Genomic DNA, 261,370 nt, shown 5'->3' on the forward strand with positions numbered 1-261,370 from the left:
ACAGCTGATCATATTGTCCACATGTGTGCCTGAAACCCAGAAGACAAACAGGCAAGGTCGAGCATGTGGGGCAACTTGGCTTTGCGTGCCACTTTGGGCATTTCGCCATCATAGCTATATAAGGGGGGGGAAAGAACAGGATATTTCCTAAGCAACGTTTTCAGCCGACACTCTGCCGCCAGAGAGGGGAATACTGGCTTTTTTATGTGTATATATTTGTATGTTTACATTTCTATCAAACATTTAACACAAAAGAAATAACCCAGCTGGGATTCATCAATGCAAGCTTTTTAATATAACAAGGAATGTTAGGTAAGACAAACAGCATCAAAATGGTTTCAGCTGGCACCAGAAAAAGGCCACCACCCTACTCGGCAGGTAGGCTGGGTCAATAACACAGTTCTTTTTCAACCATCTTAGAACAAAAAGGTGTCTTTCATACTCATAAACTTACATTAGTTTACTTACCAAGCAAATCCGTTTTCTATATGTTTTCCCCCTCTCCCCCTACCCTGGCAGCTGCTTTGAAGGCTAAAAAGGCACCAAGAAAAATCAGCACAGAGCACATTCCTCAAGAGACAGCAAAATCCTGGAAAATAAAATGTGTTTGTGTCTGAGTGTGTTTGGAAGAGAAATAAAAAACAATCTTGAAAATCCATTTGCAAACTGTTGAGAATGAACTAAGGAGACTAGCTAGTGGAAACCCATTAGCAGCCATATCAGGAGATGCTTGCAATGTTTGTTCTGTGTTTTTCGTAACCCCTTTCAGCCTTGGAAGGCTCTCAAGTGAGGAGGGGGAAATGAACTAACATTCCACATAGTACATGCAATATTGATCCTAAAAAGGGCATTCCTAGACATCTTTTAACCAAAGAAGGAAGTCTATAGGACCCACCACAGAGACACAGAGAGAGAGAAATCCAAGAAGGGGGAATCTTAATGCTTCTGCAGATGTAAAATGTCCTTCTCATGAAACCTGCGATTGGATTGTGGTTTAGGATGAGATGGAACCCAGAATGGGACGGAGTCTATCAAGTGGCTCATTTGATTGTGTGTTGTTGCTGGGAGGGGGAAAGATACTGTTTTTTAATCTTTTATATTGGGGTTTTTTATTCTTTATAAGTAGCTGAAGTGAGTCACTAAAAGTGAGTGGGTGACCATATACTTATAAATAAATAGTCAGAAGATCTGGAGAAATTACACCTGACTGGGTGAAGAAAAAAGTGAAAAGAAATGGAAGGACCCCCTTGGCTAAATTTTGCTAATTTAACTGCAGCTATTTATAACCTGTGCACATAACATAAATGTGTCAGATCCATTCCTCTCGGCTTTTGTAAGCATGGCTGCTGGGCATGTTGACTGCAATTACAGGGGTCATAGTCAAAGATCTCTTGAGAATATTCTCAGGCAAGAAACTCTCAATGTACTTAACAAAGCTATGTAACCCCTTCATTTCTCAGACCTGAATAAAGTAACCTGAGTGTTTGCTTCACTTTGCACTGCTCTGGGGCTTTCTCCAGCTATGACAAGTGGCAGAGGAGATGGGAAGTTCTGTGAAATACCTTTTCAAAAATAATCAAAGCTGCTTCATGAAAGCATATCTCAAAGGTGTTCAACCTGGTGACCCCTTAGATGTTAGAATGGCAGCTCCAATTTTTCTCATTCTAGGAAAGACTAAAAGATATTTAACCTAACCTACTAGCAAAATAAAATAAGGGAAATAGGAAGGTATAAAGGCTGGAATCTGTCCTACAAATTTCTCTGATGTCCTTAGAAATTTCCTTTAATTTGTAGGTAGGATCTGTCATTTCCAAACAAGTGAGAATTCTATAATTTAGTTTTCTTCAGTATTTCTCTAGTCCTCCATAAATTGCAGTATTCTATGTCACTTGCCAATGCCAGAGCAGAACTTTTCAAACATTGAGAAATGTCTGTTATACTATAATAATAATAATAATAATAATAATAATAATAATAATAATAACAACAACAACAACAACAACAACAACAACAACAACAACAATAATAATAATACTTAAAGTCCCTAGTCATGTATTAGTTACTCCATGATAACTTCACTAATGGTAATCAAATAGCCAGATGGATAATTCTATAATCACACAGTCCAAGTCACTAATTTCATAGTCATCCCTCAAACTCAAATTTACATGTAAAAAAGAAATCCCAACAGTAATCTTAAACAGGTGTATCTGCAGTGTGCCATTGCAGCTTGCTTCCGAGCAAACATCCTGAAAATTGCACTTAGAGAATCAATGCAAATGATTTTTTAAAATTAATGTTTATTGAAAAGATTTTTTACAGAATAAAAACAATTCAAATTCAAACAAAATAGAAGAAAACAAAGAAAAGTAAGTGAATAAGTAACAAATAAAAGAATAAAGAGGCAAGAAAAAGAAGAGAGATATAAAAGGGAGTTTTCAATCATTACAGTAGCTGTAAATTTATTTATATTTTATCCTCTCTTGATCTGTGTAAATGACATTCACACAATTTAGTTCCAGGATTTTTAATCTTGCCTAGAAGTACAAGTCTCTCTCCCATGCTTGCTTTAAATAATAGCAAGGAGTAAACTTTCTTTTATTCCCCACACATTCACAAATATTACATTATCTTCTTTTTGTTCACACATCAGCATAGAAAGAGCTTAATTTAAGATAATTCTCAGCCCCTGTAAGTATTGATGCTAGCAACATGAATATGACATCATCTACAGTCACTGAGAAAGCTCCAAAGTTCTCATGCAAAAGTTTTAACAGTTTAGTAATAGGATACAGATCAAGCTCATGGACTTATTAAAATGCAATAAATACAATTTTAACAGTCATCTGGTACTTATTTTATATGCTGTTTTCCTGCCTTTAAAAAGAAGTTAATATTGAGTCAAAATATTTAATGACATCAGCTATCTCTTTTTGGATTTGGCTCTCTTGTGTAATAATAAAAAATAATAACTTCAATAATTAAAAGACAGTAGCTTGCTGAGTAGTGGTTCAGCAGTGTTATGGCAATTGAATTAGCTTTTGGATATAGGCTTTATTGGACTATAATAAAATCTGCAAGCAGATAAAAAAAGATCCTTATTGCTAACTTCCAAGAGAACCTTTTATGCATCTAGCTCTCTTCATATAACTGAAAATCTAACAGAGCTGAGAGTTAATTATAACAAAGCTAATCACTACTTGCTGCCTATTCTTCAAGTCTAAATTTGACAACAGGATGCTTCTCATTTACAGTATAATACTGTACAGTATTGTATTAGCACAAACTTTTCAAAAGATATTTATGGGCTTGTTTATAGTATCTTCTGGAGGTTTGAATTCTTCCAGAGGAAACAAAAAATAAATGATTCCACCACCCTCTGTGGGCTAGATTGAGAATTACAACATCTCCCCATCTAGTCTTTTGTTTTTACAGGCTTTTGCTGTAAAATGTGCTGGCCATTTATTTAATTACTACAATGGGTGGTAAGATTTAATTTTTACAAGCAAAATGCTTAGGTTTTTTTTAATCATTGCTTGGAAAATATTTATTTATTTAGAATCTGAGAATCGGAATGAATTTCAATCCATCAAATCCAACCATAAATTGCTTGAGAGCCATGCTAAATTCTATCTGGATAGGCTACTTTAAAATGTAGGGTTTTCCCTGTTTATCAATATAAGATTTGAATATTTAAAAGCTATACAAAACTGCATTTTTTCTAATAGCACCAGTGGTGTCCAAAGACGCAAGTCAAAATGTTAATATGGCAGGCATAGCCTTGTGATCCAAGCTCCACCCCTTTGTTCATGCCCAGGTAGAAAGCCAATTATGAAAGATGTATCATTAGATTAAGCAGAGAAATTATTCTGTATTTCAGTAATTCTTCTCACACACACACATACCCACACATTACTGAAGAAATTTTTCCACACATTAAAAATAATACAAATTTTGAGTTTAAGATAAATGAAAAAAATAGAAAGGTGAAAAGGAAATATAAAAAAAGCAGAAAAGGAAAAAGAAAAAATAATAATGAAGTAATGGATTCCAGTCCTCTTTACAGCAGTCATACATTTATATTTTGATGCATTTATAGGTAGTTATACTTTGTCCTCTAAAGTTCAGAACTAAGTTTCCCTCTTTCCATAATCTCCTCTTTTTAGTTTTTTATTTATTTATTTAATTTTGTCACAACAGTATACATAAACATTGTCATAGTAAAAAAAGAAATTATATATATATATATATATATATATATATATATATATATATATATATATATATATATATATATATATATATATATATAATTTTGGATATAGGCAGGAACGGTAGGCACTTTTGTGCTCTTATGCACGCCCCTTATAGTCCTCTTAGGAATGGGGTGAGGTCAATAGTAGACAGTTTTTGGTTGAAGATTTTGGGGTTTTTTGTAGAGACTATGGAGTCAGGTAATGAGTTCCAAGCATTAACAACTCTGTTGCAGAAGTCATATTTTCTGCAATCAAGTTTGAAGCGGTTGACATTAAGCTTGAATCTATTTTTTGCTCTTGTAATATTGCGATTGAAGCTGAAGTAGTCATTTACAGGAAGATATTGCAATAGATGATTTTGTGTGTTAAACACAGAGTCGACGTAGTTGTAAGTTTTCTAATCCCAGGATTTCAAGCCTGGTGGCATAAGGTATTTTGTTGTTTTCGGAGGAGTGAAGAACTCTTCTAGTAAAATATTTCTGGACGCGTTCTATTGTATTTATGTCAGAGATGTGGTGTGGGTTCCAGTTTATTTTATTTATTTATTTATTTATTTATTTATTTATTTATTTATTTATTTATTTATTTATTTATTTATTTATTTATTTATTTATTTATTTTAGTTTATTTATGAGTTGTCAAACTCATAAATCGTGTCCATTTTTTCTTTCTTTTTTCCCAGCAAAAAGTCCTTATGGGGTTAACAGTTTTCATTCATCACCATAAAAGAGATTTTGCTTTAAAAAATCTTTCCATGGGGAAAGAGAATTTCAGTTAAATTTTGTCTGAAGTGGTGTAGGGTTTCCTGCCTAAGCAGGAGGTTGGACTAGAAGACCTCCAAGGTCCCTTCCAACTCTGTTATTCTAAATCCTCACAGATGGGATGCAAAATTGCTCCATTTGTTTAGCTACGAGGTCTCTAAGTGATGTGTCTAAATATTCTGTATATCTCTTTAGCTATGAGGTCTCTAAGTGACGTGTGTGAATATTTTGTGTTGCCCTGTAATAATCCCTCCCCGACAGCCTGCGACTTCCCAACCTAGCCAAAAACTTCCTTGGTACGGATTTAGAATTGGACCGACCCACCCCCACTCCATTCCACAGCAGGCTTGTTTGAATGTGCCTCCTTCGATATAAACGATTCGACTGCCAGCCATTCAGCGGACGCCACATACTTTCTGAAGCTCCGCCCAGTACCAAAGCCACCGTGTTGGAACGTACCATTCGTGCTGACCAGGGGGAAATGAGCAGCGGAGCCGACGTTCCCATTCTTTAAACTGCGTTCCACTCCCACAGGTTGAAAAGAGCAAATCGATCTGCCTTGTCCAAATATCAGTCCTGCTGTTTAAGAGCAAGTGTTAGGTCGGACTAAATGGTATATTCCACAGCTCCGGGCGGAAGTGGGGTCTTCCCTTGGTGTGCAGGCGAGGGGGAAAATGGCGGTCCCGGGTAAGGAGTGCGGTGAGGTGGTGACGGCGTGGAAAGGGATTGTTGCTTTTGCAGCCCTGCTTAGGGAGGGCGGGTGGAGGAGCCCTTTCTGCAGTCTGGGGTGTGAGTTCCCCTTCAGGGAATCTGGGAAAAGATCAGGGAATCTCCTTGCCACGATCAGAATGAACCTTACCTAGCGTGTCAAGGCTGATAGAAAAAGCTTCACCTGCTGAATACCTGCCTGTCAAGCAGTTGAGGAACACAAAGGAGCCTTGTTTGGAGCGAAATGCCTTAGTTGTCATTTAAAGCAAGAGGCAATTGTATGCGTTCCTTAAACTTACTCTAAATAGAACTGAGCCTGTTCGCTACTGTAGCATTAACTGAACAGGCTTGATCCTGTAAAGGCTTTATTTCCCTACGCCTTTATCCTGTACATTTGTATTTTATGTGCATTGATGCCCATTACTGTCAGGTAATTGTGCTTAGGTAATTATGTTCTTTAATCTCCATGTCAGTTTGCAGATGTAAATTTAATCTGGTTCAGAAAACACATTCTTGAATATAAAATTGCATTAGAAGATTGTAATAATTTCAGCCTTAAGTAAGCCTGGTTTGATACTACCTCTGGGTTCTGCCACTTTCTCTTGCACACAGTCCATCTCTGTACAGTTATAGAAGGACAAAATTGGGATTAAGTAGCTTGAAAGGTTGTTTGTATGGATTAATTTCTGTGTTGTAATGGTGTGAATGTGCAATTGGAAGGCGATTGATTCCGATGGTCATTCTAAATTAACGGGAAGCTACTTGTGTTTGAGGCAGAATAGTATTGCCTTTCTTCAAGTCCTATGACAAACTTTTTTTAATGTCAGTATCACTTCTGAATGGCTAGTTCCACCTCTTGTGTTCTACAAGCTTCTTTGCACTATAGGTGGCAGGAAATTGGTTGCAAGTGAGATAAAACAATTCGCCATCTGTCCCCTTTCAGCCAATTATTTCCATTTTGATCTGGCTAATAAAAACATTGTCTTTTCATTCCAAGATATCTAGAAGAATACAAATTTTTTTTAAACAAATCAACTTTAATATTTGCAAATATATTCCTTGTTATGTTGGAAAGGTAACCTGTTTTAATAAAACTTGTTAACAGTATGTTGTGCATGAGCATCAAATTGATTTCTTTAATTATTTGTTTTTGATTCTATAATACTTTTTCTCCTTAGGCTAAGGATATCTAAATAGTGTAATGATCCAACTAGATAAAAAAGAATTATTCAAAAACTAACATACACTCAGCAATGATATTCACAGGCATTTATCTTTTCTCCCTTTTTTTTCAGGGTATCTTACATTTTTCATTTTGGTCTTAATATCTGTGGACAAGATAGCAGCCTTGACGCCTAGTCATTATCTCACACTGCATGATGTTCAGAGGTTACAAAACTCTTTGGATCGTCCGCTTACTGATTTAGAAGGAAGTTATTATACCATCGTAGGATTGAATCAATTAGGTGGGAAAGTGGCTGATGAAAAGGTGAGGATATATCTTTGGGACATTCAAAATATTGATGAGTTTATGATGAATGAACTGATTATCTGCACATAAATTACTGTAGGTATACATTTTGCCATTTGCTCTGGGCAAGTAATATTTCTTTCAGGTATACAAATATCATGTACTTCAGGGGTATCCAACCTGTGGGCCATGGGCATGCACAACCCCACCCACGCTAGTGTCACCATGAGCATCATGGATGCTTGCAGCCTTACTCATGCGAGCAATAGGTGTTTGCGTGCATGTGCACACATATGCCTGCACCTCCCACAAAATCGTCTCTTTCCCCTGAAGCTGAAAATATTGTAAAACAATATTGTACAACAAAAAGACAAACTAAGAAACAATCAGTTCTCATAATGCATTCAGGAGACTACTTTTACAGTTTTTATTTCTTAAAACCTAAGAATTCTTACCTGAAGTTATTTATGCTTTAGCCTTATTCTGCTTATTATTTTATATAAATCTCAATAAGTTACTGAATTTTATTGCAAGTATTTTTAACAAACATACATGGAATAGCATTAATAAGCTGTACATTAATGTCTCTACTTCTGGGAGAGGATCATGGGAGAGACATTAAAAGTAAGAGAAGCAATGAAACCTAAACAAAAGTTTATTCTTTTGTATCGGGCAATTGCTTAATTTGAATTCCTCTTAAAATCATTGGCTAATGTATACCTGAACCCTTTCTATTAACATTTTAGGAAATAGAGAAGAAATTATGTATATTCCATAAAAATAGATTAAATATATAAATAAAGAATTAAAGAACTGTATCACATTTTAACATGATAGTGTAATTTATTATTTACCCGTAAAATATATTTGTTTCACTTTTATTCTTCTCTAGCTTCTTTGAGTTGAATTGCCCATATTTTTATTCATCAGTTTCATTCTCAGTCATCTTACACAACAGCCTGGAGATCTTCCTATAAGTGTGGAGTACAGAAATTTAACAATGTAACTTTGTTCAAACATCTTCTTAATTTTTATAAGGCAAAAGCAAGAAAATCTAGAAGTAGCCATTGTGTATATATAAAAGAACTGTGTTGTAATTAACAATATGTTTGATTAGGGAGATCAAGGTTCAAAGCTTAGCTCGGCCATAATACTCAACAGATGAAATTGAATGACAGGATTATTGAATATCATGGTAGTAAAAACTCAGATGCGCTGGTGTCCTTGCTGGTTTTGGAAACACATAACCTGTTATATACTATTTTGTACCATCCTGATTTAGGTCAATTAGGAATTGGATATGTATTATTTATTTTTAAGATGGTATGAATCTGCCTTACATTGAGTCAGAGTAGTGTTCAGTTTATCAGTGTTGTCTGTATTAGTTATGGTCCTTCATAGTTTCATACATTATTTTTCTGGAAGTAATAGAAATTAAGAGACTCTGTGGTCTCTTCTCAAAATCCCCAAAGCTTTAACCAAAAACTGTCTACTATTGACCTCATCCCATTCCTAAGAGGTTCGTAAGGGGCGTGCATAAGAGCACAAACGTGCCTACCGATCCTGTCCTATTGTTTTCTTTCATTATATCCAATTAATATAGTTATTGCATACTTATGCTTATATATATACGCTTATATATATTATATAGTTACTTTCATGCTTATGCTTATATATACTGTTGTGACTAAATAAATAAATAAATAAACCTAATATTCGTTGTGCAGAGTATATTCTTCTCTGCGGGGCTAATGCCTGTGTCTGATGATTATATCTTCTTCAAAGTATTTTAATCCAGCTATATGTATTCTATTATTTCAGACAGATACTTTCTGTATGAGTTCAAACATTTACAATTCTTTCTGGATTTAACAATAAAGTTCCTCCAATAGATGGTGCTAACACTTCAGTTGCTGCCTATTTTTGTATTATCTACCAAGGGCAATTTGCATCCTGTATCACTTATTTTAATTAAATCTATAAAAAAGTCTCAGCCTGCTTAACTATCTCTGGGTTGAAAGCTACATAGGGACACTGTTATTTAGTATTTGGATGAAAGACCTCCAAGGAAAACCAGATTATAGATTAGATGAGAAACTTTCGAAAAGTTTGTAATGTGGCTGCCCAGGGAGCAATATGGACAACATAAGTCACCAGGAATTGAACTCAAATTGAAAGAGGGTGTTTTTTTTTACTTTAATTGCCTTGAGGCTCCACTTGTAGGAATTAGAAGAAGCTTGCCTGCCTTCCTTACATCCAGTATTATTTTATGTTACCTTCCTATATCAGGTACTCTATGTTTCACTAAGCATTTGGCTGTTACGTACTGAAAATATTCTATAGATGACTCTGTTTGCTTCCAGGGATAAAAAACTCATGTCTTTGAGAATGAAGGAGCAAAGCAGCCTGGGAATAGAACAGGAACTTGCCCTTTCTTTTTTTGTTATTGTTGCGGAGGGAAATAAATGAATTATGAGCTATCTTATACCAGATATCATTGCGTATGTCTAGCCTGGTATTAGTCTTTTTTACAAAACCTACATTGGTAAGATTTTCCCTGGTAAATAACTGGGAACATTACATTTAGCATGCATGTTCTAATTGCCTTAATTATTTAAGTCCACTTTTTTTTTCTTAATAGGCTGCTTGCAATTTTATAAAATCTAAATTGGACCCTGATAGTATTGACTCCCTCTTCTATGCTGCACAGGGAAGTCAGGCGCTAGCTGGATGTGAGGTAAATTCAGTTTTTACAGGAAAAATATGTTCTCTTGTACAAATGTTTCATCTGTTTGTCTTATGATTAATTTGACAACAGCTGTTTCCAAGACATCTGTTTGTAGACTAAAATAAGCAGTTATTGGGGTTATATTAAATAACACTATAGCAGAAGGCAGATTATTTAACCTGTCTTAAGCAATATGACAGTGCAAATTAAACAACCAGGGCTTCAAAATAAAGTTAAGCATAATTTTGTTCAATGTTTTATTGTATACAGTTTCTATTTATTTAGTTAATATTATAATTGATTTTATTTCTGTATAGCTGAAAATGACATGTGATTCTGGATGATTTTCAACTAAGCTTTTTATGAGCAGAAATGTATAGTATGCATTCAATTTATGGGAGGGCAGTTTACTGGTTTTTGATTTTTTGCAGAACCAGTGCTGTCTTTAAGTGATCAGTTTGTGATTTCCAGATTTTCTTCCATTCTGCTCATTGAAACATTGATTAAGCTTAAATTCTAGCCTTTAAGCAGAATTTGCAGTGACTTTAGATTGCAAATATAACCTGGAGTGCACCATAGTTGGAATATGTCTTTTGTTCAAGATATTTCATTTAATCAGCTATATGAACATCAGTCTCAATTCTTTCTGTACATCCAAAATAGTACTGTTTATTTATAGGACAGTATCATTAGGTTTTGAGGAACCTAAAGTTTATGCATGATGTAAGCAGTAGTATAAATAGAAGTTCCTGGATTCAATCCCTTGTCCTCCAGTTAAAGAGGTCACATAAAGTTAATGGGAAAGACCTCTGCCTGAAATTCAGGTGTTCTACATCAGAATGGACACTACTGTGCCTAGTAATCTGATTTGGCATGTCAGGTTTTTGTTTCTGAATTTGAAGGAGTTTGAAGACTTGACTTCCATCAGGAAGTAATTATTAGCTATAATGCTAAACACTTGTGGCAATGATTTATGTGTACTACATTTAGTGTATTATTCCTAGATTGCTATTTCAAATGAAACCAGGGAATTGCTACTTGAAGCTATCAGTGAAGATTCTTCAATTACTCAAATTTATCATGCTGTTGGAGCCCTGAATGGTTTTGGGCTTCCTCTTGCTTCCCAAGAAGCTCTGACTGCACTCACTTCTCGTCTTAGCAAAGAAGAAAACATCTTAGCGTAAGTGTTTATCTTGAGGATCACTCAGAGAAACATTTGGAATGCAAAGGCTAGACTGCTGTGTTGTTATTTATTTCTGCATTATAGTTATTTCCTCTTAAGATGAACTGGGTTATTTAACAAGGTCTAGTTTACTGACACTTATGTAACTTATGTCACATGGTTTACGAGCCATAAACATGGAACAGAATTGGGAATATAATTGGATTACTGTATGTTATAAAGCTTTTTAGATTGATGAATTTCTGGCTTAGCTATTCATAGAAATATTAATGATCATACTTGGATGTTAGAATTTGGACACCGCTACAGTTTCTAGTCTAGGAAAATAAAATTGACTTTAATCAAATCATATGACTTTTTAGTAACATCTTATTTTATGCAAATCTTTTTACCAATGAATCCCAATTTGTTAGTGCTGTTTTTAATAGATATTCCTATGTCATACTTTTGAGATCAATCTGCTTGTAGTTGGTAGAATCATATATTATGGTTTATGTTGTTTCAGAACAATTCAGGCTTTGCAGACTGCATCCTATTTATCCCAACAGGCAGATTTAAGAAGTATTGTGGAAGAAATAGAGGTTTGTTTTAGATTTATTTGTTATAATGTGCCTTTCTGTTTTATTCTCATCTAACCAACCATATAAAATATATTAAACCAATTTTTAAAACAATATACAGGTAGTCCTTGATTTACAACAATTCATTAGTGACCGTTAAAAGTTATAGCAGTACTGAAAAAAGTAACTTATGACCATTTTTCACATAACCGTTATGGCATCTTCCTGACCATGTACCGTATATACTCGAGTATAAGCCGAGTTTTTCAGCATGTTTTTTGTGCTGAAAAACGTCCCCTCGGCTTATACTCGGGTCTATACGGCTTATACTCGAGTTTTGTTTTTTTTTAAGCCCCTCGGCTTATACTCGAGTATATACGGCTTATACTCGAGTTGTTTTTTTTTTTCTTTTTTTCACATTTTACCGGACGGCGCGGGGAAGCCCTGCCGGTGCAGTGAGAGGGCGGGGCGGGGGAGCCGCCAGCCTTCTCAGCTGAGGGAGGGAGGGGTTCCCCAACCGGTAGGTGCCTCATTTCCCACCCTCGGCTTATACTCGAGTCCCCAGTTTACCCCAGTTTTTGGGGTAAAATTGGGGACCTCGGCTTATACTCGGATCGGCTTATATTCGAGTATATACGGTAATCAGAATTCAGATGCTTGGCAACTGACTCATATTTATGATGGTTGCAATGTCCCAGGGTCATGTGATCCCTTTTTGCAATCATCTGATGAACAAAGTCAATGGGGAAGCCAGGTTCACTTAAGAACTGTTACTAACTTAACAGCTGTGGTTTTTTACTTGACAACTGTGACAAGAAAGGTTGTAAAATGGGGCAAAACTCACTTAACAAATGTCTCACTTAGCCCCAGAAATATTGGCTCAGTTGTGGTTGTAAGTCAAGGACTACCTGTAACTATATTTTAAATACCAACAATATTCTAAAAGCAGTAAAAGAGTAACTGGCACTCAAACCTCAAATACTTATTTTTTTCATGAATCCATGCTATATTTCAAGGAAATAAGTAAGTATTTCAAGGATACTTACGAGTAGCATCTAGTGTCAGAAAGAGGCTAAAAGAGTCAAATTTTCCTTTTCTCTGTCTTTTTCATTATCCACATTTTAACTACTTTTGCCCTCTCACAAAGTCCATCTGTTACAGAGTTAGGGTGCTTGAGGCTATTGCTGGCCTGCCCTCCTATTCCCAGTTCCCACTGTGCAAATTTTCTTGCTGTGTTTGTATTTAATATTCATGTTCTTTTCTGCGCTGAATTCTGTTCGTTCATTAGAATCAGAATACCCTTTTCTTCACTAGATATGAAAAGAATATCCCAAGATTAATAAGTGGAAGCAAAACACTCCTGGGTACAGGACGACATGCTGTATATTAGATGGAGGAGATAGGTGTAAAATTGTTTGCTGTCATCTTTTTCTAGGATCTTGTTGCACGCTTGGATGATCTAGGAGGAGTATATCTACAATTTGAAGAAGGGCTTGAAGCAACTGCATTATTTGTAGCTGCCACTTACAGACTCTCAGATCATGTTGGCACTGAGCCGGCAATAAAAGAAGTAGGTAATTTTTGGAACCTGCTATTGTAATGGTTTAGAATAAAGAACTATAAATTCAAAGCTGAATTTGGACTGTTGAATATGAATGGGTTCATAAATTAGTAATAATCTATTTTTTTCTGAGTTTTGCTTATGTGACCATGAAATGTCAGTTTTTAATGCCAGTATCAAAGCAGAATGGTATTTTAACCATGCAGAGCTTATCTGCACTTTTTTGTGTGTGTGTGTGCCCAATACCATTACTAGCACTATGGTATTGAAATACTGGTTAACTTAAGGTCCAGTTGCTTAGCTCAAAGTTACAACTTACTTCCCCAGAGCTACTTACCGATTTTAAAGTTACAACAGACACAACATGCACATACCCTTGTGGTCATGTGATCATTTGAGTGCTTGTCAACTGGTTCACATTTATGACCATTTGCCACATCCCATGCTCCTGTGGCCTTAATTTTGAACATTTGCTTTCCATTCCGGCAAAAAACACTTACTGGGGGAAACAGGTTCACTTAACAGATGTAGCATTTACTTAAATGCTGCTGCAAAAAAGGTCATAAAATCAGATATAGTCACATCACTTAATGACTGCCATAACTAATTATTCTGGGCTCAATTATGGTTGTAAATTGAACAGCAATTATAAGACAAATGTGCATTATCCCCATATTGAATATACATTCTCAACCAAAAAAGTAGGGTTTAAAAATAATAATAATAATAATAAATGAGTACTGTGTCCAGAAAATAGTGAAACCCCCTCCCCTGAATTCTGTAACAAATAGACACACCACTCACTATAATAGAATAGAATAGAATAGAATAGAATTTTATTGGCCAAGTGTGATTGGACACACAAGGAATTTGTCTTGGTGCATATGCTCTCAGTGTACATAAAAGAAAAGATACGTTCATCAAGGTACAACATTTACAACACAATTGATGATCAATATATCAATATAAATCATAAGGATTGCCAGCAACAAGTTATAGTCATACAGTCATAAGTGGAAAGAGATTGGTGATGGGAACTATGAAACGATTAATAGTAGTGCAGATTCAGTAAATAGTCTGACAGTGTTGAGGGAATTATTTGTTTAGCAGAGTGATGGCCTTCGGGAAAAAACTGTTCTTGTGTCTAGTTGTTCTGGTGTGCAGTGCTCTATAGCGTCGTTTTGAGGGTAGGAGTTGAAACAGTTTATGTCCAGGATGCGAGGGATCTGCAAATATTTTCACGGCCCTCTTCTTGATTCATGCAGTATACAGGTCCTCAATGGAAGGCAGGTTGGTAGCAATTATTTTTTCTGCAGTTCTAATTATCCTCTGAAGTCTGTGTTTTTCTTGTTGGGTTGCAGAACCGAACCAGACAGTTATAGAGGTGCAAATGACAGACTCAATAATTCCTCTGTAGAATTGGATCAGCAGCTCCTTGGGCAGTTTGAGCTTACTGAGTTGGCGCAGAAAGAACATTCTTTGTTGTCCTTTTTTAATGATGTTTTTGATGTTAGCTGTCCATTTGAGATCTTGCGATATGATAGAACCCAGAAATTTGAAGGTTTCTACTGTTGATACTGTGTTGTCAAGTATTGTGAGAGGTGGAAGTATGGAAGGGTTTTTCCTAAAGTCTACCACCATTTCTACGGTTTTGAGTGTGTTCAGTTCCAGATTGTTTTGGTTGCACCACAAGGCTAGTCGTTCGACCTCTCGTCTATATGCGGATTCGTCATTGTCTCGAATGAGACCAATCACTGTTGTGTCATCTGCGAACTTCAGTAGCTTAACAAATGGATCATTGGAGATGCAGTCATTGGTATACAGAGAGAAGAAAAGTGGGGAGAGCACACAGCCTTGGGGGGCCCCTGTGCTAATTGTACAGGTATTTGATGTGATCTTGCTTAGCTTCACCTGCTGCTTCCTGTTTGTTAGGAAGCTTGTGATCCACTTACAATATAAGATGTTAAGATGGCAATATAAGATGTTAAGATGGCAATGTAAATACATAATAGCCTTAGGCATTGGCCTCATGGTGTATGGTACTACCTGCATTTTAAATCCATCCTCTTGTTCTTGCTTCTTGAGTGAAAAAAGGAGAAAAATAACTGTTAAGCTCTGCTCTGGATTTCACTTAATACAAATAGTTTATTTCTATGCTTAATTCTGAAGTTAAATGATTTCAGCATCATATAGGAAAAAACTGCTACAGTCGCTGGGAGTTATGGCACCTGGGTTTCTCTTCTTTTTGGTTGGAAACAGTGAAATGTTTCAAACCACGAAAAGAAACCAAACCAATTGCCATGATTCAAGTTCCAGATAACTCTATCTGGATGACTGAAAATTTTCATCAATCTTCAATCACCGTTTAGGGTCCTCCTGCATAAAGCAATCATAAAAACTGTACACAGGCAAAAGGTTTCAAAAAAAGATATCAAATGTTTATTATCTAGTGTGCATTGAAAAGTTATGCAGTTTGTAAAACTGACATTAAGATACAAATTTATTTTTTTTGGAAAAGTCAACAATTACAGGAAAACTAGAAAGTGCTTGTAATCTGTAGGAATACTGAGTTATTTTGACTCAGGTGTCAGGTGTGATTAAGCTATTCACAATGACAGAATGGAAACAGTGAGTTTAACAAACTGAAAGAAAAGAAATTTAATAAATTTCAGGTAAAAGCCTTAATTAATGGACTACATCAGATGACCTCATAATGTAGAGAAAGACTCAAGTTACTTATGAAACTTTTTAAATGTCATCTTCTAAAAAATACCTCTTATCTTGACAGTTAAGGGCTAGTCATAAAATTGTGTTTTGCTGAACTGAAAATATAATTAGTGCCTATTATTTCCAATTAGTATTGGGAATGTGTAATGGACTAGAAAGGTCTCAAGTCTCTTTTTAAGAATTGCTGCAAAACCAACACTTTCTAAATCACATGATTTAAACATTTCTCAGGTGAATCTAAAGTGATGTGTTATAGACTGCTTGTCATAAAGTGTTTTTAAAAATACCAAAGTCACAAATTGGTCCAATTAAAAGTAATTATTTAATGTGAGTTATGTGTTGTGTTGTCAGGATCTTTGAGATTTTTTTATATATAGCAATTGTGTTAATAAAGTCTATTTTATTGAAGAAACTAAAACTGCTTGAGGTTTTTGTAATTTAATAACGCTATGCCTATTTATATGGGCATGCTTTTATATGATTCCACATAAAGAATTAAGTTTGACAAATTTTCAAACAACCTGCAATACTTCTAATGAGATGTGATGCTTTGATTAGGTACCTAAAATGGAGGTAAAAGTAATCGCTCTAGCTTTCCTTTATAACAAGAATAACAATAACTAAAATATCTTTGTTTGAAGAATATGGACAAATAGGCTTCAAAATTAATAACACCCTCTTCCCAAAAGGTTCAGAAATCTTTTCTTTCTTTCTTTTTACAGTCTTTTTTTTAATATCTCAGAAATCATGATTACTATGCTCTATACAAACATCTCCTTCAGCTGTTTTCAGACATGCTAGATCATTGGTCCTCTAAATGATAGCACTTTCCTTTTCTGAGTACAGAAATGTAGTTTCCCATTTAGATTGACACGATAACCTCTGTCCTTTTGGGCAGAACTTGTAGCACTCCAAGAAGAAATAGGTACCATTAATTTATAAAAACAGGATAAACTACTAATCTGAATGTTTATCCTATTGAGGGTTTAAAATATGTATTGAGTTAATTGCCCCAGTACTATTAGAAGTCTATTATTAGGAGTCTAGTTGTCTGCAATCTATTATCAAATTTTCTGGTTAACCATATATGTAAAAATATTGACTGTGACCCTGGCCGTATGTAACAGTTTTATCTTTGATTATCAATTCTACACAATCATGTTTTTTTAAAAGGTAACCAAACACCTGATAACATTACAGTATATGTCTGCTAAAGCAGAGGTCCCCCATCCCTGGACTGCAGCCCACTACCAGGTCTCAGCTTGTTCAGAACTGGGTTGTGGAAGTGGCAGACAAGCATGTACCCAGCTCCACTTGGGTGTGCAGTGGTTGGGCAAGCACGCACATGCAGCTCCATTTATCCAAGGAGAGGGTATGGGCGCTCACTGCTTGTGCAAATGGAGCTGCATGTGTATGTTCGCCCACCACTCACTAGAACCATCCCCTCTCCCTCTCCTGCCAGTCCGTAAAGCCGGAAAGATTGGAGACCCTCGTGCTAAAGTTAAGCCTCATATATTTCCTATATGCTCCACTGTTTTTATAAATATTAGTAATAATTTTAATTTCAGCTATTGCTTAAATTCTTTTAAGTATCTAGAAATAGTTATTGCAAGGAAAATTCATTTGTAGATATCATTAATCTCAGATAAAAATAGAAAAAATAGATGATTAAAATCCACTGAATTATAAAAATGGATATTACTTTTAGATTAATTTACTAAGAAGTACTCCAACAATAATTACCTTACATTATTTTCAGTAGATTGATAAAACATTAAGACATTCATTTTTTAACAGAACAATTTCCTAAATTTTCTAAATTAAATGTATTATTAAGATGAAGTTTTAATTTTCCTGGTTTTCAGCTCTATCATTGGCTTTTTCTTTAGAACACCCCAGTCTTACTGTTTCAGATTATTCTTTTTTGCGTATGTGCTTTCAAGACAGTCTCCATTTCTGGACACTTCCTGGATTTCTCTCTGCATTTTCCTTAGGAAGATTTTTTTGAAGTGATTTGCCAGGACCACCTTCCTGGGGATGAGGGAGAATAACTGGTCCAAGGTCACCCAGTTGGTTTCATGGCTGAAGTGGGACTAGAATTCACAGTCTCCTGGCTTCTAGCCTGGTATCTTAACCATTACACCAAACTGGCTCTCCAGTTTTGTGTCATTCTAAGTCTACAATATTTTTAAATATACAATTAAAAGAGTATTGCTAAGGTAGGCATTAAATGTCTGGAATAAAGAATTGGAATATGCCATATTATCAATAACTATAAATCTTCTCATCATCCCTATCACCCATCTCCTCCCACTTATGACTCTATGACTGTAACCTTGTTGCTGGTATACTTAAGATTTATATTGACTGTTTCCCTATGACTATCATTAAGGGTTGTACCTTATGATTCTTGATGAATTTATCTTTTCTTTTATGTACTCCGAGAGTTTATGCACCAAGACAAATTCCTTGTGTGTCCAATCACACTTGGCCAATAAAGAATTCTATTCTATTTTATTCTAAATGTTAAGTATGTTTCTTATGGTTTTAATATAAAACTAATTCAACAAAATATTTTTTCATAGTTTATAAACAAGCCAGAGAAACTTTAGAGAGATTGGCTGTCAGCCTCGTTTTATGAACAACAAAGCTCTTACACATATGGCGTGGACTTGGTTTCTAATTTTGGTTTAAATGGGGTTTAAAAATATGAACACAGAAATGAATTCCTGAGCATGCCAAAAACTTTGAACTTACTACTGTATGAAGAATTATAGATTTTTTTGAACGTAAGGGACAACACATCCAAAAAATTATTTTTCAGTGTATTCCTAGACTGATACTAGATCACCAGTATATGCTTGTTTTCTGTTTATGAACTAGCTCTCTTATCAAGGTAACGGAAAGCCTGAGCAATAATAAATACTTCATGTAATCAAGATTTAATGATCCGCTTAGAAATTTGGCTGAATGATTTGCTATATATAATATAGCTTTTTAATTTTTCCTCTTTTTCCATTGTTCCTTTCTTTTTGTCTCTTAAAACAATAAAATGCTGAAACCAATTTTTGCTTATTATTTTTTATTTTCAGGATCAGCTCATCCAGCTGATGAATGCAGTTTTCAGCAAGAAAAACTTTGAGATTCTTTCCGAAGCATTCAGTGTGGCTTGTGCTGCAGCCTCCCTTTCCCAGAATCGTTACCATCTGCCGGTCATTGCTGTGACTGAGGGACCTGCTGCAGTTTCTCACCATCAGCCAATACTCACGGTCGGTGGCTGCACCGAGAGTGTCTTAATGCCTGAAGTAGAAAGTGAAAATATTTGCATTGGGAAGATAGAACTAAAACTGGTTATTAAAGCAGAAATGACTGACATTTTCTGGAACCAGTCTATCCTCTGATAATGAACTGGGAACCAAAAATTAATTTCAGAGTATTTTATAGAATGCATATTATAAAATGCCAAGTCATATCTGGGGAATTGCATTAGAAAAACCAACGAGAGACTTAAAAATATAGTTGCATGGGAAAGACATACTATTATTTTCTCCCTTTGGAGTTAAACCGAGCAGAATCTTATAGTACAGCTTGAACTGAATTTAGGAAAGCTACCCAGAAGCAAGTAAAATTTATCTGTGCTGTACCCTGCTAATAGATCACTGCCTGGTTATCAGTAAAAAAGATAGATCATAGTACGATTAATGGTTCCAAGTATAAACTCAGAAGCCTGTTAATGGATAGTTAATTAATAGATGCCAATGACCCTTTAGAATTCCTCTTTAAATAGGATAAGAATAGACGGCAATAGCTTTCCCACTCCTTTTAAACTTGAATTCCCAGTAGCCCAGATAGAATGACCAATGCTAGGAGTTATATATCCTACCGTTGAAGAAATACATCTTATCTATTTTTAATATTTTAGGCTTGCTGCTCTAAAACAACTCTTGCATATTAATTTTAAGTGCTTTCCTAAATGAGAGGAGGTTATAGGGTATAGGCTAATCAAACCACCTGGGTCAAGACGTCCCACAATAGGATGGCTATTACTGAGAAGTTCCAAAAGTGCTTTTTCAAGAGCCAACTGGACTTTCTGGTTTTTTCTTTGAAGGTGTTTTGTTTCTCATCTAAAAAGCTTCTTCAGCTCTGAAGCTTCTTGGATGAGAAGCAAAATGTCTTCTAAGAAAAGGAAAAAAATAGAAAGTCCAGTTGTCTCTTGAAAGAGCACCTTTGGGACAACCATGATCTGGATGACTGATCTCTGAGAAGGTCTGCTTTCTAGTCAATTCCTTAAATTCCTAGGGTAGTTTTAGGTGTTCTATTTTTGTAATGATTTTTTGTTTTTATATTTTGGGCTATTCTAGATTCTTTTGGTTTGCCCATGTCCATTCTTTAATATTGATTTAGATTGGTGCAGTTTATAAAGCTTGTAAAATAAATATTTATTGCTTATTAAAAACACTATTGTAAATTTTAAAAGCTTCTCTCAATCCAAATTTCCCCAAAGCAATTTGGATAAAAATACCAAACCAGTAAATTTAAGAAGGAATGCTATCTTCTTTGAATAAACCAGGGTTGGTGCTATCAGCTGCACCTGAAGTGATCTACAGTGTTAATAATGCATTGTTTTACAACAGTGGACCGTGGACCAAAATAGAGCATTAAGAAAACAGCTGGCAGCCTCATCATCCATTTTGTAGGTTATTATCTAAGCTGTTGGAGATATATTGTTAAATGATAGGAGCATCACAGCTGTCTGGGCCTTTGCCCATTATAATGTCATTCCTGGCTGTTTGAAGTAGAGGCATGGACTGCATTAAGGGGCAGGCAGGTAGATCAGAAAGCTGTTGATCATCTAAACCAGGGGTGTCAAACTCATGTCATGGCAGCATCATGTGATGTATTGGGACTTTTTTCCTCTTCACGAAACCGGGCCTGGGCGTGGCCAGCGTGTGATGCATCTGGCCCACAGGCCAGGAGCTTGACAGCCCTGCTCTAAATGTTTCTGCATGTTCTACATTGACAGAAAAAACTGCAAAGTGGAGCTGCACTGTTTTATTACTATCAGACATTTCACCAAGATCTGAGTTTCTTGGTAGCTGGTAATTTCTTAAAGATGTGATACATGAAGAGCCAGTTTGGTCTAGTGGTTAAGGCACTAGGCTTTAAGCCAGAAGACTAAATTCTAATCCTTCCTTAAACATGAAGGCCAGCTGGGTGACTTTGGATCAGTCACACTCTGCCAGCCCAACTCGCCTCACAGGGTTGTTGTAGGAAAAATAGGAGGAGGAAGAGTGTTAATGTTTGCTGCCTTGAATTATTTACAAAAAAATAATAAAGGTGGGATAGAAAAGTAAAAAAAATGTCATGTAGAAGCTAGCTTTTTTTCCCCATTTCATCACAGAAAACTTTGAAGTACACAAAATGTATGTTTGGAACTATAGGGGTGAGAGAATGAAGCTCAGCTGTTTCAAAAAAATAAAAATACATGGAAAATTGAATTATGTGTCCCACCTGTATAAACTGTGTTTACAGTCTTGAGGTACAACATATCCTCTTAGTTGATGGCTAAGTAGAAAAGGAATATTTTTAAAGATAAGCTATACTTAGGTTATACTATAAGATGCAGTATAAATTTAAATAACAAGAATTAAAGCTATAACAAAGCATTAATTAGATGTAGTTTTTGGAAGATGGCCGGAAATGATATCTGAAGTAAAACAAACAGAAGATTATCAGGACTTCCCCATAGCTATGTCTTTTCCTGGAATTTGTTATTTCACTGATAGTCTTCATATATGAGGAGGAAAAATAATTTCACAAATCTTTTACATTCTTTAGCTTAAAGTGACAAATGTGATGTCACAGCCACTAACTCAAGCAACTGTAACCTTGGATCACGTAAAGTCTGTTGCAACTAAAGCCACAGTCCTTCAGCAGTCTACTTTTTCTCTGTCTGGGTAAGCAGAATATTGTTTTTCAAAACCTTTGTTCTTCATTTTCAGCTTGGAAGATCCCCATTGTTCCCAAGAATGTGGAAAGCATGCGGAGATTAAAAATAGATATGGATCCAGTAATGCTCATGAATAGCTCAGTCTTTTTGACATTTGGAATTCATAGTTTTTGTTTCCAAATAGTATCTTGTGACTTTTCATTCTGTTCCCTTGCTGTTCGAGGTTTTGTGAGCCACTGTTACAAGCAAGTGCATCCTGCTTCTGGCATTTTTAATAATTGTTATGTATTTGGGCATCAATTTTCTGCAATTTACAGCTATGCTTTTATTAACAGAGACGTCTTTGAGCTGAATTTCATGAGTGTCAAGCCTGCTAGCGGCTATTATGATTTTACAATCAGCATTAATGGAGATAGTCGGTTTATAGCAAACAAAGTTGAGGTAGGTATATATTCTAAGCCCCTTTTTATTCTGGGAAGAAATTTGTTCATTAAAACTATTTCGGTTCTTGTTAGTTGAAAAATACTTATTTTTGTCAACATATAATTTGTCAGAGAATCCAATCTGGGTTGATCACTGGTACTAGAGGTTTTGTCTGCTGAGCTTTTGTGCTGAAGCCGATCTTCAGGGAAGTTCTCTCTAGTCACTAGAAGCTAGAGAGAAGTTCCCTGAAGATGGGTTGGTTCTAGCATGAGTCCAAAAGTTTGGAAAACAAAACCTCTGGTCCCAGTGACCTACCTAGTTTGGGTCCTGCAACATTATCCTGGGACACGTATATTCAACCCTTCATTCATTTAATTTTTTTTCCATGGTGTTTTGTTTTTTTTAATTTACGTAGCTGTCTTGCATGGAATATGTCCTTTCTCCCGTCCCAAATAACTGTTACCAAAATGCTAGGCCAGAGGCTTTGTGTCAGAATGTGTGATGGTCAGATTTTGAAAACTTATGGTCAGAAAAAAAATTCCTAGGAGAAAAAAGTATGTTGCATTGAATGGATGGGGAGGACAATAAGAAACGTGGTTTTAATTAAATGAGTGTAACTAATATACTATATTTTTATAAATATTTTAAATTATTTGATTTTTTGTAACGGCAGACATCTACCCTGGACTTGGCAAACAAAGATTCATACCAAACATACCCTAATTTTCTCACATTCACTATATCTCACATTTACCACTTTTGAAAAGACATTCAGTATTTTGTCCTATTAAGAGATAGCCTCATATTACTTTGCTTTGCTCTTGTAAAAAGACCAAGCTAGGGAATCCTGCTCATCTTCTTTTTTTATTATTATTTAGTCTGTATTTGGGGAATGCGCAACTGTTACCCCGTTTCTTCTATTCAGCATCACTATGATTGCATCTCATATTTACTAGAATTTGTCTAATTAAAAATTAGTTTGACAAAACAACTAGCCAGGTGCAAACTGCATGCTAGCCATCTGCAGGATACTGCTTCAGAATGGCAGAGCGGGGCTTGTAGCTGCTCCTTCTTGAGGGTCTGCAAATTTGACTTGTTCATCTGGAACTCCTGCAGACATGGTTCATGTTGTGGGAGAGGGGCTCAATTGTAACCAGCTTAGCAGGTCATTCTATCCCCTCCCTTGTGTGTGTGTGTGTGTGTGTGTGTAAGTAAGTCTTGGCGTATTCGGGTCTTTTCCCATGTAAGGTTGAGAGTATCTTGGTGTCGTTTCGACGAGGTCTCACTTGTCATCTTCAGGCAGGTGCTTGCGGCTTCGTGCTTGTGCGAGCAAAGTGTGGTCGGAGCTGCCGTCTCTATAAATTCTGGTGGGGAGGTGTGGAGTGCTGGCTTTGTTGCTGTAAGCAGGTTGGTTGGCTGTGTTACATCTTGATTGGTTGATGGAGTTGATGTTTGCAGATTAGTCGGCTGTTTCATAGCATCCTGTGTGGGTGTGATCCTAGTTGTGTGCCGATTAGTCTTCTGTGTTGTAACAACCTAGCTAATGGGCAGTGTGGTAACATCCTGAGCTCTAGTATTGTGACATCCTGAGTCTTGTGCTGAAACATCCTGGATGGTTGGTTGTGTTGTAACATCCTGAGCTTTAGTGTTGTAATGTAATGTCCTGAGAAGATGGCTGTGATGCAACATCCCTGGTTTTGGTCTGGCTCCGAGTTTGAGGTCTTGTCATGTGTTCATGGCGTGTGTCAGTTTGCTTTGTGTGGAGATCAGAGGGGGGTGCAGCAGCTGGTGGTGCCACTGTGGTCTGGCTTCTGGGTGGTGGTTGTATTTTGTCTGTGGGATGGGTTTGGGTTTGAATGTGGTGAGGATGATTGGTGGTGGCGTCATGTGTTATCCAACGTCAGTTTTCATGGCTGGGACTCATTTGTTGACTAGGGCTAGTTTCCAGATGTCTGGTAGGCGGGAGGTATCATCACGTTTGTTCATTTTGTGGGGGTGTTTCTCTATATCAATGGCTTCCATAATTATTCTCTTGTTGTATTGTTCAGTTTTGGAGATTAATTTGGTTCCTTCAAAATCAATTTCATGTCCAGTAGTTTTAAGGTGCTGGAAAAGGGAGGAAGTTTTTTCTTCTTTTCTGACTGCGTTCTTGTGTTCTGTGATGCGTGCATTTATTCTCCTATTAGTTTGTCCAATGTATGTGGCTGGTCAGATTTCGCATGGTATTTCATAGACGTCTTGGTTTTCTAGCTGGATCTTGTCTTTGGGGTTTCTTAAGATGTTGGTTATTTTTTGGTCAGTGCATAAGGCTGTCTTGATGTTGTGTTTGTGGAGAATTTTGCTGATTTTACCTGTGGTGCCTTTGATGTACAGGAGGAGGGTGATGCCATTGTCTTGTTCTGTGTCTCGGTTCTTGGGGGGGGGTGTCCCTTTGGATTAGGTTAGTAATTGTGTTTCTTTGGAATCCACTACAAAAGAATATATATATATATATGTACACAGAGTAAAAAAAACCTTGGATGTTAATCTCCTTCTCATTGTTGAGGGTTTAATATAGGGTGGAGAGATACTTTCTCTGACAAGGTTAACTTTTTACTTAAGGAGTTCAGTGGATGAAGGTATGTGCAAAATGGAATAGGTCACAATTTTTCTAAATTTTCAAGATGACCCTTGAAGGATTATTTTAATGCATTAAATATATTGTGAGACATCCAATGGGAAACTACCATAAATTTTGCGATGAAATTTCAGCAATGCAGTTGGAAGATGTTTCAGCACCTGAAAAAAGGGTGGTTTTAAGACCAAGGGACAAGTTGCCCAATTGAATTTGGGGCCAAAAAAAACTTTTATTCAGTAACAGTGAAACATGAAACGTATTTCTTTTGAAGTAGCAAATAGAAATTTATTCCGTAGCTTACTTGCATATTTTGACAGATCTTAACAAAGCAATTTCCAAATTGCACATTGTGTTTTCCTTGCAGTCAAATCTTTTCATTCCTATTGAGTTTTTTTTAAGTCATTCCCAAAGTGGCAGGGATGGCAGTTGGAAACAATTTGTATGTATGTTTTTTTTCTCAAGACCTGTTTACCATATTTGATATTTTCTTCACCCCCTCAATTGCTTATTTAATTGAAAAATTAACATTTAAGACTTGTTGCTCACTCAGCATGCATCAGCTAGAAGTCACTTGTTTGCAGATGCCAAGCTCTGCCATACATATCAAAATCAATGTGGTAATTGGAGTAATAATCTCTCTTAAAGCATCGGAGAGGGATTTATGGAGCTGCTTAAGCACTCTGGCTACATAAGTGAGCACTAGTGGCCATGCATTAATGGTGATGGCTTAGTAAGAATACAGCTTTAATAATAAAACACTTTATTACTGGAGAAAGCTGTCAAGTGGGCTGCTTATTAGAGGTTGTCATTTGATTACTTAGTGCTCTAGCAGTTTCAACAATTATGATCTAAACTTTAATAAGTTAAGTAAAAATACCATATTCTCCAGCATTCATTAATATGAGTGCATGAATAATGTTCCAAACACAGTAGACAAACCTGAGCAAAACAAAAGATAAATCCTTATTTTAAATATTCCCAAATGTCATCATCTTTAAAGTGTTGTGTATGAAAAGTTTTTCATAATTGCCTCCCTGATTTACTGTGGAAATTTTAATCAAAGTAAAATGTGCTGTTGATCAAATAGGAAACAATATTCAGACTGCTGTTCGCATATTTTTATATCTCTGGAAAGAAGAAGAAACTTTTGTTCCAAGTTCCCATTGATCCCTGTGGCTGAGTACTATGCTTAAATTAAGCTCATGAATAAACTCTTGGTGTTCTGGTCTGACCTTGGAATACTCAAAAACAGTTTTTTTGAGCTTGGAATGTTTTGCATAAGCTCAAATTGCTTTTTATTGTACATCCTATTTTATTGTATTCTTTTGAGGATCCTGGCTGCTATCAGTAGGGAATTAATTTCATGATATCCAGCTGAGCATCTTCCAAACATGGTACTGCTCATTCCCTCACCTTTGGCTTACAATACATAATCCCCAAGTGCTCAAATTTGTCTTATATGCCTTTCAGTATATGTATTTTAAAAGTGCATGAATCCAAGAAACGAATTAGATATCCAAATACTGTAAAATGAGATACAATTCTATTCTTATTATTGCAGAAAAGGGATGAACAAACTTTTTTTAATTAAAACCTACACTTTAAAATTGAAATGGCCCCAAATGTGGAAGAGATTGAAATGAAGCAGGAGCAAAAGATAACATCATTTGTGTAACAAAGCTCCAATAACTAACAAATAACAACAATAAATTAAATTGAACTTTAAGGACAGACATTCCCTTTGTTGTTTAAAATGCATAATGCTGATTGATCTCAACCACTATAATTTAAGCAAAGATAAAAAAAACTCATAATCCTGCAGAGTGCCTCATAGAGAACCATAGTAAGTATTCCCTGTGTTTGGAAATGGAGCTGTCAGCCACTAATTTAGTCTTATTCTTGCTTCCTTAAATTTCCCTCATACAATCAAACATTGGTTTGCCTCCTATACTATCTTTTCAATCATCTCAATGAATAAAGTATGCTATCTCTTTTCTGGAGACTCCATCATTAATAAAGTGTTACAAAGTATCTTTTAGAAGAAAGGGTTGATTGATAATTGATTAATACATGGAAGTGAATGTAATTCTATCCAAAATCAAAAGCTGATTCTTGGGCTCCTTTTTAATACATTCTCAAAAAAAGAAAGAAAAGAAACAAGTGTGAAAGTAGTCTAATTTCCAAAAATGAAGGACAAATAAAATATTACTCACCATCTGTTTAAAATGCATATTTTGTCTATGTAAATATATGTGTGTATGTGTTATAAATAAATTATTTATTTATTTCTTGTTTGCAGTTGAAAGTCAAAGTCTCAACTGAAGTTGGTATTACAAATGTGGATCTCTTTACTGTGGATAAAGACCAGAGCATTGCACCCAAAACTACCAGGTAAAATACCAGTACATACAACTTAGTACTGATCGTCAACACTCTAAATCCAGGCTTTGCCAATATGTTATCAAGGAAATAAATTATATAAATTGATCTGTATTTTGAGATTTAAAATGTTAGGTTTTATACTACACCCAAAATGTTGGGTGTTTGTACTCTTAGCAGCAACTAGTCCTTTAAAAATTTCAAGTATCAGATTATTAATTCCTTAACTACACAGTCAGCCAGAGCAAACAGAACACTGAACAGAATTTGTTATTTTAATTTCTTTACTGAACCTCTTGTATCCTTGCCTGCTTCTCTTTGAAAATGAAAGTGTAAAGGAAGGTTACACTTCTTGAAATTCTAGAAAGCGATATTGTTCTTTCTGCTTTTACTGGGTTGGTTTTTTTTACAATTTCATTTTGTGATCAACCTACCTATCATCTTTCTCTTTTTTGTGATTCAACTATGCAATTGCTAATTTTTACTTTGCACTGAATATCTTTTAAGACATTTGTCTGATGCCTTTAATGATGCTTTGTAATCTGGCTAGAAAGGGCCATAAGGCCTCCAAAGCAGATTATATTAGGGAATAAAGAGGAACATAAAGAATTCTCCTCCTTGCTTTCTGTAGCATTTTTTCCCCTTTCACATCTCCCAAATTAGTTATGATCCCATTCCCTTATTGACCCATGTATTCTAGGGTTCAAGCGTGACTGGAAATCTGGTCATTTGGTGTATAAGCTTTAGTTCCTAATCTTAAATATGTAATATAAAGTGGCAGACAATGTGCTCTGAGATGACAACCACCTCTCTTCATGCTAAAAAGGCCCTCAGTAATTATACATATAATAAAAGTAAACTTTAGGGCTAGACCCCAATAAATCATAGTTGAGATTCAGCAATGACTTTGATTTAGCAATAATTTTATTCAACAAATGGGATTGAATTTGAAGCATAACCAGCCTTCTTGTAATTTGTCTTTATAAGGGTAGAAAAACTACCTGCAAATTTCCATAGTTTTCTCCTTTATTCAAGGATGAACAGATTTTAGACTTGCAAATTAATTTGCCTAAAAGAATAGGCCCAATTAATTATAGCCAATAAAATAAGTACATGCATACTAAGAATTAAAAATTCAAGTGTTTCTAAGTATTGGTTTGCCAGAAATTTTGGGTCAGTGCTTGACACAAATTTAATTCTTCTATAAAAAGATCTTGAGTTTTCACAATACTTTTAGCAATCTAATTTGGGAATACGAAGCTTTCTAATTGTTTCTCTATTACATTATATAACATAATAAGGAATCGGAAGCCCTTGTTGATTAACTGCAAAGGTTTCTGAGTAGATCCCAATCCACTTTGCATCTAATTTCCTCTGCACAGATTCACTTTTTCTTTCTTAGCAACAGTTCACTTCTGTTTTCAGGGTCACTTACCCAGCCAAAGCCAAAGGATCATTCACAGCTGACAGCCATCAAAATTTTGCCTTGTCCTTTCAATTGGTTGATGTGAACACTGGAGCAGAATTAATCCCTCACCAGGTTAGTTAATGCATGCCTACACTAATCCAGAGTGACATTTTAGCAAAAAGGCTTGTGAGAAGAGATTCAGATTGCTTTTTGTTTTTTGTTTATAAAAACTTAGAAATATTAAGCAAATGTGACAGTTGTGCATAACAGACTTGAAGGCAAGGAGCAAGTTATTGCCTTTGTGATTTGCTAGCTCTCTTGTCTAAATTAATGGATAAAATAACATACAGACCTACATATATACTTATGAAAGTACCTTAAGTTGTATATTCAGCTGATTGATTGCTATTTAGTCTTCTGCACCAGAGCTCTTTAAAACGTCAAAGAAAGTTGAAATCTTGTCAGAATCAGGCATGTTTCATTGAAAGAGCAAAAGTTTGGCTTGTATCATCTCCATTGTCTCAGATTGGAGCTTGTTTGATGGATTGGTTAAACCACCAGGCTAGGAAATAGGAGATTGTGAGTTCTAGTCCTATTTTAGCATGAAAACCAGCTGGTGACTTTGGGCCAGTCACTTTCTTTCAGCCAAATCCATCTGGGTGTTGTTATGGGGGAAATAGGAGGAGGAAGAAAAATTAGGTATGTTTACCACCTTGACTTATTTATTAAAAAAATAAAGGTGGGGTATAAATAAATAAAATATTGGCTAAGTTTTGTATGATGCTGTCAAAATGGACAATCCTGCCAAGTTTAACAAAATCAGTACAGCATTCAAAGAAGCTATATCAATCCATTTTTCCCCAGCTATGTTGCCCATATTTCATATGGAAGCAATGAAGACTGAATGTGCAAATCACATGCTTACTGATATGTATGCTTTATGAAAAGACATAAAACATATAAAAACATAGTTCCATTCTGGATGAAAATTTTGCAATACGCAGTAAGCCTCTAATAGCTTATCTTTATAGTTCTAGATATATTCTAGCTTAATTTCAGAAGCATGATAGGAAGAAGGAAAGAATATTATACCATTTTTAAAAAAAATTCTACATGGGAGCAGCATGTCTGACATGTTTTTTTTTAATATTCTTTTTGAAATAAACCCGTGTTAAAATTTTCCAGTTTCTTGCCAGGATCTGGAAAATAATTCTTATCTTGCAAAGTGTGTGTTATAGGTAGCATAGTGACAGTCTGCATGTGAATCATATATAAAACAGAATATGACATTTTCAAATTTTCTCGCTTTATCCTTGCATTATTTCTGTAATTATTGGAGGTAAGAGCGTAATAATTTGTAAAATGATTGGCCCTTGGAATTTTTTCCAAGGAATTTTTTCCATTTCTTAAAAGGAGTATATTCTCCTTCAATCTTGGTGAAATAACAATACTATTAAAGCTTTTGCGCTTTTATGATATTGGATGCTAACATAACTTTCATTGTCTTCTCAAACTAGACTTTTGTACGGCTTCACAATCAAAAAACTGGGCAGGAGGTAGTGTTTGTTGCAGAGCCAGACAGCAAAAACATCTACAAATTTGAACTGGACACTTCTGAGAGAAAAACTGAGTTTGATTCTGCCTCTGGAATATACACTCTTTATTTGATCATTGGTGACGCCACCCTGGAAAACCCAATCCTCTGGAATGTGGTATGTTAGTCCAATTGTGGAATGCTTTACCTGCTAGATTGGTGTCAATTAGAGAGATTGAGGTGCTAGATATTGTGTAGGCTCAAGGAATTAACTTGATCAAGATCTAAATAAAAGAGACATCCTGGATCAATTTTTGCCCATTCTTTTACCCATTGGCCAGCTTTTGAATCTCACTTATACCCCCACACTAGAGGGCAGTGTCTATCTTTCATGATAGCAGCAACTAGCATTTAAGGTGTGTTACTGCCAAGAGGTAGGAGTCAGTCCTTAATATTAGTAGGCTTTGGTCACCTGATCCATCATGAACCTGTCAAATTTCCAAAATCATCCAACTTAGCTATTAAAATCACAGATGCTCACGGCAAATTCCAAAACATATGTACCTTGTGGAAAAATACTTCCCTCTGCCTTTCCTGAATCTTTTTCCATTTAATTTTAATGGATGGTTTTGAGTTTTGATACTCTTGAGAGAGGGAGAAAAAACTTCTATCAATATTTTCTATATAAGGCTATTCTGAAAATCAGTGATATCATGGTGATTCCAGTTGTAAGGCAGAAAGGGGATAGTAAACCTTATTAAGATAAATTATTCCTATTGACGTATCCTTTCTATTTTTTAAATCCTTTCAGACAAGGTATACAGATACAAAACCTATTACCAGTAATAGCCATGTTAACCAATAATCAAAGGCTTTCCAAAACAGCCAGATTTTTACAAGCTTTTGGAAGGCGATGAGATTGGATCTGTCTTGCCTAGTAAAGCAAGCAGTTCCAGAGGAGGGAGTATCTTCTGATAAGAAGGAACTTTTAGCTGTGAATCTCTGCCCAACTGTATCGAGTAGGCAATTTCTATCAAGGAAATACAGTCTCATGAATATAGCTAGGACCCAAATCATATAAAGGTAGCAACTATCAAACTATCTGAGGTCTTAATTTTAAGGTTGGGTTAAGTGAATTGATATTTTTTAATCAGAAAGGTAAAACAATCAAATATAAATAACCTTCAATCAGCATCTTTTTTTAATTCTTTCCAGGCTGATGTTGTCATCAAATTTCCAGAAGAAGATGCTCCATCTACAGTCCAGTCAAAAAGCCTTTTCACTCCTAAACCTGAGATACAGGTACACTTCTCGTTAGGGCACTCTTTTTCACTGCATTCTCCATTTGGAAGACCACTGCTTTTGATTTATCTAACTTAACTTTGTTATCAAGCTTGGGGTAGTTGTAGAGCAAGAGTACCAGTTCCATCTCTTCTGTCCATGAATGCTTTTGCTTTTGCTTCCTTTGCTCTTTTTGTACTTGGATTAGAATGCTAAAATTAATATTATCTGCCATTACAAAAAAAACCATATGTTTGAGACTATAATTAATTCTTTTGTCAGTAGAGCTGTATTTTTTTGGTAATTCTTAACCTGAGTGTGCAGGTGTCCATAGATGGTTGCAAAACTCAAGAATAAGATACTGAGTTTTCTACTGTTGTTTCAAGAATCGCTTTTTAGCTAAAGTAAGTTGAAAAATAATGCTCTTGCTCCTAGAAGTGTCTTAAGGCACACCTATTCTTTTCTGCACAGTTAAATTAGCATTGATTACATATGGGAAAGAGCCTTGAATATGACAACAAAGGAAAAAAGGAAAAGTTGGTCATTTCCCCACGAGAGATTTATAATGTCTTCAAGAATCCCGCTTCTAGTTCTTGCATAGGCATGGAAATCAGCTGGGTAACCTTGAGCCAGTCACTCTTTTCCCAGCCCAGATCAATGCCTGACTTGCATATGTCAGCTGATAAATAAAACCCTTTGTTGTATCATTCACTGTTAATTTTGCTATAAGAACTAGGTGAGTACAATAAAAAAACAAGCAGAGCTTGCAATCAGGCAGTGCAGATACTAGGAAAGCAACACTAATAACTCAGTAGAATCTAGGTTATATATATATGTACAGTGATATCTTGGATATCTTGATCCAGAATTTGCTGTCTGCTGAGAGACACTGCTCTTCTGATTTTTTTTCCCCTGGAATTCCTCTTCACTAGCATTTATTCAGAGAACCTGAGAAGAGGCCTCCCACGGTTGTTTCAAACACATTCACAGCGATGATACTCTCCCCACTGCTTTTGCTCTTTATACTGGTAAGTGTTTCATATACACTTTCTAATCAGTACTGAATTTCTTGCCATTATTCAGCTGCTGGGTTTTTCAGGCAACTGAAGAGCAATATTAAATACAGTACAACATTGCTAATTTTTCATAAAATAGGTTTGTGAAAGATTTCCTAGGGTGAAAGTTTAAAATTTTCTTAATTGGTATCTACCCCTCCTCCAAATTCCTGCCTCGATTCATGAGGCTTGTTTTAAAAGATGGTCAATAAAAATTTTCAAGGCTCATTTGCACATCTGAAGGAGTCAGATATTTTGAAAGGACTTAAAGCAATCTGGGATGTTCTTAAAGTTGATTGGCAGATGTTATCCTCCCTTAATGCATATTTTTGCCATTTTTCAGTGGATAAAGATTGGGGCCAATATTTCTAACTTCAGTTTTGCTCCAAGTACCATTATCTTCCATCTGGGTCATGCAGGTAAGTGCCAGAGAAATTCCTCTCCATTATCCTTTTTTTCTGTTGGCTTTATAGGTAAGAGCCTGATGACAGATGAGCTCACAGCTTAATAACTATAATGGACATAATGACATTACATCCCTCCCTTTTGTCCATTTTTCCCCTAGCCCACCTTTCAGAATAATTCCGGTATAGCTAAATGCATGTTTGCCATCCGTTTTAAAAGCTATCATTAGTTTCAATGTCTTTTTTTTTGTATGTAGATACATTTGTTAGTACCAAATGTTCTGAGTTTGTATTTTGGACATCAGTCCTTTGGTATTTATGACCTTGTGATGCTTTGATTTTTGTACTCTTCTTCATGTACCTTGATCAGTGTCTAGATTTCTGCTCAGTCAGTGTGTGTTAATTTGATCAGAAACAGCTATTTATTTATTATTTATTTATTTATTTATTATTTAAACTTATATACCGCCCTATCTCCCAAAGGACTCAGGGCAGTTTACAGGCATATAAAAACATCAATATACAAATTAAAATAATCATTAAAAGACTTATTCTAATGCCAATAATTAATAATACCAATTATTAAAAATAGAAATATAAATATTAAAATCAATTTAAAACCCCTCTAAATTTAAAAATCTAAGCCAGTCCTATTGACTTGCTATTGACGTCTTGCATTCCTTGAGATATGCTACTTGGCTCTAACATACTAAATTGTCTAAAATTATAAAAAGTTGTAGGCCCTCATATCTTGAATTGTTTCTTTGTTGTCCTTTAATCTTAGAAAGGTTCTTTCCTTTCATCTTCTTCATAACTTCATATTTTCCCTATGAGAAACCAACATTATTTTTAAAAAAAACTTTAGCCAATTACCGTGTTCCCCCGAAAATAAGACCCTGTCTTATATTTTTTTGAACCCTGAAATAAGTGCTTGGCCTTATTGCCATATGCTCAAAAGCCCGACTGGGCTTTTTATCAGTGGGTGTCTTATTTTGGGGAAAACAGGGTAGATATTTATATTTTTCATTTGACTCTTTCATCAATGGTTCTCACTTTATTATATGTGTACCACTGGTTGAATGCAGGCAACCCTGTTAATTATTCAGGACATCCTGGTTTTCAGCAGCCACCATAAAAGATATTTCTACCCTAACTCACCAATTTAGCAAAAAGAGGAGAGAAAATGGGGCATTCCATATGATGCTATCCTCTCTTCTAACCTCCATATGTTCAGTTGGGAGGCTTGAACAGTAGCTGTCTTTCTGTTTGCTTGCGTACAGCTGTCCACATGGTCTAGGACTGTTTTTATTTGGGTTCATAATCATAGGAAACTTGTACTCATGGTCAAAAGTACATCTCCTACTTGAATGTGTATGCTTTGGAAACAGTCTACAAGCCTGTTTGCCTGAACTTGCTTTCTTGGCCTTCTGTGATGTTCAGACACGGCACACACTTGCAGTCTGTGTAATTTTCTAGATTGGGTAGCATGGAATATTAGATGAACATAGCAGCGGCATGTGTCAACACAGCATGAAGTGTTCTCAGTGTGACACCTAGACAGTATATGTCTGCATGTTCCATCTGGGACTGAAATGGGATTCCTATGGTATTCATTCAGAGAAAAGTGGTTGATTGGATTCTCTGCAACTTGCAAAGCCATACATAATATAAATGCATTGGTGCCCAGGTTTTTGTTGAGAAATTGGTCAAATGATGGGGTCAGGGCTGCAAATGAAAGGAGAGGGGGGCCAGAAAAATGCAGGGGTTCACACCCAAAAACATACTGGCTACCACAGAATCATACTTTTTCAAGAATCATTTGGTTGGGGAAGGTTTCCACTAGGAATATATAGGTGGGACACCTGTCTCATATGGAAAAGCATAAACACATACAGTTTTACATATGTACAGTATGTAGAGAATATTTAGAATTGCCTGTAAATGTATATATTTCTTTTTTTAATAGAGAATAAGTAAGACATAAGCTAATGACATATGACCATCTTTTCTTATGAACTGTCTCTCTATAGATCTAACAGACTAGCCAATAAAAAAAATACATAAAACTTTTTCCTTTTTGTTGGTCTTGTTTTAATATCTGCTTTCTTCTTACATGTTATATAATGAACCAAAAATAAAACAAGCACAGAAATTTGAATTCCACTGCAGTAATGAGTACTTTTTGAAGATAGTTGTAAATGTAAGCTTTAGATTCCAAGTTAAGTTATTTATACTTTGATCCCTTTGAAATTTTCTCAGCATTCAGCATGACTCATTTAATTGCATTCTGTCTATAAATGTCAGCATATTGTGTTAGAAGGTTGATTTTATTTCATTTGAGAATTATTTTTGTTCCAATTGCCTTATTTATGCCTACCCTGTTTCCTTGAAAATAAGACATCCCCTATAATAAGCCCAATCGGGCTTTTGAGCACATGCATTAAAATAAGCCTCTCTCCGAAAATAAGCTCTCCCTGAAAATATTTAAACGCAGAGCTGGAAATCAAGTAAGATGGCAAGAGGAGCCCCATCTTGCTCCATGTGCACAAAAATAATAAGACCTCCCCGAAAATAAGGCCAAGTGCTTATTTCAGGGTTCAAAAAATATAAGACAGTGTCTTATTTTGGGGAAAACACGGTATGTGTGTGGCTAGGATTGCTTTTCATATTGGAAGAATCATGAATCCATCCCTCCACCTAAAAGATTTAGTATTTGCATCTGGTAAATGAAATCCTCATATTCCCTTTTGCCAGCTTCCTTCTCTGCCAGTCAGTTTTCTTATGGTACATAATTAAATGTTTGCATTTGATGAGGATTGTGTTTTTCAGAGATTCTCAAGCCTTGGTTGTTACCTACACCTTAGTAGTTTAGTACACCTTGCAGTTTAGTAGATAGTGCAGGGAACTGACAGACTGGCATTACTGTGAAATGTTTTTAAGGAAATCAAATCTTACAATGTATTATTTGGCCATTTTTTTCCTAGCAATGTTGGGGCTCATGTACGTTTACTGGACTCAGCTCAACATGTTTCAAACCCTGAAGTACCTGGCTCTCCTTGGTAGCCTCACCTTCCTAGCAGGCAATAGAATGTTGGCTCAAAAAGCAGTGAAAAGGTAAGAGTCAAAAATTGGATTTTCTTTTCTTTTTTCTTTTTACAAAAAAACAACAACCCTAGTAGTGATAGTAAAGGAAAACTTAAGGATGTGCTATTAGCAATAAATCCGTTGTTAAATTCCTAGCTGTTCTTTCCTGATTCATCGGTATATCTCACCTTACGTAATAGTTGAAACATTCTAGGTTTTAATTCCATGTTCTGACTTTTGAAGTCAGTCATTTAAGGGAGACATTCTAACTGTTCAAGTAATGAGATAATGTTTGGAATATTTTTTTTTAGTATAAGTAGTCCTTGGGTTATGACCACTCATTCAGCGACTGTTCAAAGTTATAATAACACTGAACTAATGGTACTTATAACTGGTCCTTGAAGATCCAGCAATTGCAATACTTCCACAGTCACATAATCATGAATTGTGTGCTTGGCAACTGGCTTGCAGTTACAGTGTCACAATATCTTGCAGTTACGTGATTACCATTTACAACTTTCTCTGCCTGTGTTACACAAGCAAAGTCATTAGGGAAGCTGGCAGAAGGGTCACAAGTCATCCCATGTAATTTGTTCCTGCCTTTTTTGTAGTGTGCACATAGCCTGTGGCCCCACCTGCGCTCATTGCTTGCTTGTCACCCTGAGCACTCCCAACTCCCTTGCGCTCCTTGCCTGAGACTTCTGCCTCTTCCCATTTAACAACCCACATGGTCCTGGGATTGCAGTGGTAACCAGAACTGCTGGGATTGCCATCACTAAACAATGGATTCACATTACATCATATATTAACACCACATTGCTTAGTCACAGAAATTCCATCCCCAGTTGCTGTTGTAACCCAAGGACTACCTATGTTGTTATCATTTATGGCAAAGAAAGAATTTATGGTCCTTTGTACGTATCTACATTCTAGTTTTCAGCTTCCTTCACTATTAGCCATGCTACCTGGGGCTTCATGCATTTATAAACTGAGAGACATCTAGAAAACCATCTATGGTTTCCATCGGTAACATAAGGAATATCTTTTCTGGATTTCTTCTTTTTAAAAGATTAGACGCTCAGTGTCATTTCTCACAAAGCTTCCAATGTAGTAACTCAGATCATTTTCAGGACCTACAACCTCACTTTGCTGTCTAAATGCTTGCCTTTTTTTAACTCTGGAAAAAAATGTATAGGTTTGCCTTCAGAAAATCTTGATGGTCATTAGGCATTCTCAGGGTTGAGGCAACCATGAGGTTAGTAGCAAGTTAGTATATCTACCTTATATAGGTAAAATTTCTTGCTGCATGGAAAAGTCATCATAGAGAAGTAATTGTCTTGTGGATTTTCTGTAGTAGTGAGTATTAATTGAGGAAGCAAAGTTTCTAAGTTATACCAGGGCTTCTAGTGGCATGAACCAATACAGGTAGTCCTCAACTTACAACCACAATGAGCCCAAAATTTCTGTTGTTAAACAAGGCAGTTGTTAAGTGAGATTTGCTCTATTTTATGACTTTTCTTGCTGCAGTTGTTAAGTGAATCTAGCTTCCCTATTGACTTCGATTGTCAGAAGATCACAACCATCATAAATATGAAGCAGTTGCAAGAGTCCGAATTTTGATCACTGACCATGGGGATACTGAAATGGTTTAAGTGTGTGTGAAAAATGGCCTTAAATCATTTTTTTGAGTGCTGTTTTAACTTTGAACGGTCACTAAACAAATGGTTGTAAGTTGAGGACTGCCTGTAATAAAAATGCTTCTTGCTAATATCTGTTATGCATCAGGGCTAACTTTATAATTGTGCTCTTTGTCTCTTTTACCTGATTTATTCTCTGATGACTATTTGGTGAAATTAGCACAACCATGTTTTTACCTACATTCATGGCTGGCTTAAAATTCAGCCATATGGCAGCATAAGTTCTTTTATGAAAAAATGGCAATTTTCTTGATGCTTACTCAATCTCTGTAGAATTTCTGGAAGCCTGGTTTGCATGCTTCTTTTGAATGTGTTGTCAGATCCTAAAGTAATACTTCTTTACACTTCACTGTCTGCTCTGAACTTTAATTCCTTTCTCCTTTTGGCAGGATCGCTGCAGAACAGAGCAGTAGGTTGGCAAAGTATAGAACGCTACGGTAAAAAGGGGGTATACTAGTGACCAGCCCTTCCTAGAAGTAAGGGTCTTTGGCTGTTGCTTTTCCTAAGCATGGTGGCTGCTTCATTTTATGCTTATCACTGTTTGGGGTTGTGGGTGGGGGAGCTTTAGCAGAAGCCACTGCCCCTCTGCCTATTGTGCTTGCAAAAGGAACATTTGCATGATTTAGCTATCTAATTTGAATTTATTGTTTAACTCCATTATTGTTTAGCTCCGTTACAGTTCCACATTATTAAAAACAGTCAATTGGTAGAGAAATTGCTAGCAATGCTAGACTTCTACATTTCTCTAGACTTCTCATTTTTATGTCTTCCACAACACTTGCTTGGTCCATCTACCCATATGCTGCTTTTGCTTTTGTTCCCAGTCCAACAAAAATACTTTTTCTGGAAGCAAAGAATCAATATTTATATAATTTAAAAAGTTGAGAATTTTGGGAACATCTTGGGATTTTGGAATAACATGGCTGAGCTAGTCAGGATTAAATTGACGCAAATTGTTGGACATGCCTGTTTCAGTTTGTTTCATAAAGTTGGGTAGCCTGTCACGGTATCTGAATCTATGTTATCTATTGCCCTGCATGTAATATTTTGAATTTTCTCTTTCTGCCTACGCATTTATTCTTATTTGAAAAAAGGAACCTGATGGGCCGGGTGGATTTTTGTCTGTTTGTTGCAGTTGCTTTTATACTGCATATTTTGTTTGTTTGTTTGTTACATTTTTATGCCTCAGAGTCAAAGCGGATTATAGCATTTGGGGAAGCAGAAATTCATCATAAACAATATAACATATGTCTAAAAATCCACCGAAGCAACAAACAGACATCCAGCCATCCTATTACCAATTAAAAGCATGTTTAAATGAAATAGTTACCATGACTTTCTTCCAGGCCAATTTCACATTAGTGGATAAAATGTTCCATAATAACTAACAAAAAAGATACAACATTAGTTTCTAGACTATTCTACCTCTCAAAAGATCATCTGCCTCAGAGACTTCATTAGACAGGGGAAAAAAATCAGTTGGAGGAGCTGGTCCCAAAGGTGTCTAGTAACTGAGCCATTAAGAACTTTATAGGCCCATGATGGCAAACCTATAGCATGCATGCCACAGGTGGCACGTGGAGCCATATCAATGGGAACGTGAGTGTTGCCCTAGCTTAGCTCCGGCACATGTGTGCGCACCGACCAGCTAATTTTCAGGCCTTCCAGGCCTACTGGAAGTCAGGAAACAGGCTGTTTTCGGCCTCCGGGGGGTGGGAAAGGCCTGTTTTTTGCTTTCCCCAGGCTCCAGAGCCTTTCTAGGAGCCTGAGAGGATGAAAATGGCCTTCCCCAACCCACCCCCCCCACCCCCCCGAAGGCTGGAAACATCCAGAAAGGGCCTCCGTGGGGGCAGTCTGTTTTCGCCCTCCCCAGGCTTCAAGAAAGCCTCTGGAGTCTAGGGAGGGTGAAAAATGGGCCTACCAGGCCCACCGTGCCATCACGTGCCAAAAGTGGGGGGAGCACGGGGCAGGTGTCACGTGCATGGGGGGGGGCAGGGTGCATTGAATTATGGGTGTGGGGATGCCCGCACGACCCCCTGTGCTCCCTTCATTTTTGGCATATGACGGCCAAAAGATTAGCCATCACTGATATAGGCTAAAACAAATGCAGGTAATCCTTGCGTAATGATGGTAGTCGGAATTATGAATTCCGCACTAAGCAATGCAGTCAAAAAGTGCAATGTTACATGACTATACTGACTTAGATGGCAATTGCACACTTCTTGTTTTGATCATTAACTGAATCCCATGAGGTTGTTTAGCACAACACCATAGGATTGCTATTTGTAATCTCTTGCTGAGTTCCCCATTGACTTGCTTGTCAGAAGTGGGCAGCTAAAGTCAAAAACGATGTAACCATGGGACAAACTGTGAGCTTATTGCCAAGCACCTGAATTACATAATGAGATGGCAGAGATGGTGTGACAACCTGAACTGTGAAGATCGGTCATAAATCTCAATGATCACCATCATAACTTTGAATGGTTGCTGAACCAGTGGTCATTAACCAAGAACTACCTGTATTTTGAATTGGATTTTGAAACCAATTGGCAACTAATGCAGTGACTAGAACACTGTTGTTACATTACTAAAACAATTCATACTTATTAGCACCTGATTGCAATAATTAGGACCAAGCATAGTTTCTTTTTTTTATGTTTTATTAGTTTTTTTATTTTTAAATATACATCAGTATCAATACATGGAACAATGTGGGCCTGAGCATAATTCATCTTAATGATAATCATAATAATTGTTATATTAATCAAACTTATATAATCCTAGTATTAATGTACATGGTTTTTAAGCAGTTATTCAATATTTCAATATTCCATTTTAATGCCAATAATGTTGTAAGCATATATGGTAATACCATCTTTCCCTCTAATCTTTTCCATCAAATTATTACTAATATCCTATTATATAAAAAATGGAAAAAATTATATCTGCTAATATTCCCCCTATTTCTTATTTCTGCCTTTATTCTAACTTTTAATCAACTCACTATTGCTAATCCTAATATTAATATACATGTTTATATGAGGCATAGCTCTTCATTATTTAGTTGTTCAAAGTCGCAATACACCATTCAAGTACCAGTCTTCCCATTATCTAAACATACTTATAGTACCCTTTTTCAACCTCCAATCTTTCCATTTAACTATTGCTTCATATAAAGTTGTGTGTATTCTTATTTCTACCTCTATTCAAATTTCTAATCAGACCATCATTATATTAGAAAAAAAGAACTGTATCAACATCTGTATCTTCATCATTCAGACTGAATATTTCTCCCATCTCTATCCTCCTAAGCTGCCAGGTCTCCAGAATATCCACCCAAGCCCCTACCTCCCTTTCAAAGGTATCTTCCTGTTATCCGATTCCATTTTTAAATCTTTTAAAATCCCTCGGTTTATTTCATCAGTCATTATTATCTTTATCATCTTCTTCCCATCTTCTTGCTTTGCTTGCTGGTTTGTCCATTCTGTCTTTTCTTCCATTCTTTCTGCTATCTTCGATCTTTCCTGGGCTCTTTGATCTTCATTGATCATCAGTTGCAGTATATTATCTATTTTCCCATATATGCCTTGCATTAAGTACTTTATCTCTCTCTGATTCTTTTCCATAGAACCTCTAATGCTTTGAAACAGCAACACCATTTCTCTTGAAATCTCACTCCTTTCCTCCTGATGGGGCATCTTGTCTTAATTTAATAAGTCCTGCTCTTACTCAAATCCAAAAGCAATATATTCCAGTCCAATGTTACTCCTCAGAAAGTTCAGTAATCATAGTCCTTTACATCTCAAAATTATTAATCAATTCCATTTAAGTAGACTAGGAAGCTTCCACAAGTGAAAAGTCACTTTGCTTTACTTAAAAGTCTTCCTTTTTCTCATAATAGAGTCTCCAGTAATCATAAAGTAACTAGTTATAGAACAGTATGTGTCACCACGCTCCTCCAGATGAATGTTATTTCTCTTATCAAAAAGTTTTTCTAAAACTTTTCTGGTATATTCCATTCACCAGATGGTGGGTAGATGGTACCCCCAGCTTAGGTTTCAGCGTTGTTTCAAGTCTTATAGATTTTAATTAATCCAAATTTAATTCAGGTTATGGAGGCAAAGTCAACTATTCAAGTAAATTCAAATAGATAGTCCAGTATTTTTTAATGCCTTTCCAAAACAATGCCTGTCCAATTTAAAAATCCAATTTTCTATGTTTTAAAAGGTCTTTAGCTTTTCACCCCTTAGTTCCTTTTTTTGGGTCTAGGATTTTTCTCTCTATAGTAGTTCGCCGCTTTAAAAAATAATTCTAAGAGTCTCTTTTCCTGGATTTTCCTCTTTCTTTTTTTTCTTTAAAGTTGGTAGTTTGGTAGATGGGTTTAAGGCAGGGGTGCCAAACACACATTGTCATCACATGACGTATCACAACCTTTTTCCCCTTTACTGAACCAGGGGTGGGTGTGGCCAGCGCCTGATGCATCCAGCCCATGGGCCGTGATTTTGACTCCCCTGGTTTAAAGGCATCTGGATAGAAATCAGGAAACCATGAGTTCCAGTCCCATCTTAAGCAGAAAGCCAGCTGGGCATCAGAGAGCGAGAAAATAAACACACTCAAAAATAGAGAGATAGGATATTACAGGGGATTAAAGTTGGGGAATAAATTAATATACCCACATAAAAGATATGTAACTCCCTTGATTGTTCATCTACTTTTTATTGAAGAAAAATAATTAAGCACTTTAATACATGAGAAATTTAAAACTAGGCTAATATATAGTCTTCTCTAAACACTTCAAAGATGATGATCTATTGCTACATACCGTAGTAGAAATCATCAGGTATTGATATCCAAAGATGGCTAAATATTGGGCTTAATCTTCTCGTAAAACACTGTTTTGTTCCCCACTTGACCCACACAAATGTTATAAAAACTCTCCAATCTTTGCTTCTCAGCTTGTCTGCACAAGCCTGGGCTGCTTTAAATAAATGATACAATTTCCCTCTTAAGTGATTGTAATAGTTTATGGGTGTCAAACATACCAGGTGTGGGCGTGGTCAGCATATGACGCATTTGGCTAGTAGGCCGTGAGTTTCATAGCCCTGTAATAGTTAAAAACAGGATATATTTTAAAGCAACAGGATATAATTTGGCAAAGAAAACATGAACCTATTAGGTGAGAAACAGTGTGGTGAGAGAAATACTGATTTTGTGGTATTTGTTTTAACCAGTATTTATTAGTGGGACTTAGTTGAAACTCTTATCATACTGGGGATTATGGATAATTTGTAAAAGTGTTCTTTCATCATTATATTCCAAAGAAAAATACCTAAGAATGATGTTATTTCCACTATCTCTTTATTAAAAGTAAGTAGTTATTTGGATATACAATCTCAGTGCAGTTTTACAGATGAAAATAAGCATCTAACTATATTGCTTTATATATCATTTATGCAATGGAATTGAGTTTATGAATGTCATAATTTAAGATCTTAGATACTGTTGTCATAGCCATCTCCTCATTTCCTTCTGTTTCTAGTTTTTATACATTTAAAGTATTACAAAAAGAATTATTTTAGAATCAGGAGATATTTCTAAGATTTCTCTTTTTAATCTTATTTTAATTCAATTTTAATGTAATCATTTGAACTTGATAGACTGTGTGAGTTGCAATCTCGCTTTAGGCACAAAAGACAGGTGAGTGACTTTGGGCCAGTCACTCTGTCAGCCCAATCCACTTTACAGGGGTATTGTGGGGAAAGTGGGAGGAGAAAAGAGTATTAAGTATGTTCGTTGCCTTATTTGTAAAAATGATAAAGACAGGATATAAATGAAATAGATCAATAGATGAATATGTTATTAAATTCAAATTGTAGCATTATGTACACATATTAAGAGATACTCCAAATATAGTATGACTTGTAAATTCAAGTTTGCATGATAAATAACTGTATTTTGCATTAAATTCTAGTTTACTATGTATTATTTGCATTCTTCAGGTTTTAAATTTGGCATTTAAAACATTAAATTTCACTCTTCTATTCCAAAAAGAGATAACTGCTCTTGAAGAACTCTTCAACATCAAGAATTTTAACTTTAAGGGGATTTCTTTGTGTCCTTCCAGAACACGCTAATGTCAGAAGAACAGAGGAACAGAAAAAAAAAACTTAAGTAAAAAAGGAAAGGAGCCAAAGAACAGTTTGAAGGCCAGAAACTGAAGTGTGGAAAATAATTGCCTGTAATATTAAAAAGTGTTTTTTAAGAAGAAAAATACCCCCACATGTTGTGTTTGCTTGAATGTGTAAGTACTTTGATTTGTGGTACAACCGCCTTGTCAATCAGTAAGAACTTTAGAAACAGATGGGCTCCCAAATTGTCATTTTTTTAAAATCTTTTTTCTACCGCCTCCTTCATGAAATAAAGAGAATAAGACAAAAGGTCTAGCCAACTGCAATTTCTTTTATTATATTGTGATTCTCTAAAGCAAACATTATCAGGTTTATGCTTCAAGTAGTTATAGAAGAGCATTTCCATATTTTGGGTGAAAATGCAAGAATATTGTGGATGATAAAAAGCAGTTAAAATACACTTTGAAGAATCAGAAAACCTCTGACAAATTCTTTACACACTATCAAGACTGCATAGCAATTAAAAACTGTCCATGGTGCTGAAACCAGAAGTCAATGAATGCTTTCCATTCAGCACTTCTCAGTTTAAACTCAGTACAATCCCCATGTTTTCACTATGTCAGACAATTCAATGACATTGTTGATTATGGAGTCTTAGTAGAATAAAAGAATTTGGATATAGCATTTTGCTACAGCGGCTATTTATTTTTCAAACTGAAATGAGGCTAGTCTACGTTAAGCATTCTTATCTGGCATAAATTAAACAGGAAACAATTCCACATATAAACATTTGCTTTCAATTTTTGTCCTATGTTTATAGAAGGAGATGAGATTTCAGTAATATTGGTTATGAGTGAGGTTTTCTGTTCATTTCTTTCCACAGTTTTACAGACACACACACACAGAGAGAGAGAGAGAGAGAATCAATTCCTGCAGTTTATGCCAATCCTGAGAATGGCAGTGACCAAAATGAGAAAAGGAAGGGATGAAGTCAGTCTACAGTTCCATCACTTTGATCAGAACACTGGGAAAGAAAAGAAGAGATCTTAGTGTGACAAAAGTGTGGCTTCTTTCAGTGGAACACAGTTGCTTTCACGATAAGCTATCAGGCTCAGGCAACAGAGCACTTGTTCTGATCAAGATAAAAAACTGTTCTTTATTTGTCCCTTTCTTGAACAGTAATGAGTATTCTCCTTCTAAATATTTTGAACTTAAGCCACCTGACTAGATTGTCTAGGTAGAGATGTTTTCCATTGACTAATGACACCAGGAATGTATGCAAATTGTGTTTTTTGTGTCAAAACTACTTAGAAGCAGTTCAAACACAAGCAGAATTTAATTGACTAATCACCTTAATATATGCAAGTTTACTCAGGGTTACTATACAGAGTAAACTTTTGAATGTGCATTGAAGAACTGTGAACAGAGTTAAGTACAAATTACAACTCATTAGAATGCGTTTTTGTTGCAGTCATTACTATATAAGCTATACAAGTTACTAAAGTAGCAGTTGCACATTCAAAATGAACTGTATGTTACAGAATGTGATTGTTATATATTTATAAAACTACTTACCCTTGATTCTGTAACATTGCTCCCAAGAAATTCCTGAGTACCATCTGTTGGTGATAGTGACTATCCACCATAATGCTATCAGACTGGCGCCTAGTCAAGATTTCATGTTGCTCATCTCCCAGGCTTTCTTCCCTACAAAACAACCAAAATGATTGCTACAGAGAAACACACTATAGAGGAAGGCATTAGTCAAGGGTCATAGGCAAGAGCTATTCCTGCTTGACTATCAGCCTCATAAATTGGCCTTGAAAAAATTATTATTTAATATAGCTATTTTAAAGGCAATTAATTAAGCTAAAATAAAATTCTTCTAATGCAAATTCCACAATCTAATTACTGTTTTCCTTCTAGCTTCATAGATGACATTGCAGTCTACCACATCTGAGCACAGTTTGCTATCTTGAGATATTTGGAGTTTTTAATCTGTTAATGAAAAGTCTAATCCTGTAGAAATAGTTCTAGGTAATAAATATTTATTTGGATTAGAAAGATGAATATTTTTGTATTATAGATCAGATATAGCCCCAGATTTTCCAAGGATATATGGAGTGAAATGAGAGCTCCCCTTAAGTTACTACATAAATTCAAATTTCCTCTGGTGAATAATTAAGGCCCTCTGCAATATAGCACACCTTATAATAACTCTTTATTGCTAACTGAGCTATATTTTTGGCCGTGTCTGATCAGAAAAATATCTATTGCGGCTGTAATTATTTGTCACCACCACTAGAATTATCCCGTCTCTGCATTTGACAGTCAAGTGGAGGCTTAACTGCTACAAACTGATGGTAAATAATGTATATTCATTACACTTACTTAAATCTTTTCCCAATTATGCCCTGTAATAACTTCCGCGTTGATACCTTTCCTCGGACCTTCCGGTAACTGTCAGTGAATATGGCATCTGCATGACGCTGGAGTCTAAAGAAATAAAAATGCACTGTCATTCTGATGCAGTGCCCACTTGCAAAGGACCATTTTAAGAACAGTTCCTGTTGATGGAAAAGGCAGTTCTATATACCTTCAAAGCTACATTATCCGAAAGGAAAAATTCTATGCATTTCCAATTTCTATCCCTTTTGGACAACTGCATTTTGGACAACTGCAACAATGAGTTCACTGCATTCATTCTTTCTTATATTATATATAAATTGTTCTTGGAACTTAATGAAGTCAAAATATGGAACACCAATGTGTGCCCTTTTTATATGCTGTAGCACCTAAAGTGGTTAAATGGCAAAACAGTACCTTTTCCACAGGAGTATTGTGTCTGGAAATTTCTCCCAAGGCAAGCCAAATAGATTCTGCCAAGTTTTAGGCAGGTAGTAAAAAGCACATTTTTCAGTGTCTTACCTTGTTTTGAATCATGTATTTTGATCTTTTGTGAATTCATATATTTCTAATTGCTAAATTTTAAGGGCAGAAAAAAAGTATAAACATATCTGTAAATATTTTTAACTGAAATTCTTAAAAAAAATTGATATAATGTAATACCTTAGTGGCTCTCAGTTTCACAAATATAAATACTATTTACTGCATTCTTTCATGGAATCAGTCCTCATAATGTGTTGAAGTTCTGACCACTGGACTAAACAAAGGTACCTAAGTAGATGGACCTTAACTCTGAGCAGAGCTAAGGTCGTGTTACTTATTTTGACATTAATATACCCACCTTTTTTCAACAGGGCTCAGAAAGTTCTCTACTTGTTCTTCTACCGAAAGATTGTGGCTATGCACAGGACTAATTTCTTGTAGTTGAAAGCTCCCTGCTTTGCCAGAAATGGATATTGGATTATATCTAAAGCAACAAACAACAACATTAAAAACAATCAGATTGAGGCAAAATATTTCTCATTCAATGGCACGTTGAAGTAAGAATTAGACACTCCTGGAAGGAGGAAGGAAAATATTGCTACATATGCTCATTTTGGGACTTATTGACTTTGAGGTTAATCGTCTTTTTCAGTCTACCCAATCCATTGCATAAGATTGTGGATATTGGGATAAAATAAAGGGAAACACATCCATTTACATATTGAGATCTGAGAGAAAAGGTTATATTATACATTAATCATTAGCTAATATTTCATACATTATAAAACATGGTAATCTACAGGTCAATAAACTAATACTGACAAGTACAAACTTTTAATTTGTAAAATCAAATGGATAAACAAGCATTTTAACTTAGTTCTAAAAAAACTTATAGTGTTTAGCGCATTGCCATGTTACTACAGAGATGACCCTTCTGTTAGAGATGGACTAGTTTCCTCCTGCAGCAAGGCGTCTACTACCCAAGACAGACTTTTCTAATGGAGAAAAGAAACCAATAGGCTCAACTCTTACATTTTCACTAGCAGAAAATAGAGATGATCAATTACCTGAATGATGAATAGAGAGGAGAAGAAAGAGAACACACGACAAAGTGGAAGAAAAGGAAAGCAATAGCTCTGTCCAACATCTTAATGTCTTCTAGGGCAGGCTATATAAAATAATATAAATATAAAATAAGAATTTGGGATTAATTGTGGCACTTGAAAATAATCACAGGGATAACAATTCTGTGTGTTTTTCAAATCTATTGTAAGTCAACTGAGCCTTCTTTCCTTGGTAATCTAAATTCAATATCTTAAATTCCAGTAAAATCCAATATCTTGTGGAGCATTAATATTCTTTCTGTACTTCAGCCAAGCATGTGTGTGGAGAGAAAAGAAAGGATATTGATTCCTACTGGGGTCTCTTGTTGACAAATACAGCTACTGAAAGGTGATCTCCAGAGATTCAAAAAATGCAAATGGGATCATCAACAATGTTCTAGTACACAGAATTGTTGTTATGAGAGTACTATAAATGCACTGCATAAACTGAGATGGAATCCAAAGAACATACATTCAGTTCTGCAGTCACTGAACATCCTTAGCTATATTGTGTTGCTTTGTGAATTCCTTTTTTAATTATTTTCATTATTTTTCCAGCCTTTATAACTTCCACTATGTGAGGTTCTAGCTGTTTTGGCAACACAGGAAACTGCTGTCACACCAGAAATAAAAGGGGGGAGGAATTGAACAATGCTGTGAAGCCTCAAAAATATTCATCTGTCTTTTTTTGCTTTTTTAAAGTGTATTTTTAGCCAAATACACTTCAAGCCAGATATCTGCTAGTTCAGATATTGGAAGAAAAAGGTCATTTCTCAGGCAACTCATTGCTTCTTGTAGCCCAAAATTCCAGGCAGCCTGTCCTAAGTTCATGAGTATTTTTGATGCTTTCAGTATAGGGATTTGAGAAATGCAAATTAATGAAATCATTTTAACAATTTAAAGCTTGGGTTTTCAAGCTCCTGTGTTTTAACTGCTTAATCTATTGCACTCTTTCCACCATCAATTCTTGTCTTCATTCTTATTTTATATTAAGGCTATAGAAATATAAATCATTCTATGATCAGTTTGAGAAAATCTAGGTAGCAGCATACAGCTGACCTAAGTTGGGCCTGGTTAGTATTTGGATGCAACACCATCTGAGAAGTTGAGGGCTATTGACTTGACTGGGGAGAAAAACCTTGTCTCAGAAAAAGGCAACAGCTAGTCTAATCAGGCTTCTTCTGATTGCTGCTATAGACAAACACAGTTCTGCTACAAAGCAAACCATTTTTGTAACTCTTAACAAGAAAACTGCATGGATGCAGTCACCAGGAAGGACATTTTTCTGTTTTTTAATTCTTTCACCAAGAATGTAGGCAAGACTGGGATGTTGAAAAGGTATCCCAGAAGAAAGTCATAAAAAATCTCTTTTGTAGTTTAGCCAAGAAAACTACATAGAGGTCTTCATAAACTCACTAGGATTCACACTATAGACTTTTAATGTCTTTTCATTTGTGCAGTTCAAGAGATAGACACAGCTATGTCTGAAGCTCCCCCCTGCCCATCCCACTCCTACAAACAGTGTTGAGTTTTCCAAAAAGCAGTTAAATGACTTCTATTAGGAGGGAGGTTTGAGCCAATCATTCTGCAATTTCAGAAAATAAAAAGAGGAGTTTAAATACTTCCCTTCCTATGATAACCTAACAAGAGTTTATTGCCTTTCAGAACTAAAGATGCTATAGTATTATTTCCATTTTGAGAATTTAAAGTAACAGAAAATGTAAGACAATGGACAAACACATGGTGGCCAAAATCACAAGGAGTTTGGAACCTTTTCTAGCTAATTGTATTAAAAGGCATAAGTTTTCATAAGCTTCAGGTCCTTTCATCAGAGGTATAATCATCATCCCAAAAAATTAATGTGTTAGTTGGAAAAGATGCTACCAAATTCCTTAAGCAGCAGAGAATACTGTGGTATGAAGAGGTGATAAACAAGAAAATCCTCTTTTAAAATAGATATCCCAAAAGATAAATCTAACCCTGTTAGTTGATTTAGTTGACTTCTGACATCGGTCTAAGGACTTGCATAAATGTAGGGAAAATAATAATCTGATTGGAAGAAAACATGAGACAAGTCATTAAATTACTGTGTCACTGACATTATACAATATTTCTGTACTTTTTACAAAGCACTTCTGTAACTAAAGGTAACCCCTGCTGAATCAATGCGAATTGTTCCCCATGAAGAGTGTAATATATTAGGACTGCACTGTGAATAAATGCATGTCATAAGAAATGTAGTACCAAGTGTAGCGTCTCTTTTGATTTAAATTGAGATTGCTTTTTTAAAATGTGGGCTAGGAGAGGTCTACGATGCTTTGCCTATGCTTGGTAAGTTTTTATGGACCAGATGACATTTCCATTCACTTAAATGTCAGTTTCATACTTTGCTTTCTAAATAACACATTTATAACTTCCTTTTCTTTTTGCCCATTGGCATTTTCTTCTATGTAATATAAAAGCATAAATATTTACTTATTATCTGGGGACATTTTTTTAAAAAATGATATCTCTTTCTAACTATTTTAAGTAAGTCTAAATTAGATAAGATTATTCTGGGAAATACTATCCGAGACTTTACATTAGATTTATCAGAATCCAATTATTAATATTCATGTCTCTAATTTACTTCCCAGTGTTTACAATTTTTACAAAATTTGGTTGAAGTTAATTTTCAAGTCAGTATACCTACAGTTGTAATCTTACTCAGTCTACAAAATCTCTTACATTTTCATACAATTTTTACACCATGAAACTGGTACTGTATCTACGAAGAAATAACAACATTAATTGTATCAACTTACAGTTTTCTTTGGGAATGATGTACTTTCAGGTCTATAAATTGTTGTCCTTTCTTGTAAATTTGTCTGTTGTTTGTGATATTTGATGAAATGGAGAGAACTCAGTCCAGCTCTTTTGAACATAGGAGTCTCCTGGTCTTTTATACTTTCATGTTTTCATCCAACCTGCAAATTCCTGAACGTCAGAGGATCAATTACTTTCCAACCATTCCAATAAGCCGTATTTAGCATCTCTTATCTTACAAAAAAAATTACAAACAAGCATCGGTGGAAGGGCTGAGGTGTCTGACATGCAAATTATCATCACTACCAGTAGATAGAAAAAAAAACTTTCTACTGAAAAACACTCATTTTTATCATGAAAGCCAACCATGATGGAAAATTAACCATTAGTATCACCTCCTCCCCTTTTTTAAAAAAGAGATTTGTTTCTATATTATATTGTATTGCTCTAAATCATCAGAATTACCTTCCTTTGCCTTGGTGCTGTTGTTATATGAACATGCATTAGTGTTTTGCAAATATCAACAGCATATGAGCAAGGAAAAATCCAGTAGGATTAAAACAGGCTTTAGAGATTATCCGGTCCAACTTTCTAGAAAAGTGGGCATTTAACCTGTATTTAAAAAAAAAAAAACCTTTTCAAGACAGTCTGTTCCTTTATTGTAATACTTCCTACAGTCAACAATTTCTTCGTGGCATTTAGCTGCAATTCTGTCTTTGTACAATTTTGGACCTATTAATTTTCATCCTGTGTTTTAAGCAACAGCAGTATCAACAAAAATCTGTATCAAAATCTGGCAGTCCACCTATCTGAACACAACAACTCTCACATTTTACTCATTTTCTCAACTTTCTACTTAATCATTAACCCTTAACCATTTTTGTAACCTCCCAAATGTTGTCATTTGGGGGCATTTTTCTTAAACTCTGAGTCACATTACTCCACATATTCCATAAGAAAGGCATAAGCAAAATTAATTAGCATAACTATTTTGTTTAATTTGGATAGACTTATGTTGATGCATCTTAAAATTTCATTAGCCTTTTAATTGTCAAGGCTATTGACCCCAAAATGTGAAAGGCAGTCTCTAGCTTGAGGAACCTCCCCTGGACAAAATACCATCTGAAGAGTTTCTTCAGACATACCTGGAATGCTTCCTCCATATCTTCTATTTGAGTGTGGTAATTTCTGAGCTTCCTTCCTCTCATTCAAAAATAGAATAACAGAGTTGGAAGGTATCTTGGAGGTCTTCTACTCCAACCCCCTGTTTAGGCAGGAAACCCTACACAACTTCAGAGAAATGGTTATCCAACATCTTCAAAACTTCCAGTGTTGGAGCATTCACAACTTCTGGAGGCAAGTTCCATTGATTAATTGTTCTAACTGTCAGGAAATTTCTCCTTAGTTCTAAGTTGCTTCTCTCCTTGATTAGTTTCCACCCATTGCTTCTTGTGCTGCCTTCTGATGCTTTGGAGAATAGTTTGATCCCTCTTCTTTGTGGCAGCCCCTGAGATATTGGAAGACTGCTATCATGTCTCCCCTAGTCCTTCTTTTCATTAAATGAGACATACCCAGCTCCTGCAACTTTTCTTCATATGTTTTAGCCTTCAGTCCCCTAATCATCTTTGTTGCTCTTCTCTGCACTCTTTCTAGAGTCTCCGCATTTTTTTTACATCATGGCGACCAAAACTGAACGTAGTATTCCAAGTATGGCCTTACCAAGGCATTATGAAGTGGTATTAACATTTCACGTGATCTTAATTCTATCCCTCTGTTAATGCTGCCTAGAACTGTGTTGGCTTTTTTGGCAGCTGCTGCACACTGCTGGCTCATATTTAAATGGTTGTCCATTAGGACTCCAAGATCCCTTTCATAGTTACTACTATTGAGCAAGGTATCACATATATGGTACCTGTGCATTTTTTCTTTTTCTTGCCTAAATGTAGAACCTTACTTTTTTCACCACTGAATTTCATTTTGTTAGATAGCGCCCAATGTTCAAGTCTGTCAAGATCCTTCTGTATCTTAAGCTTATCTTTTGGAGTGTTGGCTATTCCTGCCAGCTTGATGTCATCTGAAAATTTGATGAGTTCCCCATCTATCCCCTTGTCCACTTAAGTCATTGATGAAGATGTTGAAGAGTACTGGGCCTAAAACAGAGCCTTGGGGTACCCACTGCATACTTCCCTCCATGTAGATTCTATAGGTTTTTGGAGCAATATTGGAGGCATATACAGGTAGTCCTTGACTTACAACCTCAGTTGAGCCCAATATTTCTGTTGCTAAGTGAGACATTTGTTAAGTGAATTTTGATCAATTTTATGACCTTTCTTGCCACAGTTGTTAAATGAATCACTGCAGTTGTAAAGTTAATAAGACAGTTTGTTGAGTGAATCTAACTTCACCATTGACCTGACTTGTCAGAAAATCACAAAAGGTGATCCCATGACATCAGGACACTGCCATCATCACAAATATGAGTCAATTGCCAAGAATCTGATCACATGACTAGAGGGATGCTGCAATGGTCATAAGAGTGATCAGTGCCTTTGTAACTTTGAGAGGTCACTAAATGAACTGTTGTAAGTCAAGTACTACTTATATATTGATTTTTGTTGTCACTGTAGAACATGGTTACTTGAGGAATCACCTGTTGCCTATTGGATCTGGCCAGTTTGCTCTGACAAATTCTGTTAAGCAATGACATCTGTTTGGACTCCAGGGGTGTAACTTCTCTGTGGCACTGCCCAATTGGTGTTTTTGAGGCCTTGTAGACCTGGCTTTTTGCCTAGCCTTTGACTATGGTAGTTAAAGCCCATTCTGAGTAGTGTCTGTGTGATTCTCATTGTCTGGTTTTGCTATCTTTTTGTTCGTTTGTCTTTATTGTTATACCGTTTTATTGTTATTTCCTATGTTTTTACTTTGTGAATCACCCAGAATTGCTGGTACTGTAATGGTGTACAAATTGAAGAAATAAATTAATTGTCCCTCTAATCTTCTGATTTCTATTTAATATGCAAGCTATCCAAATGGGAACATTTAATAACAGAGATATAGACAGGGCTGTGCAACTCTTTTAAAAGTTAAACACAAGAATGACAAAAAGAATAAGTTCATCATACCTATAGTTTTGAGGTATAGAGGAAGTGGAACTCTAACAAACCTGGAAAGTTAAAGATTATTCTGTATATCTCTGTTTTAGTTAAACCATTAATGTAACAATTACTGAACCACATTCCTAGATTCTCCTGCCTTTCTGAGGTCTTGAATGCACAGAGTTTATCTTTAAACAATTCTCTGAAGGATTTTTCTCTTTTTAATACAACACAAATCTGTTACATGTTAAAAGAGGCAAAGAAAAGTTAATTTAGGATGGGACAGCTTTCATAAAAATCAGTAGTATATCTCGTCATATAAGAATTGCTTGATATGCTGGAAGAGACCTGATATTTTGAATACCTGAAGCCATAGAGTCAACAAAGATTCTCCTCTTCACCCTTTATCATCTATTACTTAATAGTTATGTCTGTTTGTCAGATAATGATGAAGAAGTAATCTGTGATAACACAATCTTCTCATTTCTGTAATAAAATAGTGTTGGATCAAACTTTTTTTATTGATGTGCGTATTCATGCTTCCATTAGCAATGTAAATATCATACAATATGAAATATCTATGTAACTTATTATTTAACAAGTTTTCTATCATTTTGCAGAGACTTGCCTTTTTAGAACCAATATACTGTATATTTCTTTTATGTACACTGAGACCATATGCACCAAGACAAATTCCTTGTGTGTCCAATCACACTTGGCCAATAAAATTCTATTCTATTCTATATGATGTTTAATGCACCTCATGCTATAATCCTTCTTAAATTCCACAGATACAGTTTGCTCAAGAATTGAGATCGAAGTTAGGCTATGGAATGTAAGTTGTGTTTCCCAAATTACCTTGTCTTTTCCAAAAATCTTTTTTGTTTCCTGGCCATTTTTTTCTTAAATATTTTCTTAAATATTCTCCATTGTAAATGGCCAGCATCTTTTTTTAATACCAGAGTGTTTCATTTTTTTTAAATTTTGATTATTGTTTTCTGATACAAGTTTTCATGAAGTCATCATAACCATAATTAAGTAAAGCAAGAAATGTTTAATTATTTAGAAAAAAAACAGCAAACAATATTAAGAATTAAATTTGTGTCATATAGAGAAGTTATTGCTGTTCTACAGCAGATGTCACTGTTTAATAATTATTTAACCATTCCAGCAGTAACACTTTGTTTAAGCTAAGTTGTATTAGCTGAGCTGAGTGCATCTTTGTATTTTTGGTTTTAGTTATTATTGAAATGATTGTATCATCTACCCAGGATTTTGCATCAGTCACAACATCTCAACCACAGCTGTCAGCAAAATCATATCAACCTCTCATTTTGGTATCCTGTTTTTAACAGACGCTTTGAAGATATTTAAAGATATAATTTGTCAAATTCAGGACTGGCCTGATAAAATAAGATTTTTTTAAAAAGGAATTCCTTCACATGCCATAAAAGTATCTATTGCAACTTATAGCCACTTGATAGTCAGCTACAAAATACCTTGGGTCATGTGTATGTATTTGTTTTCATTTATAGCTTTTTATCTCTTATGGATAAATCTTGGAACTTTGTGATGTCTAGATATAACATAATATTTGAATAAACATAAAAAGAAAAATAAGTAATTCTTGACTGATTTCACAATTTGCCTAAATATGTCTAAGTCTGCCCCATGTATAATTCCGGAAAAAGTGAATTCTACTTCCAAATCTCATCAAAAGGACTTTAATCTGCCATCTTTCTCTCTGATAATTCTGGAAGGGGAAGGGGTGCAGAATAAGGAAAGCAGGATAACACTCCACCTTCTTTGCAAGCTCCTACTTCTCTAGTGTTTCCTGCATTATTATTATTTTTTGTAACCATATCTGTCAAGGAATAACAGAGAATCATTGCCAAGAGTTCTGGCTTGGTAGCCTCCATCTATTCTAGATTTGCACTCTCTTCTTCGCCGTTTCATTTCGTAGGATCTGAGTTTGGGTTGGTTCTTTCCCTTAACCCCTTTCCCCTAGTTCAAGTGTCCTCAAACTTGGCACCTTTAAGACTTGTGGACTTCAACTCCCAGAAATCTCCAGCCAGCATAGCATAGTTTAGCATAGCATAGTATAGCATAACTGGCTGGAGAATTCTGGAATTTGAAGTCCACAAGTCTTAAAGCTGCCAAGTTTTAAGATGTCTGCCCTAGTTGGTGATGCTCCGAATGCATCGGGTCTGAGAAGTAAATCGGGGGTGGGGGGAGACTTCGCAACGCCAGCGAGCGAGGGGACACTGGAATAAGGGGCGGGGCTATCTGAGCAATGCGTTGCTACCGGCCGTTGCTAAGGGAGGAAGTACTTCCTGGGGGATCGGAAGCGCTTCCGGGAACGAGGTTGGACTTGAGTGGGAGGTAAGTGGGGAGCTGGGAAAGGTTAATAAGATTCCTGGAAGTCATGGGGGGGGAGGGGGCGAGAGAGACTGTAGACCCTAGTTTGAAAGGGAGAAAAATGATGGCTTTTCTATAATTTCTCTCTACTCTAGCTGTAGTCCAGCCAGTCTTTGTTGATCTGTGTGAGAACCATCTTTTCTCATTTCTAATGGTTTTCTTCTTTTTTCCCGCTTAACCGCCTTTAAGAAATCTTGAATTTCGCCTAGCAAATCGGTCTAATGCATTTTAAAAAAAATAAATTTAAATTTATTTATTTGTCATAACATCATACATAAGCATAAGCATGAAGCAACAGTAGGACAGGAACGGTAGGCACGTTTGTGCTCTTATGCACGCCCCTTACAGAGCTCTTAGGAAAGGGGTGAGGTCAATAGTAGACAGTTTTTGGAAAAAAGCTCAACGGCTGTGATTTTTTTAGACATGTTTTTTTAAGTATAGATAGAATAGAATAGAGTTTTTTATTGGCCAAGTGTGATTGGACACACAGAAGGAATTTGTCTTGGTGCATATGCTCTCAGTGTACATAAAAGAAAAGATAACTTCATCAAGAATTCTAAGGTACAACACTTAATGATAGTCATAAGTAACCTCTAGCAATGGAGGGATTTAAAGTAAGATAGGAGAAAATATATCCCTTCATAAATAAATGTCTCCCAGAGATTTATTTATTTTTAAATGCATGTGCATTTGGGCAGATGACTTTTTAAACTTAATTTTTGGTCGTATACAGTTGGCTCTGCTCTTCTTGTTTTAAGGTCGCTGTAGCTAAAACTATTTAAATGGCTTCCATTGAAGGTGATATAATGGTTTATTTTTAAAAATAATAATGAGGTGTTTTTTTATGTATAATACTTGGGTGGCCAAACACTACAAAACCAAATGCTTTAGTGCCTTTGGTGAGCCTAGAAAGATGCTATCCTGCCTCCAGAACAGGAAAATATAATAAGAGTCAGCAAGGAAGGATCAAGTGTTAAATGAAGCTTTTGTTGCTACTTCTACTGCTATCAAATTCCTATTTGATACTGTTTAGTTATTTTTTGTACTTCTGTAGTGTATTAATAGGGACGCGGTGGCTCAGGGGCTAGGACGTTGAGCTTGTCGATCAAAAGGTCGGCAGCTCAGCGGTTCGAATCCTTGGTGCTGCCGTGTAACGGGGTGAACTCCCGTTACTTGTCCCAGCTTCTGCCAACCTAGCAATTTCGAAAGCATGTAAAAATGCAAGTAGAAAAAATAGCAACCACCTTTGGTGGGAAGGTAACAGCGTTCCGTGCGCCTTTGGCGTTTAGTTATGCCGGCCACGTGACCACGGAGATGTCTTTGGACAGCACTGGCTCTTCGGCTTTGAAACGGAGATGAGCACTCCCCCTAGAGTCGGCAACGACTAGCACATATGTGCGAGGGGAACCTTTACCTTTACCTAGTGTATTACTGTTGTGCTTGATAATTCTGCCTTACACATCATCATGGCTTTATTCACCCTCTAAATGTTTGGATTAAAATTCCCAGATCTACTTTTAAGCAGGTATTCCAGAGAAGCTTGCTTTTTGTATGAAAATAGACACAGATATCATCCCTCTGTATTTTTTTAATATGTTCATTGAAATGGTTTCCTCAAAGTTTGAATTTTGATAATAGGAGTTGTATTGACAAAAAGCAGGCCATTATACAATTTACCAAATGGAACCTATCTACGCAGGAATTTAAATACAATATAGAATTAAAAATCAGTTAAAACAGGCATCATTAGAGTTCCAACAGTCAGTGAATTCAGGTAGTGATCAGATCAAAAATTCACTGCAATGGCAAAACTTTTAGCTTGGTAAAGAGTGAAAAAAAACAAATCTCTTAGGGCAAATGTACTATAAGAGGAAAAGCTAATTTACTGTTCCCACTAATTAAAACCTCCCAAAGGGTGGGAAATGCAGCAAGGCGAATTCTAATACTAGTATAAGGGCAAATCTGTATTAGGATGACTGGAGTAATACCCTGTAAGTATTCTGATCCTGAACCACTGAAGAATTTGAAGGCTAAAGCTGATATTTTTGATCACTCCCAGAAATGGACCGGTAGTAGCAAAGGAGGAACAGAATAGCCTTTGTCAACTTGACTTGTTCCACATGTATGTTGGACTCCTGTGGAACTAAACTTCAAAGTCCATGCTATGTGAGATTTGTAAGACCTGGAGTCCAAAACATCTGTAAGGTAGCCAGTTTATTTATTTATTTATTTATTTATCAAATTTTTATACCGCCCTTCTCCCAAAGGACTCAGGGCGGTGTACAGCCAACGATAAGAAACAAGATATATATAATTAAAACTCCAGTTAGTGGAGGCTCAGTATCACATTCAAATAACCAACACCATTCTGACCATTTGCCTTAGCGTTTTGTGCCTTACGGAGTTCCTGAATGAGGATTATGACTTTATGGGGAAAAAATTCATATTTCAACGGAACTTCTTTTCTTTGCAGAAACAAGCCAGTCCAATTTTGTTGGAAGTGTACTTAAGGATTTCACTATGGCTGCGGAGTTGGATTTTTCACCCCCTGAAATCCCAGAGCCCACCTTTATGGAGAACATCTTGCACTATGGCCTTTTCTTTGGTGCCATTTTCCAGCTTATTTGTGTTCTGGCGATAATCCTCCCTGTTCCAAAGACATATAAAATGGTAAGCATGTCTTATCTATTTTTTCCCCTCAAATACGCTTTTTTTTTCTTTCATTCTTTAGCGGACTAAGAGACATCAGTTGAGCAATATTTTGTCTATTAGGGGCTTTCTGTGCATGATAGGAAGCCCATGGCATCCCGACAATTGCAGCTATTTCCTTAGAATAGAAATGTGGAACCTTTTTTCACTGAAGGTGACCACACTTTTTTCCAGAGAAAGCACATGGCAGAATTGGGTACAACCAAAGTCAATACAGGCTGTAACTTATACTGAAACTGAGAGTAGCACAAGCCAGCATTTCCATTTCTTCTTGCTTCCTTTCCTTCTCCCCACCCCATTCTCTCTCTTTTATCTTTTCTTATTTCATTAATCATCTGTTTCCATTTTTACTCCACGAAGCTTATTGCTATTTTTACACTTCTGAAAGCAGATACTTTTATTTCCTGCAATATTTTTATAAGGTTTCTCATCCACACTCTGACTTCTTTCGTTCTTCTCCACATCTCTGTTCTTTTTTCTGGGAAGAGAAGAGGGGAACAAAATAAAGAGATTTAATCCATTCAGTGACAATCACTGTAGAAAATTAACATAAGGAAAGAGATGGCAGGCTGGATATGGATATCTGACAAACTTGAGAGGATTGTTCTTAATTAGGAATTTCATCTCTTTTCCAGGATGTGATACAGTAAAGGATTCTAGATTAGGGGGACACAGGGTTCTAGCTTGGCAAAAATCCCGGTTCTAACCACTTGTGGACACATGAGTATTAAGCAAGACTGTGGTCATTGTTATGTTTTCTTATATATTTCTTGTACAAAAAGTAGTTGCATATCATGGATTATTTGTTATGGAGATTATAGTTCATTTCCCAAAATACCACTGACAATATCACTATTCTGTAATTGTCACTTTTATATGGTTTCAAAGTATAACAACTAGCCAATCTCTGAGCATCCTCTTCAAAATTAAAGCAGGATTTTCAGAATTCAAATTTTGCATAAGACTAATCTTGTGCACTTGGTGGCACAATTGTGTTTTTGTAACTTGGTAATTTTAGAAAATAGCTTCCCTCCTTCCCTCCTCCTGTTTCAAATTTATTCTACGTATCCATCTTTTTGGCAGGACTGTTTTTTTTTCCTTTGCACCTGTCTTCAGTAAGCATAAATTGTTTTAATTTAGCCCCAAATGCTGAGTATTATGCCAACTAGTTGAGTTTGCAATTATGAATTATTTAGTAGCAAAGAAAACATTTTTATTATTTGAATGCAAACTAAGTCAACTTTCCAGCAAATAATAAACACATCAGATTTCTTCAGTGAAAAGCAAATGCCAGAATATAATGCAGCTATAACATTTTTAAAATAACAGGAATTTATTCCATAAGCTACACATTTTCACATAGGAATTAACCCTGTAATTAAGTAGTATAGCGTTGCTTGAGATTGTAAGAATCAATGAGCTGCAGAAAAAAAGTTAGGCAAACAGAATTCCCATAGCATCTGATTGGGGCTTAAGCTATCCTGGGAATCTCGTGGTGACAAACAATCATCCTTGCCGTGCACTATTTCCAATTTAAAATTCATTCTGATTATTAAAAGGAAGCATGGCTATTCTTTACTTAGCATAGTAATTTTATCTGTTTACATGTTTTCTTTTCTTTATTCAGGAACATTTAAACTATGCACTTTAAGTCTCTGAATGATAAATGCGTTTGCTTCTGTTTGTCCAAAGGGTTGGAGTTTCCTGTGGGTGAATCACATACCTTGGTATGCGAGTCCATTATCCTTTCTTGGAAGGACACATAAGCAAATTATAGCCCTATAACTTAGGAGTGATTTCAGCTAGGTTCATTGATGATAAAGATACTAGCAGGCCTTCTTCCCGTTCCAGCAGAGCAAAATTTGCATTGCTTTTTAAGAGGCTTAAAATCAGCACAGAACCCTGTGCCAGTTTTAGTGCTTTTTTCCCCCCAGTTGTCATACATTAATTGTGGACATCTTTAGAATCCAAAAAATATTTATATCAAAACTTGTTTAATGAGGGAAAGCAATCTTGAATTTGGCTTCATCTAAAAATATCATAAATACGTCTTTCTTTCTTTCTTTCTTTCTTTCTTTCTTTCTTTCTTTCTTTCTTTCTTTCTTTCTTTCTTTCTTTTTCTTCCTCCTTTCCTTACCTTTCCTTTTTTCTTTCTTTCTTTCTCAAGATGATACTTCGATTCCAATTAAAACTTTTCTCCATATGTTTCCAAAAATTTCCCACCAGTTTTTTGTAAACTTGTCAGGCATTATGTACCAAAGTAGGCTAGACAGGGTGGAAGAAATATTTAAAATTAAAGCTGATACTGAAGTCATAAACTTTGCATGGATAGAGCCTAAAAATATCAGTCTCAAATGAATAGTCTGTATTCAGAGTTCTGCTAATTTTGGACACATATTAATATTTGTTAACACAAAATAAATAATGCAGCATGAATTACTAGTTTATAGTATATTAACATTTTTAAAAGACTCACAGAAAACCAACATGGTCAGGATTATCCAATTCTCAGGTGATAACGCTGTTCCAAAGGGCAGATGCTATGACAGAGAAGGCATGCTTCTTTGGTCTCACTAGGTGGCAGTGTTTCATAGCGGGGATCCAAAGCATGTCCACCCTTCAGTTCCCATGGGTCAGTCAGGATCGCTCAGAGATAGGTGGCCCCACAAGTAACAGAGCCTCTGTCATGAATAGAATAGAATAGAATAGAATAGAATAGAATAGAATAGAATAGAATAGAATAGAATAGAATAGAATAGAATAGAATTTTATTGGCCAAGTGTGATTGGACACACAAGGAATTTGTCTTGGTGCATATGCTCTCAGTGTACATAAAAGAAAAGATACGTTCATCAAGGTACAACATTTACAACACAATTGATGGTCAATATATCAATATAAATCATAAGGATTGCCAGCAACAAGTTATAGTCATACAGTCATAAGTGGAAAGAGATTGGTGATGGGAACTATGAGAAGATTAATAGTAGTGCAGATTCAGTAAATAGTTTGACAGTGTTGATGGAATTATTTGTTTAGCAGAGTGATGGCCTTCGGGAAAAAACTGTTCTTGTGTCTAGTTGTTCTGGTGTGCAGTGCTCCATAGCGTCGTTTTGAGGGTAGGAGTTGAAACAGTTTATGTCCAGGATGCGAGGGGTCTGTAAATATTTTCACGGCCCTCTTTTTGACTCGTGCAGTATACAGGTCCTCAATGGAAGGCAGGTTGGTAGCAATTTTTTTTCTGCAGTTCTAATTATCCTCTGAAGTCTGTGTTTTTCTTGTTGGGTTGCAGAACCGAACCAGACAGTTATAGAGGTGCAAATGACAGACTCAATAATTCCTCTGTAGAACTGAATCAGCAGCTCCTTGGGCAGTTTGAGCTTACTGAGTTGTTGCAGAAAGAACATTCTTTGTTGTCCTTTTTTAATGATGGTTTTGATGTGAGCTGTCCATTTTAGATCTTGCGATATGATAGAATCTAGAAATTTGAAGGTTTCTACTGTTGATACTGTGTTGTCTAGTATTGTGAGAGGTGGAAGTATGGAAGGGTTTCTCCTAAAGTCTACCACCATTTCTACGGTTTTGAGTGTGTTCAGTTCCAGATTGTTTTGGTTGCACCACAAGGCTAGTCGTTCGACCTCTCATCTATATGCGGATTCGTCATTGTCTCGAATGAGACCAATCACTGTTGTGTCATCTGCGAACTTCAGTAGCTTAACAGATGGATCATTGGAGATGCAGTCATTGGTATACAGAGAGAAGAGAAGTGGGGAGAGCACACAGCCTTGGGGGGCCCCTGTGCTAATTGTACAGGTATTTGATGTGATCTTGCTTAGCTTCACCTGCTGCTTCCTGTTTGTTAGGAAGCTTGTGATCCACTTACAAGTCTGTTCCGGTACCTGTAGCTGGTTTAGCTTAGTTAGAAGAATGTCTGAATGATGAACGGCTTTATGAGTGAGATCCAGCACCATGAAGTGCACCTGGGAACTTGTAGATGCCTAATGCAGCTGTGTAATACTGACATTGTATAGAGTACCCTGATGGATCCATAAATGTACACACCATTGCATTTTGGACCAGTTGTACCTTCTTGATGGTGTTTAAGGGCAGCGTCATATGGCATGATTTGCAGCAGTCCAGTCAGGAAGTGACTAAGGCATGACTCGACTGGCCATGAGTAGGGCTTCCTGATCGAGAAACAGGTGCACAAGGTGGATTTGTTCAAAGGCCTTCTTGGTCATGACTGCCAACTTTTCTTCAAGTAGGGATGGAAAATCCAAGTGGACACCCAAATTGCCCACAAGTTTTGTGTGGCAAGTTTAATCCTATCCAAAAAGATGGACCGTCTCTAGATTTAGGGAGCCCTAGAATCCACAACCTTTCAGTCTTGTTTGGGTAAAGCTATTTACCACTATCATCTATTAGTTCTTCCCCCCACCTTCACTTTGTTCTCAACATCTTTGCTACTTTTCCTTCTCTTTGATATAATTCTGACTTATGTTCTTTGAGGCATTTCTTTCTCCCTTCCCCTATTCAAGATCAATGGCTTTAGCACATTATTGCTATTTTCTGAACAATCTGCTAATTATTCGTTGTTAGATTTTAACTCTTCTATGTTTTTTCATATATTTTTTTGCCCAACTTGGCTACAAAGCTGTGCTGATAGGCACACATGACCTCAAAATACAGGCAGTAATGTCCAATGTTAAGACTGTAGATTTGTTGCTGTTTTTTTAAAAAAATGGCATTCATATAAACTTCTTCCAAATAAAAATACCTAGGGTCAGCCTGAATAAACTTTTTAATTAAATTTTCTATGTAAAAGATATAAATATAAAACATGCAGTACTTAGTACAGTGCCTTTGATTATGTAAATGATTCATGAGCACGTTTATCCAGCATTCTTGTGTACCAGCAAATAATAAAAAAGATTTACAACCTATCCACAAAATCATTAATGTTCCGTTTTTCTTAATGAATTTAACAGGATACTGAAAGCTTTGAAACGAAAAGTGCTGAAGTAGTCAAGAAACCCAAAATTGCTGCTATCTCAGTGAACAAGAAGCTCAAAAAAGAAACAAAGAAGAAACGATAAAATGATATCATGATGACATTTTCACAGCAACCATATGGCAACAAGTCAAATTGCAGTGACACTGCAAATATATTTGATGAAGCTGTCTTTATTCTGAGTTTCAGGAAGTAGATAACACTTTCTAAAATGGCTCCAGGTTTATTGTTTTACCTGATCTGTAATAAATAACCTGTAAGGTTAGTGAGAAATATCTTACAGTTTGGTTCAGTAACTGGAAAACAATCTTTTTGGGGGGGGCAATGTTTGAGGGACAACTGGATCATAGACATGTCCCACCACATCACTCTTTTTAATTTTTTAAACAGAGGGATTGAACACTCTACTACTCTTGTATGTTATTAATATAATTGGTTATATTATTATCCTTTCATTTTCTTTTATTAAAAAAACAGTCCTAATAACTGTGTCTGAATTTAGCTTTCTTTGAATTTGAGAATTCTTTGACGTTTTACTGTTTCCCTATTCTTGGGTATAATAAACCAAGTTGTTCAAATTCTCTTTACACATATTGGACTGAATAAATGAAAACTGTGATTCCCAATCAATAAAAGATGAACATTTCCGTGCCAATAAAAAATGTTTGCGAGCCAGTGTGGTGGTGTGGTTAAGGCGTTAAGCTACAGACTGGAAGACTGGGAGTTCTAGTCTTACTTTAGGCACAAAGCCAGCAGGGTGACCTTAGGCCAGTCACTCAATCTCAGCTTTAGTAGGGGGCAATGGCAAACCACTTCTGAAAAACCTTGCCGAGAAAACTGCAGGAACTTGTTCAAGCAGTCTCTGACAATCAGACACAAACAGAAGGGTGGGGGACTTTGTAGAGATATCAGCAGGTTAGTTGTGGATCTTCTAGTAAACAAAATGTACTTTTTAGCGAGATAGCCTTTGTTATGCTGTTGATAGCAAATTGAAGACAGAATTGTGGTGGCTATGTAGCCAAAACAGAGCTATTGAGAAACTAGAAGCATCTGTTCACATTCCTGGGAAAATTCCCAATTCTGCAGATGGGGAAAAAATTAACTAGATAAAAACTAACCCTGAACAAAAATATTCCATGCTGCCAAATATTTATGTTAATATACAATGCTAGGTGTCTTCCCCTGCCATCTTACGATGTTCCACAGGCAAGCAGACTTTATTATGCAATGGGTCAAATGTGTCATGTCTGCCATGGGATCCATGAAGCTGGATCAAACCAATCCAGTGGAAAGTAATGCCTTCCATGGGATAAAAGAACAAACCCTTCTATGCAAACATTTTGACGTATCAGGAGGAGGAGCCCGAGAGTTCAATCCTAGGAAGTGGATTGAATTTTTTTCTCTTAGGGTGCAAAGAAAAAAAATCTGCTTTAAATTCAACATAGGCATCAGGAAGGGCATCTGACCAGTAAACGCTTAGCTCCACTTAGTCACCCCAATTCTACCCCAAATTAAGGGACTACAGGGTCATAAAAGGAAAAAAAAATGTAGGAGCCAGAGAAAATTGGGTGACCTGCACATTCATCCCTTCAGCATCACCCATGGGGCTTTGTCAGTAGTGAAATCTGAACTGGTTTACTACTGATTCACTGGTTGCGCATGTACGCTGCGAGTAAAGTAAAAAAGTAAAAAAAAGGCTCTGACAATCGCACAGCTCAGCTGTGATCGTCGGAGCCTTTTTTTTTTTTTACCCTTTAAAAGCGTATTTTAAAAGAACTAGCAACTGGGCGATTGGGTGGGCATGGGCGGGGGGGGGGGAGGTCAGGGATTTTTGTTACCGGTTCTTTGAACCACCCGCTTCCATCGCTAGCGGATTGACCGATCTGGTCCGAACTGGGAGCATTTCACCCCTGGCCTTTGTCCTTCCATGGCCATTTCCATTTCAGGTTCCAGAAAGATCTTCACCTAATCACTCTTTTTAACCCCTGCGTAGAAATTTAAACTTCATGAAACACATTTCCCGAAGTCACTATTCCTAGTGATCTCAGATCTAACAAAAGCTCTGCTCTCCAATGCCATTTGCATCAGGAGAGCAGACAGAGACTTTCCTCACCTTACATCCCCTTTAAATTCAAAGTTCAGAATGTAAATACTGAGTTTAAAATAGTGTTTCTCAATCTTAGCAACTTTCAGACGTGTATACTTCAGCTCCCAGAATTCATCAGTCTTACTGCAAAAACACAGTAAATAGTCCTTTGCCGGGGTAGCAGCATAAAGCAAAGTGCCAGGAATGCTTGAGGAACAATAATTGCCAGGGAAGTAGGGAAGAGCCTGTAGAAATGCACAAATTAAGCTCCTGTTCTTTCCAAGGAAAGCACATAAATACCCCATGAAATCACCAGGATTCAAATTTAACAAGGATATTTTACTTAAACACAATGGAACCAGGAGCAAACTGAGTTTCAGTGAAAAATACATTTTTGTTTAGCTTCTTTGTCTACTTATAAGGTGAGCCTCAAAGCCCCTGAAATCCTGCCATTCATAAATAATTGAAATAGACAAAATCATGAATATCAGCTCCACTCCAAAGGCTGAGAAGATTTTATGTACTTATTACTACTTTCCAGCTTCTGGTCTTTTAGCAATTATTATTTTAACTGAGGATGTTTTTGCCCTCTTTGGGTAAAATAGTCACAGCAGCTAATAAAATCATCCAGATTCCATCGCAAAAGTCAACTTCCAATCATCTACTTTGTGGACTGCAGATTTTAGAGGCATTTGCAAATCTTTCAAGGGACATCACTCCCAGCCAATATTCTCAATAATAGCAAGACTAGATTAACTTTTCTTTCTCCATGGATAATTGTATTCTAAGGTGAGATGAGAGCAGTAATTAAATGCTCCTCAAGGAGTGCTCTCTTCTATTAAATCCCTCCCCCCTCCTTTTGGAGGACCTATTTTGGAAGCTCCCAGTGGACAATGCCCATATTTCTGCACTGGATTCTGGCAGACTTGACTTTTTTCGCTCTCAGCAATAACAACTAGGATGATGGCGTCTTAATTTTTCATTAAAAGAAAAATATATTTATGTGTTGAGGATTCTTCCCTTCGCACTCTTTTCCTTTTATTATGTTTCATTATGTTGCTTTCTGTTGACTGAAATTGATTATGTTTACACAGCATGTCTTTATGCAGCTCTTGTTCTGGCGATAAGGTCCCTCAGGAGACTCTAAGAAGTAGCTCATGACCAATAATCCTAGGGGCACAGTTCATTTAAATTCTGATTAATCCTTTTCAGACCTCCTTTACTTTTGTTTTGGTGCACTGACTCCCTGCCTTGCGTGCACCCAGGCAGAAAGTTGTTCCTGGAAGAGAGATAAAGAGAAGCTGGGGGCTGTTTTAAGGCAGGCAGGTACCTGCCCTGGCTTCTTCAAGACTCAGAAATAGATGGTTTAGAGCTGTTTCGTGGCTGCTTGATTGGCTTCTTCTGAAGCAAGAACCTGAAGCTGTAAACAATTTATGACAATAAGAATATTCTCCTGACACAGATGTGTGGTTCTAAATTAGTTTGATTTCATTCATTTATTTTATAACCTACTTCTGATTCCCAGAAGTATTAAAAAATTTGTCTGAACAAGAATAAAGGGACTTCCCATGTGAGAGAGCTACTGGCAAACCTCAGCCATAACTGTAATATTGGGGAGCGGTTTCACTAAGGAGATCCATACTCTAGTCCCATGATGGCGAACCTATGGCACGTGTGCCCAACGTGGCATGTGAAGCAATGTTGCCCGGCATGCACAGCCTTGCATGTTTGTCTTCTGGGTTTCTGGCTCACATGTAGGCGCAATGATCAGTTGGTTTTCGGCATGCAGCAGTGCCGAAAACCGGTATGCACATGTGCACTGGCCAGCTGATTATCCGCTGCATATGCTCGGCAGAACCCGGAAGTTTAGCTTTTCCAGAGCATGATCCTTTTGGGTGCATGGCAGTGCCGAAAACTGACCTGCACATGCACACAGGCTAGCTGATCGTTGGGCATGCATGCGTGCTAGAACCTGGATGTTCGGCTTTTCCGGAGTATGGCCCCGAGGAGTGCGCACATACACGTACAATGTTTCCGCATGACTTTTTCGACACTTGGTGCCGAAAAGGTTCGCCATCACTGCTCTAGTCCAGGGGTCTCCAACCTTGGCAACTTTAAGCCTGGAGGACTTCAACTCCCAGAATTCCCCAGCCAGCTGGCTGGGGAATTCTGGGAGTTGAAGTCCTCCAGGCTTAAAGTTGCCAAGGTTGGAGACCCCTGCTCTAGTCCAAAATAAATATGAGTTTTCTTGGGTAAATCCAATACTATATAGCAAACCATTATATGTTTAGATAAGATAGCACCAATCAAAATAGGCCACCTTTATTAATGGCTGTATTCACCGTACCTATTTTTCTGAGTTGCTGTTGCTTCGGTATCATTTCATCTTGCCATTATGCGATATTGGTAAGGATGGCTCTTACAAAAGCCAATTTTAAGTTTTATAGGAAAGTTCCAAATAAGCCATCATATCTCTTATCAAATACATATATTATCCTTTGTTCTTCATGAAAGCAGTCATACCAAAGGCCCAGACTAGAAAATGAGATATCTGTAAAATTAAAATCTCTGTTAATTTACATAAACAGACTAGGCACTCCCTCAATATGGAAGCTTCCTATTTATCGGGTGAAATTGTATGTTCTCTTGTTATATGCAATTATAGTGCTTAACATCACTGTCTAGTCCTCCTTTGCATTAAAAGCAAACACACACAATTTGCTTAATAATTTCTAGTTTTAAATGCTGTTCTCTAACCTGTAATGTCCAGGGTTCTCAAGACATAACTTGGTTGGTGTTTGATATGTAAACTAAATCCTGAACTGAATCACTGAATTAGTGATACTTGTCTTCAGTTGGAATCTTTTCTGGCTTTAGTACTTGAAATCATTAGCCAGTCCACCTGGAATCCTTTGGGCTAAAAACATATACAGCACCGTAAGAGTTAATATCATGCTGCATCTAATAATTAAGGGCACAATGACCTCATTCACATAGGTATGGTAGGACAGGGATTCTTAAATAATGGTTTATTGTGGGGGGGGGGGAAACCACTATTGGGTAGTTTTAGGCATCACACTAAGGAGAGGTTATGAATTTCAAACCACATTAAAACTTAATGAAAAGCTGAGCAACACTCATTTTGTAGTTCCCATCGCACTACTATATTCAGGTTTTCAATGACACAATTATTTCAGCACAATTATATTTTGGAGAGAAATTATGTAAAGAATCTCAGGATACTTTCCATTTATCTGTCTTCCAGCAGAATAACTGGCCACAAAAGAAGAGGATCAAATTTGATGAGGTAACAGAAGCCATCAAAGGAACAAATTTGAAAATGGGGCAAATCAGACTGGGAATTCTGAAGGGAAATGCTCTCCCCTCCCCCAATGCATCTCTATAGGAAAAGCACCTGAGCAGCCTCTTGTGGTCTTGGTGATTTCATTCCAGGTCACCAAGAATTGACACTAACTTAATGGTACATATTGTAATCAATAAAAACAATGTCATGGGATATGGATGCTAAATTCCTTGAAAAGCAACATGATGAAGATGAGGTTGATCATTATAATATATATGATTTCTCCCCCCCCTGAAAATAACAAAATGCAGCCCATGGCTAGCAAAAATGGCCAATATATGATTTAGCAAGAAATATGACTCAATCAGTTTCTAATGTTTAATATGTTCCGCAGTAGTGAAAGAAAAGGACCATGCTGCTTATAAGAAAAGCCTTTTTAATGCAATTCAATAATTCTGAGATGGACTTCCAAGATTTTAAAAACTGTTTAAAAAGAAGGAACCTTTAATTCTGACTAGTCCTGGACTTAACTAGTTTCAAACTTGATAGTGGCTGCCCAGCAGATTTCTCCTCAAGGAAACTTGGAATTACTGTCCCAAAATATCACCTATTTGAACCTTTCATGAGGTCATCATTGGATTTACAAACTATCCTAGATACATTTTCCAACAGTGGGATTTGTTCTTCAAGAAGCCAGTTTCCAAAGTTGGTCAGCTATGTTGAATCACTCTCTTTTACATCAATTTCCTATCTGCAACATGAATATTACAATAAAGTACGTAGCCATCTTGGAATGTTATTATAGAGAATGACAGAGAATGTTTAGTTGAAGTTCTCTGAATCCTTTTAATATCCAAAATAATAAACTTCTTTGTTGTGTGAACCAGCCACTGTAATTGATAAAGCATGGTTTAAAGTTTTGACAACTGTGTGAGTTCAGCCAAAATGGTTTATGTAAAAAATGTTTTTTTTATTTTATTTTGATTTTTTTACATTTATATCCCTCCCTTCTCCGAAGACTCAGGGCGGCTTACAGTGTATAAGGCAATAGTCTCATTCTATTTATATATTTACAAAGTCAACTTATTACCCCCCCAACAATCTGGGTCCTCATTTTACCTACCTTATAAAGGATGGAAAGCTGAGTCAACCTTGGGCCGGGCTTGAACCTGCAGTAATTACAGGCTACTGTGTTCTAATAACAGGCTCCTTACAGCCTGAGCTATTCCGGCCCATTAAATGCATATAGGTCCGTAATGGCGAACCTATGGCATGCGTGCCACAGGTGGCACATGGAGCCATATCTGTGGACATGCGAGCGTTGCCCTAGCTCAGCTCCAGTGCACATGTGCGCACCGGCCAGCTGATTTTCAGGTCTTCCGGGCCCACCAGAAGACGGGAAACAGGCAGTTCGGAGGGCCTCCAGAGAGGTGGGGAAGGCTGTTTTCACCCTCCCCAGGTTCCAAGAAAGCCTCTGGAGTCTGGGGAGAGCAAAAAATGGGACCACTGTGCCATCGCATGTCAAAAGTGGGGCAAGCACAGGGGGGCATGCACGCATGCGCAGGGGAGAGGGGCTCATTGAATTATGGGTGTGGGCACACGCGCAAATGACCCCCCATGCTCCCCATGCTTTTGGCACACGACAGCAAAAAGTTTAGCCATCACTGATATAGGTCATATACGGTACATCAAGCATAGAACAAATACCTCAAATACAGATACACCAAGTAAGCCATAATTTGTATAATGATTGTTTAATACAACAGAAACTGAAGTAATAGTAAAAGAAACTAAAGTAAAAATAAAAGCCTTCTTCCCAAATCAGATTGGCTGGATTTAAACAATATTAATGAGCCAAAATGAAACAAACCACCTTGTGGAATATACCGTACACCTCTTTCCATGAAGATAATCATCTGTTCTACTGATTTCCAAGTTCTACTCATTTCCAAGTTGGAGCAGTGTTTCAACCTACTGCAATGCTCTCTACATGGGGCTCCCCTTGAAGGGCATCCGGAGGCTGCAGTTGGTCCAGAATGCAGCTGCGCGGGTGATAGAGGGAGCCCCTCGTGGCTCCCGAGTGACACCTATCCTGCGCAGGCTGCACTGGCTACCTGTGGCCTTCCGGGTGCGCTTCAAGGTGTTGGTGAACGTCTTTAAAGCGCTCCATGGCATAGGGCCGGGTTACTTACGGGACCGCCTGCTGCTACCGAATACCTCTCACCGACCCGTGCGCTCTCACAGAGAGGGACTCCTCAGGGTGCCGTCGGCGCGACAGTGTCGTCTGGCGACACCCAGGGGAAGGGCCTTCTCTGTGGGGGCTCCCGCCCTCTGGAACGAACTCCCCCCAGGACTTCATCAACTTCCGGACCTCCGAACCTTTCGCCGCGAGCTCAAAACTTACTTATTTATCTGCGCTGGACTGGGTTAGTTTTTTAAGTTATGGGTTTTTAATGGGTTTTATCTCCAAATTTTAATTGTGGCCAATTTAAATAAGTTTTTTACTAGTATTTTAATTGTATTTATAATGTATTGTGCATTTTTTACTTGGCTGTGAACCGCCCTGAGTCCTTCGGGAGAAGGGCGGTATACAAATTTAAATAATAAATAAATAAATAAATAAACCTTGACCACTTTAAGCTGTGTGGATTTCAACTCCCTGATTGGGGAATTCTGGGAGTTGAAGTCCACTCAGCTTCAAATGGCCACGATTGAGAAACACTGCCTTGGAGGAACTCAGAGAATGGATCAAGGCAGACTCACAAGAGAACAACCTACAGGTTACAATTGACAGATGGAAAACTATGATTAAATGCCAACCCTGACATTTTCCTTTTCTGCCCATTGCGCATTTACCGGAGCAGGTCCAGGCTAAGCTGATGAGTCATGACTGCTACAGCCAATGACAGAACAAGCTTCCTGTTCTCACTGAGCCTTCTTTTTAGTCACCTTGGCTGTTTCTTGAGTCATAGTTACCAAGGCATGTTGGTACATCTGCTGTTTGATGGTAACCTCTTTGACTCCACAATTACATTTCTGTACTTCTTAAACCTTTAGGATGTTCAATGTTCAGAGGGGCACGTGGCATACTACAGCATGCAACAAAATCACCACTGAATTTGTTCATTGGAAGCACCCTACATTACACTAACTCTGTTGTGGGAAAGCTCTGACCTTTTCCTGAAGAGGTCAATGTTATGTGGTAGCCAAACATCAGCAGAGGTAGCATCTTTTCTGACCAATAAATTTGATTTAAAACAGCATACATTCCTGTAAGCTACAGCTTACTTCATCAGATAATTGATGAACTGCATGAACTGCAAGATGAACTGCATTTGATGAAGCGAGCTTAACACACAAAGGCTGGTGCCTTTTAATAAAATGCGTTAGTCTGAAAAAGTCTTCCCTGAAGGACTGACTTGATGACACACAATCCTTAGTTTGAAGAGCTATTTAGTCCTGTGAAGAAGGACAAGAAGGGAGAGTAAGGAACCTGACATTTGCTCAACAGGAGATGAAAAATCATTTGATTAAGTGTTTTTCTTAAATCATTTGATTAAGATGTATTTCTTCCATAGTTAAATTACAGTATTCATTTACAAACATGCACTTCTGCATATAAATGGGTATGCGCAGGTTTTATGCAAAACTGCCTCTTGGCATTTTTGCCTCTTTGTTGATATTATTGTATCGACTGCTGCATGAATTATGAAATATCCCAAATCTCCAATAATGCACATTGCTATTAAAATACAGAAAGGAGCATATGAATCCCACACAGCAAGATGCACTTGTCTGTTTTATCTTGATCAAGTCAGCATGAACACAATTTTTGTTTTACACACATTTCAAGACAAAGTGTTGGTTAAACTTGCCAGTTTTTTGTTAGCTTTCTCAAAAATCATTGCCATGTTCATGCGGCACAAACCTGTAAGTAACTATTGTTTCTCTGTCCAACTCTCTGGGCTCATACAACACACTCACCAGTAAATGCACTGCATAGGCAGAGTTTGCACTCCTCACTGGTGAGAAGCTTTTGGTTCACTACATATATCTTGCCAATGCAACCCCTCTTTCTTTAAAAATTGTTCAGGAGCAGGGGTGAAATGTAAAATTTATTACTACCGGTTCTGTAGGCGTGGCTTGGTGTGTGTGTGTGGGTAATGTGAATGGGTGGGCATGGCCAACTTTTTTTTTTTTACTTTTAAAAGCATTCTTTCAATAACCTCTTCAGCTGAAGAGGTTTTAAAAGCCTCTGACGATCCCAGCTGAGGCGCGTGATCATCAGAGACTTTTTTTTTAACTTTTAAAAGCATTTTTTCGGCTGAAGAAAACATGCTTTTAAAAGTAAAAAAAAAACCCTCTGATGATCGTGCGACTCAGCTGGGCATGGGGTGGCAGGGATTTTTGCTACCGGTTCTCACCCACCGCCATCGCTACTGGATCGGGCGATCCGGTCTGATCCTGGAGCATTTCACCCCTGTTTAGGAGGTACAGCTTATGTGAAATACTGTTGGCCAGTTATTCAAATGAAGATGGGCTGCAGACAGCACCTACCTTTTACTGTAAAGCACATAAGTTGATTGTTTATTCCTGAGCCCAATATTTAGCGATTAGTTTAATAAATACCAAAGAGTTTGAAAGTACATAAGCAGCCATCCACAAACTGCTTCTCTCCAGATGTATTGGACTAGAACACTCATCATTGTCAGTCTAACTGACATGGCACTTTACTGGACAGTGTATCAACATTAGAAGCCCTGCTTAAACTCCCATACCCTAGGGCTGTGATGGCGAACCTATGGCATATCTGTGGGCACACGAGCATTGCCCTAGCTCAGTTCCAGCACACATGCATGTGCTGGCAGCTGATTTTTAGGTCTTCTGGGCTCACCAGAAGTTGGGAAACGGGCCTTTTCTGGCCTCCTGAGGGCCTCCAGGGAGGGTGGAGAAGGCCGTTTTCACGCTCCCCAGGCTCCTAAAAAGCCTCTGGAGCCTGGAGAGGGTGAAAAATGGGTCTTCCGGTCCCACTGTGTCATCACATGCCAAAAGTGGGGGGAGCACGGAGGATTGCGCGCACATGCACGGGGGGGCACATTGAATTATGGGTGTGGGCTCGTGTGCGACACCCCCTCCCGCGCTCCCCCCACTTTTGGCATGCAATGGCAAAAAGGTTAGCCATCACTGCCCTGGGGAGATATAAGCCATGGTGGCACAATGGTTAGAATGCGGTACTGCAGGCTACTTCTGCTGACTGCCGGCTGACTGCAATTTGGCAGCTTAAGTCTCACCAGGCTCAAAGTTGACTCAGCCTTCCATCCTTCCAAGGTCGGGTAAAATGAGGATCCAGATTGTTGGGGCAATATGCTGACTGCTGATTGTTGGGGAAATTGCCTGGGTGTGTTTCAAAGCAAGGTGATCTAACTGTTTAACAAACTGTTGAATTCCTTTTCGGTTTTGTTGATGTTGTGGGGTTTTCACTTTATGCCAGCATTTTAATTTACTAGGCTTTTTTTTTTCCTGCCTAAAATGTTTCAGAGAAGCCATTTCTACTGTTTTCTGCAAGCTGCTTCAGGGCTTCTGTCTCACAGGGAACGTAGAATAAAAACATCAAAGGGAAAAGCAGAAGGAGAGAAGAAAACTATAATCAGAATAAAAGTTTACCTGCTGATTTATACAGATCAGAATGTAGAAAACTCAGGAGCAGGTCAAAGGCCATTCAGATGGCCATTCTAGCTTACAGAAAATCAAAACTCAGGTCAAGGGTAGTTCATGGTGTAATACCAACCAGGCAACTACAGGTAGTCCTTGATTCACAACAGTTCCTTTAGTGGCCGTTCAAAGTTACAATGGCATTGAAAAAAATGGACTTATGACTGTCTTTCACATTTATGACGGTTGCAGCATCCCCATGGTCACGTGATCAAAATTCAGATGCTTGGTGACTGGTTATGATGGTTGCAGTGTCTCTGGATCATGTGATTGTGAACTTCTGACCAGCAAAGTCAATGGAGAAGCCAGATTCACTTAACAACCTTGTTACTAATTTAATAACTAGAATAGAATAACAGAGTTGGAAGGGAACTTGGAGGTCTTCTAGTTCAACCCACTACTTAGGCAGGAAACTCTATACCATTTCAGACAAATGGTTGTCCAATCTCTTCTTAAAAACCTCCAGTGTTGGAACATTCATAACTTCTGGAGGCAAGTTGTTCCACAGATGCATTGTTTTACTGATTCGCTTAACAACTGTGGCAAAATAAATCGTAAAATGGTACAAAATTCACGTAACAAAAGTCTCACTTAGCAACATAAATTCTGGGCTCAATTGTGGTTGTAAGTCGAGGAGGAGTACCTGTATATTGAGCCATAGACCACCATAGAATCATATCTTTGCAAGGAGTCATATATGCTATTGACTTCTATCTGGGGTGAAGTTCAGCAGGTTCTCACAGATTTTGGAGAACCAGTAGCGGAAATTTTGAGCAGTTTGGAGAACCAGCAAATACCACCGATGGCTGGCCCCAGAGTGGGGTGAGAATGGAGATTTTGCAATATCCTTCCCCTGCCACGCCCACTAAGCCACGTCCACAGAACCGGTAGCAAAAAAAATTGATTTCACCACTGCTTCTACCCCCTGGTAAGTATAGGAAATCAGGTAAATGCCTCCCAGACCGATGTCTGTCCAGCCTCTACTTACCAAGAGGAGCCCACCAGGACTCTGAGCAATTGGTCATACTGTCAAACTTCCCTCATAGTTAAGAATTTATCTCTAATGAATTAGAGTCCTAATTTATTAATGAAGGGGTCCTTGAGTGGCTCAGACTGCTAAGACAGTCTGTTATTAACAGCAGCTGCTTGCAATTACTGCAGGTTCAAGTCCCACCAGGCCCAAGGTTGACTCAGCCTTCCATCCTTTATAAGGTAGGTAAAATGAGGACCCAGATTGTTGGGGGCAATAAGTTGACTTTGTATATAATATACAAATGGATGAAGACTATTGCTTGACATAGTGTAAGCCGCCCTGAGTCTTCGGAGAAGGGCGGGATATAAATGCAAATAAAATAAAATAAAAATAAAAATAAATAATAATAAATTGGAAACAGCATTCCTGAAACTTATACCCACGATTCCATCTCCAGCACCATGGAATGAGAGAGCTCACATGAGAGAACTCCCTAGTATCTCCTTTGGATGACACGTTTCAGATATTTGAAGGGTGTTGTATTATCATATTCTCCCAGCTGTCTTTTCTCAAGACTACACGTAGGCCTTGACTTAACAACCATTTGTTTAATGGCTGTTCAAAGGTACAATGGACTTGAAAAAAAGTTAGTCAAAGTTTGTAACTACCACCCCACCCCTGCAGTCTCACAATCACATTCTGGGCACTGAGCAACCAATTCACATTTACAACAGGTTGCAGTGTCCTGTGGTCACGTGATCACACTTCGTTTTTTAATATTTTTTTGCCGCTTTCTGGCAAAAAAAGAAAAGTTCATTGAATAAGCTGGCTTCGGAGTTATGACCGTGTGCTTTGCTTAGCAACCATGGTAAACCAAAATTCTGAGTTCAGTTGTGGTTGTAAGTCAAGGACTACTTGTAAACCTACCCAGCTTCTTCAGTCTTTCTTCCCAGGGCTTACTTTGGTCCCCTGTTATCTGCAATGCCCTACTCTGGAACTATTCTATGGTAGTCACTCTAACTTTTCTTAAAGAGCAGTGGACAGAAATAGATATTGTATCAGTCCACAATAGAATAAAGTGATACAATTGCTTCCCTTTGAAAATTATACTTCTGCTAACAAAAGGGCTTATTTACAATTAATATCAAGTTGAGTTCAAAGCCTGGTGACTTCGTGGACACAACCAGACAGTTTTCTTGACAGAACAAAGCCGTACTGCCATTGCCTTATCCGGGTGTGTGTATTTGACTTCCCAATCTAGCCCACAGCTTTTGAATTCCCTGGTGGTCTACCATCTATGTACTAATTAGGCCTGACCTGCTTAGCTATGCTAAAGAAGTCAGCAATACTTGCAATCAGGGCAAAAGGTAATGATGCTTTATTTTAAATTCCAGAATTGGAAAAAACGTAGCACATCTCTTCCTCTCTCTCTCTCTCCCTCCCTCCCTCCTACAAAGTGCTACGAAGTTTTGATACAGTATAAACTTTTAATACATGTCCTTCTACAGTGAATTCAACAGGGCAATACAAATGAAATTATAGAAACTATGGTAGGAGGAATATCTTGATGAAGTGTAGTGGGGAAGCTGGCAGGGAAAATCACAAGTTGTGGTCATGTCATGCTTAACAACCACAAGGAAAAAATGTAAAATTGGGTGTGGTCATGTGACACTTCATTTAACAACCGCACTATTTACAAACGATTTTTACACTTATAATTGTGGAATTTGTCAAGGACTACCTGTATTAAAATGATTGTTTGCAGATGGAGAGGGCAGTTAAGGAATATGAAATATAAATAACTAAAAATAAACAGCTTGTCAGGGTTCCAAGTAACACCCCCAACAAAAGAAGACTCCGAGGCTAGAAGTTCTTCAAAGTTCCATTTTATTAGAGATGTCATATTGGCACATCTGGGGAAAACCCGAATCTGAAAGCTTCCAGGTTTTCCCTACCCAAAAGAAAGTCCAAATCCCTTCCTCTGCACTCACATGTCCATTACATGGTCCAATCATTGCACCGTCCCAACTGGAGATGCCTCCCAGTCATGCCACCCCAGGTGCAGGCAGAACGTCCTTGACTCTCAAAGAAAGGAATGTTATTATGGCTATCTCTTCTACTCCAGGCAATACCCCCTCCCCTTTTCCAATAAGTGTGGCAGCCCTGAAGACCCAAAGAAAAAGATGGCCTCCAGGGTTGACACAGCTATTAAAAATAATGCAAAGCTCATAGTGCTTGCTATGATATAGATGCTTAACAAGTCTTGAATAGTGTACTTAGGAAATTGTTAAAACAAAATATGCTTGAGGTCAGGTAACAGTCAATCCCACTTAAGTGATGGAGGAAAATTCCAGATGAAATCAAATCAAACAAAGCAAGTCTTTCTTCCGGTCATAGACAGGCATCGGAAAACTCCAGTAATGAAGAAGATTTATTGGAATGACCATGGGAAAGCAGGGAGAGAAATTCAAAGGTAACAGAATAAGAGGGTAGAAAATAGGGAAGCAGCCTCGTCTTTTTCTAAAATATCAGCTAGTCATTAATAAAAGAAGAGGAAAGGGGAAAAGGCTTTCTTCTTAAAGTCAGAGTCACATGAAATATAATAAAAGGCAAACACAGGAATATAAATATTTCATTAACAGTTTCCAAGCCCAGACAAGTCAGGTAGGTGCTGCCCCTATTGCAATATGTATATAACTAAAACATTTTAACCTGTAATGTCACACTTGAGAATACTGCAAGAGAAAAAGCAGCTACAGATGATCTCAACCTCAAACACTTATCTATTCCATGTAGCCTTTTTCAACTGGTCTAGGAAATATTGTGATCACTTCAGTTACTGTTCCTATTGCAATCCAAACATGGAAATGCAAGTTGAATGGAATACTATTTTTTAAAACGGGGATTAGAAAAAGAGGTGATTTGATAATGAGACTCTAGCACAATCTGCCTGCTAAAACCTGCTGCGGCTTTCTAGACTTTCAAGCAGAGGCAGAGACTTTCCATTCATCACCTCCTACCTATTAACGTGGAAACTCAGGGGTTAAATCCTAGACCATCCATCAATAGGCACATGCTCTGCCACTGTGATGCAGCTCTTCCAGCTGCAGGATAGTACTGGAGGACAGGCAGTCTGCTGCAGCAGCCAATGCACAAGGAAGTTACCAAGAGAGTGTCTAGGATGAATAGCTTCAGTGAGTAGCATGCTGGACTCTAATAATGGGAATAAAACTTAATTTTTCTATGATTGCCTCCTTCCTGATGATTCACTGACACATTGGTTTTTGGCACTGTCAGGAACAATAAATAAAGGGGAATACCAGTAGGTGGTGAAAAAGAGGAAGCAATGTTTGTTTTTCATTTTCCAGGGATGGGGTCAGGGATGGGATTCTACCGGTTCTGACGGGTTCACGTGAACCGGTAGCTCCGATGATCAACTGAGAGTGAACCAGTTTGCCCCCACAATGAGATGGGCCCGCCCATCCACCTTATTTTCCTACCTTTATCTTCTCAGCTGATTCGCATGACCGAGCAGATTGCCACGCCTCAGCTGTGTTTCTCCTCTGAAGAAATGTGGAAGTGAAGGTTTCTTCAAACTGCACACATGTGTGTAGCGTGTGTCAGGCATGCACATGATCACCAAACCGGTTGTTAAACTGGGAGGTTACCATCACTGGATGGGATGGGATGGGGTGGAATAGGAATAGGAATAGAATCCCAAGTGTGATTAGATACGCAAGAAATTTGTCTTTGGTGCAGAAGCTCTCAGTGTACATGCACAACAACTGAGTAATAATGTTTTTTTACTTATTTCCTGTCTGTGTCCTGCTCTCTGTTTCTTCCAGAAATTTCCCGTAGCATACTGGGATTTGTATTACTGGGCGCATACTGTAGAATAACAAATCTATGTATCAAGGATCTAATTAGAGGTTGGTTCTCCCAGTTTGTTCTTTTTAATAGACGGGAAGATAAAAAAAGGAAAATATAGGATTGAGGCTAAATTGGGGAGCAGATTATTCCAGAGATTCCCAAATGGTGGATTGGACTCCATTTCTGTTCTTTTGATAATATGGTAGACGTCCAAAGCTACCTTTCCTTAATTTGTGTGGGGATTACAAAGTCCAGAGTTTCTTCATTCCCCAGGCTGACATCTATGATTACATATTTTTTCTCAGCTGCAATAAATATTGAATTCTGCAGTATATTGTAATTATTTTCAGTTGGTATCATCCCTTGTTCTTTAGAACCAAATGGGGGGGGGTCTCACCATCTGACCTTAATGTAGAAACACAGAACAGCCTTGTTTCAATTAAAAAAAAACTTTCCTGGTGTGGTGTCCTCTAGATGTCTCCATGTGCGATCACTGCCACCCAATGGGGCCATGCTGGGATCAGTTATAGAACCCATTTCATCAATTCAATGAAGATCATGAAATCGTATCATAATGCTTCTGTACGGTACCACATGCCTCTTGTCGCTGAAATTTATACGGCTGCCCCTCTGGGAATATCTCTTACTGAAGAGTTAACAGCTAACAATAGATACTAGAAAAACATCTATTGGGAGCATGAAGAGAGGGTATTTCCTTAAGGCGAACAGCACACATACAATCCTATTCTATGTATGCTGAGTTCAAAGAGATTTGCAGCTACATAATTATGCATAGGATTCTAGCCTTAAAATGAGAAGGAAAGGCATTTTTGTTAAGGCAATTTTGAGAATCACAAGGCACTGCAATAAACTACACAGCATGTCCGTAACATTCTGAATCAGAAACCATTCACTGAATTTAAATCTGTAAAACCACTGATAAAGACATATAGCACAGTTCCAATTATGATAGCTATTTCATACAGCATTTCTAACAATTATAACTGTTTCAGGCACTGATTTTTAAGCTCTGTCATGCGGATTCTTGTGGTATTTCAAAAGCAGGAGTCAGAAGGTGGAGAGACATATGGGATTCCTGCAATTGTGGCTTAATAAATAATACTAAAACTGTGGGGAGGGAACATATGCATTTAATAAAATTTGATACTTGGTTGTTGTGATGGCTTCAGTTTTGTTCTGCAACATTCAAGAGCAGTTGAATATTTATGTTTTAATTCTACTTTAGCATGGAGGTTTGGGGCAAGTTATATTTGAGATCTAAAATAAACCAATAAAATAATCCTGGATGGTTTTCACTCATACAAAATGCCTTCCTATTTTTTATTCTTTGAGATATCCTTGATGCTCTCTGAGTTTGGTTGTTTTCTTGCAGACATTGCATTACTCAAACTAGATAACATCACCAGTGCTAGTAACGTTACCTCGTTTGGGTATTGAAACATCTGCAAGAAAACTATCAAGCTCAAAGAGCACCCAGGACCCTTCATTTCAATCATGAGCTACAAATGTTCTCCTTTATTGTTTGTCATTCTTTGCCATTCAGAACATTCACCACAATTCATAACTCCCATTAAAAGAATTGGGATGCCAGAGTCTGGATTAAGACATAGAATAGATACACGCAGCTGCAATGGTGCCCATCCTTTCTCAATAAATTCAATAATAGTGAGATATATAAGAACGTGACAATGTTTTACAGATGGCATTTACCACCTGCTAGGTTAGCTAAAATGTTTAAAAATATGTCTAGCAAATGTTGGAAATGTAATCAAAAGACAGGCACATTTTATCATATGTGGTGGACTTGTGATAAAACAAAAAAAATTGGGCAAAAATACATAGATGGCTAGAAAAGATAATAGGGAAACATGTAGATTTTAAACCTGAACTTATTGGAAACACCACAAGAGGAGGAAATAATTAAGAAGATACTAGACTATGGAGAAATGGACAGACTTACATTGAAAATTGAGCTGAAAGAAGACACCGAATATTATCAAGCTTGGAACTTATTTTACCAGTGGTCGGAAAAAAGGGGTGGAGTATAAGAATGGCATTTGTATTGTTAAGCAAATTAAATATCCAGACAACACAATGTTTATTAAGCACTAAGAAATGTAATTAATAGAAAATTAATAAAACTTATTTTTTAAAAAAGAATGTGACAATATTATTTGACCTAATCCTTTGAATATGAAAGCAAATACTTAGATGGAACATAAGAGCAGATGCTATTCTAAGAACAGTTAGCCTTACCCTACTAAACTTAGTAGACATGCATAGAAAAACACTGTCTTTTGTTCATCTATGAATAATAGTATTTATGTATCCATGAATAACAGAGAATTTCTCATATGTTATTGCAGAACTCACACGTATAACCACAAGGTTATAATACAGGAATTGTTATTGCTATGTCACAGATGAGCTACAAATGTTCTCCTTTATTGTTTGAGAAACAATAAGAAAAAAATGAACTGCCTAAAGCTATCTAGCAAGTCTGTTATTCATTCTGATAACATGCTGTTTGTAATTCAGCCTCTGTCTGAACTAATATATTAGGTCAGTTCTCAAAAAAGCTTTTCACTTAACCCAGTCACATTGGCCGCTAAATACAGTTAAGTTTTTAGAAGAGAATTTCATTAAATTCTCTTCTAAAAACTCATTTCATCTTACAGATGGTGTGTGGAGGTCTTATACTTATTCAATCATAAGGAGTGTGTGGGAAAATGACTGTCTTGTCTTTCACTCTATAATAACCTAGTATTTTGCAGCCTTCCTGGTTTCCCAGGCTTGTTGAAATCCAAAGGGAAGTCAAACCCTTTGAGAGAATTCCCATCGGGGCTACTCAGACTGGAAACTGTAGGCAGGAGCATTATAGAAAAATGTGCAGCCAGAAAACATCACCAACAGCTGCAGACTCTGCATCTCCAACCATCAAGACAGTTCAAAATTTTAGCACAGAGAATTTTGAAATGCACTATCAAACAACTTCCTCGAAGGTAGGAAAACGGAAGCCCTGTTTGGGGAAAGAACATTTTCAGATATCACTAGGCAGATTCAGCACAATGCAAGCACTATTGTCCTTGTTTAGCAGATGAGATCAGCAACGTAGTTGTTAAGCAAAGCAGTTGCTAAGTGAAACATGATGATGTTATGACCTTACTTCAGTTTGTAGATCTGTGAAAGTCATAAATGGAAGGACGGGTCACAAAATTACTTTTTCATTACTAACTGCCAGCAGCTGGTAAAAGAGACAGCCATTAAATGAGTACTACAGGTATTAGGGCATAATCTGTTTTAAATTGAGGCTTAATTCCTCTTAAAGTTTTCCGGGAAATGTTTTATGCAAATTACCTTGCAAGGCCAGGGGCTAAACAAGAGACTTTCTGCATGTAAAGCAAATACCTTATGATTGACCTATAGCTCCTCCTATGCCATTTAACCTGGTAAGAAGAATCTGAAAGTGCCTGAATTACAGGTAAAGGGTAGTTTCTTTACTTTTTCAGTAATTGCTCCCTCAACAATTCTTTTCAAAAGCTCAGGAGTGGAAGATTTAGTGACCTTGGAACAATTCAGCCAGCAGAAGTTGTAGAGTTTATTCATTGACAAATTATAATTAGATCCGTTGCCTTCTAGATGCTGCTGAACCACACTCCCAGAAGCCCCAATCAACAGAGTTAGTGGTTGAGGAATTCTGGGAATTGTCATTCATCATCTGGGCAGACTAAGGTTCCCATCCCTAGGAAGTTGTATGTAATTGTATGGGATGGAGGAGATTTCTGCACAGAATCCTCACCTCAGGACAATCTATTGGCATCATCTCTGTTCTGCAGCTCAACCATTCTTCCTGGTTCAGCCATGGTGCATCCAGAAAGTACACCAGGTGATTTCTCACTAGGAATACTGCATGTCTATGAGGCTCAGGACAGGGTCATTTCCCTAATGATTTGAGACTTACCTGTCTGTTTCATTCTCAGCCTCTCCCATCTTTCCATAGCAGGTCAGTCACAGTGTTTTTCAGATCTGTAAATGCAGCTAAGAGGAAGTATCTTGGTGGCTTTGTATCTCCTCTTCTGTACTTGGGGGGGAATCACCAGCAAAATGGACAGAGACAGGACTAAAAATGTGGGGAGTGATTGAATAGTGTTCTTTATGCTTCCCTATTGCTCAGCTGGAGTAGCAATGAAGATGTTATCAACACCATGATAATACCACGATCAACACAAAACCATAAGGTAGCTATTTCCTATCTTCTATCGAGCTTGACTGTATGTCAGCCTTAGAAGGTAGACCAGGCTACAAAATAGACACAGTGCATATTTAAAATTATATTTATTAGAAGCAGTTACTGTAACTAAATGTTGCAAGTCTGAATATGCTTCCCTTCCCCCTCTTTCAGGTTCATGAGAATTAAGAGAGGAGTAGGGCTGTCTGAGACAGTCCCATAAACCGCTTTCCCAGCCTGGGCTCAATTTTCCTTTATACCAAGATTGTTGCCTTGGTAGTAGATCTCCCCTCCATCCTTTAGGGCCATCCTTCTTCACCCACTCCAGGCCATGAGACAAGACGCTCAAGGCACCAAATGGCTGCCCATATTTACCTGGAGCATAAAGATAAATGCAAACGGAGTGGACCCTCCTGTTCTGTGGTCAGACAGGTCGACTTGGAAGTCAAGGCCAGATGGGAAGCGAAATGGCCCAACTTCTTGAAGAAGTGACTCTGAGGACGCAGATAAACCTCCAAGGGCTTCAACAACCCTCTTTAAAAAACATGCAAATGACCAGCTCTCTGCAAGGAGTATAAATGCTTCTATTCCCCCACCATCCAGCCAGAGCTGAAGAAGCTTCTTGGATGAGAAGCGAAACGTCTTCGAAGCCAAACGAGAAAGTCCAAGTTGCTTCCTGAAAAAAGCACCTTTGGGACTTCCTGAAGGAGTAACGATGGGTCTAGGATTCCAAGGAGAAGGCCGTCCCGCCAGCCTCAAGGGGTGGGGGATATGGGGGGGGTCATCCAAGTGCAACATCCACGCGCGTCCCAGACCGCGTTGACAAAGGCGGCTTCGAAGCCGGCTTCCTTCGCCGCTTTCCGGCAGCCGCCTACCCACAGACACGCCGCCCCACGTCTGTATTTGCGGACGTCTCGGCTTGGGTCACAGCTACGTCATACATTCACTCCAACTCAACTCTCCCAGCCACCTCCAGCCGGAGGTGGAGAAGAGGAGGAGGAGGAGGCGGCGGCGAAGGATAACGGAGGAAGGAGGGAGAGGTTCCTCTCGCTCCCCTCCTCCCTTTTCTTAAAAAGCTGCTTCCGGTTCTGCTGCTGCCATCTTCTCTCTCTCTCTCCTTTTTTTCTTTTTGAAAGCGGGAGGGAAGCTGTTGAGGACTTACAAATGAAATAAAGGCGGGCAGCCGAGGGAGGCGGGGGCAAGGAAGAGGAGGGGAGCAGGAGAAGCCTTCGCTGACGCGCCTAGCGCTGGGTGCCGCGGGGCCGGCCGTCGGGAGGAAGCAGCACTCGGGCTTTCGTTCTGGAGCGCCTGATCCTCCTTATGTCTGAGAGGCGTTGAGGGGACTGCGGGACGCGAGTCAGAAAACGGGGAGGACGGCGTCTGGGCCACGGGCGGGCGTGGACCTGGCGGGTTGAGCTCACTTCTCGCAACCCCTCCAAGTTACAAGCCTTCCCTCAAGCCGCCCTGCCCGTTTCTGGGCTGCGGGTCGGGAAGAGGCTGGGGCGGCAGCGGCGGCGTTAGGAAGATATCTCCAACACCCGCCCCCCGCCCCCCAGCCGTATCCTCGCCTACAACGTTTTTTTCTGGAGGCGTTTCCCTCGCTTTTCCTTCCTTCCTTCCTTCCCGGGCTCGCTTCGCACAAAGCCAGCGTCTGGGTTCCGCTCTCCCGGCTGCCCCCGCCCCACCGCCTCCCCTCCCCTCCTCTGCTGCCTTCCTTCTTCTTCTTCTTCTTTTGGCTTCTTTTCACGCGATGGGCCAGAGAAGCTCCCGGAACGACCCGCGGGCCGGCGCCTAGAACTCCGGCCGCATTGCCTCTCCTGCTGGCGACTGTGTCTTTCCTGCCTTTAGCCGAGTCTCCCCGCCACTCCACGATTCATTCTTGCCCGGCTCTGAAGCCTGGTTTGCACCGGACTCGGCAGGAAGAAAGGAGAGAGGCGAAAGGCGGCGGGTAAGGCGAAGCCGCCCCTCCATCTGGGCACTTGTGTTTCTGCTTCCAGGAGCCGGGAAAGAAGGAAAGGTGAGCCGGGGTGTGTGGGGGATGCCGCGGACGCCGTTTTATCCGGAGGGAGGAAGCGGGGCCGCCGCCTTTCGCGGGTCGGTCTGCTTGGTTGTGGAATGCGCTCGGACGAAGCCGGGCTGCGCCTGACTGAGCGATCTTTGTTAATGGAGCGTTTGGAGAGAAAGGGAGAGGAGAAGGAAAAGGAGACCGGGAGGCGAAACTCGAACCGCCAAAGGGTTGGTTTTTTGTGGGGGAGGGCTGCTGGGTGGGTGACCGTCTCCAGTGTTGAAACGTCTCGTTTCTTTTAGGGTAAGCGAGTGAATCTCTCCCCCCACCCCCGCGAGGCATCGACCGCTTAAACCTCAAAAGGCTTTTTTGAAAAGGCGGCCGAGAGAGGGGGAGACTATCGTTTTAACCCCTTTTGACTGTTGTTGTCATTGTTGCTCAGCGCCCGGCTTTTGTCTGGAGGGGTTCCGTCTGAAAGAATGCAGCCCATCCAGGAGAATTGCCGGCGGCCGCTCGAGCTCTCAAGTCGGCGGTGACTTGATTCCGGTCCACTTTCTTTTGTTATGATACCGCGGCGGACTTCAGTGCGGGATGCCGCGTGTAGCGCGGTCCCCGCGATATATATCAGCTCGCTTGGGTAAAGCAACCGGGAGCGATTTTGTCTTGGGGAGGGGGGTTGATAGCGGCGTCTAAAATAGGAAACGGGCATCAAATTCGTCTTGCTCGGGTTTTTTTTTTTTTGAAAAGACTTTCCCCGTGGGATTTTGGATTCAAACATTCGTTTTCGCTGGGACTTTGGAGGAGGGAAGCTGTATTGCTCTGTATATCGATGCAGTCCTAGGATCACCTGGGAGCACGCCTCCCTCCCCTCCCACGCGATTTCCTTGTCTCTTAACCTGGTCACTCCTTAAACCGGTAGGTAAGATTAAATCTGGTGGGAAATGGGGAAAGATTGCTTTCCATAAAGCCATAAACTGGGCGAGCGCAGCCTTTGAACTTCTGCTGCTTTGTGTCTGAAACTCGCCGGTGTCTCGTTAATTCCGTGCGACACCGAGACGGTTTCCCTCCGTCTTGAGCCACGCAGGTTGGCCGATGCTCCTCCAAAGACTTGCGGGGTGGTGGAGAGAGGAAAGCGAACGGAGTGCGGATAGAAATTGCAAGAAATGTAAGGTGGGAGCTCCACTGTTTCTTTGGCAGCTTCCAGAGAGGAGGAGAAGCTGGCGGGTCCAGCTGAGCTGGGAACAGTGCCTACGTTGGATCGCTCTGAATCGCTTGTCAGATCCTGAGATTTGATTTTCCTGGAGCTTTCTTTGAGGCTTGCATGTTGGCTCCTCTTCTCTCCCTCCCACTTTGTTTAGTAGACCTGCAGGGTTTATTCCTTCGAAGCTTCCTGCTCTAAAGTGTGGCTTCTCTTTATTAAGGATATGCAACTTGAGGCACTCCGAATCTCTTGCCAGACGCTGTTTGGGAGTGGTGTGGTTGCCTGTAAATCCTTATCAGTACAGAGATGAAACCACATGCAGCACTTGGGTGTGTGTGGGTGTCCTTGCACTATTTTATAAGGCTGTTGTAAATATCACTGACATTATATATATATATAATGGAATAGGCACTTATTTATAAGATTTTTTTTAAATCTCACATTTAACACTTTTGTAAGTAATTTAAAGTGGTGAACATACCCAATACTCCTTCCTTCTCCTGTTTTTCTCAAATCTTTGCAATGTATTGGATAAACTAAAAGCTTTAGTTACATGAGTGGCTGGTTATTCTTTTTCTCAAGTTAACTTTTACTGCTCTCCAGAAAAGTTACCTCGGAGAGTTAGGAATGCCCTAGGATGACATGATAGGTGAGCTGCAATTGTAGGGAGAACTGCTCAAAAGTTGAAAAGAGGCCTATAGTAGAAGCCCTCCATTCATAAGTCTGGATCGAAACAAATAGTTTCTGTAATAGAGGCATCCTTATCTGCTCACATGTACATGTTTTAGTTTCAAAAGAAGGCATTTCTTGATGCGCCTTTGGTCTGATCAAGCTGTGGCTTACAAAATAATACTTCTTATAAAACTGGAGGATTCTGTTTAGATAAATGACATGTATCTATGTAAATTTGTGTGCCTTCGAGTCTGTATTGACTCCTGGTCACCATCTGGACTAGTTCCTTCAGTTTTCTTTGCAAGATTTCAAAAGTGGTTTGCCATTGTGTTCTTTCCAGGGCTGAGAGAAAGTGACTGGCTTAAATCTCTGGTTGTCTTCATACCTAAAGCCTAGTAGAACTCAGCTTCCAGCTTCTAGCCTGGTGCCTTAACCATTACAATAAACTGATTCTCACTGGTTTATCTATTGTCCATGAAGTTATTTGTTTCTTTCTTTGTTTGTTTCATCCATTACCAAAGGTGTTACTCCACAATGTACCTCTTATCTTATATTACAGCCTCCTATCACTAGCCATTGTTTAACTGCTGGAGTTTATGAAAATTATTGTCAATAGGATCTGGAAAGCACCAAATTTGATATTGCATAGTAAATTGGCTGAAGTTGGGCATTAGCCTGACTTGAACGTATGGGTCTTCTACTTCTGATACAAAATCACCTGTCCCATCCAACATTTGAAAAATGATAATGAAGATGGTCTGAGTTCATATACTATAAATGTCATGTGTTTGATTAAAGAGCAGCACATATTGGAAAGAGGAAGTTAAATGACAGGGCAATGGTCCTTAACCAGAGTTTTAGCTTTTTAACTACAGACATTTAATTTAATCTGTGAACTTGGGTTTGCTTTTATAAAACTAGTTAGAATAAGACCATTGTAAAAATTTTGGTCTGTAAACTGGACAGGGAATAGAAAAAATATCTCCAAAGACTGCAGTGGCAAACCATTTTCATATTATTGCTAATAAAATTAATTGGCAATGGTCATGAAAACACAGGTCAAGGTTTTTATGTAAGAGGGACCATCAGACTAATTAAGTGCCACAAATCTCTGTAAAGAATATTAGCGATATTTTATCACAGGCTCTTTGAAATAAAAGTTTTTCTTTCAGTAGGCTGACCCAGTTGTGCCATCAACTAATAGAAGCTGATTTACACATATCTTTTACTGTCTGATCAGAGCATTGCTTAGCTGTCTATTTCTCCTAATCATTAAGCCAATTGGTTTATTGCGAGATATTATATTTGAGGTATTTCTAGAACTGACCTAGCTCCAGACAATAGGACAATCCAGTAATAGGACTTGAGAGTCCATACTTGAATAGAATAATACGATGCTAGCTATGAAAAATTCCCCATTTACATGTCACCTCCTCCAGGTTAGAGGAGTTCACTGAGAGTACATAGCACTCTAGAATTGACACTGGATATTTATTAGTTGAAATAACATACATCATGAATATTGTTGGCCATCTTTATATAAAGAATTGTATAAACCTCTTTGAAATGTAGCCACCCATAGTCATTGATTGAGATGTGCAGTATGTGCAGTAATTGAATGAATGAATGAAATAATAGCTTGATTGCCATTACATTATTTTCAGATAGATAGATAGACAGACAGATAGACAGATAGATGATAGAGATATTCCCTTTAGAAATAATTCTGCAATAGTATTACGGTAGTTAGCTCTGGTTTTCCAAGATTCTTGAGAAGAACAAGGGATTGAGAATAATTCATGATTTTTCTAGTTATATTGTAACTAGTTGTAAAGTTAACCAATAGCTGAAGCTTTTTTCTTGGCTTTAAATCAAGAGTGAAGAAAAGTGTGTCTTGTTCATAATAATTATATATCCAACTATATGTCTAAGTTACAACGCAGATTGAAAATTCTCTATTCATAATTGTCCCAAAGGCGCTTTTTCAAAAGGCAACTGGACTTCCTTTGTTTTGCTTGAAGATGTTACACTTCTCATCCAAGAAGCTACTTCAGAACTAAAGCTTCTTGGATGAGAACAAAAAGTCTTCAAGCAAAACAAAGAAAGTCCAGTTGCCTTTTGAAAAAGCACCTTTGGGACTATCATGACCTGGATGGCTGAGAATCTCAATAGACATTTATTCACAATAGTAGTAGTTAAAAATAGAGTGATGCTAATATTTACTTTGGACTATCAAGATTGATTTCAAGCATTGGGTTTAATTGGATGCCTCAATTTAGAGACACATGAAGAAATGACGTTCTCTAAAAAATTGATTTGCTTGTCTATTTGATTTGAACATTTGAATTGAATTCCTGCACCAACCTCAGAATTTCTTCCCCAAAAATCCACGGTAATATGTCAATGAAGATTCTTAGTCTTCCAGGTAAGTGGAGTCTTGGCAACTGGATTTCTTTTCTTCTTGGTTCAAAATATTTTGCTGCTTATCTAAGTAGCTTCTTCAATATAAGCATTTTAATTGTTGTTTATCCACCTATACTCCATTACTATACTTGACTCATTTGTATTATCATCTTTTAAAGTATAAATAGCAATAAGATGGAAAATATTAAAAACATGCCAATGAGAAATTTGCACACACATTGAGTGAAATAATAGATTTTTTCTGCTGGTTTTTCCCCAGCAGTGGTAATAAGGAATAACATTATCCTCAATTATTCATTATTTGACATTCAGCCAGTGGTATCTTGAGATTCCCATATTAAGATATGGGGAGAAGAGAACATCACTAATTGTTGTAGTTTTAAGGATTGGTAGGATTCTAAAAACAGACAAAATTATTACCAATATTAAACCAACAATGCAGCTGTTAATTTTCCAGATACTTTCTTGGAACAGTCCATGGAAGAGCTCACTTTCAACTCTGGGGAAGAGATTGGTATTGCATAAGTGGTCTGAATACAAAAGTTTATCTAGATCAATTTTCACAAATTCTTGCCATCTTCTAAGTATGTAACTCCCAGAAATTCCAACCTGCATTCCTTTAGACCAGATTAGCAGGAAATTCTAAGGCAGGGGTCTCGCCATATCTAAAAAATGCCAGATTAGAAAAGTTTGATTTAGAACAGATCCCAAACTGGCTGGAGTTACTTGTTTTTAATTGTTCCTCTGTTTCAAATGCTTTTGAAGAAATTTAAGCATCATCTTCAGAGATCAGGCCAATCTGTTGTTCAATTGATAAGGTAAAAGTAAAGGTTCCCTAGCACATGTGTGCTAGTCATTTCTAGCTCTAGGTGGCTGTGCTCGTCTCTGTTTCTAAGCTGAAGAGCCAGCACTGTCTGAAGACATCTCCATGGTCATGTGGCCGGCATGACTAAATACTGAAGGTGCATGGAGTGCTGTTACCTTCCCACCAAAGTGGTCCCTATTTTTCTACTTGCATTTTTTACCTGCTTTCAAACTGCTAGGTTGGCAGAAGCTGAGACAAGTAACATGAGCTCAGTCCATTACACAGCACTAGGGATTCGAACTGCTGAATTGCTGACCTTCTGATCGACAAGCTCAGCGCCTTAGCCACTGAGCCACTGCATCTCTTTAGACACCCTAATTTACTGCTCGGATTAAGCCATAGCACTATCTGGCCTCTTTCTGTATAATTTAAAGATCTATTCCTCTAGTAAGGGGAAGTAATGGAAGATGAATATTTGCAATGTGATTTATCTGCAGTAAAATGATTAACCTTTTCTGCTTTTAATACTTCAATGATAAATACATTGACTATTGTTTGGAATTCTTTCTGTATTTGCCTAAGTTGACAAGTGAAAAAAACAGTTCGATCAGTAGAGGTACCCAGAATAAGGTTATAACTTTTGGTCTAGAATTCCAGACATTTATTGTTCTTTACGTTTCTCATGTGAATGCTCTTTGAAAACACTACAGTAATACAGTATACTGCAAACTATTTGCTTTTGGTGCCATTGTTGAAAAGCAAATGCTGCATTATTCTGACTCAGAAACTACTGAAAATCAGATGACCACTGGAAAATGCATTCATAGATGAATTCTGGAATTCCCCTCATCAAGAGAGAGTTTTATATGATCTAGAAGTGTTCATTTACAGCAATCAATTATATGCTTTAATTGTGCTATTCACCTGTATGTATCATTCAGCTCTGGGTGGATTTCATCCATGAATCCATAATCTTGTGGGTATAGAGGAAAAGATACAGAGAAAGATGCAAACATTTACTGTATCTGAATTAGAAACATTGGAAGCTAGTATTAACTTGGTTTAAGTATAGCTGCAGTATAGAGGCTGTTTTTACACAATATATTTAGCAGAGTTAAAGGCCTATTAATTATTATTCTCCAAGAATGGGCATGATGGAACAGAAGGGAAAAAAGTGACATTGACATAATATGGTAAATTGGGTTAGTTTTTAGCTTGCTTAGGTTTTTCTGCGGCTCCTCTTGTTAGTTCAAGATATAATGTATTGTGTAAATACAAATAATGGGTTAATTAGTTTAACCTGTTATGTAAAGGTAAAGGTTCCCCTCACACATATTTCCTAGACGTTCCTAACTCTAGGGGAAGATACTCATCTCCATTTCAAAACTGAAGAGCCAGCGCTGTCCAAAGACATCTCCATGGTCATGTGGCCGGCATGACTAAATAACAAAGGCACATGGAACGCTGTTAGCTTCCCACCAAAGGTGGTCCCTATTTTGCTACTTGCATTTTCTACATGCTTTCGAACTGCTAGGTTGGCAGAAGCTGGGACAAGTAACAGTAGCTCACCCCATTATGTGGCACTAAGGATTCAAGCCGCTGAACTGCCAACCTTTCGATCGACAAGCTCAGAGTCTTAGCCACTTAGCCACTGTGTCCCTATTATACATACCTGTTATGTAGATACAGCTGTGGTCGTGAGCCGAGGACTACCTGTAGTTTCTGCTCTTTGAAGGAATTTTTACCTTCATCTCCAGTTTGATACCATTGATGGTAGAATACATTTGACTGAGTCAACATACAAGTTGTTTTGCATTGCTCTAACAGAATTCTGATAATATTTAACCAAAAGGTGATTTACTGACCAATTCTTTTGCCTTTCGTGCATTCTTCTTTATTCTAACTTTACCTTGTTACTTGAGATACCTGAGCCAGAACAGCCTTCTGAGGCATGTGACGTGTTCTTTGTTAGCTTCTATGCTGATTCCTGGGCTTCCACATTAGCGGAAATCTCATTGTTGAAACTCTTACTGTGCAGCTTCTGTTCACTTCAGTGAAGCTGGTGTTTAAGAGTTTCCTACTTTTGTATATCTTCATAAACTTCAGTTTAACCAATAAACTTAAGTTTTTCTTCTGCTCTAATTAATGACCACAAAATTATAAGAAGAACCTTTTTTTTAACCATGTATTTGGGTATGGGATGGTGGTGGAGAGTAGTGCTTGATTTAAGCTGCTTGAAATTAATTGTAGTAAATTGAATTTCTGTGGGTATTTTTTTTAATATTCTTAACTTCTGCCTCAGCCTCTCTTTTAAAACTATTCTTATTAATGGCTGCAATGTTTTTTATAGGCATCACTTGAGGAAACTTAAAAAGCTATCTAAAGATCTATTGTTTCCTCTTCCCTCTCCATTGCAGCCCAGTTTTCAAGCTTGTGCCTTATCTCAGAATTAATTCCCAGTAGACATTACTTCCGCACTTCAGTTCTTCCGGACTTGTTTTACAAAGCGTGGCAAAAATGCTTTCTTAGTGCTCCTTGATTGAGCTGATGTTAAAAACTACTCAAGAATGTTATTCAAACCATCTCGTCTTAAGTTAAAGCAAAATGAAACCTTTGCTTTAACTTAATGAATGAATGAAACAGTAGTAAACATTCCCATTTTCTGGGAATGGACCACAATTCTGGGGAAAGAGTTAGAAAAATGTTTGAACTCTCATTCTATCAAAAAACCCACCCTTCTTGGCAATAATGTAATTTTTATCTAAACAGAAAGTTTTGACTTTGCAGGCATCCAAACATGCAACTCTGGACTTATTGATAAAGGAGCAGTATGAAATATTCCCTCGGCTAAAGTCATCTTTATTAGCAATAACACTTAGACTTATATACCACTTCACGGTGTCTTTACAGCCCTCTCTAAGTGGCTTACAGAGCCAGCATATTACCCCCAACAATCTGAGTCCTCTGAAGGATGGAAGGCTGAGTCAACCTTGAGCTGCTCAGAATCGAACTCTTAGAGTGAGCAGTGAGTTAGCCTGTGGTACTGCATTCTAACCATTGCATCACCACAGCTCTATTAGGAACAAAACATCATAAAAACTGAAACCTATATGGCTTTTTTATATTTTTGATGGTGTCACCCATTCTGTGCCATTAAGACCTTGATTGCCGTGACTGCTGTATTTTTTTTTAATAAAAAAGTTTTATTTCCATTTTTCAACAACATATTCAATGTACAGTCTCTTATTCAGCATTAATCATTAACTTTCCTTTGTTACTTATTCGGGCCTGCTCAGCTACCACTTCCTTCCTTAACACAACCTTTCCTCTTCCCTTCTCTACCTTCTTCTACTTTCTCCATCCTTCCTCATGACTGCTGTATTATGGTCCAAGTAAAACTTTGCCTGTGTGCGATACGATGCAATCTGGTGATATATTGTAGATAGAGAATATGCTAATGAGATATGTTTCTTTCTATGATGGTTGCTTTCAAAATAATGTTGCTTGTTATTTATACATCTTTTTTGTATTTTTTTTATTTTTAAAGACAAACATACAATGCATTTTTTCTGAATAGAGTATTGACCGAGTCAAAATTCATACAGCTTGCTTTCCCCAAATTTAATTTATATAATTCAATTTCTGCCATTATAATCCTTTTCTACTTTCCCCTTTTCATCTCTATTTTATATATACATAATCAGTATTATGTATGCCCTAACCCCTAATCTTAATCTTCTTTTATGTACACTGAGAACATATGCACCAAGACAAATTCCTTGTGTGTCCAATCACACTTGGCCAATAAAAAAATATATTCTATTCTATTCTTCCATTTCATTTTTTATTTCTCCCTTTCACATATATTTTTTTAATATTTCTTTATTCAATTGAAACCCTTTAATTTACACATAATCATTTTGCTATTTCACACTTATTTCTGAATATCCATTGTTTTCTAAAAGTGTACCAGATTATCATATCTTATTTCCTTATTAATCATTTTATTTAGTTATACATCTTAAAGTGGTTGCTATTGGCTAGTATTTCTGGTGTTTTTATTCAGTCAATTAGATTTGTCCCATCACCAAAAATTGTGGCATCTGAAATTATGCTCAAAAACAATTAGGCCTTACAGAAATGTTCTCTATTCATTTGCAGAATCTAAAGCAATGTTTTTTTTAAACTTGTCAAGTTTAAGATGTAGTGACTTCAATTCCCTGAATTTCTCAGCCAGGTTTCTTTCATAGTATTCTGGATTGCTTTTAAAAAGTAAACCTGGGAGACTGGGAATGCAAAGAAGTAAGTAAGACCATGTTCCTACTTCCTGGTGTTTTGTTTTCAGTTCTCTAGAATGTGTGTTGACTGCATAGCAGATTACTGTAGTACTTCAGTGATCATGCTGATAGGTGGCCAGATGAGTTTCCAAGTTTGCTGTGTTTCTAAGGTTGTTGTGTTTCCAAGTTTGCTTGAATTGTAGGGGAGGAGGAAGGAATATGGGAGGAATATCTGCTATTTTCAGTGTACTACTGTTGCTGAGCAGTGAAGGAGTAACTGGTAAATCACTAATCAGTAATCACTGATTTACCAAACAGTTAAGAAACTGAACTATGAATCATAAATCCTGAGCCCAAATTTTGCTTCTGCCTTGAATGTAGGTCATCTTGGATAATGCTTGCTTGCAGAGAGACTGGCCTGAAGACGCCTTTTATTAATGACTTCCTTAGTCTACCATTTATACAAACGTGATTCCTTTCTAGCACCCCAGATGTATTCATTTGAAGGATTGTCTATGATCTTCCATCCTGGTTCCCACAACTATGTTTTCGGGAGCAGATTGAAGGTCTCTTCTCTAGATTTATCGTGATGGCAAAATTGTCTGTTAGTATTTAATTCCTTATTTGCAGGACAATTCAAAAGAGAGACCAGTCAATTACCGTAACTTAATAAAACACTGCCTTGAAATCACATATGTGAAATTATCTGAATGTGTTCTAAGTGCTGTTTAAATGTGAAGTGAATGTTTACTGCTGGTTTAGAAGCTACTTAAGTTAAGACGGGCCAAGAATATTCCTAACAGAAAGACAAAACATTAAAAAAACCCTAAAAGATTGTTTGCATTTTGAGTCTGTAGACCATCTGGTCAGGATGATAGAACAAGGATGGAAGGTTTTGTTCTGCTGAAAGTGATTTAGATTTTTCAGCTTGCTTAGATTATTTTGTCTGGATGCTGGTTAATGGTTTTTAGACTTAGTTATTTCCATACTCTTTTCACATATGCACTGTGTAAGAAATCTTTTTGGCCTTCAATTTTATGTTTTTCATATTCTGCCCCACATTTGATCTCCTGAAACTAATCTGTGACTTTGCTGCTGTAGTAGCAATCTTAGTGTTCTGCATGATGCTTTGAAGAAGGAAAAGTTAAGACTGCCTGGATATTCCTACTTATTTTGTTCTTGTTATTGCTTTAACAATAATAATAACCTTGTTAATTATTGGAAATGAAACAGTTGCGCCTTCTATAAATATATAGTGTTGACTTACCTAATTAAAAACTATCAGTTCATTGTATTTCCTTTTAATAATGATATTATTCAAGATATTTTTACATAGAGGTGTTTAAAATACAGCTACCACAGATCCTAAAACTAGAAAATGTCAGGGATTGAACTGGGATTTTTACATCCAAACAGTGCAAGGCCTGGTGTTTAGTTCTTGTTTTTCTGGATTTTACATAATGGCATTTCTTTATTACCTGAATTTGACATTGTCTTAAATGAGAATTCATTCAGAAATCAGAAACCATTCAGAGCAGGTTCTAACATCCATACAACCACATAACTCCATATCAACAAGTTTGAAATGCCAAATAATGGAAGAGACAAGAGACTCTGTTAGAAAGTAAATGTTGGTCTGTAATTTGAACTTTTTCATGCTGTGAACAAATGACACATAGGTATTAATATGAATTTCTCCAAGAGTTCTGAGTGGGATAATTGGGCAGAACTGGCTGTGCTGTAGCCAGTGAGGGATTGAACTGACTCTCTTCAGATTCAAACTATTTATCTTTCGTTGGTGAGACTAAACATTCTGGACTATGTGAGGCACAGAAATTCTTTGCTTTACAAGGATTCTGACTTGATTGTAGAATAGGAGACAAATCATAGAAAGGGAAAGAAAAAACAAATTAAAGGATCCAGAATGGAGGGCTATCTCGGTTCTGCTAGAACACATCCAATAAATGAGAAATATCTGGGCAATTTGTTCTTTTATTGAACTATTCTTAATATTAAAAATTATTTTTCCAGGGTTCAATCAGAATTTGTCTTCCTGTAATTTAGGATTGTTATTCTCATGCCATGAGTAAGGCATGTTACTCATGCCATGAGTAAGGGCAGAAGTCTTGACCTGCTTCAGACAAATTGTCAGGTACATGAAGTGATATATATCACCCCTTAATCTTGTGTTCTCAAGGCTAAATATACTAAGATTATTCAGTCTTCATAGAATTTAGTTTCTGGTCCTCTGATCATTGTCATTCCATTTTTCTGACCCTTTTCCCAATTTCTCAATAATCTGCTTAAAATAGGGCTCAGAACTGAATCTAACTGTAACTCATCAAGTGGAACAATTACTTTTCATGGATCTAGAGATTATACTTCAATTGAGGCAGCATAAGACTGGGACATTGTGGCAGACACATCCCCGTTCAGCTTTCTTTCAGTTTTCAGTTAACTGCTCTTCCAAGTTCTTTTTCATCCTCATTATTTTCAGGCAAGTTTTTCCCATCCTATATTTGTGCGTTCAATTTTTTTTTTTGGTTTCCTAACTGAATAACCGTTGTACATGTTTCTGCTGAATTTCATTCTGTTATTTGCAGCCCATTTCTCTAATCTTTTACAACTACTATGAAAGTTCTGACTGCCTTCTAAGGTGTGTGTTCTGCTTTTCCATTGTAACTTGGAAACATGTGACTTCACTAAACAACTGGTAGACTGCTTCTTTTCTCTTTGTTTTTGTCTGTCCATTTGTAAAGGGTATTTCTTAACATCCTTTCCAAAACTTAGCTCATTCTGAACTTTTGCTTTCCTGACACCAGATTCACAGTTCTACTGTTGTGCTCTTACTTTGTGAACTGGTCCTTTTTTGATTTTCCTCTCTGCTTTTTTGTTTCAGTTCTTTTCTAAGTTTTTTGTGTAGCCACATTATTTCTTCTGATGGACTCATTTTTCCTATTGTAATTGTTTCCAATTTTTCCTTTATCCCATCCTTTAAGAACTCCCATCCATCTTGAATTCTTGGTGAAGGATGTTTTTTTTAAATAGTAAAGTTAGAATTAATCATTTTGCATTGTTGGCCTTCCCTAGAGAGGTATGTTTTCTTCTTTGAATCATTTAGAAATATGGATCAAATGTATCCCTTGGCAACACAAGGAGTTTAGAGGGAATTTGGAGTACTTTCCATGGAGTCCCAAGAAGTGAAGAACTGAAGAAGCTTGTTGGATGAAAAGCAAAACATTTCAAGGAAAAAAACCAAGAAAGCCCAGTTGCCTTTTGAAAAAGCATTTTTGGGACAACCATGACCTGGATATTGAGAATCTCCATAGACATTTTCATGGAGTCCTATCTGCCTGCAGATTCAGAAGCCCCATTATGTTTAGTGAAGTTTGTTGGCTGAGCCATCTTTTACCCTAGCAAGAGCACAAGAGACTATAGAAGCTCTCCAGATCCCTCACTTGACTCTGGAGTTCACCAAATGGCAAACCTTGCATAGCATATTAGGCTAAAGTGTAGATAGTTAGTCAGAAATGCTAATTTTTCTCATTGTTATTCCTTACTGTAGTTAATACAATCAAAAATAGGGTATGGGTATTCCTTAGATTGCTAGTATTTACCAAATCCACAAAGTAAATCAACGAGGTGAAAGTATAATGGTAATTTGAATTATGCCATAATTTGCACAACCACCAGGAACCCCCATGTGTGCCATGGGCATAAATCATATACCGGTATGTAAAAATAAATAGCTGCCACATACTTCCCTGGTACATATCTTCCTTATGATGTCATTTGGAGAACAGTCCTGAAGGGCTTTCTTGCTACACCCACATATGTATATCCCAAATCCCAAAAGAGGCACTAGGACTTGTGACTTTCCCTCTTCAGCCCAAATTAATTGCTTAAATTGCATGCTTCTCCGCTTTTCCTGCCAAGAATCTTTTAATCCCTCTATCACTCAGCACACACACACACACACACACACACACAGATACTACTCTTGTGCGTGCACGCTCACATAATTGTCAAGAGCTAAGCTGAAGGGATGCTCTTTTCTTCCTGATATTTCCTACGCTCAGCAGGAAGGGCAAAAGGGGAAAAAAAGATGTCAAGGAATTTTGGAATGAAAGTGCTTCCTTATGTTAGCAGCACATCACATTCACTCTCAATCCCAGAGCTTCCTTATGGTCAACCTTGAGAGAAGAAGAAAAACAGAGATTCAAGGGAAGGAATATTAATGAACACCCTTCCTTCCTTCCTTCCTTCCTTCCTTCCTGCCTGCCTGCCTGCCTGCCTGCCTGCCTGCCTGCCTGCCTGCCTGCCTGCCTTCCTCTTTCTTTCTTTCTTTCTTTCTTTCTTTCTTTCTTTCTTTCTTTCTTTCTTTCTTTCTTTCTTTTTCTCTTTTCTAGAATATGTGTTGTATACAGTTGTATTTTAGCATACTTTAATAAGTGCAAGATTATTTTATATTGGATTATCAAGAGATTGTTTTGTTGTTCAATTTAGCCTACGCCACACCTTTAGGTTTTGTGAAGCTCCATATGGAAATAACTAATGAGAATTGTTCTCCAGCTCTGTTAATTCAAGATAGTCTGAGATAGATGATGATATCAGTGTTTTAATAAAAAGCTAAAACATTGTGAATTATGGGGTCATCCATGTTTAATATTCCTGATCTATAATACTGATCGTTTGATATTATTGATTTAACATAGCTGTTTTCTTTTCTTTATCCAAGAGTTCAGGACCTTAGTGTCTTATTATTCTCCCACTAGAAGCATTGCTATCTTCAAAACAGCCCATGCAGAAATTATCTGCTGCAGTGAGACCCAACCTGGATTGAAAAAAATCCAGAAAACATTTCTAGAAGATGATGTACAAGTACAAAAATCTTTTCCTGTCGTCTAGGGGTAATTCAGATTTTCACTGCCCAGACAAAGGTCAATATTCCAGGAAATAAGTAGATTAGCCTGTTGCATTTTCCATTGTTTACAGTGTGTATTAGAACAGGGCTTCCCAACCTTTGGGCTATGGCCCACTACTGGGCCTTGAGCCATTTGGAACCGGGCCCTGGAAGTGATGGGTGAGCATGCGTGCGTGTGTGCATCCCCATTTGCACAAACAATGAGTGAGCACGTACTCACGCAGCTCCATTTGCACGAGCAATGGGCAAGTGTGTGCCTGCCCCTTGCGCAAATGCAACTGCACACGTGTGCTTGGTCCACAAAACAAGAAAGGTTGGCGAATTCTGCATTAGAACACAAAACATGTAGGCTGTCCACTTACCCCAAATCCAAATGAAGATACTTGACACTTGACGAAGGATGAGAGGAGAAATAAGTACCCTCAAGAAGAAACATAGTTCAAATTTAAACAAACTCACCTTAAATAGAAACTGTAGGTTTACTTGTCAGGAACATTTGAAACTGTCTATTAAAAAAATAATAGCAGAGGTCACAGGGAAGGAAGGGTATGCTCATGTAGTCTCAAATATAGAAAAATTTCAGAATAAGGATATATAAGAAAAGCTTTCCAAGTAAAAGCCTGAGGCTTAGAAAAGATTTTCAGCTTATTAGATAGAACATCAAAAGGGTGATTTTGACTCATTATGTTTCCAAAAATCTCATTGCTTACAACGTTTTAGAAAATGAACCATGCCGGTAGAAAATCCTTGTGATCCTGTAAGATGATACTGCATTTATTGGAAATTTACATTATGAAGAATCCTTAATATGGCTGCTTAGAAACTGCTTTTTAGCAGTCAGTAATTTTACATAGTTGGTTGAACCATATGGTGGGAAAGTCTGAACTGGCACTAATGATCAGATGTATGAATTGCTGCAGAGATGAAGCTGGCATTAAAATTAGAAGGCTCCAAGCCCCATCAACAACATATGGCTGTGTGTTAAAAGTTTGGCATTCATTGAATCAGTATTGTGGTTTAGGATGATCATAAAAGCCTAAATATGTGTTGTATAAAATTGTATTTTAACATACTTTGTTTAATAAAAATTTTCAAGGGTTTTACTGCCACATAACAGTCTTCACTAAGCTGATTTCCTCCAAGTTCAACTCCCATAATTCTCAGCTGATGAGGTCTTTGGGAGAGCTGAAACCCTGGGCATGGCATAAACTCAATTGAAAATTGTTGAATATATATGAGAATCATAGGAAGTTGCCTTGTATTGTGTCAGATTTTTGTTTTATTTAATTTTGTTGTTAAACCTAAACTTGACTGCCATAGAAATCCAAGGTTTAATAAAGGAGCAACCTTAATCTTACCGTGAACTATAAATAATATATTTTTCTTCTTTTGTTTGCAAAACATACGTCCTAAGCCACTTCCTCATAAATATATTTAGGAGAAGTCTAAACATCAGAAGCTGTTTTTAAGATACTTTGGTTATTGAAAACATCACATGCCTTTATATTCCATGATAGTCAGAACAGAAGAGATCCATTATCTTAAAACATAGGTGTGAATCTAATTGGTCTTTCTAGAAAACAGGATATTGACCTTGAAGTATCCTTAATCCAGTAGAGTTATTTTATTAAATAATCCCATACAGACTACCTTTTTAACTGCAGAGTAGCAGTAGTAGACAAAACTATGTTGTCTTATGATTCTACTCCAGCTTGATATTTAATCCAGCAAGAGTTTCAGAAAGCCACTAAGACAGCAATCCCCAACCTTTCTGGCTCTGCAGACTGATGGCGGTGGTGGCGGGGGGAGGAGAGGGGATGATTTTGCACATGCACATACGTCTTGCACAAATGCAGCTTTGTGCACTCACATGCCACTTGTGCAGCCCAGTTCCCAATGGGCCGAGGTCCAGCACCAGGCTGTGGTCCAGGGATTGGAGATCCCTGCACTAAGGTTAAAATTTTATAGTAGCAAAAGAAAAGTGTATATGCAATGCAATAGGATATGGCAACATTGTTCTTCCAGCTATTTAGTCTATTGAGTGCAATAGATCCCGGGTAGTTTTTCTTACTGCTTACACACATTGTGAAACAAAATGTCAAGCAAGTGAATTTGATTTGTGTGCAGTTTATAAATCTAAGAATTCTGATTCTGGGTGAAGAGAAGGGTGTTATTTTAGCATGAAATCCTAAAGTTAAGACAATTAAGTGCCCTCAAATGTAATGATACTCTTGATTTGTGGAATGGCCTGGTGTTTTGAGAAAGAAGGTTGAGATCAGACATTCCCAGGTTATTTTTTGGCACATGTAACTCAGGATGATCTGCCATTAGTCTCCCTGCCTTGTTGAATGTGCTTCTCTCTGCAGTTCTTTCTCCAATAGCAGTGTTGCTTGCCTTGCTGGCGATTGCACTAGGAACATCATTCTGAAAGGCTATTCAGGCCAGGACACTTTAAATGGCCCTACTAGCTGCTACAGCAATCATTTTATCATGTATCACTCTTGAAGATCTCTCTTTGTGGATAAGGTATGTCCAATGTGTCAAGTACTTTAAAGCAGGGCTCTCCAACCTTGGCAACTTTAAGACTTGTAAACTTCAACTCCCAGAACTTTCAGAGTTCTGGGAGTTGAAGTCCACAAGTCTTAAAGTTGCCAAGGTTGGAGACCCCTGCTATAAAGGGCCACGTTAGGCATGTTAGACACAGCAAAGTGCCTGTTCAGGCATCAGGCAGAACTGTGCCTCAACTGACTGCCTACTTGAGATGGCTTCCTAATGTAGCAGTTGATGATAGGACTGAGAAAGTCTCTCATCTTAAACTCTGGGGAGCTTTTGCCTGTCATTCCAGACACTTAAGGAGCGAGATAAATCCTCTATCCTGGCTCAAAATTAGGAGCTGCGGTGGCTTTGTGTGAAATATTGTCAGAGCAAACCTCTCCATGTTTTAAACAAAGGAAGCTGTGCCGTGTTCATTGACGCTTGAACAGGACAGTACCCTATGCACCTTGGTAGTTAGGTGTTTTTGAAGGATTATTCTTAATGTGGCTAATACAACAGATGATTGAGTTTTAAAGCCCACAGCATGTAGGAAGTCAGCATGTGCAAGAGCAAGCAACTATCGAGGCTGTTCTATTTTGATAGATGTTTGTGGGTGGCATATGAAAGAAATGAGCACATGTGGGGCAGTTGTCATGTAAGACAACTGCATCCCACCTAGCTCTGGGTATTTGTGTACTGCAGCCATCTGTCTATCTCTGAATCAGACTAGTTGCCTGCTGTTAGTGAGTAGACTTGCGGGACCTCTCCGAGTGCTTGAAGCTTAGGATACCCAGTGGTAGTCCTTGTCAGGCAATAATCCAAGGTCAGGGAGAAGAATTAGATAACATAGTGCTGTACAAGCCTATCAATAACTATCAGTGTCATACAAATAGCTAGTGTGCATTTTCATATTTGTCCTTGTTTATATTTGAGAACTGTTGTTTTTGCCTGAGGAGTTTCAATCTGCTGCAATAACTGAACATTTTGCAGCTATCATCTGCTCCTTTTCCTTTTTAAAAAAAATAATAATGGCATAATGCTGAAGAAAACAATGGAAATGATCTGCCAGGGCTGTGAACAATCACCTGCCCTTTTCTGCCCAGTAGTCTTTTGATCTCCAAACTGCCGAGGTGAAATTCAACCTCATTTTTAAGTCATGAGGCCTACAGCAAGGAAGACTAGAGTGATGTGCTTGAAAGTAAATACATGTTGCCTTGGAACATGAAGGCAACACATTCTTAGCTTAAATAAATATGTATTTATGTAAAAGTCAAGCACAGTAACCTTTATATAGAAAACAAAGCATAAAAAAATGTTCCTATGTACTTGTAAGTGCCTTTATCCAATAACTTCAGTACGATTGTTTGAAGGGCCCCAATTCCCATTGCAGATTATAAAAATGTTGCTATAATCAAATAAAATGTTCATCTATTTATACCATGTTCACCCAGAATTGAGATCGTTAACTTCCTGTTAGAACATCTCCCTCAATTTGGTAGCTTCTAGTTGTATAGAATAGCATCCTTTACTGACATTAGATAGAATCTCTGGGAATTGTAGTCCCAACACATTAAGGAGGACTGTAATGGATCAAAGGCAGATTCTGGTATAATAATGAGGAATCAGCTGGGTTACTGCCAAGATTTCCATTTACAATAGAAATATCAAAAAAGGTGAAAGATTTCTGAATGCTGCAAAGGGGCTAACAAGGAATGATACTGTGACAAGAGTGGATTTCTTTACTAATACTGATAAATTAGATCACATATCTGAGAAATTGGGAGTTAGATCTTCCTAAATTAAGAACATGAAAAAGTAAGAATGTAATTCTGTCAGGGATTAAGTGTACAACAGAACCAGAGTCTGTTGTTAGGCAAAGATGCTGTATTTATTCTACCATTGCATACTGTTTCCTATAGAAGGATACAACATTAGTAGCTCAACTCATGGCAGTTTTTGTTTAAAGCAGATCCCATCTTCCACTGGATTCAATTTGTATCCCTGTCAGAAAGAACAAAGATGTGTGGCAGCTTAAATTTACTGTGGTTGTTATTATTCTCACACAAGTGAACAGACAAAAATGGTAAGGATAAAGAAAAAAACCACAACAACCTGGTGTGTTATGATCTGGTTGTCAGTTGTGTTCCTTTAGCAGATGCCAGCATATTCTCAGTCCTGGCAGCAGCTTTACAGAAATACGTTCTGCAGTCATTGGTTTGCTTTCTGAGAAGATTATAATACTTTGTTATAAAATAAAGTTGTATGTTCTTTTGATTCCAAAACATTTCTAACCAATAATAGCAATCCAGAAAAAGATCTTGTTTTGCTTCACTATTTGGCTGTTATTCCAGGTCAAGTGGCCTTTTCTACAGTATATGAAAAACAGGGTTAACATATGCACAAAATTGGAAACAGGAAAAGATACCAACAGATGAAGAAGTGATAGGGAAAGTTTTAGAGTGTGCCGAAATGGACAAGTTAACAAAAGAAATTAAAGAGAAAGAAGAGACAGATTATTACATAATCTGGAATAAATGGTAGGAATGGCTTGAGTCTAGAAATAAAGGGGAAAAAATAAAGGGAAGAAATTAGAATGTACAGAATGTATTAGAAATGTACAATATGTAAATAATATATATATATAGGAATCTAGAAAAGTAAAGCTATTAGTATTAGATAATTTAATGTAAATAAAGAAAAGGGACAAGAAATAAAATAAAGTAACAAGTATGATATGGGGGGGAAAGATATAAAAGCGAAAGAAGACCACTAAGAAACGCTGTTTAGAAATAGGAAATATTTGTATGTTATATGTTGTGTGTTTGTCAGATTGTGTATCAATATATATATATATATATATATATATATATATATATATATATATATATATATATATATATATATATATATAATTTTTTTATAAACCTCAGAAAACATATGTATACATATACATATACATATACATATACATATACATATACATACACATACATATATATATATATGTTTTCTGAGGTTTTCACGGGTGTTTGTATGTAGGTCTTTGGTTGTTCGGGTTTTCTTCCGTGTAAAATTGGAAATGTCTTGGCAACGTTTCGACGAAGTCTCATTCGTCATCTTCAGGCTTCAGCTTCGTGCTTCTGGGAGCAATGGGAGCAATGGGAGCAATATATATAAACAGCAATATATATAAACAGGATTGACATCCTGGTGTTTCAAGTGCTGAAACACCCACCCACCCACCCACCAAATCTCCATACAGACGTGACTGGTGTGTGACTGATATCGAGGGGGACACAAAGGGAGAAAGCAATAGGGTGCACAAATTTATGCTGCCTTCTCCAGGGGAGCACTTATACCTTCCAGATGTATTGGATATTCTCTGGAAGAAACAATCCCAACTCATATGGAGGGTGCTCAGCTGTGGGAATGTGGATTAAACGTTATAGACAGTGTAGATCTAATGAATGAGGAGGAATATGCTCATCCTGTCTTCCTCTCATTCAGAAAAAGCTGTACTTATGGGTTGGGATGGGGGGGTTGGTGGAATGCAGGAAACAGAGGGAATGAATGGGGGGGATGAAAATAATGTCTTGTAATTTTAATTGGGGAAAAAGCACTCTTGTCCTTTTCTTTCTGTTAGGACGTGTGTTCTGGGCCTTTATGCTTGGCTATGGCATGGGAAGAACTCATTGCACATCTTCATTGTTGTCATTTTAATGCATCTCTCTGTAGCCGGAGTAACAAAGGTGGGTGTGCCTCTGTCTGAGTGCCTTAGCTGACATTTTGCACATGCTGTCTCTTTTCTGTGTTGCTTCCAGTGACTTAAAGTGGATGCTGTAATAAGGATTAACCTCTTCCTTTTAAGGAAAAGAGAGAGAGAGAAAAAAAAAATCTGTCAGGCATTTCTGAGTATTAATTCAGTTAGGAGCCTAGCCAGAGAGGGTTAAACCATCCGATAGGAATCCTAATGAAGATAACTGCTTTGTTGGAATGTTTGCAGCATTATCTTTGCATTCAGTGATTGTACACAGAAGTGTTAATGGTATTATCTGCCCTCTGTGCACTTTTTAATTTGAAAATAATGATCAGGTCAGTGAACATTCGGTTGTCTAAGTCTCCCATTACACTAGCATTGAGTGCTTTTTCCCTTATTTATTTATTATTCACACTTTTATACCGCCCTATCTCCCTAGGGACTCAGGGCGGTTTACAGCCATATAGGGTAAAACATTAATTTAAAAAACTTATTACATAGGCTGAATATTTAAAATAGAGATATAAATAATAAAACCCATTTAAAACCAAATTTAAACATTTAAAAATTTAAAATTCTAGTCCAGTCCTGTGCAGATAAATAGATGTGTCTTAAGCTTGCGGCGGAAGGTTCGAAGGTCAAGAAGTTGTTGAAGACCTGGGGGAAGCTCGTTCCAGAGGGTGGGGGCCCCCACAGAAAAGGCCCTTCCCCTGGGTATCGCCAGTCGGCACTGCCTGGCCGACAGCACCCTGAGGAGTCCCTCTCTGTGAGAGCGCACGGGTCGGTGAGAGGCATTCGGTGGCAGCAGACGGTCCCGTAAGTAGCCCGGCCCTATGCCATGGAGCGCTTTGAAGATCATTACCAAAACCTTGAAGCGCACCCAGAAGGCCACAGGCAGGCAGTGCAGTCTGCGCAGGAGAGGTGTTACGTGGGAGCCACGAGGGGCTCCCTCTATCACTCGCGCAGCTGCATTCTGAACTACCTGGAGTCTCCGGGTGCTCCTCAAGGGGAGCCCCATGTAGAGAGCATTGCAGCCATCTATGAGACACTGTTAAGGTTTGCTGGATCTGGAATTTAGAGTATTAATCAAATGAGGGAGGTGGATATATTAATGCAAATATTGGGTTGTGATATCTGTCTTTGATCTTGGCAGTTTTTAATATAGGTGTCCAATGCAACCTTAAGGCTTACCTTTATTAGACCTGCTGTCGGTTGGCGATGCTTGATTTTGAAACATCATTGGAATTGGAATTTTGGCTTTAATTCTGCAAAGGAGCATGTTAGAAAAGGCAGAATGCTTTCCATGCTAATATTTGAAGAGAGCTAAATTTAATAAGATGGATTGGAATATGAAATAAAATAGGGAGTGGCTGTTAGGGCAGAAAACAGTACATTGGCTTGAGCTGGGATGTGTATCTGTGTTGCCTACCTCATAATCATCAAGACCATGAAATATACAACTGATACCCAGATACATAAACTTTGGCAACCATATTGTTATCTATGAAAAAAAGAGGCAAACTGTTAAGTTCGGGAAGTAACGAGGCTGGAGACCAGGGTAGTGACAACAGCTCTTTAATATAGGGTGAACCCAGCAACCTGGCTGGGGAAAAACCTCTCCTTTTATACTGTTTAACCGGCGGCTTCAACCAATCGGCAACGTGCTTGTTTCCTGCCAAAATATTTAAAGATACATAACACTCCTCCCCTCCCAGAAAACACTTTACCTCTATCGGTGGTTCTCCTCCTATCTCTCCGACCGGTCGCAGTCGGTGTTGACAGGGGGGCAGAGGTCGGCCCCGAGGCGCCTCACTTGTGGGGTGCCGCAGGGGTCGATTCTCTCGCCCCTTCTGTTTAACATCTACATGAAGCCGCTGGGTGAGATCATCAGTGGTTTCGGTGTGAAGTACCAGCTGTATGCGGATGACACCCAGCTGTACTTTTCTACACCGGACCACCCCAACGAAGCTATCGAAGTGCTGTCCCGGTGTCTGGAGGCCGTACGGGTCTGGATGGGGAGAAACAGGCTCAAGCTCAATCCCTCCAAGACGGAGTGGCTGTGGATGCCGGCATCCCGGTACAGTCAGCTAAATCATGGCTGACCATCGGTGGCGAGTCACTGGCCCCGATGGAGAGGGTGCGCAACTTAGCGCCCTCCTGGATGAACGGCTGTCTCTAGAAGATCATTTGACGGCCGCCCAGGAGAGCGTTTCACCAGGTTCGCCTGGTGCGCCAGTTGCGCCTTTCTGGACCGGGAGGCCCTATGCACGGTCACTCACGCCCGTGACGCCTCGCCTGGATTACTGCAACGCCTCTACATGGGGCTCCTTGAAGGGCATCCGGAGGCTACAGTTAGTCCAGAATGCGGCTGCGCTGGTGATAGATGGAGCCCTCGTGGCTCCCGTGATAACACCATCCTGCAGGCTGCACTGGCTACCTGTGGCCTTCCGGTGCGCTTCAAGGTTTTGGTGACCACCTTTAAAGCGCCCATGGCATAGGGCCGGTTATCTACGGGACCGCCTACTGCGACCAGATACCTCTCACCGACCCGCGCCTCACAGGAGGGACTCCTCAGGGTGCCGTCAGCTAGGCAGTGTTGCCTGGCGACGCCCAGGAAGGGCCTTCTGTGGGGCTCGCTCTGGAACGAGCTCCCCAGGACTCCGCCAACTTCCGGACCTGACCTTCCGTCATGAGCTCAAGACACATTTATTCATCTGTGCAGGACTGGCTTAGATTTTAAATTCTATAGGGGTTTTAATTGATTTTAATATTTATATTTCTATTTTTAATGATAGGGCATTGGAATAAGTTTTTTAAAGATTATTTTAATTTTATGTATCGATGTTTTATATGCCTGTGAACCGCCCTGAGTCCTTTGGGAGATAGGGCGGTATATAAATTTAAATAATAAATAAATAAATAAATAAATTTACATATTATTTACATGTTATTTTTCGACGTAGTCACGCAAATAACCTGGGCGTCTCCTGATTCTTTCAGACCTGCGCGGTTCAGTCCTTGGGAGTGGGTTGAGCTGGTCGGAGGGGCTGTTTGCTCCTCCCAGCTCTTTCTCTAGGCCATCCGGCCCTGGATTACTTGCAGACTCTTTTTCTAGGCCCTCCGGCCTTGGATTACTTGCAGAGTTTTCCCTGCTGTTTCCATCAGGAACCTGATGGCGTCGCTGGACCTCCGGGAACTCAGCTAAGTCTTGCGCCTCCCCCGGGTTATGGTCAGCTGTGGGTTCAAATAATGATTGGTCATGATCTGTCTCATTTAGCTCGGGTTGTTCGGCTATTCGTTTCCTTATCTGATCTATGTGGCGCCTCCATACTCGGTTGTCTTTTAACTCAACTAAGTATGATTTTGGGCCGGTTGCTTTTATGATTTGCCCTGCTAGCCAACTTGGGCCGTCCCCATAGTTGCGGGCCCACACTCGGTCGCCTATGCCCATTTCTCTAGTTTTCTCTAGTTCCCCCTTGTAACCCTCTGGTGTGTAATGGGGATTCAAACGGTCAAGTGGACACCGGAGCTTCCGTCCCATCAATAATTCGGCTGGGCTTCTGCCTGTAGCAGTGCTGGGGGTTCTATGCTGAACGGCCAGAAAGAAATCTATCTTTGTTTGCCAGTCGCCTGGCTTGAGTCTGGACAATGCCTCCTTAGCGCCCGGACGGAACGCCTGCAAGGCCATTCGACGCAGGGTGGAAAGGCGCAGAGGGCATGTCGGATGCCCTCATCTGCCAAGTATTCCTCAAACTGGGTTGCCGTGGAATTGCGGGCGTTGTCGGATACTAGCATGTCAGGCAACCCGTGGGTTGCGAATAGGTGGCGCAGGCTGCGATTACTGCCTCGGCTGTCATGGATTTCATGAGAATGATCTCCAACCATTTAGAGAAAGCGTCGACAACCACTAGGAAGGTTTGGCCGTGGAAAGGGCCAGCAAAATCAATGTGGATTCTCGACCAGGGCCCTTGGGGTTTTCCCATTCCTGACTGGGGCCGTTGGGGTAGAGGTCTGGACTCTTGGCAAGCCTGGCATTTCCTACCCTCTCAGCAATTTCTGAGTCCATGAGTGGCCACCAAACATAGCTTCTTGCTAGCCCCTTCATCCTTACGATCCCTGGGTGACCCTCGTGGAGGAGGTCCAATACCCTTTCCTCAATTTCTCCGAATCACCACTCGATCGCCCCATAGCAGGCACCCCTTGAGCCGAGAGTTCCCACGTTTTTACAAATTCCTTAAACGCCGCCCGGCGCGGCCACCCTCTTGTACCCAACCGAGTACAGTCCTCAAAGTAATGTCCGGTATGATGCCGAGCCACTTCCTTAGATGTGACTGGGCCAGAGTCCAAAGAGTCAATTAGCAGGATGGGCGTCCCGGAGTGGGGTCTTGATCGCCCCTGGTAGTGGGCATCTGCTTAGCGTCCGCATGCCCCACTTCTTTTCCCGGTCGATGCTGCAGCTTGTAGGAATAGCGGCTAAGAAGATAGTCCATCGGGTCAATCGTGGCGAAAGTGCCACAGGCGTTGGGTCGCCAGCCAGTATCCCTAACAGCGGTCTATGGTCAGTAACAATTTCAAAGTCTCTACCAAAACATATTCGTGAAACTTTTACCCTGACACAATTGCTAGCGCTTCCTTATCCAACTGGCTATAGTTCCTCTCTGAGGAGGACATCGTTCTGGAGTAGAAGGCTATAGGGGCTTCTGTGCCGTTTGAAGTCTGTGGCTGAGCACAGCCCCACCCGTAAGGGAGGCATCGCAAACCAGTAATAATGGCAATGAGCTATGATACTGGATCAGTAGGCTATCGCCGAGAGTAGGTTTTTACTGCTTGAAAGCCCTAGCTTCCGACTTTCCCCAAGACCAAACAGTATTCTTTCCCAGAAGCTTATGCAGCGGCTCAGCAACGGTCGCTTTGTTTTTAAAAGACCGCGTAAAATTCACTAGCCCCAGGAATGCCTGTAGCTCTGTTTTGTTTTGGGTGCTGGAGCCTTTCTGATTGCCTTGACCTTGCTCTCAGTGGGGTGAATTCCTTTCTTGTCTATTCGGTAGCCCAAGAACTCGACGGATTCTACCCCTATCTGGCATTTGTTCACTTTAACCTTTAGTCCGCTGACCGAAAATGCCCAGAACTTTTCTCAAACGCCCCCAATTCATCTAAATTTTCGCTGATATCAATACATCATCAGTAGGGACTACCCTGGGAGCCCTTGCAGAAGTCGCTCCATTAAATTTTGGAACAGCCCGGTGCCACACTCACCCCAAATTGTAATCGGGTACACTTGAAAGCACCTCTGTGAGTTACAATCGTTTGGGCTTCGCTGTGTTGGCGTCTACGGGCAGTTGTTGATAGGCTTGAGCCAAGTCTAACTTTGCAAAGACTTGCCCTTGCCCCAACGAGTGCAGCAAGTGTTGCACCACGGGAACCGGGTAAGCGCTTTTCTGTAAGGCTTTGTTTAACGTCGCCTTGTAGTCAGCGCAGATTCTAATTGACCCATCTGGTTTTACTGGGGTGACGATTGGTGTCTCCCACTTTGCGTGATCGACTGGCACCAGAATCCCCTGATTTATGAGCTTATCTATCTCCTTGTCAATCTTAGGTTTAAGGGCAAAAGGGACTCTCCTTGCCTTTAACCTAATGGGGGCTACCTGGGGGTCTAAGTTGAAGGAAATAGGGTCCCCTTGTACTTGCCCAGGCAGTCCTTGAAGACATCTTGAACTCGTTCATGAGTATGTCTTTGAGGTTACAGTCACTTCTGTAGATGCCAGTCACTCCCATGCCCAGTGCACGAAACCAGTCTAGTCCCAACAAACTAGGCAGGGTCCCTTCGACGATCGTGATGGGCAGGGTCTTCTTGTGTGGTCCGTACTCGACTCGGACAGAGGTGGTCCCTCGAACAGGGATGCGATTCCCTTGGTAGTCGTGGACTCGTAGCCGTTGAGTTTGCAGGTGGCGCTTCGCGACTGATGGCAACGCCTTTGCCAAAGTGTCCCAGGACATGATGGTGATCGCTGACCCGGTGTCCACTTCGAGTCGGCACCGTACTCCTTCTATTTTGGGCTTGGTGAAGATTTTCTTCTCCACCCGGGTTGTGGCGCGGCCTATGATCACAGTCGTTTGATTCGAGTTCGCGCCATTTTTGTTTGAGCCAATCACGGGTCGCCTTGCCGATCCCGCGCTCTGATTGGCCGATTTGAATTTCCGGCGGGAAGGTTGGGGAGCTCGACAGACTTGAACTAGGTGCCCCTTCTTCTCGCACCGCCGACATGTAGCGTCCTTGAACTTGCAGTGTTGGCGCTGGTGTTGACCTCCGCAACTTCCGCATTCGTCCCGGTCTTCTTTGCCGCGTTTCTCGGTTCGACAAACCCCTTCCTCATCCTCACCGTCGGATTCGGTTTGGATCTCTTCTTGGTGCACCGGGGTTGACTTTGTGCTCGCCTTCAGTGTGAGTGGCTTTTGCAGGGTCTCCGCCACTTGGGTGGACATTTCATGCGCTCTGGCTTCGTCCAGGGCGTTTGCCAGCGTTAGATTGCTTTTTGATAGCAGCCGCCTCCGCAAACGCATGTCTCTGACCCCACGGATAAGTTGCTCTAGCAGCGCCTCGTCCAGATCTCGGTACCCACAGTCTTTGGAGGCTTTCCGCAGGGCGGCCATGTAGTCGCTGATGGATTCGCCCTCCAGCTGCCTGCGCTCACCAAATTCAAAACGCCGCACGTATTTGGACGGCGTTGGCGCAAAATGGTTTTTAAGCAGGGTTTGCAGAGTTTGCCACGATACCGATTGTACCGCCGTTGGCTCTGCCAGGGCTTCCGCGATGTCGATGACCTCGGGACCGCAGTGGCTCAAGAAGTATGCCCTTTTGCGGTTGTCTGGAACTCCTTGCAGTTCGTTGGCTTCTAGGAAGCTCTCGAAACGGGTCATGTACGTTCCCATTTCTCTCTGGCTGGGTCAAACGGCGGGCGGAGTGTAACTGGCCATCTCGCTTTCTGCCCTAGGTTTGCTGGGTTCGGTTCTTCCGTGCTTCAGCTCGGTTCTGGTGCTCCTTAACCTCGAAATCCCACCTTCGTCGCCAGTGTTAAGTTCGGGAAGTAACGAGGCTGGAGACCAGGGTAGTGACAACAGCTCTTTAATATAGGGTGAACCCAGCAACCTGGCTGGGGAAAAACCTCTCCTTTTATACTGTTTAACCGGCGGCTTCAACCAATCGGCAACGTGCTTGTTTCCCGCCAAAATATTTAAAGATACATAACACAAACTGTTTCTAGTGGTATGTTCTCTGGTATGTCCTGTAGCCCCACAGGATGGTCCTTCTGAACTCAACTTCCTTTTCTCATTTTTCTGGGAAGGTGAGTTCATTTCCAGTTGAAGCACTAAGCTGTTACTTCCAATTGATGAGAGTGAATACAGTGACACAGTGTAAGGACTGAAGACAGTGAATGCAATGTGAAATAAAACTGGAGGATAAAACTTGGTGCAGAGTTTGTTTGACATCAACTGGGAAACAAACTCTGCACCAAGTGGAAGATCCAACAGGTTCCTAACAAACCTAGCAGACAACTTTGTTTCCCAAAAAATAGAGAAGGCGACAAGGGGATCAGCCATATTGGACTTAATTCTCACTAACAGAGATGAAATGATAGAAGGTGTTGAAGCTACAGGAACCTTGGGGGCAAGTGACCACGCAATATTGGAATTCAACATTAAGCAAATACAAGTAGTAGAACAAAGTCAAACTAGAGTCTTGGACTTTAAGAGAGCTAATTTCAATAAACTTAGAGAGATCTTGAGAAGGATTCAATGGATGAGAATCCTCAGGGGAAAACAACTCAAGAAGCTTGGGAAATTTTGAAAAGTGAGATTATAAAAACACAGTCTAACACAATACCAATGAAGAAGAAAAATAGTAGATCACAAAAGAAACCAGCATGGATGCATAAAGAACTATCTGACAAATTGAAAGACAAAAGGACAAATATAAAAAGTGGAAAGAGGGCAAATAACTAAGGCAGAATATCAGCAACAGCCCGAGCCTGTAAAGATGAAGTGAGGAAAGCTAAGGCTCACAATGAACAAAGGCTAGCGACAAAAGTAAAAATAATAAAAAGCTTCTTCCAACATGTTAAAAACAAGAAAAAGTCAAGGAAACAATTGGCCCATTGCTGGGAGAAAGTGGCAAGAAGATGACAAGCAACAGGAGAAAGCAGATCTACTTAACTCATATTTTGCATCTGTCTTTACACAAAAGGAAAAACAATCCAACCTATCAAAACAGCACTACAAAAACAGATTAGAAACACAAGTTAAAATAGGGAAGAAAATGGTAAGTGAACACCTGTCTACCCTAGACGAGTTCAAATCACCAGGACCGGATGGATTACACCCCAAGGTTCTGAAGGAACTGGCAGACGTGATCTCAGAACCACTGAACTATATCTTTCAAAGATCCTGGAGCACAGGGAGCTGCCAGAGGACTGGAAAAGAGCTGATGTAGTTCCCATCTTCAAAAAGGAAAAACAGATCCAGGAAACTACAGACCTATCAGTCTGACCTCAATACCGGGAAGATTCTGGAAAAGATAATCAAGCAACGAATCACCGAACACCTAGAAGCAAACAAAGTAATAACCAAAAGCCAACATGGGTTTGTCAAAACAGATCATGCCAGACTAATCTTACCCCATTCTTTGACAAAATGACAAAATTAGTAGACCAGAGGAATGCTGTTGATATAATTTACTTGGACTTCAGTAAAGCATTTGATAAAGTAGACCATAACCTACTACTAGATAAAGTAGAAAAATGTGGGTTAGACAGCACCACCACCAGATGGATTCGTAACTGGCTGACCACCGCACTCAACGTGTAGTCCTCAACGGAACTACATCCACATGGAGGAAGTATGCAGTGGAGTACCCCAAGGCTCTGTTTTAGGCCCAGTACTCTTCAACATCTTCATCAATGACTTGGACGAGGGATAGATGGGGAACTCATCAAATTTGCAGATGACACCAAGCTGGCAGGAATAGCCAACACTCCAGAAGATAGGCTCAAGTTACAGAAAAGATCTTGACAGACTTGAACATTGGGCGCTATCTAACAAAATGAAATTCAACAGTGAAAAAGTAAGGTTCTACATTTAGGCCAAAAACAAAATGCACCAGTACCGTATATGTGGTACCTTGCTCAATAGTAGTACCTGTGAGAGGGATCTTGGAGTCCTAGTGGATAACCATCTAGATATGAGCCAGCAGTGTGCAGCAGCTGTTAAAAAGCCAACACAGTTCTGGGCTGCATAAACAGGGATAGAATCAAGATCACGTGAAGTGCTAGTACCACTTTATAATGCCTTGGTAAGGCCACACTTGGAATATTGCATCCAGTTTTGGTCGCCACGATGTAAAAAAGATGTTGAGACTCTAGAAAGAGTGCAGAGAAGAGCAACAAAGATGATTAGGGACTGGAGGATAAAACATATGAAGAACGGTTGCAGGAACTGGGTATGTCTAGTTTAACAAAAAGAAGGACTAGGGGAGACATGATAGCAGTGTTCCAATATCTCAGGGGCTGCCACAGAGAAGTGGGAGTTGGGCTGTTCTCCAGAGCACCTGAGGGTAGAACAAGAAGCAATGGGTGGAAACTGATCAAGGAAAGAAGCAACTTAGAACTAAGGAGAAATTTCCTGACAGTTAGAACAATTAATAAGTGGAACGACTTGCCTTCAGAAGTTGTGAATGCTCCAACACTGGAAATTTTTAAGAAAATGTTGGATAACCATCTGACTGAGATGGTGTAGGGTTTCCTGCCTGGGCAGGGGGTTGGACTAGAAGGCCTCCAAGGTCCCTTCCAACTCTGATGTTATGTTATGTTATGTTAAATAGGAACCTACAGTAAGGATTGCAACTGCCACTATATAGCATAGCATGTCCATGAATGCCAACTAGCAATCAGAAGACACAATGAGAACACATTAATCTCACATGGACAGATTCAGTCACAGTTTTGACTGTGAGCCTCTTAGACAAAGCTAGGGAATTTGGAAGCTTGGCATCCAAATAAACCAGTCATCAATAGAGACATAGAAATAAACCATATTTGTATACTTTTTAAAAGAAATGACAAAAAGCTAAGAAGGTACCAATAAAAATGAAAAATTAGAACACATCCTCCAGCAGACAATACTCAGAGATAAGCAGGGATTAACACCAGACAAACAATAAAGCAGAAAACAATACCCTAACCGAGGAACAACCAAGGAAAAAAACCCCACCCCCACCAATTCTTGCAGGGCAAGTTACTGCATGTAAACAGGGAACGAACCTCATACTCACAAGCACTGATGGGGCCACAAAACAATCAGCACTATTCTTGGGAATAAATATAATAGTGTCTGGATCTCTTGCTTTTAAGCATGCCAACTTTTTCACATAATTGTGTTAAAAAATAAAAAATATAACAAAGCAGGGAAAGGAACCAGGCAGCTGCCATGGGGAATTTCCTTGAGTTTACTGTTACAGACAGAAACTATTAAGTTTCTTTAAATGTGTACACATGTGGCTAGTAATTCCCATTGCTTGCTGTTAGTAGCTGCATAGCCATTTTCTCTGCAGGACTTCAGAATATATTCTTGCATCGTCTTTCCTTTCTTTTTTTGTCAGCTTTCCATCCTAATCTCAAGAATCTTGTTTTGGATTTGTTCTGTTTCTTTTCTCCTTTGACATTAACCAGCAAAGGGTTTGGAGCCTGTGCTCATGTCCTAAAAAGCATATTTCCTCCCACCAGGCTCAGTGTCAGTGGGTGGTAGGAAGCGTTAGGAAGAAATAGGAACTTGTAGCACAGTACTATAAAAAGGAACAATCCATACTTCATTAGGGGTATATGTGGCTTACTTAGCTTTGTGTTATGTCTAATAGCCTTTTTTTAGAGCTTAATGCTGTTAAGAGTAGTATGAAATTGATGTTTACAATTTTATTTTAAGAACTGGCTTGTGGCAAAACAAGCCTCAGGAATATTTTTTTTTTGCTCCTTAAAACTGTGGTCTCAATACGACATTAGGATTTTGTAAATTATTTTACTGTGTAATCAGTATTTTTGTTTTAAGTACTACAAGCTTTTAGAAACTCTTAATCAGGCATAGAATCTACATTTACAGGTTATCTGATAAAAATAAATTTAAGAGAATGTGCAAGAAGCCTTCATCATATCTTACTCTACTCTACTCTACCCTACCCTACCCTACCCTACCCTACCCTACCCTACCCTACCCTACCCTACTCTACTCTACCTTTCCCCTCCCTCTCCCCAAATTTTCCCATGTATATACTGGTTCAAAGGGAAAGTAATGTAGTGGCAATGTAGTGACCTGCAGATACTTCTCTTGGCACCTGTCAACCAATTGATGCTTTAAAACAAACAACATTTAAACAGGAAGTTAGTATACTGCACAGCAGATAGCAGCCTTTAAATAAGTTAATTCCTCTTTCAATATGAGTTCACTTTTATGAGACATTCATGTCATTTTATTGGCAGGGGTGTGGAAATGGTCTGTCCTGCCTTCTTTGCAGATATTTTTTCTACTTGCCATTGAAGTATGTAGCCTTCAGATTCCCTAATGGTCTCCCATCCATGAACTAATCAAACCCCAACTCCACTTAGCTTCAGAATCCAGAGAAAGTTGATCAGGTGCTACTCTGTTTAGCATAATGTTTATTTTTAAGAGTGCCCCAGAGAGGCTGCATCAACAATCTTAGAAAATAACAATGATTGGCATCCTCCCCTTGGAAGTTTAATACATAATTTAGAAACTGATAAAAGATTTAGGCCAAAGTAGATTGTCAGAATCTAATCATAAAGATGGAATCCTATCACATATAGGTTCTTGTAAGTCATAGGATAAATGAATGAACTCCTGACTAGCTTCATAATTGCTGGAGTTTACACAATATATTAAGCCAGAAGTCATGGCTGACAAACCACAATAGTTGGTTCACAAAAAACACTACGACCAAACTAAAGCAACCGCATGATGACTTACTATAAACTAAGGCACTCTGTAAAGTGACTGAACCACTCCAAGTCAGTTTCAATCAGAGGCCAATAAATGAATAAATAACAAAAAAACACCCCACACCTCCAATTGCAACCAATCTTAATGTTAATAAATTTAGCTGGTGGAGCCTCTTTTCAGCTGGAGATCAATGTATCTCTGTTCTGAGAAGATGGGGGCAGATTGAAGGCCAGGAGGGAGAAGATACGAAGGCTGTATCAACCTCTTCTTTTCAGCTGTAGGAATAAACCAGGGCCCAAAGAGCTTCATTCTCCAACCCTTCAGCTACAGGAGCAGCTTTGATTTCCCACAGCAGGAATTCTTGGCTGAGTGAGGGTCTCCGAGTGTAGCTATGGAAGGAGTTCCTCCCTACCCTTACATTAGTTCAGAGCACGTTCTACTGACAAATCCTTTACTTTCTACTAAAATAGCCATTGGGGGATACAAAAAGAGGCTTTAATAATTGAATTGGAGGCACCCAGTGTCAGGGAAATGAATCTGCGCATTGCCAAATAGTGCAAATAAAGCCAGGGTACTGGCAAGTAACTGGCTTGTCTTTCAGGGCTCATAAACAAACTGTCTTGGCACAGATCTTTCATCCCCTTAATGTGCTGCTTGAACTATCCTTTTGTACTACCAATCAAGGCAAGTTACATTTGCACAGGCATGCAAGTGCAGATTCTGTCTCCAGTGGCCCTTTTTAACCAAAGGCAGGTCCAATTATCTAATACCTATTTTGTCTCTCCACTATCTTTGGGGAAATGCCTTTAAAACCTATTTTTCAATAGAGCATGCTGGCATTTATGTCCTTTCAGCACACACACACACACACCCTTTGTCTGGAAGTTGAAATTTCCAAGCAAATGGGACAGGTCATATTTTATATGCATTGTTACTCTCATAGGAATGGGAGATTTACACAATGAAGGGGTTAGCTAATGATATGCATTCTTTTAGCTATGATGACTGGTTTTATTTTTTTAATATTGTTCACTGATTTTATTGAATGCCGGCCTTACAACATAAACTGAACAGGACTGACCATGGAAGAACAACCTTGGGCTGCATCAGTTATTTAGGTTTTGAATTATGGGAAAGAATTATTCCACTTTATTCTGCCATGAATCTAGCTGAACTTTAGAATATGGAGATAGCCATGTTGGATGTAATTGCTTTTCAGCAGCCTGTTGTCAATCATAAATTCCAGGATACACCTGGGTTTACTGAGGAGCTCTGGGAAACGAAGTGAGTGAAGAGAAGGCTAGAGTGATTGTGGTGAAAGACAAAAACTTAATATGATCGGTCTCACGAACAAGCCTGTGCTGAGCCTAGATTGCTTGCATGTCTACGCTTCTGCAGATCTTATCCATCTGCCTTTTTAGGATAACTCATTGCTTTGTTGGGGAGGAGTATTATTCTAAACCACCAGAAATGATTTGACTTGGGTACTAGAGAAAATACCTGTAAATCAAAAAATAAATTTCTGGACTAAGACAGATATAAAGGAGAACAACAAAGAAGATGATTAGAATAAATGCTAATGCTTATGATGAGAAATTGAAAGGGAGTTGGGTATATTTAATCCGGAGAAGAGAATAATGATACGATAGCTCTTTTCAAGTATTTCAAAGGATACTACACAGAAGTGAAAACCTGTGGTATTTTTTTTTTATACAAATCTTGTACAATGCACAAATAGCAGATTTAGATTATAGGAAAGCAGTTTCCGGTTGAAAGATTAGGAAAACATCCTAATTAAATGAGCAGTCTGACAGTGGAACCAATTATCTAAAAAGGCAGTGCTTCTCTCTTTGCAGGATGCTTTAAGACAACCTGGACAGCCATCTGTCAGAAATGCTTTAATCTGGATTCCAGAGTTAAGAAATGAGACCTACTGACCTAAATGTCCCCTTCCAGCTCTATAGTTTTTGCTGTTTCTTTTTGCACAGTATTCTTTATGATGCTTAATATTCTTTCTTTTTCACGTGAGTTGCCTTAACCTCTAGAAGAAAAGATCTGAAGTAAGTGTGCTTAATAAATAAAATAATTTCCCTCCCAACTTCCATTTGGATTCTAGCTTTTGTACAGTGTTTGATCGTTTTCCAAATAGGTAATTACTCTATACACGAGCTTGCAGGAAAGACGTAAGATCTTTTCATTCAGAAATTGGCCTCTGCATTTGTAAATGCACGCACATCAGGCTGTGGCTAAATGAAAAAGCCATCTTTAATAATGTATTAATAAAGCAGTGTTTCAGAGAGTGATTTGAAAATATGGGGATGTTGCTCTAAAGAAATGACCCTGTGTCAACTGTTAAATGTCAAAGGATATGTATTGGATCCATGTTATTGATTGCTGTCCTGGCCATTGGGAAGTCTCATTTCCACATATCAATCTAATGTTCAGATTGGCTGGGAGACCCATGCTTGGGTAGATTGTCCTGTCCAAAAACACCCTTAAAGAAACCCCCCATTTCTGCAACAAGGACTCAGCAGTTTGTCACATACCTCCAGGTTAAAACATCAGTAGCTCCATAGGAATCCATCCTACTGTAGCAGCAGCAGTGAAAGTGGCCCTGGCCAATCAGGATCCGGATAGGGAGGAGAACATGAGCATGCCTGTAGCAAAGTCCTCCCAGGAAGTATATGCATCAGTCAAACGTTTATTACAGTTGTAGAGCAGCATAGTAGACTATAGAGTCAGGTGGACCGGAGAGAGTGAAATGTGCCATTCGCATGGTTGCATCCGTGCATGGGTTTATGAGAAGACTGCTCCCCATTTATTGGATCTGTTTCTTTCTAGCTTGAGAGGCAAATGAATGCAAAAATAGAAATAAAATGTTTTATCTCCCTGACTGTTTCTGAGCCTGGGCAGAAATGCACATAGCTCAAGTGTAAAAGATGTTAAGGTATACAAAAAGAGAGGTGTGTCTATAAGGATAATTGATGCCTCCAGACGCAACTGAGTGCTCCTATAAGTAAACAATATAGGGATAGGCTGGTATTGGGCAGTTTCCTATGATTAAGTGGAAAAACAATGTTTATAGGAGTGGGGTAAGTTTCATCTGACTAATTCTTACTCACTTCTTCCACACAGTGGATATAAACTTTGATTTTCTCCCTGTGTTCTCTTTGGTTTGATCAATTTTTCTTTTGCTCTTCTGCTGCATCTGGACAGGTTGGAAGCACCCTGGGGCATAAACTGGCAAATAATGGGTTCTATAGGCAGAAACCATATGTGAGCTGTGTATGATTTTTGCTCTGAAGTGTCAGGGGACTCTTCTTGCCCAGATGGTGGAGCACTCAGGGGATGAAGATAGAACTGACAGTTGCTCTCGCTGGCAGATGATTTAAGTCTCCTGTAATTGGTTCTTCTCCAAATGTCAGGCTACTGTGCTATGTGCAGAGAGTCAAAATGGGTTGGTGGGTACTTGAGATAATTACTGAAAAACAGCTTCCCATGTTGAAAGCCGTTAATGAACACTTTTGGAAGGACTTTGCTGTCTACAGCTGACCTCAGCTGTTGATGACAGTATAGAATTAAAAGGGGAAATGCTCATGTCTAGACAGAGCTTGTTTAAAAGCAAAGAGTTGGGCTTCTGAGACAAGGATGGGATACTCCAAATTACTCCATGGAGGAGGTGACTATGAATGAACATAGAGACCTTTTAAGGTAGCTGGTGATCCCAAGTATAAGATAAAATAGAACAGAATAACAGAGTTTGAAGAGACCTTGTAGGTCATCTAGTCCAACCCCCTGCTCAAACAGTTGACACTATACAATTTCTGACAGATGGCAGTCCAGTCTCTTCTTGAAAGCTTCCAGTGATGAAGCTCCCACAACTTCTGAAGGCAAGTTGTTCCATTGGTGGATTGTTCTCACTGTCAGAAAACTTCTCCTTACGTATTTCTAGGTTGAATCTCTCTTTGATCAGTTTCCATCCATTATTCCTTGTCTGGCCTTCAGGTGCTTTGAAAAATAGCTTGACCCCTTCCTCTCTGTGGCAGCCCTCAAATATTGGAACACTTCTATTGTCTTTCCTGGTCCTTTTCTTTGCTAGACTAGCCATGCCCAGTTCCTGCAACCGTTCTTCATATGTTTTTACTGTTTTGCTGCAATGTCCATTGCTTAATTAAATAGAGGTAAAAGGTTTGCCCAAGTTTGCAAGTTTAGAAGACAAAATCTGAACTTCAAATTTGCTCTCTGACTCCTAAAATAATGTTACTTTGCAGAAATGTCCTGGTTTTGCATTTTTTTAGAAAATGAAAGTGGGGGGGGATTATGGCAACTTTGTGAAACAAAAGAACATATTTTACTTGTCGTGAAATATATTTTATCCTAGGAACAAATTGCCGGGAGGTGTAGTCATGCTGTGAGCTTAGCATGGCTTTTAAAGGCATTAAGCAAATTCCTGGTGGGTTAAATCTTCAACAGTTTTTTTATCCCAGTTTTCTATTCACATGGCCATTCAAGATGCTAACATGTTTTTTTTTAAAAAATGCAAAAGCTAAGAATATTAAATTCATGTTAAAATTGGTAAATAAAAGCCTGTTTAAAATAGAGACACCTGTAGATTTTCTAAATGCTGAGAAAGGAATGAGGAAGTGCATTCCATTGTCAAGAAGCTGTACAGGGAAGGCCTTCTCTAGCATGATCAAAAAGGCTTCCCTGCATATTGTAACAGGTTCAGACCAGGAAAAGCCACATTCACATACAGGGCCATTTGGAATTTTAAAGGTGGGCTCCTTATGTGAAGATTTTTCCCCCCTCTCTACCAGGATAGTTATCTTCTTCCTTCGTTGCTGTTATTTGGTGGTGTTCCATTGCTTTGGTTTTAAATTCATATATCACCCAAATTTATGAGGAAGTTGAGATGACTTTAGAAATGTGCACAGCAAATGAAAACATACTATGACCAACCTCTTAAACTGTGGCCTTTAAGCAACTAACAACCAGTGCAGGTTTTCCTTAAAGGCATCATTAACAGCCAAGCTGCCACATTTTGCACCAATTGCAACTTTCGTGCATTTTTCAAAGATGTTGTATAGTTGTTATGTAGAGCTGTGTTCAAAGGCTGGAAATGGCTCTCATTTTTTATGACCCCCTCAAGTGCTTCCCAGGCATTTTTCTCTATCTGACCCAGATTCCCTCAACTAATTTCATTCCCTGCAGATTCCCTAATTAATTAGCCCCGTCGTCTCTATCTGTTCTTCATCATGACAGACATTTTGTAAATGGGATTTTGTGAGTCCCATTCTCCCTGGTAGGCATAATGCCAATAGGCAAGCTCTGAAAATTCCAGATGTGTCATTAGGCTAAAAAGGTTAGCAAACGTTGAATTTTTCTTTCTGCTTCTTCCTCTATCTACTTACCTCCCCTTCTTTAGTATATGTATGTATATGTGTGTGTGCATGCACACTCACCGCACATGCCCAATAGTCCAACACATAATGGCAGGGTGTAAATTGCAGGCAGTAGCGGTGTACACTGAGTGGCACAACCACTCAGGGACACCTTGTGTGCAGGGACATCTGCACAGTGTATGGGCTACTAGACCTTCCTAAGTCCAGATAGCAATAGCAATAGCACTTAGACAGTGCTTTACAGCCCTCTCTAAGCAGTTTACAAAGTCAGCATATTTCCCCCAACAACCTGGGTCATCATTTTATTCACCTCAGAAGAGAGGAAGGGAGGGAGGGAGGAAGGAAGGAAGGAAAGAAAGACCTTGAGCCAGTGAGTCCTGAACTGCCAAACTGCTGGCAGCCGGTGATCAACAGAAGTAACCTGCCTTACTGCATTCTAACCACTGCGCCACTGCAGTGGTAAAAGCTGTAGCAGTGCCAAGTGTCAGTAACATCAGAAAGAAGGGATGCAAGAAGGGCCTGAAGGAGGAACTAGAGAGGAAACAGAAAGCAAATACCAAACTGGTCCCAGTAGTGGTAGGAACACAGGGGCTGTAACTCCGAAGCTGGGAGAGAAGCTCAACAGATCCCATGAACAACATCAGCTCTCTGCCCAGAAGAGTGCAGTGCTAGCAGCTAATATAACCAAATAGATCCTGTGCATAATCTAGGGGTTTTCCTGGATTCACGACTCCTGCTCAAAGAGCAGGTGGTGGTTGTGGCCAGGAGACCCTTTGCACAACTGTGGGTTGTGCACCAGTTACGCCCTTTCTTCGACCAACAGTCCAAGAGGCTGCCCTTGAACAGCATCCGGAAGCTCCAGTTGGTGCAAAATGCACTGACCTGCATGGTTTTGTGCAGACCCCAGTGTGCACATGTATCACCTCTCCTGCAGGAGCTGCAATGGTTGCTGATTTGCTTCCGGATGCAATTCAAGGTTGTCACCTTTAAAGCCCTTCATGGCTTGGGACCAGGTTACCTGAGAGACTGTCTCTTGCCAGTCACATCTACCCGAACCATCAGATGGGGAGGCAGGGAATGTTGCGGGCCTCAGAAGAAGGGCCTTCTCCGTGGTAGGTCCCTCTCTCTGGAACATCATTTCCCCAGAGATTAGAAAGGCCCCCACTCTAATTCTCTTCCAGAAGGCACCGAAGACCTGATTCTGTCAGTGGGCCTGGGGAACTCAGAGTGGGATTGACTCTGGGTTCATGGCTCGTGTGATCTGCTATTGCCAGGGCGGGGTGGGATATGGGGGGTGATTTTGTTACATTGTACTGTTTTAATTTATTTGATTCTTTTCGTTAGTTTTTATTGTTTTAAATGTAATTTTATATTCTGTAAGCTGCCATGGGCGAATAGGCGGCAATATAAATTCAATAAAGCAATAATAAATAAATAAATAAATTAAATAATATACTATGCGGAACCTTCAAATTCATATATTTACTTTCTTCCCATTCAGGTAGTCTGGTTTAAATGTGTCTTTGGGAGATGGAGGGTGGGAAGTGGCAGCATTATGATCAATAGATCAAGATAAACCCAGATGGAAGGTAGGTCAGATCCAATGACTTGAGTTCCTGAAGAAAAGAAAGAATACTGTATTTTTCAGAGTATAAGATGCACTGAAGTATAAGACTCACTAAGATATCGAAGTGGTAAACAAGAAAAAAAAGTCCCCCCCCCGGCCCCCAGGAGCACTCTGCAGGCCTCCCAAACCCTTTGCGCGTCCCATTTTTGTGAAAAATGGACCCATTTTTTGCAAAAACTGGGCACGCAGAGGGTTTGGGAGGCCTGCAGAGTGCTCCTGGGGGCTGGGGAGGGCAAAAACGGGATGAGTGGGGTGGGGTTTCAGGAGGCCAACAATGGCTGTATTCGGTGTATAAGATGCATCAACATTTCCACCCTCTTAGTGTGGGAGGGAAAAGTGCATCTTATACTCCAAAAAGTACAGTACCTTACAGAACTGAACTTACTGAACAGAACAGAACTTACTGAAGCAGTGTTGCAAACAAGTCTTATTGGAAGGAGAGGTGGAAGTCCTCTAAAGAGGGCAGTGTACATACAAAGTTTCTAAAGTGATAAACAGAAAAAGATCCCCTTGGTGCTCTCTGAGCTTGCTTGTTTTATTGCAGACGTTTTATTACCCAAACTAAGTAACACCATCAGTGTTAGTAAGGAGTGTGGTTTGCTGTCAGTTTTATATTCTAGTGGCTTGCCTGTCAATGTGGGCTGGGGTGGCCTTAGAGATTCTTTGATTGGGTTGTTTGCTGTTGGCTTCTTTGGCAGTTTCCTGATTGGGCCATTGTTTACTTGATTGTTGGTCTGATGTTAACCTTGGAGTTAATCTATGCAGATCTGGGCGTTGATTGCTGGTAGAGAGGCACTTGGCTCTTTTTGTTTCTTTTGTCTTTTTTGCACAGTCTATAGATGCTGTTAATGTCTGTGTGTCTATTGATTGCTGATGTGTCAGAGTGCCAGCCTTCTAGAAATTCCCTGGCATTTTTGGACTTGCCTTGGTCTACTGTAGAAAAAGATCCCCTTATAGGTAATCTTTGATTTTGAGCATTTGCTTAATAATAGTTCGAAGTTACGACGGTTATGGAAAAAGTGACTTATGAACTATCAAAGTTATATCTGTGGCATCATCTCCACAGACATGGACTCACAGTTCCAGCACTTGGCAACCGGTTTGCATTTGTGATGTTTGCAGAGTCCTGTGATCCTCCAATCATGATTTGTAATGTTTTCCAGCAAGCTTCCCACAAGCAAAGTCAATTTGGGAAGCCAGATTTGCTTAACGACGTTGGTGATTCACCACTTAGCCATTGCAGTAAAAAATAGTCTTAACATTGGATCTGGTCATGTGATGGCTTGCTTTCTGGCCACACTAACTTATGGTGGAAATAGAACTGTGGTGACACAGTAGTTAGAATGCAGTATTGCAGGCTAATCTGCTGACAGCTGACTGCCAGCAGTTTGATAGTTTGAGTCTCACCGGCTCAAGGTTGACTCAGCCTTTCCTCCTTCCAAGGTCAGTAAAATGAGGACCCAAATTGTTGGGGGCAATATGCTGACTTAGAGGGAGCTGTAAAGCACCATAAGTGGTATATAAGTGCTATTACTATAGAAATTGAAGTTTCTACTGAGGTTGTAATTTGAAGACTAGCTGAACAAGAAATGGAAAGAAAAGTGTATAATCAAGGAAGGATTCAATGCTTTACATAAATTATAAATATTATGTTAGGCTTTAGCAGAGACTGAATTGAGAGTTGCAGGAAATACCAAAAACAACAACAACAAAAAGCTTTTTTTGTATGGATCTGAAGCAAAAGAAAAGGCAGAGAGGATGGAAATTTGTTGAATTCATAACAGATGATGAAAGGAAGGCAAAATATCCTACCTTGGGTTCTACAGCCAGGGCAGCATAGATTGTCATAAACAAATCAAGCTAGAAATATTTTTTGTGAGAGTTATCATTCAACAACTGTTCAAGATATCTTCATTAATAAAAAGGTAAATATGGGCTGCTGGTTTATAATTTATTGAATTACTGCACCGAAAAATATTCATAATTGGTTCCACATCAGTTTAGAAAATGGTATTGGATAACCTTAATGAAGGGATTATGGAGATGATTATCAAATTTGCAGATCGCACAAGCGACTAAATACTTTTGTAAAGTGACTAATACTTTCAAAGAGAAAGAGGAAATTCAAAATGACTTAGGCTTGAAAATTGGTCCAGTGTGAATGAATGTACGCCTCGCCTTGGGAAACGAGAGGGGAACAATGACCGTTAAGGTGGAAAAAGGATTATTCAGTCCTGAAAAAGAGGAAAGCAAGAAAAAGAAACTCAAAAGAATCCCATGTTGATTTTGTTTGGTATAAATTGTAGAAAGAGTAACTTTGACAGGCTTTTCAAGATTCTGTTACTTTACCCTTCAACAACGTACAGTCCTAAAATCCCTACAGTTTACTTAAAATCCCTTGCCTATCTTGAAGGATTGATAGTTGAAATGAACAGGGTGAAAAAAAGAAAAACACCCCTGTGACATGATAGCAGTATTCCAATATTTGAGGGGCTGCCACAAAGAAGAAGCGGTCAACCTATTTTTCAAAGCACCAGAAAGAAAGACAAGACAATGAATGGAGACTAAACAAGGAGAAATTTCCTGACAGTGAGAACAATTGACCAATGGAACAACTTGCCTCCAGAAGTTGTGGGTGCTCCAACAGTGGAGGATTTTAAGAAGAACCTGGACAGCCACTTGTCTGGAATGGTATAGGACAGTATTGGCGAACCTTTTCGGCACCGAGTACAGAAATGGGAGCGCATGCACACACATGCCCGGAAACCAGAAGAGCAGTCGCCCAGTGTGCATGCATGTGCTGGGAAGGTGATCTTCCGGTTTCTGGCGGCCGCATGTGCACCGGCCACCTGGTCTTCTGGTTTTTAGCACACATGCGCACATGAAGACCAGCTGGCTGGTGCGCATCTGGGCGCTGGAAACCAGAAGGTCATTTTCCCAATGCGTGCATGTGCACCAGGCGGTTGCTATTCCAGTTTCCAGTGCTCTTGCATGTGTAAAGACCAGCTGGCCGGCGTGCTGTAACCTGGAAGAGCAATGGGCAATGGCTCGCAGGCCCAGAGAGATGGCTCTGCGTGCCATTTCCAGCAAATATGCCATAGGTTCCAGTGATGAAATCCAATATTTTTTACTACTGGTTCTGTGGGCGTGGCTTGGTGGGCATGGCAAGAGAAGAATACTGCAAAATCATCATTCCCACCCCACTCCAGGGGAAGGATATTGCAAAATCTCCATTCCCTCCCCACTCTGGGGCCAGCCAGAGGTGGCATTTGTTGGTTCTCCAAACTATTCAAAATTTCTGCTATCGGTTCTCCAGAACCTGTCAGAACCTGCTGGATTTCATCCCTGATAGGTTCGCCATCACTGGTATAGGGTCTACTGCTTGTGCAGGGAATTGGACTAGAAGACCTCCAAGATCCTTTCCAACTCTGTTTCTGTGTTAAAATTTTCTTTGTATAAAGTCTTGGATATAAGGACCCATGGTGGCACAGTGCTTAGAATGCCATACTCCAGGCTACCTCACTGCTCACTCCAGGAGTTTGATTCTGAAAGGCTCAAGGTTGACTTATTTATTTATTTATTTATTTATTTATTTATTTATTTATTTATTTATTTATTTATTTATTTATTTATTAGATTTTTATACCGCCCTTCTCCCGAAGGACTCAGGGCGGTGTACAGCCAATATAAAACAATAACAATGTACAATTAAAACAGAGAGTTAAAAAACTTATTCAATAATTGGCCAAAAAATTTAAAATGTTTAGACTTAAAAACCCTAAAAATTCATAAAATTACAACCCCAATTAAAATTAATATTTAAAGATTAAAAAATTAAAAATTTAAAAGTTTAAAATTTAGACCAGTCCCGCTTGAATGAATAAATGCGTTTTCAGTTCGCGGCGGAAGGTCCGAAGGTCAGGCAATTGATGCAAACTAGGGGAGAGTTCATTCCAAAGGGTAGGAGCCCCCACAGAGAAGGATCTTTCCCTGGGGGCCGCCAGCCGACATTGCTTGGCGGACGGCACCCTGAGAAGTCCCTCTCTGTGAGAGCGTACGGGTCGGTGGGAGGCATGAGGTAACAGCAGGCGGTCCCATAAGTACCCAGGCCCTAAGCCATGGAGCACTTTAAAGGTAGTAACCAGGACCTTAAACTGCACCCGAAAGATCACAGGCAGCCAGTGCAGTCTGCGCAGGAGCGGTGTTACATGGGAGCCACGTGTGGCTCCCTCTATCACCCGCGCAGCTGCATTCTGAACTAACTGGAGCCTCCGAGTGCACTTCAAGGAGCTGCTGATCCAATTCTACAGAGGAATTATTGAGTCTGTCATTTGCACCTCTATAACTGTCTGGTTCGGTTCTGCAACCCAACAAGAAAAACACAGACTTCAGAGGATAATTAGAACTGCAGAAAAAATAATTGCTACCAACCTGCCTTCCATTGAGGACCTGTATACTGCACAAATCAAGAAGAGGGCAGTGAAAATATTTGCAGATCACTCGTATCCTGGACATAAATTGTTTCAACTCCTACCCTCAAAACAACGCTATAGAGCACTGCACACCAGAACAACTAGACACAAGAACAGTTTTTTCCTGAAGGCCATCACTCTGCTAAACAAATAATTCCATCAACACTGTCAGACTATTTACTGAATCTGCACTACTATTAATCGTTTCATAGTTCCCATCACCAATCTCTTTCCACTTATGACTGTATGACTATAACTTGTTGCTGGCAATCCTTATGATTTATATTGATATATTGACCATCAATTGTGTTGTAAATGTTGTACCTTGATGAACGTATCTTTTCTTTTATGTACACTGAGAGCATATGCACCAAGACAAATTCCTTGTGTGTCCAATCACACTTGGCCAATAAAAATTCTATTCTATTCTATTCTATTCAAGGGGAGCCCCATGTAGAGAGCATTGCAATAATCCAAGCGAGAGGTGACAACTGGCGCATAAGGCATCCCGGTCAAGGAAGGGGCGCAACTGGCGAACCAAGCGAACTTGGTAGAAAGCTCTCCTGGAGATGGCTGTCAAATGGTCTTCAAACAACAGCTGTCCATCCAGGAGAACACCCAAGTTGTGCACCCTTTCCATTGGGGCCAATGACTCGCCCCCAACAGTCAGCTGTGGTTGCAGCTGGCTGTACCGGGGTGCCGGCATCCACAGCCACTTCGTCTTGGAGGGATTGAGCTTGAGCCTGTTTCTCCCCATCCAGACCTGTACGGCTTCCAAGCACCGGGACAGCACTTCGACAGCTTCGTTGGGGTGGCCCGGGGTGGAAAAGTACAGCTGCGTGTCGTCAGCGTACAGTTGTTATCTCACCCCAAAGCCACTGATGACCTTGCCCAGCAGCTTCATATAGATGTTGAACAGGAGAGGCGAGAGAATCGACCCCTGTGGCACCCCACAAGTAAGGCGCCTCGCAGTCAATCTCTGCCCTCCTGTCAACACCGTCTGCGACCGGTCAGAGAGATAGGAGGAGAACCACCGATAAACGGTGCCTCCCACTCCCAAACTCTCCAACCGGTGCAGAAGATACCATGGTCGATGGTATCAAAAGCCGCTGAGAGATCTAATAGGACCAGGGCAGAGGAACAACCCCTGTCCCTGGCCCTCCAGAGGTCATCCACCAATGCGACCAAAGCTGTCTCCGTACTATATCTGGACCGGAAGCCGGACTGGAACGGGTCTAGATAGACAGCTTCATCCAGGTACTGGGGTAGCTGCCATGCCACCACACTCTCTACAACCTTCGCAACAAAGCGAAGGTTGGAGACTGGACGATAATTTCCCAAAATAGCTGGGTCCAGGGAAGGCTTCTTGAGGAGGGGTCTCACCACCGCCTCTTTCAAGGCGGCGGGGAAAACCCCTTCCAACAAGGAAGCGTTAATGATTCCCCGGAGCCAGCCTCGTGTCACGTCCTATGTGGCCAGTACCAACCAGGAGGGTCCAGTAAACATGTGGTGGCATGTAACTTCCTCAATAACCTGTCCACGTCCTCGAGAGCCACAGGGTCAAACTCATCCCAAACAACCTCAACAAGACGCGTCCCCGTCCTCTCACTTGGATCATCACAATTTTGGTCCAAACTATCCTGAAGCTGAACGATTTTATCGTATAGATAACCACTAAACTCCTCGGCACGTCCCTGCAAGGGGTCATCCTGCCCCTCCTGATGAAGGAGAGAGTGGGTCACCCGAAACAGGGCGGCCGGGTGGTTATCTGCCGACGCAATGAGGGTGGAAACGCTTCACCTCCCTCAATGCCACTAGGTAGGTCTTAGAATAAGACCTAACTAGTGTCCGGTCAGCTTTGGAACGGCTGGACCTCCAGGTACTCTCTAGGTGTCTTCTCTGGCGTTTCATCTCCCTCAGCCCCTCAGAGAACCAAGGGGCCGGTTGAGATCTACACCGGGTCAGAGGCCGCAAAGGCACGACACGATCCAAAGCCCCAGCTGCGACCTGTTCCCAGGCCACAACTAGTTCTTCAGCCGTGCCGTGGGCCAGATCCTCAGGGAACGGCCCAAGCTCCGTCAGGAACCTCTCAGGGTCCATCAGGCGCCTGGGACGGAACCAACGCATTGGTTCCGTCTCCCTGCGGTGGTGGATAGCGGTCTGAAAGTCCAGGCGAAGGAGAAAATGATCTGACCATGACACAGGTTCTATTACTAAATCTCCTAATTCCAGATCATTTAACCACTGTCCAGAGATATAAATCAGGTCCAGTGCGCCTCCCCCACTGTGCGTAGGGCCATCAATTACTTGAATCAGGTCCAAGGCTGTCATGGAAGCCTGAAACTCCCGAGCTGCCGTTGATGACAAGCCGGTTGATGGCAAGTTGAAATCTCCCATGACCATAAGTCTGGGGGTCTCAACCACCACTCCAGCAAGCACCTCCAACAACTCGGGTAGGGCTGTAGTCACGCAGCAAGGAGCCAGGTATGTGATCAAAAAGCCCGTCTGATTCCTATGGCCCCACCTCACAAAGAGGGATTCACAACCAGCTATCTGAGGCACAGTGGACTCCCTCGGCTCTAGACTTTCCCTAATAACAACCGCCACCCCGCCACCCCTACCTTGGGCTCTCGGTTGATGGAATGCACGGAAACCCGGAGGGCACAGTTCAACCAGGGGAACACCCCCTTCCATGCCCAACCAGGTCTTCGTAATGCCCATAAAGTCCGCGGACTCCCCCTGAATAAGGTCACAAATCGGGGGGCCTTATTGACCACGGACCGCGCATTGCATAACATCAACCGAAGGCCCAAGCTCTGAGGATCTTGGCCGTCCGGGGAACGGGTAAAGACTGAGGGGCCGGAGCACGTGATCGCTTTTAAACAGCGAACACGTGCTCCCAGAGATCGATTCGGCCCCTTGCTTCCACCATATCTGCCTCTCCCACTTACCGTACAGATGGAACGACCCTCTAAACAGGAACACACCCCTCCCCCCGCCTTTGGACCAGATGGAGTGATGCCACGAACAGGCGCAGGGATTGGACATTCCCTCCCCGACGGGTTTCTCCCCCCACCCGTCTGTTCCCTCCCCCCCTTAAAAAACCCTTCTTTAAAAACCTATTTAAAAACCCCCAAAGGTTCTTCTTTTGACGCATGCCATCTCTCTGGATCCCAAGACCCTTCATTAAGGCAGGCCCTCGATAGAACAGAGCGCCATTCCTGCGAGGCAGGGGAACCTCGCAGCCATAAGAGCTCAATAGGCGAATATCTCATGGGATTATAAATAACAGCAGAGAAAGGGTCATCCCTGGCCGGTATAGATATTACAATTAATAAAAAATAATCCAATTCAGGACCCGATATAAGATGGTAGAAAATTGGGCAGTTCATACTCCGTAGGACAGTAGATGTCATAATAAAAGTCACCGGATAAATGCCACATAACATCGAGTCCTGGATCATAGACCATCCCCACCGTCTGCTTCATCCCTGTCATATCGTTGTTGACATTATTGTTATTATAGTCATTGTCATTGGTATTAAAGGACCAATAATGTCTTCCCTCCACTGATGTCACTTGTATGCCCCCCAAAAATGCCGCAGATGAAAATTGCGGCCAAGAGTCGAGCCATGGCCCGAAATTTAGGCCGGGAAACAGCCGATGACAATCACGGCCGACAGTCAGGCCCCACCACTGATGCCGCTGATGATAATTGCCTTCCATCATTCCGAGGTCCCAGATTGTTTGGGACAATATGCTGTAAACTCTGCAAACTGCTTGGAGAGGGTTGCAAAGCACTATGAAGAAGCATATATGTCTAAGTACTATTGCTATAAGGAGTGAAAAAATGAAAAACACACATATAAGATAAGGAAGACCTCACTTTATCATACAGTAGGTACAAAAGAACTGTGTATTCTAGTAATCAGAAGTTCAATATGAGTGAATACTGTGATTTGACTGCTAAAAAGGCAAATGTTGTTTTCAGATATATTAACTGGAGTACTCAGTACAGCTCACAGAAATAATTGTCCCACTCTACGCTGCCTTGATCACTTCTGAATTGGAATTCTATTTCTTGACATTTCCACAGTCTAGTCTAGTCAACATAAATCTGAGCACCAAGGTTCAAAAAGCACATTGACAAACTGAAGTGAGTTTAGAGGAAAGCTACCAAAGTGGTCAGAAGAGTGGAAACAGTTGAAAGAATTGTGTAGAAGAACTGCAGAAGATAATACTGAGGTGGAATATCATAGTAGCCTTCAGACCTAAAGCTGTCATTTAGAAATGGGAATGGATTTGTTCTGTTAACCCCATAGAAAGCAGGACGAAAAACAGAGGGAAATAAATTCAGGTTAAATAATAGGAGGAATTTTGGTGTAGTGGGTAAGGCATCTGGCTAGAAACTGGGAAACCTTGAGATCTAGTTCTGCCTTTGGCACAAAGCCAGCTGGATAACCTTGGGTCAGTCACTTTATTTCAGCTCTAGGAAGGAGACAAAGGCAAACCACTTCTAAATAACCTTGCCAAGAAACTACAGGAACTTGTTCAAGCAATCTCAGAGAATCAGACACGATGAAATCGAAGACAAAAAAAAAGACTGCCAAATTCCAACTAATAATGAAACAAATTACTTCATCAAGTGCATTTTCCCTTCCAATAAAGAATTTACTTAGATCCAGGACTGAGCAGGAGTCTAAAGCACCAGTTTCCTTCTGATGTTGAGCTATCATGAACTAATACAACTTTCCTCCTAATGCCCTGATCAGGAAGTTAGCCTAGATAATCTTCCAGTTCTATGATTCAAAAGGTCCATGATTGAAATAGACAAAACAACAACAACAACCCTGAAATTTTGGTATTATTATAATCTTAGCGGAGGTGAGTAAATTGTTGCAGTTCTTTCTTCTTTTCACACTTCTGGCTTGGTGCATGCATTCATACTCTTACAGCAGCTTTCTCCAACTTGATGCCATTGAGACATGTTGAAATTACAAATTCCAGAATCCTCAGCCAGCCTCATCTTTGGCTGGGAATTCTGGAGACTCCTAATATATTTCCACAGCACTAGGTTGGGAAAAGCTGTTTTACCATATAGTTGAAAGCCATTTTATTTCTTACATACCCCCCTCCTTTTTCCCTTTTACCCCGTCGAGTAGCTGATAGTAATCTGTTGCTAGGTGTATACAGTTCATGTATGTGGAATGTTGCTTGTCTTAGCAAGTTGTTCCTGTCTTGTTTGCCAAGCACAAATACAACTGATGGTGACAGCCAATTGTCTGTAATCCCATCAGAAGACTACTTGTAGTTTGCCCAATAAAGTCACAATTCCAGTTTGCCATCTAATCACAGAGTTGAGCTTTAAGAATTTTGTTTATTCAAAGCATTCTTGGCTAGACTAAGTGGATGGTCCTTCTCTAAAACTATTTCATTTTTTTTTTAGTTGGTTCAAGTAAAGCCAGGCATCCTGGTGTTTGTCCTCTCTTCTTTGTGAAGAGGGAAATGAACATACCAATATTTCATTGAATTATCTTTGTCTCCCCTGAATACCACTTGATCTGCCAGAGCTCATTTTTAATTAAGTGGGTTTTTAAAGTGGTGTATGAGCTGAGAATCTTGAGTGGACTCATCTTCATGTTTCTATGTCTTCCACCTCTTGGATACAGCATGTATGAAGTTTTGTTTTTTTGTGGGGGGTGGGAATGTGCTGTTTCTCTGGCTTGCTTTTAGTATAACAAAGATGGCGTCCTTATTATTTACTGGCAAAATGCGAAGTGTTAACTTACAGGTGCCAGATTTTGACTGGTGGTTTTAAGACTTTGTTGCCACATTTGTACCACATGCCATGATTTAAAAGTGGTGATTGTTTTCTTGTCTGTACCTGAAATCAGGGTTCTCATTAGTTGTGCTTAATTTAAACAAGTTTAAACAACCAATCTGAAGTTGTCTTGTCTCAGCTATAGTTAATGTTGACCATAATCGGTATCTATCTATGTCACTTTAGGTACATACTGTAAGTAAAAAGCTCTGACTTTTTCTTCTTGGTTATTCAGGGAGGGACTAAGGGACTGTAATGGACAAAATACAAGCCCAAGATTGCCACATCTTGTTTCTACTTAAAAGGTAAAGGTTCCCTTCACACATATGTGCTAGTCGTTCCCGACTCTAGAGGGCAATGCCCATCTCCGTTTCAAAGCCGAAGAGCCAGCGCTGTCCAAAGACATCTCTCTGGTCATGCGGCTGGCATGACTAAATGCCAAAGGCGCACGGAGCGCTGTTACCTTCCCACCAAGGTGGTCCCTATTTTTCTACTTGCATTTTTTATGTGCTTTCGAACTGCTAGGTTGGCAGAAGCTGGAACAAGTAACAGGAGCTCATCCCATTATGTGGCATTAAGGATTCGAAACGCTGAACTCCTGATCTTTCGATCGAGAAGCTCAGCGTCTTAGCCACTGAGGTACATCCTATTAAATCAACAGTAAATGTACTCAACTTCTTCCATCTTTCTTCATGTAACAAACTTTTACATTCCCTGAGTGATGGCTCAGGGGCTAGGACATTGAGCTTGTCGATCAAAAGGTCGGCAGCTCAGCGGTTCGAATCCCTAGTGCTGCTGTATAACGGGGTGAGCTCCCATTACTTGTCCCAGCTTCTGCCAACCTAGCAGTTTCAAAAGCACGTAAAAATGCAAGTAGAAAAAATAGGGACCACTTTGGTGGGAAGATAACAGCATTCCGTGCGCCTTTGGCATTGAGTCATGCCGGCCACATGACCATGAAGACGTCTTCGGACAGCGCTGGCTCTTCGGCTTTGAAACGGAAATGAGCACTGCCCCCTAGAGTCGGCAACGACTAGCATGTATGTGCGAGGGGAACCTTTACCTTTTTAATTATCCTACATGCTCGTTCCTAAATCTCTTCCAATTCCAAGTTTGAGCACTACAGAACAAAATGGAGCAATTTTTCCCATGCTTCGGGAGACTATACTTCTGTTCCTACCAGTTTAATTTGTATTTGCTGCTTCCGTTAGTTTATCATACTGCTGACTCATACCCAATTTGTACCCAAGTCCTATTCCAAGATCTTTTTCACAAGGGCTATTGACAAGTTAAGCATCCTCTGTCCTTTTATTGCTATTCCCCAAGCAGAATATTTTGTGTTTTCCTGTTGGTTGTTATCTTCAACTTATTTCTTTAACTTATTAGAACTCATTTCAATTTCATTTCTGTTTGTGAGGTAACAGTTAGCATACTCAATTCTGTGATTTTCTGATAAACATTCTCCCTATCTCTTCTTTCAAGCTATAATAAAAACATCGAAGAATACTGATTTTGTGATATGCCACTTAGCATCTCCTTCCAGTTTAATGGGGAACTGATGAGTATATGTAATATAATTTTTGAATGAGCTGTTTATCCACTTATCTCTGTAGCCCTTATTTAGCTGCTTAGCTACCGTGTAGCCCTTACTTAGCTGCTTTGCCAAACAGAATAGGACTGGATATTTTGTCAAATGCTCCAATGTTAAAAAAGTAAACAAAAGGCCCTTTTTGAAGATAATCTCCCTTATAGTTGTTGTAAAGGCAGCTACAAGGTTGTTGCATCTGGGCAGCCCCTTTACAATTTTCGTTGTCTTTGCTCTACATTCCAGAGAAGCTAAGAGTTGTTGCAATTGCTCCCATCTATTCTGCTGCCTAGGCTGCGGGTGCCAAAGGAAATAAGGAAATCACCACTTTGGCTGACTTTCTTTTGTTGTTCTCTTTGGCAGCTGTTTTTGTCTGCAGTTGTAAGAGGGGAAAGGTGGGGGAGGTAGACACACTGATTAAAACCACAGGGAGGGAAGATTGAGAGCAATGCTTTTGCTGGGGGTTTAGGCAGGGGGAAACAAAGTGTTGCTGCAGGAATAAGTAGGCAAGAGTTCATTCTCCACTTCAGCTTAGAATAGAATAGAATAGAATTTTTTTATTGGCCAAGTGTGATTGGACACACAAGGAATTTGTCTTGGTGCATATGCTCTCAGTGTACATAAAAGAAAAGATACGTTCATCAAGGTACAACATTTACAACACAAATGATGGTCAATATATCAATATAAATCATAAGGATTGCCAGCAACAAAGTTACAGTCATACAGTCATAAGTGGAAAGAGATTGGTGATGGGAACTATGAGACGATTAATAGTAGTGCAGATTCAGTAAATAGTCTGACAGTGCTGATGGAATTATTTGTTTAGCAGAGTGATGGCCTTCGGGAAAAAACTGTTCTTGTGTCTAGTTGTTCTGTTGTACAGTGCTCTACAGCGTTGTTTTGAGGGTAGGAGTTGAAACAGTTTATGTCCAGGATGTGAGGGATCTGTAAATATTTTCACGGCCCTCTTTTTGACTCGTGCCATGTACAGGTCCTCAATGGAAGGCAGGTTGGTAGCAATTATTTTTTCTGCAGTTCTAATGATCCTCTGAAGTCTGTATCTGTCTTGTTGGGTTGCAGAGCCAAACCAGACAGTTATGAATAGAATAGAATAGAATTTTTATTGGCCAAGTGTGATTGGACACACAAGGAATTTGTCTTGGTGCATATGCTCTCAGTGTACATAAAAGAAAAGATACCTTCATCAAGGTACAACATTTACAACACAATTGATGGTCAATATATCAATATAAATCATAAGGATTGCCAGCAACAAGTTATAGTCATACAGTCATAAGTGGAAAGAGATTGGTGATGGGAACTATGAAACGATTAATAGTAGTGCAGATTCAGTAAATAGTCTGACAGTGTTGATGGAATTATTTGTTTAGCAGAGTGATGGCCTTCGGGAAAAAACTGTTCTTGTGTCTAGTTGTTCTGGTGTGCAGTGCTCTATAGCGTCGTTTTGAGGGTAGGAGTTGAAACAGTTTATGTCCAGGATGTGAGGGGTCTGTAAATATTTTCACGGCCCTCTTCTTGATTCGTGCAGTATACAGGTCCTCAATGGAAGGCAGGTTGGTAGCAATTATTTTTTCTGCAGTTCTAATTATCCTCTGAAGTCTGTGTTTTTCTTGTTGGGTTGCAGAACCGAACCAGACAGTTATAGAGGTGCAAATGACAGACTCAGTAATTCCTCTGTAGAACTGAATCAGCAGCTCCTTGGGCAATTTGAGCTTAGTGTTTTTCATATGGGTCGAACTGATTGGCTGTGCGAGGATTTTAGGAGTTGAAGTCTCAACATGTCCCTCCGGAGTTCACCAGGTTGGGTAGCTATGGTACCTGCTAGAACCTGTTTTTCTAATCTGCTTTCATCAGGTGGAATGGGAAATCATCACTGACCACTGAACTTGGTCAGATATGGTTGTATAAATCAGGAAACCTATTTCTGGGTTGAACAATGACAGATTCCAGGCAGGATAACTTCCAAAACTGGATCCTCATTCTTATTCTCTTCTCATGAAAAATAGTTGCTAGATATAAAAATGATAGTTTAGAATTTTTTCCTTGATTAGCTCTTTTTAAAAGTGCTTTGAGGCAATTGCAAAATCCAAAGCTTTTATGAAAATGCTGAAAGTAGCATCGGGCCATTGTTCTGCAAACTCCCTTTCATTTTTGCATGCAATGTGCCGCTGCTGTTGTGTCAGTATGGCTCTACTTTTGTCATTGCTCCCTTGATACCCCCCCCCCATATATTATGTTGTTCAACTTTAATGGCCATGAAGTAGAATACAGTGAGAGCCAGTGTGGTATAAGGGTGAAGGTTTGGATTGACACCAGAAAGGCCCAAATTTTAATTCATCCCCAGACACAAAAACTCACTCAGGGAATTTGAACAAATTATTTCTCTCAGTCTGGCCTATTTTACAGGATTGTGGGGAAATACAAGAAGCCTGGATACATCCATAAGTTCTGAAAAAAAAATGTAAGGCATAATTTGGACAAATCTGTAACTCGGTGTGTGTGAGAAAGAGAGTGTGTGTGGGGGGGTGGGAGTGGTGAGAGAGGGGGGGCGGTGGGAGGTTTTGAATCCTGGAGATTACCTGGACTAGTCTCTGTTTTCTGGGCAAGGTTTGTCAGAAATGGTTTGCCATTGCTTGAGTCCCATGGCTGACTGGCCCAAAGTCATTCAGCTGGCATTTTGCCTAAGCAGAACTAGAACTCACAGTCTCCAGGTGTCTAGACTGATAAGTCAACCATTGCACCAAGCTTGTTCTCCAAGTAACAAATAGTAAACACACTGTAAAACATACTGCTACTATCACTACAGTTGACTGGATTTTTTAAAAAGACTCATCCACCAAGTAGGGCAAAACAAAAGATGAGACAAAATCGAGAAGCTTTTTAATTAAAACATGGGAGTGGTGCATACTTTTCAATGGAATGCTTTCTTCTGACCATTCCTGGATTTACAGGCAGTCGTTGGAGGATCCATCATGCAACGGCCACAATATTAAGCTAGGATTAGGGACGTGAAGGTTCAAACAGTCATTCAGTTAGGAAACTCACTGGGTAACTTTGAATAAATTATGCCACTCAATTTAATTACCTGCCAGGAGTTATTATGATGCTAATTGGATAGAGAAAGATGGGAGATTATATTATTTATTTATTTATTTATTTATTTAGTCACAACAATATACATAAGCATCACACAAAAAGATTATATAGTATATAAACATATATATGAAGAAATATAAAGAGGTATAAGCATATATATATATATATAAATATATATATGTAGATCTTTGGTTATTCGGGTTTTCTCCCGCGTAAAATTGGAAGTGTCTTGGCGACGTTTCGACGAAGTCTCATTCGTCATTCGTCATCTTCAGGCTTCAGCTTCGTGCTTCTGGGAGCAATGTGTGATCGCAGATCCTTTTAACTGCTAGTGGGGGTTTGAATTGATTGGGTGGGAGCTTGGCTGTGCTCTGATTGGATGGGGGTTTTTTGGTGCTCTGATTGGCTGGAGGTGTGTCCTGTGTTGGTGGGGGCTTGCTTGTGCTCAGTTTAGTCTGTGTTGCAGGGGGATTTGAGCTGGTGAGTTGCATGGCTGTTGTTTGGCTTTGTGGTCGTGCTACATCTTCATAGTGGGTGTCAGTCTGCTGCATGTATGGATTGGAGGGGTTTGAAATGGCTAATGTTGCAGCTGCGGTCTGGCTTCTGGTCCTTGGTCGTGCTTCATGATCAGTGTGGGTTTGGGTCTGCTTTCTGGGTGGATGTGCGGTGGTGACATCCTGTGTGGACCTCGTGAGTGTGGGTCTGGTGTCATTCCTCGTGTTAGGGACTCGTTTGTCAATAAGGGCGGGTTTCCAAATGGCTGTTCATGCTGTGTGGGCGTTTTTCTATCTCAATGGCTCAACATATATATATATGTGTATGTATATATATATGTGTATGTATATATATATGTAGATCTTTGGTTATTCGGTTTTCTCGTGTAAAATTGGAAATGTCTTGGCGTTTGACGAAGTCTCATTCGTCATCTTCAGGCTTCAACCGTGCTTCTGGGAGCAATGTGCTCTGGGAGCCGTGCTCCCAGAAGCGCTGAAGCCTGAAGATGAATGAGCTTTCATGGCTGCATTTAATTAGCTGAACAATATATATATCTATATATATCTATATATATATATATATATATATATATATATATATATATATCTATATATATATATCTATCTATATATATATCTATATATATCTATATATCTATATCTATCTATCTATCTATCTATCTATCTATCTATCTATCTATATATATATATATATATGTATATATATAAACATATATATATATGTGTATGTGTATATATATATATATATATATATATATATGCATCAGAAAACATATATATATATATATATATATATATATATATATATATATATATATATATATATATATGAAGAAAAAAAAGAAAAACAATAGGACAGGAATGGTAGGCACGACAGGAACTGTCGTGAATATTGAATAGGTTTTTTTTCATCCTCCCCCACCCATTCTTCTTAATTGTATAATTCTCTTATTGTGACTTACCTCTGTTAGTAAGCTAATAGTGCTTTAATGTTTCTGCTAGTAAAAGCTTGTATCTGTCATAAACTGGCAAAAAAGATACTATACAGGTAGTCCTCGATTTACAACAGTTCGTTTAGTGACCATTCAGAGTTACAATGGCACTGAAAAGTTATTACCATTTTTCACTGTTACGACCTTTGCAGCATCCCCATGATCATGTGATTGAAATTCAAAGGCTTGACAACTGGTTCATATTTAAGACTGTTGCTGTGTCCCAAGGTCACGTGAAGCGATCCCTGGACTTTTTGCGATCATCTGTCAAGCAAAGTCAATGGGGAAGTCAGATTCATTTAACAACCATGTTACTAAGTTATCTACTGCAGTGATTCACTTAACAACTGAGGCAAGAAAGGTCATAAAAAGGGGCAAAACTCACTTAACAAATGTCTCACTTAACAACTGAAATTTCAGGCTCAATTGTGGTCATAAGTCGAGGACTACCTGTATCTTGCTTGGCTAGAAATTGAAATGTGCCTTTCCATTCCATCTTAATTCAACAATGCTTGATTTCTTTTTTGCTACATGGATCTACAATAAATTAAAAATATTGACAAAAGAGAGCATGCCCTGACATCATTTGACTCAAATCTCCATGCCATTCAAGTGATGGCATGGAGTCAGTTCAAGTGATGGAGCCATGATGCTGTACCCCTGAGATATAACTTTGCATCCAAAACTAAATCCTGAATATCCTCTAAAATCTTACGTTTTTGGCCTTCATTTCTAAATTAGTTCCCTTTTTCCCCCTTGGCTTTTATATTATTTATTTCAGTTATTCCTTAATCAGGCAAGGATTCTCATTTGCAACCCAATACTATTTCCTTAATAAATGTGGCTTCTAAGTGCTGATAAAGCTACTTGGACCCATAGATTACATTTGTATTTTCAACTATTGTTCATACAACTCAGGATTGATTTAGACTGGACCATCAAACTTCTGTCAATATCAGACCATTAATCAATGTTCTTGCTTTAATTCAAAATAAATAAAGACCGAGGAGCTCTAATTTTGGGGGTGGCTGAAAAAGCCTTTTATAGCTTTTTTTTTAAAAATGGATTTTGTGCAAGGATGAGCAGGCAAATTTTGATTTAGTTTGGATTTCCCCAGGGTCTTATATTTTGGGTTGATATGATAATTTATGGAGAGTGAACAGAAAAATAGCCCTGAGGGATTAGGCTGAGGCCCAAATTAGTCATTACATTTTTTCTACCAAACCAAATGCTTCTCTCAGGGAGGAGTGATGGGGAGATATCCTTTTGAGGAATCCTTGGTATCCTCTGAGCTTGGTTGTTTTCTTGCAGCCATTTCATTACCAAAATTAGGTGCTGATGATGTTACCTAGTTTGGTTAATGAAATGTCTGCAAGAAAACAACCCTGAGCAATTGGTACATATCCTTTTCTCAGCAGTTGATATTTGGAAGCCAGTCAACCAATTCAAAGATAGAATAGAATAGAATAGAATAGAATTTTATTGGCCAAGTGAGATTGGACACACAAGGAATTTGTCTTGGTGCATATGCTCTCAGTGTACATAAAAGAAAAGATACGTTCATCAAGGTACAACATTTACAACACAATTGATGGTCAATATATCAATATAAATCATAAGGATTGCCAGCAACAAGTTATAGTCATACAGTCATAAGTGGAAAGAGATTGGTGATGGGAACTATGAAATGATTAATAGTAGTGCAGATTCAGTAAATAGTCTGACAGTGTTGATGGAATTATTTGTTTAGCAGAGTGATGGCCTTCGGGAAAAAACTGTTTTGTGTCTAGATAACATTCAGACTTCAAGACATATGTCTCTGCCATCCATGAATCAATCCAATCCTCTTTTAAAGCCATCCACACCTTAGTGAAATTCTTCCTTTTGCCTCTTCTAAATCTTTTCCCAACTGGCTGTAGTTTTGAGAAAGAGGAAAACATCCCTATCTTTCAGCCACCCAATGATTATAGATACAGATAACAGAGTTGGAAGGGTCCTTGTCGGTCATCTAGTCCAGCCCCCCCACCCAAGCAGACCCTACACCATTTCTGACAGATGGCAGTCCAGCCTCTTCTTGAAAGCTTCCAGTAATGAAGCTCCCACAACTCCTTAAGGCAAACTATTTCATTGGTTGGTTGGTCTCACTCAGTAGTGGGTTTCAATTTTGGCCGCTACCGGTTTGCTCGTGGGTACGTGTGCGCTCATCTGCGGTGACACTTCTGCACATCACAGCTTCTGTGCATGGGCAGAGACGTCTGGGCGGGTGGGCAAAGCCTCCCATCGTTCACCCGGTCTGGGGCGAACCAGTAGCAACCTACCACTGGTCTCACTGTCAGAAAAGTTCTCCTTATTTCCAGGTTGAATCTCTCCTTGTTCAGTTTCCATCCATTATTCCTTGTCTGGCCTTCAGGTACTTTGGAAAATAGCTTGACCCCCTCCTCTCTGTGGCAGTCCCTCAAATATTGGAACACTGCTATTATGTCTCCTTCTCTTTGCTAGACTAGCCATGCCCATTCACTAGCCATGCCCGTTCACTGTATGCTTTAGCTTCCAGTCCCCTCATCATCTTGGTTGCTCTTTGCCATCTTTCTAGTCTCAACATCTTTTTTATAGTGTGGTGACCAAAACTGGATGCAGTATTCTAGGTGTGGTCTTACTAAGGCTTTATAGAGTGATATTAGTACCTCACTTGATTGATTGTGACAATCTTTTTCAGCATTCCCCCCAGCTATATTATATCCTTTTTTTTAAGAATTGGCAATCAAATTGGCAACCAAAACTATATTCCACATGCAGATGCACTACAGATATGTATAAGAGATTGCAAAATGGACTTTTTTATTTTCCATCCCTTTCCTAATGATTAAATGTGATATAAATGTGATAAAATAAATAAATAAATAAATAAATAAATTACCAGCATAGAAATTTGCCTCTTTCACTGCCGCCACACATTAAGTCAACACCTTCACTAAAGCGTTCCGCTATCATTTCAGTAATTTTTAATTACAGGCAGCTCAGGTAAATTATAACATGGCAACATTATTAATTTTCATCAGCTCTAAGGAAACCATTTTTTAAATTATTGCAGAATGTTCAAAATGAATAGGATTTATCTCCCAGGGCTTCCTGGTAAGATTTCTCCTTCCTATTTCTCCAGCTTGCATTTATTCCTAGTCAGTATGCCAGAGTCAGCATTTAATGCGCCTGAGCACATCAGCTAGAGAAAGACTTATATATTCATACAAATATAGCTCAATTCATACAAGTTAAGAATTCAACTCCTGTTCCTCATTGATAGCTCAATGCTCAGTTTTGGAGATGAAAAACAACAGTTTCTATTTTCCCCTTTCACAAGATTTTGATTGGCAAAGGAGGTTTCTTACAAAGGATCCAAGTCATATCCCCCCCTTTTTATTTTTAAGAACCAGTCTTCCAGGGACAGTATGTATTTTGGAAGCCAATAATCATATATTTCTCATCCTTAGGGTAAGTGATTAAATAGTGGGGGAATTTTGGATAAGCTGAGACATGCATTTTCCCTCCTCAAGAAAGACCCCCTTAGTGTTTTTAAGCAAATTGCATCAGTGGATATGTAAACAAAGCACCAACGCACAAAAGAAAACAACCACACTAAGGATGAAAACGAAACCAGAGTTTCCTGTACTTGGTACAATTAAAAATGCTCTCCTCTGGCAACAACTTCCACTTCCACTGAACTAGGAGAAAATGGGATAGATGAAAAGTTGTATGGCAGAGGAAAAAAAGGCTGCTCCCTCACTTATTTTGTGCAGGGTCTGGACCACCCTGCCACTAAGACAATGTTGTCCTTAAAAATGTCCTGCTGCTCCTGTTCTAAGGGAATGTTTGAATTGTTTTAAGAAAACAATGGCTAAACCAAACTATACCAGATTGAAAAAAATCTGTCTGGAAAATTAGCAGGATTAAGGTTTAAATTAGCCTCATCATTTTATTTCTTTCCCAGTTAGTTGGGTCCCAATATTTACTAAGGCAAGCAAGAATGGTTAATGATTAAAAAATGGATGCTGCAGTCCAACACATTTATTTCTTATTCCTTTATATTGGTTGCAGACCCAAGGCAAAAGTTGACTCCAAACACAGAGTTTGGCTATGAAAAAAATGGTAAACATTCTTTGGGAATTGGGGTGTTTTTTGGTGTGTTTTTTTGTATTGGGGTTTTATTTTTGTAAGCTGCCCTTGAGTCACTGAGAATAAGTTAGGCAGCTGTATAATTATTTAAATAAATAAATAAAATTAATTTGCAAGACACTTAAAAGACACTCTTTTTTAAATTATTCTTATTCTTATTAATAATAATATAATATAATATAACAACAGAGTTGGAAGGGACCTTGGAGGCCTTCTAGTCCAAACCCTGCCCAGGCAGGAAACCCTACACCATCTCAGACAGATGGTTATTCAACATTTTCTTAAAAATTTCCAGTGTTGGAGCATTTATAATTTCTGCAGGCAAGTCGTTCCACTTATTAATTGTTCTAACTGTCAGGAAATTTCTCCTTAGTTCTAAGTTGCTTCTTTCCTTGATCAGTTTCCACCCATTGCTTCTTGTTCTACCCTCAGGTGCTTTGGAGAACAGCCCGACTCCCTCTTCTTTGTGACAGCCCCTGAGATATTGGAACACTGCTATCATGTCTCCCCTAGTCCTTCTTTTTATTAAACTAGACATACCAAGTTCCTGCAACCGTTCCTCATATTAAAAACGTATCGCAAAATGGCATGCTGAATTTGGGGCTAAAGCAAAATAAAAAGAGGGTAAATAAGTAAAAAAAAAAAGTCCATTGAAGTGGAATGCTTAGAGAAAGCTGCAGTTATGAAAAACAACAACATAAAAACTGGATTTTTAAGAGCTACCTATAACACTTCATCCTGGTAACCTTCTGAGAAAGTGAAAGTTGGATTTTGAAGAAACAGGACAGAAAGAGCACTGAAGCTTTTGTGCTTTGATGTTGAAGAAGATTCTTGACAAACTGTGGATAGTCAAGGGGGAAAAACAAATATATCATCAAAACAAATCAACCCAGTGTTCTCACTTGAAGCCCAAAAGATCATGTTCAAATTGCCATACTTTGGATACATTGTGTGAAAACCTAACTCTCTGGAGAAGTCTATAAAATTGGGAAAGATGGAAGAAAAGAAATGAGGAAAATAACAGTAGGAAGGTATATAGGCTCAGTTACAGCACGGAGAGATGTATTTTGGAAGATCCGTAGAACCAAGGTGGAAGCAGATCATCCTGGAGAAAATGTACCTGTGTAGTTGCTAAGAACTGACACCAACACACAGCACATAATCAACAACAACAACAACAACAACAACAACAACAGAGTTGGAAGGGACCTTGGAGGCCTTCTAGTCCAATCCCGTGCCCAGGCAGGAAACCTTACAGCACTTCAGACAAATGGTTTTCCAACATCTTAAAAATTTCCAGTGTTGGAGCATTCACAACTTCTGCAGGCAAGTTGTTCCACTCATTAATTGTTCCGACTATCAGGAAATTTCTCCTTAGTTCTAAGTTGCTTCTTTCCTTGATCAGTTTCTACCCATAGCTTTTTGTTCTACCCTCAGGTGCTTTGGAGAATAGTTTGACTCCCTCTTCTTTGTGAGAGATATTGGAATACTGCTATCATGTCTCCCTTAGTCCTTTTCATTATACTAGACATACCCAGTTCCTGCAACCGTTCTTCATATGTTTTAGCCTCCAATCAACATAATAAAACATCACCTTTGGATTGGAGTAAAGCAGAAGGGCGGCCATTCCATAACACAGGTTCTCTGTCACCATAGAGAAGGTCTGGCTTCACATCAAGCAGCATACACAACCATTCACTCAGACAGCAGGACCTCACAAGAAGATTATACATAAACAGAAACATACTTACCTCTGTGGTGTGGTGTCTGTGTGTTTAGGTGTGTCAAAACAGGCAAGATGGCAGTTGTGACATCATGTTTGAAATCCTGCTCCTTTGGTATGTGCATCAGTATCTCAGACATGTGTCGAACAATGGACCTTCAATCATGAAGCCATATGGATCCACAACATTGTCTTGTATGTATTGACCCGACCCTCCCATTGACAGTATTGAAGATGAGATATGAAAAGTAATCATATTAACTAATTTACTAAAAATAATGTTATTTAAATCTACCAAATTGATTGGAGATAATATCTTGACTTTCTATTTCTTTGTTCTTGCCTGGTTTCTTTCTAAAGCGAAGCATCTGATACAGTAATCAAAGGCCATGTATCACTATCAACCCTATCCCCAACATCTCTTTTTATTAATGTAAAGAAGTGCAGAGGATAGAATAATTTAATATGTTATTTATAGTCTGTATTTTCAGGTGAGCTAATGAAAATGTATTTGGGCTGCATAATTTCAAATTGCAATTAAAAATTCCAATAATAATTAATCTCTTTCCTAGCATTAGGGACATCACTAAGGAAGAAAATATTCAGTCTACTCTATGATCTCAAGATGTCCTTTATTCAAAGTCAAATACATTGTCATAAATCCAGATAAAGGAGCTAGGCTTATTTGTATATACTGCAATCATTAGTTGAAATACTTAATTCAAACAGCCTACCTTCACACAGTACACTTATTTTTGAGTACAATTATAAAACATCCTTACTCCAAATGCTGTCAGTCAAATGCTACTTATTTTCCTAATCAAACACCACTTAAAAACATGGAAAAATTGTTAGGGGAAAAAATGGCCCAGTAAAATAAAGCAACTGCTCTGTTTTGCTACAGTTCACCGCCACCACAAAAGCTTGCAGTGGTATTTTTTTTAATATGTGAGACTACAATTCTCTTTGACACTCTTGTGTACAATTGTCCTGAAGAATGCACTACTTATTTGCTCACTTTGAAGTATTTATTCCACAAGGGTGGGTTTTGTTTATTTGTTTGATGATTCAACATGGAAATAATCTGTGCAGGGCCTTTTAGCATCCTGTCCTAAGAATTAGCACTTGATGATGTGGGATGGGATGGGGTTCTGATAAAAAATGATTAAATAATGAGGGATATACCATATTTCAAGACTTAAAAATCATTTATCTGGACCTGGTGTTTAATTGGTCAAATAACTGTACAGAAATGTTGTGCTCACAGATGTCCAGGGGTCTCCAACCTTAAACCAGGGGTCTCCAACCTTGGCAACGTTAAGACTTGTGGACTTCAACACCCAGAGTTCCTCAGACAACAAAGCTGGCTGAGGAACTCTGGGAGTTGAAATCCACAAGTCTTAAAGTTGCCAAGTTTGGAGATCCCTGCTTTAGACACTATTTCTTGCCCAGTGTGTAGCTTTCCTCAGCCTGTTGCCTTCTAGAGATATTGAACTATCTCCCTGCCAGCATGGCTATTGGCTGCATGGTTGAGAGATTCCAGGTGTTGATGTTCTGGATGGCACCAATTCTGGGAAGTCTATCTTAGAATCATCTATTGTTGTTCCTTCTTTGCAATCTGCAAATCACACTCTTTTGCTACCATGCATTCTGGAACCTGTAAACCCATCAGTAGCCTTGGCTCCTAAAATCTAGATGGCTTTAGTGTTCCCATTTAATTGTGGTGTTATCTGCCACATTTTCTTGGTTCCTACTCTCTCTGCAGGAGACTTCCTGCAGTCTCTTTGGAAGAGACTGCAGGAAGCAACGTAGGAAAACATACTTCCCAAAACAGCATTTTATATAAAGAAAATACAATGCAATGTCCTAAGTTTCCTAAACAAGCATCTTTTTTTTCACGGTATATATCTTATGTGATGTTTTCAGTTATGAGCCGCGATGGCACAGTGGTTAGAGGGCAGTACTGCATGCTATTTTTGCTGATCACTGGCTGCCAGAAGTTTGGTAGATCAAATCTCACCAGGCTCAAGGTTGACTCAGCCTTCCATCCTTCCGAGGTGGGTAAAATGAGGACCCAGATTGGTGGGGGCAATTTGCTAACTCTCTAAACTGCTTAGAGAGGTCTGTAAAGCATTATAAAGCGGTATATAAATCTAAGTGTTATTGCTATTGCTATAATGATCAATACATTGATATATTATTATTATTATTTTTATTATTTATTATTTATTTGATTTTTATACCGCCCTTCTCCCGAAGGACTCAGGGCGGTGTACAGGCAAAGTAAAAAACGAACAATACAATATACAGTTTAAAAATGCAAATTTAAAAAACTTATTATAATTGGCCTGAAACTTTAAAAATATATAAAAACTAAAACCCCATTTTAAAAATTAGTGGTAGAAAATTTAAAATCAATAAAATTTAAGCCAGCCCCGCGCGAATGAAAAGATATGTCTTCAGTTCGCGTGAAAGGTCGAAGGTCAGGTATTTGGCGTAAGCCGGGAAGCTCGTTCCAGAGTGTGGAGCCCCACAGAAGGACCTTCCTGGGGCCGCCAGCCGACATTGCTTGCGGGCGGCACCCTGAGAAGTCCCTCTCTGTGAGGCGTGCGGGTCGGTGGGAGGCATGTGGTAACAGCAGGCGGTCCCGTAAGTACCCAGGCCCTAAGCCATGGAGCGCTTTAAAGGTCGTAACCAAAACCTTAAAGTGCACCGAAGGCCACAGGTAGCCAGTGCAGTCTGCGCGGGAGGCGGTGTTACATGGGAGCTACGCGGCTCCCTCTATCACCAGCGCAGCTGCATTCTGGACTAACTGAAGCCTCGAGTGCACCTCAGGGAGCCCCATGTGAGAGCATTACAATAATCCAGCGAGAGGTAGCAGGCGCATGAGTGACCGTGCATAAGGCATCCCGATCAAGGAAGGTGCAACTGCGAACCAGGCGAACCTGGTGGAAGGCCCTCCTGGAGACGGCCGTCAAATGATCTTCAAGCGACAGCCGTTCATCCAGAAGGACACCTAAGTTCGCACCCTATCCTTTAGGGCCAATAACTCGCCTCCAACAGTCAGCCGCAGCTGCAGCTGACTGAATCGGGGTGCCGGCATCCACAGCCACTCCGTCTTGGAGGATTAAGCTTGAGCCTGTTTCTCCCCATCCAGACCCGTCGGCTTCCAAACACGGGACAGCACTTCAACAACTTCATTGGGGTGGCCGGGGTGGAAAAGTACAGCTGGGTGTCATCAGCGTACAGCTGGTATCTCACCCCGAAGCCACTGATGATCTCACCCAACGGCTTCATATAGATGTTGAACAGGAGGGGCGAGAGGATCGACCCCTGCGGCACCCCACAAGTGAGGCACCTTGCGGTTGACCTCTGCCCCCCTGTCAACACCGTCTGCGGCCGGTCGGAGAGATAGGAGGAGAACCACCGATACACGGTGCCTCCCACTCCCAATCCCCCCAACCGGCGCAGCAGGATACCATGGTCGATGGTATCAAAAGCCGCTGAGAGGTCTAATAGGACCAGGGCAGAGGAATACCCCCTGTCCCTGGCCCTCCAGAGATCATCCACCAACGCGACCAAAGCTGTCTCTGTGCTGTATCCGGGTCGGAAGCTGGACTGGAACGGGTCCAGATAGACAGTTTCATCCAGGTATTGAGGTAGCTGTCGCGCCACAGCACTCTCTACAACCTTCGCAACGAAGCGAAGGTTGGAGACTGGACGATAATTAGCCAAAATAGCTGGGTCCAGGGAGGGCTTCTTGAGGAGGGGTCTCACCACCGCCTCTTTCAAGGCGGCAGGGAAAACCCCTTCCAACAAAGAAGCGTTGATAATCCTCTGGAGCCAGCCTCGTGTCACCTCCTGAGTGGCCAGTACCAGCCAGGACGGACACGGGTCCAGTAAACATGTAGTGGCGTGAAGCCTCCCCAACAACCTGTCCACGTCCTCGGGAGCCACAGGGTCAAACTCATCCCAAACAGACTCGACAAGACGTGCCTCCTCTCCCTCGCTTGGATCATCCCAATGTCGGTCCAGACCGTCCCGGAGCTGAGCGATTTTATCGTATAGATAACCACTAAACTCCTCGGCACGTCCCTGCAACGGGTCGTCCCGCACCTCCTGATGAAGGAAGGAGCGGGCCACCCAGGCTGGGGCGGCGGGCGGTTATCTGCCGACGCAATGAGGGTGGAGGCGTAGGAACGCCTCGCCTCCCTCATTGCCACTAGGTAGGTCCTAGAATAGGACCTAACTAGTGTCCGATCAGCTTCATAAATCATAATAGTTGAGTTGTGGTGGCACAGTGGTTAGAATGCAGTATTGCAGACTAACTCTGCCTACAGCCAGGAGTTCGATCCTGATGGGGCTCGATGTTGGGTCAGCCTTCCATCTTTCTGAGGTTGGTAAAAGAAAGAACCAAGATTGTTGCAACAATAAGCTGATGTTGTAAACTGCTCAGAGAGTGCTGTATAGTACTATGGAGTAGTATAAAGGTCTAAATGCTATTGCTATAGATTGACCAATATAACAGAAAACACCATACAGGATTCATTCTGTGTCAAAATAAAAGAAATTCTGTCAAGAAGGGTAAGTCTCAAATTTAGACCCAGATAAAGTGGTCCTTTCTTTCCTTGTTGACCAGAAGTTCTCCATGTTCATTGCCCATTTTCTTGATGGTGCATCAGAGAAGGTTTATGATAGCTCCCAGCCTATTAGAAAGTTTTATAAGATCCGTCATTAAGAATACTGTAATTGTTTGGGGTTATTGCTTAGCAATCTTTCCATACTCTCTGTGCAAAATGTATTGTACCCTACTGCCCTCCTGATGTTTTGAACTATAAATCTTTTATTCCCAACTAGCCTAACAGCAAAATATTTTGGAGTTAAAAACTCACTAGGGTACCTATTTGGGATAGGTTGCTCTACGACATTCCAGATTTCAGATTTGTTCCCCTACAACTGAAGTATGCTTACTCAACTAAGAGCTTTACGGTCAGATATTATTAGATAAGCTAATGACTGTCTATAAAAAGAAGATGGGGACCTGTCTCTGAATCTTTCTCAGAAAATTCTAGATAAGAGAAAATGTAATGCTGATCCATTTGGGTATTTATTTTCAGATGAAGGCTGAATGTAACCTTCTACTTTAACTAGTTCTGAGTTTGTGTCCTTTTCTACTGCAAGGTAGTTCAGTGGAGGCACATACAAGTAGTCCTTGAGTTACAACAGTTCATTTAGTGACCATTCAAAGTTGTAACAGTATGGGAAAAAAATGACTTAAGACCATTTTTCACACTTATGACCATTGCAGCATCCCCATGTCACATGATCAAAATTCAGATGCTTGGCAACTGGTTCATGTTTATAACAGTTGTAGCGTCCTAGGATCTTGTGATCACCTTTTGGGACCTTCTGACAAGCAAAGATAATGAGGAAACCAATTTCACTAAGCAACCATGTTACTAACATAACAAATGCAGTGATTCACTTAACATCTGAGGCAAGAAAAGTTGTAAAATGGGGCAAACTCACTTAACAAATGTTTCACTTAGCAACATACACTTTAGGCTCAATTGTGGTCATAACTTGAGGACTACCTGTATAGTTAAGTCAAGCTTACATCAAATATAATATGTTATATGACTATCATTAAGTGTTGTACCTTAGAATTTTTGATGAACGTATCTTTTCTTTTATGTACACTGAGAGCGTATGCACCAAGACAAATTCCTTGTGTGTCCAATCACACTTGGCCAATAAATTTTTTTATTCTATTATATTCTATTATACAGTATGTTGTTTTTAGTTTTTCTTAATAAGAAAAGCTATCCCCAAGAAAAAAAGAAGAACTTAATTGGATCCAATTTATTTTATGATTTGAAAGCATTGTTGTTGGTAATAAATCATTTATTTTATCTAATATAGTTTGAGAAAAAGAAACCATGGGTATTCTGGCCATTTTAATTCTTTTCTCATTTCTCCTGGGAGCTGGTGAAAACAAACTAAGGATAACTAAAAAGAATCATAATTGCAGTGCTTAACTGCGGAGGAACTGAAACAAATAATGACATAGTTTTATGTTTAAAATAACATAGCCAGAGGAAAGATTCAAATCAAATCTTTCTAATTTATAACCCTGTTGTTGATTGCAGTTTCAGAGAGTGTGCTGATTTTATTGACTCGGGTTTCCTATGAAGTGGGTGTATGTTTGTGTGTTTGGAAGGAGGGAGGAATGCAAGGAGGACAATTTCTTACATGGAAAATGTTATTTTAATTAGAAATAGCTAGCTGTTCATAATGACTGTCAGGACTAACTTCCTAGTGACAAACCAGTATTAAATAAAATGATTCCTTTCAAAACAGCAGGGCCTACACCCACCTAAATAAATAAATAAGGCTTAAATTAGAGGTCTTCAAACTTGGCAGCTTTAAGACTTGTGGACTTCAACTCCCAGAATTCTCCAGCCAGCTATTCTGGGAATTGAAGTCCACAAGTCTTAAAGCTGCCAAGTTTGAAGACCTCTTGTTTAAATACTAGAGTTCCTCTTCCTTTAATACTGTATATTGTATACAGAGTTAGTATACTGTACTAATTCTGATAAAAGACACAACTGTGAGGAATATAACTAGCCTGTTCCCCCGAAAATAAGACCCAACTGGAAAAAAGTCCTAGCATAATTTTTCCAGGATGCTCGTAATATAAGCCGTACCCCAAAAATAAGCCCTGTTAAGATTGTCAGCCAGATGGATGCATTTAGTACTGTAGTTCCCCAAAATTAAGATCTAACCAGAAAATAATCTTTTGGAGCAAAAATTAATATAAGACCTGGTCTGATTTATGGGGAAACACAGTAGTAAAACACACAGTGTAGAGGTATTTTGTGGCAAGGAAAGACCCAGGCTATTTTTTTTCATCAGCAGCCAGTCAAAGGCTTTGGGGGAGTCTATAAAAAAAATTAAGGCAGAAGATCTACCTTATTCTTCAAATTGTAGGCTTATCAAGAACGAATGTGCTTATGGAATCTTTTCAACTCTGATTCTTTGTTAGAACACAATTTTGTGCAAGAATTAACTCACAATTTTTACCTACAACATTAAAAATGCTGGCTTATCTCGATTTCCTTTTGTTTTGATTTCTCCTTGTCAGGATGACCTTGTGGGTTCTAGATACAATGCCATTATTTCTTCATCAAAGACTTTGCTGCATAAGCCGGGTTGATAGCCATGGGCTACTAACAACCTTCACCTCCTTTTCTTGTCCTACTGACTTAGAGAAGTGGAGCGGAGAATTGTCCCTTCTTCATGCATGAAAGGTCACAAAAGCAGTCAGCCTCCTCCTCCTCCTTCTGTCAGTGATTTACAAATGTGGTGTGTATGTGTAAGGAGCTTATGCTCTAGTGCTAACATGGTCTTTTAAGAGAGAATTGGCAACTGTTTTAAAACTGATGAAAGGGGCATTGAAGAAAGTTGGCATTGTTACGATTTTCCTAGATTTATTTGATTGTGCATTTATTTATTTATTTATTTGATTGTGCATTTCTTCTTCCAAGGCAGTCATTTTTGCATTATTTTTCCAAGGGAGAGATCTCAAAATATGATACTTCTATAATCCTATTTTCATAGTCAAAAATTGGGAACTCTTCTTTTATTCTCTCTCTCTCTTTCTCTCTCTCTCTCTCTCTCTCTCTCTCTCTCTCACACACACACACACACACACACACACACAGAGTAAATATACATATATATTCATTGATGGTGTCATTGATGGAAGGTCGATAGAAGGAAGAGTCCATCAGGATAACCTGTTAGGAAATATTGGATATTGCTTATAGCAGCATTAAGGATGAATTGTTCTGAATGAAGGCAAATATACGTGTCCCAGGATAATGTTGAGGATCCAATTTGGGTTGCTTCAAGACCAGAGATTTAGGATTCTGAACTTTCAGAATCTACCTGCTTCCCTGCATGGATTGCCCCTGTGACTATGTAGGACAGATGGGGAGGAAGCCCATAGGTTACAAGAATACAAGTGATCAGACAAGAACTCGTTGGTAGCCTCACATTGCAATGAAGAAAGACATACATTCAGTTTCGCAGCTACTAAGATTGTTGGCTGAGATGGTACAAAAATAGCCAGGGAAATGATTGAAGTCTGGGAAGCAGGGCCCTTGTCAGTCAACAGGAGTGCTGATTTACCACCAGCGTATCAGGTACTTAGGAGCCAAGGACTTGGTAGAACAAACAACTTAATAACTGGACATCAACACCCCAATCAAAAAACTAAAAAGCCATACACAACCAGGCAGTACATAAATACTATGCATAGTAATCTTACATGTAATAACGGCCGCAAGAATATCATATGGAAACAAGAAAATACACCAACAGAGGAAGAATTGATAAAGAAAATCTTAGATTGTGCTGAGATGGACAAATTAACAAAGGAAATTAAAGAAAAGGAAGATCCAGAATATTATGCAATATGGGATAAATGGTACAACTGGCTGGAGATTAGAAATAGTGAAGACTAATGAAAGGGGTAAAATCATAAATTAAAATGTCTGTAAAATAGTGTATGAAATGTATAAATTTAAGATTATGAGTGATAGAAATTACAGAGTAATAAGGCATAATGGGACAAGAAGGGTATAAATATGATAAGGGGAAATGGGAGAAAATGTAAATATTAGAAGATTATAGCTACGAAACAGTTGTAATAAGGAAATATATGTTATGTGTTTTGTGTTTGTTATGTTGTGTTATAAATAAAAAATTAAATAAAAATAAATAAATACTATGCATAGAATAGCCCAAAGCACACATTCTGGTGAGAGAGAAGTTCCCTGAGGATGCCCTTCAGCATGAGTCTGAAAACTCAGAAAACTAAACCTCTGGTCCCAGTGACTGACCCAGATTGGATCCTGCATGAATTGTTCCTTTTCACTAGCATAATTTGTATACTGCTTTAAACCAGGAGTTGAAGTCCACAAGTCTTAAAGTGGCCAATGTTGGGGACCCCTACTTTAAACAGAGCTTTGCTCATTTTCATTATGTTTAAAATATCGTCACAACTTTAGAACACAGTTCAAGTATCACTTGAATGGCAAAGTGCACAACTAACGAAGAGATAAAGTGCTAAAAATACTTCAAGGAGGGTTGGAAGCAAGCTTTACAACAACTCCAAGAAGTAAATGATTAGAGGTTTGGGACTAGGAGCAACAGGAAGAAATAAATGCAGTCATAGATACAAATTTCCCTGATTCTGAAGCCCACTGAAAAATCTATCTTACCTTACTTGCATGGGTAAGACATAACTATGTCATATAATCAGACTCCAATTGCAGTCCTTCACTTATATCAAGGGAGAGTCATCCAGGTCATGATTGTCTAAAAGGTGCTTTTTCAAAAGGCAACTGGGCTTTTTCTCTTGAAGACAATTAGCTTCTCATCCAAGAAGCTTCATTGTTTTCTGACTGGATGGTGGGGAGGATGAAAGGATTAGTTCTGACAGAATGGCAGCGGGAATGAGGTGGGAATGAAAGGATTATATTTCTTTGCAGTCATCTGAAATACAGAACTTAGTATTATTTGTTTGCTCCTTCTCTGAGCAATTCTCATTTTTATAGAATGGGGTGAGTTGAATGGAGGCCAGCTTTTGGGGAAAGAAAGTTGCTTGATCTAATCACTGATAATGCTCACTGATGTCCTAAATTAAATTGGGGTTTTAATAATATTTTAAATTTTTAAATGTTTTAATTATCGGCCGCATAGTAATAGTTCATTTTAAATTCTTTTAATTGTACATATTCTGTGTTTTATTTTGGCTGTACACCGCCCTGAGTCCTTCGGGAGAAGGGCGGTATAGAAATTTAATAAAATAAATAAATCTAGCCAGCAAATTGGAACTTTTCTAGGAGTTAAACCAGGGGTGAAATCTAAAAATTTTCCCTAGAGGTTCTGTGGGTATGGTTTAATTGATGGGTGTGGCTTGGTGGTCAGGTGACTGAATGGGGATGGTCAATAATAATAAATAATAAAAATAATAAAGTATACAAAACTTAGGAGGCACCGGTCTACCTTATTTAAAAATAGACGCACCAGTCTACTCACTGCCTACAGCGCTGATCAGCTGTAGTGCGGCCCTTTGAAGTGCCGCGGCAGTCATTTAAGGCCGTTTGCGCTATATCACCACTGAGTGCTTCAGGGACAGAGAAGAGGAACAGCGAGGCATGGGCAGTTGGGGGGGGCAGGGATTTTTGCTACCGGTTCTCCGAACTATCTGCCCCCATCGCTACCAGATCGCTTGATCCGGTCCGAACCGGAAGCATTTTACCCCTGAGTTAAACCAATGTTCCTCATTATTTTATGATATTCCATTATAAAGATGAAGGTTGGTTTATGCCTTTATTTGAATGAAATTACACAGGGGAGTCTTTTTTTACAAAACATTCCATCCTTTCAGGCATTCCTCAAGTGCTTTAGGGACACATTCATGCCTTACCAAAACTAGGGATTCACCACAGGAAGTACAGGGTGAACCATTTAATTTCTCTTAATACTTAGCTGGAGGTAAAATGTGACGCCATGTTACTGATTCCTTCAACAATGGCTAGGTTTACTAAACAAATCCCATTATTGCTCAATTGTAAATGCAGTTAAAATAATACAATACTGGCCATGTTTTTTGTTTTTTTTTATAAAGAGTTCATACTTCTGTCCTTACTATCAGGACAGAAAACATCTAACTCATCTTGTCCTGTTGCAGCCCTTCTCTCTGAAGATTACCAGTTTGGACTTGTCCTTATTAGTAAATCAGCTGTAGGAAAGGCTCCATTATTATGCTATGCCAGATCAGTGAGAAAGGAGACTTTGAGATAGCAGACTACTTCCAAAAGCACTTCATCTCACTTTGTTTAAAAACAGGCAAGCACAAGGAGAGGAGGAATCCTTCTCTCCAGTCAAACATTCAAGTTTGATTCACATCACCGGCAAACCAGGTGTGAAATCAATTGCAAGGTCATTAAACAAAGGAAAGATAAATGTTTAAAAGTGCTTTTAAAGCATTTACCTTGGAATATATAAGGAACCTAGCATGGCTGCATCCGCAGAACCATGCTTAATCAGATCAGCAAAAAGCCTAGTGGTTTAATTCTTCAGTATACTATAACTAAGCTTGTTTAACTTGAATCTTATTATGTGTGTGGCTTAGCCTGATGTGCAAATCCAGGACTTTGATTAGGCAGTGATTCAATGTATTATGTAAATCTAGAAATTTCAGTGCCCTAGTTAAGTGTGTTGTGCATACTTAGCCAACACATATAGAGAAACAGGATCAGAAATACACAACATATGTTTAGGGTAGTTGTTAGTATGGAAATTCTTATGTGATGGGGAGCAATCTCTAATAAAAGAATTAAAATATCCTTGTGTGCAATGTCCCCTCCACATGAGGGTTTCTCCACCAAAACCATCATTTGAAATAATGGGGTATAGATTGCATGCTGTTTTTATCATCTTTGTCAATCATTCATCTCCAAAGTGCATGACTGAATTCATATTTTGTTTTATGTCATTGTTTATTTAACCATAGTTTGTTCAATAAACCAATTGGTTTTCTCCTCACATTACATTCCAACCATGCAATCTGCAATTTACAAAAGATTATATATAGGTTCAATCATCATGCCAAGCCAAGTAGAAACAAACAAGCCTCGGTATGGCTTAGTTGATGTTTGAACTCAGCGTATGAATTAGATCACTATTCAGAATGCTTCAAAGCCAATATATACTGTGTTTCCCTGAAAATAAGACCGGGTCTTATATTCATTTTTGCTCCAAAAGATGCATTAGGGCTTATTTTCTGGTTAGGTCTTATTTTTGAGGAAATACAGTACTAAATGCATCCATCTGGCTGATAATCTTAACTGGGGCTTATTTTGGGGGTAGGGCTTATATTACAAGCATCCTGAAAAATCATGCTAGGATTTATTTTCCAGTTGGGTCTTATTTTCGGGGAAACACAATAGCACAATGAAAAATGGACATGATTTCTCGGTGATGTTCATTCTTGCATCATTAGAAAAAGCATGGCTCTTATTTGATTTGTAGCCTTAGATATTATGATGTGGTTTGGCATAATATGTGTTGATTTAATTTGCTGCTACCTTGGGACGGGGGCATAATTATTGTCTTTTATTCTTTGGTGGAACTGATGTGACAACTACTACAACACTGTTCTTTTTGTTACTGTGTATATTTGAACCAAAGTCCTTGAAAACATGTCAGGAAGAGGTCAAACTCAACCCTTGTTACAGTACTACATAGGCAAATGTGCTTCAGCAGCAACCCTCTGGGAAAGATGCTTTGAATAATATGCTCAGTCAGGCCTAAGCCTGAACCTACTTTAAGCTTTTATCTAGAGCAGCTGAGCTTTAGGGCATATATAGATTATGAAGCTAAATGGACCATATGATTATGCTGGCCAAGTTTTGAAAATCCAAAGGAAGATTTAAGTTCCTTCTTTTTGTCCTTGAAACCCTTTTCTTTACCTATTGGAGCTAAAATTAAAGCCTAGAAAATCAAGGAGAACCTGGTTATTTCAATAAGTGTTTGTAAGGATCTGTTTTTGGAATAACAGAGGTAGCTTCTGCTTTTGTGTTTCGAGGCTCAGCAGTAAGTCCAAAGCTATTGACAGTAACCAGAATAAAAGCTTTTCCATGTCTATTTAGGTTGCTCTGAACAAATAATTGCCAGAACAGAGTGTGCTTCTTTTAAAGCAGCCACTCCATCCAGATTGCTTAATTTTTGACCTGGCCACCCAACAAGTCTTCCAGAATTGAAGAGTCCACCAGCCTTAGCAAAAAATATAATATTGCCTTTGCTGTCTTCTTCTCTTGCAGCTTGGACCATGGGGAGCAGTAAAAGTAAGCCCAAAGACCCTAGCCAACGGAGACGCAGTTTGGACTCCACAGAAAATATACATGGCACCTGCTCTACCTCTCAAACTCCCAGCAAGACCACCGTCCCAGAAACTCATCGTACCCCTAGTCGGTTATTTGGAAATACAGCTACAGAACCAAAGCTCTTTGGGGGATCAAATACATCAGATATGGTCACTTCTCCTCAGCGCTGTGGCGCTTTAGCTGGTCAGTATGTTTTTTGTCACAGGAGGAACTTTTAACCTAGGACTATTTTGGTTAGGGTTAGGATTGAGAGGATGCAGTGATCAAAAGTTCACACAATTTGCTTATTAGGGCTGGGCAAGCCAACAAAGTTTGTGTTTGGGTTATATCAGGTAAAGCAAGACTATATCATGGGGGTGGGGAAGCAAGATGTGCTTCCTCAGTGCCTCCAACTGAAATGTTGTGACAAACCCTTTCTCTTCACCCAGCTTGTTTGTTTTGGTGGAAATGTCTTCTGTGCAATGCCAGCATGAGTAGAGGACAATTGAAACCAGTGAAGCAGCTGTTTTGATATACACTACTGCAGGAGTCTCCAACCTTGGCAACTTTAAGCCTGGTGGACTTCAACTCCTAGAATTCCCCCAGCCAGCCTTGCTGGCTGGGGAATTCTGGGAGTTGAAGTCCACCAGGCTTAAAGTTGCCAAGGTTGGAGACCCCTGTACTACTGCACTGGATCTAGTGTAGTGTCTAGAAGAAGAAAGATGTTGAACTGCATCAAAGGGTTTCTTTGTTGATGGCTGAATTAAAGTGAAGAGCACTTTCAAGGCTTCCCCATGATTTCTTCAATTAACCCAGTTTCTTAAGTTTTCATGGATAATAAATTATAAATTACGCACACAGCCTGGATACATGTTACATAATGACTGCATTACCACAGTTCACTGAGATATTAGGTAGCCAAGATACTGATTTAATATCTTGATGAGGCCAATCTCTTCATTCAGTGTGTTGTGCGAATATAGCCAACCACTTGTTTTTAACTTTTGCGCTTGCAGAAGCTATTCTTTCATATCTCCAATGATATGAAGTTCTAAACTCAAAATAAGGAGCATTTTCTTGACCAGGAGAGCTGTTAAGCTCATCTCCTGGAATTGAAGGTGCTGCATTACTGCCCTGGGCAAAGAGTTGGTTTAGAACAGTGGTCACCAACCAGTGGTCCGTGGCTTTTGGTGGTCCGCAGAAAAATTATTTGCATTTTTTATATTGCACTAAATACCATTTATCTTTTTAAAAAAATCATATTAGTGGTCCTCGGGACTTAAAATTATGAATTTAGTGGTTCCTGAGGTCTGAAAGGTTGGTGACCCCTGGTCTAGAACACCTTCAAAGTCCTTTCTAGTCTTATAATTCTGTAATATAAAATTGTGAAGATATTACAATTACAATATTTAAATCATTGCCAAAAATTCTTATTGAATAATGACTACATTAGAAGAAGCAGAATACTCCACTTGCTCATGAGTATCTATTTGTTTTATTATCTAGAAAAGGAGGATAATCAAATACACAGAAATGGTTCCTGTACAGATAGAGCTGACTGTACTGAGATGCTTTCAAAAAAGATTCAGTATATTCACTGCATAGCCTTTCATAATGCAGTAACAATGCTGATTAATTGCTTGTGGACTGGTGTTTATTGTGTGAGTGTATGTTGTTCCAGGTGGAGTCACAACATTTGTAGCCCTCTATGATTATGAATCACGGACAGAATCGGATCTTTCTTTCAAAAAAGGAGAACGCCTCCAAATCCTCAATAACACGTAAGTACTTTTTGTCACTGTAAGAACTTTTGCATTTGGTATAGATGTTGAGCCAGGTTTTTCTACTGAAATGCCACAGTGATTCAAATGTAAAGCTTCTTTCTCTCTAAAATATTGTGTAGGAAGTATTTATTGTAATCTACAGCATGGGTGTTAAAAAAGGAAGGCAATTCTAATATAGTTTCTGGAGCTATTTTCAAATCCATTGGAATTGGTAATCTTTGTAACAGATCTTTGTAATAGATCTTGCTGAGTTAACTTTTTGTTAACCAGCTTAAATTCATGTGAAATTCAGCAACTTTTTTTAAAAAAATGGTGGACCATCTATATATCTTCTGATGCTTTAGTCTTCCTGGTTCAGGGGGTGAGAGCTGCTGAGAATTATAACTCTGGATGGTTTGGAAAGAGATAGGTTGTCCACCCCAATTTATGCTAATAGACATTTTAACATAGGGGGAAAAAAGCGTTCTAAGGAACATTCCATCTAGATACTTTAAAAAAACAAAAAAAATGTAGTCAAATTAAAAGAATGGGGCATTGCCACATGCAGCTGGTGTACTATAAAGTATGCTGGAACTGTCTAGCTCAACATTTTCCAATTAAACAGATTTCTGGAACTTGTAGTCTGACAGTATTTGGAAAGTGCCCAGTTGGTGAAGGCTGACCTAAAATCACCATGAAGATAGGTAGGATAAAAACTGAAGAGGATACAGTTTATTTAAAACATGTTATGACCAATTAGTGGTATCATTTGCTATTTAATTGAACAGTAGATACAGATGTTGGTCCTTGGTTCTGCTTCCTTGTTGAAAATATTTTTCATTCAATACTCCTCTGTGTAAACATTTCATTTGCCCTGAGACCTGTCTGAACTTCTGCTTGAAGCCTTCCTCCTTTCTTTCTTAAAGTTACTTTGAACAACAAGAAAGACAGTGGGTTAATCAATTCCCTTTTTTCCTTCTCTCTTGTAAAGAGAGCATTGTAGCAAGTGTTATACTTCTCTATTTTAAGTGCTGTGTTGCAGTTCTTTCCACAATGCCCACACTGAGAGTTACTAGGATTTTAGTTAATAGCCAAAATTTATCCAGATTGGATGTTTGGTTTGTTATTATTGTATGAAGATAATAGCTATTTGTTATTATTGTATGAAGATAATAGCACTGAATTAAGGAATGAAGCTAAAGATTGGGAGAACTAAGGTAGGCAGTGAATTCTCATTTAGTGAACATCTTTAAGCAAAAATTGGCCAGATATTTAGTGGGAATGCTTTAATTTCAATTAAAGTTGCTTTAATGCTTTAATTTCAATCACACTGAATGGAAGAATAGAGATGGCCCATATGCCCCCTCCAACTTTACAATTTTGAAACAGATTTTGTTATCCTATGTTAATATAAGAGTCACTTGAGCTAAGCAGATTTGAAAGTCTGTATTCTTATTTCATAACCACTAAATCAGTTTCACAAAATTATTTTAACCTTTAGATCCATTATTATTTTGTAACTGTGTAAATACTACGTTATCAATTATTCCTAAAGATGCAACCATAGGGAGCCTTTTTCAGATCCATTAAGGGAGTCTTGTAAATAAGATGTATGTACTTTATTTTATGGACTCCTGTTCACCAGACTGATCTTCAGATGCAAGAAACAAACTTTTAGTTTGGACTTCATCAGTGGTGGGATTCAAGTAATTTAACAACTGGTTCTCTGCCCTAATGATTTCTTCCAACAACCAGTTCACCAAACTGCTCAGAAAGTTAACAACCGGTTCTCCCAAAGTGGTGCGAACTGGCTGAATCCCACCACTGGACTTCATCCTAAGCTAAACAGACAAACCTCACTGTCTTCAATACAGTACAAACAATTAAGATTCATTATGTTAATACCACTCCTTCCCCTCAAATGGAAACTGTGCTTTTATTGTACTACTGTACTATGTACTATTATACTACTATAATTTATACATAGCTTTGATTGATTTTCATCTTATTAAAGATAAAGACTTGTACTGTATTAGGTTTTTGAAGACTGAAGTTCCTAGGTGCATAATTTAAGATCAGTTTTAGGATTCTTTGTTTTTTTTTCTAGATGTATCTACAAGTAGTCCTCAACATACAATCATTCATTTAGCAACTGTACAAAGTTACAATGGTGCTGAAAAAAGTGACATGATTGGTCCTCAAACTTATTAGCATCACAGCATCTCTGCAGTTATGTAATCAAAATCCGGGCGCCATTTGCGATCTTTCCAATCAGTTTCCAACAAGCAATATGAGATGAAGAATTTGCTTAACTACTGTAGTGATTCATTTAACTTCCATGGCAAAAAAAGTTGTAAAATCAGACATGATTCACTTAATGACCACTTGGCTTACCAATGGTCGTTCTGATCCCAGTTTTGGTTGTAAGTCAAGGACTACCTGTCATGTGAAACTGGAACATTCCATTGTTAATATTACCCACTTTTTTCTGGAAAGAAAGTTCCTTGAAAGTTCCGATATTGTTTCCTGTGAAAGGGAATAGCTCCATCCCAGTTTTGAACCAGCATTGCTTCAGCTCTACCAAAGTATCTGTTCATATTCTCTTTTTACTTCCTTTCTGTGCCATTTTTATTTACCTGTTTTCTTTAAGGCTTCATATTACAAACTACATGGCAAACAAGTTCATGTTCAATAGCTTGTGGCTGTGAATCAAATCAGAGGAATTCTCTCAGACTGGAAATGAGGGAGGAGAGAGGCCTCTAATCATGGTACATTAACATCCCTCCTTTTTTCATTTCACTTCCACCAGGAGACCTCCATCAGCCCATGAACTTGCAGGGGTGGCTGCAAAACAGACACAATTCAGGGATTGATGGAGGTCTCCTGGTGGAAGTGAAATGAAAAAAGGAGGCATGTTCCATAACTTCCCATAGATGGTCATAGACCTGTGATGGCAAACCTATGGCACATGTGCCCAAAGTGGCACACAAGCCGTGTCGCCTAGCCTTGCCTGTGCACGTGATGATCAGCTGTCCTTCACGCGTGCAGCAGTGCCGAAAACCAGCCAGCTGATTGTCAGGTCCATATTTATTTATTTATTTATTTATTTCGATTTTTATACCGCCCTTCTCCCAAAGGACTCAAGGCGGTGTACAGCCAAGTAAAAATACACTGTATACAAATTAAAAGAAATTTAAAAGGAAACATATTATGATGTGGCTGAAAAATTTAAAACAATTTAAAATCTTAAAATACAAATTTATTTATTTATTTATTTATTTATTATATTTGTATACCGCCCTTCTCCCGAAGGACTCAGGGCGGTTCACAGACAAAAAACAACAGAAAACATATAATAGATTAAAAACAGCTAAAGAATAGATAGTTGAATTCAATTGATGCTCTAACTTTTGAATACAAATTTAAAACCTCATTTAAACCCCTTTTTTAAAAATCCCAATTTAAAAAACTACATTCAGGCTAGTCCTGCTCTTCGAAACAGCAACGTTTTCAGCTCATGCGGAAGGACTTGAGATCGGGAGTTGACGAAGCCCCAGAGGAGCTCGTTCCAGAGGTAGGGGCCCCACAGAAGGCCCTCCCCTAGAGGTCGCCAGCCGACATTGTTTAGCTGACGGTATCCGGAGGAGTCCTCTCTGTGAGAGCGCACTGGTCGGTGAGAGGCTAATGGTGGCAGTAGGCGGTCCCGTAAATATCCCGGCCCTAGGCCATGGGCGTTTAAAGGTGATGACAAGTACCTTAAAGTGAACCCGGAAGACCACTGGGAGCCAGTGCAGGTTACGCAGGAGGGGTGTTACATGGGAGCCAAAAGGTGCTCCCTCTATCACCCGCGCAGCCGCATTCTGGACCAGTTGGAGTCTCCGGGCACACTTCAAGGGGAGCCCCATGTAGAGAGCATTACAGTAGTCCAGGCGGGATGTAACAAGGGCATGAGCGACCGTGCATAAGGAAGCCCGATCCAGAAAGGGGCGTAACTGGCGTATCAGGCGAACCTGATGAAAGGCTCCCCTGGTGACGGCTATCGTATGATCTTCTAAAGACAGCCGTGCATCCAGGAGGACGCCCAGATTACGAGCCCTTTCCGTGGGGGCCAATAGTTCGCCCCCAATGGTCAGTGATGGAATTAGCTGACTGTACCGGGCCGCCGGCATCCACAGCCACTCGGTCTTGGTGGGATTGAGTCTGAGTCTGTTCCTCCCCATCCAGACCCGTACGGCCTCCAGGCACTGGGACATCACTTCAACAGCCTCGTTGGGGTGGTTAGGGGTGGAAATATAGAGCTGAGTATCATCAGCGTATAGATGACAACTCACCCCAAGACCACGGATGATCTCACCCAGCGGCTTCATATAGATGAATAAATAAATAAATAACCCCAATAAAATTTTAATCCAGTCCCGCTTGAATAAATAGGTGCGTTTTCAGCTCACGGCGAAAAGTCCGAAGATCAGGCACTTGACGTAAACCAGGGGGAAGTTCATTCCAAAGCGTAGGAGCTCCAACAGAGAAGGCCCTTCCCCTGGGGGCCGCCAACCGACATTGCTTGGCGGACGGCACCCTGAGAAGGCCCTCTCTGTGTGAGCGTATGGGTCGGTGGGAGGCAAAAGGTAACAGCAGGCGGTCCCGTAAGTACCAGGGTCCTAAGCCATGGAGCGCTTTAAAGGTGGTAACCAAAATCTTGAAGCGCACCCGGAAGACCACAGGAAGCCAGTGCAAACTGCGCAGGAGTGGTGTTACATGGGAGCAATGAGTGGCTCCCGTTACTACCCGCGCAGCTGCATTCTGGACTAGCTGCAGCCTCCGGGTGCACTTCAAGGGCAGCCCCATGTAGAGAGCATTGCAATAATCCAAACGGGAAGTGACAAGAGCATGAGTGACCGTGCATAAGGCATCCCAGTCAAGGAAGGGGCGCAACTGGTGGACCAAGCGAACTTGGTATGTGTGCCAGAACCCAAAAGTTCAGCTTTTCTGGAGCGCAGCCTCAACAAGCGCAACATTTCTGCGTAACCTTTTTGGCACTTGGTTCCAAAAAGGTTCACCATCACTGTCATAGACTTTCCTAAAACTCCCATAGTGGTGTCCACTCCTATGGCAACTCTGACCTCAGGACCAACTTTGAAGGAGATGGATGGTTAGGAAATATGATAAATAAATGAACCAATACACGTGAATAAATGTACATTAAATAAAGATGGGGAGAACACCTCATCAACGGGACATCAAAATTGAGATTTTGCAAGGCCAGATGAGCTGTAGCATTAATCTAGTTTATGGCTTCTATATTATGGACCAAACACTTAATCTTGCTTACCCCACACAGATCATAGGACCCATAGTGGGGTCTGTCTCTTTTATTGTGGAGACTAACCTGGGTAAAATCAATTTTTCAGCCAGAGGCATAGTAGCCAATGTGGCCATTAGGGAAAAACTTTCATTGAGACACTGCAACATGGACTCAGAATCAAAGTCAGTCCTTCTATCAGGTCCATTCAGTAGTGGCAAAGTATTTGGAGAGGGCCTGAATGATATATTGAGACTAAGGACTAAAAGGGAACTTTACCTCTCATCTGCAAAGGTGAAGAAACTGTCAGGCGGTGGTTATCGGAAGTCTGCTTCAAGGTGAGAGACATGGCCTTCTTCCCATCAGTCTCTTTCAGCAGGGCCAGGAAACATTTGTTTCTTCCTTTGGCTACAACTGCAATATCCAGCTAGAGAAAGAATGGCACAAACTAAATGTTAGATGTGTCATCAAGATCTGCATGAGAAATCTCGGACAGTGTTACAATAACTGTTAAAATAGCCCAGCTTGGCCTTGAAAGCTTCAACAACTATGATCTCCAGACCTGAATCAGGCTAGGTTAAGCAATATAGAATAAGCCTATTCCATGGAAAATTATAACCCATTTCAGAAGAAGTACAACCCCTTCAAACTCTTGGACATAATGCCTCACCCCTCCCTTCAGGACATCTGTAGAGTTGCCAATAGAACCTCCATGTTTTCCTTTATTAAACAAATATATTGAATTCTTATACATCAGTTGAAGCATCAGGGAGCAATCCTCTCACAATTTGAGATGCCCTGGCTCTACTGTAAAAAACAAACAAACACAAATCCCAATACAAACAAAGTTCCACTTTGTACCATGGAGACAGGTCATCCGTCCATACCTGCAAAAGAAGAAAAGGAAATGAAAAATGTAGAGAAAACCCTTCAATATTGGCAACCAGTTGTACATAAACATTGTTTCACATGTCTGTCATGTTCTCCTACTTTTCTGTTGTTGTTTTTTCTGGATTATCACTGTGAAATTGGGATGAAGCTGTCTCTTCTTGAAGGAAGCAATTTCAAAACTTTCTAGATCTGCATTGAAAGTGGTTGGGAGGGAGATGTCCACTATGAAACGCCTTGTTTCTACTAAAGAAAAGGGAAATGATTAGTCCAATCTACTGTTCTCACTTTCAATACTGTTCCAAATCTGCACTTCTTCTAATCTAATCTAAGATCTGTCTGTTTGTATTTCATTCTCTTTTATCCTGTTCCTCATGCTTTCATTTAGGCGAAAAGTGGATGTCAGGTGTGTATCTTTTCTTTGATATTGGGGGAAAAAAGTACTAACCAATGTTTTCATGTCTGCAGTATGGAAAAAGGATTGAATTTATGATGCTTGTTTTTGTAAATTATGCGTAAATCCTAGCCTTTTATTTTTATACAATATTGGTTTTATGAGTTCTTTCTTCTTGCATGCCAACAAATTATGCATTTTTGAAACAATGAGCTCTGGCCTTGGGGTATGCTTATGGTTTCAAACAAGAATGTGGCAAATATGTGGTAATTGAAAGAAATCATGAGCATCAGCTTAAATATTTTGAGAGTGAAAAAAAAAACCTGGGTTTCACATCACATAAAACAAAGTGTTGAATATTCCTCTGCAAGCCAAGGAGTTTAGTATAGTTGCGTATAATTTTTCATGTAGTTTAATGAAAGGAAATACACAAAATTGGATCTGTAATTTCTGAGTGAATGGATTAATATATTCTAGAGCAGGGGTCTCCAACCTTGGCAACTTTAAGCCTGGCGGACTTCAACTCCCGGAGTGGAAGTCCGCCAGACTTAAAGTTGCCAAGGTTGGAGACCCCTGTTCTAGACTTTTTGAGTGTTTATACACTTCTAACATAGCAAGCAGACATTTGTTTCAGCCATGAATGGAAGTAGTCCAATAAAGCTTGAATCGATTCCAATAATTTACATCAAAGATGAAAACTGATATGGATATAGATGTGGTAATAACATTTCCTGTGTGTGTGTGTGTGTGTGTGTGTGTGTGTGTGTGTGTGTGTGTGTGTAAAATAGAGGCGGGGTCTGGGGTTTTCTGTACCTCCCTCCTATTATACACAAGAAATACCAGAAGAACTTGAATATTGCTTTTTTTATTAAAAGAGAGTTAGCATTTCTGTGATTTTAATTCCTTGGTTCCTCTACAGATAAAACAGATTCTGCATTACTCTACTGTATTATTATTACTATTTTTAAAGTGAAATGTTTTATTTTTCTGGCATACGGAATGACTGAGTAGAAATTCCCTACTCAATGAGTTATTAGGGAGCCGAACTACACTCATTTTTTGCTCTGCAGCTGACCTCTATAGGTTGCAGTTGAAAAATGCAGTGGTGGCTCCTGTCTCTGTAGTCTGAATGGCATGGTGTGATTCAAGAAGCATCATGCTGCATCTGCTTTCCTGACTGCATTGCTAGGCTCTCTCTCTGAATGTGTGTACTGTTCAGCAATGTTGGCTGGATAGACTAGAACCTATGGGTTGGGTTTTGAGCTACAAGTAGTCCTTGACTTACAGCCAGTTGCCTTAGTGACCATCCAAAGTGACAATGGACCTCTCGGGGGGTTACTTATGTCCCAGGTTTGAAATTCCAATGACTGCCCCCCTGGTGTTCACATGACTGGCATGAATTTATGGCCACTTGTAGCATCCCACAGTGTGTTTTACAATGTTTTGCCGAAAGCCAGCATTTACTTTTGGTTTTTTTTGGCAAAACCAGCCCATAGCAAACCATGGGTTCATTTAATGACCGCAGCATTTGCTTAATGACCATGGTGGTTGCTTAAAGATCACCACAAAAATGACATCATCAGGTTGATCATGTGGGTGACCTGATTTACATCCAGCACAACTTATGGCTGTAATGAGCATTACAGTTGTAACTTGAGGTCTACCTGTACGTCAGTGAAAGGAGGGAGGGTGCATCTTTCTTGTGTTGTAACAGAACAGAACAGAACTGAACAGAATTGAATTGAATTATTTAGTGGTCAAGTGTGATTGGACACACAAGGAATTTGTCTTAGGTGTATATGCTCTCAGTGTACATAAGAAGAATAAAATACATTCATCAAGAATAAAAAGATACAACACTTAGTGATAGTCAAGATTACTAATGGTTACCTATCTAACTATCTAACCTAGCTAACTAAGCAGAGACCCCCAAGATGAAAACATTTCCAAGTCCGTGTTATATACTATACAATTTCATTTGCCCCTTTCCTGTTTTTACTTCCTTATTTGGTGCTATAAACATCTGCATGCTCTGTAACCAAGTAATTGGTTAAAAAGAAGCCAAATAAAAAGTGCTATTTTTGCATTTTTCCCCAGGGAATGAAAGTATTAGTGGCTTATCTTTTTTCTGACAAACACCTGCTTTTTTCATCTTTTGAGATTCTTCCCACTGACCCAGCTGCATGTGCTCTAACTATAAAATTGGTGTACAGCCATGTAGTTTACCACAGAAGGAAAAAAATACTGCCTACGTACACACACAAACACACACCCTTGATAAGGTGTCTTGGAGCTTTTAAGTATGGAGGCTGAAAAGTGTTTTTTTTTTAATTCAGAAAATATGCTGATTGTCCCAACCATAAATTTAAATCTTGACTTTATGTGGCCTTGGCCTTCTTTTTTTTTATTATTATTATGATATTTCTTAAGACTGAAGAAAAACATTTTAATAGCCAACAATGTCAAGCTCAAAACAAATTTACAGATAAAGTTTCTCTTGCAGCATTACTATTCTGAAATAATAATATATCGGGAATTTTTTAAAAAAAAATCCTATGACTTTGGCAATATGTATATGGATGCTGCAAATAAAATAAAATTCTGGATATTTCTTGCTTATGTTGGTTGGAAAAAGATCATGTGAATGTCTATGGAGATTCTTAATCATCCAGGTCATGGTTGTCCCAAAGATGCTTTTTCCAAAACGCAACTGGACTGCCTTAGTTTGTTTGGGTTTTTTTGAAAATGTTCCACTTCTCATCCAAGAAGCTTCTTCAGTTCTGAAGGTTCATAAGAATTTAAGAGGAATGTTCAAATCCATTAAGAACTCGGGTCAGGAACATATGAAGTCAGGAAAAAATAGAAAGTTTCAATGAGTGTGTGAATAATATCATAGTGTGGAAGGAACTAGTTGATCCCAGTTAGATGGTTAAAACATGCAGAGTTTTTTGTTTTTTGTTTAAAGATCTGGTTTTAACACTAGTGAGCAACTATTGTTTTCTCCAGTTTTCAGATGCATTTTCGAATGCTTCTGCATAACATATGAATATTCGTAGCTTCCAAATGGAAAATATCTGTAGGGAATTAAACTTTCTGGGTTTTGGAAGGCAGCTGTATTAAATGTTTGATATGTGGTCTTCCCTATAAATGCCATTCGTGCAATCTAAATCAAAATTGTAGCTAAGTTTAAGCACCATGGAGACGGGCATAAAGGAGATGTAGATTCTATTGATCTCTCAGGAAGTTACACAAGATTTCTTACAATAAATAGCTGACTAGTCTCACCATTTATCTCAACCATTTTTCTGTTGTCCTATTGATGAATCCCTCAAAAGTGAACTATGGGAGCTATTTGGCTTTTACCACCCAACCTTAAAGCTACTGGGCAAATCTTGCATTTTGTAGTCCTCTCAATCCTCAAATGTAAAACATCATTGTTACATTTCTAAGCCTTCATTTTTTTTATTTAAAAAAAACAGTTTTCACTGGAAACTCTTACAGATTTTTTAAATTGTAAAGCAATTGTGTGGAGTTTTTCCCTCCACTTGGATTAAATGTCATGAAATACAGTTGATCTGCTACTGCTAATATAAATAATGCCGAGAAAAAAAACAGCCATCAGAAGAAGATGAGTTTTCCTTTAAATGGCATTGTTGTGAAGCCTGTAGGAGGGAAATGAATTTTAAGCTATATAGTCGACAGTATCCAATATCACTTCACTGTTGGAACTGTGATAAATGCTGGGTTCTCACAGTGATATTGTGGCAGTAATGAACTGCAATTTCTTGGATGGCTATGGTGCTTGGCCTTCTGCCTAGCAACGTATTGCAGAGGGAGGAAATTTCCAAAAGAAAAAGCACAGTCCATTGGCACGTTGTGTTGAAAGAGCAGCAAGATTTCATCACTACATTATAGTTAACCCCAGGACTTAAGCAGATGTAGGCAAAGGGGTGAAAGCATTTTAAAGTCTCTTGAATCTTGGTGTGATTACATGATTGGATAAGAGATGATAATATTTGCTTTTAAAAACAATAATTGTTTTCATAGGGTTATTGCAACAACAAAAACAATTCTTTATTATACATCCATTATAATTAGTGCCTGGCTTTTAAAGAAGTTGACATTCAAAACCTCTTGAAATTTGGCATGGCTGGTATTTCTCAATTTTGAGAGCTGATTTGTGTTCTTATTAGTGTAATGAATATACTTAGAAAACTTTTCAGTTTGAGACATATCGATTTAGACTCAGCGCAGTTTCAGTTGAGAAATTGTGAACATCCTAGACTGAGCTAAATGCAAAAACAGTAGGGAATTCATGGAAGGCATTTAGACAAATCAGCCACCAACAGACAGATCAACCATATTTGCACACAATTAAAAATACAATTAAAAAGCTAAGAAGGAAAAAAAAGACCACAACACATCCTCTCTAGTAGCCAACATCAAGATAAGCAGGGATTAACACCCGATAAACAATCAAGCAGAAAATAATTCCCTAATCAAAGTCCACCAAGGAGCAAACCATACCTCCACCAATATGCTCAGGGAAAGCTACTCTTGTGTAAAGAGAGAAGCAAACACCCCACTTCCTCAAACTGATTATGGGGTTTTTGAGGTAGTAAAACATTTGAAGCAAGCATCCAAACTCAAAGAGCACCAACAACATCACAGTTCCACCCTAATTTAGATATATTGTCTTCTGTTGGAACATTCATATTTCAAAAGAATTGGGATCCAATTACCTGTAGCTCCCTCATTCTTAAAAAGAAAAATAAAGGTTTAAGCCAAACCACAACCAACTGCCCTTGTGAATTCTCTAATTAGTTTCAAAATAGAGATTCATATGTCATCTCGTTAAGTCATTCCACTGGAATGGATGGAAAAGTAGTTATTGGCAGGAAATTTTCCACATTCTATGTAGTTATCAGACTGGAAGCAGATTATGGGTTCAAAACAAGCTGAAGGTAGTTCTATCATCCTCTCTTGTTCCTCTTTTACCTTACATTTATTCCATGTCATAATGTCTTCCGAAAAATACTTTCCTGTCATGTTAGAGCGGCTGAAATTTGGGGAGTTTCCTGAGGCTTAGAATTTTCCTTTGCTTACCATTTCCTCATTTGTTTTTCAGCTCTTTTGCTACTTCCATGTTATTTAGCTAAAATAAAGGGGACTAGAAGGAGCACTTAGAAAAGCACTTGATAATATATAAGTGATAACTGAAAAAACATCATCTCAAGTGTTTTTGTCCGGGTTGCTATCTAAACAGACTTTTATCTGAAAATATGGCCATGTTATGGCAAATGTTTGCTAGCTAGGCAGTTTTTCTGCGATCACACCATATTTATATAATATATATTATTATGTCATGCTTCAGTGATTCTACTTTGTCTGTTATAAATATCTTTCTGAGCTGAAATGTAAGTGCAGTGAGAGCTGCATATGTGCCTGAGTTCAGCCCTGCATTTTATTAAGTTCCATGATTCCGTAAGATTCCAGTGCTGGTGGAAATCCAGTGCTGGTAGAAAATTCTGGAAAGGGTAGTTCAGACTGTTTAGTAAGATTTAAGAAAGACGAAGTCCATCCAATGCTGAATTGAAGAAGTCCAAAGGGATATCATCTCAAAAAGATAAACTGTTTCCAGGATCAAATTGCTTTAAATAGCAAGAGGCTTCCATTCTTTTCCTGAAACCATGTTTCTATATTCAGAACTCAATAACTCTAATGGGGCTCTGTGAAGAACCAGAAAGTAGAAGTTTATTGCAGTGGTGATATCTGAACCAGTTTACTACCGGTTTGCTGGCTGCGCATGCATGCTGTGAGTGCACGTGCGCACCACGCACCAAATGCAAGATGCGCATGCGCACAATGCATACCAAAAGGAGGAATGGGGTAAATAGAACAGCACGTGAGGGGTGATCAGCTGTGGCACGTGATTTTTTTTTTACTTTTAAAAGCATTTTTTTACAACCTATTTGGCCGAATAGGTTGTAAAAAATGCTTTTAAAAGAAAAAAAAGGCTCTGACAATCATGCAGCTTAGCTGTGATCGTCAGAGTCTTTTTTTAACCTTTTAAAAGCATTTTTACAACTTATTTGGCTGAATAGGTTGTAAAAAAATGCTTTTAAAAGTTTAAAAAAAAGGCTTTGACGATCGCGCGGTTCAGCTGTGATCATCAGAGCCTCTTTTTTTAACCTTTAAAAGTATTTTTTAAAAGAAGCGGCAAGCGGGGAAGTGGGCAACCAGGCATTGGGTGGGCATGGGTGGGGGAGGGCAGGGATTTTTGCTACTAGTTCTCCGAACCACCTGCCGCCATTGCTACTGGATCGGCCAATCCGGTCCAAATCGGGAGCATTTCACCCCTGGTTTATTGTCTTTTGTGTGAGAATGTTTGCAGTACAGTGCATTTGGTACTTGTCATTAATTGGTTCTGTGAGGTGCGATGAGTACCAAAAATGACTAGTACCAAACAAAATTTTCCCACAAGGAATAATGTAGTGCAGGGGTGTCAAACGCAATGACACATTGTCGTCATGTGACATATCACAACTTTCCCCCCCTTTGCTAAAATGGGGGTGGGAGTGGCCAGCACATGACACGTCTGGCCTATGGGCCATGAGTTTGACACCCCTGATGCAGTGACTCACAAGGTAGCCAACACCGTCAAGTGCCAGCTTGTGTTTTGAGTACCAAACAAATGATGAGTACTGAGAAAAAAATTTTCACATTAGAATGCATTGGCTACAAGATACAATGAGTTTCAAAGCAGTTGAGTACCAAGGGACCACTGTATTTGCAAAGGCTCTGATCTTTGCTGTAACATTTCCTATGTTTTGAAGGCATTATCTGATTATATCCCCAATATTCTATTGAATCTTTGCTTCCTACACTGTTTCCCAAGATGGGTGAGTTAGTGGAGTTGATTATACCTTCTGCAAAACTTATTTTATTTATCCCATTTCTGTCTCCATCCTTCCTTTGAGAGCTCAAAACAAGTTGAAGATTTTTCTTTTCATTCTACACATTTTATCCTCAGGGAAACCCTGAAAAGTAGGTTATGCTCAGAAAGGATGTAACTGACTCAGAGGCACCTAACCTCTATTGCATTTGAAAAGGGCTTTGCACCTAGGCCTTGGTGGTTCATTTAGGTAAATTTATCTTTTCCATATCTCCTTCCCCTAAGTGATGTTACCTTGCACACTTGTTCTTAGAAGTTTGTTATCGTTTGATATACTCCCTAAAGATTATGTTAGAGGAAAATTCTTCTTTTCATAAAACATAAAAATTAGTTTCTCCCTGTGGGAAAACTAATACTCCATGACCAGAAGGAGGACATCTGCTCCATTTCTAATATGCAAGGAATCATCTTCAGGTTTTCTTTTCAAGTGAATACCATTTGGAGTCTCTGATTCAATTCCTCCTACTTCTGCCCCAATTTCAAGAATTTTCTTGGGCTTGAGCTTTGAGAGCCTTTGTATGGAAAGAGGAAAAAAAATAGACAAATTCCTTTAATAGATGAGTTTCTTTAGGCATACTGGGCTGTTTTGCTATACCTTCCCAACAAGTCTTTCTTCCCATAGGTGGAGGTATAATTTCATTGTGCCATGCAATGGAGCTGAAATCATAAATTGAATATTGGCACGATTAGCAAGGCAATCTGTCTGACTGTAAATTAAATGTTTAAGTGGACATGTAAACAATACCAACTTAAAGGTCTTCACAGACACTGTTTTTAATAAGATGGAGAAAGTCAATTATATTTGAAATATTCATAATAGCTGAGTAGCTCTTTCCTTAATTTAAATTTCTATTATAAGAAAATGTGATTATGTGATTATTAAATATGTGATTATTAAAAACAAAGATCCTTCTTTTGTTGACATAACAATATTGGACTTTAATTCCCATAGATCACGGGTGTCAAATTCAATCGCGTCTCGTGACATTTCGTGATGTACCACAACATTTTTTGCCTTTGTGGAGCTGGATGGGTGTGGTCTGCATGTGAAGCATTTGGCCCGCAGGCTGCCAGTTGGACAGGCCTGCCATAGATGTTCAACCAGCACATCTGGAGGCCACTTGACTAGAGGAAACTGATCAGCATACAGTTGTGAGGGTGTAGCTAACATTTATTGTCAAAGCACTATGTCACTTGAGGATGAAAGCTCAACTAGTAAATTCTCTTGGCTATTGGTACTCTGAGCAGCATGCAGCTTAAGTGTGATTTTGCAGATTCTGGAACTCTGTTTTATCACATGAGCACATCCACTTTGTCATTATGGCCCTATGACTTTGTACTTGAAGGATATTGCAAATATGCCACTTCCACCTTCCATCCAATCTGTAACCTGAAACTGCACCTTTCGGTGGCTAGCTGAATCTTTACCAAGCCTCTATGTAAAAATGATGAACCAGAAATCAAAACGTCACAAAAGAGACTATGTGAACACCTTTGTGGTATTTTCTTGGCAACAGTACAGAGATATCTTGCCTTTATATTCTTTCAGGATGGCTGCCCAATTTCCCAATCTAGATTACATACCTAGTGGTCTGAATCCTGGTAGTCTCTGAATCCAAACAAACCAGTCCAAGCAACTTAGTTTTTTTCAACATCCTAAGTTCTGGGAATTTAACAAAAGCTGTTCTGAAGTCTTGTAGATATTCCTTCTGCAGCTATTGAACATCAGGAGCTGGATACATCCTAAATCTAAAGCATTATATATAGTTATCCAAAAGTGTGAAGGCCTGGGAGTTCAATTTCTAGTAGAAAGTTTGAACCCACAGTATAATATCTGGCTATGTCTGATGATTCCCAATAAGGATAAAACTAGAAATGTAATGCATCGTGGTGGCCAATGTAACTACAAGATCCGTTAGCTGCTGCCATCAGCTGGACATTCTAGTTCTACAGAAATAATTTAAAATAGTCCTTGTTAGCAGCTGTTGCATTGGTGGCCAGGGTTCTTTGGAGCCTGAACATCTACTTTTAACACTGTGTTTTCAGTATTTTGCCAAAAGTAGTTTAAAATATTTTGCTGTCTAAATCGGAAAACTCAAAATAGTGTTATATAGTATGACATAACAAATGTTTTTTTGGTGCTGCTGCTTTTTAATTGCACATTAAGACCATCCTTTTTCCCCTGGCCTTTCAGGGAGAAATAGTTCTTAGGGTTAATTTTCTATATTAAGCATAGATATCTGAGCAAGAGATCAAGTGACCAAATCTGTTGTGACATTGTGACACAAAGTCTACCCCTTAAATCTTTCCATCAATTATCACAATACAGGTACAAACGGACAGCACTTGCATTTGGCATCACAGCCCGTACTTCGTCATTTCAGCATCATGTTGGCTTAGACCTCTGATAATTGGGGCAACACCATGCTTTTTGTTTTATTTTGTTTGTAGGGGGAAAGCACAAGTTCAGGTATTTCTCCCAATATGAAAATTAAAGTTTTTAAAGCAATATTACTCTACTGATTATGATGAAAAGCCTTTATTCCAGCGGTGGAATTCAAATTTTTTTACTACTGGTTCTGTGGGTGTGGCTTGGTGGGCGTGGCAGGGGAAGGATACTTCAAAATTTCCATTCCCTCCCCATTCCAGGGGGAAGGATATTACAAAAGCTCCATTCCCACCCCACTGTGTGGCCAACCAGAGGTGGTATTTGCCGGTTCTCCAAACTACTCAACATTTCTGCTACTGGTTCGCCAGAACCTGTCAGAACCTGCTGAGTAGCACCCCTGCTTTATTTCCATTATGGCCATCACCTCACAATAGTTAAAATAGCAAAGAGAAATCTGTTCTTTCATCCAGAATTACTCCATTAATAATACCCTATCCTTCTCCTCTCTCCTCTTGGGATATTTTCCAGCTGACTGAGGAACTCTGGGAGTTGAAGTCCACAAGTCTTAAAGTGACCAAGGTTGGAGACCCCTGGTATAGACCATGGTTAATGCTAAGTTTGAGTTAAAACACTGGGGTCAAACTCAACTGCGTCACGCGACATATTGCGACTTTTTTGCCTTTGCTGACCTGGGGTGGGGGTGGCCTTCCTACGGGCCGCCAGTTTGACAGGCCTGATTTAAAATACCACAGTAACTATACAGCAGCTGCGTATAACTCTACGATCAGTGTTAAGTAACATAGTACACACTTTCCAGTTGCTATTTAGCTTGTACCAGAACACCACTAGTGGAAAACATGCAAATATTGTCTCTAAAAAGTTCTGTAATATTGTCTCTAAAAAGTTCTGTAATTCACTGAAAAAAGTGAGTTTATGACCATTTTTCACATTTACAACCATTGCAGCATCCCCATGACCATGTGATCAAAATTCAGATGCTTGGCAACTGGGTGGATTGACACCAATACAGTCAGTAAACCTCCCAAGCCTTTGGAAATCTCAGATAAATTTGAATTTAGAAGCCAATGCTCTGGTTCCCAGGGATTTGTGGAGGATTAGACTGAATATTTGCACCGGTGCCCTTATGCTAGTGGCTGTCTCGGAGCGATTCTGCATGATAAGGCTATTTTACGACACCTGGACATTCTATGAATACTTGTTGGCTGGGTCACACAGAGCCAGGAGCAGAATGAATTCCCCTGGAGGGAATCCTGGCCATGTTCCTCACCTTTCACCTAATTCACTCTTGGGAGCATAGCAAGTTGTGGCTAAAGCTTGTCTGGATATTTAAAGTTTTATTCTCATTTTCCTCTGCTTTTACTGGGTCTGGAGTACATCAGTTACTGAATTCTTCTATTGGGATTTTGTGGTGCTGATCTCAAGGCCAATACTTTTTTTAAAAAAACCCAATGCTTTCTAAGATGCATTGCAAATTTTATTTAATGTGACACTTTCACTAGTAGAGAGAAGAAGTGGCCTTTAAGCACTTTCCCAATCTAAATTTGTTAACCTGTTTCTGTAAGGACTGGATATTGCTGCTACTGGATTTCACCATTTGTGAAAACGATGTTACGCCTTAAAGGATGACAGGAGCTGTTAAGATATTGAAAACTTCTGCATTTAGTCTGCTAAGTAATCTCTATTTTTCTGAGGTTATACAACAAGAACCCAGGAGAAATCAGAATAAAGCCCAAAGAAACACAGTAATCAGTAAACGAAGTTGAAAAAGATAAACCCTATAATAATAGTCACTCCAATACAAGGGATTTACTTGTAAATATCTTGGCAGGGAGAAAATTTCTTCCAGGAGGAAAGGAATACAGGTGGTTCTTGACTTATTTTGAAGTTACAATGGCACTGAAAAAAACGAATTATGACTGTTTTTCACACTTACAACTGTTGTAGCATCCTCATGATCATGTGATTAAAATTTGGGCATATTTATAACAGTTGGAGAGTTCCGAGATCATGGGGTCACCGTTTGTAACTGTCCCCAGCTGGTTTCCAACAAGCAAAGTCAGTGGGGGAAAGTCAGCATCACTTAACTGCCATATGACTCACTTAAGAACGGCAGTGAATCCCTTAACAATTGTGGCCAAATGTCGTAAAATGGAGCACAGCTCACTTAACAACTACCTTGTTTAGCAACAGAAATTTTGGGCTCAACTGTAGTCGTAAGTCGAGGACTACCTGTACACAACCTCACAACGAGCTCCCCACCTCTTAATGGTCTTACGTGAATGTTTTTTGATACCACCCTTGAAATATGTAAAGTGAATTAATTTCATATTTCTTTTATACCCTGCCTAACAAATAGCATTGGGGAAGATACTGCATCATTGTGTTAACTCTGCTGCAAACACAAGCTGGTTATGTGAAGCAGATTGCCTTCTCTATTTCTTACCTGCCTTCCCAGCCTTTGTGACCCTTCAGATGTGTAAACTTTTAACTCCTTGAATTCTCTAGTCAGCACATCAGAAGGGACCCAAACTAAGGAAGGCCAATCTTTTTAGTTTATCCATTTAGAGGCATTGGTTTTTATGGTTTTTTGGTAAGCATGCTTGTTTCCTTTTCTCCAGCAATAAGGGTAGTCCTCAACTTACAGCAGTTTGTTTAGAGACTGTTCAAAGTTACAGCGCCACTGAAAAAGCTGACTTATGACCATTTTTCACACTTACAACCATTGCAGCATCCTCATAGTCACGTGATCAAAATTAGACGCTTGGCAACCGGTCCATATTTATGAAGGTTGCAGCATCCTGGGAGTGATGTGATCACCTTTTGCGGCCCTCTGGCAGGCAAAATCAATGGGGGAACCAGATTCCCTTAACAATCACGTTTCTCACTTAACAGCTGCGATCATTCTGTGGCAAGAAAGGTCATAAGATGGAGCAAAACTCACTGAACAACTGTCTCGCTCAGCAACGTAAGTTTGGGGCTTGACTGCGGTCGTTAGTCGAGGACTATCTCTACGTTTCTCCCCAGCTCCTTTCTCGTTTTTGAACAGCACAAATGAGTATTCATTTTAGGTTCTTAACGCTGGCAGCCTCTCTCTCCATTGGGTACTCTCCCAAGCTGTGCAAGCTGCCTAATTCATTGGCAGCTGCTTTAAGATGTTGCACATTTAAACTTTGCTTTGGCTGTGCCTGCCCTTTTTATTATCACAATGTTTCTTCTTATGTTTGTATGCCTATTTCTTCCTGATCCTACCTCTGCTTTCGCCGACATCCAATGCTTCCTTCAGCAACCAGATCTGGTTCAAATTCAAAGGGCTGCAAAGGTATTTTCAACAGGGCGTTGACCCTTCCCTTTTAAGTAAGGAAACACCTTATTTAAAAGGACCTCGTGTTGGTTTGTCACTTAACCAAACTAATCAAATGCCAAATCCAGTCAAAACATTGGCGGACTGTGTGACCAGCCATAATAATAATAATAATAATAATAATGATGATGATGATGATGATGATGATGATGATGATGATGCATTTCTTCCATGAGCTTTGTTACTTAGAACAGGCATTCATTGCCCCGTCTGAAAAATAGTGTTTGAATGGGCTGATTTATATTTCATTGCCATTTTCTCGATTCCCTAAACCAGGATGGCCAATGGATATCCTGCAAAATAGGCAGTGGGTGTTTCTTTCTGTTTCTATTCTGTGTCAGTTCTGCGTATTCTTACCCATCATTCCATCCAAGTTAATGTTCATATGTATGCAATGCATATTTAAATATGAATATGACTCAAAGCATAAATGAAAACGGTTATTATATTCCATTTATGGCACGGAGAACTGTGTGGTATTGTTTGAAGATGTACAAAATTGAATGGATAGCTAAACCACAATCTGTGCCTTGTTCTAAAAAGATTTTTTTTTAAAAAAAAATCCTATTTCATGTATAGGAATGTGTTTGGCTTCAAGCATCCATGTTGCAAACCTGAATTGCCTCCCAGCAGATCTGAATCACAGTGAATTTAAAAAATCATTTTGCTTCGGCTACTTCTATAAATAGTCCTGCCAAATTCTGTTGTATCTCCTTTTATTGTATTTTCTAGAAATTCAAAGGAGCACAATTGATCTATTGCAAGAAACAAACCAAGACTGTTTGAGAGCTTTTCTTTCTTCTTCTCTTAACAATGTGCTGCTTTGGAGATATATTTAGGATTGCAATTACCAGAATCCTAGCCAAAGGTCATGCTGGTTGAAAAGTCTAGAATTAGCCTTCTTACTTCTATAACAGGGGTCTCCAACCGTGGCAACTTTAAGACTTGTGAACTTCAACTCCCAGAATATCCCAGCCAGCAAAGCAAAGCTGGCTGAGGAATTCTGGGAGTTGAAGTCCACAAGTCTTAAAGTTGCCAGGGTTGGAGACCCCTGTTCTAGAGGACACTATGATTGGAAATATTGCTGGAGGTCTAAGTTTTCATGAAGTTTTCTGGCCAACATCTAATACAGAATGTGCCCCCAAATAGATATTTGGCCTAAGTCAGTGAGTAGGAGGAATGGAAGCAAAATATTTGTGGAAAACTGGTAATAATGGTGGATAGAGAAGGTAATTTGATCAATGTATTTTCACTGATGTATTATTTTGCTTTGTGTTTTCCAGGGAAGGAGATTGGTGGCTGGCTCACTCCCTCACAACTGGCCAGAAAGGCTACATCCCCAGTAACTACGTCGCACCTTCAGACTCCATCCAAGCAGAAGAGTAATTAAAATATTATAACTAGACTGAAAAGAATTATGCTAAGCCTTTTGCCAGATATTATTGGCAAAATCATTCTAGTTATAACCTTTTGAGGGCAACTCTCAAATAATTTTGTAATTCTCTTAAACAGAGTTCCTGAGTATGTGACTTTCGGCTAGTTCACAAATATGTATATTCTCTAGATAACTTTCAGTGTCAAATGGTGTGTTTATGGATGGTAGGAAGAATTTTTAGTTGTAGAAAACACATTGTGTTTCAAGAAGATGAGTTCCCCCACATTTTGATTTACTTCAGAAATAAAAGAAAATAGCAATAATCAAGAAGCTTAGCATTTTTCTGGCATTTACTAAGGTGCTGATAGATACAAATTCATCAGATAGCTTAAGCCATCCTCCACCTCAGGTATATTCTGTACTCATTTGTTAACTACCATAAAAACCATATTAACTTTCTCAATATCAAGAATGAGAAAATCAAGAACTTTTACAAGCTATAGGGAACTGATATACATTATTGGTCTCTCCCTTCAAGTTTAAGATTGAAGAGATTCTGGAAAATTGAGCTTTGTTTTTCATTTTATTACTAACGTTTTGTATAGGGAGAACCTAGAATGCTGAACTGGAAAAATCCTAGATACTTGGCACCTAGGGGTAGCTTCCAAAGCATATATATGAGTCTAAAAGAAGATGCAGTTGCTTTAATGATTAGAAGAGAGATTTTCATATGTGCTCCTTTGCATTGTGAAATCCTTCTTTCAAAAGAATGGTGTTGCCTCAGCGTTTAGTGACATGCTACCTGGAGAGAAAACTACCTGCTTAATAAGGCATAATAAATTGATTTAGTTTCTTTTTATAGTCATCTAAATCAATGCCCATCATCACAGCATCTTGTACCAGTGAGATAGCCAGTCTTGATTTTGCATTATTATTGCCTTTCATCTGGATGCATTTATGAATGATTAATTTCAGAGTAGCAGAATGACTACTTCTATGGAGGTTATTATATTTTACAACATCTTAGTGTTTACTGCTTTGTCATTTAATGCTGACGCCAACTGGAAGGTTTAGAGCAGGGGTGTCAAACTCTCGACAACACATCATCATGTGACATATTGCAACTTTCCCCCCCTTTGCTAAACCAGGGTGGGCATGGCCAGAACATGACATGACACATCCGACATGTGGGCTGCAAGTTTGACACACACACACACACCCGGTTTAGAGCGTAATGTAAACTTTAAGTGCACAGTACAAAGTGATTAGATCAGATTAAAACATCTGTGAAGCTGTGAAGCTGGAACATCCAAGAAAAGGATTCCTAATACATCAAAAAAGGATCCCTAATGCATTAACTTTTCAAGAATAAGAATATTTAATGAGCGGGGCCAGTTCAATGTTTGCATGCTATTTCCTTCTTGAATTCTGAGATCTTAGAATCTTATAAACTGTGGCAATATGGGCCCTAAAAATGCAGTGATGTTAATCCATCCCAAAATGCTTTACCCATCCGAAAATAATTTATGATGTGTAAATTCTCAAAACCTCCCATTGTTATTAATCTTGCTTTAAGATGATGCAATCTTTTTGAAGGGGCCGAAATCTAATGAGATTTTTAGTCATTGCCAATCTAGACTTTTGCTATCTAGAATGTGGCTGAAAAAATACCAGCATTCTTTCCTGTTGACTAAAAATTATTTTGGCATGTCCGTTGACTTTGGAGGCTACATATTTATAGGAGAAAATATTGGGTTCCTCTGTCTCCAGAAATGTTTGCAGTGATTTAAATGAACATGGGAACCCTCTACATTTATCTGTATTCTACTACTGCAGGTGGTATTTTGGCAAGATTACACGCCGAGAATCTGAACGATTACTGCTCAATCCAGAGAATCCCCGAGGGACTTTTCTGGCAAGAGAGAGTGAGACCACAAAAGGTAATAATAATTGGAAAAGAAAAGGACATTTACAGGAGAATATATTAGAAACTCCGACTTCCACTTCAATGGAGACAATATAATTCTCTCTCTGGCTATTGAAGGATGTTTCCCAAACTTCTAAGAGCTGGGGATTATCTCTCATTCACCCTAAATATTGGCAATATCTCAGTGGTCATGGGCCGTAATTAGCATTTTAAAAATATTTAATCATGCAAGAACTCAGCATGGATTTGTCCACATCATACACAGTGGGGGTCTTGCAGTTTCCTGTGGTTTTCTAGCGACAAGGAAGAATTTGGATTCTTTGTCTTTTTAAGACTTGTATTCATGCCTGTGTTTACATTACACATTTTGCAGCTCCCAGAGCTTCCTGTCGTTTTAAAGCAGAAAATGTAGTATTTTCAGACTGTAGTAGCTAGAATTGTTAGCCTTGAAGTATGAGGCAAAGGAACCCCATGAATCGTTCCTCTCTCAGGTATCTGCAGCAGTTAATATGGGTTATCGTAGTTTAAGAACTATTAACTATTGCAGCCATGTAAATAATGGTTAAACTAGCTTTTAAATGTAGGCAATAATAGAGTAGAGGAAGATTTCAGACTTGGGGTCTTGGAGCATGTATTGTCTCTCCAAGGGTCTTTTTACTTGCCTGATATACAGTATAATGGCATGCAGTAATCACAAGAGGTATGCCGTTTCTAATGTTAATAACATGCTTATTATCCCTCCTTGTCCATTCTATCTACAATACAGACATTTGGTTCTGTCAAGGGGACCTACATCCTCTCTATTTCCCTCTTGTATACTGGTGTGAAGGGTGGAGAACTGGATGGGATTTAAATGTAAACAGACTTTCAGTGCTGTACTTCTCTTTTTTGGGGGGGGGGAAACCCTGTAGAAACTAGGTCATTGGATGGGGAAATAGCTGGGTAACTAATAGCAACAGGAAACACTGGTTTCTCTTTCTACCCTGCCAAGGAGCTGTTGTTTGTTACATTTATGGAAGGTTATAGAGATTGTCTTTGTGAGCAAAAAACCAGCAACAAACAATGTCCATGTACCAGCCGCAAAATTTGCACAAGCACAGAGTTGATTTAACATTATCCATATATTGTGTTTTTCTAATAGTGAAACACACCTAGAATTGTAAAGTTTGTGTGTATGTTTTAGTCTCACATATGCATATTTGGAGAAAAATCATAACAGTGGTACAAATTTCAGACTGCTGGGAATCTCTGCTTTTGGTCTGAGTAGTTTTTAAAATCAAGTATTGTTTGTAGCTGATGTTGACTTGGCACAAGAGATCATACAACATTAAACATAGTACCGTCAGACCATTCATTTGCCTGCCATTATTCATTTTCAGTGAGTTGGTCCAGACAAGCTAGTCATAGGACTCAAAGTTATCCATGAATCTCCTAGATAAAAATAAAACATGTCTAACTTAGTCTGGTTTTAATCCAATTTTGTTAGCCAAATTCCCAATGAAAATTATTCAAAATAATAAGATTAAACGTCCTTTTATAAAAGAGGTCACAGACCATGAGGATGAGCATGATACGAATAAAAAGATTTGGGCCATTTTTAAAAAATTCTTCATAAATGCTAAACAGCAATGATAGAAAGATGTTTTCCTAATAATCTCTGAGACCTTTACAAGAATTTCTAAGCATGTTGGTGTCAATCATTTAGATTGTATTATTAATTGTGGTCAACATGTTTCCCATGGCCTGATTTTGAAATGAAGATACAAGTCATAGAGGAAACAAGGATCTAATTCAGAACTGTATATGTTTTGAAAACATTTTGGAATCCTGAATTTTGTGTAACACCTTAAACTGATACCACAGTCATATTAAAAGAGCAACACTCTTTCCGTTTAATTGGAGCACTGAACTAACAGCAAAGGAGAAAGTGGTTTTCCCAATAGATTTCTTCCGCTTAAGAGTTATAGCAAAGACTTGCCATCGAGGCCTTCTGTGTTAACCCCATACAAATTAGCTGCTGAGGTTTGACAGGATCAGAATGAAGATGGATTCATCTGCAGGCCATAATTAGATCAGCCTGGGTCTCTCAGTTGCTTTCTTCAAAGTTGTCCCTTCTGCATTCCCCTTCCCCAGATCTTAATCCTGCTGTGAAGCTGATATCCCGGTGACTGTAGCATCAGTATCTGCTTTTATATAACTGGGATCAAGACATTCTGCTTTGACAGATTTGCTTATGTATGCATTCAGTATTTTCCCTATTCTAAAATGCCATTGTGAAATGGAATCAGCAGCTTGCCTTGAATAGAGACATGTAATATATATGAAACATATGACCTAACTGCATTTATGCTTTGATGTAAAACTTTCAGTTATTTGGAGATTAGTGGTTTTTTCTAGGATTGGTATTTTTTGGGGGGAAGGAAGGAAGGAAGGAAGGAAGGAAGGAAGGAAGGAAGGAAGGAAGGAAGGAAGGAAGGAAGGAAGGAAGGAAGGAAGGAAGGTGCACACATACTTGAGCACAAAATATAGCCTTGTCATCTTGGGTTAATCAGTCTTAATAAATATTGATTGCAAATTATCTTTAAGATTATAGGCTTAAATAGATTTCACTTTTTCTTTACAGGTGCCTACTGTCTCTCTGTCTCAGATTTTGACAATGCCAAGGGCCTCAATGTGAAGCACTACAAAATTCGCAAACTGGACAACGGTGGCTTTTATATCACATCCCGTACACAGTTCAGCAGCCTTCAGCAATTAGTGGCTTACTATTCCAGTAAGTGTCATTTCAGCATCTAATGAGGGCTGTGTTCTCTGCAAGGATCTCTGTCTAGGATACCCCAGAATAAGAAAAAGAGTTTGAACTATACAGTAATGGCCAAAATTATGGAAACCTTTTGGGAAAAGTGTATTTTCTAAAACTAGCTAATAACACCACTTTTTTTTTTGCAGTAGTACCATAAAATTATATATCAGTGGAAAGATAATTTAATCAAGAATGTAATGCAAGAACTTTTATGAAGAATTTACTATTATAATAGCAGTTACAATATAAAGAAGAAAAGTGAAACATGTAGAAAAAATTAGATATAAAAAAATTATCACGTCATTTAATAGTTGGGTAACCTTTAGCATGAATTACGACCTTACAACATCTTCCCATGGAGTGAACCAAGTCTTTTAGTTCTGCAGCTGTTATAATGTGAAACCAAGATTGAATTATTGCTTCTATTAACTGGGTTTTATTGCTGGGTCGCTTCTGACTAACAAGTTTCTTTAATCAGCTCCACAGATTTTCAATTGGGTTAAGGTCTGAGCTATTCCCAGGCCATTCCAGCAGTGGAATATGATTATCTTGAAACTCAAAAAAAAATTGTGTTATTAGCCATGAAACCTCAAAAATACACTTTTCCCAAAAGGTTTCCACAATTTTGGCCATGACTGTATTTGAAAGACATTCCATCAAGTAATCAAATATGAAATATGAAATGAGCAATGAAAGATTGCATCATTGGATCCAAATTTAACTGTTCTAATGTTTGATAGTATATTGCTTTTATACCTTTGAACTGTCACTGCAAGTGATATGAGATTTCTGTTCATTGCTCTTGAAAAGAAAATAAAGTATACATTTTGTGACTAATACAGTGACAATAGTATATATTCAATGTATAGACATTCCTCTACTGACAGACTATGTTCCAAGATGCTGTTCATAAATCTGCTTTATTCATAAATTCAAACAAGCATAAAAATCACTCTTGTGCTTAATTCCAAACATTCACAATCACTACAATAGACCCCACACACAGCCACTACAAAACTAAACAACAAACGGTATGCATGAAGATCAGCAACCAGTATGTGAGCAGAAATCAGAAGAAGGCAGGAAGAATTAGCTATAGTGTTCCTTGCCCAACTTCCAAGAGTTACAGATGCGTTTATTTGTATGGATGAAAGTTCATAACTCAAAAGTTTGCAAGTAGAGTAATGTCTAAACCAACATATTAATAGTCCTCATTTAGTGACTGCCTTATTTAGAGACTATTTACAGTTACAACAGTGATGAAAAAATAACCAATCTGCAGTCAGTAAAGCAAAGGAAAAGTGAAGAAAGATCATAAAATGTTGATGTTTCACAACCGCTTCATTTAATGGCCAAGCTGTTAGTTCCAACTGCGGTTACTAAATGAAGACAACCTTTAGGACAGGGGTGTCAAACTCAAGGCCTCCAGGCCGGATTCAGATAACTGATTTTATTTTTTCATAGAACATGCAGATGGTTTGTGCCACCGTCTTACCAATGTTTGCCCAACCAGCAAGCCTCAGACACAGGGCTTGGCAAAAGATGCTTGGGAAATCCCCCGGGAATCTTTGCGGCTAGAGGTCAAACTTGGACAAGGCTGCTTTGGAGAAGTCTGGATGGGTAAGAATTTCCAAGAAGAGACATGATCATTTTATCTGATGAATGGTGCATTTCTGATGTGTTTTCAGGCATGGAAAAGCACTTAGAGCAAACCTTTCACTTTTGGCTGTCCTATGACTTTGGAGGTGATTCTTGAGTTGCTAAGGAATCAGCTGCATTGTTTTATGACTTGCTATAGCAAAAGGTGTAAGGTCAGTGATAACAGCTGTTTTAGTAGTATGATATCAGCTGGTGGACTTGCACCAAAAGAATGTGGGATCTTGTACTAACCATGCGTTACTGCTGTTTACTATTTCATTATTCAGTGGCTATTTTAATCCAAACATGTAAGGTGCTTAGAGTTACTTCAGTGACTGAGGTGGCATGCAAATCAATGAACCAATGAACAAACAAACAAGAGTATTCAAACACACCATTATCAAATATAAAAGATTGTGAGAAATTTCAAAATGTAATCCTTTGAGCAGACTCATTGAAATCGATGTAAATGAAGATAATGAGAAGGAAAGTGGGACCAAACTCCACATCTCAAACAGATATTGGCCATTACTAAATACTACTACCTTTCAATTTGCATAGGGTATTAATGTTATGAATGTTCTCACAAGATACAGAAAGTCTAGTTACAAGTTGGTTCAGTATGGATGAGCTGAGCATTCTGTTATCTTAAGATCCGTAGTATAAGATTTCTGAGGAAACAGATCCAAGAGGGTTGAGCCTATTTGATACCAAACTGGAGGACTGTTTTTGCATTTCCATTTATATTTATATTACAGACCTATATGTGAAATTAGAACTCTACCTGCAGTTCCAACTTCTTAGGAGAGGGATACAAAGTTTAAAATTAGCTTGACATTCATTTCTGACTGTTACATTTTGACTAGTTTTTTCTGAAATTGTGGATTTATAAGAGGACAGTATGGACGTTTTGGAAGTGAAACATTTGTGCATCGAATTCAAATATTGCTTTTGACAGTAATTGTATTCTGCTGTATTCAGTATGTACAGTACATCCCATCTGTACTTCGATATACAATAGCAATAGCACTTAGACTTATATACTGTTTCATAGTGCTTTACAGCCTTCTCTAAGCGGTTTACAGAGTCAGCATATTGTCCTCAACAATCTGAGTCCTCATTTTGCCAACCTCAGAAGGATGAAAGGCTGAGTCAACCTTGAGCTGCTCCCAGAGCTCCGGGAGTTCGAATCGAACTCCCGGAGTACTGCATGCAACCTGCAATACTGCATTCTAACCACTGCGCCACCACGGCTCTTTTGTATATAACTGTATATAACAGTGACTGTAGTATCAGCGTACTCCAAATCTGGTAGTTTACATGTTTTAATATCTGAAGAGATTGGTACCTGACAAACTAGGCTTGTACAAGTTATGCTTCTTGTTGAGAAAACTAATTCTGTTTCTTTTCCAGGGACCTGGAATGGTACCACCAGGGTAGCAATCAAGACTCTAAAGCCTGGGACAATGTCTCCAGAAGCATTTCTTCAGGAGGCTCAGGTTATGAAGAAACTGCGTCATGAAAAGCTGGTGCAGTTGTATGCTGTGGTTTCAGAAGAGCCAATTTATATCGTAACAGAGTATATGTGCAAAGGTGCTTACATTTGCTATTTTTTGTGCTTTCTTCTTCTTCGAGACCGCCTTCTGCTGCCGATTGCCTCCCAACGACCTGTGCGCTCCCACAGAGTGGGCCTCCTCAGGGTGCCGTCGACCAAACAATGTAGGTTGGCGGCCCCCAGGGGGAGGGCCTTCTCTGTGGCGGCACCAGCTCTGTGGAACGAGCTTCCTCCAGGATTACGACAACTACCCGACCTCCGGACCTTCAGACGTGAACTGAAGACTCTATTGTTTCAGCGTGCAGGACTAGCCTAAGATAGAAGGTTTTAGCATATTTTAATGGGGTTTTTATAGGTTTTACTGTTTTAGTGATTAGGCCATGATAATATTTAGTTTTAATTGGGTTTTAATGTTTATTTATTATACTGTTTTAATATGCCTGTGAACCGCCCTGAGTCCTACGGGAGATGGTGCGGTATATAAGTTTGATTAATAAAATAAATGATTAATAAAATAATAAACCGAAATAGGCAGAACAGAGACAGAGGAGTAATCTGAAACTGGAAGGAAAATACACCTTCTCCTAGCTATATTTATAATTTCTGTGTTACTGCATACAATAGCATATGAAACACAAGGCTGACTGCTAAACATGCACTTACACAACTAAAGATGTGGTGTTGTAATTCGGGACTGAATAAATTCATACACTGTTTAGCAAGCACTGAAGTGTGATTCCTTGGCACATAGGCAGTTCACAATTCAGTTCTTGCTTAATGTGTCATAATAAAACTCAAGCAGAGGTGGTATTCAGCAGGTTCTGACCAGTTCTGGAGAACAGGTAGCGGAAATTTTGAATAGTTCAGAGAACCGGTAAATACCACCTCTGACTGGCCCTGCCCCCATCTACTCTGCCTTCCGAGTCCCAGCTGATTGGGAGGAAATGGGGATTTTGCAGTAACCTTCCCCTGGAGTGTAAAGGGAATGGAGATTTTACAGTATCCTTCCTTTGCCATGCCCACCATGCTATGCCACGCCCACAGAACCGGTAGTAAAAAAATTTGAATCCCACCACTGATACTTAAGGAGTAGAAAATTACACTCCCATTTACATGTGTGGCTAAGTGATAATAATGACGGGTTTTAGAAAGCTCAATGACTTTGTGATTTTCCCCTACGTGAATTCCTGACAACTATCTGTTCTATTGTAGGGAGCCTCCTGGATTTTTTGAAGGGAGAGATGGGCAAGTATCTGAGGCTGCCCCAGCTGGTGGACATGGCTGCACAGGTGAGTGTAAAAAGCTTTGCATAGGCTGCAGAGAACTTAGTGCAGGGGTGTCAAACTCACGTCATCACAGCGGCACCATGTGATGTATCGGGACTTCCCCCCTCTTCTCTAAACCAGGGGTGGGCCTAGCCAGTGCGTGATGCATCTAGCCCGCAGGCCGAGAGTTTGACAGCTCTGACTTAGTGCATCTTTTTCACATCTATATCACAACTCAGCATTTGGGAGGTAGATTCTGAACTGGTATAGAAAGCAATCTACTGTTTCCCGTGCTCTTTCTATTTGAATATGGATAAGAGGAGCTCATTTACACATATGTGAATAAAAATATACAGCATTCTGTTTGGAAGCACCATATTTGGGACACCCGTTGTGGACAGTTACCTGAACATTAAGATCTACCGTTAGCAAGAGTTTTTATTTGTCTCCCACCATGAGAAGCAATACATTAGTTTTATTTATTTGTTTGCTGTCCATTTCATTGCAATGGATTATGTGAAGAGAAAGAGGGAGACTGAGGGTTTTCTGTTCAAACACCACATTACACCCAGTTAGAATGGCATCAGCTTGTGTATCAAGGAAAAATTATTGTTTCTTCAAACTTTAGGATCTCAGTGATAGGAGTTTTAATAAACTGGATTTGTTGGAGCTATGTTGTTGTTTTGTCTGGTTTGAATTGATTGCATCTTATCTAAGATTTATTTATAAAAAATGAAATACAGCCATTTTAATAAATACATTCACATCAGAAGATTCTTCTTCTTGTAATTTGAAATGAGTCAGGCCAGGGAAAATTATATATTGGCTGCATTTAAATAACATAACCTGCTTATTGAATCAATCCACTTTTTAAAAATTTTGCAAAAGGTATTGAATTACAAATTAAGCAAATACCATGGGCCAAATCACAAAAAAGCATTAACATTAAGGAAGCTTTATTTGTTGTGTAAATATAGTAATATAATTTTAACTGACTTACTGTAGATAAGTATCTTCTGCAAACACTCATGAAATTCTGAGTGCTTCCAAGTAAGCTATTTAGTTTGCAGCAGAGGCCTCAGTAATTTTCTTTAAAAATGTTGGTCAGCCTCATCATTAACTATTATAAAGTCTGTATCCTATGTTGATATTTTAAGATTACCATCTTACAAGACTTTACTACACAAATGACTGTAACCCAGTATTTCGCTTGATACGAAGTGAATAAGGCTTGTCAGTTTGACTAACACTTCAAGGAGTAAAATTTGCAGAACAACATTATTGCCAAACTACCTCAGATTTTAATTTGCCTTTGGAATGATGTTAGATTGCCTCTGGCATGGCCTACGTGGAAAGGATGAACTACGTTCACAGAGATCTCCGAGCTGCCAACATCCTTGTGGGGGAGAACCTGGTATGCAAAGTAGCTGACTTCGGACTGGCACGATTGATTGAGGACAATGAATACACAGCAAGACAAGGTATGATCGCTCTTTATCCTGTTTAGGTAAAAAATACCATCTGCTAAAGTATTGCTGCTTCAGAGGGGAAGAAGGTAATATGAGTAGGATATAGGCATCCTCTCACTCAGCAGATACTGAGTAAGAGGTTCACTTGCCAACAAGATACATAATTAGGTATGTTTCAAATTACTATGGTATTAGTTACAGTGAATGAATGTTAAAAAGTAGTTGGTAGACATGGCGGCACATGTGAATGTAATTCACCTCCATTTGTCCCCTCTTTTTGTGATCCCTAGGCAAGAAAACCTGAGTGAGAGTTTTCAACTTTTCTATTTACATTTCTGTTTCTGTGCTTAGGTGCTAAATTTCCCATCAAATGGACTGCCCCAGAAGCTGCTCTTTATGGTCGGTTCACTATCAAGTCAGATGTTTGGTCCTTTGGAATACTCTTGACAGAACTTGCCACCAAAGGTCGAGTACCATATCCCGGTAAGTGTGAGTTCAGTTTTGATATCGGTGCCACGAGCTGCAAAAACATCTGCAGGGAACTCTTTCCATCTGCCATGAGTTCCTGTGGGATAAAAATCTAGTGAAGGAATACAATCTGAAGGAAACCAGATAATTCCTGAAAGAGAAGGCTAGAATGTGGCTAGCCATACTTAGCTATTCGCTCAGACTACATTTTTTCCCCTTGAAAGGGGACCCCTACTAACCATAAGTGATGAAGACCAATCCATGTAAATACAGGCAGTGGCAATGAAACCTCATCCCTCCAGCTCTTCACCCTCTCAACTTTGGATGGGTTATGACCAGGCCAAAACACTTGTCAGATAGCATACAATAGACATAAAGTGCCAATCTGACTAATTAGGAATGTCTCTGTATGTTTTGATTGGAGAGTACTGTGTTTCCCCGAAAATACGACCTACTCAGAAATTTTGAATAGCTTGAATTTTTACACATGCGCCTAATATAAGCCCTACCCCCCAAATGAGGCCTAATTAAGACCCCACCCACTCCAGGGTACACAGGTAAAAATTAAGCTAGGGTGGGATGGGTTGTGTGTGGAATTGCCCTACTTCTTACCTTCAGACAGTTGCAGCCAGACCTCGCACACCTCGGCCCATTTCTTCTGCAGCCGGCATGGCTTTCCTGAAGGCCTCTGTAGCCGATAACAGAGCTCCAGATTGATCCAGAGCTCTGTTATTGGCTGAAGAGGCCTTCAGGAAAGCCTTGCCGGCCTTGCCAGATAAAGGCCTCTGATAGTGAAAAAGAGGCCGGGGGTGACGCACGCAATTGAGGCAAGTCAATGACATATCCTCCCCCCCTGAAAATAAGACCCCTTTTGGTTGCAAACAAAATTGTGAAACCAGGTACAATTTGCAAGTATTTTCACTCCCATACCAATTACATTAAGCATCTCTCTCTCTCTCTCTCTCTCTCTCTCTCTCTCTCTCTTGTCTTTCTTTCCCCCTTTTTTTATGTCATAGGCATGGTAAATCGGGAAGTCCTAGATCAAGTGGAGCGAGGCTATCGGATGCCCTGTCCACCAGAGTGCCCAGAATCTCTACACGATCTGATGTGCCAGTGCTGGAGAAAGGATCCTGAGGAAAGGCCAACCTTTGAATACCTCCAAGCTTTCCTGGAGGATTACTTCACATCAACAGAGCCCCAGTATCAGCCAGGAGAAAATCTATAGGTCTGAGGACTGGACCCGTTGCCAGAAGACTTTATGCTGCTCAAATGGCAAATGTGCTCTAGAGAGGAACTTTTGAGTCATATTAAGATCCCTGTTGGAGTATTAGCCAGGGTGTTTTCATCGTTCTGGCAATTTGCCCTTCTTTTTAAGGATTGCACCAATTTACTTTGTTCGTGGTTAACAAAAAGCCTTGATGGATTGTGAGTGAACAAAGTCTCATTTCAATATGAAGTTGGTTGTAGTACAGCAGAGGAGTTTCAGGAACACCAAACCTTTCTGCAATAAATAAATAAATAAATCAAGAGCAAGGATCCTACTCCTGAAGGTCACTTATTTTCAGGACTGTGTCCTCCATCAAAATCACTCCTGACTATGAATAGAAGGAATTGCAATCTGGACAATCCTGCCTTTGATGCAGGACCGTCCTGCATCAAAGCACTTGAGTCATTTCTGATTGAATGCGGATGCTAAGGAAGTATGCCTTTCAGACTCTCGTGGCTTTTGTTCTTCTTTATGGACAAAACCAGCACAATTTCCCTACTTGTATTCAAATATCTGGATCTAGGCTGACTGAGTCCTAGAGAAAAGAAAAGAAAAGAAAGTAGCTCGCTTCTATTGTGGACACTGCACATTTCGTGTGTTTGTAATCTTCTCTTCTTTTTTTTTGACACCATTTTCTTCTGTGCCACTGTCTATCCAGTCTTGTCCTGTTTGTGGAGGTGCACTTGCCAATCTTAGCCATATAATAGGTGGAACTGGATGTATTGGGCTTGTTTAGAAAAGGTGTTGTTCTTTGCCTTCTGGCTGTAAATGAAGCAAAGGACATTCTTGGGGAAAACCGTACCCAGCATTTGCGTAAGATAGGACATATTTAATGTCATAAGGCAAATAACGATCCCCAAATCGTTCAGGATAGTGAGCTAGATCTTGGACTGGAGGCTTGTCTTCCCATCTAGCCCTTTAATTCAATAGATTGCTGAAGATTATCAGTTTCTTCAGCCCGTAAAAAGGGGTATGGTGGCAGCATCATAAATCCTCCTTTGCTCTACCCGTACTGAACTGCTAAGCTGTTAATACCAGTCTCCTGCCTAGGAAATATGAGTCTTCCACAGAGCATTCTATAAATTCTTTAAGCACACACTCAGCTCACATCACTGCCTTTTAATTTTAACCCAGTCTGGGATTCCTCAGTGCCTTGGAAGCATAATACTGCAGCAGGAAGTGGCCTGTTGTGTTTACTATCTAGTACTATAATCATGGTCTAATCACCGCTTCAATGGCTATCCATTTTCTTTGCCATGATGTATGATTGAGCAACATACACTGGAAGGACGGAAGTAAAAATACTCAAAATAAAATTTAGGAAAGCCTATATAATTCTGCAAAAACTGGTATCCCTACCCACGTTCCCTGTTCAGCCATTTAAACTGTCTTCCCAGTTTAAGGAATATAATTTCGGGGACTTAAATCCAGTCTCCTGATCCAGAAAACAAAATCTGCAAAATCCATGTGATTCTTAGTCTTCCTTCCCCAACCCAATGTATTTCAACTACTTTGGATTAAAAAGCCCATCTGCCAGAAAGTGGATGGTGATAATTGTGGTCAAAACATATGAAGAGAATTGTCTCTGAGGGAGGCTGCTGTAAGAAATCTAAAACCCTGTTCTCTTATTTTATTTTCAATAAAAAGTAATTACATTAAAAACTAATGTACTGTGTAAAGTTTGGTAAAGGGATCATGAAGAAATGATCACTTAATCTTTTTCTTCTGGAGAGTAAGGTATTTCTTTAATTTTTAAACATTATTTTAGGGAAAACCCTACAACAATTTAAATAAAATTAAAAGCATAAAAATAGGGCAGTATAGTAATGAAATTTCTATTCCAATTAGATCATGTCATTGAAGGTCAAATGATTTAGCAAATCTTTGGCCTTTCTATGAAGATATGATAATGGTGCTTGGTAAAAGTTATTTGGTAGGTAGCTCCACAATTTGATAATGTAGGAAATATACTGAGCCAATTGTCTGGACCAGTATGCCATCCCAAGCATATTTTTTTAACCCCTGGGGAAAAATAAGTAGAATCTCTTATATTTAATGTGAAAATAGCTAGGAAGGTTTTAAACACTAACATACATCTCTGTACACTCTTTAAAACACACACACACACACACACACACACAAATGGATGTTCCTCTGCTTGTTAGAAAAATTACAGTACACATAACTGCATGTACTTACAATGTGGCCATATGACTCTTTACTTGTGGATACTCACACTTTACTAGTCTCTTTTTTTGCTAATTTGTTAACTTTCCATGACCCCATAAAGACTTTCATATTCAAATATATTTTCACAGCAGCTTGCATCCGAGTAAGAAGATGTAGCTTGCATTTAGATTTGTACATACACAGTAGAAATTGACTTACATCTTTGTTATAGTCCTATTCCATCCTATTCCCAAAAAAAAAAAAAAAAGCATAGGCAGCAAACTGAACATGGTCACTATTTATAAACTAAATGTCATAGTGATTTAGCTCAAATGGCATTTACCAAGAGGAGAAAAATGAACGGAGCTCCACTTGGCTTGCTACACCATGCTTGTTATATTAACCAAGAAATCTGCATCCTGGAACAGATATAAGAACAACAGCTGGTAGGACTAGCCTGAGACACTGTCTGGAACCTGGCAGGTACTGTACATTCAGACCCAGTAATACTAGGGCAAACAGCACACTGCATTGTAGGTTAGGCCATGGCCTTAAGCAGAGGCCGAAGAAATGTTTTAAAATAAGCCAGTTGACTATCTTAAACAGGAAAAAATTCATCTGTGTAATGTGGACCGCTCCATCTTTTTCCTCAAAAATGATCTTATGCTGTAACAACAAACCTACATTTTTAGAAAAAAATATTGATAGAAGTCCCTCTAGTTTCTTTTGAAGCAGACATAGCTAGATTCACACTTAGCTGTCCACACTGGCAGAACCAGATGAGTAGCAACTTTGTGTAAGCAATATATATATTGGTTATCACTAGACAGATAGTTTTGTCCTTCCCCAAACGTTTGAGTCGTATATTTTGTACTGCTGATCTCATTCTCTAGATTGAGTGTTTTGACAGCTGAGATCCTAAGCCTACAGTCCAAGAAACAGCTCCTTCCCTATGGAGAACAGAAATTGGAGGTAGCTTTGGGGCAGTCTTTGGAAAGCTAGCTGGCAATGCGTACAACCTTAAGTGAGAAAATGCAAATAAAGCCAGTACAGCAATCTTTACTGATATGTCTAGCTAAGTACAGTGAAGATCTCTGCGAAGAATTAAATCCAAGGACTAATAGCAATCCAAGCCATATGTAAACATATCTGCCTTTTGTTGCAACAATTTTGTTGCCAGTGTGGTACAAAAAAACTGTTTTGCTGTGCACCAGCTTTGTCTTACTGGGAGAATTTCTTACCAGTTGTAAGATAGTCCTCTTTTGTATATAATCCTTGAGTCAGCCAAGCAAGTGTTGCTTGGTGATTTTGGATGTCAGCTTAAGTGCATGTTTTTTTTCCCCCAAAATAAGAAGAATGTTTGTTGCAATTGTATTTAGCCGGAAAATATTGTCAGCCTGCCATCACTTGATCTTATTTTTCAATGTCTTAAGTTTTTGATGTTCTCTGATGTGCCAAAAACAAACAATCAACAACAACCCTCCAATAGCAAAAACTTTTTTATTCCATGATGAACTATCCTTCATGACCAATTTATGTCAGGAAAAAGAAATTACTTCCAAAAGTTTATATGTTGTTTGCTCTAGTCTAAAGTAGATACCTGGCTTGTTTCTTCTTCCATTCTTGTTGATGTCATCTTGTATGTTAGAATGATATGCTGTGTTGCCGGGGGGAGGGGCAGGGTTGTTGTTGGTAGTGTTTGCTTAGAAAGGTCCAAAGTTGAGATCTCACCCCTCTGCCTTATGCAGAGAAGTGTGTCATTCTCACAATTATGTATTTAGAACATAGAACCTCTATCAGTGCTTCAGTTAATATTCCCAAAGCTTCTTTTGTTTTCCAAGAGATTATTTTCCAAGAGATTATTTTCATCAGAGAACTAAGGAGCATAGCTGAGAAAGCACCAAAAATGATTTGATTTGGTGACCAGGTTTCACATGCTTCCTCTTAACTCAGTTTCAAAACTGCTCTTTTTAGGAAAAGGGATCTGAGACAAGGTATAGTTCCTATGGTTTGCACAAGCTCTTTCCCCAAATAGTTCAAATTCAAGTTTTTTTCTGACACTGAGGATGTCAATATCCTTTTTAGACAATTGAGCCAAATCTGTTTCTTATGCCAAGGTGTGTGCGTACCTCAGGACCTCAAAATAGTCAATGACTGCAGCAATAGGTATAAACGTTAGCAATGGCTTCTCATGGGTAGAGCAATGGGAGGGGCCCAAGACTGTTCTCTTAGTTACATGCCAAAATGCCTCTCTCCTGCAGAACAAAACTCCTATTTGCATTGTGTTGAGAACAGGGTACAATTTCCTTTCTTTAATATGACCAGGGTATGATGCTGTGTCAAACGATCAAAACTCTTTCTTGCCTTTGTTTGTAATATGCCTTGCCTGTTTTTCTCTATTTGTACTTGCAAAATTGAATTTAACTTTTTTTCCCTGCTCCTTTTTGAAATCTTCCGATTGATTGATGGGGCATTCTTGTACAATCTCTCATCAAATGAGAAAGCAGTTTAATCAGGAATGGAGTGTGCCTTTCCACATCTCTAAACTTTTTGATTTCTTTCCTTCTCCTTCCAAACAGAACACATCTTGCTTTGTACTTCCTTCCATCGCTGGGACAAGAATGGCTTTCTGACGTTAGCCATTTTTTTTTTCAGAATTGCAATGTGCTGACATACATCCTATTTACCATTTTCCTTTGTTAAAACAAAATTGTTCGATCTAAAACACTAGCTATGTATTATGAGGCGGTTTGGTTAAAACCTCTGGTGTCTACTGTAGTTCTTTACATTTAGGATTGGTTGGGAAGTCAGTTATTTCTAGCAACTCCTACCTACAGTCTGAGAAAGTGGGGGTCGGATGATCCGGCTCCAAAATCAACTTCATAAAATCTTCGTTCCATTTCCTCATGTATAATACTGTGGTTAAAAAAAAGTAGAGCATTTTGTTTGTTAGCATTTGTGTCTTCATGTCGTATGTTCTGGGGTTGGGTGGGCATATTTGGTAAAAGATGGAGCAATTCTTTTAAAGGGGATAATCCTCCTTTCCAAGGAAATCCCACTTGTGTTACTATTGCTGTGTAATTAAATTTGGAGATAAGCCTTTTTTGCCAATAAGGAACAAGGGTACTGCTTTTTCATGCCAATACCTTTTATATTAACATACTTGATTAAAGTCTGCCATCATGGAGAAACGGCTTCTTAACAAATGGAGCACATATCAACTTCTGAAAACTTTTACTGTGGGAGCTAAAACCAACGTGTGCATGTATGACTGTGTACATGTATAGATACTAATATGTAAAAAATGACCATTTTCCAAATATGTACATTTTTTTTTTAAAAAAGTCAAAGTTTAGGTCAGTTAAAAATGGCAGATTTCTTTCCTGATTTTGGTGTAGCAATAATGATGACGAATACTAATTTAAATGAATACCATGCTTAGTCTTGCTTTTCTTCTTTATTAAGGGCAAATTTTTGAAAGAAAGAAATGGCTGCTGGTTCCCTTTTGTAAAATCATCACTTCCTTTATTCATGCATGATGTAGTCTTTGACCCAGAGGCAGGAAACCAGACCCCATCTAAGGATTGGAGCCTGGCTGACCTCTGCAATTAATTCATGAACTGAAGAAAGCATTAAACAAACTTCCTGTGTTGGCTTTGTCATTCCTTATTCATTTTGCTTTTGAAAATGCCTATCGGAGAGGAATCTTGGAATGGGCTCTGCTGTTGCCTGAAGTTTAAACACGTCTGAATATGGATTTCTTTTGCTATTATATTTTTTTATGAAAACACACACATTTTGTAAAACCTCAGTTACTGTGCAGAGACTGTGATGATCACTCTCCTGCCCTTGCCTTTTTAGTGTCTGAAATCTAACTCCTTTTTAAAAATAAAATGTTTTGAAATATTAAACTCCTAAATGTAGGAAGGTGAAAGTCCTCTTTTAATTCAGTGGTGTACTTCTATTTCTTTTCCACACAGACATAAAAACACAGTTTTGTTGAATAAAACGGCACGGCTTAGAAATGAAGAGAGACCACAAAGGGCAGATTTTGTAGTATAGTAATCTCATATAAACTCTAGGAGGGCATAATTGCTTCTAATTGGATAGCAGCTACATTTTGATAAATTCACTATTTTAGCATGTAACATGATAGCAGTAGTAGCAGTAGTAGCTCAGACTAGCTCTCCACTGCATATAGTAGAATAGTTTCTAAATGGCAGAGATTAGACACAAACTATATTAAGCCACAATCATAGGGAGCCATGGTGGTGCAGTGGAGAGCTAGTCTGAGCTCTGAAAATGAGCATTTGCCTGCTTGAGTTTCTTATCTTCCCAGTTTTGAACTCTAGATAATCCATACAAGGTCCCTACATTGAGCTGTACATCCTTTTTTAACCATCCTCTTTTAACAACCCCATAATCCCTTGTGGGATAGAGCCTGGGCAACTGAATGGAGCTGAGTGTTTACTGGCCGGATGCCCTTCCTGTCGCCAATGCAGATTTTTTTTCAGCACATGTATTCTCAGTGTGCCCAGAGAGAGAAATATCTACCTCTTCTTAGGATCAAACTCACAGCCTCCTGATTGTGAAGCGAGAGCTCCACCTCTAGGCCACCACACCATTCACCTACATTGAGCTGTGCACGTTTATTGCAGTTTAGCCCAGTTAGGCATTACCAGAGGTGTTACAGCTATTAATCCTGGAAATCTGCCAGCAAAACAATTGGCTCTGGAATCCCAGCTATCTACAGTACTGGATCCCACCATTTGGAATATTTTTCTTGAATTCAGTCTTCCTGAAAAGGACTGGATACTAGAATCCAGTTCATGTTATCAAATGGATTTTATTTAATAGGAGAGAGGGAGAGAGAGGGTCATTCTCGACTAGGAGAAGATGCTCATCTCCATTTCAAAGCCGAAGAGCCAGCGCTGTCCAAAGACGTCTCCATGATCATGTGGCTGGCATGACTAAATGCCAAAGGTGCATGGAACGCTGTTACCTTCCCATCAAATAGGTGGTCCCTATTTTTCTACTTGCATTTTTTACATGCTTTCAAACTGCTGGGTTGGCAGAAGCTGGGACAAGTAATGGGAGCTCACCCTGTTACGCAGCACTAGGGATTCAAACCGCTGAACTGCCGACCTTTCGATCGACAAGCTCAGCATCTTAACCACTGAGCCACCGTGTCCCTTACCTCAACCTATTTTGGCTTTTCTGTTTCTCAGGCTAGAAAAAGACTCATTTTTTACATGTTTTTTACATGTTTAAAACTCTGTACTACAAAACCACTTACAAAATGAAATGATATTTTCCTCATTCCTTACTAGCTTCCGGGTAAGTCGGTAACACATGAACCGATGCCTTCACTACCGGTATAGTCTTTTCTGCTTGGGAACAAGAGGATTTCGGCGAAGCGTAATTTTCTTTGAAATCTAAAAAAATCATCATCTTGGAAAGAAAATCAAGCACAATATTTAAAATTAACTGTTTCTTTTTATTAAAAAAGGAAGCTTTTTCAACCAGCTAGCTATTACATCCAATACTTTTCTTTGAAGAACTTCCCACGTCAGTGTGTATATGTTAGTCTTGTAAGCTCAAGTATTCTTCAGTTCTATGATTTCAGAGCCCTTGGACAGAAATAGCACTAGCACTTAAGAAGAAGGAGATCTTTTAAAAATAATTTCTGAAAACTCTTGTCTCCTGAACCATCCGAAAATGACACAAGCTAGTAAGTAACACCTTTACTTGAACGGCTGAATATGATTGCAGGGGGCTGCACTGCAAAGATGCAGCTTCATTTCCAAGCACTACCTCTTTCAATGGGGAAAGTTGACTGGTTTTTCTTTGCAAAGGTTTGAATAGAAGAGCCTATCTATACATTCACAACTTTTACATCCATTGTTTTTAGAATAGAATAGAATAGAATAGAATAGAATAGAATAGAATTCTTTATTGGCCAAGTGTGTTTGGATACACAAGGAATTTGTCTTGGTGCATACGCTCTCAGTGTACATAAAATAAAAGATACATTCATCAAGAATCATAAAGTACAACACTTAATAATAGTCATAGGGTACAAATAAGCAATCAAATCATATTAGGAAACAGTCAATATAAATCATAAGGATACCAGCAACAAGGTTACAGTCATAAGTGGGAAGAAATGGGTGATGAGATGAGATGATTAATAGTAGTGCAGACTTAGTAAATAGTTTGACAGTGTTGAGGGAATTATTTGTTTAGCAGAGTGATGGCATTTGGGGAAAAACTGTTCTTGTGTCTAGTTGTTCTGGTGTGCAGTGCTCTATAGCATCGTTTTGAGGGTAGAAGTTGAAACCATTTATGTCCAGGATGTGAGGGGTCTGTAGATATTTTCACAGCCCTCTTTTTGACTCATGCAGTATACAGGTCCCCAATGGAAGGCAGGTTGGTAGCAGTTGTTTTTTTTCTGCAGTTCTAATTATCCTCTGAAGTCTGTGTCTGTCTTGTTGGTTTGCAGAACTAACCAGACAGTTATAGAGGTACAGATGACAGACTCAATAATTCCTCTGTAGAACTGTATCAGCAGCTCCTTCGGCAGTTTGAGCTTTCTGAGTTGGCGCAGAAAGAACATTCTTTGTTGTGCTTTTTTTTTGTTTACATTTATATCCCGCCCTTCTCCGAAGACTCAGGGCGGCTTGCAGTGTATAAGGCAATAGTCTCATTCTATTTGTATATTTTTTACAAAGTCAACTTATTGCCCCCCCCAACAATCTGGGTCCTCATTTTACCTACCTTATAAAGGATGGAAGGCTGAGTCAACCTTGGGCCGGACTTGAACCTGCAGTAATTGCAGGCTACTGTGTTCTAATAACAGGCTTCTTAACAGCCTGAGCTATTATTATTTTTGATGATATTTTTGATGTTAGCTGTCCATTTTAGGCAGAGGTCTTCAAACTTGGCAGCTTTAAGTCTTGTGGACTTCAACTCCCAGAATTCTCCAGCCAGCATAGCTTAAAGCTGCCAAGTTTCAAGACCTCTGATTTTAGGTCGTGAGATATGGTAGAACCTAGAAGTTTGAAGGTCTCTACTGTTGATACTGTGTTGTCTAGTATTGTAAGAGGTGGCAGTATGGGAGGGTTTCTCCTAACGTCTACCATCATTTCTATAGTTTTGAGTGTATTCAGTTCCAGATTGTTCTGGTTGCACCATTAGGCTAGTTTTTCAACTCCCGTCTGTATGTGGATTCATCATTGTCTAAAATGAGACCGATCACTGTTGTGTCATCTGCAAACTTCAGTAGTTCAACAGATGGATCGTTTGAGATGCAGTCATTGGTATGTAGAGAGAAGAGAAGTGGAGAGAGCGCACACAGCCTTGGGGGGGGTGGCTGTGCTAATTGTACAGGTAGTGTTGTGGTTCGCCAACAGCCTGCAGAGCTGGCAATGGAGTCAGACAGCGATGAGGCTGAGGTGGGGCCAGGGCCATTGGGGAGTGAGGTTTGTTTTTTCACTGACTGAGTTTCCTACTATCTATTTGAGCCTGGGTCACAACAGATATCTGATGTGATTCTGCTTAGCTTCACCTGCTGCTTCCTGTCTGTTAGGAAGCTTATAATCCACTTACAAGTGTGTTCAGGTACCGCTAGCTGGTTTAGCTTAGTTAGAAGAATGTCTGGAATGATGATGCTGAATGCTGAAATGTCTACAAAGAGGACCTTTGCGTAGGTCTTTGGAGATTCAAGATGTTGTAGGATGTAGCGCAGAGCCATATTAACAGCATCATCAGTGATCTATTTACCTGGTATGCAAATTTCAGGGAGTTGAAGTCCACAAGTCTTAAAGCCGCCAAGGTTGGAGACCCTTGTTGTAGAGCACTGTAAAGCAGTATATAAGTCTAAGTGCTATTGCTATTGCTAATTCATGGTTCTATCACAGTTCAAAAGGGTTTTTTTTTTCTGAAAACAAAGCACAACCATTGTAGTCTGTAAACCTTTTATACTTTTTAATTATTTGTGAACCAATTATCTACAGTACATTCAGCATACCACTAACAAAACCACAGCTTGATACAATATACGAACCCACTCATTTGGAAATGTTCCCAAGACCAAACAATTCAGGACTACTTGATGAAAGAGAAGGAAAGGGCAACCAGCAGCAAGGTGGATGGACTCGGTTACAGCAACAATGAGTGCACCTTTGGGAGGCTTAAAAGAACAGGTTAGGGAGACATCATCGTCATGGAGAAAAAACTATGTGGCTGCTAAGATCGGAAAACAAATTGATGGCACTCTGATATAAAGAGGTAAACAGAGACACAGAGGTAGAAAAGGCTTTTAAAATAATTAAATCTACATTATGAAAACATATGCCAATTTCCCATAAACCGGAGCCACAAAATAATAAACATGACTCTGAATTTTCATTTAATTCTCTATTAAGTAATTTTTTTATTATTATTTGAATTTATATCCCGCCCTTCTCCGAAGACTCAGGGCGGCTTACATTGTGTTATGCAATAGTCTTCATCCATTTGTATATTATATTATATAATATAATTATGTATATATATTATAAGTTTACTTTGTATATAATTTACAAATGGATGAAGACTATTGCATAACACAATGTAAGCCGCCCTGAGTCTTCGGAGAAGGGCGGGATATAAATGCAAATAATATATATATATATATATATATATATATATATATTTGTTTTCTGAGGTTTTCGCGGGTGTTTGTATGTAGGTCTTTGGTTATTCGGGTTTTCTCCCGCGTAAAATTGGAAGTGTCTTGGCGACGTTTCGACAAAGTCTCATTCGTCATCTTCAGGCTTCAGCTTCATGCTTCTGGGAGCAACACAAACCGCTATCTGCACGCACTCTCACACCACCACCCAGCACAGATCAACTCCGTAGCCAAGACACTCATCTCCAGAACAAAATGCTTAGCTGACGAACAACACCTAAAAACCGAACTACACACTCTCACTAACATACTAACATCCAATGGATTCCAGAGAAATAAGATTACCAAACTAATCCAAAAAGAACCCCCCACTAAAATCCAAGACAGAGAACAAGAAAACGGCACAGCCCTCCTCCCATATATAAAAGGCACCACAGACAGAATCAGCAAGATCCTCCACAAACACAACATCAAGACAACATTCTGCACAAACCGAAAAATATCCACCATCCTAAGAAACCCCAAAGACAAAACTGAGTTAGAAAATCAAGGAGTATATGAAATCCCATGAAAAGGGGATCACACGGCCCTGGGACACTGCAACCATCAGAAATATGAGTCAATATGAGTCAATTACCAAGCATCTGGAAGCCAGAAGAAGGGTCTTCTCCGTGGTGCCTCCCTCTCTCTGGAACACCATTCCCCCAGAGATTAGAATGGTCCCCACTCTTAACACTTTTCTGGAAGGGGCTGAAGACCTGGTTCTGTCAGTGGGCCTGGAGAACACAGAGCAGGGTGGAGCCCATTAAATGGGTCACGTCACTGGTGAAATCCAATTTTTTTTTACTACCAGTTCTGTGGGTGTGACTTGATGGGTGTGGCTTGGTGGGCATGTCAGGGGAAGGATACTGCAAAATCCCCATTCCCTCCCTACCCCTGGGTGAAGGATATTGCAAAACCTCCCACTCCACTCTGGGGTTAGCCAGAGGTGGTATTTGCCAGTTCTCTGAACTATTCAAAATTTCTGCTACTGGTTCTCCAGAACCTGTCAGAACCTGCTGGATTTCACCCCTGGTTCATGTGATGTCATCGGGGCAGGGGGTGGAGGATTATTTTATTATATTATTTTATTATTTTATTATATGATTCTCTTTTATAAGTTTTATTGTCTCTTTATAAGAGGTTTTTATATTCTTGTAAGCTGCCATGAGTCGCCACGTGCAAATAGGTGGCAATATAAATTTCTTAAATAAATAAATTGGAATTTTGATCACATGACCATGGGGATGCTGCAATGGTCATAAGTATGAAAAATGGTGATAAATCATTTTTTCAGAGCTGTTGTAACTTTGAATGATCACTAATCAAACTGTGGTAAGTCAAGGACTACATGTATTTTGTCTCCTGCACTAGGATCAAGAAAGAATAATTCCTGACCATCTTCTCTGAATCTTCCCTTCTTTGCCCAGGGAAATATCTCGGAACACTAGAAATTCTGCAGCCCTAGCAAAATGTATGCAATTTGTTGTGTAAAATCTGCTAAACAGTTGCCTTTGGCTAGCCTTGCTTAATAATAGCTTCATTACTAAAGGTGGAAGTGCCACTTCAGTAATAGATTTGGTGAGACTTTCTGAATGATATATGTCTGGGATGTCAAACTCAAGGCCCAGGGGCTGGATCTGGCCCACAGGGTGCTTAGATCTGGTCCGAGGGCTGCCCTGGAAACAGCAAAAGACCGGCCCATGGTGCCTCTGCAAGTGAAAATGGAGCTCATGAGGACTGCATGCAGCCCTCCCGAGTTCCGTTTTCACTGATAGAGGGTTGCAGGAGGCCATCGCATCCAAAAATGGAGCTCAGGACCTGTTTTTGCTGGCAGTGCACTCGGGCCACCACAGGTGCCCCCAACATGAGTGACGTCAAGCTGGTCGCATGCACCCTCGCAACGCCCAGCCCAGTCCCCCGAGGTCAAACACAACTCTGATGTGGCCCTCAGCAAAATCAAGCTTGACTCCCCTGATATATGTGAATGGCACCAAAACCAGTTTTGGAAGAGAAGGGGGAATACGTTTGAAAGACATTTGTTTTTGGTGCTGGGGAAAAAAGTCTTTAGTAGGAGAGAGTCTGTAATGTGTTCCAAAATAAAACCAATGCCTAACAAAGGACCGTGACAGCTTCTGTCCCTCTTCCTACTCTTACTGAGAAAGGAGCAAATTTTGAATCACCAGAACTTGAGATTTGAAAAAAGGAACCTCTCACACCCAGTCAACGGCAGAATTATCTGGCTCAGTGGCAAGAAATAGCACTTATGTTGATGGATGGGCCTGTTTCCCAATTAGAGTTAGGAAAATAACTGCCAGGCTGACCCACATGGCTGGGATTGTTCTTGAATCGGCCTGCTTCTACCAGAGAGGAAGAATAAGCTCTGAATCTGACAGCTTTTTTGTTGCATGATAACAGGAAAATATATGTAGAAATGAGAGGGAAAAAATGATATGAAAGCATTATGTCTTAAAACAGAACAATATCTTTTTACCAGGGAGAACTAATTGTACCTGCAGAGTGAAAACAGTCCATTAAACAGTCCATGGTGATAAATCTACAAAATGTTCCTTTTAATTTGGTTAGAGTTTCCCTTTAATGTAGCGCTTTGCCATGAATATTTTCCTTTTGAATTGGTATGGAATGCCACATCCGGTTGTTTTCATACCTTCAAACCCCCAGGGATAGGGCTCCAAACACAGAATAATACTTATACAGTATATTTTGCATTTTCCTTCCCCACCCTTGCCAATCCATGGAATGATGGCTGTGTGAACCTAGAGGGAGGTGGGGCATTGCCAGAAAAACAGCTGGTAGCAGATGCTGTTTCCAGGGCAACAGGATCCAGGGCTAGGAATGAATGTGCAATTCTCTTTCTTTCTCCCCACAAGTTGTTTCTTAGCAGGTCCCTCATCTTTTAAGGTATTTCATCTCTTTTATTAATCTTGTCATACCAAAGATAATAAGTATTTCAGCCTAGTCTCTTTCCCTAAAAGGTGTAAATAATTATAATTTTTAAGAATGGTTCCCCCCTACTCCAAAAATGGTTTGACCTTTAATAAGGATTAACAGTCTAATCTATTGCACAAGTCAACTGCAGTCATGCAAGAAGGAGCCATTTTGATGTGATTAAGTACCTGGAAGCGAGCTGCACAACCCAGATGGATCAGCAATAGGAAGATTAGAGAGAAATAGAACAAGCCAATATACAAGTCAATTATTCAAGAGAAATTCTCTTCAGAGATTTTGTGGCATGATATGCACATTCCTGATGTTCAACCCACTTGCTTTTCTAAAAGTAGATCATTCATCATCCTCAGAATTTATGCCGGACCCTTCCACTGTAAGGGCCTTGCCATTCCAAAGCAGGCCTCTTGCCCATCTTTATGGGCATGGTTCCCACAGGACTTTGTGAGACATCTAATATTCTAGTGGGAAATTTAGGCAGATCTTTTACAGCATTTCCTCTGAAGTTGTAAATTCCAATTCTGCTTCCTGAGATTTTTTTACGTTCCTGTAGATGTCAACATGTTATCATGCCTTGGTGCAATTCATCCATGACTGAGCTTATAGGTGTTTCTGCAACAGCCTCGGAAATACTCATTTATTGGGGGTTTTTTTTCCCCTTACCACAAAAGAATACTGGAAGATGATGAAGAGAGAAAGGTGTCAGAAACACAAAAATTTGAATGTGCAGAAATGGATAGACTAACACTTACTATTAAGGATAAAGAAGAAACTGAATATTTTTTGATATGGGACATATTTTATCAATGGCTAGACAATAGAAACAAGTCAGAAAGGAGATAGGTATTATTGTTATTATATTATTATGTTATATTATTACTATTATGGTGATGAATATCACAACAAAGATGTGTATTATGACTATTTAAGCATAACTGTACCTAGACCACACACTGTTTGATGAAAATTGAATGTTATATAAATAAAATAAATAAAACATTAAAAAAAAAAGAAATACTGGCAGAATCTCCAGTTTTATGTTCCACCATTGGCTAGTCTGTTTCTGCCAAAACAGCATTAATCAATGTGACAGAGGTTCATGGTAGCCAAATGGAAAACAAGAACTTCTGAGGTGAGAGGCAAAAATAAGAATTGTGTTGAATTTCCTACATTTTCCTGAACTTACTCATCCAACAGCGCAAATGAACCAAAAGATAAATGTGGCTTCTCCCATCATCCAAAAGTCCTTACATTTTAATCGTATTTCTGAATCAAAGAATAAAATAATTGTGCAGGTCATCCTCTATAGCAGGGGTCTCCAACCTTGGCAACTTTAAGACTTGTGGACTTCAACTCCCAGAATTCTGGGAGTTAAGGTCCACGTCTTAAAGTTGCCAAGGTTGGAGACCCCTGCTCTATAGCAGGAATACAAAAGTCTCCTGATCTGAGAGCCTCAGTCTTTGAGGAACACACCAGTCATGCTATAAAAAAAGATGGTTGAAACCAAGGCAAAAAACACATTAAACAAATACAATCTGGCGACAAAACCCAGACATCTCGCTGCCTACATTCAAAGCTTTAAGGGGCCACTCGCATTTCTGAGGCTTCTAATAATGTGCCTTTACACAAAACTGGCAGGCTGTCTTATCATCTCAATGAACCTGAAGACACGGAACTCGGAGAGGCTCTGAATTTTAAATAATGTTAATAGAAGACAAGTTTTATAGTTACAAGTAGCAATAGCAATGGCACTTAGACTTATATACCGCTTCATCGTGCTTTCCAGCCCTCTCTAAGCGGTTTATAGAGTCAGCATTTTGTCCCCAACAATCTGGGTCCTCATTTTCAAACTGGTATGATACTCAACTTGCACTTACTGACCCATATACAGTCTGGGAGTGAAAAGCCATTTGAAATTATCTCCACTCTTACCTAGGCACATGCATTTAGACACACACACACACACCTTCACTTGGAATCTTTTTTTATTACAGTCAACCTTACTAATCAAGGCTGCTGTTGGATTAATGAGGCAATAAGTAATGACACTTAAAGCCTTCAAGCCAATTAATGAAATGCTTAAGTCAAGCAAGAAACATCCTACTCAAAGTTAATCAGTTGAATTATTCTGAGTGCAAAGGCCAAAAGTGCAATTTCCTTTGGACTTATTTAAGCACGTGCATACAGCTGCATTATATTTTCTTCCATAGAAAAGCAAGGCAAGTGAGAACAGTTCTGAGAACTTGACTTGATAAACATCCTTATGGAATATTAAGAAGAAAATCTCCATAGACAAAGGTGGAAGTATCTTCATGTGCACATATGTATTATCAGACCTGAGCAAAGGATGGCTGAAAGCCCCTGAGACACCTCTATGGCTGAAAGCCTGCACTAAGGGTCTGCCAAGAGACCCTGGAATCCTTATGAAGATGTTTTTAGCTCTCCTGAGAAAGAGAACTCCTCAAATGTGATAGAAGGTATATTCTGCAATCATCAGGAAATCCTCTTGTACAGCTTCCTTAAAGCAAAGTTTCAAACCAACAATAAATCATATTTCCCTGATGTTCTAATTCTCCAGCTGCACCTGTAAAGTGTTGCCCCTTATAATGGAAAAGAACCAATCAATTAACAGCCTCTTATGTTCCCATCTTAAACCAGGTGAAACAATTTGTCCATTGAGACTAATACTCCGAACTAGCAGCAAAACTCTTAGCGTGTTTTCCCCATGGCCAGCTACCTGATTCTTTTTTAAAAAACTGATCCAGGAGTCATCTGTATGTAGATATTTGCAGAGATACAATGTACAGCTCTATATTCCAAAGTTAGAAAATGACTAGTGATCAAGCAAGGAAGGTAACTCCCTTGCTAGCAGAAATAATCATGTTTTTTCAGAAATAGGAAATAAATTGGGAGGCGATAAGAAAGTTTTGGGGTTTGCTAGAATGGATGGTGGAATAAATTATCTTTAATAAAAATATTCTCCGTTCCCCATGACTGAAGACAGCCAATATGACATTCCTTGTCGAATGGGAAAGACCAAGACCTTCTCTGGCAGATATTTTGTGGAAACATCCATTCTTGAAATATCAAGTGTCTACTGCCCCCCCTCCTCCCCCAAACAAACAAACCCAACTATGGAAGATGTTTGAATGACTGCAACTAAATACACAGGCATACTGAAGAAGATGGACAGGTAATTTTAGCTGGTATAAAGGAAAAGCAGCTAAAGTTATTGCTACTGTCTGTTTTGGGGTCCTCTTGAGATATTAACTCTTAAATCCAAACTCTACATCTGGAAAAGTTTAGATGATATGCTGTTATGTAGCTCAGCAAGATCACCAAGGAGTACAAAGCAGTAAACATAGCAATGATTTTTCAAAGATTTCAAAGAAATGAAGATGGCACAATGAAGATACAAAAAAATATTGGGAAGGTTTTGAACTTGCAGAGGGACCACCGAGGAGCATGAATCAATAGCAAAGATATTAAGATATAAAACTTTATTCTCATAAACTCACATTAGGAAGCTTGCTCTAACTCAGTTAATTATTTTGAATAATTTTTGCCTCTGTACCAACTGACACTATCTTACAAATTACTTTTTAAACTCTCTACAGTGCAAGTGTAATCTTCACAAAGAGCTTCATGAAATATTTACATACATCTAAAGGTCTCTAAAGCATTTATTTCCTAGATTCTTAAATTCTACAAAACGACTATAATTTATTCTAGCATGAGAAGTGAGGGGAACATGTGGATCTCCAGAGGTTGCTGAACTACAGTATATGTCCCACCTGTCAGGGTACCAAGTAACACCCCCAACGAAAGAAAACCCTGAGGCTTGAGTTTCCTCAAAGCTCCGTTTTATTAGCGATGTCATATTGGTATATCTGGGAAAACCCGAATCTGAAAGCTTCCAGGTTTTCCCCACCCAAAGGAAAATTCAAGTCCCTGCCAAACACCCGCATGTCCATCACATGGTCCAATTCAAACACCGTCTCATCTGGCGATATCTCCCAGTTCCATCCGTACAGGTGCAGGGCAAGTTGTCCTTGACTTGCTGAAAAAGGAACGTTATTATGACTATATCTCACCCTACTCCATACAATCCCACCCATCTATTTCCCACAGTAGTAAATGTGGCAGGCCTGAAGGCCAAACATAAAAGATGACTTCCAGCCATCAGACCAGCAGTCTCAAGCAGCATGTCATTGTATTGCTAGGTCCTGTCGTTTAACACATCTAAAGGTTCACAAGCTTCCCTTTCCTGGGCTATATTGAATATTTACTCTACAGTTGAATAGCTAGTTGAAGGAAAATCTATAATAGCATCAAATAGTTGGATAAGTATCAATTTGCTGCACCCATGCTCAGGGTTTCATCTCATAAAATCTATTGTATCTTTATTCCCTTTTGAGGTTTGGGTTGTATATCACTCCACTTTAGGGAATCCTCCAATAGCACAGCCAAAATACGTATTATCTTGCTAATGTAACTGCAGAACTGGGAAACTTGTGCCAAGAACTATTGCATTTTATTGCAGCAAATTAAATGTCAGTCTGGGTAAGACAAAAGATCTTCTGCATTGAGGCTTGCTACATCTGAGGAAATAGCATCATTAATTTGGTGCCAGGTTTTTACTTTTAATGTTTATGTTTTAATACAGGTAGTTTTTGATTTGATCCTAACAAAATTTTCAATGGTCATAAATCAAGGCATCCACTTGACTCAACCCAAGTTTGCTCAGATTTTTTTCATTGATTGTTAAGTGAATGCTGAGGTTAAGTGAACACCAAGGTCATTAAGCAAATCCATGTATTCCTACAAGGTTTTTTCCCCCCATAAACCAGACAAAGGGTCAGAAACCAGCAAAAATGTCATAAAGTGTGGTCACATGACCCACAGAATGCTACAACTGGCTGTAAAAATGAACTAGCTGCCACGTGCCCAGAATGCAATCATGTGACAAGTGTGTTATGTGTGTATGGCCATACACGCATACACACATACACTCAGAAACTGGATCGTAAGTAGCTTTTGTGGGGTTTGTTGTACCTTTGAACAGTCGCTAAGCAACCAATCATTAAGTGAGGACTGCCTGAAGTTTTAACGTTTTTTATGTTGTTCGATTATATCAAGCCATCCAGAGCTTGATATAAAATGGGCTGCTATATAAAGGATTTAAAACAAACAAACAAATACATCTGATTTGCTATTCCAGATGAGCTGTTATCCAAGTAAGGGCTTTTTGTAAGAAAATAAATTTTAATATTTTAGCACCTGGCTAAGAAGGGATCAACTTGCTGCTCATCCTCAGAACTAGCCTTCAGTGAAATACTTCCCTCTCAAACCTGAAAAAGTTGCTCTGGCTTATTTGTACGTTTGTCCAATTAATGTCATCTAAACCAGTGGTTCTCAACTTTTTCTTCACCACAGACCCCCTTTAAATACCTTTTGGGCCACAGACCACCAACACTTAATTCAAGATTTAAATCATAAAATTTCTTCAAGCCTTCATGGACCCATGATGACACAACTGCCTCTCAGGAGTCCACAAACCACAAGTTGAGAATCACTGAACTAAGTTATTAACTACAAGCACTTAATGTATAATAAGTTAATTAATTATGAAAAGCATTATCTTGAATCTGTTGCCTATAATTCACTTTCTAATATAATGAACAAAGAAGTATTTTTTTTCCAATATTCTGAAGGCTATTTTTTGGATATATTATGGTACTTCCAAATCATGGGTGTAATCTATTTACATGGCTTTTAAATCTCAAACCATAAAAAATTCCCAAAGCTCCCATCGCCTGGATGCTAAAATCAGTTCATAGTAACAAGTCATTTTGTGTTGTAGTATTTTATTACTTGTTCAGTGAAACACTGAATATGGTTCATTAAGAACCTTTTTTCCCAGGAAAGTGAATGCTTTAAGCTTGTGGGAAAGAACTCTTGGATCTTAAAAATAATCATGAACACATGGATGTAATTTTCTAAATGAATGCAAAAATAATTTGACATTGCAGGGTGCTTTTCCACTTACAGCCCTATGGTATCCAGATGGTCTCCCATCGTGGCACTAACCAGATCCAATCCTACTCAGTTTTTCAAAATTAAAGATAGGTAGCTACTAGCCAACTTCTTCTGGCAGATGTTTGAAAAATTACATGAGCTGAAACAAAAACTCCAGTCACCCTATCTGCAGAATTTACAAAAGAAAAAAAATCAGTTCTATCAAAGCCCACAATGTATTGAGTCTCATACACTGATAAGGGGATATAAATACATTTAAACTTTCATTTAAAAGAAGCTATGTGTAGTGTTACTTATACCAAAGGCTAGATTTCTGTGAATTTGATCTGTGGGCCACATCTTTCCAGTTTAGTCAGGATAGGTATAAATTTAGATAACCTACCTTCATTACCTGGAGCCTACTGATGAATTTAAGTTCACACACCAGGACCCAGCTATAAGGATTTTCATCAAGGAAAAACTAGAGTTCACTTTTTCCACTTTGTGAACCAACATTTCTCCGGTAATTATTTTTGTCTGCTGAAACTTTTGCTGACCACCAGTTCCACTGTCTATCCCTCTTGCCATTTTTCATTTATATAATCTGAGTTATTGTTTTATGAACGTTTTTGCTCTTTTCACACATGCCTTTGAAATAAGACAAGTTAAAAGCGTTTTCATCTGCTTTTCTCTTTATGCTGCACTTCTGTTTATTTTTTTAATTAAAAGTGTTAATTCCAAACATTCAATTAATATTTGGGGCTGTAACTATGGTATGTGCGACATTCTGCAGAAAACAAAATAGCTCACACAAGACGAACTAAACCTCTTCTGGAAAACTGGCACAGTGTTTCTCAACCTTGATAACTTTTAAGATGTGTGGACTGCAACTCCCAGAATCCCACAGCAGCATGGCTGGGTGTGAAATTCTGAAAATCAAAGTCCACATATTTTAAAAATTGCCAAGATTGAGAAAACATTGGTCTAGATCAGGGGTAGTCAACCTTTTTATCCTACCGCCCACTTTTGTATCTGTTAGTAGTAAAATTTTCTAACCGCCCACCAGTTCCACAGTAATGCACCATGTATCGTCATCTGCACATGCCTCTTGCGCATTGTGGATTGGGTTTGGGGGGAGGGCACCGGCTACCAGCTCTGCTTGTCTGTTACAGCTGGGTGGTGTGGAGGGAGATTTGCGAGCTATTCTGGGACAAGGTTCTTTTGTTTGCTGTCGCACTATAGCGCCATTTAGTTTCACTTATATAACATGAATTAAACTTATGCGCGGGCGATACAAATAGTATATTTTCAGAAATTTAAATTGTCATGGGAAATTTTATGAAAACCTAATGAAAATGTTTTTAAATAATGCTATGAACATTTTTTAAAAAGTCAATTAAATTTAAAAAAAAAAAGGAAAATACTTCAGTATCAGACAAAACCCCTACCACCCACCATGAAAGCTGAAATGCCCACTAGTGGACAGTAGGGACCAGGCTGACTACCACTGGTCTAGATTAAAGACTGCCCTGAGCTGTTTCCCATGATGCAATTTCCCTGCAGTCCAGCGTGCCACAGGAACTGGCCGCATGCTGCTTACCTTCAGGCAGCGTTCCCTTTCTGTTGAAAGGCTCCTGCAGTCTAGCTGAGGCTGCTTGAAGTTGTCCTTGAAGCCACTTCAGGGCTCTTCTGCAGTGTTGAAAATGGCATGAAACCATGCCTCAAATTTTTCATGATTTGAAGAGGTCCCAGAGGGTTGTGCTCTCGCGCACAACCCTCAAAGCCCAACAAAGGCTCTGGAGGCTGCATGAAAGCACAATCTATTCTTGTGCAACTTCTACAAATTGCATGAGAGCAGGGTGTGTTTTTAAGAATAATCGTGGGGTGCTGGTGAACACTGATGTGTCACCCAAAAGATAGCGGCATGTCACCTTTGATAGGCGTGTCATAGATTCGCCAACACTTGTGAGAAATTAAATTATTGGGCTGCTATTATAGAGATCCAGATGCATGTCCATCTTCATCCTTTGACTTCGAGCCAGTCATTCTTTCTGCCCAAGCTACCATATAGGGTAATTGTGGGGGAAAACTGGAGGAAATGTTACGTGCCTCAGCAAAATGCAGGCTATACATCTGAGGTAATCAGTGAAGCTACCTAAAAATATTTATAAACTAATAGGATTGCCTCTATCTTTAAACATATCTTTTACTATTGATTGGGAATAAAGTAAAATCAATAGCAGAAAGCTTATCTGTAATTATTGTCAAAGACAAATTTCTGCTACCAGCACACAAACACATGCACCTATTTTTTCTAAAGTGTGAAACGAAATTTTGCCCAATAAGACAGCCTTAAAAAGAAATAAAATTTATAGCAAGCATATTTATTTCAAAACCTTAGAAATGCTACATAATTACCAAAACTTGAATTTTATAATAATTTAAACCTGTGTTTTATAATTTATTTCTCTTCCTGCATCCCCACCTCTTTCTTGATTAACATATACAAATTCCCTCAATAGACCAATGTCAGAGAATTTCACATTTGATATCAGGCAAATTAAAGCTGCAAAGGAGATAAGAAGCTACAGTAATGTAACTTTTGTAGTTTTGTTTATGAGCCTCCCGGGACAGAAAAAGAAACTGCTAATGCAGAGTTTTGAAAAAATGTCAGAGAAGAAATTTGATCAGCTTATGTCCTATAAATAAATAATCAGGAAAAATATATATTTTTAGTAAAACTACCGAGGCTATTACTTACACACAATTCAAGCAATTCTTACATTACAAAAAACCAAGATTAATGCAATCTAAAGGTAAAGCTAAAGGTTCCCCTTGCACATACATGCTAGTCGTTGCCGACTCTAGGGGGCGGTGCTCATCTCCGTTTCAAAGCCGAAGAGCCAGCACTGTCCAAAGACGTCTCCATGGTCATGTGGCCGGCATGACTCAACGCCAAAGGCGCACGGAACGCTGTTACTTTCCCACCAAGGTGGTCCCTATTTTTTCTACTTGCATTTTTACGTGCTTTCGAAACTGCTAGGTTGGCAGAAGCTGGGACAAGTAACGGGAGCTCACCCCATTACACAGCAGCATTAAGGATTCGAACCGCTGAGCTGCCGACCTTTCAATCAACAAGCTCAACGGCCTAGCCCGAGCCACCGCGTCTAGATCTGCAATCTAGACTCCACCAAAACTGGCTGCCCAATTTTAGGCAAATTGGAGACTTGGTAAGGAGCATGTGTTTATAATGGTTGCAGCATCCTGCAACCACTTAATTGGCATTTTGCAACCTTCTCACCCAACTTTCGACAAGCAAAATCAGTTGGGTGGGTGGGGATTCCAGATTTGCTTAATGACTGTGTGATTTGCTTAACAACCATGGCACAAAAGTTGTAAAATCAGACATGGCTCACTTAACAGAAAAGGATGTTCCGGCCCCAATTGTGGTCTTAAAACACTCCCTGTACAGTTAAAAGATTAGGAAAGCCAATTAAGAATTCTGTTACCCATTATTGTCCAGGAAGCTCTAGTGTTTTCCATATCAAGATTCACAGTCACTGGAACATTTTGTGAAATTGGTCAGGTCAGTGCCTAAATTGGCACATGAAAACCTAGTTGGTTTCCAACCAAATCACTTTGGAAATAAAAATGGCTCTAGGAAGTTGTGAAAAATATAAGCTGCTGCGAAAGCATAGGTCTTAGTCCAGTGAAAATGTGATTGCATCATAAATGGCACTAATCCACAGACCAAAGTTTATAAAGCTTTATTAAATCTGTTGAACAGCTGTGCAATGAACAAACCAACAAAAATAATAATAAAAAAAAAACTACTGAGGTTTCACGACTGGATTTTCTTTTCCATGTCCTTTGAGAGACTAAAATGTCTTTTCAGCAACATTCTTCCGAAGAAGATTGTGTAGAGACAAATGAGAAAATAACTTTGGAAAGTAACAGAATAAGTATCTGCTTGCTTTTTCCTCAGGCTACCTTACGATTTTACACCAGCAATTAGCTCTTGAGGAGGCAAGAAAGCAAAGTCTTGGTGGAGAAATGGAAAGAAGAACAAAACCATGAGCCAGGTACCACTCGAAAAATGGCTTCACAGAATCCTATGAAGATATGTATTTTAAACAGATGTTGTTTTCTTTCACCTACATATGTGAACACAGGCTCATTTGCTTGTGATAACATAATACTTTTGGCCTAAAAGAAAAAAAGCAGCACATTACTCCACTGACAACCCCACCTCGGTATGGAGAAACCAGACTTGGTATACTGATCCATCCCCGCACTCCGATTGCTTTTTCAAAATAGAAACACTGGCAGCTTAAAATTCAAAAGCAATACAATAAAAAAAGATTTCCCAAGCTTTACAGCAGTGCATGCTTTCTTTCCAATTCAGGGTCTTCCATTAAAAGTAGATGTTTGGCAGAGTGGGATAGAGAGAGAGAGAGACAGAGAGAGACACAACTTCAGCATTTGTGCATCAAAAATGGCATCGTGATGATTTTGGAATTTTTGAGCTACGACATAGACTAGTAGTTTGGGAAACGGGCAATATACCAGGATGGCCTGCTGAGATAATAAGCAGCCTCTGGCTCCAGGTGCTGTTGGGTTTATTAACCACTCGATGGTTCCCCTTCAGATGAACACCGTGAGAAGCACTAGCTTTCTACTGAACTCAAGGTGGAGAAACAGCTTTCCAACTGTTTCAACAAGATCAGACACTCATGTTCGAAAGGATGGATGGCTACCTTCTGATTTGACATTAGACAACACTAAAAAGGTCTCTTCTCTCCCAAGTTGGAAATGGAAGGACCAAACTCAAACAATAATGCCGAAGGAAGGCATGGCACCCATTTAGCAGCTCTGCTTTAAACCCTCGAACAGACAGCACTACCAGCTATTACTAATAACAACTTTTGTCAAATTGTACAGGAAGATTGTGGAAGTGCGGATAATCATGAATTAAACATTTTAACCGAAACATGTACTCCAATCACATGCCTTATATTCCCTCCTTCCCATGAAACCGTCCTTTTAAAAGGAAAAAAAAGTGCAACAAATTAGAAGATTTTAGGTGCCAACTACATTGGGATCATGAGCAGAGTCCGGCAGTTGGGAACCAGAGCAGTGGTATAAGAAACAATTCCCCCAGCAGCTGTAGCAGATGAGAAACAGAGCCGCCAAGAAGACCAAGGCACAGATCGTGCAAGGTTTCCGCTCCAACAAAAAACTCAGAAGGTAGAAGCCCATGAACATTGAGTGACTGAACCACAAGGCTGGGTTGAGGGGCTTGGGAATGAGGAGGACGGGCAGTAACCACTGGAGACAGTACATGATGCCTGGTGATCAGGATGTCACAGTGATGGCAGCAATCCAAGTCGCAGTATGCAATTTCTCCTCTGCACATTCAGCTCTTCACCAACCAGGCAATCAGTTTTCATAAAACTTGGGAATACTGTGCAAGTAAATCTTGACAGAAAAGGAAGAAAGGAAAAAAAGGACAGGTCAGTACCGTAACAGCTTTTTTTTGTTTTGTTTAAACATTTGCATTGCTTACAAATACAATCCAGCAGAAATCCAGAATTTACCTACAATAACTTAAATAAAAGGTAGATGTTTGGCAGAAGAGGGATAGAGTGAGAGCGACAAGCTTCAGCATTTGTGCATTAAAAATGGTGTGGTGGTGATTTTGGAATTTTTGAGCTATGGCATTGGTAAGTATTTATTTATTTATTTAATTTTGTCATAACAATATACACAAGCATAACACAAAAGATTATATAATATATAAACATATATATGAAGAGAAAACAAGGTAGTATAAGCATATATATATATATATAGGGGAAGAAACAATAGGACAGGAACGGTAGGCACGTTTGTGCTCTTATGCACGCCCCTTAGAATCCTCTTAGGAATGGGGCGAGGTCAACAGTGGATAGATTTTGAATAAAGCTTTTGGGTTATGAGAAGAGACCACAGAGTCAGGTAATGCATAGTAGTTTGGGAAACAGGCAATATATGTTCCAGTATGGCCTGCTGAGATAATAAGCAGCCTCTGGAGACAGTACATGATGCCTGGTGATCAGGATATTATTGTATTCCCAAATCCCTAGTCACTATTTCTTGCAACAGAAAATTTTAGCAATTTTTCTCCAAGATGGTGGGTAGAATGGGCATAGAACATTTGCAGCAGCACAGTTGTTTTTCTGTTGTGAACAACTTCTTCAATATGTCTGGGTCCCTTGCTTTTGATAATACACTTGAAAAAGTCCAAAAACAATTCCCACTATGAGGATCAACATGTGAACACTTCCTGAATATGAATGACAACAGCTTCCTGAATTGGAAAGATCTTCTCGACACATCTTCCTTATTGCAATGAAGTTACTATAACTGGGGGGAAAAATCAACATAATTTACAAGAAATGCTGTTCTTTCCTTTTCTCAAATACTGAGGCTGATAGAGAATGGTCCAATATAGTACTGGTGGTCCTCGATGTACAACCACAATTGACCCCAGCATTTCTGTTGCCAAAGCAAGCAGTGGTTAATTGAGTTGTGCCCCATTTTGCAACCTTTTTTGCCATGGTTGTTAAGCAAAACACTGCAGTTGTTAAGTTAATCATGTTGTTGTTCATCAAGTTTGTTTTCCCATTGATTTTGCTGGTCAGAAGCCAGCTGGGAAAGTTAAAAATGGTGACCACATGACCCTGGTATGCTGCAAGTGTTGTAAATATAGTTGCCAAGCAGACAACTTTTGATCATGTGACCGCAGGGAAGTTGCAACAGTTGTATGTGTGAAACTGGTCATGTCGCTTTCACTTTTTTGAATAGTCACTAAAAGAATGGTTATAAGTTAAGGACTACCTGGCTTAAATTAACCTAAATATTGTAAATATTGTACCTTGATGAACGTATCTTTTCTTTTATGTACACTGAGAGCATATGCACCAAGACAAATTCCTTGTGTGTCCAATCACACTTGGCCAATAAAAAATTCTATTCTATTCTATTCTATTCTATTCTATTCTATTCTATTCTATTCTATTCTATTCTATTCTATTCTAAATGAACTAAATAGGATTTTAAAGACACCATTTCTCATTCTTAGACCTGCATCATCAACTATTTGGAGTAAATATTGATTTAGCTATACGACAATATCATAGGGAGGTTAAAAATCTACAGTATATGCATCATTTTTAAAATGTAAAATGCATTAAATAAATGCTGCTCAACCTAGATGACAAGGGAAAAATGAAAGTGCTGAAAACAAAAACTGGGAACCAGGGAGAAAGAGAGTGGGCCTCTCACGCACAGAACAATCCCACTAGCTTCTGAGCTTTGGCCAGAAATATAAGCTAACTTTTAATTTCCAAATGAAATGCTAAGAAAATAAGGGGCTTAAAAATGAGGACATATATTTTAAAGAAACAATCCCACTTTGATATAAAAATGTAATAAGCTAGTTATACTTTCATACTCTTGCTTCTTGGAACAACAGAAATGTAACTGAGGATATACTCCTAAAAAATTATTGAATCTGGGAAACAGATTTATTTAGCTGAGGAAAAGAATTCCAGAGAAAAAGAATCTAGTGTGACATCACACTTGTAAAACTTATGAGCCACCAGGATAATTAGCTTTAGTACTTGATAGGAAATCTGATCATTAAAATTAACTTTACACCTGCAGCAGGGGTGAAATCTAAAATTTTTTCCTACTGGTTCTGTGGGTGTGGCTTAATTGGTGGGAGTGGCTTGGTGGTCAGATGACTGGGTGGGCGTGGCCAATAACAATAAATAATAAAAATAATAAACAAAGTATAAAAAACAATAAGAAGTATCAAAAACCAACTTTCACACTTTACACACACACAACACAACTGACTCACAATGTAAAAGCAGCTGCACTTCACACTTCACAGCCACAAAAAGCTCAAAAACCAACTTTCACACTTTACACACACACAACTCACACACACACACACAAAATGGCAGATACAGCTTTCTGAGATTTTGTGTGTTTGTGTAGTTAGAGTGAAACACTACAGAAACACACCAAATCTCAGAAAGCTGCACAAATATTTTATTTTATTTTATTTTATTGTGGACTTCAAATCCCAGAGTTCCTCAGCTAGCAAAGCAGGAAGTCAAAGCAAGCTTTTTTTTTTCTTCAGTAGCTGAAGAAAGCATGCAGTTGCAGCGGGAAAGGAGCAGTAATTATAGGTAAGTGAAGAGGGGGAATTGGCTGGGCATGGGTGGGGGCTCTTGTAAGTGGGGGGTGTTAAAAAGTGAGTTTAAAAGCCTGTGAGGATCAGGAAACTCCTCTGGGGTCTTTTTCCTTCCCCCCCCTTCAGCTGAAGAAGGTTTTTTTTTAAAAAAACTTTTAAAGGGTTTTGATCTCTGCTCAGCCCCGCGATCATGAGAGGGTTTTTTTTTACTTTTAAAGGCATGTTTCGGCTGAAGAAAAACCGGCTTTTAAAAGTAAAAATAAAAAACTCTGCTGATGGTGCGGCTCAGCAGAGGCGGGGGGGCGGGGCCAGGGATTTTTGCTACCGGTCCTCCGAACCAGCAGCTGCCATCGCTACCTAATCGGGGGAGCCAGTGCGAAACGGGAGCATTTCACCCCTGACCTGCAGCAATGTATGCAAGAAAGTGCAACGTAATGCACTGGTACATTAACTTTGCCAAGATAGTAACTTATTACTCTGGCAGTGCTAATTGCCAAGAAATGCCTATCATCATGGCATGTATCTGAGGGACTAGCCTGCCTCACTGATACCAGCGGAATAGACCTACTATGGACCTCATCTGCTAGAAATTCCAGCAGGCAGTTTCAAGGAGAAGAGCCTTTTCCGCTATAGCTCCATCCCTATGGAACATTCTACCACTAGAGGCGAGAACTGCGCCCACCCTTTTGGTCTTCTAGAAGAGTATTAAAACTTGGCTTTGCTGGTTGGTCTGGGGCCCCAAGGAGGACGGTCACCACCGGAGCAGCTGATGGGATAAGAAGATCTCATCCATATCCTGTCTCTTGGTTCTGGTTTCAGTGTAATTTTAAAATCATAATCTGAATAGTTTTAATGTTTTAATATTTTAATTGTTTTGTACTTATAACTTGTAAATAGTCTCAAGTCACCTTATAGGGGAGATAGGCAATAAAATAATATAATAAAATAATAAATCCTAGCTCCTGTCTCCTCAGATTCAGGTAAAAGGAAGCAATAGCACTTTTACTTATGAAGGCAGAATGTCACAATAAAAATGAATGTGGCTTTCTTAAAACAAAAGCAAACAAATAATTTTGAAGCACAGCACCATGCTGAACAGCATTTATTTAATCTAAGAATAAATCTTTGGGGATACATGGTAAATTGTGCTCAAGAAAGAGGAATTAGATATAATTCACTAGAAGAGAGATAGAAAGAGTTATCCAACCTGTAAATGCACTCAATAGTCACAAGCAGGTACATATTATGGAACATATTATTAAATATCAGTATATTGTCTTATTGTTATCTTATATGATAGTATCTTATACATATGAGCCAGCAGTGTGCAGCTGCTATCAAAAAAGCCAACACAGTTCTAGGCTGCATAAACAGAGGGATAGAAGATCACGTGAAGTGTTAATACCACTTTATAATGCCTTGGTAAGGCCACACTTGGAATACTGCATTCAGTTTTGGTCGCCACGATGTTAAAAAAAGATGTGGAGATTCCAGAAAGAGTGCAGAGAAAAGCAATAAAGATGATTAGGGGACTGGAGGCTAAAACATATGAAGAAGGGTGGCAGGAACTGGGTATGTCTAGTCTGATGAAAAGAAGGACTACGGGAGACATGATAGCAGTGTTCCAATATCTCAGGGGTTGCCACAAAGCAGAAGGAGTCAAGCTATTCTCCAAAGCACCTGAGGGTAGGACAAGAAGCAATGGGTGGAAACTAATCAAGGAGAGAAGCAACTTAGAACTAAGGAGAAATTTCCTGATAGAACAATTAATCAGTGGAACGACTTGCGTCCAGAAGTTGTGACTGCTCCAAAACTGGATGTTTTTAAAAAGAAATCGGATAACAATTTGTCTGAAGTGGTGTAGGGTTTCCTGCCTAAGCCGGGGGGGTTGGACTAGAAGACCTCCAACTATTGTTCTATTCTGTTCTACATCATTTCAACTGACAAACACACAGAGATCATCTCATCAGATTCAGATTATGTACACTTCTCTCTAGGACAAAGTTCAAGAAAAACAACAAACACTGCACACCAGAACAACTAGACACAAGAGCAGTTTCTTCCCGAAGGCCATCACTCTGCTAAACAAATAATTCCCTCAACACTGTCAAACTATTACTAAATCTGCACTACTATTAATCTTCTCATCATTCCCATCACCCATCTGCTTCCACTTACGACTGTATGACTAACTTTGTTGCTTGTATCCTTACGATTTATTTTGATATTGTTTCCTGACTGCTTATTTGTATCCTATGACTATCATTAAGTATTGTACCTTATAATTCTTGATGAACGTATCTTTTCTTTTATGTACACTGAGAGCATATACACCAAGACAAATTCCTTGTGTGTCCAATCACACTTGGCCAATAAAGAATTCTATTCTAATTCTATTCTATTCTATTCTATTCTATTCTATTCTATTCTATTCTATTCTATTCTATTCTATTCTATTCGCTCTTTAGAGGAAAAGTATATCTTTAATAGCTTGCTTATTTAATAGCCACGTCATATAGCTAATGTAACTTTAGAATCTGGGACACTTGAAATACATTTCCTCCACAAATTAACCTGTCTATCATATCAGCCTGTCAAATGTCCCAGTTCCATTCAGAAACTCTTTAAATTGCTGTAATTATGAACATGAAGGAAAATTAAGAAAGAATATTACGGTGCAACCTGCCTATGATTCTCTTAAATGATAGCAGAGCAGGGAGTGTATATGACAAGAGTGACCTGAGATTTGTAACTAGCTCATTTGTGGGTAGAGAACAAAGCAAGTCTCTATCATAGTTCACCATATTGTGATTTTGAAGATTCTCGCAACCAAACCTACCCATAGGATTGTTGCTATGGGGAAATTTGGGAGGGGGAATGTTACAAACTCTTACAGGAAAGGCAGGACATAAATCTAATAAAATAAATAACATGCACACCCAGGCTTAGCATTTTATAGGATGCTAGTTCCTTCAAACCTGTAATTCAAAATCCTGGTATGATGTTGTGTCAATCCATTAAACTGTGAACACACACACTGAGTTCTGTTGAGGTAGTCTTGATTTAAAGTGTTATGTAAATCTAACCATCATGGTTTATAAATCAAGCTTTTTTACTATCAAACTAGCAAATTATGGTTTATTTGTATTATCATTAAGCATGATGTAGGAACCAAGCTGTAATATGAGTTGGCTGTTTGTGCTATTGTGGAATTTAGAATATGATGCATGAATCTAGCTACAGTATGAATGGCTTTGCTTATTACTGTAGCTGTTGGAAAGACATTTTCATGACAAAACAGAGAGCTATACTGCAAGGGTTTTTTCACGGCTAATTTAGCAAGGCACAGTAAATTAGATCACACATGTTAAACCAAAATAAACAAACAACATTATGATCTATCATTATATAGGAATCAGAGATCTAAATGTGTCCTTACTAATGTTAAAATCCAGCAACTGAGAGGTGGAAGCAGAGGTTTATGGCAATTAGAAGCCTATCACTCATTTATAATTTTTTCCAAAGTGAGAAGCAGCTTGGATTTGACGCAATTCAATTTTTACTACTTTATGTCGAATCATCAAAACACTAGGTATTTCTAGTGTATTATAAAACCTGTAAATTGAATAAAAATTGCATATTGATCACCATTTAAGTATGAGCCAGCTCAAGTGATTCATCCAGTTCAACTCCTTGTGGTTTTGTAAATTTCTTGCTACTAACATGGTAGTATAGCACTTTGCCACTGTCTTCTGGGAAGTTTTTTCAAAATTCCAATCTCAATATAGTCTAGGATTTCCTATCAAGTACTATTCATCTCTAACTCTGTTTAGATTTTTGAGATTACCCAAGATTCACTAAGTATTGTCATTAATTAGACATATTGTACTACTGATCATCTGATATTTCATTGTTTCTTGCACTGAAGTTATCCGGAAAGATTTAATAGGTGCATTCAAATTATCAAATTTGCATTAACTTCAAAGTACAAGAACAATGAAAACAATAACTTTGCAGTTCATGCCTGTTCACTTTCCTCTCCACATTCCTTACCATATCATCCATTACAAACTTAATTCCTATTTGTTGCCACTTGGAAACAGTTACATGACAACATCATGAGATCATCTGGGAGTGGCATGAAACAGACCATGACTAGTTCTCCTTTATACTTGGCCACATCCTACTAATTTTTCATGAACACTGAGCAAGAGAGGCCTACATTTTACATTTATTTGTTCTAAATATTTGGGGACAAGAAACCATATAATGCTTTTATCCAACGTTCTCCCACAATCTACCAGAAGAACACGAGCTATCAAGAAGAGCTGAAAAAGTTAAAACCAGAAGAACTTTGTTCAATAATCTGAATTCTCAGAAATGGAAGCCATATGAATAGAAGCTATACACTTTCATTGTATGAGAAATAACAGATATATGGAAATAACTGAAATAAATTACTGAATAAAATACTAGATTCATCTTAGATCTTCCAAAAGCATAAAAGGAAACGGAGGAATTTTTCCCTTTTGGCAAAGAAACTTGTTATTCTTCAATAAAATCAAGTCTTCAGATAAATGGATAAATATTATGAATCAGGATTTTCATCTCAAGGCAGGTTTCAATGCTTTTTTATTCCATCAGTAAAATTAAATTTCCATTTTTTAGAGGAGCAAAAATCAAATAATGCAGCAGTATTTTATTTTTGCTGCGAATGAATGAAAATTAATTATTGTAAATCTCTTCCCCTAGTGCATGCAATTTCAGTGAGAGAAATCTTTTCCTTTTTTTGTAGCTTTGGTGTTCAGTGTAGCTAGATACACTTTCTTCCCTTAAAGAAAATGAAACAGTTTGTTGTTGAGGGCCTTAGCAATAGATTGAAATTTATCTGTGTATCAGAAAGAATACACTGCAAACTATCCTGGTCACAAAAGCAATGCAGGTGAAGTATACTGACCTCAAATAATTACTTTATGATACAGGACCAAATATAACTAACAACTTTCCCCCTGTGTTTTATTAGCATGTTTTTGATGCCTTCAAATCAGTGCTGTCTTCTAGAGTTTATCCGGATAAGTCACTATAGTTTCTTGGCAATATTTTTCCAACAGGTTTGCTACTGCCATCCTTTTTCTTAGGAAAAGAGAAAGTGACTGGCTTCAGATGGCTTCATGCATAAACCAGGATTAGAACTCAATGACTCCTGGTTTATAGCCAAATGCCTTAACCACTGCATCAAACTGGTTTTCCATTGGCAAATTATAATTTTTTTAAAATACCAAGATATTCATGTATACTGGAGCCAAAATGATATCAGAAGGAGATAAAAATTATTGTCAAATGTGGTGTAATATTTAAAGAAGTACATTCATGTAAATGTTCTTTGTACGAAACATGTTCAGAGGATTGAAAAAAAGCTAGAAGAATATATGGAATTGAAATAGGTAAATTATCAAAATTCCCTGGAACTATACAATTTGAAACAGAAAACCACTTCTTAAATTCAAAAACGTAAATAGTAAAATTCACATAAAAGCAGGAGAGGGCCTTCAATTATAATAAAGTATTGTTTAAGATTGTCACAATCTCTGATTTATTTATTCACATCTGGACTATAATTTTTAGTGCACAATCCAAACAGTTAATCTATGAAATCGAACTATTTTGGTAGTCTCATAATATTTTCCTCTTTATATAATATACTGGACACAAATCTGATTTACAAATGTATTTCTTCCTTGCACTTCAATGTAGTTGTCTACCTATTCCATCAATTGGTTTCAATAATTAAAGGAGACACCTCAGATATGGAAACAGACTAATCATAAATATACCAGCAGAAATAATTTGCCTCTTGATTTTTCTAAAACATTAAGTTTCCACACACAGAGAACCAAAGTTATCTAAAATATACATTATGCTTTCTGACAAAAGCTGCATTAGCTGTATAATTTTCATAATTTTCCAGCAAAGAAAAAAAATCCTCTATTCAAGCTTTTTAGTACTATGTTGTAACAGGAAAGAGGTTAACAAGAAATATGAAAGATGCACACTAATGTTTATTCAGTTCCCAAAAGTCCATATATCTTCTAATCTATGTGAGCATGTGGGTGTATTAGTAGATTTCTTACTAAACTATTAAAAGTGATTGCTAAATCCGTATGCTGAAAAACCTTAAGACAGATATTCCCATTTTAGAAAAAACATGGCATTATACTAGTCTACCACTTGTAGAAATCAATTTACTATCATCCTACTGTCTATTCTTAACGCCCAAAGCATATGAGTATGATGAAAAAGATTAGAAGTAAGAAAAGGCTCATCATGAATAGTCATAATTAGTTATAATGACTTCTGTAAAAGGAGTTAATATTTAACAAGTGTGACAGGTCAGACAGAGACCCCTTTAATTCATCATTGAGTGTCAAAAGCCGCCTTTCATATGTGCCTCTAGGGAGCTCACAAGTAGCAACACCTCTACCAAAGTGCTCTTGTCAAACCTACCAAGTCTATCAGGCTGCGACTTGTGTAACAGCCCTTCGTGGATCCATTTCCCACAACCCTTTCTATCCCTTTTGGAGCAACCAGCTGAGCTAGTTGTTCCAGTTGTGCCAGACATCTTTCGAAAGATCCGGCACTGGCCAATACATTTATGACTCCTGGCTACCCTATTTTCCTCCCCCCCTCCCCACCCACCCCCGCTGCTTTAGGACTAGGGCTGAACCGAAAAGCAGCCAATATTGTTGCAGTGTTTTCCATAAGCAAATTTCGGGATCTGGGCAGGCGGGGTGGGTCGGGCGGTTCTGCCCGATCCGTTTTTCGTTTGCAGAGGCGAACTTCCCAGATCGACCCTCCCTGAGGAGGGAACGGATCTGTTGGAGTGATAGGGTGGGGTAGGAAGGAGTAGCGATCGTTGGGACCAGCCGATCAGCCGCCACGGACACCACAGTCCAGGGGAAGATCTCTTCGGCCCATATGAGATCAGTAACAGTAACAAGAGTTGGAAGGGACCTCGGAGGTCATCTAGTCCAACCCCCTGCTCCTGCAGGAGACCTATACTAGCGACTCGAACCACCGAACTGCCGACCTTTCTGATCGACAAGCTCAGCGTCTTAGCCACTGAGTCACGGCGAGCCCCCCCCCCGAACCCGCCCAAACTAAGGCGCCCACTCCGTTCCCCCACGCCGCCAAAGCCCCGCTTATGGGGACACGACACAGACACACCCTCCCTTCCCCGCACCCAGGGCTACTACGACATATGCTTTTAGGGTTGCCGTCGAGGGATAGAAGCGAATCCGCCGGGCTTATACCTTCCCGGCGAGAGTTGCCCTCAACACCTTCGGCAGCTCCCAACCGCGCCCCCGGCAGCTGGATTACCTGCTCTCCACGCCATAGCGCCCTGTCGCCCCTCGCCACGCTAATTCGCTCGCAGGTCTCTCGCTTGACGTAGGACCTTCAACTGTCGTTTGGGTCGTCCACCCCGGCGCCTTTTTTCTTTCTTTCTTTTTTCTTTTTACAGCGCTCGCGATTCGACTTCTCCTGGAAGCCTGGATGGATAGCCTTCGGCTTTCCTCACGAGCCTTTCATACCACTTTTTCTCTTCTGCTACGGAAATCGCCGAGCTGTTCCCAAGGTTCGAGGGGTGTTCAGAGCAGGCATTGCCGTAGACAATCCCACCGTCCTTGATCTGACGAGGCAGAGAGGTCCTTTTCGTATAGGCTGGAAGCAGAAGGTGCATTATAAATACTGTGCAGTCTGCAGGGTAGAGAAGGAGGGACGTTGGATGGAAAGTACGGACTGGAATACCACAGACAATGGACTTCGAAGGCGAAGTGGAGGGGAGGGGGGGAGGCTGGGCTATTGTGATGACGAAAGTGAAGCTGGTTCCGCCGCTTTTATTCCTTGCCTCGTTCAGTGGCGGCGACGGAAATGCTCTCGTCCGCAATACGGTAAAGGGGGTCATTTCCCTGGAAAGGTGAGGGGCTCCATGCTGTCTGGAGCTACGGTCACAACTTGAAGTGGAAAGGGAACAAACCAGAATTTCTACAAGGAGAAATTTTCTGACAGTGAAAAAAAAATCAACCCATGGGGGAGCAGAAGTTGCCTTCAGAAGTTGTGGAAGCTTTCAAGAAGAGACTGGACTGCCATCTGTCAGAAATGGTGTAGGGCAGGAGTCTGCAACCTTGACACCTTTAAGACTTGTGGACTTCAACTCCCAGAGTTCCTCAGCCAGCAAAGCTGGCTGAGGAATTCTGGGAGTTGAAGTCCACAAGTCTTAAAGGGACCAAAATTGGAGACCCCTGGGGTCTCCTGCTGAAGGGCCGGGAGGGGGGGTTCGGCTAGGTGACCTACAAGGTCCCTTCCAACTGTTAATCTGATATTCAGAATCTTAGCGGTGAGGAGACCCACACTTATTTTATTTATTTATTTTGTCAATCGTATATAAGATAACAGGTAAAAGTATAAACATAATTTGGATACATGAAAAGAGTAAGTAAAAAGGAATATTAGGACAAGGACAGTAGGCACGCAGGTGCACTTATGCACGCATATGAATTACTTGCAGTCAGAAAGATAGCATCATCTCTCTCTCTCAATATTCTGATGCAATAGCATCAGCAATAGCATATATAATAGCAATAGCACTTAAACCCTGCTTAAAGTGCTTTACAGCACTCTCTCTAGTAGTTTACAAAGTCAGCATATTGCCCCCAACAATCTGGGTCCCCAACAATTTTACCACCCTTGGAAGGCTGAGTCAACCTTGAGTTGGTCCTGTTCATATAATTATCTTAACAGTTTTCAAATGTTTTTGACTCTTAATGGCCACCTAATTTTTAGAGAACTAGTGAAACATATGCCTCCTTGCATAGAGCGAGTTGTCATAAACTCATAAATTCAATAACCTGAACTCCAAATGTGGTAGCAATAGGATCAGCAAATAGAATAAGTTAATGCTCCAGTGAATTTACCTTTGTAACAAGGTAATAGCAAAATGGTGTTAAATATGTAAATTCATGTGGTTAGATTATAGAACATACAAAGTAGATCCATTGTTGATAATAGTAATGAACTTTCTTTGAAACTCATCAAGAGCAGGCCATGGCTAGCAATTTGCCTTTCAGGTATAGATTAAGTTATTTTGGAGAGAATAAAAAAATCTGAATGCAAATCGAAATGTGGCTTTGAACAGAGATTTAATTTTTTTTCTGGTCACATTTCGACTGTACAATATTTATTTGTAGATTCAATTCAGGTGGCTATCCAAGCAGAATTGCAGCTCTAGGCAGCTAACATCTGTTCAAAGCAGCAAACAGGATCAAACAAAGCAGCCTAAAAGCCCATTGCTCTGAGGCCGGTCATGTATCTTGCTTAATCATCAGTTAAAAACTTAATATCCTTGTCCAACACCCAAGTGGAAGTGCTTCACAAAATGCTGGCAAGATGTAGGCCATCTGACTCACAAGTGTATGCTGTTCCACAGGGAAGGCATCATGGCAGAGATGATGTGTCTCTTGGTCCCATCAAATGATGTTGCTTAATAGAAGGGACCTGGAGCATGCCCACTGTGTTGGATCATGTGAGAAAGTCTCCCAGATCTGGGAGGCCTTGGAACCCGTAGCACTCAGATTTAGTGTGAGCTTCTTCCTCTCTACAGACCCCCCTCAACTTTTGGACATCAACAATGAACACTATTTAACTCAAGAGGTCAATAAAGATGAGACAGTGTGCTGTTTTGGGTGTTGCATCTTTAATCAGAACCGTTTTAGCTATTCACAAACTTTATCACCACTGTACATACTTGTAGCTTTCTTTGCAATACTGCAAAAAGTGCTTTCCACTGCCTTTCTCTAAATGCTTTTTCAACTTCTCAGTCTAATTTAACAGACTAGGTATTCCCTGGCAGTCTCTCATCCAAGTACTATCCAAATCCGATTCTCCTTAGCTTTTCACCATCAACCAAAGTAACAGTATCTGTCAAATTGGATTGGTGGACATGGGATAAAAACTGGTAAATTTTCTAATCTAACCTTTGACCAATTTCCTTATCTTGCATGGCTTTCTATGCATTTGCTCAGATGAAATTTTTGCTTGGCAATCAGGCAGTATGGTACATGGAAGACTGATTAATGATCTTTATGAAGACCTTAATACCACTTGTCAATTATATATTGAAACCTTTTTAAACAGTTTTGTTTGCATACAAACAGCGTTCATTTCCCAATTTAGATTATCATCTTAATCTAAATCCTATGGGTATCATTAGTCCAGCACCATGGTTTGTTCTGTTTTAGAGTATTCTTTGTCCAGGTCGCTCATGCTCTTAAGTCACAAACTCTTATGGAGATTTCTAAAAGTGGCATTCTCCAGTGACAACTGCATACGTGTGCTTTGAATTGTTTTTCCCTCTAAAATAGCAATTTGCCAAAATTAAATATGTATGCAGAATGCCCTCAAGCACAAATCTATATATTTAATATTTTGTTTATGTATTTCTTCTCTCTTACGTCCACCAACACAGTGTTGATGCATTACTCTCAAAAAATTCTGCCTTCAGTTAAGTTGCACATGGTAATTAAAAGGTGCAAGCTCAGTATGTATACAGGGCAATTGAAGTAAATTAGCTAATGAGATAAGAGTGGTTCTACTTTACCAAAACCAAGGAGATAAGAATTCAAGAGCAATTCTGACTTATTTGAAGTTGTCTTCCCAGATAATGTAAACATCTTCAAGAGAGTAAGCTTATCCCCTGGGCATTTTTATTTACAGTCCTGAGATCAGCAATGAAGGAAGCTATCCAACAATCATGAAAAACAATCCGTAACAAGAAAATAAATTAAGTCTTGCAAAAGGTACCCTGCTTCAACCATCTACCTTCTCACAAGTTGGCCCTTCATTTCTTGGCTGGAGAGTTCCTAAAGCTTTCAGAAGTACATGCACCAGCTATCCTCAGAGAGGTGGTACGCCTCTTATTTTACGAATTATGTTTGCCAGGCGCTTGGCTAGGCCTCCCTTCTTAGGTTCTTCCACATGGAATGTTCTGGTCAGAAGATTGTAAAAGGAGCCATAACACACAGCTACCACAGTACAAGTCAGGCAGATCACATTATATGGCATGCTAAAATCTGGTGTTGGCAGATTCACCAGGAGGGGTTCAGTGTAGAGACGCACAAAGTAGCTGGAGCCATCAAAGGAAGGAAATCTGGGAAATAAAAAAAACCAGCAGAAGCTTAAAATCAGAGTTTTAAGATACAAGTATTTTTGAGTCAAGCTCAATTTCTGGTGACCAATGCAATTTTCTTTGCAGATTATAGATCTGATAAACTATCTGATCATCCAACATGCATTTCAATTTTGCTATCCTGGAATCCAGTAGTCCCGGAAATCACAGGTGGTCCTCCAGCCATGCCCTAACCCAGTATGATCCCATAGCTTCTGAAATTTGCTATGGTGAGATAGACAGCATGACTGGCTGAGGAAGATTAAAGATATGTAACTTTTTTCTGTCAAAAGACCTTGGATTTTTTAGCTGTGTCCAGTAATTTAGCATGCACAAACTACCATAAATATTTAGGGTGAAGCTTCATTTAGGAATTGGACATTTACTTCATATGGTATTAGCATTCAGATAGGGTTATACATATGAATACAACATATTTTGGGCATAACATTCCCACTTATATGAAGATAATGACTCCCGCAAGTATTGCTTTAGCAGCAAAGAAAATACTCAAGTGATAGATCACATGCACTGTTGCATGCAGAAGGCTTCCAAATTCAAGTGCTGGTGATCCCAGTTAGAATACCAGGCAATTGGGGGCGGGGGAGGAAATCAGTGTTTAAGATATAAATGCAAAAAAAAGAAAAAGAAAAGAAACTGCACAGTGTTGCTGTCAACCTTATCCAATCTGAAACCCTCCATAAAAGTAATTTTTGACTTACAATGACAATTGGAACTGGAATTCCCATTGCTAAGCAATGCAGTTGTAAACCATGGCTGCAATGCTTACAAATGACAATATGTTCATATTGTCATAGTTGATGTCGTTGGAAGTCTTAGAATCATAGGGCTGGAAAGGACCTTGGAGGTCTTCTAGTCCAAACCCCAAATCCTTTTTCCTTCCTGGACAAATGATTATCCAATCTTTTCTTGAAAACCTTCAGCAATGGATCACCCACAACTTCAGGAGGCAAGCTGTTCTACTGATTAATTTTTTCCACTATCAGGAAATTTCTCCTTAATTCCAGATTGGATCTTCCTCTGATAAGCTTCCATCCATTGCTGCTTCTCCTATCCTCAGGTGTTATGGAGAATAAATTGACCTCCCTCTTCCCTAGGACACCCCTTCAAATATTTGAAGATGGCTAAGCCTTCTCTTTGTTAGGCTAGACGTACCTATTTCCCTTAGCGGTTCACTGTACGGTATAGCCTCCACATGATATTGGTTGCTTTTCTCTTACCATCTTTGTTGCTCTTCTCTGCACTCTTTCTAGGATCTCAGCATCTCTTTTGTGTCATAGTGATGAGAAATGGGCACAGTATTCCAAGTGTGGCCTTATTAGTGCAGTATAGAGTGGCACTATTCATTTCTTGTGATCGTAATCAGAAGGTTGCAAGATTTTGTTGTTATAACCAATCTCAATAAAAGTAGTTTTAGCCTTCCTGGTCTGATCTACCCAATGGAGCTGACAAGAATTGGCAAGAAATATCTTGGGGAGAATGGAACAGATAATGACTAAATGGCCAAACAATGAAAATTGGTGTAAGCAGCTTCCCATGTTCAATAGCACTACATAAAGCAGCAATGTCAACTACACATTTCCTAATTTCCACCCTCCTTCACATCTGCCAAGGTTTAGGGACTTACAGGGAAGCAAAAAGTGGTTTTATATCTTCATCTTCCTCTTTTATGGCAATGGTACTTGGCACTAGGGCACTTAAGACAGATGGGCTAAAACCAGAGAAAGAAAGAAAATCTAGGTTATAACCCCTTTCAGGAAGACAAGCAGTTAAGGATTCAAAGGGGTAGAGCACACACTATTCTCCGCTTACCTCACATAAAAGCCGTGGTTGGGGTCAGGTGTGTATTCGGTCCACTTGAGCAAGGCTCTCTCAAACTGGATGTTGATCTTGGTGACTGAGTTTGCTGGTAACTGAATCAACATTTCCAGGAGATGGGGACGCTTTCGGTCCTGTGCTGGCTGATAATGTATATAACCTAATACCAAAGAAATACAATCAGCATTTCAGATAAACAAAATCCTTCCGTGAGGCTCATATAAATATATTGAAGAATTTATTTTAGGCTTAGACCCAGATGATCTCCACAACACTTCTTCAGAGCAGATCACAATGCTCCACTTTAACCCTGTGGAACGCAATCCGAATCTTTGGGATTCTGATTAAACATCTTAATTCATTAGTGGAAAAAAAACCCCAAATCCAATAAAGGATTGTACTGGCTGGCTAAAAAGCCAAAGAAGAATACAGTAGGGCTTATTTCCAAAGTAACAAGCAATTTATTTTTATTTTTAATCCTTAAAAAAAAAAGATGTGTTAATAGTCCTATGAAAATGTATAAAGATATTGATGAAATCAATACGGGTCAAACCTAAAGCAATCATGTTATATAGCAAATTACTGTAGTTGCCAAAATGGATATCCTCTGTTGTGCTACTATCCATGAATTATTTCATCCATGTATTACTTTTAGGTTTTTAAAAATTCCATTAACCATGGTATAGTATCCTTCTGAGTCATTGGGAGTCGTGGGCACAGAATAACAGCAATTTCCAAGCCCACCTGAATCAGTGGTTTCAGTTGGTAGTCACAGGGTGGCAGCTCTCAAGCACTTATAAATGCATATGTGGTCTGCCTCAGAATTTGTTGCTCTCCCCTACATTGTTTAATATGTACATGAAACTGCTCGGGGGAAGTCGTTCAGCAATTATGACAGAGGCATCACTAAAATGCTAATGTCACTCAGTTACATATTGCCACTTTAATGCTGCATTGCAGATGCTGTCAAAATTCTAAATCAATGCCTGAATGCTGTGATCTGGATCAAATGACAATAGCTTGGATTAAATCTAACAAGATGGAGTTTCTTGTCATCAAAAGATATCAGTGCAATCCAGGAACATTGATCCTGTGACTAGAATAGAATAGTGCTAATAGACTAATTATAATATATATATTATATATATATAATATATATATATTATATATAATATAATAGACTAATTAATAGTGCTAATAGACTAATGCTGAGTGAAGAAGTGGTTGAGTGGTTTAGGAGCTGGGGGCTTTTTGCTTAAACAGCGAAGGTTGTGATCAGGGAAGCCCTTCAACTCATGCATCACTTTCAACCTTACCAGGACAGTTACCTGTATCTGGTATGAGTTATATCTGGAACAAAATGTGCCAGCCACATTTTAATAAAATAACCCTGTCAGCTCACCAATATTTGACTAATAGGGCAATTAAATTATTGGACATTTATATGGTTCTTTAGTTATATACTGAGGTTTTTAATAACTGTACATTGTATTTTGTTTTTTTCTATATGTAACTTTGTTGTACATCATCCCATCTCTTCATTGAAGTAGGCCATAAAAGTTGTAACTAAATAACTTGGTCTCTAATCTTGCTATGAGGCTTCCTGCCTGTTCAGCAGTTTTGATACAATTGGAATAAATAAATTTACACAACCTAATTCTTTGTTCAGGGCTTATAAATCAGAAATTTATGGCTAGATGCAAATAAATATGTAATGGAATAGTTACATGCAGAGATTGTTAAACGGGGGCTTAGAAAGTAAAACCCAAATTAATGGCTCTGCATATTACTTTCTTTGCTCCGTTGATAGCTTTTGTTTATATGAATCAGAATAATTGTTCCAGAGATTCTCTTTGAAACAATATAGAAACATGATTTAAACAAGTGTGGATTTCAAGTCCAGAGCTCACAATCAGCTGTATAAACTAAGATTGCCAACATTCTGAAAATTGTAACAATCAGCCCTAAAGGTGGATAGTAATCTTGGGCAATTCCCTAGATCTAAGTACCAATGGATAAAAATTGGTTGTGGAGCAAAGGAAAAACTGAGCAACAATTCTGCATTTCCACTGTTCTCTTCCAAAGGATTTCTCTTTCTAAAAAGAAAAGGATTAGAAGTATGTATTAGGGAGGATTTCTATCTTACTTGGTTTATTTTCCTTTCCTTTAGTAATAATGGTCAAGGTATGAATGTAGAGCCGTAGGTACCAGGGCACAGTCTCTAGCAGAAGCACAGGGAAAGCTCGATACGGATGTGTGTTATACACAAGAGTGCTGATTTCTCCTGTCTGGAGACCATAACCACTCACATAGCGCTGAGCATGGAGCACCGGTACTGCCAAGCCCACTGAAGGAAAACAAATTAGACGAGTTAGAAACTCAGCTTTACCACCTGTATCAAATGAAATACACCTAAAGCAATACCTCAGAAGAAAAACTCCATTTTTTTTTACTTAGATAGGATTTCCCCATTGTCTGCCTATTGGGAGCAAGGACTATTGTTTCCTACTTTTTATAATATTTGACCAAATCACTGCTTGATGATTTTAGACACTTTTTTATAAGAGGACAATAAACACTTCTCTGAATTTCTGGAGTTTTTATACTGTCCCTTTAAAGAAATTTCTCCTGGATGGTTGGGAATAATACCAGATTTTGTACTGCTGTCCCACTTCAAAATAAACAATATTTTGAAATACCCATGGATAAAATCCAGCTCTTAAGTATTAGGCCATGGGAGTGTATGAGAACTAATTAAGTATTAGTCCTAGTTAATAGATTTAACTGACACAGTGCAATGGTCTCCTTTATGACATTAAAATAGCCAGGAAATCACTGATCACTCACAATTATCCTGAGGCCGTTTCCATTTCAATAGCACATTGAGGTTGCGAGAGGTGTTGAAGAGTGTTGGATTCAGAAGGTCATAGACAGCATAGGTTCTCCTGTCTCCCTGGACTGATGCTTCATAGACAGTCAAAGGAGTTGGGGAAACATCCAGGAACTCTTGTGCCTGAGAATATAAGCACCCTCATTTGCTTTGTGCCAATATATGACATCCTCATCACACACAGCTAGTGAAAACATGCTCAACACCTCCTTCCTTGTGTGCATTCTAGAGCAACTTATGTTTATAAAGGCAACTAGTCACAAGTTGTTGAGACAGTCTCTCTGTGTATTTAGTATCACAACTTCCCAAGCTCCCCAATTCATTGGAAATTCTACCAGTGAAACACTCTTCTAAGCAGCACATGGAAATATGAGAGCTGAAAAGCAAACACAGCAAGTCACAGGTACTCTTTTCTATGCACTGAATGTGTATATTCAAAAGAATGATAATTCTCCAATAGAGCGTGTAATCATTTCAATTAAAACATCAGAATGTGCAATGAACCCTGTAATTATAAATATTTACATATAAAACTACAGCAAAAAAATTCTTTATTTAAAAAAACCAATTTAGATCCACTAAAGCAGCAAAACCAAGTAAGATACCTTCACCAAGGGACTTCCTATGCACTACCAAAACTACAAAAAGAAATCTACAAAAACTAAAAATGACAGTACAATAATTTTTTTTACATGACTCTGTCTTCACCAACAATCAGATTTTACTATTGAAGGTATTAAGCATTTCAACTGCAAAAAGCTAAATTCCTTGAGCACACCTGATACCCACTCAGTCCATTTACATGGGGAGCTTCCATCAGGATTTTTTCACCCAGCTAGAGCTCAGTCTACAACCCTTTTCAGGAGATGGTTACACTATGGAAATACAGTTAAAACTAGGAATCTTGTGCTGAAGAGGGGAACCTTTAGTGTCCCCGCCCCAGCCATTATTTTGATACAGATACTGCAGATCATATCACCAAAATTTGGTTGGGTGTATTTTCAAATTACATTAAGCAACCCCCACACTCCTTCCAGCTTAAAGAACCTATTTTACCGAAGGTAAAAGGTAAAGGTTCTCCTCACACATATGTGCTAGTCGTTCCGACTCTAGGGGGCGGTTCTCATCTGTTTCAAAGCCGAAGAGCCAGCGCTGTCTGAAGATGTCTCCATGGTCAGGTGGCCGGCATGACTAAGCACCAAAGGCACACAGAACACTGTTACCTTCCCACCAAAGGTGGGCCCTATTTTTCTACTTGCATTTTTTATGTGCTTTCGAACTGCTAAGTTGGCAGAAGCTGGGACAAGTAATGTGAGCTCACCCTGTTACGCGGCACTGGGATTCGAACCGCTGAACTGCCGATCTTTCGATCAACAAGCTCAACATCTTAGCCACCATGTCCCTTAGATTTTACCTAATTTAAATTTTTAATTTAATGTAAATTTATTTTTAATTTTAATTATTTTAATTATTTAATTTAATTCTAATTATTTTAGATAAAATAATTTTACCTAAAGGAACCACCCAAAAGTCTAGAAAGCCTCAACAAAACAAGTCTTGTTCTCTCCAGTGGCATTGACTTGATCCCTCCCAATTTCTGGTCTTTTTTAATCTTATTCAGATAAAAAAAACAACAGTGCCCAGCTTATTAACACTGCATCTATATTCAAACATGGTTGACAAAAAAAAAAAGTTACCTGGGTTTTGCTGGAAATATCAACATAAACCTTGCTTTGAGATGCCAGAGGACAGGCTTCAGTGAGGGTACGAGAGAAAATTTTTAAGAGTGACCAGTCTGAAGACAGAAAGACACAAGATCAACTAAGAGTTGAATCCAGGCCAGCAGTACCAATACAAAGACAGTAGCCTGAGTTACCTTTCTTTCCCTGCGCACTGGCAAAACTATCGAAGACAACAGTGAGAATCTGCCTGAGTTCCCAAGATAAGCTCAGACAAGATTTGTCCTGAAAGAAAAAGGCAGAGAGAAAAAACACCCACGTTTTAAAAAGTCAACATGTTAAAGACTATAATAATCAGAAGATTCTTCCCAAAATTTCTAGAGTAATCTGCCCCGAGAATTGTAAATACACCAGCAAAACAAAGTTTACACATGGGAAATCCTAAGACATATAAATAAGATCTCATATCCAACATAAAGATATACAGGGATAACTTTATTCTTTTGGTTCTTAAGACCCCCAATATAACTGCTTGGAACTTTTTGCTAAACTTGCTCATTGCCAGTTTTAATTTTTCAGAACCAGTCTTTTATTCAGCCTTGATTTAAATGGGGGCATATATTACTTGGTGGTATTTTTGCTTGTTAGAAAACAGTCACCATCCTAGCAGTCAGTGCTTTACTCTTGATATCTGTGCACTCCAACATCTAATAAAACTCTTATAACACCACCAAAACAAATAAGAAAACCCAATTTAACAGCTGAAGCAAAGCTTTGGATCACCGAGTCAGTCAATGTATGGCATTGATAATGTTACCTAGTTAGGTAATGAAATGTTTGCAAGCAAACAACAAAGCTCAGAGAACTCCAAGGGCTCCTCAGTCAACGAAGTTGATGGTGGAAGATTCAGGTCAGATAAAAGCAAATTCTTCTGAATCTAGCTCATAATAAATCCCATAATATAACTGGAGGATGTAAATATAGCAATGATCATCAACTTGGAAATTTAAAAGGGAATTGCCATATAATTTTGTGGACGTTAGGCTTATCAGTCATTTCTGCTTATGAAGGTTATATTTTATCTCAGGTGTTAGAAGCAACTGCCACTAAATACCAATTGCTGTGGATCACAAGCAAAGTGTTGTTCTTGTGATTTCCAAAGATATCAGGTTGATCATGGTGGTAATAGAGTGCCAAACTAGTTAAATATTTGGGCTGATTTACCCATTTTTTAAAAAATGTAATGTTTAAGAGGACCACCTTCCACTGTATTAGGGAAGTAAGATTATCGATTCAGCATTATCAGTCTGGGGCATTCTGTCCTCAACGCTTTCAGCAGATGGATGAACCAAACATCCAAAAACCCACCCTGCAGATGGGACGGATATGCACAGCCTGGGAGTGGTAGCTGCTATGGAACAGTCGCTCAGCCTTCAGCAGAACAGCCAGGCCAGCCTGGAAAATAAAAAGAAGCCTTTTTTTCTGCAGAATCCAAAAACAGTTTGGGAACTACTGTCTGTACATATGATACTACGGTACAATTCCAAGTTACATATACCCATCAAAGAAGAGACAAAACCCCTGAAGCGATTGTTGCAGATATCCAAATAATATTTACAAGAGTGAAAGAATTCCAGGGGTCAAAGGACATGCTGCTGCTTTAAGGCTCAACTACTGCAGCTAACACACGTCTCACCTTTGAGCTGCAAGGCAACAGCTTCTTCCAGGGTGTGAGATTTTCAGTGCATACAACTTCACGGGGCAAGACAGCATATCGTAGGAAACGATGATCTGTTACTGAACGAGGGAGCCAAAGATTAGAACCTTCCCAAACTTGGATTTTGCTAGGGATTATGGGAATTAAAAGTCCAGCACACTCAGAAGTCCCAAGCAGGGAACACCTGGGTGAGAAGGTTTAAAGACATATGCCTATCCCCTGTAAATATAGATGATTTCAAGGGTATACTGAAGAAACCTCCAGTTTGACTATTATTGAAATCTAGTCAACCTTTTTAGCCTCTTCCTTTTTTCTGAAAATGACATTATCCCACATATCATAGCATACAATATATGGGTTATTATGTTGCTGATGGACTGGATTTCTTGTACTTCTTGTATTCCTCAGATCAGTCCTGGGGGATTGAGGGGATGCAGAGAGAAAAGAGAGAAACTACTGTTGAACAAGCAGTATCTGTTTGTAAAATGCTTGAGAAAAATGGAAATGCCTCAACTATGGTAACTCAATCAAGAACTCTTCCTAAGGAGGCTGAACAGTACTTTCAGTGAGGTTTGCAAAAGCTGTTAAAACCCCTTTTGTTCCTTGTGGCTTTCTAACAATTATTCCCTCCATTCTTTTTTTCTTGGCTGCATGTCATTTTAAATTAAAGAATGTCAGTGTTCTATATTGTGAATTGCCAGAATCACAGTACCTTTAATGATATTTTCCAATTATCCAAGAACCCAGATTTTTTAAAGCAGCACTTTTCAATAAACTATTTTTATGTTATCTTTAAATTTTAATTGACTTTGGTGAGCACCCATAGAATTTGTTTTATAAGACCCTTTACATCTATAAGTAAGAAATATGATGAATAAATATAAACTCACCATTCACCAGTCCCAGGGGTTTGAAGGAGGCAGTTGGGATAATTGTGTTAGTAGAATCAATGAAGTTCAAAGAGGCACAGAATATTCCTGAGAGGATATTACTAAGATCATTCCAAGCTTTGTCAACACTACAAAATGAAGATATAGTAAGCATTGTAATATGTTTGTGAAGGAGTTATCTGAAATTTAAAAGATGTATTTGCTAAAACATTTAAAGCAATTTCATCTTTAAAATTTTAAGTTGTGTTTGCAGATTTACAAGTCATTTTCATGCAATTTTTGTGGCAGAGAATCCCAGTATCTAAAATTTGAAAAATATATATCAGAAGCTTGGGCGTTGTTACCTAGAAACAAAGCAAGCAGTAACAGTCACAATAGTAATATACCACTGAAAACCAGCCATGGTCACAATTTCTGACTGGATTCACCCTAAACCAGAGGTCAAAGGGCTTTTAAAAAAATATTTTGGCTAGTGAGCATACCTGAAACTTTCAGAATGTATTGCAAGTACTCCATCTGTTGGTGCTTAGAGATGTCAACAAACATGTCTAGTAGTCATGTATAACTAGTCATTCAAGATCAACTCCGAAGTACATTGCCACATTAACTTCCCTGGGCCTGTTACAAATGGTATCTTCTCCAAACACCAAGTTTTACCCTAGACTTGATTTTTGTTCTGTGGATGGAAAAGGTGACTTCTTTTTTAAGGGATGATCACTATTTGGTTAAAATGTATCCACTGAGATGCAGGGCTGATTGTAAAAGCCCTGGCAGCTTGTGGATCCTACAGAATTTGGTTACCTGCTGTTGCATCAAAACTTTTGATTGAGGGTTTGATGGTGGACTGGAATGTCACACCATCTCAACCCATAGGCTGTTTCACTCCTTGTGACCTCTGCCTATTTATCAAGCTTAAAGGTCTGCTTGGTCTACAGAGGAGTTATAGGCAATGAAGGAGGCAGGGAAATGCCTGGAGTATAAGTAGTGGAAATCCAAAACCAAGTATGACTAGATTTCAGCTTAGAGGATATTGCATTATGTTTGCCTTATATTGGGGGTGGTGAATAAGAGTTTCCTTTTTCTTTCTCCTTCACTGTACCTGCAAAAAAGAGAACTGATCCTGGGACTGCAGAATCAGCCAAGGCCTTCTATAGGGTTGCCATGGCCTCAGCAGCCAACTATAATAACTGATTTTTTTTCTCGCCCATATGCACAAGTAGATCAGAGACACCATTGGTGAAAAAAGCAGAAAAGATACCAGCACGTGATACCACTGCTAAACAATCAACCATCATTTATAAACCTGTAACACCCCACCCCACCCCTGGATTCATACAACAATATAAGTCAAAAGAACCCCAAACTGATTACGGTTTAATATAAGTGCAATTCATTCCCACATATGATGGGCATGAATAATGTATGATCAGATCAAGCCTTTCTCAACTTTCTGGAATGTACTACATTATATTTCCCACCATCCTCTGTACATATGATCAGACTGACAGAAGCCAATCAGACATATCTAAACATGATGAGACAGAACTACCATGGCTCTTCTGGAGACTCCCACTGACTGAAGACTTAGGGAAATCGCAATTTCCGTACCAGCCTTTAAATAAATAACCAAATACAAGTAACCAAGAAAAAAAGGAAGGCTGAGATCATTTTTATATAGTTGCTCTTAATTGTCACAGCCCACGTAGGGTAAGTGGCTAAAGCTTTAGATCAGGATCCATAAAGCCCAAGTTCAGTAACTCTCTAGATTTATTGAAGCTTCCCCAACCTACTTCCCAGGCTTTCTATTGAGGAAATCATTTGGAGGAGGATATAAGCAAATCAAATAAATACATAAACGAATGGAGACTGTGAACCTACTTACTCTGAGACAGTGTCCTGGAACCAGACCCAAAGTTCTGCACCTGCAGGAGCTTGCAAATAAGGCTGTCCCCAGCTCCGTGTCCGCCAGAAGCCCTGAGTGAGGGAGAGGTGTAACTCGCGCACTGAATATTTGGAAATAAGCTGGCCCAGAGCCTTAGGGAACAGCCGATAATGGGAGACTGGGAGAAAATGGAGACAGAACAGGAAAGCAAAGTGAGAATAGCATCCCTTCTCTCCCATGCCTATCTGGCCCACCTTTTATCTGTCCCTACACAAATGTCTATGAAGATTCTCAGTCACCCACAGCCACGGTTGTCCCAAAGGTGTTTTTTTCAAAAGACAACTGGACTTTCTTTGTTTTTCCTTGAAGACGTCTCACTTCTCATCCAAAAACCAAAGAAGCATCCTAGATGAGCAGCAAAACATCTTCAAGTAAAAACAAAGAAAGTCCAGTTGCGTTTTGAAAAAAAGCACCTTTGGGGATATTTATCATCCAGTTAATGGCTGGAGGTATGCCAAGTAATGGCTGCTATTATTCAGACTATTAAAAAGATTCACCCCAGCCCCTTCTGTCACCCGGCATCATCCAGAGCAGGGGTCTCCAACCTTGGCAACTTTAAGCCTGGCAGACTTCAACTCCCAGAATTCCCCAGCCAGCTGGGAGTTGAAGTCCGCCAGGCTTGAAAGTTGCCAAGGTTGGCGACCCCTGCTCCAGAGGGTTGGAACCACACACTCCAGAAATCCTATCCCAAACCTAAAGGGTGGGAAAGGTGCCCAGTTGGAGGAGAAGGCATTTTTTTTTAGGTAGAAGCCACAAGTTACAACAGGAAGTCAGCCTTACTGCGGGGAAACAGGAAGCTCTTGGCTATTTCAAACATTACAACAATGACCACAATCAATTGTCCCAAGCAGCCAGGTTCGAAAGACCACCTCTTCTAATATTTTTTCCCCCAAGTTTTTTATTTTTTTTATAAAAACGTCAAATCAGTCTGGCACCTGGGCGCCCTACATTTCCAGTACAAACAAAACCGATCAGATTAAACACTATTATTACATTTAATAGTGTTTAATATTTTAATATTTTAAAATAACTCTTTCATTTATTTATTTCCCCTCCCTAAGGTTTTTAGTTTTTTATGAAAATGTCAAATCAATGCATGAGCAGCCTGGCACCTGGGCGCCCTACATTTCCACTGCAAACAAAACCGGATCAGATTAAAGATATTATTACATTATTTTTAATATTTTAAAATAACTCTTCCAATATTTTTAAACGGGAGGGAGCACTTCAAGTCCCGAGGATTTCGAGAGCGGGGAATCTAGAGGCCATCATCCAAGCTTTTTCTTAAAACCCCTTTTGAAAGAAGCCACAAACAGGCGAGCTGCTCCCCATTCTTACAAACCAGGAATCCCCAAGGGCAGGAAAACTACACATCGGGTGCAGTGGTGGGTTTCAAATTTTTTTTTACTACCGGCTCTATGGGTGTGGCTTGGTGGGCGTGGCATGGCTTGGTGGGCGTGGCAGGCAAAGGATTTCCTCCCAATCAGCCTGGACTCGGAAGACAGAGAATAGATGGGGGCGGGGCCAGTCAGAATTTTTACTACCGGTTCTCCGAACTACTCTAAATTTCCGCTACCGGTTCTCCAGAACTGGCCAGAAGCTGCTGAAACCCACCTCTGATCGACTGCCCAGAATGACAAAATTACCAGGTGCGCTCAGCCCCCCCCCCCCGGCTCTGCCACCATCCCGGCTCCCCGCGGCAGGTCCTCTCTTACCGCCCCCACGCTGCAGGTCCGAGTCCCAGCGGGTGCGGAATTGGAACGTGGCGGCCACATCGCCGGAAGGCAGCGGGCTCAGCACCAACTCTTCTCGCAGGGAGTCCCGAGGGGGCTCGGCGGCGCTCTCCGCCCACCCCGAGGCCCAAAGCAGGAGGCCCAGCAGTGAGGCGGCCACCTCCATTCTCCCCGCGCCAAGGAAGACGAAGCTCCGCCTCTCCCCGCCTGGAGCTGGTCCACGGAGTGCCGGCGAGCCTCGGAAACCCCGCCCCCGCTTTCTCCCTGAAGCCAATAGAAACTGTTCTTGGGATAACGTAGAGACAAATTATACAGTGATGTGTCTCCTTTGTTTTTTTCTTATATTCCGAGTCCGCAGAAGAAGGGATAACTCAAACGCTCTAAATCAGGGATCTCGAACGTTGGCATCTCAAAGCCTTGGCGGACTTTAATTCCCAGAATTCCCCAGCCGGCAAAGCCTGGGAGTTGAAGTCCTCCAAGCTTAAAGTTGCCAAGGTTGGAGACCCCTGCTCTAAATCCGTGTTTCTTAATTGTGGAGGATCCCAAAAGAGCTTTTGTTTTAGATGGGTTACATTTATCAATATTTACCACATTGAAAAATAAAAAAGATGCACTTGTAAAAATATTTATTTATCAAATTAATTAAAAATAATAGTATTAAATCCATGGGATATTAAGATAAGTAATATATTTTCCATAAAACCCTCTGTTTTTAACAACTAAAAAGAATAGAGTGACATTCTTTTATTTTTTTTGCAAATATCTTCAATATAGGGCAAATATTTTTGATTTTGTGAACTGCTGGAGGGTCTTGGGGGAAGCTTTGCTGTCAATCATCAGTTCTCAAGTGTGTCCTGAAGGTTTTCAAGATCCCTTCAAGGGTGTCAGAGAAATGAAATAAAAAAATATTTTAAAATGTTTTTCTTTTAATTTCTGATCAGTAAATATTGACAGCTGTAACCCACATACAAGTAGTCCTCACTTAATGACCATTCATTTAGTGATTGTTCGAACTTACGGTACTGAAAAAAATGACCAATTTTCTCACAACCATTGTAGTATCCCCACAGTCATGTGATCACATTTCAGGCACTTGGTAACTGTCACACATTTTACTATCATTGCAGTAACGTGATTGCCATTTGCAACTGTCCCAGCGGCTTTCAGCAAGCAAACTTAATGGAGAAGCTGGCAAGAGGTCATACATCGTATTCCCATGATGTTTCTTTTAAAATTTGTTGGTGAGTTGCTTAATGACATCAGTGGAACTGGCAAAACTGCTGTCACTAAGCGTGGCAGTCACCTGATATTTCGCTTAGTGATGACTTTGCTTAGGGATGAAGCTGCCAGTCCCAATTAAGATAAACCAAAGATCTTTCTGGTCCTTAAACAGTTTTAAGAATGCCAAAGCTCCTGAGACTACAATGTTGGAGAACCGCTGCTCCAAATTTCAGTCATAGCAGGTAGCAGTGCCTAGCCAGTCTTGATTTTTTATTTTTATTTTTGTCACAATATTATATACAAGCACATATAATGAAAGAAAACAATAGGACAGGAACGGTAGGCACTGTTGTGCACTTATGCATGCCCCTTACAGTCCTCTTAGGAATGGGGTGAGGTCAATGGTAGACAGTTTTTGGTTAAAGCTTTTGGGAGTTTGAGAAGAGACCACAGAGTCAGGTAGTCTGTTCCAAGCGTTAACAACTCTGTTACAAAAGTCATATTTTCTGCAATCAAGATTGAAGCGGTTAACATTAAGTTTGAATCTATTGTTTGCTCTTCTATTATTGCGATTGAAGCTGAAGTAGTCTTTAACAGGAAGGACATTGCAAGATGATTCTGTGTGTTAAACACAGGTCATGTCGGAGTCGGCGGAATTCTAAGTTTTCTAATCCCAGGATTTCAAGTCTGGAGGTATAAGGTATGTATGTTGTTTACAGAGCAGCGGAGAACTCTTCTTGTAAAATATTTCTGAACTCATTCAATTGTATAAATGTCAGAGATGTGGTATGGGTTCCAGACAGGTGAGCTGTATTCAAGAATGGGTCTTGCAAATGTTTTGTATGCTCTGGTTAGTAGGTAGTATTTTTGGAAAAGAAGCTACGCAAAATTAGGTTTACAACTCTTAGAGCCTTTTTTTGTTATGTAGTTGCAATGGGCTTTGGCACTTAGATCATTTGATATGAAGCTGTTCCATCTCTTCTATTATCGGATCTAACAGTCATCTTCATGTTTATCATGAAATATCTAAGCAGGGAGGTGCCTGGTTAATATTTGGGATGGGAGATCTCCAGGAAATCCTAGGCACTTGTGCCGGACTAAGAATTTGGAAAAATAGTAACTTAAACCACTTTCATCTTGCAGCTGAGTAAACTACACGGGCTTGTCAGTAAAGCCACCATGAGTTGAGATGAAATCCAGGGAGAGTTTGAATATCGGGATGTCATTCTGTATAAGCAAAAGTACGGGGTGGTGGTGGGGGTGGGGGTGGTGTACACAAAGATATAAAATGATAGCAAAAAAACCCCACATGTTTTCTCTTGACTTTTTAAATACAGTAATAGATTTTAAATATTTCTGCTGTTAAGTAGCCCACTAAGCAAAGGCAAATATAGCAATTTATAATCACAAACTCCTATGTAGCATGGGCATATGAAAATGTAGTTCTCTGAACATTGCCACTTGAGAGAATAGGACCAGGAAAACAATATCCATGCAGCTATCTAGCACTGGCTCAGCTGAAGAAATACGGTTACAAAGAGCTTTTTATGGCTCCCTTTTGTATGGCACAATTATTGTCTGGGGACGGAGGGAGCAAACTGAAAGCACTTCTTTATTCATGCATTTTAATGCTAACAAGAATTAATGGACAGGAATTTGGGCTTGGCTAAATTGCTTTCAGACAACTAGGAGGCTGGAAAGGTAATGTTTGCCTTGACTTGCCAAGCAGTTCAAATGCAGGCATGCAGAACTGTGAAAATGGGTGGAGGCGAGGGGGGCAGGCTGTATCCAAGAAGGTCAGTCTGCAACTCAAGGAAGTCGAAGAAAATATAGAATGTTGTTCTCTGGGCAAACATAGAAGAAATGAACCCAGAAGAACCCAAAAGATGCTAAGGTAATTGACGTGCATTAGGACCAGTTGCCTATTGCAAAAGAACATGAAAGCCTACCAGTACAACAGAATAATTTCTCAGGCTGAAGAATTAAAATAATATAATATAACAACAGAGTTGGAAGGAACCTTGGAGGTCTTCTAGTCCAACCCCCTGCCCAGGCAGGAAACCCTACACCATCTCAGTCAGATGGTTATCCAACATTTTCTTAAAAATTTCCAGTGTTGGAGCATTCACAACTTCTGCAGGCAAGTCGTTCCACTTATTAATTGTTCTAACTGTCAGGAAATTTCTCCTTAGTTCTAAGTTACTTCTTTCCTTGATCAGTTTCCACCCATTGCTTCTTGTTCTACCCTCAGGTGCTTTGGAGAACAGCCCGACTCCCTCTTCTTTGTGGCAACCCCTGAGATATTGGAACACAGCTATCATGTCTCCCCTAGTCCTTCTTTTTATTAAACTAGACATACCTAGTTCCTGCAACCGTTCTTCATATGTTTTAGCCTCCAGTCCCCTAATCATCTTTGTTGCTCTTCTCTGCACTCTTTCTAGAGTCTCAACATCTTTTTTACATCGTGGCGACCAAAACTGGATGCAATATTCCAAGTGTGGCCTTACCAAGGCATTATAAAGTGGCACTAACACTTCACGTGATCTTGATTCTATCCCTCTGTTTATGCAGCCCAGAACTGTGTTGGCTTTTTTGGCAGCTGCTGCACACTGCTGGCTCATATTTAAATGGTTATCCACTAGGACTCCAAGATCCCTCTCACAGGTACTACTATTGAGCAAGGTACCACATATCCGGTACCTGTGCATTTTGTTTTTTTTGCCTAAATGTAGAACCTTACTTTTTTCACTGTTGAATTTCATTTTGTTAGATAGCGCCCAATGTTCAAGTCTGTCAAGATCTAGGAAGAAACTTAGGAAGAAAACAAAAAAACCTAGGAAGTAAACAAAAAAGATCAGAAGACATCCTATCCAGCAATCAACACTCAGTTAAGCAGGAATTAACACCAGGCAGCAATCAGATTGAACCAATACAGTGAGATCTGGATTTGTGAAGTTAATGAATTCCACGGAATGGGAATGGTCACATTACTTCAATCTGTGCTATTCGATGTGATATTTCTACAAAAAAAATATGGTAATTGGTCATTGCTGAACAGAAAAAGATAATGATTTTTTAAAACAAGTTTTTATATGTATATTAATGAAATATTACAGTAAAAGCTAAAAATAATATATTTAAACTTATGGTTAACGAAGTTGTTATGTCCTGCACCAGCAGTGGTGGCCCCTAGTGGTGGAGATGGTTTCTTGTTCTGTTCTGATTGGCTCCCGCTTTGACAGCCGAGTATAAAAAGGCTGTCAAAGCAGGTGCGCTGTTCTTGGTTGTTGCTGGTCTCTGTGAGTTAAAAATAAACGTTATGTGTGAACATCTGTGGAGCCTCAATTATTACGGAACCCACAGAATATAATAGAAGTCATGAAATTAAATCAATTAAGTTATTTGTAAATCTTCCTTTTCCCCATCTCTAGTTCCTCTAAGGCAGGGATGTCCAAACTTGGCCCCTTGAAAAATGGTGGACTTCAACTCCCAGAATTCCCCAGCCAGCAACTTGCTCATATTTATAGCTCATGCTGGCTGGGGAATTCTGGGAGTTGAAGTCCACCACTCTTCAAGGGGCCAAGTTTGGACACTCCTGCTCTAAGGCCATGATGGTGAACCTATAGCAAGCGTGCCATAGGTGGCACACTGAGCCATATATGTGGGCATGCGAGCGTTGCCCTAGCTCAGCTCTAGTGCGCATGTGTGTGCCAGCCAGCTGATTTTTGTGCCTTTCGGGCCCACTGGAAGTCAGGAAATGGGCCATTTCCGGCCTCCCGATGGTCTTGAGGGGGGGAGGAGTCCATTTTTGCCCTCCCCAGGCTCCTAGAAAACCTCTGGAGCTTGGGGAGGTCAAAACAACAGGCCTACCAGGCCCATTGGGCCATCATGTGCCAAAAACAAGGGGGAGCGTGAGGGGTCGCGCGTGCATGCATGGGGGGGTGGGGCACATTGAATTATGGGTGTGGGCGTGCCCATTTGTGACCCTCCCTCACTCTCCCCTGCTTTTGGCATGCGACGGCAAAAAGGTTAGCCGTCACTGCTCTAAGGAATTCATAGACATTAAACAACAACTGTATTGTTTGCAGAAGTTAAAGTTATATTAAAGAAAAGCCTCTCTGCAAGTATTTCAGATTTTAAGACAGTGAGGAAATATTTTTTTCCCAGCAGAGGGCAGTCACGATCTGTTTAGACTGCAGCCCATTTTTTACAGAGATCCATCCTGCAAAGGTAGTTGTGCTTTTTAAAATCTTTTTAGGCTCGAATAGAGCTTCCACATCTGTTGCTATCTAGTAGTCACTTGGATTTTTGTAGACTTTGCTTGAATCACCTGGATGGCACATTGTGCTATGCCAGGGGTGTCAAATTCAATTTCATTGAGGGCCGTATGAGGGTTGTGTTTGACCTTGGGGTGGGGGGCAGGTGTGTGGCTTAATGTCACTCATGTTGTGGGCACCTGTGGTGGCCCGAGTGCTCTGCCAGCGAAAACAGAGCTTGGGAGAGCTCCATTTATGCTGGCAGAGGCACTGCGGGCCGGTCCTTTGCTGTTTGTAGGGCGGCCCCGTGGGCCAGATCTAAGCATCCCACGGGCTGTATCCAGCCAGTGGGCCCTGAGTTTACACCCTGTGCTACATCATAAGGTGGTCTGCTTAATTGTGGTTTAGCAAGTCATGTGAACTTTGCAGTTTGCCAACATTGGGTTATGGTGGGAGGGTGACATGTTTTGTGCTTCAGAGACATGTTTCTTATAACAGTGATTTTGGCTTACAAGGGCGTCAGGATGATTGATTATTGAGCTAGTTATGCTATTGACGTTTCCCTTTCATCCCTATTCAGAGTAGCGTTTTGAGGCTTACAGAGCAAGCATGTGATGATGCCAGGTTAAAGATTGATGTACATTGATTACTAGAGTTTCAGATGGGAAATGATCGATTGATACATCACCTGATTCCCAAAGACGTTGAGTGTTTACCAAATAAAAATACACAGTATAAAATAATACAGTGATAACAATAATAGAATTATAGGGCTAGAAGGGACCTTGGAGGTCTTCTAGTCCAACAACCTGCCCAGGGCAGGAATTCTTATTCCATCTCAGAGAAATGGATGTGCAATCTTTTCTTGAAAATCCTCTAGTATAGGGATCTCCAACCTTGGCAACTTTAAGCCTGGAGGACTTCAACTCCCAGAATTCCCCAGCCAGCTTTGCTGGCTGGAGAATTCTGGGAGTTGAAGTCCTCCAGGCTTAAAGTTGCTAAGGTTGGAGACCCCTGCTTTAGTAGAAAGCATCCACAACTCAGGGAAACAAGCACTTCCATTGATGAATTGTTCTTACTATCAGGGAATTCCTCCCTCTGATGAGCTTGCCCTCATTGCTTTTTTTCCTGCCCTCAGGTACTATGGAGAATAAATCGACACCCTCTTCCCTATGACAGCTCCCTTCAGGTTTTGGAAGACTGCTATCATGTCTCCCCTGAGCCTTCTTTTCATTAGGCTAAACATACCTAGTTCCCTTAGCCATTCATCATATAATATAGCTACCATCTTTAGCTTATCCTCTTTGTTGCTCTTCACTGAACCCTTTCTAGGGCCTTAGGAACTTTCTGTGGGTGTGGCTTGGTGGGCGTGGCTTGGTGGGTGTGGCAGGGAAGGATACTGTAAAATCTCCGTTCCCACCCCACTTCAGGGAAGGATCTTATAAAATCTCCATTCCCTCTCCAATCCAGGGGAAGGTTAAGGCAAAAATCCCCATTTCCTCCCGATCACCTGGGACTTGGGTGGCAGAGAATAGATGGGAGCGGGACCAATCAGAATTTTTACTATCAGTTCTCCAAACTACTCAAAATTTCCACTACCGGTTCTCCAGAACTGGTCAGAACCTGCTGAAATCCACCTCTGCAGTGCAGTATAAAGCGGTACTGTTACTTCCCATGATCTTGAAACTATCCCTCTGTTGGTGTAGCCTAGAACTATGTTGGCATTTTTGGCAGCTGCAGCACACTGATTACTCATACTTGAGTGATGATCCACCAGGACACCTAGATCATAGTTACTACTGTTGAGCAGGGGTGAAATTCAGCAGGTTCTGACAGGTTCTTGAGAATCGGTAGCAAAATTTTTGAGTAGTTCAGAGATCTGGGCCTCTGGTGGCTCAGACTGCTAAGACAGTCTGTTATTAATACAGCTGTTTTCAATTACTGCAGGTTCAAGTCCCACCAGGCCCAAGGTTGACTCAGCCTTCCATCCTTTATAGGTAAAATGAGGACCCAGATTGTTGGGGGCATAAGTTGACTTTGTATATAATATACAAATGGATGAAGACTATTGCTTAACATAGTGTAAGCCGCCCTGAGTCTTCGGAGAAGGGCGGGATATAAATGTAAATTAAAAAAAATTGGCAAATACCACTTCTGGCTGGCCCCAGAGTGGGGTGGGAATGGAGATTTTGCAATTTCCTTCTCCCAGGAGTGGGGTGAGAATGGTGATTTTGCAGTATCCTTCTCCTGGATTGGGGTAGGAATGGAGATTTTGCAATATCCTTCCCCTGGATTGGGGTGGGAATGGAGATTTTGCAGTATCCTTCCCCTGGAGTGGGATGAGAATGGAGATTTAGCACCAAGCCATACCCACCAAGCCACACCACGCCCACCAAACCACGCCCACAGAACTGGTAGTAAAAGAAATTGAATTCCACCACTGCTGTTGAGGCTGTACCTCCTATTCTATATCCACACATTTGGTTTTTCCTGCCTAATTGCAGGTCCTTACCTTTTTTACTACTGAGCTGCATCTTGTTGGATGTAATAAGAGTGATAATACAGTAATTAAAACAATAAAAAGCAATAATACAAAATTGTCAGTCACCCTCATAAAGGACTGGCCTTTTTCTCAACTTCTATTTGACTGACCTGCACATGGGACTTTTAGAAAGCGAAGTTGATAAAACATGATTTATTGCAGAAAGAAAGGAAGAATCAGATCAACCCTTTAAATTGTGTACTTCTGAGTAATTATCTGAGAAATATTTAAAATGTTTTAATATTTACACGGCACATAATAAGGAATTCACCAGATTCTTTTCTGTTACTACCTTCAGAGAGCAAGACATACGTTGTCATTGGCACCTTGTGGTACATTTCTTCCAATGCAAACAGTTGCTGGCAGAAGTAAGACTTTTTTCTCGAGTCCACAGCAGATAAAATGACTCCTCCACCTCTGAGCCAATGAGCCTCTTGGGGGGCCTCTTCTGAATCTGGTGTCTATTAAATGTGTACGATGACAGCTTAGTGTATAAGGTGATTGTTTGATTGTGGCCTTGTGGGCAGAATGAGCCTGTGTACTAGTGTAGTTTGAAAACCATGATTTATGGGTTAGCATCTGGTGGAACTATCTGGTGTCAGTTGTACCTTATATAGTATAGCATGGTTAAGCAAGCCAAGCCTTAGCTCAGTGTGTGAACTTAGCTATATAATTTATTTTATTTATTTATATTTATGTTCCTAGATGTCCCATATCCCTACAGAACTGCTAGCTGCAAAAGAAGATAGGCCTTTTAATCTATTAATGATTATACAGAGGGAAGTGGAAAAAGTCTAGTTTTATAAGAGCTGTGATGGTGCAGTGATTAGGATGCAGTATTGCAAGTTAATTCTGCTGACTGCCAGGGGGTTCAATCCTCACTGGCTCAAGGTTGACCCAGCCTTTTTAGTCTTCCAAGGTTGGTAAAATGAGGACCCAGATTCTGGGGCGCAATATGCTGACTCTGTAAACCTCTTAGGGTTGTGAACAGGGGTGAAATTCAGCAGATTCTGACAGGTTCTGGAGAACCAGTAGCAGAAATTTTGAGTAGTTTGGAGAATTGGCAAATACCACCTCTGGCTGGCCCCGGAGTGGGATAGGAATAGAGATTTTGCAATATCCTTCCCCTAGGAGTGGGGTGGGAATGGAGATTTTGCAGTATCCTTCCCCTGGAATGGGGTGGGAATGGAGATTCTGCAATATCCTTCCCCCCAGAGTGGGGAGGGAATGGGGATTTTGCAGTATCCTTCCCCTGCCACGCCCACCAAGCCATGCCCACAGAACCAGTAGTAAAAAAAATTGGATTTCACCACTGGTTGTGAAACAGAATGAAGCTGTATATAAGTCTAAGTGCTATTGCTATCAGGCTCTTCATATGTCTGTTCAGGAAGGAGGAGCTTCATTCTCCCTGCACCTGGCACCTAACTTAATGTTAAGCCTTAGCTGGCCTTTAACCAAACTGGCCAGTTACTTAATGGAATTGTGACAAACTGCATCTTTTGTACTTTAATGCATTTTACTTGTTTAAATTCCCCTCCTACAGTTTTCATTGCTTTTCTGTGAAAAGCTTTAGACTAGATGTTCAGATGTGATTAATGTGAAAGACATTTTTCTCTGAAAAGCTATTAAGAATTATTTTCTGACTGTCGTTCAGCTGTTGACCTTTCAAACCACTTGCATTATTTCACTGGCTTTTTCCTTACTGGGAAGCGGGGAGTTTTGTGGTTGCCAGATCTTTTTTTCTGGACTTTCTCACCACCCACCTGTTCCTCCCAAAGTCTTCCCCCTTTCAGTCCCTCCCTCTCTATTCAACCTTCCTCTCAAAAACAATGGCTAGAGAGCTGCACTTGCAAGAGGGAGTGGGGGGGGGGAGAGTCTATGAGTCATTTGCACCTGGACGGAAGTTTTAGTGCTAAAAGCTGCAACCAGGTCCATAAAGGGCTGGCTGATGTGTTGACTCAGTACAGATGCCAGGCAACTACGGCGAGCCCCAGGAACTGAGCCAGCCCAAGGTTATTTATACATTGCACTTCGTTTTCCTCTTGAGCCTATTCTATTTTTTCAAGGAGAGTTTTATATTCTCATTTATACTAGGTAGCACCATTCTGGTTTAAGCCAACTTGCAATTCATAGGCAACCTGAATATTCTTGAGGCCAGTGGTTTCCTAAGTCAGTTTTCTAAGGTCGGTGAGCCACAAAGACTAGTCACCCACCAGTTTGGACTAATGGGTTATGTGAATGTGCAATCAGCTAATGGTTCAGTGTATCATGCAGGCTCAAAAAAGTGGATTCACTGAACAGATTAGGTTTACTATGTAAACCCAAGGCTACAACCTAGGGTTTAAAACATCCAAATGTTGTACCTTGATGAACGTATCTTTTCTTTTATGTACACTGAGAGCATATGCACCAAGACAAATTCCTTGTGTGTCCAATCACACTTGGCCAATAAATTCTATTCTATTCTATTCTATTCTATTCTATTCTATGACTACTGGATGGCAGCAGAGAACTGAAACTGTATCTCTTTGCTGCCATCTAACAGTTGTCTGGATTTTTGCAGTCTCAGGTTTCTAGTCCTAATAAACCATAGAAGAGGGAGAGAACTAGGAATAAAGCAAAGATTTTGAGAGATAGGACTTTTCAAGGATGTGAATGGATGCCATCCAGAAATAGAACACCTCAGTGCAGATAGCAAGGCATGACGTTCATTTAAGGTACCAGTAAGCAGACTGTTATTGGGAGGGAAATGTCCTTACATTAATTAATTACATTAATGTCCTTACAAATTGCCACCGGTAATGAGAGGGGCCCCTTTCCCTAGTAGCACTGGGCACACTTCAAAAATTATTTGGAGTAAATGTTTCAGAACTCAAGCAAGTATAGCACCTCTCTACTATTCAATGTAGCAGCCTGATTCCTTCTCCACCCCACACCCCATTCCATGTGGATCTGGAAACAATTGTTTTAAAATTATATACTGTATTAACTTGAACCAACTGATTCTGTTACACCAGGGGTGTCCAAAGTTGGCAACTTTAAAAATTGTGGACTTCAACTCCCAGAATTTCTCCGCCAGCTTTGCTTAAAGTTGCCAAGTTTGGACACTCCTGTGTTAAACAATCAAGGTTGGTTCCCCCCTCTTTCTGGCTCTACCCATCAAATTATTTTGTGATTTATCTTTGAAGGAGTAAATCTGCAGTGCCCGATGTAGACTTTGGTGTTAAAACAGTTTTAAATTTGCCTACAAAATTTTGATCTTTAGCCTTGGTTACCAGTCTGTAAACTAACACTATTAGCGGTCACAAACCTGGCTTGAGAACTACTAAGACAGTTTTATAGTCTGTTCACTGAGTTGTATAAATTTTGTTACAGGACTGCACTCTGCATGTTTTTCTCTCTCCCCACCCCTATTTCCAGTGCTCTATCCAAGGATCAATATGTTATTGTGTAAAACACAAGTATTCCTCACTTGATTCCATAGACATCAAATCATGTAAATATCCACAAATCAGATTGCTTTTGATCCTGTAACACTTCTAGCTATAATTGACCCAATTGTTGCTTCTCAATTAGCACTTGATTTAGCAGAGATTTAACTTGGAGACATTTTTTTAGTCAGTCATCATGTTTTAATGGATTAATCCAACCAATTGACTATGAGCTACAGGCAGGACTCTATCCACAAAGGCAGCTATTTCACACCGTGAGGTTGTCAACAAATAAAAACAGATGACTTAAGTATCAGGAATATTGAAACCTTCCATAATCATTCTGTCTTGTGGGACTGCCAAATCTCTATCGACTACAATGGCTATCATTATTGTTCAGAGGCATTTACATAAGGGGTTTAAAAGTAGTCAAGATGACAGCCATAACCACAAGATCTGAAGTCTCACCTCTTTTGTGCACATAACATTTGGGTGGGGCTCTGGTCATGCAGTCCTCCACCTTCATGCTTTCTTAAACCTCTTCCCCCACAAAGACTCATATGGCTGTTCATTCTCTAGGCTAGCTGGGTTTGGAAGTCAACAATATGCCCCAAACCGCATTCAGATGAATGCTACCGTATAGTTCCATCTCTCAAAGTGGTTTTGCTACTAAATCTGCTACTAGTTTACTCTTAAAGGTTTCGGCATGTAAGATTTTTGACAGTTTGACATGTCACTGAACTTGTAACATTTTTCAGGCATGGTTTATTATGACTGTTTGCTTAAGTGATTGTTCAAAGTTGAAATGGAACCTCCCACAGAAGGTACTTACCACCCAATTTTGAATTTACAGTAACTGCCCCCACCCACAAGTTACGTTGTTTTGTGTCCTGGTTCACCTTTGTGGCTGTTTGCACATCCTGTGGTTACATGACTGCAATTTTTGGTGTTTTTGCTGGTTTCTGGCAGTTTTCAGCAAACAACATCCATTGGGTATAATGGATTTGTTTAATGATCGCAGCATTCGCTTAACAGCCACTGTGTTCCTGTAATGCCTGCACAAACAGGTTTTAAAGTTGGGCCTTGTTGCATGGTATCCTGCTTAATGATTGCAAGGACATATGACCCTAATTTTGGGCTCAATTATGGTCATAAATTGAAGACTATCTGTATCTTCAATCCTACAGTGCAGTGAAGGAAAACCCTACAAACTGTCCCCATTGACAGTGGAGTCACAAATTCTCATCTATCCGGCTGCCTGAATTCCCTTCAAGTGAAGGGATGAAGTGTAGCGTGATCCACATAACTTGCTAAGAAAATTGCTTGGTTCCCATGACATAGTTAAGCATAAATTGTTCACTTTAACCTAATCTAGCATATTGTTATGATCTTCAGCATGTTTTTTTGAAGAACATCATCCTTCTCAAACTACTAACTTGTCTACTAAACATCTCCAGGATTTTGAGTTGACCCTAACTGCTAAAATAAAAAAAAATGATAATGAAACTATTTAGCATTTAATGTTCAAAGCACTTTACATACATATACCTTCTCGGATTTTTTCCCCCAAATGTCCCTGTGAGGTGGAGCACTTCTAAAGCCTATATTGGATCAAAGCAATTACATTAAAAAAAAAATCATATGCAAACAATTGGCTGTACAAATCTCTTAAAACTGTAGAATTCGATACTGCGACCAATGTATTTTTCAGCATTATTGTTCCCATAGCGAGGAAGTAGGAAGGCTTTGGAAAAGAGATGAAGTGATGCTACAGCTCACTCTCTGGTTCATACTGTGGTGAGATTTTACCAGGAACTTTCTGAGACTCATCTCATGCATCCTTCACATGTGATCATTACACACCAGCGATAGGGAACCTCTTGGCCTCCCGATTTGAAATTTCCAGGATCGCTCCTCATTAGCTACAAAACAGTGGTTCAGCAATATGTAAAATGCTCC

General features: G+C 39.2%; 6 protein-coding genes across 11 annotated transcripts; 3 read left to right on the forward strand and 3 right to left on the reverse strand.

Annotated features, from left to right (window-relative positions):
* Nucleotides 1–5,557: 5,557 nt before the first annotated feature.
* On the forward strand, nt 5,558–44,060 carry RPN2 (ribophorin II). Of its 2 annotated transcripts, XM_058176433.1 has the most exons (18): nt 5,558–5,704; nt 7,021–7,214; nt 9,838–9,933; nt 10,929–11,104; nt 11,613–11,688; nt 13,103–13,237; nt 19,048–19,224; nt 21,794–21,912; nt 22,241–22,346; nt 27,245–27,336; nt 28,750–28,864; nt 30,250–30,444; nt 31,482–31,568; nt 32,480–32,575; nt 32,946–33,021; nt 35,991–36,120; nt 38,177–38,263; nt 43,912–44,060. In XM_058176433.1, the coding sequence occupies exons 1-17, from the start codon at nt 5,692–5,694 to the stop codon at nt 38,226–38,228; spliced, it is 1,935 nt and encodes a 644-aa protein (XP_058032416.1). In that variant the 5' UTR covers nt 5,558–5,691; the 3' UTR covers nt 38,229–38,263; nt 43,912–44,060. The 2 variants fall into 2 exon arrangements, with proteins under 2 accessions (XP_058032416.1, XP_058032417.1); XM_058176434.1 differs by lacking the exon at nt 38,177–38,263.
* An 851-nt stretch (nt 44,061–44,911) lies between these two features.
* On the reverse strand, nt 44,912–47,951 carry GHRH (growth hormone releasing hormone). The gene is given in 5 exon segments (XM_058176696.1): nt 44,912–44,939; nt 45,491–45,622; nt 46,301–46,411; nt 47,163–47,288; nt 47,872–47,951. Coding segments are annotated over 5 exon segments (477 nt in total).
* An 8,181-nt stretch (nt 47,952–56,132) lies between these two features.
* On the forward strand, nt 56,133–64,595 carry MANBAL (mannosidase beta like). 2 transcript variants are annotated; one of them, XM_058178700.1, is made up of 3 exons: nt 56,133–56,189; nt 58,699–58,895; nt 63,923–64,595. In XM_058178700.1, exons 2-3 carry the CDS (start codon nt 58,746–58,748, stop codon nt 64,028–64,030), a joined length of 258 nt encoding a protein of 85 aa, XP_058034683.1. In that variant the 5' UTR covers nt 56,133–56,189; nt 58,699–58,745; the 3' UTR covers nt 64,031–64,595. The 2 variants fall into 2 exon arrangements, with proteins under 2 accessions (XP_058034683.1, XP_058034682.1); XM_058178699.1 differs by lacking the exon at nt 56,133–56,189 and adding an exon at nt 56,269–56,786.
* Nucleotides 64,596–85,237: 20,642 nt separating this feature from the next.
* Nucleotides 85,238–201,760, forward strand: SRC (SRC proto-oncogene, non-receptor tyrosine kinase). Its single transcript, XM_058178695.1, has 12 exons — nt 85,238–86,156; nt 161,063–161,308; nt 162,786–162,885; nt 183,458–183,556; nt 185,386–185,489; nt 188,100–188,249; nt 189,744–189,899; nt 191,331–191,510; nt 192,685–192,761; nt 194,065–194,218; nt 194,558–194,689; nt 195,691–201,760. The coding sequence occupies exons 2-12, from the start codon at nt 161,071–161,073 to the stop codon at nt 195,897–195,899; spliced, it is 1,599 nt and encodes a 532-aa protein (XP_058034678.1). The 5' UTR covers nt 85,238–86,156; nt 161,063–161,070; the 3' UTR covers nt 195,900–201,760.
* Nucleotides 201,761–218,168: 16,408 nt separating this feature from the next.
* On the reverse strand, nt 218,169–231,778 carry BLCAP (BLCAP apoptosis inducing factor). Of its 2 annotated transcripts, none has more exons than XM_058178697.1 (2): nt 231,428–231,778; nt 218,169–221,283 (listed from the first exon to the last, which is right to left on the reverse strand). In XM_058178697.1, the coding sequence occupies exon 2, from the start codon at nt 221,146–221,148 to the stop codon at nt 220,885–220,887; it is 264 nt and encodes an 87-aa protein (XP_058034680.1). In that variant the 5' UTR covers nt 221,149–221,283; nt 231,428–231,778; the 3' UTR covers nt 218,169–220,884. The 2 variants fall into 2 exon arrangements, with proteins under 2 accessions (XP_058034680.1, XP_058034681.1); XM_058178698.1 differs by lacking the exon at nt 231,428–231,778 and adding an exon at nt 231,361–231,381.
* A 2,003-nt stretch (nt 231,779–233,781) lies between these two features.
* On the reverse strand, nt 233,782–248,166 carry PIGT (phosphatidylinositol glycan anchor biosynthesis class T). 3 transcript variants are annotated; one of them, XM_058178691.1, is made up of 12 exons: nt 247,944–248,166; nt 246,169–246,346; nt 244,287–244,414; nt 243,376–243,476; nt 243,048–243,134; nt 241,877–241,964; nt 241,698–241,795; nt 239,958–240,123; nt 239,257–239,457; nt 237,105–237,270; nt 236,920–237,003; nt 233,782–235,253 (listed from the first exon to the last, which is right to left on the reverse strand). In XM_058178691.1, exons 1-12 carry the CDS (start codon nt 248,125–248,127, stop codon nt 235,001–235,003), a joined length of 1,734 nt encoding a protein of 577 aa, XP_058034674.1. In that variant the 5' UTR covers nt 248,128–248,166; the 3' UTR covers nt 233,782–235,000. The 3 variants fall into 3 exon arrangements, with proteins under 3 accessions (XP_058034674.1, XP_058034676.1, XP_058034675.1); XM_058178693.1 differs by lacking the exon at nt 243,048–243,134; XM_058178692.1 differs by lacking the exon at nt 236,920–237,003.
* Between the last annotated feature and the right edge of the window lie 13,204 nt (nt 248,167–261,370).

The sequence above is a fragment of the Ahaetulla prasina genome, chromosome 3, assembly GCF_028640845.1.
Source record: "Ahaetulla prasina isolate Xishuangbanna chromosome 3, ASM2864084v1, whole genome shotgun sequence".
NCBI classification, from domain to species: domain Eukaryota; kingdom Metazoa; phylum Chordata; class Lepidosauria; order Squamata; family Colubridae; genus Ahaetulla; species Ahaetulla prasina.

Bases quoted from the DNA above. Each gene is read 5' to 3' on its own strand.
- RPN2 (XM_058176433.1), top strand. The intron at 22,347-27,244 runs GTAGGTATATAT...TCTTGTTTGCAG, and splicing joins TTATAGCAAACAAAGTTGAG to TTGAAAGTCAAAGTCTCAAC. The intron at 36,121-38,176 runs GTAAGAGTCAAA...TCCTTTTGGCAG, and splicing joins GCTCAAAAAGCAGTGAAAAG to GATCGCTGCAGAACAGAGCA.
- PIGT (XM_058178691.1), bottom strand. From the start codon at position 248,127: ATGGAGGTGGCCGCCTCACTGCTGGGCCTCCTGCTTTGGGCCTCGGGG. The intron at 241,965-243,047 runs GTGGGTTTTTGG...TTTTTCTTTCAG, and splicing joins ATATCCGTCCCATCTGCAGG to GACAAATCTTGTCTGAGCTT. The intron at 240,124-241,697 runs GTAACTTTTTTT...TTATATTCTCAG, and splicing joins ATATTTCCAGCAAAACCCAG to GCACAAGAGTTCCTGGATGT.
- MANBAL (XM_058178700.1), top strand. From the start codon at position 58,746: ATGGCTGCGGAGTTGGATTTTTCACCCCCTGAAATCCCAGAGCCCACC. The intron at 58,896-63,922 runs GTAAGCATGTCT...TGAATTTAACAG, and splicing joins TTCCAAAGACATATAAAATG to GATACTGAAAGCTTTGAAAC.
- BLCAP (XM_058178697.1), bottom strand. From the start codon at position 221,148: ATGTACTGTCTCCAGTGGTTACTGCCCGTCCTCCTCATTCCCAAGCCC.
- SRC (XM_058178695.1), top strand. From the start codon at position 161,071: ATGGGGAGCAGTAAAAGTAAGCCCAAAGACCCTAGCCAACGGAGACGC. The intron at 183,557-185,385 runs GTAATTAAAATA...CTACTACTGCAG, and splicing joins GACTCCATCCAAGCAGAAGA to GTGGTATTTTGGCAAGATTA. The intron at 188,250-189,743 runs GTAAGTGTCATT...ATTTTTTCATAG, and splicing joins ATTAGTGGCTTACTATTCCA to AACATGCAGATGGTTTGTGC.